Source organism: Schistocerca serialis, chromosome 3, assembly GCF_023864345.2.
Source record: "Schistocerca serialis cubense isolate TAMUIC-IGC-003099 chromosome 3, iqSchSeri2.2, whole genome shotgun sequence".
NCBI classification, from domain to species: Eukaryota; Metazoa; Arthropoda; class Insecta; order Orthoptera; family Acrididae; genus Schistocerca; species Schistocerca serialis.
The window spans coordinates 661,614,918-661,889,998 of record NC_064640.1 but is presented as its reverse complement, the minus strand read 5'-3'; the positions used below and the strand labels follow the sequence as shown (position 1 = coordinate 661,889,998).

General features: G+C 41.3%; 1 protein-coding gene across 1 annotated transcript; it reads left to right on the top strand.

The window, feature by feature from the left end:
• Positions 1–67,261: 67,261 nt before the first annotated feature.
• LOC126470542 (8-oxo-dGDP phosphatase NUDT18) lies at positions 67,262–240,498 on the top strand. Its single transcript, XM_050098473.1, has 6 exons — positions 67,262–67,716; positions 90,393–90,583; positions 161,183–161,303; positions 167,272–167,503; positions 224,913–225,018; positions 238,551–240,498. Exons 1-6 carry the CDS (start codon positions 67,611–67,613, stop codon positions 238,794–238,796), a joined length of 1,002 nt encoding a protein of 333 aa, XP_049954430.1. The 5' UTR covers positions 67,262–67,610; the 3' UTR covers positions 238,797–240,498.
• The last annotated feature ends 34,583 nt before the right edge of the window (positions 240,499–275,081 follow it).

Below are 275,081 nucleotides of genomic sequence, written 5' to 3'. Positions count from 1 at the left end.
ACTCAGGTCTTTCAGTGCTCTGTCAAACTCTTCACGCAGTATCACATCTCCCATTTCATCTTCATCTACATCCTCTTCCATTTCCATAATATTGTCCTCAAGTACATCGCCCTTGTATAGACCCTCTATATACTCCTTCCACCTTTCTGCTTTCCCTTCTTTGCTTAGAAATGGGTTTCCATCTGAGCTCTTGATATTCATACAAGTCGTTCTCTTATCTCCAAAGGTCTCTTTAATTTACCTGTAGGCAGTATCTATCTTACCCCTAGTGAGATAGGCCTCTACATCCTTACATTTGTCCTCTAGCCATCCCTGCTTAGCCATTTTGCACTTCCTGTCGATCTCATTTTTGAGACGTTTGTATTCCTTTTTGCCTGCTTCATTTACTGCATTTTTATATTTTCTCCTTTCATCAATTAAATTCAATATTTCTTCTGTTACCCAAGGATTTCTACCCGCCCTCGTCTTTTTACCTACTTGATTGTCTGCTGCCTTCACTACTTCATCCCTCAGAGCTACCCATTCTTCTTCTACAGTATTTATTTCCCCCATTCTTGTCAATTGTTTCCTTATGCTCTCCCTGAAACCCTCTACAACCTCTGGTTTAGTCATTTTATCCAGGTCCCATCTCCTTAAATTCCCACCTTTTTGCAGTTTCTTCAGTTTTAATCTACAGGTCATAACCAATAGATTGTGGTCAGAGTCCACATCTGCCCCTGGAAATGTCTTACAATTTAAAACCTGGTTCCTAAATCTCTGTCTTACCATTATATAATCTATCTGATACCTTTTAGTATCTCCAGGGTTCTTCCATGTATACAACCTTCTTTCATGATTCTTAAACCAAGTGTTAGCTATGATTATGTTGTGCTCTGTGCAAAATTCTACCAGGCGGCTTCCTCTTTCATTTCTTACCCCCAATCCTTATTCACCTACTATGTTTCCTTCTCTCCCTTTTCCTACACTCGAATTCCAGTCACCCATGACTATTAAATTTTCGTCTCCCTTCACAATCTGAAAATTTCTTTTATTTCATCATACATTTCTTCAATTTCTTCGTCATCTGCAGAGCCAGTTGGCATATAAACTTGTACTAATGTAGTAGGTGTGGGCTTCGTATCTATCTTGGCCACAATAATGCGTTCACTATGCTGTTTGTAGTAGCTTACCCGCATTCCTATTTTCCTATTCATTATTAAACCTACTCCTGCATTACCCCTATTTGATTTTGTGTTTATAACCCTGTATTCACCTGACCAGAAGTCTTGTTCCTCCTGCCACCGAACTTCACTAATTCCCACTATATCTAACTTCAACCTATCCATTTCCCTTTTTAAATTTTCTAACCTACCTGCCCGATTAAGGGATCTGACATTCCACGCTCCGATCCGTAGAACGCCAGTTTTCTTTCTCCTGATAACGACATCCTCTTGAGTAGTCCCCGCCCGGAGATCCGAATGGGGGACTATTTTACCTCCAGAATATTTTACCCAAGAGGACGCCATCATCATTTAATCATACAGTAAAGCTGCATGCCCTCAGGAAAAATTACGACTTTAGTTTCCCCTTGCTTTCAGCCGTTCGCAGTACCAGCACAGCAAGGCCGTTTTGGTTATTGTTACAAGGTCAGATTAGTCAATCATCCAGACTGTTGCCCTTGCAACTACTGAAAAGGCTGCTGCGCCTCTTCAGGAACCACACGTTTGTCTGGCCTCTCAACAGATACCCCTCCATTGTGGTTGCACCTACGGTACGGCTATCTGTATCGCTGAGGCACGCAAGCCTCCCCACCAACGGCAAGGTCCGTGGTTCATGGGGGGGGGGGGGGGGGGGGGGGGGGACGGTGAAGTAGCAAAACCCTATTATGGTCCTAGACTATAACGCAACTAAGTCAGGTGTAGACACAATGGACAAGTTAGTCAGGACCTACACCTTAAAACATATGACAAGAAGATGGCCCATGGTTATTTTTTATAATATTTTGTATATGCTTTGTATTTGCTTTCATAGTTTGGATGGATTTAAATCCTGACTGGAATAAGAAAAAACAACTACAAAAGAAGATAATTTCTTCTGGAACTGGGAACAAGTCTAGCACAGAAAAACATAAGTCGGCGCAGCAAAGCTTCTCGTCCTCGTCCTCCCCCTTCAGCAGAAGTGCATACGGAGACAAATTGTGGACGGTGCTCCCTACACGAACGTTCAGCGGATAGAAAACATTCAGAACCGTGCAGAAGATGCTTTTCTTTTGTATGTAAACAACTTTCAGAGATTCTTTGTTTTAAATATAAAGAGTTGCTTTATTTTAGATATAAGGATCTATAAGATTAAGGATTAAGACAAGATTTATAAGTGCTTATAGTTTACCTTGTTTCAATCAGTAATGTATGCTTTTATGTCAGTTCATTAAAATAAATAAAATATCGCCAGTATATCCTGTGTTAATTACTTGTGGTCATATTGACCCCAGTGGTACTCAGTATAAAAAAGGAATTCTGGTAGTGGGAGGGTTAAAGAAAGAGTGATTTTGGACATTTTGAGGTTGAAAAATATCATAATCGGGATTTAGTTTCGAAACTTTGGACTGAAAGTGCAGGTTTATGGGAAACCATAAATAGGAACAAATCTTCATCAAAAATTGTAGGAGTAAATTATAAACTCTAAAATAATGAGTTTAATGAGAAGGGCGGCGTACTTATGGTTATTGTTACTGTAGTGGATCTTTTTTTGGTTGTGACAGCTTGGTATCAAATGTCTAAAAATTATTATTACTACTTGCTGTCATTTTTATGGCAGTAGGGTGGTGATTCTACTAGAACTTAGAACTACTTAAACCTAACTAACCTAAGGACATCACACATATCCATGGCCGAGGCAGAATTAGAACCTGCGCCGTAGCAGTCGCGCAGCTCCGGACTGAAGCTCCTAGAACCGCTCGGCCACAGCGGCCGGCTGTCCTTAGGTTAGTTAGGCTTAAGTAGTTCTAAGTCTAGGGGACTGATGACCTCAGGTGGTAAGTCCCATAGTGCTCAGAGCCATTTGAACCCGTCACAACTCCACAAGGAGGAAAATCGCACTAGGAACACACACCCCACCAGCTATCAACATTCCAACGACTAAAGACGACTATGAACAGCGAATAACAAACGACGATCGAAGAAAACGAGACCAACTGGCGCGTGATATAGCCGCCAGATGCGGCGAAATCAAGCCAAGACACCACAACAATGACTCTCCAGATTCTGACCATGCACCAATTCCAGCGACCGAATTTGATTTGGAGCATCTCATCCATTGGGAAAAGATGAGGTATTTCAACTTGTCTGAAACAAACGAACCAGACGAAAGAGGAAAAACTCACAATACATCACTAAAGCTACCAAGTGGCAAGCACAATTGCCAGCCTCTAACCTGGTTGCTCCATTGTAAGTGGGAGGCGAACTGATGGAAGATGTACACCAAGCTTCCACCTGTGACGCAAGACAGCCACCTAAACTTTCACTGACAAAAATTCCTCTAATAACCATACAGTACAAGTGGCAAATATCTTTCACCGAACTCTGTACTGAAGAGACATGTGGCTGGACCAATCAAGACTATCTATAAAGGGGAATCGATCAAGTAGTACTTCGAAACGATGGTGGATCAACGGACAGCACTGCAGTTCTTCCAGAACGCAAAAATTCCGTTGTATACACACCAACCTCGAAGTGAGAAAATGCTCAAGGTCGAAATTATGACGGACAAAGCTGAGACTGATTTCAATGTTATTAGGCCTACGCAAGCTGTGATGCGCCAATGCAAAGCGAGAGATGCCACGATGAATGGTTTAATGCCTCAATCAGGCTACTGTGTGTCACTCTCTGCCCCCCTGATGAGTGACTCGATTTATGACATCCATCATATCATATTCACAAAAGTGAAGGCTGAGACTTACTGTCGGCACATGGGACCAGGCATATTGATTGTCATGAGACACAGTGCCAACAGCATATCGCAAAAGCTGGTTATCGTGATTTTGAGCTCTCCAGTAGCAGTTGTCGGTTTTATTTGGCTCGCAAACCATACGGTTTGTTCACGAAAATGGATATACATATAATTCGTATGTCAGTTCTATTAAAACGTACATTTCCTTTCTTGACCATATAGGGAAAGACGAGTAATATACTCGTACAGTATATACAAGAGCCAAGCGGGAATAATAAGAGTAAATGACCAAGAATGATGTGCTCAGATTAAAAAGGGTGTAAGACAGGGATGTAGTCTTTGGCCTCTGCTGTTCAATTTATAGTCGAAGAAGCAATGATTGAAATAAAAGGAAGGTTTAGGAGTGGAATTAAAATTAAAGGTGAAGGGATATCAATGATACAATTCGCTGATGACATTGCTATCATGAGTGAAAGAAGAATCACATGATCTGCTGAATGGAATAAACAATCTAATGAGTACAGAGTATGGATTGAGAGTAAATTGTAGAAAGTCGAAAGTAATGAGAAGTATCAGAAATGAGAACAGTAAGAAACTTAACATCAGGATTGATGGTCACGAAGTAGATGAAGTTAAGGAATTCTGCTACCTAGGCAGTAAAATAACCAATGACGGATGGAGTAACGAGAACATCAAAGGCAGACTAGCAATGGAAAAAAGGGCATTCCAAGCCCAGAGAAGCTTACTAGTATCAAACATAGGACGTAATTTGGAGAAGAAATTTCAGAGAATGTACGTCTGGAGTACAGCAGTGTATGGTAGTGAAACATGAACTGTGGGAAAATCGGAACTGAAGATAATCGAAGCATTTGAGATATGGTGCTATAGACGAATGTTGAAAATTAGGTGGACTTATATGGTAAGGAATGAGGAGGTTCTGCACAGAATTGGAGAAGTAAGGAATATGTGGAAAGCATTGATAATGAAAAGGTACAAGATGATAGGACATCTGTTTAGACATAAGGGAATGACATCCATGGTACTAGAGGGAGCTGTAGAGGGCAAAAACTGTGGAGGAAGATATAGTTTGGAATACACCCAGCAAATAATTGAGCACATAGGTCGCAAGTGCTACACTGAGATGAAGAAGTTGGTACAGGAGAGGAATTAATGGCAGGCCACATCAAAGCAGTCAGACGACTCATGACCCAAAGAAAAAGAAAAAAAATAGTAGTCATGTTGTTCTGGTGTGGTATACATTACTAAAACACATCAGTATCTGTGAATGTATAATAAGACAAAGATTGAATGTGTACTGTATATGTCCACTCAGTAAGGACATCAGCTTATAAAAGTTCACCAAATCTAACAAATTCACTCCTGACAGAGGGTGCACTTATATTTACATAACATACATTACAGGAATCATTTCTATTAATTACATAGGAAACTCCCACAACCTTTTAGAAAACGCAGAGGTGAAACCAAAATCATACACAACATGACATGAAGACTCTACTGATCCACCCTCAATTCCATAACATGAGGCGTTAACCAACTACACAATGCCGAAACACTGCATCGGCGACCTCGAATTTTATGTTACCGTCTTTTAAAGGCTTTAATAGCTGAAATGTTGCTGATACTTAATTGTAACAAATTCTGACAACAACGACAGTTTTCATGAATTTTCAATGGGTTGCTACCTTAAAGCAGCTTACTCTCATAACACACGAGTTATAATGTTAAAAAAAAAAACAACTAAATACAATAATACTTTAACCATCAATATGACGTTTCCCGCCATTTTACAACAACAAATCGTAGCAATAACAATTCGTTCTCGAGACATACAATGTATTGGCATTTAGAAACAGCATATATTCATAGAGTGTAACATATAACATAAAACCTACTGAATATGGGCTTCTACTAGTACTAAACATGACAAATGTGATGCAGCATCTGACGTAGGGAGAGTTCTTGCTTCCTATTGGTTTTATTTAAGGTGACTGAGCTGCACAGGTACAAGAACAGCAAGCGGCGAAAACATCACCACCAGCTCCAAACAGAACGAAGCACTTCCCATGACTTCCAGTCTGACAGGCTCCATCAGGCTCCTCAACGAGACAATCGCATGGCTACAAGGATGACGACCACGAATGGCAACTCCACAAGAACTGTCCTCGTTTGACTACACAGAACTCTGTAGAGTTTGTCAATCATTTCTGACTTCCTCTCTAAGTTACAACAGAACATCTTTGCCATAATTACGACTACACTGAAGAAATTTATCAAAGCACCAACCATTATCTCCAAACGGATGGCCATCTTCGAAGCTACCATGAGACTGTTTGAACCTAGCTAGGGCCCGTAGGCCAGCTATGCTAAGGAATCTTCCGCTTCGTATATTTAATGCCACTGGAGTTTTAAATGACAAGACGGTTGGAAGAATCAATCTTTCGTCATCGCGTGGACTTCCTATTTGTTACTGAAACGCACCTTCATCCTTCACAAACTTTTAAGTTTCGCAACATGTCTGCTATAGGACAGACTGTTAGTGGCTGCAGGTGAGCTACGGTCATTTTTATCAAGAATTCCATCACACGTGTACTGACGATTCTCCCACAACTGGAAAACCTCGAAGCCACGACCAACATCATTTCTACTTTCTATGGTCTCTTCACGTTCATCTCTTCATACTTCAGCTCTAACAGGCAAGTCATTACAGAGGATCTGCTTGCGATATTTGACCGATTTGAGAAAATCTTGATGTATGGTGACCTCAACCCAAAGCACTTTGCATGGCACTGTCAGAGCAGTAACCTACGGGGTGAGAGACTCTGTGTTTTGTAAGAAAGACTTGATGCTATAACGTCTGCGCCTGATAGTACAGCGAACATTCTGTCGAATCCACACCATAGACCAGTTGTTCTGGACATCGCGATGCTTAAGAATCAGGGACTGGATTTGCAATTGCAGACGATCAACGACTTGATCTCGAACCACCAACCACTCTTGGGCGTAATCTCAGAGGCTTTGCACACAGCGGCGCGGAGTGGCTAGGCGTTTTGAGGCGCCATGTCACGGATTGCGCGGCGCCTCCAACCGGAGGTGCGAATCCTCCCTCGGGCATTAGTGTGTGTGTGTTGCTCTTAGCATAAGTTAGTTTAAGTCAGTTTAAGTAGTGTGTAAGTATAGGGACCTATGACCTCAGCAGTTTGGTCCCTTAGGAATTTACACACATTTGCTTTGCACACAATGCGGCATAAATGAAAACATCGACATATTGGGACCAGTTTTAGTGGTAGCTGCAAAACATTGCCTGATCTACTGCAGACATTTCGTCTGTACCTCAAATTGATGAAACCATTGACAAACTAACTCGGCTAATTCAACGAGTTTACAAACAGGCATCACTCACCACCTCCTACCTTATGGCTTATCATGAAGATCTCTTTCAACTCATCCAAGATTTGAAAACTTTCAAGAATAGCGTCAGGTGTTGCTGGCAGTAGTATCACAGCCCAGGAGATCAGAGAGAGATGAAGTGCCTCTCACGTGAACTTCACTGCTGAGCCTTAGCACACCTTACTGAGGTGTAGAAAGATAAAATGTCCACCTTCTTGCTCAAATTTGAGTCTTCTGCACACCATACAGTATCCATAAACACTGAGCCAACGAAAGAGTTGGATGAGCAACGCCGAAACTACCAACTTGGTTCAAAAGATCAGTAAATTCACTAGACATTTTCATTATAATATTTATACCAAGTGCGACTGGTTATCCCGTAAAGGTGACTTAAATGCGGTGTTTTGCTGGCACTGTCTGTTGTTTCTAAAGGATAGAAATAATGGATGGACCAAAACTGGGTACACGAATTTGGGAAATTTAATGAAATCGATAACCGAGCACCTACTGCCTGTTAACTATCTCTGATCGCCTGTAGCTACAGCTGCTTTTGGGGAAAGCAGAACAGAAACTGCTTTTAACGACCAATTTAAAAATGAAATAACTCTACACAATAAAAAGGTAAGACTGAACAGGAACATCCTTAAGAGGCATATTAATGCATTGTGTTTTCTAGAACAATTCCATTAATCGGGGAAGTTATGTGGAATTGTTGAAGTACACTGCAGGGTATGATCCCCTTTTGACCAAAACACACAGAAACCTTTACTGTGTTTAAAGGAATTTCTAATCAAATCCAAAATGATCTAGTACAAGCCGCTGTTTCAACCGCTTTACGAGGTTTAAAACGGAAAATTGTGCATGCCCCTTTTGTAGCCGTCATGGTTGACGAAACTTCAGATGTGGCAAATAAAGCTCAGCTCTCTGTTGTCCTCAGTTACGTATACGAAGGAGTTCTGTGCCATTATAGAACTTATCTGTCGTGTCTTATCGAAATTCGAATAAAATGAAACATTGATTGCACAAACGTTTGATGGTGCGGTGACTACGGAGGGAAATATGAATGGGATTCAAAGCATTAATAAAAGTCACACATACTGAAGCCATATTTTTTAGGTGTTATGTGCATGTACCAAACTTCGCTTTGTCTCAAAGCCCCAGCCAAAAAACGAAGCGTAAAATATTTTTTAAATTTTTGGATACTTTTTGCAACGTCCTCTTCCGCACGTCTGTCCAACGCGATGGAATTAATCATCAAGATTGGTGAATACTGTGTCCATGGACAGAAATAAACTTTGTGATGTGTTTAGCGCCTTGCTAGAACATCCTCAATAAATTGATTCAGATATTTTAGGACCAATTAATGACTTTTTGGCAGTTTTAGAAGGTTCAAAATTTGTTTTTTTCTTGAGCATTTTTCGACAAAATGTTTACTTCAACGATGTGTTGTAAAACGTCCTGCAGAACCCAAATGTGATATTTTGTACTATGAACAGAAGACCCAAGAAACTCGCCGCTCCATAGTTATGCTACGTGACGACAGGGAACAAGTTTTTCAAGAATGGTGTCTCAAGTAGTAAGCGTTCGAAGAGGAAAAATATGAACTATAAACACATAAACGCATATATTGCTAAGTGTTCGATAACACTTATAGCCACTTGAATTTAAGATTTGAAAATTATTCTAAATTGAATTTTTTTTAAATTTGTCACATGAGATCTATGGACAAAACACTAACCAGGCCCCCGTAAGCAGCTTCCGAAGTCCCTTAGATGTGTATGGAAAGTTTTTTAGCTCCATTCGACTGAAAAATGAGCTGAGTGTAGTGTACAGTACTGAAAACGCTAAAAATAAAACCACGAATTAACCTGCAAAAGTACTGAGAACTAATCAATGCTAAACAGAAGTTTTCAGCAATTTAATATGTTAGTATCATTACTGTATACAATTCCTGTGAGTATGTCTTAAACAGAAAGGTCGTTTTCAGCGTTGGAGAGAATCAAAAGCTACTCTCGAAATTCTACTGGAGAAGAGCGTCTGTCTCATCTTGGAATTATTTCAATTAAAGTTCGCCTATTGGGAGAACTCAGAAATAAGGAACAAACCTTTGAGGAAGTTGTTATTAAATTTGCTTAAAAGGAGAGCAAAATGGGATTTCAATTCTGTTGATCTTGCAGAGGTGATCTACCGAAGTGTCAGCGGCGAGTTTAAAGCCAGAAACTACTGTAATTATTTCCTATAAAAGATGCTGACTCACTGAGTGCTGGGCAACTAAAGAAACATTGACTCTACACAACTTCGTCACAACGTTGCGACACTAATGGGAGTGGCAAGCGTTCGAATACATTTATAATTAGAATTTCCTTTTAGCTGTCGATTTTCCCCGTTTTCTATGAAGAAGTGTGCGCGGTTTACCTAAGAGTCATCAAGTGTCACCACAGTGGCTGAATGTGATCATGTATAACGAAAATTAAAGTGATAATCAAATACCGAATGTTATTGAAGGTCATTGTTTTAGCTATGGAACGGTAAATTTGCGTGAAAGAACAGCTGATGAAATAATGCTCGCATTCAATCTGCTGCTAAAACCGCACTGACGGTGAGACAGGATTATTTTAGACAGAACAGATTAAAAAGATTCATGTGGAGGAGCGTGATAGACTATAATTGTCAATTTTGTTTGTAATTAACAAAAAAACTTCAATACAGCTACACTATATGATTTCGTGAGTAAATCGAGCAAATGAACCAATAGCATTCATTACAGTTGATAATGTGAACTGCAATGAACGGAAAGTGAAAGGAAGCGTAAGTTGTAGAGGTGAGCAGTAGTGGGTTTATTCGAATAAATAAATAATTCAAACAAATTTATTCACGAATTAATTATTTGTAACTCAGTTGCTAACAACGTGGAATACCACTGCATTTTTTTACTTCTTGCACTGAGTTTTTTGTTCCCTTGTCTCGCAACAGTCAGATTTTTGCTTTTTTTCTTGTATTTATGATACGCGAAGCTCAGAACTCAAATGTACTTTTCCCAAAGCATTTTGATGCTACTCTAAAAAATTTTCGAGAAAACTGAATTTGGAGCTTTCCGACCATGTTTAATATGCTAAAATAAGGTAGATTTATTTCGACAAGTCTGACAAGCAGTGTGTCACTGTGATAGAGTGTGTGAGAGGAATGGGTTCAGTTTGAAATGGATTCAAGTGTTTAAACAAAGGTGCGTGTTCTAAAGAACATTTCCATGAAGAGTAGTATACATAAAGTTCACGAGACTAGTGATTGATAGATCAAGTCTCGTTTCTGTCATTATTTTTTTTTTCGTTTCTTTCGTTCAGTTCGAATACCTACATCATTAATTAATTATAAAATTCATGAAATATATGATAATTAACACACTGCAAACAAAAATTCTTACCGAGGTGGCGCAATGGTTAGCACACTGGACTCGCATTCGTGAGGACGACGGTTCAGTTCCGCGTTAGGCCATCCTGATTTGGGTTTTCCGTGATTTCCCTAAATCGCTCTAGGCAAATGCCGGAATGGTGGCTTTGAAAGGGCACGGCCGACTTCCTTCCCCGTCCTTCCCTAATCCGATTAGACCGGAAACCTAGCAGTTTGGTCTCTTCCCCTAAACAACCCAACACTGTATAATTTAAGAAAACTACAAATTATTTTTTTCTGTCCTTTTGTATTTTAAACTTCATGTAAATGTTAATAGACATCCACTTTTTTTTTTTTTAAACTGTGGATCCACATGGAATCGAACCTAGCGAATACACACCTACCAAGCACTCTACCACAGAATCACGTTGCTTGTATATACATAAAAAAAACCTCCCTTATTTTAGAATATATTGAAAACTTCGAAGAAGATTTTCTTGTGAACTTCTTAGAGTTGCATCGAACTGCTTTGGGAGAAGTATATTTAAGTTTTGAACTTCACATGCCATAAATACAAAAAATTACAAAAATTCGATAGCCGTCTGGTCCCCTTGTCAGTGCAGTTTTTATCTGATAAATAACTTATCAATGGATTATACGTAAATGTGCCTCAGTCGGTTAATCCGCACAGGAATTATGACGAAAAATGACGGAGAAACAGACAGACAAAATGACGAAAAGAAAGTGTGATAAGTTCCATTCTACAAAGCTAAAGATTTTGCGCTAGGCCACACATTGGTCCTACGATGTTTTCTGTTACTTATCACTGCTTTCATCTCTGACAATGAGAAAACCGTCAAATTAAGTTGCACCACATTTCGGAGTAAATGTTGAACTGTAGGCACCTTTCTAACTGGTTGTATAAGTCGGTTCAGAGGTGGGAGAAAGTCAAGGGCACATCACCTACGACTAATAAAGCACTGCAGAGTTCAAACCAACTTTCGGATTGAGCACAGCTTTATTTGCATTGCAGTGAAACAAATGTTACACAAAAATACTTCATCGGCGGACAGCCTTAGCAGTTACACTACCGACGGGGCTCAATTCAACTGACTGTACACTTGTCTGTACTTCTCCCCTCCCTCTGCTAACATGCGTAAGTACTCTACATAAGTAGCCAAAGTTTATAATGTAACCAACAGAAAGCCTGCAACACCATTCTTCATTGTACAACGATTGCTAACACTATCAGATGTCTTTAATGTTTGAAAAATGAATTGTTCTTAAAACTAATTTAAAAGAAACAAAAAGTACATTCATTTAATAAATGAAAAAAATGGCTCTGAGCACTATGGGACTTAACACATCTGTGGTCATCAGTCCCCTAGAACTTAGAACTACTTAAACCTAACTAACCTAAGGACAGCACACACATCCATGCCCGAGGCAGGATTCGAACCCGCGACCGTAGCAGTCGCGCGGTTCCGGACTGAGCGGCTAGAACCGCTAGACCACCGCGGCCGGCAAATGACAAAAAATTGGAACAATAAATAGTATTGGATTTCATATTTATCTATTATTCATAACACTTTTTATTCACAGGTGGCGAATAATTGTTTTTATTCAAGTATGTGAATAACGTTTCGAATAATATTTGTTGTTCTCGAATAATAATTTATATTTTTATTCTTAATCGTCATTCTCATAAATTTTGCAGAACTCTGGTGATTAGCGAAGCACATCGCACATGTGCACACTGTAAATTCGCAGCCTGTGTGCAAGTGAATCCAGGCACTTGAAATCCGCATGGCTCTGAACAAGCACTGATTTACCAGCGCTCACGCAGCTGTCATTAGCATCGGTAATCTTCGGTAACTTGGGCCAAAGTTTACGATTTGGATTCGTGCTCCCTCTCCCATGCAGCAGGCGCGTGCAGACAATGCGGGTAGGCCAACCGTTTGCAGGGCTCCAATGGTCATCATATGCCAATGCAGGATACAGCTTCTTTTCAAAACTTACTGCAAGAACTGAGTTGTGGTCAGGGACCAAATGATCCCAATCAAAGAAGGGAAGAAGTTGTGCGTTCTCGTAATGAAGAGCAAGATCAGAGAGATAGGAAGCCGAGCTTTGCACTGAATCAAAATTTTAATCATTGATGTAGGAGTAGAGATCACAGACCGTGGGGACACCATCCTCCTGACAATTATAGGTGAGGTTTTTATGGAAACAGACTATGGACGGACAATCGCTCTCTGCCGCACGTAGCTTTCTAAGGTCAGCTGACCCACACCACAATATTAGAAGTCGAGAGGAAATGGTGGGGAGGAGATGACTAAGTGAAGTGAACACTGAATCTAAGTTTAGTGGAGACAAAAGAAAGATGTGGTCCACGGGTTATGGAGCAATGAGAGAGATATTACTCGAAAAAACTGAAGAGGTGGAATCCCTAAGGTATCAATTAACAATGTAACTGTTCCTTATGTTTTGGGCTCTGGAGAGTCAGGCATCCGTGATAAGGGAAAATGTTTTTATTTGTTGCACTTCATTAAATAATTGGCCAATGTTGTCTTTACAGAATACAGAAGTCAGATGAGCTGTTCGGGGAAAGAGCATTGACGTTGTACAGCAAAGTCAGGTCAATTTCATGTGTCAATGACGTTATTCACTGTAGTTTTCTTGATTGTTTCCAAATTAACCACGGAGACTATCCTTAGGCTTGACTTTCTGCTTCAGTATCAGGCTAATTTCAATTTTCAGAATGGATTTGCGCCTTAATTATCAATGAAGGGGAGGTAACTTTAACTTTTGATGAGTCAGTGACTGGAGTAAGTCCAGTGATTGAATCACTTGCGTTGACAGTAGACTCAGGAGAGTGTTGTGATGAGGATTGCGAAGTAAACATCGAATCATAGAGGAAGATTAACGAGATGAGAGCGCATGCAAAGGAGTTCATCGATCAGAAGTTTGAGCATACAGGACAGATGAAGTATGCGAAGAGTTAAGGTGAAAATTGCAGAGGAGTAGGAGAGTATTTTCCAGTTGCATTGGAACCGTACGTAATTTTACTTATAAATTTCAGGTCAAACCACATAAACCCTTTTTGTGTGACCATTGGTAGTATCACTCGTTAACAGAGAGAAGGTGTTGAAGGAAATAGAGTTAATTTTAGAGCAAGTTGTTATCGAAGTAGGAGTAAGTTCTTATAACAGTCGAGTATTGTGTGTGCCGAAAAAAAATTGATCTGTGAGGCTTGACTAGATTCGAGGCAGATTAATACAATTATTGATATAGAGAGAGCCAGGAAGAAAATGTTAGGTGAATTAATACAGAAATTACATGGTATTAAAGTTATTAGATACGAGGATGAGCTACTGGCAGGTGGAGCTGGAGCCGTCTTGTAGCAACTGCATCGCTTTTCTGTGGAGTGGAAGCTGTTATGTATTTAAAAACTCAGTGTTTCGTATGCAGTATTCATTCAAACCATAATACCAGAACCCTTACGAAACAGTACCATTCTTTATGCCAATGACATTTTAATCGCCAAGAAATCTTGGGCAAACTTAATGACATATGAAATCGGGTATAGCAATCATTTGACAGCCATGATGCAACTATTAACCTTGGCAAATCCGAACTCGGGAGAAGTGCAATTTTAAGTCATACTGTGAGTCCAAGGGGAATTCGGCCTGATCCTGAAAAACTAGAGGCAGTCAGAGAGTATCCCGAACCAAAGACAAAAACACATTTACTTGCATATTTAGGATTAGTAAATTTCTAAGAAAGGTTCAGCAGGATGGAAGGCCTAACTACCCCCCAATTTTGAGTATGATAAAGTCCAGATTACAAAATGTGAAGGAAGTGCAATTAAAGAATTTCTATTCAGTAAGGGGTAGTATTCTGTTCTATAGGCAACACCTGGATAAGTCTAGCTGGGTAGTATGCATTCTGAAGAAAACAGTTAATGAATTTATTTGGTATTATTATCTTAGTAATGGAAATTTCTGAGATAGAAAGTGCTACCAGAAGTAACCCGATGTCTGTGTATTTCAACGGCGCGGAGAGGTGAGTGAAGCAAGTGCTTCATACTTGCGTAGTTTGTCAGATGGCTAAGTCCTCTTCCACCTCTCGTAAGGCCAATTTATACCCACTCGTTCCGGCTCGTTTGAAAGAATTCCCGGTAACTGACCTGCTTGGCCCCTGTGCAGTATGATGAGTGCTTATAAGTATGTGTTTATCGTTGTTGAATAGATGTCAAAGTAAGTGACTTTTGTACTCCTGCAGAAAGCAACCACGAGAAATGTGACCGCAGTTTTTGTGAAGCATTTCCTTAAAGAAGTAGGTCATGTTGAAAGAATTATTACTGATAATGGACCGCAATGCAAACCGAAGCTGTGGCAAGCCATTCGGGGTGAAATAGGTTTAAAACTGCACTCGAAATTTCACCTGGCCTCAAACCTGGGGCCAAACGAGTAATTAAAGAACTGGGTAGGTAAGCTATGTCTCATTTACTGTAGCTGCTATCATTGAAGTTGGAATTTGTTCAAGATTTTCAAGGTGAGATCAACGAAAAGCCACATGGAGCTACCGGTATATGTCTGATAGCAGTGTTTAACTACCAGGCACCTCCTTATAAAGTAAGGGAGTTAGTAGACTTTCTACTGAGTGAAAACAACGGCATTCAGAGAAAGTCAGCATGGCATTCAGTCAAATGAAGAAGGAATCATAAAGTACGCAACAGAGGCAGAGCGGTCGAGTATGTCAACTGGTCTTGAAGGAGAGTGACGAAATTCTTTTCAAGAGGCATTGGTTATCGAAGGAGTATTGATTTTTGACTAGAAAATTTTTCATTGTGTATGTAGAGAGATACACTCGAACACAGTAAAGTCGAAATGACTAGAGGAAAGATATTCAGAGAGTGAAGAACAACAGAACAAGGGAGAGTCTTTTTTTTAATGTTTTAGTAGGAATTATGTGCGCAGGTCCAGTAGAATTAGTTGGTGTTCGGTGGCAAGAGATAGAGAAGGATGCTTTGATTGATCTTTAGGAAATACCGACACTGAGAAGTTGTGCACTTGAGAATACTTGATGAGTAGTTTAAAGAGAAGTCTGTTGAACTGTTGAAGGAATTTATGATTTAACTGCGCCATTGGAGCACAGTGATGTTTTACATGGTTTTCTTCACTTATAGTTATACCCATGGAAGAATGATGCCCATAGAGATCGTTTTGTTGTGCAGTGGGAGCGCTGGATGGAGGATGAGTCGGTTCAAGAGAACCATGAGAGCAGAGGATGCTTTAGCGTGTTATGTTTCGGAAAAGGTAGTGTGTATCACAGCCATTGTAAAGAAAAGGAATGAATGATAACGAAATGAAGAAAAGATGACGATTAAACAGCGTTTTAGTGAAGCTAGAAAGTAGTGTGAAGACCAAGAAGTGAATGGAAGGAAACATAAATATGTGACGTCACCTGAAGTATGATAGTTACTAAGGACGTCCTAAGGTTGCATTTAATTTTAGATCTGGAGATAGTGATTATTTTATCTTGTTGTGGTGAAAGGACGTGTTGCAATTAATGATGCGTGTGTCTGTTCACAGTCGGCAGTCCAATTCAGGTGCTACGTATGAGATATTAAGTTGGAATAAATGTTACACAGCTGCACGTGCGAGGTGTGACCCACTAGTAAATTTTTAAAAAGGAGGATGTATGAATTGAGAGCTCCAATGCTCACCCTTGCCGGCCATGGTGGCCGAGCGGTTCTAGGCGCTTCAGTCCGGAACCGCGTGACTGCTACGGTCGCAGGTTCGAATCCTGCCTCGGGCATGGATGTGTGTGATATCCTTAGGTTAGTTAGGTTTAAGTAGTTCTAAGTGCTAGGGGACTGATGACCTCAGATGTTAAGTCCCATAGTGCTCAGAGCCATTTGAACCATTTTTTGCTCACCCTTAAGCACACAATAATAGAGGAGCAGTGTATCTTCTGGCCACAATCGCTGACAGCATCGGTACTCCTGGAAATGCTGTCGTCAGCTTCAGCTTTTCCCGGCATCACTGACACCAACATCCGGTTTTTGGGCAAAGAAATTATTCCTGGAAACGCCCCTCAACCTCTCCCCCTGTAGCCAACGGTGTTATGCGCTCTTGCAAAAACCTGGGGTGGCCAATGGCACACAAGCTCAGTCCTCCATCCTTTGAGCAAATTTAATTTTTATAGTTCAACTGCGTGAGCACTGTCATTTACCATCGGTATATTCACCCAGCATAAAGCACCGCCAGCAGCAGCAGCGGTAAGCTGGGGAGAAGAATACAATCAGTAAGTATATGTGAATTTTCTTTTTTGCTCTAATAATGTGGTTACTTTGTGTGCGCTCATGACAGCACTTCAACATTATACTGCTTCCATGCACAGACGTCTTGACCTATTGTAATAAATTAATAACTTTATGGTTTTTGTTGTTATTATTAGAAATGAGGACACACAGAAGATCCTGTCTAATCCAAAAGTATTTGAACTATCTGATCGAACCACGGTGACATCATGTTGACTTCACGATGGTGTCATACTGGCGTTGCATCGGCGTCTGGCGTCTCGTTGGCGTCGTGATGGCGTCGCATAGGATCACGCCAGTGTCACACTGATACTGCATCGGAGTCTGGTGTTATGTGGACGTTGCAGTCGCATCACCTTGGCGTTACACTGATGCAACATTGCATCAATGCCCATAATTAATTTAGTGCTCAGAAGGACATGGATTATTTATCGGTCACGCACTGTTGCTCGCCATTCGAGACCTGTGCTCTGTGTTGAGGGGATCGGGTGCTGAGAAATTTGCTTACAGCTTTCTGCATCAAGAATGGGAAAGGCATGATAATGGAGGAGTATATGGCTGTAGGCAAGGGGAATATTGTTCCCACAACCAGTCTTCTGTGGTGGTGGTAAGTGTCAACATGGATTCCTCCAAAGTGCTAAACATCCCTCAGCTATTAGAGAGGAAGATGAGGCCAACCAAAAGTTTTAGATAGGTATTTTTGCAAGCCCCCAGCTTGTCAGAATAAACATTCTGTCTGCTTGTCGAATTGGATGTTGTGTATGAAACATCTACGTATATGACGATGTTACGCCACTGTATACACCGCATTCACACTACACACAGCTATACCTCACGATGTCGGGTCATTGCTCCCTACTTTGTCTTTGAGACGTCCTGCTAAGCGGCGAACTTCTCCACTGCTGTGCTTCTTACAGATAAGGGCATGGATGCCTCTGTCTTGACCTGCTGTCGTTCGACTGTGTCATAGCACAGCCACAGCCGCAACCGCCTGCAACCTAAAGAGCCACTAATTTAGTGCTGGACTGGCACTTAGAGGTGTTCCACGTGCCACAGTAGCAGCCTCCTACATCAAAATGGTTCAAATGGCTCTGAGCACTATGGGACTCAACTGCTGAGGTCATTAGTCCCCTAGAACTTAGAACTAGTTAAACCTAACTAACCTAAGGACATCACACACATCCATGCCCGAGGCAGGATTCGAACCTGCGACCGTAGCGGTCTCGCGGTTCGAGACTGCAGCGCCAGAACCGCGCGGCCACTTCGGCCGGCTTCTCCTACATCGAGTTTGTTTGGACTGACAAGTAAACGGGAGGAATATATCATAACAATGAGTGACTGTGACTGTCAGTTGTAAATTGATAATGTATGAGAGGGAGCCAAATTAAATATTATTTAAACTTTTTTAAATTAAACAAAAGTGAAACACAAGTGTATCATTTTTTGACATAGTTCCCCTATAGATCGACGCACTACCTACAGCGCAAAGGAATGCACGCAGAAAAAAATGTTCTGGTCGTGTGCACAACCACTCGTGCACCCCCCTGCTTCACCTCTTCATTGGAACGAAATTTCTTTCCTCCCACTGCCTCTTTGAGTCATCCAAACATGTAGTAATCACTCGGTGCGACATCTGGTGAGTATGGCAGATGTGGCGCAGTATCAAAGTGCATGTCATCGATGGTTGCAAGTGTTGCACAGGCAATATGACATCGGGCAGTGTCATGTTGCAAAATGACACATGTAGTCACATGTGTCGCTTCGATCTTATTGCGGGTCGAAGCATACCTTTCCTGCAATCAGCTGTGCCCGGAACTTCTAGGGTTTTGGTGATGAGGAATGCTTTCTCTCTTCGTTTGCGGTTGGTGACCAGGTTTCGTCTGCTGCAACGATTCGCATGAAAAAGCCATCACCTTCTGCTTCAAAGAGCCGCAATAGTTCTTCACAAACGGCAATGCGTCGCTCTTTCAGTTCTGGAGTGAACTGCCGTGGGACCCACCTTGCAGACACTTTGCGAAACTTAGGCATTTCATAAACGATGTGAGGTGCTGGGTCATGATTAATGTTCATATTTACTGCTATTTAATACAGCATCACATGGCGGTTTTCCTTCAAAATGGGTTCAGCTGCGGCAGTAGACTCTGGTGTCACAATGCGGTGTGCCTGACCCGGATGCTTAGAGTCTGTCACAGAGGACACGCAATTTCCTTACTTTCTACGCAATTCGTACAGTTCCTGCAGTGATAGAGATGCATCATCATTCTGGAACTTCATTCGCCGATGGATTTCAGCAGGTTTCGAACCTTCAATGCTCAGAAAATGTACGAAAGAACGCTGTTCTTCATTAATGTGTGCCGCAAGTGGGGCAGCCATTTTGAGCTGATACTGTGGCCGCGTTTCCCTTGTGTGTAATATGCTGCTGCCTGTAGGATATTCACTAGTTCACTGGTAAAAGAATTGCCAACTTACAGAAGAATGGCGCGAAATATCGATTTTTAATTATACTTTAAGGTTTTTGTTTGACTCCTCCTAAATAAAAATTCCCTTGAATTTCTTTTTATTTTTTCAACCCTATCAACCATTAACAGTCCACATACAATGCTGGCACATACACCTCAATAAAGCGATACCTACTTTACAACATAAAATAATAATGACGTCCTAGCATAGTCTGCAAAATGATAGTCAAGTGGTGCAAATCCCGAAATTGGCGTGATTCGCCTAAATGCAGCTGTACCGATCTACCTACTGTGTAAATATAGAAAAAGAAGTGTACAATGTAAATAATTAGCTGCTTGACGTTAAGTGTTAGGTCTTCATCCAAAACAACACTCGATCAAGAGGTAATCACAGTGTCATAAAATAGCATGTACTCAAAAATATCTGAATATCAATCACGTGCTGTTGCTCCATAGCTCTATAGCAATTTGCGCTCCATTCTAGGTCTGTGTTCTGTGGTAAGAGGATTAGAGTGTAGGCATCGAGGGAACACGTCTTGCAGTGTCCTCTGTGCACATTAAATATTCGACTTAACTCGCGTTTCTACAGATCTCAGCCTGTACTTAAATACATAATTTTTTTTACTGAGTCAGTGATTGCTAAAAAGGTGTTGTGTCGAGATGACGAAATTACGTATGTAGGAAAGGCAGTACCGTCGGAATAACACTGCTTATAGATATTGTGGTAAAAAGAATATGTTACTCCTGCTTTAGCCCTTAACTCACGAGGTGACTTTTCTGTAACGTATATTAAGGGGTGTAGTCTCCGGGATCCCTAACTTTAAACCAAGATTTAAGCTGTAAATCATTTGAAAATTTAATCTATGTTATATAACATTTATGGTTACAACTATGTAAGTGTTGTTTAAATATTCTTTGTTGGTTTTATTGCACTAAATGAAACCAAGATCACATTCTTTGGTGAAGCTTTTTCAATACTACACAAAACGAACTGTTACACAACTGAATTTTACGTTCTGGAAAATTATGGTATCTCTGTAGAAAGCAAATTTTCTCATAAAACTAATTTCCAGGGTTTATACTTGCATATATGGATCAAATGGCTCTGAGCACTATGGGACTTAACTTCTGAGGTCATCAGTCCCCTAGAACTTAGAACTACTTAAACCTAACTAACCTAAGGACATCATCCACATCCATGCCCGAGGCAGGATTCGAACCTGCGACCGTAGCGGTCGCGCGGTTCCGGACTGTAGCGCCTAGAACCGCTCGGCCACTTCGGCCGGAGCTTGCATATAAAAACTGAACTCGATAGCCAGAAAAAGAAAGGCTGCAAAATTAATATTCCATACTGACATCTACATCTTTCTTTCCACCACTCAGAACACATTTAACTTTAACTAACACTAAGTATTTTGTTGGAGAAACAGAAAGCTTCGTATCACCATTGTCCTGAAGTTCCTCCTATGAATGGTCATGTTCGCTAGCAGAATTGTGACCACTGGCTATTGAAAAATCATTATCTACTTCGTCTACTTCTTGTTCTATATCATTGACATCATTCTCCATCCACTGACTAAATTTCATCGAACCTATAGTGTGTAAAATTGTTATATTCCTGCAAATACATTTTGTAATGAACTGACGAAGCAGGTGCGTAGTTCACGAGGTGCGGTCTAGGAGACCCCATCACACGTCAACAACGTATGACAACAAAAATCAGATAAGGCGATAACGCAACTGACAATAATAATTTGTAGGGTTGGTGATTAGAAGAGGATAGGTGGTGTATAAAAACGTGCCGCCATAATTGACCTACGCATGCGACTCGGAAAATTCTGGCGCGGTCTGAGAGACCACACATTGTGAGTTAAGGGTTAATATAGCGCTTCTGTGCCGTATTTGTTGGAGTCTGTGTAGTTTCTAAGGCTGTATGCAGAAAGAATATAGTTAATAATAAAATGACGTTAGCATGACCACAAGCCATTCTTGTTAAATGTAACCAGCAGTAAAAAAGGAACGGAGTACAAGTAAATTGTTAGAATTAGGTGCCTGATATAAAGGTAAAGCGATTAGGGGCACTGACTCCACTAGAAAGAAAGACGAATGTTTACAACCCACCAAAGAGTCGATGCTTAAAGAGTTTAAAAAAATTGTGTGGTGAGATGCTTTGACGCTGTTGTGTTTTTGACGTCATAGCATATTCCGCAAAATGATGGCAAATATTAACGTAAGATACATTGACATTATAGTGTGCGTTAATTCTACAAGACACGTCAATCCTCTAGGCGAATTGTGTGTGTGACTGAAACTAAAAATGTAACTAATATTAGCAGAAATAACGCCTCTTGTGTCAAGCAGCAAAGCACTGGAGATTTTCTGTAAGCACTTCACAAATATCGAGACCATGTAATGCACTTACATTAAGTATTCGGATGCTGTGAATATGGGTTAGCGATAGCGTATGTTAGAGTGTTTGTTCGAAACACATGTTGATTAGGCAGGCAGCTTGTATTTCAATTCAAGTCCCAGCTTGTCAGGTCGAGCATTCCGTCTACTACAGTGTGTATACCGGCGCCATTACGCTCCTAGCCTCACACCCCTGCAAGTATAATTTACCACAGCTAGTTCGCCCACTCCTCTCGGCGAATTGTGTGCGACTGCTTAAAAATAGTCGACGTTATTTATTTATTAACATTAAAGACTGATCCACGACCATGGTTACTATAGTGGGGCTTAGCTGCTACAGACTAGGCAATTTTCAGAATTACAGTACTTTTCCTGGTTTTTGTACAGTTAAATCGTTAATTAAAAAAGAAAAAGCAAAAAACAAAAGTTATAAAGTACAATTGCGAAAAAATATTACTGTATTCTTAAGAAGAAAATGGTAAACGAAATGAAAGATTTAGACAGGAAAATAGGTCCCTTTAAGTAGCTATTTCAAGTGGGAGGGATTTAGTAAACACTTCGATGCTATCTCACTTGAATTAGCATATTCTATTCTGCTATAGCTACTCCTATATGTGTGTATATTGTGATACTAACTCTACGTGATCGTGATTTGTTTGTAAGGTAGGAGAGAGAGGGGGGGGGGGGGGGGGGGAGGAAACTGTGTTGCCTAATACAAATTCAGCATGCAGCCAAGTTTCAGAATCGATTTGCAGTGATATTCCATACTACCCAGCATCTAGCACGGACATGTTCGTATCACTGAGTGCACAGACAGCTGTATTTTCCTCAGCTCCCTTTGCAAGTGGAATACGAAATTGAGTTACTATCAAATAAAGAACTCATTATTTCTGTAAGTGCACACACACATCACCCACTGCTTAGCACACAAAACAAGCAGTCTACACGCCAATGCATGTCCTCTATCATTATAGATTGGATCTAGCATGACGATTAATCATCGGTATTTTTTATGGAAATTCCACAAGAATTTGCAGCAGAAGGGCTGGCAGCATACTCCCAGACAGATGTGGAGTGTTACAACAAGTATTACGCTTGGAAATAAGAGGTAAAATTAAACTCTCCGAATGCTCTCGACCAGATTTACAAGAAGAAACTGAACTAATTATTAAAGCCATAAAAGAGGTAGTTTGCAAGGAAAAATGATATACTTTGTAATTTGAGCAAAGAAAACTACTGAATTGGTAGTACTTTTTGCCAGCCATAGTAACTGCAAAGAGCCATATGTCAGAGTAGATAGTCCCCTGATGTTAAGACAACGTTATTAGGGGCACAGATTCCACTATATCTTGAGCAGATGCATTGATTTTTATAACACGGGCAGGCTCACAGCGAACTTTGTACATGTGTCAAGAAGTTTTTATGTTATCAAGGTACGCACCTATGAGCAATATCACAATTTAATCTTAGTTTAATTCAACAATGATAAAATAAATTTATATGATACAAGTTACATCACTGTTTAACTGAACAATAACAAAATAAAGTTTCATTATATAATTCTGTCGCCACATACAGGTGTCACCCCACACTAATGAACCACTTGAACCATTAAATTGTGCAGTTGCATGCTGAAGTTCAGTATTCATGGTACAAGTGTAACTATATTTGTGGTACAATGGAATACACAGAGAGGAATATGGCGACAAGTACGATGCATCTCTTACTCTGACTGACATTCACATGCTTGATTGTAAGGTGTCTACAAAAGAAGTGTATGGTGAGGCAATGCTGGAATTAAATTCATTGGACATGACATAATACTAAAAAATTCAACTTTTGTCAGACTTAAAGACCTGTGTCGTTCATTGTCAACTGCAATGGTTAGATTGTGCCATTTGCAGTCATATGTGAGTTGGGAGCACTATGAATTTGTTGAGTATTTGCACAACAACAATGTAAATATGGACCAACTGGAGCAATGCATCAGTACCTGTATCCCCCTCCCCCCAGTACCAAAGTGTACACAAAGTGCGGAACCCATCAAGTCCATAGGGCTTAAGTTCACAAATGGTATTCCAATGTATGTAGCAAGGCACAAAGGAATCAGTGACTTTCGCTCAAAGGGTGATGGTCCGAACTTGCATGCCATTGGCCATCCTATGTTTTCACAAAAATGCATAGCATTATTGGCTGTAGGGCGGGAGGGGAAGAGGGAATTTTGGGAATAATGTCATTGGTCTGGATGCTGGAATCAGCAAGTCTAGGAAGAAGCTGATGCTGATTTCAGCAATTTAAGGAGGAGGATGATATTAGTGTTTAACGTCCCGTCGACAACGAGGTCATTAGAGACGGAGCGCAAGCTCGGTTGAGGGAAGGATGGAGAAGGAAATCGGCCGTGCCCTTTCAAAGGAACCATCCTGGCATTTGCCTGAAGCGATTTAGGGAAATCACGCAATTTAAGGAATGCTGATGCTAATGTCAGCGAAATTCGTGCCCCTATGCCCCCTGATCCTCTACTCACAATCACATGGAAAATAAGTGAAGAGTAGTAGTGAAGAAGCTAAATGATTTAAGTGGAGTATGGTGAGTGTTTCTATGGTAAACATTGGTTGGAATGTTTCCAATGAATCTTGTATAAGTGTACTGATGCAGCGTATTTTGTCTTGCTGATCTGTCAATGGCCGTCATGTGGAATCCAAAGTGGATATACCCACGTGGGTCAGTCGGCCTAGTTCATTCACACTTGTGGATTATTTTTTCATTTGTTTGATTCAAATGGCTCTGAGCACTATGCGACTTAACTTCTGAGGTCATCAGTCGCCTAGAACTTAGAACTCATTAAACATAACTAAACTAAGGACATTACACACATCCATGCCCGAGGCAGGATTCGAACCTGCGACCATAGCGGTCTCTCGGTTCCAGACCATAGCGCCTAGAACGGCACAGCCACTCCAGCCGGCCTTTCATTTGTTTATTAGGCTTCATGGCACTTGTGGGGATGATTTGGTAACTTGTCATTGTGAGAACTGTTTGCAAGTTGTCTGCCTGATTTTTGCATGCTATTCCGATGCAAAAGAAAAGTAAAAGATAATTGCTAATGTTTGAGCCATACTAACTAAGGGATAAGTAGGTTGATTGGAAGAGGAGGTTTGGTAGAAGGAAAACAGTAATTCCGACATAATCCATTACTAGCGAGTTGGTGTTGGGTAATCCCTTTGATAGTGACTGAGTATTCCCAGTTCTTATATCCAAAGAAAAAAGAAATGGTGACCTGTAGTGATTCACTCCTTTTTCTCTACTGCACATAATCATGCTGGAATATGTGTCATAATCATGATACGTTTGTAAATAAGTCTATTTCAAACAAGACAGGCAATGCATACTTGCTGCAGGTGTCACTCTCAGGCTTAAGCAGATTATGAGCGATTGAGCAATGGACCTCCTTTTGCAAATGTTTTGATTTTTGGATGATGTATATGGTTGTGCCAATATGGTGCTTTTAGGATACTTATTATGCTCACTGTATGTAATTAAAGGGACCCCCATTTATAAAGTTAACTATGAGGGAGACTTTATAGATATTTTGCACTTAGTTTAATGTCATTTTTTTATTGAAATGAGGAACACCAAGTGTAAATAAATATGGATAAGAGGTTGTTAGTTACTGCCGTTAAAGATTTTACTTTACATGTTGTTGAAGTCTTTTAACATATAGATAAACACTGATCCAACTTGTCTGAAATGAGGTATGATTAAATAACCATTTGTAAATCATTGTCAACAATGTAGGACGTATTAGAAGCATTAAAGACAGAGAGTGTAACATTAATTTCCCTGTATATGGATGCTGCAAGTATATTTGAAAAAGTAATGTATTCATGAGTAGCCTACACTTAAGTGAAAACAATTTACAATTTGGATTACAGAAAGGTTGCTCAACTGTGAAAGTTATTTATACATTCACTTCAAATAGTAAAAACCTTAAATAATAATATATCGCCAGTTGGTAAGTTTTGTGATCCCTTCAAGGCCTACTGTCTTAGAAAAACTCATGTTTTATGTAATTGATAGGTTTACATATAGCTGATTTGGATCATACTTGACAAACAGAATACAAAAGGTTGTGCTGAATAATTCAGACAATGGCGGAAAGGTAGAAAATTTTAGTGACCATGGTACAATCACCAAGCGAGTCCAACAGTGTTCAATTTTGGGTCCATTTCTATTCCTTACATGTGTGGATGTGTGGGGCAGCAGGAAACAATCAAATGGTTGTTACTTTGTTATGTAGTTACGAAAAAATTCTTAAATGGTCTATGTGTGCTTTTCACCTGCCTTCACCATCTACAAGAACGTGAAAACTATTTTTGTGGGTAGCCAGAAAGCGCTGGAGAACATACTGACCGCAATTTCCAGTTTGTAGCTCCATATTACTCTTTGTGCTCACTGACAGAAAATGTTCCTACTTGTTGTTTACTCAGTGGGATAGGAACTATGACTGTAAATAAAAGTTTTGAGTTTTAAGTAAGTGATATATTCTGTAAAAGTTCACACACACAACATATATGTCTTAGTATTATAACTAATATCCCTATCGGAAACAGCACTATTACCAGTTCAGAGGCGGCCTCTATGGTGAGTTACAAGTAAAATGGTCTATCGCCCTGACTTCTAATCACCAAAAGTTGATTACTCACCTTAAAAGCGGAAAATAATCCCGCCACTTGCCACGCGGCTTTGTCGACATTACAGGTAGCACATAAACTTCCATGAAATATAAGGAGCGTTCAAAAAGAAACTAGCTGGAGGCATAATTACAGAAACAAGTACCTGTATGTTAGAGACATTTGTCCCACTGTGACACAAGGCGGTGAATGGCTGTATCATAAAATTCCCAGGGCTGTGATGTTAACCAGCACCGCATGTACAGCTGGACGTCATCATCCGAGGTGAATCATTTGCCCCTCAGACCCTTTTTAAGGGGACTGAAAATGGAGTAATCACATGGAGAGAGGTCTTTACTGTATGGAGGGTGGCCGAGAACCTCCCATTTGAATTTCTGCAGGAGTGCCGCAACTGTGTTGGCTGTATGAGGCTTTGCTTGTCATGGAGCAGAATGACCCCACAGGTGAGATTGCCTGGTCGTTTTGATTTGATTGCTTAACGAAGGGTGGTCAAGGTTTGCGATTAATGCTGGGCATTCACTGTTGTCCCGTGCTGCGGGAAGTGAATCAGAAGGGGGCCATCTTGGCCAAAGAAGAACGTCAGTATAACCTTTCCTGCACTTGTGTGGATGATTAATGCATGCTGTGAACTTCCATGCTCTGGTCGGAGCCACACCTCGTTACACACACCACAATATTGCCCCCCCCCCCCCCTCCCCCCGTCACCGGTTTGTGCATTCCAGACTCTGGCTTGTTTCTTTTTGAACACCCCTTATATAAGCGATCCAGGATGGTGTACAGTCATCTTGAGTTTACTTCCTACCTTTACCGAAAACACATTCAAGTCTGCCCAGCTCTGGCGTGAATTGAGGCACAACACAGGGTGAGTTTTACTGATGTGGACCGTTTGATATTTCAGTGAGGAGTGTGTGCTCCCTGTTTTTTTTCTTTATTGTAATTTCAACAACTGCTGTAACTTCGTTTCTACACATGTATTTACATTTAGCTTTCATGTTACCGTGAAACCTCTGTGGTACAACTGCAAAGATCGATATACGTACTCATGAATTCGATTTAGGTTTATTTACATCACGATGACGTAGTGTTGCGTCACTATGACGTAGGGCTCTCCTCACCTAGCGTGAGATGAATGCTACCCTTTATATAGGGGCGCAACAGACCACCAAACAGAACGTCTGCTATCAGCCGCCCTAGGCACAAGTAGCAGTATCTAAATTGCCCCTTTCTCGCACACATATTAATTAATACCTTTGTCGTTTAACAGTTTACAATCTTCTTAATTTTTATTTAAATAGAGTTAAGTTTGCTTTAGTTACTGAAAAAGTTTTTGCTCGATTGCATTTACATTTTGTCAACTAGAATTTTTAGAACGGAACTGACAGAAGAACATGACCTCTGAACTGCCTCTTTAAGATTCCTTGTCACCGTTGTAATTTAAAACATAGTCTTGAAATTTGGTGTAGTCGTATTATTTTATGACCGTAATCGAGTACTGCAATTAAGACTTTTTATTACAAATACAAATACTACTTGATCTACCATGAAGAAGCACATTTTCATTCCAAATTTGGTTTTTAGTAAATAACATGAAAACTAATAGAGGTAGCATACCGGTGTCACATATTTAATGTTTTTACATGAAACAAGGCTACATATGAATTTTCAGCCTTCTTAGTCTGATATTTAGCGGCTTCAACTTTTCGTAAAAACGTTGATTTTAACCAGAATATTGCTCTTATGAAACTGACACTTGTAACTTCTAATTGTGACTCTTCTTTTCATATGCTGACCACTTTTCAGCTTTCTAGTTTTATTATTAAGCACCAGTTATTTTTCTCTTACGATCGTATATTTTGCCTAACATATTAATTTGATTATACTGAGATTTAACAGTGTTAACATTAATATACTTAAGCATACACTAATGAATCCAGAATGAGATTTTCACTCTGCAGCGGAGTGTGCGCTGATATGAAACTTCCTGGCAGATTAAAACTGTGTGCCCGACCGAGACTCGAACTCGGGACCTTAAGGTAGGAGACGAGGTACTGGCAGAAGTAAAGCTGTGAGTACCGGCCGTGTGTCGTGCTTCGGTAGCTCAGTTGGTAGAGCACTTGCCCGCGAAAGACAAAGGTCCCGAGTTCGAGTCTCGGTCAGGCACATAGTTTTAATCTGCCAGGAAGTTTCTTACACCAATGAAGTTTGGAAAAGTTATTTTAATTTCAGTCTTAAATTACGGTGCAATCCTTTGTATGTTACGCACAGGGGCGTTATGGTGATGTAGCGCGGTAAGCCCTGCCACACTCTATCGGCTCTGTACCTCGTACAGTGATACAGCATTTGTTTCGTCAGTGGTCTATGGTTTAGCATTTGTTTCGTCTCACAACCCCCTCTTTATTTTCTCGAAAAAATTTATTTTTGAACAAAATTAAATATTACAAACAAGTGATGTTACTATAACTGATCTCCTTTAAATTAATTGATTTTAGCTAAATTTTCCTTTTACTATACCTACAAAATTAACCATATGTAGCAAAACATTATAAAGGGCGTGTCACGTAAGACGTAACACCCCTTTTATTTCGTGAGCAGTTACACATATCGAAACGCGGTTTTCGGAAAATGTTAAAGCGTCGAGGGGCAGGTATTTTCTTGTTTGGTTAATGTTTTTAGCGCTGGTATCAACGGAGATACTGAAGCAAGTACACACTTTTCTTAACTGCATTCGACAGCTCTTGAAAAGACAATTACAGTTAAACAGCGTTTGTTAATGTTGACGTTGAGACCCTTAAATAGTAAAAAATTCGAGAAATGTCCTACAGTGTACAGTCCTCTCGAGTTCACTCCTACTTTTCTTTTACCGAAAACGAGAGCACGGTGGCCAGAATCGGCATTAGCGGTGCAAACACCGCCAAGCAAAACTCTCCTGTTATGCTGTACCAGAATGTCAACATATTTGCCTGTTTACTTGTCCGCAATGCAGGCCGCTCATTTTTACTTCAACACTCGTTGCTTGCACACATGTAAACCAATGAGGAGAAGTTGGATACACTACTTTTATATGATGAATATAAAAGAAACGCCGTTGAAACAGTGCATCGGATCGCCAGTGCCCGATGCGCTAGGCAATTGCACGAATTATTCAGACGCTAGTTCGGACAGGCAGCTTGAACGTCAAAAAGAGAACAAGAAACAAGACTACAACTAACACAGAACACGAGGAAGCTGTTCTGGTTACGACGCTAATGAATCCACACAGTAGAACGAGACACATTGTTAAGAATGTGGAATCAGCTAAACGAGTGTTATTCGCATTCTGCAGCGACAGAATTTCCATCCCTATCATCTGTTACTACTGCAGGCACTCGATGACCGTGATTTCTAACGTCGTACAGAATTTTGTAGGTTTGCCCTTCAGCAACTGAGATTTATAGTTTTTTAGTACTCACACATTTAATCACAACTGTAGGCACTGTGGTGTGTGTCCTTAAAACACTTTCACTAAAACATTTAGGTTAGGGGGTGGGAAGTCATTATGGTTGGTGTCCTTCTCAACACTCTAGTACAAAAAGGGAAAGGTGAGGTGGCCCTGTGGTTGCTGTCCTTCTCACTTCATTCTCTGTGCGGCTTGTAGGCTGACTTTCATAAAGCCTCCATATCCCCGAGGAACAGATAACGTAACCTAAGATTCTACTCTCAACTTATATCTAAGGGAGGACAAAACACATTCTTTAATTTTCCTTTATAATTTAAGTACTTAATTGAGAAATTATCAGAAAGAATTTTTCTTTTTAAAATGTACTATTTAGAAAACTGTTATTAACCTTCTCAAAGTGATTACTGGAAATACCCCACTTTATAAAATCGTGATGTTACTCTAGCTAACTTTTACCACTTACTTCGTTATTAAGCTTGAATCACTAATTTTGCAGTTTATTTTATAAACCATAGCTATTATATTCTGAGAGTTAACATAGGTTTTTAAAATAGCCACATTTTGGGCTAGTCTGCAATTTACTTCATTACCTTAGATGTTGCCTCACCTTTGTAAGTTGTATCTTCATATGGCTCAATTGTCATGTGGATTAGTATACTAAGGAAGTTATTTGTCTGACACCAGTTACTTTGCTTTGTTACACACATAATTGAAAAGCTGTTTTTATTATGACATATCAGTACTCTGCTATCTGCAGTTCTTGACATATTCGTTTATCTGTATTGTTGTCTGTATGTGTCAATATTTATCTGTTAACTGACCATCTGCCTTAAGCAAGATTACGCGTTTCTCAACCCTTTTTAAGAGACATGAGGGAATTACACACCAATTGTCCACCATTTTACCTTATATGTCAGTCTACTGACTTTATTACTCCAATTTCTCCTTATTTTCATTTAGCCACATATTTCAGTTTCCTACTTATTTCGATGCTTCTTTCTACGTTTATCTTCGTCAGGCTACTGACCTCATTATTTACACATATATTTGGTGTGATCCTCACACTAATTTCACACATCTCCCTTAATTAAAAGCAAACCGCTTTGGTTTTTCTCTATTAGCATCATATTATTACTCTCTCTTATCTACAGACAAACTTACTTCCAACAAGAAAATTATTAATCTATGCAGAGTTTATTTTTCAAGATTTCAGGAATTTTCAGCTTCAGTTACTTCTCCTAACGCAAAGTATCTGTATTTTGTTGTTACTAATCGTTTTTCTGGATGCTATTTATTATTTGTTTACTTTAGCCATTAATTTTTTTTAATCATTGGTGCTCCTAAGTCAGCCATTGTGATTTTAAATATTTGGAATTTACTATTGTAAACTACCTCTCATATTCTCTTGTAATTGACCATTTGGGTATAGTCATTTTCAGGAATCATTCTTACTTGCTAAGGAGATATTACAAACTAACAGCATATGTACAACATGAAGGCTCACTATAGAGAGAACAGAAGAAGAGAATGAAACCTGTAAAAAAAATGGAGATAAAGTTACATGTATCTGGAACTGCACAGTGCGTCAAACTGAGTAGGCACAAAATAGTGGCAGACTCCCTACATAATACACTAACTGTCAATTTTGAAAGGCTTCAGATCTACCATGTTTTGTAGACCTAGTTCTCTTTTACTTTTGGGGTATTCCAATAGGCACGCGTTTTCATAAGGCTTACTTATTATCCTGAATGGTAATTGACAAACATGCATAAACTTCTGCGTTTTCACTTAAGTTTTCTTGGATTTTTCTTTTAACTAACACTAGAACACCAATGTTAAAACTAGTGCAGACAGATTTTGCATCATGCATGACCAAAAGGCATTAAATGATGTTCAAGCACTTGTGTTACAGCAGCGGTATGAATAAAATGATAGTAATAATAACAGTAATAATCGAATTATCCGGCAACTTCACACTTCACAGTGGATTTTCTCGAACTAAGAAATTTGCTGAATTTGTGAAAAATCAAAATGGCTTCACATCCAGCCTATGATGCCTTGAAGAGTCTTTACATCCTGCTGACATGAGAATAGCATAATCTCTGCGTCAGAAGCTTGCTTCTACTTGACCATTTAATAGACTCGCATTTTTTCCACCGTGACTAATTTTGTAAGCTAAGCACATCATCCGTTACAGCACACTCTTGGGGCTGGGAAATGTGGCCACAATGGTATGGTGGAACGAGCTATCACAGGTGCAATGCGTGGGTTCAGGCATTTACTTTTAAGAGGCACAAACAGATTTATTTTACCTGTGGTAACCTCAAGAGAAAGACGTTATAATCCAGAATCCGCATTAAACATCATGTTCCTTCATTACCAACTGGGCAGAGCCGGTTTACGTTGGGAAATGACACAGCGGAAGTCATGGTAAACAGAAATACAGTCGCCAGTAAGCTTACTTACATTAGAAAATTTTATTTTATTTGATGAACCGATAGCCATTTAAAGGGACAGGGCTCTTATTTTACTTGTACTTGATTGAACTAGAGACGTTCAAAAATTTGGTGCTGGACTGTGATTCGAATTCGTATCTCCTCTTTCGAGGATCTGAATCTCTCGGAACAGTATAGTTCAGTCATTTCGTTCCTTTTCCCAAGACTGCAATCTTCTCTAGGTCTCCTCCAAAGGTAAGTATGTGGGTCTGAAACCTGATCCAGTACAAAAATATTCATAATTTCATTTCTAGCTTTATCAAGTGCACACCCACCTGCTAGTGAAAATTAACGCGCAATTTCAATGTCTGTTCATGTGTTTCCAACAATCGCAACAGGTGTCGTTATTTCTGGTCAAACACGCACACATCTTACTGTTCATGAGTAAGCAACTGATACTTAAGCTATATTCGTGGATGCACGGTAGGTGTGCAGTTCGAGTGTCGCTTAGGCACAAAAGTTTGTATCCTTATTTTAGATTCAGACACCTAGCGGCTCGTAAGAAAAACCGATACGTAACATTTGATTTTTCTTAGTTAACAATCGGATTACGTGTTGGGTTCGTATCTCCGTCACAGAACTTCACATCATGCACTTCATCTTTAAATGCATGCACACTTTGTTACTTCAGAATGGAGGTATATCAGACATCTTTCGTGGTTAGATAACAGGGACGAAAGGGTCTTGATAGGAGTCACGGTTTATTACAAAAATTGTCGTCTTTTATTTTCAAGTTTAGATTTGGTTACTGGTATGGGCCAAAATTTCGGTAATTCATGACTCTTCATGGCTAATCATCAATATGATGTGATTAGATTAGATTAGATTACATTAGATTAACTCTTGTTCCATAGATCATGAATACGACATTTCGTAATGATGTGGAACGTGTCATTTTAATGAAAGATTTCTGTAAATACCATGATTCAATTTCTTTACAACAATTTTTTACACTCTCTCTCATTGCTTTTTATTTATCTCTCTCTCTCTCTCTCTCTCTCTCTCTCTCTCTCACACACACACACACACACACACATTCTTTTTTATTTTTATTTGTATGTTGTGCTCGACTATCGGCGAGGCACGAAAACGCGTGTGAATGACTTTCTTAGTTTTGAGTACACTTACGAAAGAAATATAAAAACAACAATGAGAGTTACTGATTTATGATGCTCAGTTTGCAGTCAGTTCTGAGTATTATTAGTAACTACGCTCCAGTCCCTAAACCTTGTTACAGAAAGCGAATCAGACGCATTACGTATTCCAGGCCGTAGCAGCCGCGACTTGGAGACACCAGCTATGGTCACTTCCCAGACCGCTGTAGGATCACATCGGTTCGTCTTCTTCCTGCTGGTACTGTAACTGAGATTTGGCAACAAGGCAACGTATGTTTGGCAACTCTGTGATCGACGAGTTACTTCCTGGTGTGCACGGAATTAAGCCTCAAAGTTCACTTGATTTTACCTGTCATTTCCATTGAATAATCTGAGTTATTATCGCTTGAAGGGTAACAAAGGATTGAAAATTTACGGTTTTCAGCCCAGGAAAGTCGTTGCAGGTGGAAACCGCAACTAATCTCGACCTTCAAATAGCGGTTTACGAGTTCGAGTTCCTATTGCCCTCGTAATAGGAAGCTTAGACCCATACCTCCGCGCCAGCTCTGTGGTAACGTGCTGCCCTGTGAAAAAGCGTCTGTTACGGTTCGCAGTTCCAGTCTCACTGACTGTAACGTGTTTATCCCTTCTGTGAAAGAGCTACAAACAGTCAGATCAAACATCAATAAGGAAATCGCAAGAAAATGCTTTCAGCTCATAGTGCAATGTTGAAAAACTTACAATGTTGCACAACAGGTAAGGCCTCTTTCCGCTGCTGCCAAGCGAATTTTGGGTTTCTAGGAATACGTAACTATATTTATGAATTGCCACATTTGCATACCTCTTGAGTATGACACAGCATACCAATTAAACACAGACCCAATCAAAATCTAAGTGAGTAGTATTTGACTAATTCGTGTCGATAGAGGCATGCTTGTGTACAGATACTTTCGTCGTAAGGTTATCATGGTTAGTTTTATTTCATTTCTTATAATACAGTGGACAATTTTCGTAAGGTTTCCTTTAGTGTTGTTAAAACAATAGTAAACATGAGAGAGAAATTACTCATCAACGATATATGCGAATTCTCTGATGTTACCTACGACAGTCTGACAATGCACATGCAGTTTATTGATTACATGCATGTAGAAAACTTGTTCTGAGTTAAAGCTGTCAAACAAAGTTTGAAGAAGAATAAAATATCACTACCACACGACGGCTAATGTAGAAAATACTTTTCTGACATATTATGGCACGATGCGCTCTCCCTGCACATCTTCGAGATGCATCTGCTGCCTGCTGTCTGTTAAACCTGAATAGAACAAAATGTCACAGTAGTTAGCCCTTTTCCCACATGCGACTACTGTGGGTTGAGAAGTGAAGGGAATTATGTTCAAAGTTCCATTAGATTGATACCTTCAGCAGAGAGCAGAATTGCGTTTTAAAAAATGTAGCACTGAATGTATTCGAACTCGCGACATCTTATCTATGCTACCAGCTGACACGTAGCTACATAAGCTCCAGAGCTCGGCAACTATTCCTCCAGAACTTTTGGATTCCACAGCACTGTGAGATTATGCATATGGCCAGGTCTTGACTTCTGAGAGACAAACAGTTACAGCTTTTCTTTTGGACTGAACGACGTTTTCTAGTAACAGATAGCGCAATAGAATAGCTCAAGTGGAAAGGAACACTTCCTATTTAAACTTCTGCATCCTACACTGTTGGCAGTTGTGTGTAGGTGGCAGTTACGTGATTTTATTTCTGTGATTACAAAATAGTCGAATGTATGCACTGGGTAGCCGAGGCAGCTAGTTCATGGTGATTCGGTCAACCAAGTAAATGAATTTACTGAACATGCTGCAAATTACTACAGGGAGCCTGTGTGTCAGAATTCTCATCCAGTGTGGCGCAACTGCGTTACTATAGAAAAATGACTCGCAGAGAAGAGGATTTCGTGGTCTGTTGGACGGATGGTAGGTTGTTATACCTATGGTCTGGGTTCGATTCCCACTTCCGTCAATGATTTTAGATAGGGAGAGACAGATTCCATTCTCTCCTGGCTACACCAAGTGAAGGAGATATAATGGCTGCGTGGTCTGAAAATTCACATTAAAGATGATATTCCTTCTTTACCACGTAGACGGTAGGTTGAACCACAATAAAGTCTGGAGTGGTGACATGTAGAAACTCTATCACCAGTAACCTTTCTTATACTAGTTATTTATTTCAAGTGACGACACAAACGCTATGTATGGTCACAGGACACTTATTCCATCTTTTATTTGAGCTTCTGTATGTCGATAAAATTGGTTCTAAACTGGGAATGTAACTCAGACCGCCATTAACGCGGAATTTGATCCCTTCGTGGCAATACAGCTCGGCTACAATTTGTTGTTTGTTCAAAACTGCAGATTCCTCAACAACTTCACATATTACGCGTGAATGGGATCGAATCCTGGCCCGGCACTAAAGATTTAATTATGTATTATCAAGCTCTATCAGGAGAACACCTATCTGCTGGTGGATAATAATTTTGATTTTTAATGTATTTTCATTCGTTGTCAACACTAACAATATCTGACGTTTTTAACTCCCAGTGAGCCACAGAACTATTTGCGAGATGACTGGAAGTTCAAGATGCTATTCTGAGCAGCTGGTGAAGAAAAATTCGGTAGCTGACGTCTCTTTGTGTGTAGTCAACAACGATATGTGTGGGGCTCTATTCCCAGTGAGCGCTGAACTCTTCGTCATATTATTTCAGTTCGTCGTGTCATTTAATGTTCATACATATTCTCAACTAGCTGCTCGTGAATAACTTTAATTTTTAATGTCATTTTGTGTTAAATAGTTCAAATGGCTCTGAGCACTATGGGACTTAACTGCTAAGGTCATCAGTCCCCTAGAACTTAGAACTACTTAAACCTAACTAACCTAAGGACATCACTCACATCCATGCCCGAGGCAGGATTCAAATCTGCGACCGTAGCGGTCACGCGGTTCCAGACTGAAGCGCCTAGAACCGCACGGCCACACCGGCCGGCCCCCACCATCTGGTATCAATGCATTACCCTATCATCCATTATATATAATCATTTTCATAGTACACTTGATATTATAGATGAGTAGGACACAAGACAGGACATAGATAATGTCCGTTTGACGTCAACAGTGTGTAAAATTTTACTTTTTTTGAATAGGACAATGTTCCTCTCCAATAATTTTTAGATTAGTTACAATAAGCTTACGCTGCAAGAGAATTCGCTTGTATTTTTCAATATGTGGTCTGTTGTCGGTTTGAAGGTCTTCCATTACATCGGCAACTTAGTGCAACTCCACCGAGGGCTGTCTGGAGTAGGGTGGCGATAGCAATGTGAAAGTTGCGAGCTGTCGAAGACGATCTTCATATTCCTAATGCGATTAGGACATCGTATACTCTTGACGACGTTTAGCACCTGTGCAGTCAGTCACCCAATTTCAGAATTCATTTTGAGTAATCCTGCTAAATTCCCAAAATATTGTCTTTTTATATTGATGAGTAATATGGATAGTCGTCACGTTCATGTGCCGTCTACAACGCAAATTTAATGTTACTATCCTAGGAACTAACCTGCAATACGTTTTGTATTTCATAATCGGAACTATCTGCATTAACCGTCATCAGAGCAATGTCAGGGAACAGAATGCAGCAGTGCCTTGCTACCTACTTGAGGACCTGCTTGAGTCGTGTTCTAAGGAAAGGATAGTTACTGGTTCACATTATATTACACTAGCGAGAAGTACCGACTTTTCCTTTTCTCTGCAAACATCCAGAACTAAATTCAGTAACTAAATGCTAAGAATATATTTGCATTGTGCCAACTCAAAGATCAATAGATATGGATATAGATATAGATACAGATTTTTATATTTAAAGCCATTCTCGTTCTGCGTTGGAATAAACATCATTCATTATTTGCTTGTTCTTGTTACGATTGTTATTGTCATTCTCTCACTCGCAAGAGTTTTCGCATTCCTATTTGGTATCGATGCACATGAAGAGTGGCTATGAAAGAAGGGAATACTGAATGTTACGTCATGCAGAATACACTCATTTACTTCGGCTCCTCGTGATCTACGCTACAGGAGAAGTGAGATACATAAAGTTGACAGTGTGAGGACAGACCTGGTAGCACAACTGTGCAACTACACAGTGTTACCAGATAAAATGGTGCTGCGGAATCGAAAGTGTAGTACGGACTTTGCCACAGTAGCAGACAGCTGGTAATTTAGGACCATGACCGTGGATTACACTTTGGTCAGTGCTGGTTAGAGTGCTGCAACTGTAAATGGAAGGCTTTGTTTGATAGTCTTATGCTGATGCTGTCTGAATAAATTATGCCATTGGATACAAAGCGGTTTAGTTTTGAGACCTAACCCACGAGGGGGGAAGGCACAGTGGTCTGCTTCAGGAATTCCAAGCAATAAAACACAAAAAACAACCCAGGAAGGGAGACATGCATTTGGAATCTGTTCATCGTTACGGGGTGAAACAAGAGGGTAACATTACTGAAACAATGATCGGGCTACTTAGTATATAATAGAGCATACAGATTTCAAGGAGGAAACGTATGAAGACGCAGACTTCCTCGTTATCAATATGTGCGGCATATCTTTCGTGTTAACGAAAGTAAATTCCCGCTTTACCTCTTCTTACGTGTCAAATGAAATGAATGCCATGAGGAATAGAATATTTGTTGACTGCGTCTCTTCTTTCTTCCATCCTTACCAACATATTTCTTCATTCTCGTGGTAATCATGACATTCTATGTGTATGCTGCAAAAGATTGCAAGTGGACAAATTCGACATCGAGGTGCAAAGCGTTATATTCAATTCGAATAAGCTTCCGGTGTATTTTTACTTCGTTTGTAGTTTTAGATGATTATGAACGTTACGGAAAATTATCTCACATGCTTTATGTTGAATGAGAAACATTGAATGATCCGTTTTGCTTTCCCTACGTTGAAATGATATAATGTCGGCGTCAACAGCCTTCTTCCACGCCGGAAGCTGAAACTTGTATGATTCTGGATTAATGATAATTGAATGTCTCATATGTATACATAGCCCACAAGGCGACGTCAGAAACCATCAGGGGAGAACGCCGCATAAAAACCAAACGTGCGCGCGCGTCTCCACTCTCAAGAACCGTATCGGAGAATCACGGCAAGCATTTCGCTGAAGAGCTGCCTCGTCAGAGAGCCTAGAAATGGCAGCGTCGTAGCAAGTATTTGTCAACACTCCGATAGTGCATTTACTTCCGGGTGTAGGTCGGCGTTACCTCGCTAAATTCACTTGACATTCGTTTTCCACATCGAAGACTCGTACGATATAATCCACTGCAAGATGACACAATTAGAAAGTATATTTAATTTCTGGACTCCAAGAACGGCGTTCTTCACATAAGTAACACCTGTTTGTGTGTGCATTCGGGAGGAGGAGGGTGCAATCCCGCGCCCGGCCATCCTGATTTAGGTTTTCAATGACTTCCCTAAATCGCTTCAGGCAATGGTTCAAATGGCTCTGAGCACTATGGGACTCAACATCTTAGGTCATAAGTCCCCTAGAACTTAGAACTACGTAAACCTAACTAACCTAAGGACATCACACACACCCATGCCCGAGGCAGGATTCGAACCTGCGACCGTAGCAGTCCCGCGGTTCCGGACTGCAGCGCCAGAACCGCTAGACCACCGCGGCCGGCACTTCAGGCAAATGCCGGGATGGTTCCTTAGGAAGGGCACGGCCGATTTCCTTCCCCATCCTTCCCTAATCCGAGCTTGTGCTCCGTCTCTAATGACATCGTTGTCGACGGGACGTTAAAACAGTAATCTCCACCTCCTCTGTTCGTGTGTTTAAGGTTGCGTTTTGAGGCTCAGGCAACATCGCAGTGACTATATTCCGCCTCTGGCAGCCAGTGTGTCGTTAGCTCAGAGGTTCCCTTGTGCGTTGCAGTGCTTGTACTATAAAACATAGCAGTTCGAATTACGGTAGAAGCCGCTGACTACAACCTTTTATTTTCCATTTTAATTAATGGAGTTGCAAACTGCTAGTAAAAATTTCTTATGCGAAATCTGAAGAATGCCTTTAAACATCAATCTTCGTCCGATTTCGACTTAGTAAATTAAGTTAATATCATGGATTTCTGCTTTGCAAATTCCAAGGTGCTTCACTGTAAAATAGACCCTGAAAAGATTCAAACCGACTGTCAACGATATAAATTTGAGCTTTGTTCGTCATATAGGTCTAACATGTCAGAAGGTTGTTTATGAAGTGCACATTTTCATTAATATAGTTCCCTTCTCCTAAATTTTTGCAATAGCATTTAACTGTAGACGTTTTCTAACACCGGCGTTAGCAATTCCTTTCCGTTCTCTGAAACCTTCAAAACGACAAATTTTTCTGGTTTAAATCTGATGACCTTAACTATCACTTCCGATCAACAATAAATACTTCATGAACTCCAAATGTGCAGTGTTCCTGCACTGCTACAGAGCATGCATTGCAAGGTATTCACACAGTTTATCGCATAGACTTACCATAAGGAATGAAACAAGAACTGTAATACACTTTACACCACAGACGCTCACTCTGGCTTGACGAAAACATCCAAACATTGACCAAAAGTTGCACAAATAATTGAGTTTGAAAGGAAAAGAAACGAGGTATGAAGCATTTATAAATTCATCGAATGTAGTGAGGTGGTTTCATTTCGTCCCAGTCTATAAAATTAATTTCGGGCCATACTCAGCTCTTGCCGATTAATGTAATATAATACCCGCCTACTAATCAGGGCGTCTGTCTCCGTTGCTTTTGAGTGTGAATGGAAATTGTAGAAATTTTCTGTGGAGCAACATTTAATAATAAAGCGTTTTAAATCATCAAAAGCGATGAGCGGTAGCAGGCGCTTTCGATAAAGACGGGGGAGTGCAGCGCCGCTGCTGTCGCCACGGCCGCTGCCAGTAGCCAGCAAATGGATCCCGGAGCTTTGCCGCATACGGCGTCCAGAGGAGGACAGTCTGCAGGAAATCTGCCGCAAAATCGTTACTGGATAAAATTTTGATATCGGTGTGTCACAAAGCGAAATAGATTGAATCTGCGCTACCATTACATTCACGTCTTCAGCATTCAGACAGAAGAGGCTATAAAAATATTTCATGCCAGCTGCTCTCGATCCACTGACATTATGAACAGAAACAACGCACACTACCGCTAGACCACAGGCGCAATCAGCCTGGAGTTTCTCTATCATGGGACAAGTTTTCCTCCAGGAAGTGCCGCAGTCTACAGTGGTGCCAGATTGTGCAGATAACCGGACTTAGAGAATTAGCGAGTTGGCCAGTTTTTTTGTCCCATGTCGCGATCGGCGCGGACTTAGCCTCTGAAGCGGCCGGCCGCCGGTCAAGTTTTATGTCAAAGAGTGTACCTTCTGACATACAGCAGAGGATGCTAGCCTGTAACTTCACCAGGCACATTTGAGAATACATTGTGATTGGTGCAAAGTTGTTTTAATCCCACTAAAATGTGATTACTATTTTTCACGTTATAGTCAAAGATTCCACATTTAGAAGGCAGAGTGCGGATTGCATGCAACTAAATAGGTGCAAATATGGATGAGATATCCAAAGAAGTACGCCACGAGGCGCATTTATTAAAATATTTTTGTACTTAAATTTACTTTGTAATTTTAAGAAACAAAGACCCAGATTCAAATCAAACATTTACTTGTTTTTGCATAGTCTTTCACATATGAAAGTTACAGGAGAAGAAGGTGCTCCTCACCTTTTTGTCGCTTCCACTTGTAACTGCTTGGGCCGTATTGCCTTGTGAACTAAGGGCGAGCACTATTTTCTGCTGAGCTCCATCCATTACTGACCGTTGCCGCACTGCCGGATTTAAATTCAGCCTTTCTCGTTGTTCATTTTTTCCTTCGTTTTTTTTCTGCTTTCATTTAAAATAAAATTCATTCATCCGTTATGAAACGTACTTCATAAATTTTTTAATGTATCTTATTCAATGTTAAAATATATGTGAATTGTTAAGTTCCTGTAGTTTTGCTGTTTTCGTTTCTTTCGTTAACTCTTTATCTGAAGTATCTACTTCGAATCTTCAAGTCCAAATGCTAGCTTTATCCATTGTATAATTGATACTCAGAACCTGTTAGGTACTATTTTTATTAACAATTAAATAGCTTTTAGGGTATCTTTTCCAATTTTTCGGACAACAGAAGAGCTCTTAACGTTACAAGAGTTATCTCACTGACACGACCTGAGTTCGAATCCCCACCACAAAAGTTCGTTAATGTTACAAGTACATCTAGGGAGAAGCGCTCAAGCGAAACGCCAAGCTCGGGGGCGCCCCTCCCAACGGACTGCTCTGCCGCCACCTGTGCTTTGTCATGTCAGTTGCGCACTGTGTTTTGGTGCGCCTTGGCGTTCTTCAGTTGCAAGTGTATTTTTACTCGAACGTGGTGTGATTATCTTTATTGGAATTAACAATGTCTGGTGTGCGATCAAAGATAATGACTAAGAGGTAGATAAGTGAAGAGAACAGAAATTACTGATAAATATGGGGAGGTGAATGTAAATGGACGAAAAGAAAGTGCTGCTATTCGCGTAATATGCAGGGAAATCGGTTGAGGAATGAAGAGATACATTTTATTTCACCTAGTCTAGGTGCTAAGTACAAACAGCAGCTATGAGGTCACTGTTAAAAACACAATAAATAAAAAAAATAAATATGTAAGTGGCACATTGGAACCATTAGATGTTAATTAAATCATAAACACCCTTTGACACAGGCGTTTCCCTTAATAGTACAGAGACCGCTTACACTACGCTTGTCCGCTCTCTTCTCAAGTATTACTATGCGAAATGGGATTCACATCAGATGGAACTGGTGGAGGATATCGAAAAAGTTCAAAGAAGGGCAGCTCGTTTTATGTTATCGCGAAATAGGGGAGAGAGTGCTACGTATATGATACGCGAATTGAGGTGGCAGTCATTAAAACGAAGGCGTTTTTCGTAGTGGCAGGATCCTCTCATGAAATTTCAGTCACCACCTTCCTCGTCATTGCGTGAAAATATCATATTGGTGCCTACCTACATACAATGGTTTCTAATTTGTGAAGAATGAAACCACTTTTAACAACTTCCTACATACCTAGTGTGTGCGTGTTTACCATGTCAAATTGAGATCTAGGTAATGACTAGCCATCTGACTGAGCATATTTACTAACCCCGTGACTGCGTTTTCAATGTAAAGCGTACATAGCATAAACTTCAATGTTATTTAAAATATGGATTTCACGTGAAAAAACAATTAAGAGTGCCTGTTATGGCTACGTTCTCACTCACCTTAAATATGGGGTCATATTCTGCGGTAATTTGGCAACAGCTAAGCGAGTCTTTAGATTACAAAAAAGGAAATTAGAATCATAAAATCATCATAAATTAGAATCATAAAACCTAGAAACTCCTGTAAGGCCCAGTTTAAGAGTTTAGGTATTCTACCTTCACCATATATTTCGTTACGGAGACTCTCATTTCTTAAAAGTAATGTAATGGACAATGAGTAGCAGACTATCATCACCATAACAACGTTGTTGTTGTGATCTTCAATCCAAAGACTGGTCTGATGCAGCTCTCCACGCTACTCTATCCTGTGAAAGCCTCATCACCTCCGAATAGTTACTGCAAGCTAAATCCTTTTGAATGTGGTTATTGTTTTCATCTTTTAACAGCATTAACTATATAAGAAATAAGAAAATTCCAGCAACAAATACGAAACAACAGGAACAAAAACAAAAATAACAAAGAAAGCAAGTGAAATGAAAATGAGCAACTGAAGCACACATCTTAACGGTTAGCCAGTCACCTTCAGAATGATAGAACATACAGAATCATGTATTCTGTGAAGCTAGATGTGTATGGTCACGTGATGTCAATTTCTGGTCCGAAATATCTGTGCAGCCGGGCATTAATGTATGTCTGTGTATCAGAAACATGGTTCAAAATGGCTCTGAGCACTATGGGACTTAACATCTGAGGTCATCAGTCCCCTAGAACTTAGAACTACTTAAACCTGACTAACCTAAGGACTCACAACATCTATGCCCGAGGCAGGATTCGAACCTGCGACCGTAGCATTCCCGCGGTTCCGGACTGAAGCGGCTAGAACCGCTCGGCCACCGCGGCCGGCACTCCATCAGACACATGACTGCAGCACTTTCGATGAGACAAGTGGAAACAAACGTGATTGCAAGAGAGAGGCATCTACAAACAAGGACAGATAGATATTGCCCTGCAGTACGAAATATTCTCCACCTTTCGTGAACAACACTGGCGACCCGTCTGCAGTACGTCGGCAACTACCTACATAACCTGCAACATCAGCAATACTGTCCATCCATACCGCAAAATTACCACCTATTGCAGTCACAGTGCAGCAATGTTGATGGAAATGCTATTGTGGTTAAATATCGGCATAAGATATGGCCCATCTAAACGCACCTTTATTGTTTACTCCGAGGTAGCAGATACTGAAATTCCGTTGAATTAAGCGATTGTGTGATAACATTACAGACGATTTTGTGCCTCGTACTTTTAAAGGCCGGTTCACAGTAGATGTCAATGGAACATCACGTCACGTGACCATCCCCTCAGCGGTGGGGCGTCATGTCACGTCACATCTATTTGCTTAAGCCCAGTACCAAACTGTGTATCTGCGATTAAAAAAGTCGGAGTGTGGTACCGGAATTAAGAAACTAACAGCGATAGACTTTATTAATGGTCAAATCAGACTTCATAGCGTATGTTCTCGGTCGGTTTGGTGTGGTAAAGTGCTGAAAAGGGAACCAACATTTCAAAACCCCATCATTTATTTGCTAGTCAAAATATATACACATCAAATAATATTTATAAGGGAATAAATAGAGCCTGTTTACCTTGTCCTTTACGTTTTTTTTTCCTTACGCAACTAATAACGTCATAAACACCTGTATTTTTCTCCTTCATTAGGGCTGACTTTTTCACTTAAAAAGCTATTTAATGTATTTAATGAACATTTATTCATCAGCTTATGTCCTTATTTATACACAGTATACATGGTGTTTCCGTAAGAGAGCGCAAAAGTTTAATAGGACATAGAGGATATCCCACTGAACAATTTCAGGTAGGGAACCTGGGGTCGGAGAAGCCAGCTTAAGGAGATAATAGGAATAAAATCACATTACTGTGTACTATTTGTTTACATTAGTTAATTGCAAATACCATCATTGACACAATACACGTACCATTTGTAGTGTATCTTACGAAATGCGCTGGAACTGACGGCCATCAACCTCAATGCAAGCATGACATTGGCGAACAAGATTCTGACGCACCCTGATATATATCCCTAGTGTACTTCGAATCACATCACAGGCAGGTACAGTTCTGGCAACTAATTCCATCTCCGTATCCAGTGGGATCACACAAACAAGTGACTTCAGATATCCCCATAGGAAATAACCAAGGGGATTCAGGTAAGGTCACCTTGCTGGCCCTGGAATAGGACCTCACCTTCCAGTCCAGCGACCAGGAAATACTGTACCAGTACAGTTCCATCGTACTGTGATGCACGTCTCTGAATAGTACTGAGTAATGAATGGTTCTGTCGTCGATTGGTTGGTTGGTTTTGGGGGAAGGAGACCAGACAGCGAGGTCATCGGTCTCATCGGATTAGGGAAGGACGGGGAAGGAAGTCGGCCGTGCCCTTTGAAAGGAATCATCCCGGCATTTGCCTAGAGCGATTGAGGGAAATCACGGAAAACCTAAATCAGGATGGCCGGACGTGGGATTGAACCGTCGTCCTCCCGAATGCGAGTCCAGTGTCTAACCACTGCGCCACCTCGCTCGGTGTCGTCGATTAATAGCACATTCTGTCATGGGACAATGTAAATGAATTGTACAATACAACAGAGCCACCTTGTGGACAAGTAAAGTAAACAAAAGCTGCATCGTGACTTCCTGGTAATCAGGCTCGTCCTCCTTGTTTCCCTGCAGGAAATAAAGAAAGTACATGTAAATTAACAGGGCAGTACGAGTAAACTTGTATGCATATTAGTTGTAAATAAGCTGGAAAACATTAACTCTAGACAAATCGATGAACAAGTTTACTTCCACATCTCCTTAACCTGGCTTCTCAGACCACAGGTTCCCTACCTTGAATTGTTCAGTGGAGCATTCTCCCTACCTCAAATTGTTCAGTGGAGCATTCTCTATGAGCTCTTACATTTTTGCACGCTCTTACAGAAACATGGCAACGGCCTTGCCGCAGTGGCCACATCGGTTCCCGTGAGATCACCGAAGTTAAGCGCTGTCGGGCGTGGTCGGCACTTGGATGGGTGACTATCCGGTCCGCCATGCACTGTTGCCATTTTTCGGGGTGCACTCAGCCTCGTGATGCCAACTGAGGAGCTACTCGACCGATTAGTAGCGGCTTCGGTCAAGAATACCACCATAACGACCGGGAGAGCGGTGTGCTGACCCCACGTCCCTCCTATCCGCATCCTCAATTGAGGGTGACACGGCGGTCGGATGGTCCCGGTAGGATACTCGTGGCCTGAAGACGGAATGCTTACAGAAACATCCTGTAGGTGGCAGCTCTGTTCTGTTTTTGTAACACCTAAACAATTTTTCGCTTTCAGATAGCTGACAACGCTTGTGGAAGAACACATAAAGAAAAAAATATTAACTTCCGATCTTAGCAGAGGACGACACCGTCAGAACTTCCTTCCCGAAAAATCTTGACTTGACGTGAAGTGACGTGACAGCCCGTTGACGGCCTGAATTAATGTCGTCAGTTAAAATGCTTTGTACAATGCTTTGATGTGATGTAACATGACGACCAGTGCGTATTGGCTTTAATACATGGTAGCAGTTTGTCATTGTCTTTTATGGAAAATTCACATTGGTCGTCATATCACGTCAAAACATTCCACAAAGCATTTCAAACGATGGCATCCACACAGGCCGTCAATGTCGCATCATTTCACGTCAGTTCAAGGTTTCTGGGGAAGAAAGATACTAAAATTAGTATCGCTTATCGAAGGTTATAATTCCCAGATAGTACTGCGAACAGGAAGTTGGTTGAAACCGGAAGTGAATAACAACGAAATCTTAGTTCAGATTGGAATATTCATCGTAAAGGTAGGTTAGCCCCGAATAGTGGTGACATATGGATTGCAGTAAGAAACTCGACAGTACCAAGCCAGGTTATCACTGATTAATCTGGGTAAAGTTAAGCACAAAAGCTCGGTGAAAAATGATAATCGGATGTTTTTATAGACCTCCAGGGTTAGAAGCCGTTTTGGCAGACCGCTTCAGAGATAACTCTCAGAATATCATTACTAATTTTCCTCACAACCATGTTGTTGTAATGGGGGATGACTTCAACTTATTAGCTATATATATTGGGAGAGTTATGCAATCAAAACTGGTTCCATAGACAGGAATTCGTGTGACCTTGTTCTGAATGTATTGTCTGAAAATTACTTCGAGCAGTGGCCCTTAATGGAACATAATCAACAGATGTAAAGGTCTTTCCGGAGTACCCCAAGGAAATTTGATGGGACCATTACTGTTTATGATGTATATAAATGATCTAGTAGAAAGCGTCAGAAGCCCTTTAAGACTGTTCACAGACGATGCGGTTTTCTATAGAAAAGTAGCAAAGCCAGAAGACAGTATCGATTTGCATAGTGACTTGCAAAAGATTGATGAGTGATGCAAGCCGCGCCAGTTGACGCTGAACGTGAATAAGTGTAACATATTGCGCGTACATAGGAAAAGAAATCCACCACTGTACAACTACGCTATTCATGAAAGACTACTGCAAACAGTATCTAACTTAAAAACATCTAGGAGTAACTATCCAGAGCGACCTTAAGCGGAATGACCACATAAACAATAGTATCAGAAGCAGATGCCAGACTGAGATTCATAGGATGAAGCTTAAGGAATGTAGCTCATTCACGAAGGAAGTGGCTTATATGACACTTATTCGACCATTCTTGGATACTGTTCATCAGTCCTGGATTCTTACCACTTAGGTCTGATAGAAGAGATAGAGAAAACACAATGAAGAGCGGCCCATTTTGTCACCGATTTGTTCAGTTGGCGCTAGAGATGCTCAACAAATTTTAATGGCAGACGTTACAAGAGCGGCAGTGTGTGTCACAAAGAGGTTTACTATTCAAAATTTCAAGAGAACACTTTCCGGTAAGAGTCGGAAAACATATTACTTCGCCCCACATACATTTCGCAAAATGATTACGAAGAGAATATTTTAGAAATTAGAGCTGATACAAGGGCTTGCTGGCAATCATTCTTCCGACACATTACTCGCGAGTGGAACAGGGAAGGGGGGATCAGTTAGTGGTACTGGAAGCACCCTCCACAACACATCATTATGTGGCTTGCGGAGTATGATGCAGATACAGATTAAATTTTGACACTATCGTCCTCTGCGAACACTGGAAGTTAACCTATTTTCGCCACATTCGATTAATTGTGGTGGATTTCTTTCTTTGGTGTTTCCTTAATCTTTATTTTATTAGTATACTTTGCTTTCGTGGAAAATTGCAAATGTTCCATGATGACTTGGATATTTTTCCCATTGAGTGTTCTTTCACAAGTGAGGTCAGGTATCTGAAAGGGAAAAATTATTTAGTTTTTGCACTAACACAACAGAACTAACATACTGTGTATAAATGAGAACATAAGTTAATGAAGAAATGTTCATTAAATAACATTTTGTCGTCGGCGTCTCACAGTTGGCAACAGCAACGCACCTTTCCGCGGCAGTCCCCAGATTTTTTTTTTTTTCCTTTGATGTATTTCAATGCCCAATATGGGGGGGGACTGGCAGCAGCATAGGCGCCGCTCTAAAGTTTTGTTGACTTCTCACTTTATTGTCTTCTTTTTGGTTGCTTTTATAGGTTGTGGGCACGTATTGTATGTACGATATGTTTGTTTTGCTTGTGCTGTTTATTTTCTTGGTTCTGAGGTCGCTACTTTCGCACCCCCTTCCTTTCTGTGCTGTTTTGTGTTGCTGTTGGTGTGTTTGTGCATTGCTTAGTTCAAACTGACTACCATGCTCCAATCGCCTGCTGCGCCACCTGTCGTTGATCTAACTCAGGATATTCAGTTTGAGAGTCAAAAAATGGCGCAACTGCTTGTAAGTGATGAATCGCTTCATGACGGCGCAGATGATTTCGAAAACGACGCCGGAACCATTGGCCGTGCCAACGTCCACACGCGAGTATGACGAGGCGAAGGAAGACTGGAATGAATACCTCGTATAGTTCAACGCGGACATCACAGCGAATCATATATGTGGTACTGTCAAACATTTTTGTCCCCCCCCCCCCTCCTGCCATAATGTTTTTTCTCCGCCTACCCATTCCTTGACTCCATTCTCTCCCCCCCCCCCCCCGAGTCCTTTTTTCTTTCGCCTCCACTGTCTTCCCCACTCCTTTCTCGCGTCCGCCCTGCTCCCCCCCCTCCCCCTTTTCTGTGCTCGCTCCATCCATCGGTTCCCACCCTTTTTCCCCCACCCTTATCTGTCCGGGTCCTCCTCCCCCCTCCGCCATACTCATATGCCTTCGTACTCTATAGTGCAGTGTTTTCCGTGTGTATTCAATGTTGTGCGTCCCCTTTTTAAAGTGCTGCGAACAGAAACCAGACTGTCGCTGTGTTTTTCTTAATTGTGCCTGTCTATTTTTTTTGTGTTTTCTTCACATCTTTTTTGCCATATCCCAGTTTTAAATAGTCACCGTTTTATCACTTATTTTTATTGTTATGACTCCTCATTATGTTTTTTTTTTTAACTTTATCTGTAGGCTGCAGAGCGACATATTACACTGCTGCCAGCCCGCCGCCCCCGAAATACAATAAAGAAAAAAAACTTATTTTTGTTTCTTGGCCAGGCAGGTATGACTGTTTATAGATTGTGCGCCAAACTTTTTCACTTTTCTCGCCCAGAACATTTGAAATATGAGGAACTGTTACAGGCGCTTACAAAGTATTATGATGATGGCTGCTGTTTACAAATCCTTAGGTATGCATAAGCAACAAAGCCAGACATACTGTCAGTACGTTACTGATTTGCAAGGCCTTACTAGACTGTAGATTCAAATGTGACTCTAAGAAATACTAGAATGATGTAATGATTCGTGATGCCATCATGCACAGTGTCGCTGATTCTCGAATTCGGAAACAGATTCTTAAATACCCAGGCCTTTACTTGCAACAGGTTCTGCATATTCTTAACTATTGAGATTTTCGTGAAAGTACAAAAGACAGTTTTTGGGTAATGCCTGCTTATGCTATAGATAGCCGTGACAAACAGGCCCCACAGCCGGCTCACAAACAGCGCGCCCGGCCGGCAACAGCCACAACGCTCCACAAACACGTGTCGCGTTCGGCACAAGGTGTGAGGTCATGCCCGAACTGTAATACGGCACATGCTAGCCGATCTTACTCCTCGAGTGAAGCGACTTGCTTTTTTGCGGCAAACGGGGACATGTACAATCTGCGGGCTCGCGGAAGACAGGACTACAAACTTTTTATGTATCTCACTATTGCTGGACGATCAGTCCACTTGCAACTTGACACTGCCCCTTCAATGACTGCTCAACCATAGCCCATACAAATCGGTTGGCAAACCCAAGTTGTGCACAGCGCGCCATATGCTGACGGTGTATAGCGGCCAAGACATTCCTGTCTTAGGCACTTGTAGCCTTCCTGCAACTTTCCACAATTTGACAAAGACAGTGATATTTACGGTGCCTACCTTCCGTGACAGTGATAACACTTTTGGTCTAGACTCTTTTGATTTGTTTGGGTGAAGCTTTCAGGAGAATGCACTTTCTGTTTCTTCCTTTGATTCTAGGGACAGTGTTACTATATTATGAGCAGAATTTCGGGATTTGTTTTCTGAGGGTTTAGGCAAAGCCAATAATTTTGTTGCCCGACTACCAAATCCACCGGTTAGTCCCTCAACCGTTAGGGGTAAAACTCAATGGGACCTGGGGCAAGTAAGGCTAGAAACCTGCTTCCCTGGTACTATAAATATGATGCTGGCAACAATCAGAGCAAAATGCCTCGGACCTTTGGAGGTGACGGAGTCCCACCTCTAATTGACAAACCAGGGACTCCTAAGATACGACTCGGCAAAAGAATGGTAACGAGATGGGGGGCTATTAATATCAATGGGGGCTACTCTGGGAAGAAGGTAGAGCTGGGAGAGGCTGCAAGTAAGATGGGGCTGGACGTTTTAGCTGTTAGTGACATTCGGGTAAGGGGTGAGAAAGAAGAGGAAGTGGGAGAATACAACGTCTACCTGTCAGGAGTCAAAGCAGGAATAGCACAATGGGGTGGAGGGCTTTTCATCAGGAAAGAAATGGAACCCAGCGTAGTTGCAATAAGGTATGTAAACGAACGACTGATGTGGATAGATTTGACAGTGTCTAGCAAGAAAATTAGGATTGTGTCAGTATATTCGCATTGTGAAGGGACAGATCAAGATAAGATGGATAGTTTTTATGATGCACTCAGTGATGTAGTTGTTAGAGTAAAGGACATGGACAGTGTTCTGCTCATGGGTGATTTTAATGCCAGGATTGGAAATCGAACAGAAGGGTGTGAAAAGGTTATGGGTAAATTTGGAGAGGATATGGAGGCCAACAGGAATGGGAAACAACTCTTGGATTTCTGTGCCAGTATGGGCTTAGTAATCACAAACTCCTTTTTTTAAACATAAGAACATTCACTTGGGAAGGCAGGGGAACCAGGTCTGTCATTGATTATATAATAACAGATCAGGAATTCAGGAAGGCTGCGAGGGACACACGGGTATTCAGGGGATTCTTTGATGACACTGATCACTATTTAATGTGCAGTGAAATTGGTATTGTGAGGCGGAAAGTGCAGGAGGTCAGGTCCATGTGTAGGAGGATAAGAGTGGAGAAACTTCAGGATAAGGAAATCAGACACAAGTACATAACAGTGATCACAGAAAGGTACCAGTTAGTTGAATGTAGTCAACTGCAGTCACTGGAAAAGGAATGGACAAGGTACAGGGACACAGTACTAGAAGTGGCCAAAGAATGTCTTGGAACAGTAGTGTGTAAAAGTAGGATGAAGCAAACAGCTTGGTGGAATGACACACTCAAGGCAGCCTGTAAAAGGAAAAAGAAGGCATACCAAAAATTGCTACATACTAGAACTCAGGCAGAAGAAAGAAACAAAGCCAAACAGATAGTTACAGCATCCAAGAAGAAATCTTGGGAAGTCTTTGGAAACAGGTTGGAGACCTTGGGTCAAACTGCTGGAAAACCATTCTGGAGTGTAATTAGCAGTCTTCGAAAGGGAGGTAAGAAGGAAATGACAAGTATTTTGGACAGGTCAGGAAAACTGCTGGTGAATCCTGTTGATGCCTTGGGCAGATGGAGGGAGTATTTTGAAGAGTTGCTCAATGTAGGTGAAAATACAATCAGTAATGGTTCAGATTTCGTTGTACAATGGGACAGGAATGATGATGGAAATAGGATCACATTTGAGGAAGTGGAGAAAATGGTCAATAGATTGCAGTGCAATAAAGCGGCTGGGGTGGATGAAATTAAGCCGGAACTCATCAAATACAGTGGAATGTCAGGTCTTAAATGGCTATATAGGATAATTGAAATGGCGTGGGAGTCGGGACAGGTTCCATCAGACTGGACGAAAGCAGTAATCACACCAATCTTTAAACATGGAAACAGAAAAGAGTGTAACAACTACAGAGGTATCTCTTTGATCAGCATTGTGGGTAAAATCTTTTCAGGTATTGTTGAAAGGAAAGTGCGAGTATTAGTTGAGGACAAATTAGATGAAAATCAGTGTGGGTTTAGGCCTCTTAGAGGTTATGGATCATATGTTGAAAACAATAGACTGGCTGGGGGAGATTAAGATAGGTGAACACAAAATAAGCAGTCTCGCATATGCGGATGACTTAGCTGTGATGGCAGATTCTATTGAAAGTTTGCAAAGTAATATTTCAGAGCTAGGTCATAAATGTAAGGACTATGGTATGAAGATTAGCATCTCCAAAACAAAAGTAATGTCAGTGGGAAAGAGATATAAACGGATTGAGTGCCAAATAGGAGGAACAAAGTTAGAACAGGTGGACGGTTTCAAGTTCTTAGGATACATATTCTCACAGGATGGCAACATAGTGAAAGAACTGGAAGCGAGGTGAAGCAAAGCTAATGCAGTGAGTGCTCAGCTACGATCTACTCTCTTCTGCAAGAAGGAAGTCAGTACCAAGACTAAGTTATCTGTGCACCGTTCAATCTTTCGACCAACTTTGTTGTATGGGAGCAAAAGCTGGGTGGATTCAGGTTACCTTATCGATAAGGTTGAGGTTACGGATATGAAAGTAACTAGGATGATTGCAGGTACTAGTAGATGGGAACAATGGCAGGAGGTTGTGCACAATGAGGAAATCAAAGAAAAACTGGGAATGAACTCTATAAATGTAGCAGTCAGGGCGAACAGGCTTAGATGGTGGGGTCATGTTACACGCATGGGAGAAGCAAGGTTACCCAAGAGACTCATGGGTTCAGCAGTAGAGGGTAGGAGGAGTCGGGGTAGACCAAGGAGAAGGTACCTGGATTCGGTTAAGAATGATTTTGAAGTAATAGGCTTAACATCAGAAGAGGCACCAATGTTAGCACTGAATAGGGGATCATGGAGGAATTTTATAAGGGGGACTATGCTCCAGACTGAACGCTGAAAGGCATAATCAGTCTTAAATGATGATGATGATGATGATGATGGTGTCACAATGAAGGACAATGCACAGCCACTTTTTGTTAGAACTCGTCCTGTTCCTTGCGCTCTTCGAGAACAAGTTGCTCAGGAAATTACTGCTATGTGGGACACTGCGCCATAGCACGCGATACAGCCAGTCATTTGGCGTCCCATCTTACTATTCTAAAAAACCATCTGGCACACTCTGGTTGTGCGCTGATTTTAAGAAAACTGTGAATCCTCAAATGGGCAAATGCCGCACCCGGAAGAATTGATGGACAAATCGGATGCCAGGCGTTAGTTTTCTGAAATTGACTTGAGCAGCGCTTACTAGATAATACCTCCGGATAAGCAGTCTCAATAGGTCTTTTCCATTAATGCTCATCTGGGACTCTTTAGATTTTTGAGATTGCCGTTTGGCAGTGCCCCTGCACCGGCCATATTGCGGCGCTTTCTGGAGCAGGTGACTGCAAAAGTTCCTTTTTGCTCGAATTATTTAGATGACATTGTCAAATGGCTCTGAGCACTATGGGACGCAACTGCTGAGGTCATTAGTCCCCTAGAACTTAGAACTAGTTAAACCTAACTAACCTAAGGACATCACAAACATCCATGCCCGAGGCAGGATTCGAACCTGCGACCGTAGCGGTCTTACGGTTCCAGACTGCAGTGCCTTTAACCGCACGGCCACTTCGGCCGGCAGATGACATTGTCGTCTCAGGTCATCTTCGCAAAATTTGACAAACATTTCCAAAATACACATATTTAAAAAGGCAGCTAAAAATTATCTGTTATGCAATACATTTTATACATTGAAGGATTTCTTAGCTAAAACAGGTTAAGGGGTTTAATAAAAAATGTTATACAAATAAATAATAATAATAATGATTATAAAATATCCAACATTCCACATAACACCTTCACTTTATGTTTTTTCTTTCTTTCTTTCCTTTCTAGAAATACTTACCCCCAAGCTATGCGTAGCACAATACTAACACCCTAACACCTCTTCCTCTTTCTGAGCTCAACATCTCACTCATTATGGAGGGATGCTGACTCAGTTTTTCAGGATAGCAAATGGGAAGTTGCGGTATAGAAAATGGCCCAGAGATCACCAGTGTGTGCGTGTGTGTGTGTGTGTGTGTGTGTGTGTGTGTAGTGAGTGGTTATGAAACAATGTGTGTATAGTGTGTGCAGTGACTGATAGTGAGATATGAGTGAACAATGTGGCATTATATTATTTAATAAGTTATTTGTAAAAAAAGTTTTGTATACCAGGAGTAAATCTAATGTTTGTCTCTTACTAGAAGTCTGTAAATATATGTGTATACGAATTAGCGTATTTTAATTTGATCTAAATTTGTAAATGCTTTGACATGTCCTGTATCCTTGTAAAAAGATATCTACAGATGAATAAACCTAGCTACTAATACTACCACTACTACTCTGTTCCAAGTGTTATTTGCATCTGTTCTCAACCGTAACGGACACAAATGTGTGTTTTTTCAAACCGAACTTGAGTACATAGAACATGTCATTTACAGCCAGGCTGTTCATACATTGCACTTTCATTTGCTCGCTATCTGTGATCTTCCACCCCCACGTAATGTGTGGGAATTGCATTCTGTGTTAGGGAAGCTCATGTACTACATCAGGATTTATTCCGAACACCACACAGATCGCGGGTCCCTTGCACAGCTTACACAAGAATAGTGTGCATTTTGTTTGGTTGCAAGAGTGTCAATTTTTTTGCAGAAGTTAAAAGATGTTTAGCTGAGTGGTCGGCGACTTGTTCATTTTGATCCACCCAAATCTGTGGTGTTGGCTGTGAATGTTTCCTCTAACAGCATTGGTGCAGTATTGTTACGTAAACTTGGTTTTGCTGACAGGTCGATTATCTTTGCTTCGAAGTTGTTGAACGAAGCTCAATGTAATTATTCGCAAATCGAAAAGGAAGCTCTCACCATTGTCTATAGAGTCACTAAATTTTCACCAGTACCTTTCCAGCAGAAAATTTTACTTGGTGACTGACCATAAACTTCTGCAATTTTTGTTTAGCCCTTCAGTCCCAACTCCTACAGCACAGAAGCTGCAACGGTGGTCCCTTCTTTTGTCAGCTTACCACTTTGAGATTCTGTATCGGCCCATTTCAAAGTGTGTGAAGGCAGATGCTCTTTTTCACCTCCCTGTTCGTCCAGGTCCTGCATTCGACGAGTCCTCTGCTTCTTGTACCTACAATGATGCACCAGAGATTATATGATTTGTGCAGCTTTCCCCTTAATCACCGGAAAGTTGCCAAGGCCACAGCAGTGGATCCTGATTTGCAGATTCTATTGCACTACATCCGCACCTGCTGGCTATGTTCAGCGAAACGGATTCATAGCTCTATGGTTCGCCGATATTTTGCCCATTGGTGCACCCTTGTAGTTCACTAAGGTGAAGGCACTGATAATGACTAGTCACATGTAGTGGTTACCCAGGCCCTCTAGCCTGGGGTGCTTTGTGCTCCACACAAAGGTCACTGGGACATCATTTGCACCAAGCAGTTGCCGTGAAGTCATTGCACTTGGCACGGTGTGGATGTGCAAATTGCACAGTTGACTTCTTAGTGCCCAGCCTCTTCTGAACATCAGTCAGCCAAACCTCAGCAGTTCTTTGAATGGCCCAAACCTCAAGCAACTTGGCTAAGTTTACACTTGGATTTTGCGATCCTTGCTGGAGTACATGTTGGCTCAACATCATTGACACTTTCAGCAAACTCCCCGTCATGGTTCCTGGGCACTCTACTACGGCCTGTTCCACAATCCATGTACTGTCGTAGATCTTTTTCCTCGAGTGTTTGCCTGAAGTGATTGTCACTGACAACAGATCTCAGTTTGTGACCGTCGAGTTTGAAGTTTTGCACTGTCTCCAGCATCAAGCACACCATGAGTGCACCATTTCACCTGCAAACCAATGGCGAAGCTGAACACTTCGTATGAACATTTTAGCAACAGATGGACAAAGTTCCTGCACATGGGATCGAGCTCTGTTGCTCTTCTTGTATTCCTACCACTCCTAGCAACACAACGGACCATCGCTGGAGGAGTTGTTACATGGATGGCACCATTGGACGTTGCTTCAGTTGCTGCACCTGCCACAGTGGGCAGCGCGCAGTCCAGCCACACAGGCAAAATGTCGCACTAACGTTTCTGTCTTTTACAGATTATTTGGCGGACAGGGGCACTGGGAGCAAGGCGCCATTGTACGATGTGTTGGATTTTCTACGTTTCTCCTACAGGGACCAAAAGGGTTGCTGAGACGCCACCAGTTTCAAATTTGTCCATACGAATTGCGTGATCCTACTACAGGCTCTGTGCTTTCAGATTCTATGCGTCTCTGACAGCAGGAGCCCTCACTGCATCTGGCTCTCACGGGCCCCGCGCCATCGCTTCTGGTCCCGGAGCCGATGGTACTTCATGCACTATCATGGTCGTCGCTGTCTCGACAGCCACTGTCATCTGGGGTTGGACCCCACCTCCTGGCAGCTGTCCCACATGCCGCCACAGATACATTGTCGTATGCTGCTCCATCTCTGTATGTGGGAGTGCGCTCACTGCCCCAATTTTTCGGCTAGTGGAGCCATGCGGCCTCACGGTGTATGCTGAGGCGTGGGAGGGAACTTGGCACTGATCTCAGTTCCAGCTTCTGTCTCCTCTTTGCCACCTGCATCTAGCCTTCCTCCCTTTCATCGTTTGCTCGTCTACACTCCATGAATCTGGTGAGAAGGTTTGAGGGGGAGGAATGTGGTATAACATACCGATACCACCCCACTGGCATGTCACATTTCGTAATAAAATGGCAAGTTCCCTTTTGACACCGATAGCAGTCGGGAATGATATGGCGTACCCAATGGTGCGTGCCTGTTGAGCTACGCCCCCCTGTGGCTCTTTGCTACGAGCGTCCTCTGCTGCTGCAATATAGGATGGCCAGTGGCAGCCTCTCAATCAACCCGTTCTCAGAGCCACTTCACCACATGACGCTACGTAGATGCCATCTAGCTGTGGCTACAACACCATAGTCCGTGCTTAGTACAACAAGACCCTTCCCTGTTGACTCTTTTGAGCTGCCCTGTAATTCTTGCTGCATTTTGTAATGTGTCTTCTTTTGCTTGGAGAAATACAACTTAAGTGAATCTTCTCTGTGTCAACCTATTCGCTGATCATTTCTGCCCCTGTCCAGTTTTACTACGACGACAGTTGCTGCACCACTTTGTAGCTAACGTGCCCTTTATCACTGTGTACGAAGCCTTACACAACAATTTCAGTTCGATACAGGTAAGAGACGACGATCTACCACGGATTGTACTGGTCTAGCGCGACGGTCATCTGGCCGTAGGGCAGGTGGCACTAGAGAATTAACGCATTATCCTCCTACATCTACATCTACATTTATACTCCGCAAGTCACCCAACGGTGTGTGGCGGAGGGCACTTTACGTGCCACTGGTCCGCAGCTCGTGGTCGTGCGGTAGCGTTCTTGCTTCCCGCGCCCGGGTTCCCGGGTTCGATTCCCGGCGGGGTCAGGGATTTTCTCTGCCTCGTGATGACTGAATGTTGTGTGCTGTCCTTAGGTTAGTTAGGTTTACGTAGTTCTAAGTTCTAGGGGACTGATGACCATAGATGTTAAGTCCCATAGTGCTCAGAGCTATTTGAACCATTTTTCGAACGTGCCACTGTCATTACCTCCCTTTCCTGTTCCAGTCGCGTCTGGTTCGCATTTCATTGCGCGGAAATACACCAATTCTAAACTCCTGTGCATCCATGCATGCGCACTAGATGTCAATAATGCACGCAGGTGCAGAAGGGATATTCTGCGTATGCTTTCTGTTTGTTATTGTTTATGGTGTTCTGTTAAGACTCCCATAAACGAGCAAACTTGTTTATCAAATGCACCCTTGTCTAGCAGCGGATTTGTCAGTCAAGACACTACACGTACAAAGTTTGTCTGTTTAACCTCACTTCTTCTAAGCAGACGCTGTTCGTGTTTGGTTTGGTTGTTTGGGGAAGGAGACCAGACAGCAAGGTCATCGGTCTCATAGGATTAGGGAAGGATGGGGAAGGAAGTCGGCCGTGCCCTTTGAAAGGAACCATCCCGGCATTTGCCTGGAGCGATTTAGGGAAATCACGGAAAACCTAAATCAGGATGGCCGCACGCGGGATTGAACCATCGTCCTCCCGAATGCGAGTCCAGTGTTTAACCACTGCGCCACCTCGCTCGGTTGTTCATGTTCGTGAGTGTTTTGACTGTAGTGGGAATGACCACAAATGCAGACAAAGCAGCCCTGGCATTGATTTTGGCGATGTGTTTAAAGAAGAAGGAGAAAACAAGACACTGGTGCAAGCAATGCTTAAAATGAGAGGTTTACCCATGGAAATCTTCTAAAGGAAATATTACTCTCAGAATCCGGTGATTAAATCAATTTTCTGCGGATGGACAGTGAAGTGTTTAATAAATTGTTTAGAGTTATTCCTCCTCACAATGAGAAAGAAGACAAGTATACGAAAATTTACTATCTTTTACTTGGCCATTTAACGACAGTTCATTAAAATATAGCGCACATCGTCCATGGAAGAACCGGGGAACTTCGATTTCTTTTATTTTATTGCACTCCCGCTTGAATGTTATGCGCAAAATGTTTATATTTCTTGACCTCTTCCTCCGTAATATAAGACTGAGAAATGTCATACCTCCACCATTTTGGTATTAATCAGTGCTGTTTTGTTTCTGTTTTTCTCCTTGATAGTAATTTCCATAGTTAAGGAAACTCACGATAAAGTGAGATAAATTGTGTAAAAATGATTTTCGCGAAACATTTGTGGCGAAACGTCGCAGAAACAAGGTCCGCCATCTTGTCAAATTTTCGGGGAATCAAAATTTTTCGCAAACATGATCTATGCTTGACAAACACGTCAAACAGCACCGTACACAGTCAAATGCTTGGTCAGCATAGTACACTTTGACAAATTGTTTGATCGTTTAGTGGTGCCTTTATAGCTGACATCTGTGACTAGCTGCGAACTTCAGATTTTTCAGTGAGTGAATTTTAATAAATACATTAATTAAACAAAACCAATATTTTTTGTCAGCAGACTTTCTTATTAATACAAGTTAATTGCGCAACGCGTTCATTGTCCTGACTGGAATGGACCAAGCAATCATTAAGAGTCCTAATGCAGGTGTGTAGTGAGTAAAGCTGTCCTGTATGATCCTCTCGAACCGCTGTATCATATTAAGGTACCTTAGCAATCTTTTATTTCTCACTAAATTGCATATAGTTTCGCGTGTGTGATTTTCGATTTGTATACGTAACGCGAAAGTTCCCATTTGATTTTATTGCATTCTTGGCTATATTTCAGCACGCTAGGAAGGAGAAACTGTTGATAGTCGGCGAAATTCCGCTTATGCAGGATGACAATTGTTGAACTATATGAAATAAAATCGTAATAACTTCTGAACGGTTTGCGTTAGGACGTTCAAAATGCACGGTTGACCGCGGAGCATGATAGGAATTAGTATGCGCATTATGGTTTGGTTTAGCAACGAAGCCCACTTTCATATGGATGGGTTCGTCAATAAGCAAAATTGGCGCATTTGGGGAGTGAGAATTCGCATTTCGCGATCGAGAAGTCTCTCCACCCTCGACAGATGACTGACTGTGTGGTGTGCAATGTCCAGTCACGAAATAATCGGTGCGATATTCCTTGATGGCACGTTGACTACCGAACGATCTTGAAGGTTTTGGAAGATGACCACATCCCCATTGTTCAAAGTGACACTGATTTCGACCAGATGTGGTTCATGCAAGACGAAGGTCGACCCTATCGAAGCAGAAGAGTGTCTGATGTCCTGGAGGAGCACTTGAGGATCGCATTTTGACTCTTGGGTACCCAGAGACCACTGGCATGGGCCTCGATTGGCCGCCATATTCTCCGGATCTGAACACATGCGACTCCTTTTTGTGGTGCAGTATTAAAGACAAGGCATACGGCAATAACCCCAAACCATTGCTTAGCTCAAAACAGCCATTCAGGAAGTCATCGACAGCGTCGATGTTCCGACACTTCAGCGTGTCAAGCAGAATTTCGCTATTCGTCTGCGCCACATCGTCCAAACAACGATGGGATATTTATGGATGACCCTGCGTCATGTCACTGGGCCACAGCTGGTTGCAATTGGTTTAAAGAACAATGCGGACAATTCGAGCGAATGGTTTGGCCACCCAGATCGCCCAGCATGAATCCCATTGAACATTTATAGGACATTATCCAGAGGTCAGTTCGTACACAAAATCCTGCACCAGCAACATTTTCGCAGTTGTGAACAGCTAGACATGCAGCATGGCTCAATATCTCTGTAGGGGACTTCCATCGACTTGATGAGTCCATGCCATGTCGAATTGCTGCACTACGCTGGGCAAAAGGAGGTCTGACACAATAGAGGTATCCGGTGACTTTTGTTCAAATGGTTCAAATGGCTCTAAGCACTATGAGACTTAACATCTGAGGTCATCAGTCCCCTAGAACTTAGAACTACTTAAACCTAACTAACCTAAGGACATCACACACATTCATGCCCGAGGCAGAATTCAAATCTGCGACTGTAGCAGCAGCGCAGTTCCGGACTGAAACGCTTAGAACCGCTAGACCACAGCGCCCGGCCGATGACTTTTGTCACCTCAGTGTACTTCTCCCTGCCACTGTCGCTTCCTCCTAGCCAGGATCCGAACCAACAATGTCTGGCTTTTCGTTGTCATCGGTCTGTCAAAATCTCAGGGATTACAGATACTGCCAGACCAATAGCTCCAAAGACAACTGCTTTCTCCATATGCAAAACGATGAACAAAACCTAAGTTTAGATAAAATTTCCATTCTGAAACAAATGTCATAATACAAAACGAACAGTTGAGCCTGTAATTCAAATCAGTAATAATATGATTCTATGATAACTACGTAAGACAATAATTACTTGACAAATAGGAACCTAGAGCTCTCAAAAGGTTTAATTCTAGTGAAGGAGTTTACAAGAAATCAAATTTTCTGCTTCCAGTTGCTCGCATTATTGCCGTCTTTTGCGCAAGCGCGGATCCAGGCCGTGAAACCAGTTTGAAAACGGTTCCATCGGTTGTGATACCTTTGTTCGAACGAACCTAATATCCCGTGTGTATCGCGGAATCGGTCGACGTGAACGTCGCAGTTCCAACGTGTACATTTGGGCACTGCTGCAGAGGTGTACAACTCAGGTGCATCGTGTATTTTTTTTATTGATAGAAACTTACTTATAGGGCAGGAAATTCTACTGTGGTCTGTGTTCGGAACTATATAGTGTTAAAAAATATTAACACAGCACTAATAAAATAAATGTCGTGTGACTAGGGCCCCACATCGGGTAGACCGTTCGCCGGGTGCAAGTCTTTCGATTTGACGCCACTTCGGCGACTTGCGCGTCGATGAGGATGAGATGATGATGATTAGGACAACACAACACGCAGTCCCTGAGCGGAGAAAAGCTCCGACCCTGGGCCCTTAGGAATGACATTCTGTCGCGCTGACCACTCAGCTACTGGGGGCGGACACAGAGCTAAAGATGGTAAGAACGCTCTAAATGGCTTAGACAGCAGCTCCTTAAGCGACGGCAGTTTCCTCATATTATTATTTAGCGTATGGCTAATACAGACATATCATGAAATTACATATACATATGTACATATTGACACACAAGAAACTTAAGTTGGTCTTTACAACTGAATATCCAGTCCTTCAATCCAGCGCACTGCATCTGGAGTTGCTAGCAGGAAGTCCTCTTTGGCGCCATGATAGGCTCTAATCTTACATTCACTGACAATGTGGTGAACAGTCTGGTATGGAGCCCCGCAGTCACAAGCTGGATCAGGCAGCTTCTTCTACTTAAAGAGAGCATCCCTGCATCGCCCATGGCTGGTACGGATTCTGTGAGAGTAGACCAGGTCTTGCGTGGTAAGTCGAATCCACTTGGAAGTTTAGCACCTGAGAAGATGTTATGCAGGTGCACATCTGTAACTGCTTCCCACCGACCTTCCCATTCTTCAAGAGGTTTGAAATTCTTAGCAACCATGTCAGCAGCATCTCACAGAGTTGGATGACGTGATTTCAGTCTCTTGCGATTTAAAAGTGGCAGGTCGCTATGCACGGGTAGGTTAGAATTCCTGGAGATCTTGTGGAATTCTCTCATAAGGGCAGTACATCTGCGTAGATCAGGAGGCATTATACCGGTTAACAGTGGAAGCCAATAAACTGGAGTAGATCTGATTGTGCCAGATATTATGCGCATTGTCGTATTCAGCTGGATATCAACAAGCCTTGTATGATGACTATTCATCCAAACAGGTGCACAATACTCAGCACTTGAGTATACCAAGCCCAGAGCTGAAGTTCGCAGTGTGGTTGCTGAAGATCCCCAGGTAGTTCCGCATAGCTTATGGAGGATGTTGTTTCGAGTCCTCAGATTTTGAGCTAAGTTAAGAAGGTGTTGTTTGAAGCATAGTGTATGATCCAGGATGACACCAAGATATTTTGGGTTACAATTGTGACGAAGAACTCTGCCTCTGAAACTTACTTCCAGTTTTACGTTCGCCAACTGTTTATTTAGATGGAAGCAACACACTTCTGTTTTACTCACACCGGGTTGGAGTCTCCAGATTTTGAAGTAATTGTCTAATGCAGACAGGTCATTGGCTAAAATCTCTTCTGTTGTCTTCATTTCCTGGTGTTTGACGCCTAGAGCCAGGTCATCGGCATAGCAGTATTTTCTGGACAAACTGTCAGGTAGATCAGATAGATATAGGTTGAACAGTAAGGGTGAGAGAACTGATCCTTGAGGCAATCCGTTGTTCAGCTTCTTCTCCCTACTTATTTTGCTTCCAGTGATTACCTGGAACTTCCGATCACTTAGCATGCTGTTAATCAGTCGAGCCATTGTTCTGCAAGGTATGGTGCGGAGAAATTTGTAGATAAGGCCTTCCCTCCACACAGTGTCGAAGGCGGCAGTTAGATCAACAAATGCCACAGATGTTTTCTGCTTCATTTGGTATCCTGACTCTATGAAGGATGTGAGAGACAATGCTTGGTCACAGCAGCTACGCCCTGGTCTGAAGCCTGCCTGGTCAACTGGAACATTCTCTAAGATAGCACTACTTATTCTGTTATATATTAGCCTTTCAAAAAGCTTGTAGCAGCAGCTGAGTAGGGAAATGGAGCGATAGTTTTCTGCCTTGTTGCTGGGTTTGCCAGGTTTCAGAACAGATATTATCTTCACCTTTTTAAACTCAGATGGAAGTTGACCAGTAAGCAGGATGCCAGCCATTTCTTAGCTTTTCCTCCCATATGGATCAGGAATTCTGGATGGATACCATCGAATCCAGGTGCCTTAAGAGGTTTGAGGTCTTTCAGTCCAGAGTCAATGTCTGAAACTGTGAAGGGATGGATATACTCAGATGAGGGAGATGCCTTCTTTTTCAGGTCACGAAGCTGTCGTCTGATATGTCTTGTAAGTTTCTTGTCAGGAGGTACTCTTGAGGTAGTAATGATGTGGGAAGCAATTTGGTCGGGTGTTACTTCGGAATTTTCTCTGCATGCTGGTGCACTTCCTCCCAGTTTTCTCAGAAGACTCCATGCTTTCCTGCTCGACTGGGTAAAGTCCATAGTTGTGACTGTTTCTGCCCATTTCTGCCTCCGAGACATGTCCAAGCAGGACAATAGTTCCATAGCTATCTCTGGGTCACCACTTTGTTGGAAGTATTGGTACAGTGTTTCACTTTCCTCATTCCATCCTGGAACATATTCTTTTCGGTATCCTCTTGGCATACACTTTTTAGCTCTTGCTGTTACTGCACCAATGAAGCGTTGATAGTTATTATGTGATGGAGGTATCCATCGAATGGTCTTATCCAGTTCCATTGAAAACTTCATCCAGTCGGCTTTCTGGAAATTCCATCGAGCATGTGGAGTTGATCGTATGACAGGAACAGTGCAGCCAATTTGTATTATTACACGTCTGTGTTGGCTGTGAGGAAAGGCATCTATCACTTTCCTTGTGTTGTTGATGGGAAAGCCAGTTTCGCTGCAGCTAACAAAGCATAAGTCAGGATTTGAATCCTTGTCCCAAGCAGCTGACCTGAAAGTGCCTTGATCTTTGGCATCAAACACTAGATGAAGATTATTCTCTTCGATCCATTCTGCAAGCATGTTCCCATTTTCATCATTTTGAGAGTACTTCCAAAGTTCATGGTGACTATTGAGGTCTCCTATGTAAATTGCAGGATGTTCTGCTGTGTGTAGGACAAAATTGGGCCATGTTGTTTTGGGTGGTTTGTAAACATTTGTAATAGTAATGCCGTGCAATTGTATGACAACTGTATGTATAAAAGCCTCCACACTTACAGAAATCAGTGAAGCTTCGTTTATGTTGTTACGGACATACGTAGCAATTCCATACACCTTTTGTTTTGGGTGGTTTGTAAACATTTGTAATAGTAATGCCGTGCACTTGTACGACAACTGTATGTATATATGCCTCCACACTTACAGAAATCAGTGAAGCTTCGTTTATGTTTTTACGGACATACGTAGCAATTCCATACACCTTGTGGTAAGTTACACCAAGTGCAGAATATCCAGGAATTCGACCTCGGCTTCGACATATTTCTTCGCTGGAAACACGAGTTTCTTGAATGGCGACGACATCGATATTGTTGTCCAGCAAAACTTTTGACAGGTAGTCACACTTTGCCCTGCTAATGCTTTCGATATTCAGTTGAAGGAGTCTGATAGTTGGTCCACTGTTTCTTGTTAATGAGCTCTGAAAAGAACTGTTTCTGCTATTTAGTTGATATGTCATTGCCAGGAGATCCTATAAATAGTCTGTCTGCCTGTAATCACTGTTGCTCAATTAGCACCACCCAGGAGGCACGTGTAGGGTATTTTAAGGTTAAACCTACAAATGTGAGCAACGCTACCTCCTCATATTAACTTCACACATTACACGGCAAACCTGACGACTGATGAAATTATTTCGGAATTCACATGGAGACGTAAAAATATCCATTTACGCTCGCAGCTCCTTATGTAACACTGCAAAATAATGGCACGAGGAGGGTAAGTTCACCACAAGAACGACTGACAGCGACATCCTGGTAACAGGCAGAAATTAAAAAGACATAGTTTTCTACAGGAATGTCCAAACAAGCATTGAGCGAAATAATACCTGACGCATGCGAAGTTATACATGCTGTTATGAAGAAGAATTTAATGACAATAAGTGAAGTATCTCAGTTATTTAAACTATCAATTGCGACAAGTTACAGCTATTTTCTAAATTTTTGTACGTCCATACAGGATGTTAGGAAATTCCCGTTAAAAACTTCTAGGCCTTGTAGACGGCAGAGAGTACATAATATTTTGAATTACAACCCATGTTCGGAAAGTACCATTTAGTTCTACGACGGTTTCAATTCAGATATTTAACTCATCCAATTCTGCTTGAAGAATTGAATTAGACGTGGTGCAGTACAATTATTAGGTAACAATTCGAAACCAAACAGAACGAAACATCCATTTATCACTTAAGCACACTTTGTTGTATTAACACTTAAACATTACGTGTTTACATTATTCCAAAACAAAAAAGAACCCATCATACAGTACGTACGTAACGTATAATGTTTAAGTGTTACTACAAACAAATATGCTTAAGTGATAAATGGATATCACGTTGTATTTCCTTTCGAATTGTTACCTAATAACTGCACGGCGTCGCGCCCAATTCACTTCCTCACGCAGAAGTGGATGAGTTAAACATCTGAATCGAAACCGTCGTAGAAAGGAAGCGGTACGTCTCCGGACATGTTATTCAAAAATATTGTGTCTGCGCTCCCCTCTACAAGTCCTAAAAGTTTGTAACGGGAATTTCCGAACACCCTGTATATTCGAATAAATCATAGGATTGACCAATGAAGTATCTTTACTTTGTTTTGGAGTAGATAGGATTTTCAGTTCCCTACAAGAAGTCTACAAGCAACCTGTTATGGGTTTTGCACCAAAATATAAAATTCCATTCAGAATTCGTAGTCTACCGTACTGAAATGTTTGACTTGCGATATTGTGGTAGTGAACTGTACAATATATCTTTAATTCATAGTTGTTATCAACCACATAGTCCATTAGGGACTAAATGTATGACACACAAGTGTAAGAACCCCGATGTCTCTGAAGAGACAGCTGCAAGATGTTCCTTTTTAAACTTAACACAATATTCTGATCTCATACCTCTGCAAATTTCTTTTTTTAAATTATGTTATCTACGCTGCACGATAGATTATGGACCAGGCAGTATTGAATGAATAATAATTTTAGTTGTTTTTCCAACGACTTATAAAAAATACCAATTTTCGATTTGCGAAAGGGTTAATTGCTCTTCTTTTCTCTGTTAAAGAACAATAAACAGCTGCTTTCTTGATCGATGTAATCCGTGATCTTACCTATCTACAGACTTGTGTGACTCTAATGTATTCCAATAAATGCACCAATGAACTCCCTAAAGGACTGATCCATAGCAACGAATTTAGCTTTTACTGTGTATGCAAAGAAGAGAAGCACTAGACTGAACAGACAGATGCCTGAAACATGTTTCGCACTCCTATACACACGCTACGATTTGTCTGGACTGATGTGATTTGGGCGCACAAATATGAGCAGTTCTGCTCAAACCTTCATCGTCCAGGCTTGCGCAAAAATCTCCTGTCGACCCCCTACGATCTGTCTGCGCAGATAGAGCGTTGTGTGTGGGTCCACCGTCTTGTAAGCCAGCAGGCCAGTTGACTGGCGGTGTGTTGGTTTGCGACTGCATGCGCAAGTTTTCGTTGCCTGTGAAAACACGGCGTTCCGAAGAAGCTTGATGCATGTTTCTTATGGTAATGGTTGGTGATGATGTAGGCAGCAGTAAAGGTTAAGTAACGGGTGCACAGTGTTTACTGTATTTGATGTGCCACGCCTGTCCTTTTTATAACAGTACTTCGTGTGAAATTCAGTATGGATCGAATAGAAGACACAATTTCGGCTATATTAAACGGCCTCGCGGCGGATGAAACGCAAGATTATTGCGATTTTACATTGGAGGAACAAAACGAAGCAAGTGGTAGGTGTGCCTGGTCATGTTTTGTGATTTTACAAATTTCATGAGTTAGCGTAATAAAATGCAGGAAATGTTAAGAATGGTAGAGAACCGAATAGCCATTACTTCCCTGATGTGAAACAGGTGTAGGATTATTATGTTTAGATGACTGTGTGTATTTACCGAATGTTTTTGTGGTTCGAGTGAGGTGAATGGTGACGATATTAACATTGTCTGGGAAAAAAGTCACATTCACTGTGCAGTTGTGGTCTGATTTTCGAGCAATAGTGTAATGCCTCTAAGCTTCGGAGAACTTAGTTCGTATGGCTTTGCAGTACGAAACATGTAGCATCACTCAGCCTGAACCAGGAAAGCCAATTCTAGACACCCCACCCCCCTCCACACTCTCTCTCTCTCTCTCTCTCTCTCTCTCTCTCTATGGATGGAGACCATGGTTTCCATTACATTGTTTCAAGCAACACCCTGTCAACCATTTTTAATGTTTTCATTGTTATCTGCCGTTTTTTTTAAGGCTAAGATTAAAGATCTTTTTAAGAATAAGAATCTTTATTAGCCGTTCAGTATTTTCTTATACAATGGGCTTCGTCAGTAAGTTCAATTACAGTATAAAGATGGTTATATTCTCATAACAATGCATATATAAATCATATGAAATATAGTGTAGTACAATAGCACACATTTGGAATATTATATATTATTAATTTTACAGTAAAAAGGAAAACATTATACAGATTTATATTAAGCAGGGAGTATTCATGTTGATGACACTATGTCATTATCATATACATGTTGATAACACTATGTCATTATCCTAAGCTATTGATACAAATTTAGGTCCTACTACAGGCAGAGGTACCTTTCTCTATATTAAAACAGCAAATCTGCCATATTACAATCTTTAAATTCATCAACTGAGTAAAATGCTTTACCTTTGAGCCATTGACCCAATGTTGTCTTAAATTTACTTTTAGATACTGTTTGTACAATTTTAGGGAGCATATTAAACAGTTCGAGGCCTACATATTTATAACTATTATGTATCGTAGACAGTCTAGAGTATGGCAGATCAATTGTGTGATTTCGTCTTGTTTTGTGGGTGTGGACAGATGACCTAAGGAGATATTGAGCTATGTTTTCTTTTACGTGTAGTAAGCAATAATAGATGTACAAACAAGGAACTGTCATCATGATAAGTTTTTTGAAATGTTCCCTGCATGTATCCCTAGGAGATAAACCCACTATACATCGAAGAGCTTTTTTTTTTTTGCCATCTGAAAATTGATATTGAATTGGGAGAATTTCCCCAAAGCAGAATACCATATGCAAGATGGGGGTGGATATAAGAAAAATATGAATGCAGCAGTAAGTTTTGGCTGACATTACTCCTAAGCTTATAAAGTAGGAACATAGCACGTGCAAGTTTAGAACAGACGTATGTGATATGTTTATCCCAGCTAAGTTTCTGGTCAATCGTCATTCCTAGCAGTTTAACGGACTTATTTTCTTTGTTTGATACCTTAAAATTAAAGAATATTTCCTCAGTTTTTGTTTCATTTATGAATACGGTGTTTGCACTAAATCAATGAACAGATTTTTCAAATATTATTTTTTTTTTTCTCGTATAGATTCAAGAGTCTGTCCTGAATTGATAAAAGTTGTATTGTCTGCGTAGAGGACTGTTTTACAGGGTAAATACTGTGGCATATCGTTAACATACACTACAAACAGGAAGGGCCCAAGTATGGAGCCCTGTGGCACACCTCTTTTTATTGTTTGTGGGTTTGACAGCTGCCCATTTACACTAACAAATTGTACACTGTTGCTTAAGTAGGATTCTAATAATTTCAGGGTGTCCTCTTCCATGCTGTAGTGTCTTAATTTCATGGTCAAAGTACTATGAGATACAGTGTCAAATGTTTTACTCAGGTCTAGGAGAGTAGCACAGTAGATTAATTGGAAATACGGAAGCGTCCGATCCCACCCGTCTGCTTTGACCCATGACGTCACAAATATGGCGGAAACAAAAACAAACACACACACTTTCCACAAGAAGCCTAATGACACTAACGTGACAAGCGCGGGAAATGGGGTGTTTTGGGTGGGGGGCAAACTAAATATAAACAAATTTAGACGCCTTGCGTAGCTACAACGTGTAAGTGAAGACAGCCATGCATGAATACCCACCCACCTCCCCAGGGGTCGTAACCCCTGCAACCCATAGAAGATAAAGATGCTTCAGTAGCTGATTAGTGTTTTTTGTCTTTTTTTAAAAAAAAAATCTCACGGGATAGAATGAACAGATCAGAAAGATAAATATAATAAACTAAAACAGAAATTCGAGGAAACATAATTAAAATAAGTAATAAGTGTTTTTAATTAAAAAAAAAAATCTCACGAGATAGAATGAACAGATCAGAAAAGTAAATAAAATAAGATAAAACAGAACTGGAGACAGCCACACTCAAACCAAACTCCGCGCCGTCATGACGTCACACACGACAACACCCTTACGTCACGGGTCAAAGCCGACGCGTGGGATCGGATGCTTCTGTCGACCCGATTAATTTATTTTCAAAGCCATCATATATATCACTAACAATATTTTCAACTGCTTTAACTGTGGATAGTTTATACCTGAATCCATACTGTGAGTTACTTAACAAATTATTCCTCTCAAAATAGTGATTAATTTGTTGGTGAACACAGTCTTCGATTATTTTAGATATTATTGGGATTAATGAGATAGGGCGATAGTTACTTGGATTTGATTTATCTCCTTTCTTAAATATGGGAATAGTTACTGCTATTTTCAAACAGTCGGGGAAAATCCCTTGCTGTAATATATGGTTAATGAGAGTGGTTAGAGGGGGCAGAATATCACTTGATATCTTCTTGATGACAAAGTTTGACAGACCATAGAAGTCCTTTGCTTTGGAACTACTTAGTTTGCCTACTGCTTTGCTAACATCATGTTTAGTTACTGTTGCCCAGCAGAATTTATGGACTACATACTTATTTGAACCTAAGAGTTTTAGCATCAAGCGTGGCATTGAGGGGAGACAAATCTTGTTGTAAACTGAAATTAACAAAGTGTGAGTTTAAGATATCTGGGGCTGTGGGTATAGCTAGTTGAGTTGTTGGTCCATTTATTTCACTTTTAATTACTTCCCAGGCAGCTTTACAGCTGTTTCTGGATTTAAGAATATAGTTATCATTCGCCCTACGTTTTGCCAAACTTATTTCAGATCTATAAATTTTTCTTATTCTAATGTACATCTCTTTGTACTCGTTGCTGTTATGAGATCTGTCCTTAAACATAAGAAGCATAATCCTGATGCTGTTGAGGTATGGTGTAAACCAATTATTTAGTCTCTGTGGTTTATGAGCTTGGTTATTATTCTGTCTTTTTACCAATCTGGGACAACACTCGTCAAATATTCTTACAATTTCCTCTAAAAATAATTTGCTTGTGTTATTCACACACATATCTTTGTATAAGATGTCATTCCAGTTAACTGACCTTAATCTAGTTCTAATCTCTCTTATGTTGCATTCATTCAAAGGTCTAACAGTTTTGTGTTGTTCATCTGGAATGCTGACTGGAACTGTAATCCATAGGCCATCATGGTCAGCTAGGCCTAACTTGACTACTCCAATTTCAACATTATTTTCATGGATATTACTTATTATATTGTCTAAGCATGCATTATATCTTGTAGGCTTATCATTTAAACAATAGCAATCAAAAGCTCTTAGGCTATCCAAGAATTCCAATATGACATGACTCTGTACCTTGATATCCATATTAATATCACCAAAAATTAAGACTCTGTGGTTTTTATATTTAGGCTTAGTTAGTAAGACTGACAGTTTTTTTTAAATTTACCATAAATTCATATTCACTAGAAGATGGTGTGCGATATACAGATGCAACAATAATATTATGTTTAGGTATATGTACAACTGCAGCCTCAAAGATGGTGTCTATACACAGGTCTGTGACATCAGTAATAAAGTATTGTAGATTTAGTCCATTCTTAATATATATTGCAACAGCCCCATTTCCAATTGTTGGTCTGCAGTAACTACTAGCTAAGGAGTAACCAAATGGAATATTGAGGTCAATTTCTGATGAATATAGCCAGTGCTCGTTTACACTAAGTATACCACAGTTGGAAGTTTCTAACCAGTACTGCAATTCTTCCAACTTCTTTCTTAAAGACTGTACATTGATATGTAAGAACAGAAGACTATTTTTGCTAACCCTGGGCAGTAAAGATGAGGGTTCAGATTGTCTTCTTAAGGGCACTTCTATACAGCTGATATCTCGTTTAGAACTTTTCTCCACAATACCGCAATGAATAGTGTAGGAGTCATATATATCACAAATTTTAAAATGCTCAGAACCATGTACGCTAAGTTCTTTTTATGTTCATCATTGTATCTGCCGCTGTTACAATATTATCTGGTCGTTAGAGGACAATATGAAAGTGAATCGGGTCGACAGAAGCGTCCGATCCAACGCGTCGGCTTTGACCCGTGACGTAAGGGTGTTGTGTGTGACGTCATGACGGCGCGGAGTTTGGTTTGAGTGTGGCTGTCTCCAGTTCTGTTTTATCTTATTTTATTTACTTTTCTGATCTGTTCGTTCTATCTCGTGAGATTTTTTTTTAAAATTTAAAAACACTTATTACTTATTTTAATTATCTGTTTCCTCGAATTTCTGTTTTAGTTTATTATATTTATCTTTCTGATCTGTTCGTTCTATCCCGTGAGATTTTTTTTTAAAAAAGACAAAAAACACTAATCAGCTACTGAAGCATCTTCATCTTCTATGGGTTGCAGGGGTTACGACCCCTGGGGAGGTGGGTGGGTATTCATGCATGGCTGTCTTCACTTACACGTTGTAGCTACGCAAGGCGTCTAAATTTGTTTATATTTAGTTTGCCCCCCACCCAAAACACCCCATTTCCCGCGCTTGTCCCGTTAGTGTCATTAGGCTTCTTGTGGAAAGTGTGTGTGTTTGTTTTTGTTTCCGCCATATTTGTGACGTCATGGGTCAAAGCAGACGGGTGGGATCGGATGCTTCCGTATTTCCAGTGAATCTGGTGTTAGAACTACATGCTAAAGCATTTAATACTATTTTTTTTATTTTATTTAAAACCTGGCCTCTTAGATGTTTAAGCTCTGTAGGTTAAGACTACTCTGAGAGGGAGGTGAAAATGTAGTGTGTTGTCTTACCTTTTTTTCCCCTCACATGTCTATATGGAGTCATATTCTGGGATAACCCATCAGTGAAGAAGACTGTTTGTTGTACAGAAGCGTGTAATAATGAGAATAAATGGTGTCACCTTTAGATTCACTGGGTAAATGACTCTGTAAATAATTGGAAACACTGAAAATAAGTCTTGCAGTGTATTTATGGTATTGCAAAGTTTATTGTCAATCAGTCACAGTTGCAAAATGACAGCAACATTCATAAACAAGAGAAATACCTTGCCCTTCACTCAGCATTAGTATGTGACACAAAGGAGTAAGGTGTTGAGCCATGAATATCTCCACCTAGTGATGATAAAAAAAATAATGGAAACACAAACTGAAATTGTCTGATTGACAGTTCCTAGCCCATAGAGGAATTGCTGAATGTATAATAATGGTGTGTGTGTGTGTGTGTGTGTGTGTGTGTGTGTGTGTGTGTGTGTGTGTGTGTGTGAGAGAGAGAGAGAGAGAGAGAGAGAGAGAGAGAGAGAGAGAGAGAGAGAGAGAGATTGGGGGGGGGGGGGGGCACATGTGTTTGTAGATGATCTGGACCTTTTAATGTTTTGTCTCAGATCAGTGCCTACTTTGTCATTCATAAAGTTAAGCAGTAGTACTTTAGTAGACTAGCTGTTGACCAATTCTGTTTTGTTATGCTATGCTGTATTTGGATACCTTCTGCTAAAGTATGCAAAATAGTTCCTGGTTCATTGTGGATTCTACCTACAACAATTAGAAAATAAAGCTCATTGCTCACATAGTTTCATTGCCCAATATGGAGCACAAAGCATAGGTATGATGACTGCATTGTTTCAGGAAGTTGCACAATATCCCCCTACAACAGTCTACACAGAGCAGGAATTGTTCCTCTGCTGCCCCCATGCATTGCAAAAATTTGAGAAAAAAAAAAGTTTATACATATTTTGCAACTCAGAAGTGTGTCACCCAATTGAAACAAAAGAGAAAATTTGCATTTTGAGTTAAGAATTGGAAAAAGAGATACAAGGTACAAAAAGGCAGATTTATCACATATTGTTGTTGCTGTTGTCATCATTGTTGGTTGTGGGAGGGGGAGGGATTTGACATTTAGTATCTCGATCAGAAGCTGGCAGTAACTTATGTTGTTTGTTGCTTATTGTAGCTCCATCAGTATTATGAATTTTTAGTCTTCCAGCTTTTTTTCCATTTCAGGGGTCAAACAGTTATTGGAATAATTATACAATTATCCTCTGTTTATAATTTTGCATGCACACTAAAAATTAAACACCACTTCCTATGAATATATTGTAAACTGATCTGTGTATTTAGTATAAAAATTTCATTTAATGTTACGGTACATGGAATTATATTTAGACAGTTACAATGTAAAAGTTGAGATTTTCATTGCAGTAAGTTCATTTACTTCTATAGTGTTCCAATTTCAACATCCAAAGTTCTCTTTAAACTTAAACATATTAGAGCGTTACCTGCACTACTACACTTTTCGTATTCAAATTAAGAGAAATGTGTATCAAACAAAAATATAAAACATTATAGCTTAGTAGCAACAAAAGAGAGGAGAAACGTAACATAGAGTGGCAAATGACAGTAACTGATGATGTGTAGGACACAATTGTGGGCGTTTCAATTCTCAGCCTTGAATTGTACCATTACTCTCCAGGCGGCAAATGATGTCTAACGCAGTGACAACAAAGTTTGCCTTATAAGTAATGTATAGTAGAAATGATTATGTTGGAGTTAAGTAACGATTGTCGTATGTTATACACCAGACCTTCCTCAGTGTAGAAAGCAGGGCAAAACCGAAGATTGCAGTACTACCTATTGGTTTTGACCTGCGACGCCATCAAGATGGTTGACACATGTGTTTAAAGTTCTTGATTTACTTGTTGTGGCAAATTCTGATAAAATACCAAGCTTCAATGGTTGCCTCCATTGTCAGCTGTGACTAAGTCTGACTATTGAGTAACTGGCGAGGCTCTCTCTGTTATACCCAGAGGATGGCATCTGATTTGCTGGGTTACATCATGATGACCTCATAAGTGGCATGTACTGAGGTGGCACCCTCTATGTCCATAATTTGTGTTGCACTCCTATCCAGCTGCTCTTGCTGCACCATCACTCGTATTGGGCAGTAAAGTGTGAGACGTCTTCTTTCGACTCTTTCTTTATCAAGTGCAAGCTTCCATACATTGCTAAGCAGATAGCTGGTGTGTCTATTAAAATTGTTTTCACATAGTCTAATTTCGACTGCTTCCCTGCTCACAGAATGCAAATAGTGTGATGGGTGAGCAAGTATCCTCATTTCACAGGCTGGGCTCAACCACTGCTGATTTTTTGAAGTTTATGTGTTTAAGATGATGCTGATTTTCAGCATAGTGATTTGCAATAGTCTGTATAGGCTGGTCTACACAACTTTTGCCACACTCACAAGGAATATTGTAAATTCTAGATACGCTCGGGCCAAGATCATCTGTAATGGGTCACAACATTTCTTTAATTTTTGTAAATGACCAGAAGACTGATGATTCCATGCTTGTTTAGGGCTCTTACCTTGTTAGTTGTTGCACCACAGAATGGAATCCCTGCTATGTGTTGGTCCTCCTCACTTCCTTGAAGTTAATATAAATTTGAGATAATCTTGGCCTGAGAGTACAAGGAATTTGTGATGTTTCTTTTGAATCTGGCAAAAGTTAAGTGGAGCAGTCTATACGGACTGTTGCTGGTCACTGTGCTGAGGATCAAAGTCACTTTAAATATAGGAATTAAAAGAATTAAAAAACAGCCATGGCTGAGCACAACCCATTAGAAAAGCACAAGATTTAGTTTGATCAAATGAGAATACTTACTCGTGCATCATACGATTTAGACTAGCAGTTGAAATTAGGCTATGTGAAAACAGCTTTAATGGAGACATCAGCTATGCACTTAGCAGTGCATGGAAGTGTGCACTTGATAAAGAAGGAGCACGGAGGAAGACTTCTTGCAATTTACCATCCGATGCGAGTAATAGCACTGCAAGTGAGCCTCGATTGGGAGCGCTGACATAATCTGTGGTCGTAGCGTGCTGTTTCCTTGGGGTCACCAGGGCATAGTCCGACCAAACAGATGCCACCCTCTAGGTATAAAAGTGAGAGCCTTGCCAGTTTCACGAGTCAGATGTAGCCTCCGAAAGTTTTGGAGGCAATCATTGAGAGCTTGAAATTTTATCTGACTTTGATGCTGCAAGTGAGCTGAGCTTTTTATGCAAGGACTCCATTGTGAAAGGTTTCGTAGCCATACCCCTATTGCAAGCTTATGCAGTAAAGCGACCATGACATCACTCATTAACTACATATGTGAACAGACACAAATAATGTGAAAAACATTTAATTGTAGAAATAATGTGATACTAATGGGGCAACATAGGAATTCGGGGCTTTAGGTGGGGATAAACTAAATGTACGGCAGTCTATAATGAAAACGTACCAAAACAAAGACAAATAGGTAAATCAAAGCAAAGCAAGTCCTCCGTAAGTAGCAAAATCACAATGAAAAAGCCCAAAAAAACTGATATCAGAAATTTCAGTCAACCTGAATAGCTCAAACGAAGTCCACGATGCCACAAAGACTCACACATAACTCCATAACCCGGTACTGGAAATTTCACTCATCTATATAGCTAAAATGAAATCTGCAGTACCATAAAACTGACCCGTATAACTAATATCAAAAACATAACCTCACTATTGTTGGTAAAACAACCTCCTTAATACGTATTGGTCACAATCCAGTATAACTGCCAACAGCTGTCAACACAACACAAAAAAGAAAAACAATCGTAAAAATTGCATTAACACCCACTTGTGCGCATAAACTCACTTGCCATACATACTGCAACAAAAAAGCATACTTACCAACAAAAGTCAGCTGACACACAAATCTGGCAATTGAGTGATAGCAAAATAATGTCATCAGCACCTTCTCTCGACTAGCCAAACCTAGATTTCTCAATCCAGGAACCCAACCAGATAGAAAGAGGTACATTCTCCCACTGACAGTGCCACATACTCTACATCTACATGCATACTTTACAAACCTCCACACGATGCATGGCACAGGGTACTTTGTATCACTACTAAACATCTTCTCTCCTGTTCCACATGCAAATAGAAAAAAAATGACTGTATGAGCCCTAATTTCTTGCATCTTATCTTCATGGTCCTTACATAAAATGAATGTTGGCAGCAATAGAAACATTCTGCAGTCGGCATCAAATGCTTGTTCTCAAAATTTGCATGGTAGTGTTTTGCAGAAAGAGCATAGTCTTCCCTCCAGTGATTCCTATATTCACAAAACATCTCCATAGTACTTGCGTGCTGAGTGAACCTACTTTCTTTAATCTGACCTGTTGGGGATCCCAAACACTTGAACAGTGCTCAAGATTGGGGTGCACTAACATTCTGTATGCTGTCTCCTTTCTAGATGAGCTACACTTTCCCAAAATTCTCCCAATAAACTGAAGTTAAACATTTGCATTCCCTACTACCAACCTGACATACTCATTCCATTTCATACTGCTTTGCAACGTTACACCTAGATATTTAATCAAAGTAACTGTGGCAAGCTGCACGCTACTAATGCTGTATTTGAGTGTTACAGGGCTCTTTCTCCTACTCGTCTGTATTAACTTACATTTTTCCACATTTATAGAAACCTCTCATTCATCAGACCAAGTAGAAATTTTCTTTAAGTCATCTTGTTTATTCCTGCAGTCACTCAATGACAACACCTTCATGTGTGTAGTCTGGATGTAGCAACTTTGTTCAGTCTCATACCTTTTCAACAAACATAACACTTCACACACTTGACAGTGAAACCAAACAACTGTCGAAATTTACTCGTGGACAACATGTTGTCCCCCATTGTGTTATGCGGAGACCTACTCGTGAACTACATTGTCACATATGTAACTAACAAAAAATGAAACCAAATTAAATCTTCAACCATAAACAACACATTGCACTAATAATTCCAAACCCTAAAATGAATCTATTGCCCATAACTGCCAACTTCACAATAACCCACTAATGAACCGCCACAAACTCTTGCAGTGTTGTTCTCACAAACAGAACCCAGGAAGTCCAGTGAATCACTAACAGCACTCACAAATAATTTAGAAACATAGACATCTCAAATTAGAGTGTGCCGTCTGCAAATGCAATCCATTTCAAATATGCTGTGCTACCATGAAATCATACACCACAATACAGTTGCATCATGGTTCAAAGCAGATGTCTAGTATCGTGACCTGCAAGCAGAACAGGCTTTTGTATATTTCAGTACAGAACGGACCCAAGTAGTTTCTAATATATTGTCGTATGCGAGCTGTAAATCATCGGAAGTTGTAGGAGGACCACTACTCCATTTGAAGTAGAATTTGATGTTCACCTAAGTTATGGGAGGGAATAATTACAATCCCTGTTGTTATACTTGTGAAGGATTTCATAAGCCTGTGGCTGTCTAAGTGTAATCCATATTAAAAGTGCAGGAAGAAAGGAAGACATTTATTCCCCCCAGGGGACTCGCATTTCTTTTGTGAGTACCCACTTGGCTACCACGAGGCCCCAGCCTATGCAGCATTACTTCCTTTCTGTGTTGCAACTATATACTTTCATTATCCCTTTCCCCTCTGAATCTCCATTAGATGGTTTTGTTGGTGCAGACCCTGCTTGATTTGGGAATTGAGTTTACGCTTCTGACATTGTCTACAACTTTTAATTAAATAAATACATGGTCCCCACTGTTGGGTTTGACCTGCCACCAATTTTCAGAACTCTCCACAAGTGTAGAGCGTGAAGGGAAGGTCGCACAGTGCAGTATATGCATTTCCATCTTTGCACACTTCCCTTTTATAAGGCAGTACACCCAAAACCTAGCGTGGTAGCCATCCCATGGGGGGGGAGGGGGTCAAGTTCCTGCATGGTGGTAGCCCCCTGACCATGCAGGGATTGCACTGTTGGTGCCTCAGGTGAAAACTCCCATGTCTTCCAAGCAGTGTTTGTCCATCGTGACTGGGGCACGGGGACTCCAAACAACAGATTACTGGCCAGGTAGCCGTTGTTGAAGCTGGGTGGCATCCATTAGGAGAGCCCCCATGGGTGACAACATGGCGGATGAGCTGCAAATGAAGCGGATGAAGTTACCTTGTGCTGATGGACATATGGTCCCAGAAGTATCTGTGGATGGAAAGTACTCATTTAGTGCAGAGAGAGATGATCCTAAATTGTTCCCTTCCCTGTGTATGCCGTGTGTGGAATATAGGGCTAAGCAGCAAGCAGAGAAATACTACCCCAATAAGCAGTTTGCACAAGGACTGACGGGAATCCCTTCTTGGCCAAAAAGCCCTTATTCTTTGTGGAGAACGTAGAAGACATGTGGTGACACACATCCTCACTACCTTACACAAGTGGGGTCTCAGAGGACCGCTCCCGATTTTTATCCAGAACTTCTTGTCTCATCATATTTTCTGAGTTCAGCTTGGTGGTATGTCCTGTCATTGCACTCTGCTTTCAGGGGGCTTTCGGTTGCTCCCCAAACGGGGCACCTTGCCTGCCTTTCTTCCTACGTCTCCTGTTTCCTTCTTTTTTTTTTTTTCTTTCTTATGTAGCCTGCATTGACCTTTTGATCGCAGGGTTTTCTTATCCTAGGTTTTGCATGGTAGGCCACCTCTGATGTACAGTAATGTAGACTACTGTTGGACGAAAGAGTGTCTGAGAAGGTAGTAGTTTGGTCCCTTTAAGCTTCCAACCAACCGAGACATTTATTTGTGATTGGCCGGAGAATGTTGATGTGCACAATAATGTAATACAGTGTTTTGTGATGATCATTAAAATAACTGTTTCTGCCTTTAAAATAATACCAAATTTGTGACATTCTCTTAAACAGTGAGGTCAGATATGTAAAAAATGTATAGTTCATTGGCTTAGTGGTCAGACTACAAATCTGAAGGCTAGGGTTTCAATGTCTAGTCAGTTCAGATACTCTTTCTGTCATTTAGAGCCTCTTTTACCTCTAGCAATGATTTGTAAATGCAAAAATTCCGTGTCACATTATGGTTTTTAGTTTACATTAAACTGTAGGTTCCTCTATAATTTGGGGTTTGTTAGCTCATTGGTCAGAGGATAATGTCTGGTGAAGCAGCACTGTTGTGGTAAAGCCAAGTTAGGCATTGAGGACAACTTTACATGCTTATCTTAACAACCAAACTAAATGTGTCCATGTAATGTAATTTGACCGTTTCTTTTCTAAAGCTTTGTAAGTAAAAGATACGAGCACACCATTTCCTGTAGCTATGGTATGACTGTTGCATTGTGAAACAGGAGCATTCACAGGAAGCAGAAGTAATGTGCAGTGAGCAAAAGTAGGAAAAATATGCAGGAGAATAGAACTATGTTTCTTGACCTAGCCAAACTTCCCATTTCTCCCTAAGTCTTCTGCGCCCAAAATGCTTTCAATGCTTTTACAAGAAACCTCCAAATTGTGAGTAGTAAGGCCTGGGCTGAAAGCTGTGAAGCCACAATAAGACTGATATTTAAATCTTGCTTGGGATGTTTGCTTACTGTATTTATGGGTCTTACTGTTAACAATCATCATCCTGCACAACATAATGTTTTCTTATGCCTGAATGGTAAGGGTATGTCACCCGACAGTGCCACCTGAAGGTTATTTTTTCTTTATAATGACAGAACACCAAATTATATTAAAATGATAAACAAATTTTCACTTCAGGACAGTTGTGACCACCTTCATTACAGTAAATAGCAGAATGTTACTATACTCTTGCAATTACGTCAGTGTTACCTGAGATCTTTTACAAAACTGCCTGTGTAATACTTGAAACAACATTAGGAGTCCAATATCCTTGTTTATAAAACTAAATTTTCTATCCTTGTTCGTAAAACTAAATTTTCTGTAATTTACTATTATTTGAATTCTTGGTTCTTCGGAAGTGTTAGTATCGCAGGTGTGTGGCCACTTAAACAGCCAGTACATCCATTCACAGTGAATGAATTTAATTTTTAAAGTGTTATTTCATCAACACTCAACTTACCTATATATGGGTATATTGTCTGTGACTGATAATGGTTATAAAACAGTTCCAGATTTGTTACAATTTTAGCCTGTTAAACTATTGCAAGCCTTTGGCACTGTGATTTTCTGCCATTGTAAAGTATACAGTTACATTGTAAAGTATACAGTTCCCTGCCATATGTAGCTATTGTGAACATGTCTCTAATCTATCTCTCACATTACATTTAACAACAATTATTTGTGTAAAGCCTTTGTAAAATATTGGGTGTTAGTACATTAGTCGAAACAGACAATTAGGAAATGGGATGTTGAAAAAATTAGCTCATGAATTCACTTTGATGCCATATATGGGAATGTGTTAAAAGTACACTGCATTCTTTGTGTAATAGCAACAAAATAGGAAAGGGCAATTTTTTTACCAATTCAAAAGCTCAGAAGTAGGCCAAACAACTATAATTACAAGCCATAAGTAGGTTAATACTGACTTTTGTGACTTAGCAAAAGCCTTATTAAGACTAAATGCATTTAGATTTGTTTTAAAGCATCTCCAGTGGTCAAATGTTTTTGTTACTTATATCATTCTTCATAGTCTTCTACATATATGTGGTAGATTTTAGGACACAGCACCATCAGTAATGCTAAACGTATTCGTGTTTTTTATGTTGTGAAGGTCCACTGCCATCTTGCCATTTCATGTACTTCAATAAGGCATTTAGCAGTCGTAGAAGATGATATTAAAGTATGTAACTCATACAACTACAGCTGGGGAAAAATGGGGCCATAAAACAAAGAAGACAACTTCTATAATTACTGTTTTCCCACTGTGTATGGCGTAGGCTTGATAAGGCTGATAATTAGTACCTGAGAGAATTTTTGGCACCCTACTTCCTTTCACTCGATGAGACACTGTGTGGATGTTCAGAATTTTCCTGTTGTTGTGGTCTTCAGTCCTGAGACTGGTTTGATGCAGATCGCCATGCTACTCTATCCTGTGCAAGCTTCTTCATCTCCCAGTACCTACTGCAACCTACATCCTTCTGTATCTGCTTAGTGTATTCATCTCTTGGTCTCCCTCTACTTTTTTACCCCCCACGCTACCCTCAAATGCTAAGTTTGTGAGCCCTTGATGCCTCAGAACATGTCCTACTAACTGGTCCCTTCTTCTTGTCAAGTTGTGCCACAAACTTCTCTTCTCCCCAATTCTATTCAATACCTCCTCATTAGTTATGTGATCTACCCATCTAATCTGCAGCGTTCTTCTGTAGCACATTTCAAAAGCTTCTATTCTCTTCTTGTCCAAACTATTTATTGTCCATGTTCCACTTCCATACATGGCTACACTCCATACAAATACTTTTAGAAATGACTTCCTGACACTTAAATCTAGACTCGATGTTAACAAATTTCGCTTCTTCAGAAACGCTTTCCTTGCCATTGTCAGTCTACATTTTATGTCCTCTCTACTTTGACCATCATCAGTTATTTTGCTCCCCAAATAGCAAAACTCCTTTACTACTTTAAGTGTCTCATTTCCTAATCTAATTCCCTTAGCATCACTTGATTTAATTCGACTACAAGCCATTATCCTCGTTTTGCATTTGTTGATATTCATCTTATATCCTCCTTTCAGGGCACTGTCCATTCCGTTCAACTGCTCTTCCAGGTCCGTTGCTGTCTCTGACAGAATTACAATGTCATCGGCGAACCTTAAAGTTTTTATTTCTTCTCGATGGATTTTAATACCTACTCCAAATTTTTCTTTTGTTTCCTTTACTGCATGCTCAATATACAGATTGAATAACATCGGGGAGAGGTTACAACCCTGTCTCACTCCCTTCCCAACAACTGCTTCCCTTTCATGTCCCTCGGCTCTTATAACTGCCATCTGGTTTCTTTACAAGTTGTAAATAGTCTTTCGCTCGCTGCATTTTACCCCTGCCACCTTCAGAATTCGAAAGAGAGTATTCCAGTCAACATTGTCAAAAGCTTTCTCTAAGTCTACAAATGCTAGAAATGTAAGTTTGCCTTTCCTTAATCTATTTTCTAAGATAAGTCGTATGGTAAGTATTGCCTCATGTGTTCCAACATTTCTACGGAATCCAAACTAATCTTCTCCGAGGTCGGCTTCTACCAGTTTTTCCATTTGTCTGTAAAGAATTCGTGTTAGTATTTTGCAGCTGTGACTTATTAAACTGATAGTTCGGTAATTTTCACATCTGTCAACACATGCTTTCTTTAGGATTGGAATTATTATATTCTTCTTGAAGTCAGAGGATATTTCCCCTATCTCGTACATCTTGCTCACCAGATGGTAGAGTTTTGTCAGGACTGGCTCTCCCAAGGCCATCAGTAGTTCTAATGGAATGTTGTCTACTCCCGAGGCCTTGTTTCGACTCAGGTCTTTCAGAGCTCTGTCAGACTCTTCGCGCAGTATCATATCTCCCATTTCATCTTCATCTACATCCTCTTCCATTTCCATAATATTGTCCTCAAGTACATCGCCCTTGTATAGATCCTCTATATACTCCTTTCACGTGTATGCTTTCCCTTCTTTGCTTAGAACTGGGTTTCCATCTGAGCTCTTGATATTCATACAAGTGGTTCTCTTTTCTTCAAAGGCCTCTTTAATTTTCCTGTAGGCAGTATCTATCTTACCCATAGTGAGATTAGTCTCTACATCCTTATATTTGTCCTCTAGCCATCCCTGCTCAGCCATTTTGCACTTCTTGTCGATCTCATTTTTGAGACGTTTGTATTCTGTTTTGCCTGCTTCATTTACGGCATATTGTGTCATAGTGTGCAGCCATCACCTCTTGACAGACCTGGTGTAGCAACTGGAAGGTGCTGGAATGTATGGCGTGGGGAATGACAACCTGGTGTCTGTCTCGTTCCGTACTCAGTGATATTATCCTTTTCCTAAGGGGGTTAATGAAGAGTTTTGTGATTTGGCACTTTTGCTGCCACTTCTCCCTTGTTGGCCAGATACTAGTAATGACAATTTCTTTCACAACCTGCTGTTTCAGAGTGGAAGCCACTACATAAATGTGCTAGAAACTTCAGCTACAAAAATGGGTATTCTGTGTATTCCATAGACAACTGGTACAAATACAACATGTGAAATAGTGTGAACACATGGCCTTAACAGAACAGTTATCTGCTAGTTTAACAGTGGTGCACTCAAGAATCTGTATAATGAAGCTTATCCAAATAGAGAATTGGGTGAACACTTACAACCAACAGTGTTTACTAATAGGGTCTTTTGAAGTCAATGTAGTTGGGGTCCCAAGGCTATGTTGTAATGGGCCTTGTTTCGACTCAGGTCTTTCAGAGCTCTGTCAGACTCTTCGCGCAGTATCATATCTCCCATTTCATCTTTGAGGTGTGCTCTGATGTACCTCATATGTTTGCATTCCTGTACTATCTACTCTGTGTCATAGTTAGTGTGCAGCAATCATCCCTTCACAGACTTGGTGTAGCAACTGGAAGGTGCTGGAATGTAGGACATGGGGAATGACAACCTGGTGTCTGTCTCTTTCTGTACTCAGTGATATTATGCCTTTATTTAAGAAGATGCAGTGACATAAAAAGCTCTGTTATTGACTGGCAGTTTAATGTTAGTAGGCCAACAATTTATTAGGTATAGTAGCATTGCCCATAGTGGAGCATCCTGCCTCATGTCTTATGCCTCTTTGGAATGCATTCATTGCAAAATTTTCCATCTAATTTAAGACTTCTGCATTGATTTGGAAGCAAAGCTCATTTGCTTGACCAAATTTTGTGCTTAAACTTAGTGGTATTAGAGACAGGGCATCTGAATTGGCATGCTATCTAGCAGTATGAAAATGAAGTATTGTAATTATGAGATCAAGAGCTGTCAATCGCTGAACTGGTATGCTATTTTGTGCAGCTTATTGAATATCAGTATCAGTTCTTAATATATCTCCATGCAGAATGACTTTCTTAGAAATAGGTGTAGAAATTTGAATAGGATATAAAATAGCCATGCCTGTTTTCCAATTTAGCATTAGTTTCTTTGACCTATGGAATGAATATTTTATGTGAAAGTTACAGAGTCTTCACTGTTATAGGAGTTTCAGTGTTCTAAAGTGCCAAAGATGTCATACTGTGAAGTGTTGGCTTCTAGGACCAATGGTTTCCCAGTCGGAGTTTAGCTCAGAAGTGGACCCAACATTGCTGTTCTTTAGTGCAGCATAATTTTGTTTGTAGGCAGGCAACTATTTAAAAGGAACTCCTTTTATGCTAAACTGCAAAAGTTGGTTGCACGATTGTGGCTGACCTTGGAATGAACTTTGCATAGTAGTTTAGCACTCACTGAAACTGTTAACTCTGTAAATGTTTGATAGAAAAGGAAAAAGGAAGGAACATTAGGATTTAGTGTTCCATTTACTTAGATGTGGAAAGTTGGATAAATATAGAAGATTGTACAATTACCGATTACTATGATGCTGTGTTTATATTGCTGCTGAGAATATAGCCCAAGTTTTTGATTCCTTCTCTGAATGATTTACATTTGTGCAAATTGGAGTGCAAGCCACAGTATTGTAAAATCTGGCAGAAGAGAGACATTATTTAAGTGGTGACATTTTGTATACGAGTTTATCTAAAAACTTGGCACATGCCAGAATACCTTTATAGTTGCTCAAGGTAGTGCTTAAACAGGCATGATTGTAACTTTGATAAAAATTTTCCTCCATAATGGCTGAATGGACTGAATTTGTTAGTCTGCTGGTTGAGTAGTTTCAAATTAGTGGACTGTAGCTAACCATTAAAGCCCCACCCCGAAGTTTTTAAGGAATCTAACTCACGTCTGTAAGATGCCGCATCATCTGAATTGTGTGTCATACAATGATATGCCTTTGTGGGTACATTCAATGGCATATGTGGATACTGTCTGAAAAATATTGTGAATAGGGTTAGCTGTAAAGAAGTAATAAATTAAAGTGTCTTGCATGGTACTGCAGTTGTATTGCATGAACAGTTAAAATATAATAATCATTTTGTGAAAGGTGCCAGTGATAAAAATTTTGCTAATTGTAATACTTTCAACTTATTGAGTTAACGGTCAATAACTATATAAAATATTGAAAATCAAACTGTTCTTGCCCCTGGAAGCCGTTAGATGGGCAACTTTTGGACTGTGCCCTTGATTAGCCATTTAGTAATACAGATAAGTCTTCCAAACTGGGTCTGCAAGATTTAAAGTTCCCATATAGACTTGATCATCTGTGGCAAATGTAACCACAAAGGCATGAATGAGAGAAATATTTACACATGAGACTTGGGAGAAGTCCCACTTGACACAAAGCCAAAGTATTGGTGTATCATAGAAAATATGATTGTCCTTGCTTTTTGCAGTGGTGACTTGTAGTGTTTTTCTCATAAGTGACCAAATTTACAGAGTTGATAAATGTTGGCAGCTTAAGTCTTGGAGTATTACAGGGCCCATCCAGGAAAAAAAATACCTAATGGAGTTAGGGGTCTGTTACTTTACTAGCCGTGCAGCAAATAAAAATCCAATGTCTTACCACTGTTCTACTTCACATGAGGAAGAATCAGAAGATTTGGAGGCACTGGCATGGAAAACTTTCTTCAAATTGTAATGGAAAGGGATAGATGGTGAATTAGTAAAAATGGCTTCATTTATTTTGACATTTAATGGAAAATGTATCCTAGGGAACACATGGCTTATGTTTTGACTGCACCACTTTGGCTTGTAAAGGAGAAGCAACATGGAGCATATGTGGTTAGGCTGCACAGTGTGGAATCATTTGTTCTCTTCTCTAGCATGTGATAATTGCTCTCACCTGATGTAGAGATTACACTGGGTACCCTGAAGAAAGAAAAATACAGGAGCTGAGATAGTGAAGCTGATTGCTACTATTTTTCTTTTGGTCATCAGTCTGCTGGCTGGTTTGATGAGGCCCACCAAAGCTTCCTCTCTTTGCCATCGTCTTCATCTCAGAGTAGAATTTGCATCCTATGTTGGGGATGTATTCCAGTCTGTCTTCCCCTGCAATTTTTACCTTCGACAGCTCCGTGTAGAACCATGGCAGTTATTACCCAATATCTGAAGATATGTGCTATTATCCTGTTCTGTTTTTTTGTCATTGTTTTCTATATGTTTCTTTGTTCGCCGATACTGCAGAGAACCTCCTCATTTCTTACCTTATCAGCCCATCTGATTTTCAACATCCTTCTGTAGCACCACATCACAAATGCTTTCTCTTCTTTTCCAGTGTTTCCACAGTATATGATTCTCTATCCTACAATGCTGTGCTCCAGTGCATGTCCTCAGAAATTTGTTCCTCAGATTACTTCCTAAAATTACTTTAGATGAAAAAAAGTCTGCAGAGCTATGTAAGCCTATATTCACTACCGCATTGACCTCAGCTCTTTAAATGCCAATCTGAAAGTCAACACTTCAACATAAGTGCCAGCTCAAACATCTGCCTTTGTAAATAGAAACACAAGATTGCATTAGCTCAAAACCTGCTGCTCCTTCCACACAGGAAGAAAAGTATGTATATACCAGCACAGTAAAGCTTCTAGTGCGCGACAGACAGACTCAAGAAAAAAGACAAGCAGTGCCACTTTCAGGAAAGTACCACAGTCTCCACTGAAAGAAAAAAAAAGCATGAAGGGGATATTCAGGTGCAGAGAAATACAGTTTGCAAACTGTTGGGCCATGCGAATCTCTTTGTGTCTGATGGATCTATTAATTTCAGTACAGAGACGTGATAAAGTGGCATCCATACACTAGCGGAACATTGGTGGGTACAGAATGCATGTGGAGGAACTTAAACTTGCAGCACAGCAAAGGCAATTGTGCTAATTTTTACAGCACAATTTTTATGGATTTTGACTTTTCTATGCAAAGTGGATATAGCATCCACAGTAAGGGTGACCTCAGTGTAGAGAGAACTAATAGTGAGTGACTATCATTGCAGCTGATGCATATCACATCTTGTCTTTCCACATACTTACAAACAAAAAACCAACTTAACAAATCATTTAAATGAACAGCATGTTGCCATATTTTCCACTGAGGTGATGTACCACAGTTTTAAATCTGAATCATTCTGTATAATAGCAAGATGTTGCAATTGTGATACAGAGCATGCAAATAACTAACTGTAAATGTGCATCATAAGGTCACTAGAATTTACTCTGTATCTACCCCCTCAGAAACCAGTATATCAGAAGATACTCCATAACCACATGACACAGTTACCTTCACCATTCCTCTTATCTGCAGATAATATGGGACATAGAGTGCGGGACATCACCACCATCTGGCCCTGTGGTAGAGCTGGTGAGACCCCTTTGTTGACAGGACATGAGGCAGAGACCCCATTTCAGTGCTCCTGTGGGATCGTTCCCCTCAGTCAATTTATTTTTCAATAAGATTTACTATCCTCTTACATGTTGCCCAGTGGGAGATTGCAGACAGTCTACGCTCCAGTGACCACGTGCTCATCTGGAAACTCCTGTCATGCAGAGCAGCAAATGGGCGCTAAACAGGGTAAAGTGGATACTTAACAGCCACTTTGTTGTGCTTGAATGTTGAGTGGGTCTAGAAACAGTGTCAGCTGCACCACTGAAGCATCCATTGTACATTCTTCTGGTTAATTGTGTGTGTTGGTACATATGATTGGCTACTGAGGATTTCTCAAAGTGGCTGTGGCTTCATTGCATGATGGGAAGTTCTTCCTATTTTACCTATGAAGAAGGCAGGACAACTGTTAAACTCTAATTTATATATTCTACTGTGAGGTTTTTATGTTTACTACATGAGGCAAGTGGTGTCGTAAGTTTGTTGTTTGTGAAAAAAGATATTTTATCTCAGTATTTTTAAATAAGTAGCAATTTTTTGTGATGTGCCTCAGTAGGAAATGCTTGTGTAGATTTGTTGTCAGTCTTTTTTTTTCCTGCAGTACTTCTGTTACTAACATTTGCCTTTATTTTATTGTATAGTTTGCCAACTGATTTTACTGAGTGCCAGTTATTCAGTGAAAGCCACCAATCTCTTGAAAACTGGACTCATTTCATATGATAACAGTGATAAGATGTCTTGTGACTTGCCTCATGACTGGTGCTGCATTCTGTTGTCAATTTCTAGAATTATTTTGAAAGAAACATTAGCAAACGTAACAGCTACTGTCATTAATGACTGTGCCTGTATGATCACATTGACGTCATTTCATGCATGTACTTGATGTGTTTCACAGTTTGCTGTAACTCTGCTACAAATATGTCACATTTGTTGAGTGAACAAGAAATTTTGGAAGCTTAGGAGGAAAAAATTGCTTAATAATTCACCTTACACTTTTTCCTTTGGCGAATGGTTACACTTTCTGTCACCATGATTTTAAAATTTGTAATTTGTCAAAGAACTAAAGTAAACATAAACATAAATATAAATATTGTGAAGCTTGGTCCTTTTTTGATATGTATTACTGTAGAAGGTTCATCAATTACTTATGTGCTAGTAACACTTTCAATAACAGCACATATGGCCTGTTTCAGAGGCCCAGTAGTCTCCTAAGTGTTCGATTTCCGTAGTGTCAACAGTTGTATGTGCACATTAGAATTTTTGCAGAAAGTATTTCATTTTTTGGAATAAGGTTTTTAAATTTTTGTGATACTTTTGTTTTACATGCTCATCATAATTTAGTAGTGGCTGTAAAGACCTCTGTGTCCTGTACCTCACAGTCCAATCACTGCTGAATTCAGATCAAGCCATCACAAACTGGGATCCCCAAGGCCTAAGCAGTGCTAGATGGCAGTCTTTCATATACAGTTGACTATATCATGATTGCATTAAGACGAGAGCGGTTTAATATTATCTCAAGATAATTGCAGGGACTTGAGCTGTAATCTTTGTTCATGAGTATTTCTGTGGGCCATGCCATGTCACTGAGTTATTTTGTTCATCTTTATGCAGTTGCTTATGTTAAATTGGAACAGTGTCTCTATGTACTCAAAGACAAGCAGGTATTTTTTGAAAATTTTGGCTTTACAGAAGCACAAAAAGTTTTTGTTTTGCTTAATTTATACCATGGCTGTGGCAAATGGTTGCATATTTTGTGCAAAATATTTTTGACATGAGACAAGCACCATATTTCCTGTCCTTTTGCTATATCACATTGTTCAGTGGTGCTTTCTACAAATTTGTTCATGTGACTAGAAGACCAATGCAAAAGCTGCCATTTTTTTTATTTGGGAGTATTGTATTATCTTTTTGTATTGTGATTATCTTCTAGTGTGTAATAATCATGAACTTTTTCTTCCTGCTCCTTTCCCTCCTGAAGGAATTTTGTTATTTCTTACAGCTGCCAAGGGAATAACACCATGTGTATCATCGGACTATGTACCTCTAGTGAAATCTACAGTAACGTACATTGTTATTGGAGTGCTCATGAATGAAGAGGGAGAGATCCTGATGATGCAGGAAGCCAAGAGTTCATGTTATGGCCAGTGGTACCTACCTGCAGGACGGGTTGAACCTGGGGAAGAAATAGAGGTATGTTAAGTGGAATTTGTATGTAATTTTGTGTGTTATTCGGAGTAGAATTTTCACTGGGGGGTGGGAGAGGGGGGGGGGAGAGAGAGAGAGAGAGAGAGAGAGAGAGAGAGAGAGAGAGAGAGAGAGAGAGAGGAAGAAGAAGAAGAAGAAATTACCAATTGCAGATGATCATCTATGACAGTAAATTTTACTACTGTTTTTGTAGTACACATTTAGAATTTTTGAAAGTTTTTTTATTACTACTTATTGAAATTACTCAAACATTTTTGGACAACACTCGTGTTTGTATACCACAGATATACCAGTAACAGGTTTATTACAAGAGTGGCTGCTTAGGACAATTTCATTGTGATCAGTCACAAGCCCAGTTCATGCAGTGTTCTCAAGGGTGATTAGGAGTACCATAACATATGAAATCCAACTCGGAGCCAATAACTGAAGCTAGAGCAGTCATAAACAAATGTAAACACTCGAGTCAGTAGGCAAGTGAAATTGGAAGTCTAGAACAAAATGGTTGTAGGCAAACTGCCTGTGGTGCTTAACAAATGGCTCCTTATAACAGAGCAGTGGCGTGCTCTGTATCCATTTAGCCCTTCAACACAGTTATAATTTCAATGTAGTGCTTTTTGAGGTATTGAGCCATTGAGGCAAAATGTCTGCATTTTCATTGCTGGTGGGCAGGGACTGACTTTACCTCCCCCTTTAACTAGCATGTAGGACCATAAATAGCCTGGGCAGTTGGAATACAGACATAGGAGTCTGTGTGATGGTGTGTTGAGGGCCATGGGCCCTGTGCTCACTTGACAGAGCCCAGTAGGTCCAAAAGCAAACAGTGCCTGTGCCTGTCCGACAGCTGTGCTTTACCAGGATCATTGATGGCGCAGATAGGTAACTTGCAGTGTGCTTGTTGTACAGGGCTATTACAAATGATTGAAGCGATTTCATAAATTCACTGTAGCTCCATTCATTGACATATGGTCACGACACACTACAGATACGTAGAAAAACTCATAAAGTTTTGTTCGGCTGAAGCCGCACTTCAGGTTTCTGCCGCCAGAGCGCTCGAGAGCGCAGTGAGACAAAATGGCGACAGGAGCCGAGAAAGCTTATGTCGTGCTTGAAATGCACTCACATCAGTCAGTCATAACAGTGCAACGTCACTTCAGGACGAAGTTCAACAAAGATCCACCAACTGCTAACTCCATTCGGCGATGGTATGCGCAGTTTAAAGCTTCTGGATGCCTCTGTAAGGGGAAATCAACGGGTCGGCCTGCAGTGAGCGAAGAAACGGTTGAACACGTGCGGGCAAGTTTCACGCGTAGCCCGCGGAAGTCGACGAATAAAGCAAGCAGGGAGCTAAACGTACCACAGCCGACAGTTTGGAAAATCTTACAGAAAAGGCTAAAGCAGAAGCCTTACTGTTTACAATTGCTACAAGCCCTGACACCCGATGACAAAGTCAAACGCTTTTAATTTTCAGCGCAGTTGCAACAGCTCATGGAAGAGGATGCGTTCAGTGCGAAACTTGTTTTCAGTGATGAAGCAACATTTTTTCTTAATGGTGAAGTGAACAGATACAATGTTCAAATCTGGGCAGTAGAGAATCCTCACGCATTCGTGCAGCAAATTCGCAATTCACCAAAAGTTAACGTGTTTTGTGCAATCTCACGGTTTAAAGTTTACGGCCCCTTTTTCTTCTGCGAAAAAAATGTTACAGGACACGTGTATCTGGACATGCTGGAAAATTGGCTCATGCCACAAATGGAGACCGACAGCGCCGACTTCATCTTTCAACAGGATGGTACTCCACCACACTTCCATCATGATGTTCGACATTTCTTAAACAGAAGATTGGAAAACCGATGGATTGGTCGTGGTGGAGATCATGATCAGCAATTCATGTCATGGCCTCCATGCTCTCCCGACTTAACCCCATGCGATTTCTTTCTGTGGGGTTATGTGAAAGATTCAGTATTTAAACCTCCTCTACCAAGAAACGTGCCAGAACTGCGAGCTCTCATCAACGATGCTTTCGAACTCATTGATGGGGACATGCTGCGCCGAGTGTGGGAGGAACTTGATTATCGGCTTGATGTCTGCCGAATCACTAAAGGGCACATATCGAACATTTGTGAATGCCTAAAAAAACTTTTTGAGTTTTTGTATGTGTGTGCAAAGCATTGTGAAAATATCTCAAATAATAAAGTTATTGTAGAGCTGTGAAATCACTTCAATCATTTGTAATAACCCTGTACTGTCATCTGATGACGTAGGGAGTGTTTCTGTCATATGAGTTTTGAATGTCCTAAATTGCTGCTCAGCATTTGCATTGGATGTAGGCTTAGGATGGAATGGAGGGGAGGTCAGGTGTTGCATGCTTACTGATAAAATATCATAAATGCTTTAATAAGAGAGTGGTTTAATGATCAGAAACTTGAGCTAAAATTTTCTAACTTAGGTGACACAAACTATGGGGCATTGTGTGCTACTATGGAGTAGTTTGCCCCCTCTATGGCAAATGTGTTTGCTAGGGTCTGGATTGTTGCCTGGGTATCTGTCCAAGTTAAGGCCATATAGGGAGAGCATCCACCACCAACAGCCACATTGTACCTCTGAATGGTCCAACATCATCTGTGAGAACCAGAGACCAGTAGTGCTCTGGTTTTGGCCACAATGAAAAACTTGTGGTGTGACGTGGGACTGCCTAATTTTGGGTGCGTGCAACAAAGGTGCAGACAGTTCTTTTGATCTCTCTCTCTCTCTCTCTCTCTCTCTCTCTCTCTCTCTCTAACCAGTATATGTAGTAAAACTCTTCCTTCATGCAGGCCATCCCCCACATCAGCTGGTGTAAAAACTGGAGAATTTATGTCCAGAGTGTGGGTGGTATTATGATCTGATAACCTACTTCCATTGCCAGCATGAAAACACCATTCCTTAAGATTGTGATGGAGATAGTAGTAGTTCTGGTTGGTCGCATCTGCCCCTTTCAGTAAATTCTCTAACCGTGCATGTTGAACTGAAACTACCACCCTGTGAAGCAACGTGTGGGTTCAAGCTACTTTGCATGATGAATTAGTCCAGCAGTAGTCACATGTTATCTTAGTGTTGAACTCACAGTGCCTTTTGGGTGTCGAATTCTTTGTCTGACCCTGTGGCTGTGGGTGACAGTCCGTACACGATAGCATGCAGGAAATTGTCCTAAATGGTTAATTATATCATTTTATACTCATGACATGCTTTCTTTTCTCATGGATTACAGTATTTTAAAAAAATGGAAATGAAATTCTAATAATTCGAACACCCATTAAAATGCTCCATTTGAATCATATGATGCCTGTGATGTCACTGGTTAGAATGCTGTTCTCGCTTTCATAAAGCTCATTCACAGTGATTTCTTGTTTTGGAATTTACATTTTGGAAAGTGAGTTACAAATGGTACTTAGTTCCACATTGTCCAAATATATCTATAAAAACCCCTGAAAATTGTTTTTTAGTGTTCCAAAGAATGGGAAGATGCATAAAATGTGGTAGCAACTCGCTCGTAGAGATCCAAATGACATAGTGGTCACTAAATGTGTGTGTGTGTGTGTGTGTGTGTGTGTGTGTGTGTGTGAGAGAGAGAGAGAGAGAGAGAGGATAGTTTTGATGTAAGTAAATACTCCATATGAACACTTTGTTGCTTGTAGCATAATCAGTGGCACACTGTACTTCTGTGCCAATGTTCTCAAGATCGGTCCTCATTCAGAGAGAGTTTCTTCCTTTTGTTTCTTTTTCCTTAATACTACTGTCTTCTTAAGCGCACTTTAAAGTTCTTGCAGAACTTTATTACAAATAAAGTATGAACCACAGCAATCAGCTGTCCTTTCATTTCAGGTTTTATTAATCAAATCTAGATTTTGCTTAGTGCATAGCCATTATTGATGCACGATTTCATAGTATCAATGCATGTCAGTCCCCTGTTGTTTATGACGAGGTATGTAGTTCCTCTTATTTACTGAATAGTTCATAGATGGTGCCAAATGTCAGCAAGATGGATAGTTGGTGTGGCTTGCCATTCCATTACAGATGTAGAGAGTACTAATCTCTGTGCCATTTCAAACAGACTTTAATTATAAGTAGAATAAAACCAATATACTGAATTGCTGTTATTAACACTGTACATGCATCTAAACAAATGTACCACAGAAAAAGTTATGTAGGTTCAGTGTTATAACCATTGTACTCATACAGTGTTAGGTTAATGGCTGCTCCTTATTGGCAAGACGGCAGGAGCTAGTTTGTACCTCCTGGGTCAAATCCCTCACTGCTTCCTAGCAAGCGATTCTCAAATAATTCCCAAAACTGCGCATTTTTCACAGTGCGTAGTTCATATAGAGGGTGCCATGCAGCCAGCTGATGTGTTCACTGCAAAGCCTACCTTCATTATACAGTAGTCTTCAACGAACTGTTGCAGAAGCCTGAACAATAGGGGGCCGACATACTAGGACATGCATTGATACTATCAAATAGTGTATTGGTAATGGCTATGCACTAACCGAAATCTAGATTTTATTAATAAAACCTGAAATGAAAGGATAACTGATTGCTGTGCTCTATCATTTTTAAAGTCATATCACAGTCGTTGAGTGCGTCCACATTCCTAATGGGAGGTAACTTGACTTTAAATTCTGTGTCACATTACATTTCAATATCTATTTTCCTTTGTTAGCTTCATTTTGCACCATATCAATTTTAGATGAATTTCAAGGATGATTTTTATAGCAAGAACAAACACGATTTATGGAACATAGTACTTACAGAGCAACATGTAAGATACAGGTTGTGCATAGCACTGAACGCATTGACTGGATGACAGTAATACAGGTAAAGAATAGGCTGAGAACTCGTTTGCGATTGCTTAAATAATACCGTTTCCTTGACGGTTTACTAGAATGCGCCACAGGGCCGATGAATTTGGCCCCCATAAGTGGACCTGTGAACTGCATGTATGCACGCCCTCTGAAATTGCGCATGTCACTAGTGAAGGTACATCACTCTTCCAGTCTAGAAGGTGGGAAAGCCACATACATATGACTAGGCTCATAAAAAATGCAGGGTACGTAAAAAAAAAAGCACTGGTACAGAAAAAAAGAACTGCTCTCAGAAGGCACTGAGATTACGAGTCACGAAAAACTCCAGTGACAATGCTGGCGTCCATTTCATCACCTTACGATGGTGGCTGCACAGCATGTGGCGTGTCGGCACTGGCGAGTAGGGGTGGAAGTGATGAGGGGCAGTTTGGCACACTATGACCACTCTCGTGGGAGGCTGCAGGGCAGGACCAAGGACATCATCTCCATGACACTCCTTATCGAGGCCAGTGGTCGGCGCCATGGTTATCGGTGGGAGCAGGAAGTGTCGGAGATGACGGCCACACGGAACCAGCCACGAAGCTCCGACGTGCACCCAGCTGGAACTAAAGCAGAGCTGGCGATATTAAATGTCTGAATCATGCGTTTGGCATCACCATTATATTGAGGATGAGATGGATCAACTGTGAGATGGCGAACACCACTAGCCTGAAAAAATGATGCAAATTCTCAAGAAAGATACTGGGGCTGTTATTGGAAACCACAGTATATGGAGCTACCTCAATTGCAAAAATCTTTGACACGGCCAAAATGGTGGTCGTTGCGGATGTGGACAGACAACGTGCCATGTAGAGAAACTTGGAATAGGCATCCAATGAGCCAATACTGATTTAGGAAGGGCCCAGCAAAATCAACATTTAGATGGTCCCATGAGTGCTGCGACATCAGCCAGGGGGAAAACAGTGCCCATGGGGCCACCTGTTGCTGAATGCAGTGAGTGGAAGTGGCAATAAGCCATGTAATGCCATCTATGTCTGGCCAATACACATGCTGGTGCGTCAAAGTTTTGGTGCGAGAGGGCCGCCAATGACAGACATGTAGAAGCCACAGTACGTTATTGTGTAAGGAAGTGATGTCAGTCTAATTCGGCCTTGACAGCATCGCGCAATGTGACAGGCACCTGCTGCGCCCAGAAAAAAACGAAGGGCGGTCGGACTCTTTCGTGGTGATGTGGGCCTGAAAACCGGTAGCACAACCAAGCCCAGGGAAAACAGAGATGAAAACTCAAAGCAGGGGGACTCTAGTTGCTGCTAAAGAACTTGATCAGACGCTAAATTTACCTCATACGTGATGTACCTAGCGACTGGAAGAAAGCGCAGGTCGTTCCCATTTTCAAGAAGGGTCGTAAATCAGATGCGAATAATTATAGGCCTATTTCGCTTACGTCAATCTGTTGTAGAATAATGGAACATGTTTTGTGTTCTCGTATTATGACGTTCTTAGATAATACAAATCTCCTTCATCATAACCAACATGGATTCCGCAAACAGAGATCATGTGAAACTCAGCTCGCCCTATTTGCCCAAGAAATTCACAGTGCCGTAGACACTGGCGAGCAGATTGATGCCGTATTCCTGGACTTCAGGAAGGCATTTGATACGGTTCCGCACTTACGTTTAGTGAAAAAAATACGAGCTTACGGAATATCGGACCAGGTTTGTGATTGGATTCAGGATTTCCTAGAAGAAAGAACACAACATGTCATTCTTAACGGTTCAAAATCTGCAGATGTAGAGGTAATTTCGGGAGTACCGCAGGGAAGCATGATAGGACCTTTATTGTTTACAATATACATAAATGACTTAGTTGACAACATCGGTAGCTCTGTGAGGCTATTTGCAGATGACACGGTTGTCTACAAGAAAGTAGCAACATCAGAAGACTCGTACGTACTCCAGGAGAACCTGCAGAGGATTAATGCATGGTGCGACAGCTGGCAGCTTTCCCTAAACGTAGATAAATGTAATATAATGCGCATACATAGGGGCAGAAATCCATTCCAGTACGATTATGCCATAGGTGGTAAATCATTGGAAGCGGTAACGACCGTAAAATACTTAGGAGTTACTATCCGGAGCGATCTGAAGTGGAATGATCACATAAAACAAATAGTGGGAAAAGCAGGCGCCAGGTTGAGATTCATAGGAAGAATTCTAACAAAATGTGACTCATCGACGAAATAAGTAGCTTACAAAACGCTTGTTCGTCCGATTCTTGAGTATTGCTCATCAGTATGGGACCCTTACCAGGTTGGATTAATAGAAGAGATAGACATGATCCAGCAAAAAGCAGCGCGATTCGTCATGGGGACATTTAGTCAGCGCGAGAGCGTTATGGAGATGCTGAACAAGCTCCAGTGGCGGACACTTCAAGAAAGGCATTACGCAATACGGAGAGGTTTATTATCGAAATTACGAGAGAGCACATTCCGGGAAGAGATGGGCAACATATTACTACCGCCCACATATATCTCGCGTAATGATCACAACGAAAAGATCCGAGAAATTAGAGCAAATACGGAGACTTACAAGCAGTCGTTCTTCCCACGCACAATTCGTGAATGGAACAGGGAAGGGGGGATCAGATAGTGGTACAATAAGTACCCTCCGCCACACACCGTAAGGTGGCTCGCGGAGTATAGATGTAGATGTAGATGTAGATGTAGATGTAGATGGAGAAACTGCAATAGTTACACACATCTAACCCGAACAGGTCTGCAATATGGGAATGATCCACAACAGGAAGGTGAAAGGGCGAACAACAGATTTGTAAGAGACAGGTGCAGAGAACTGATTTAGGATCAGAATCTGCTGTTTATTGTAGCTAACCAACTTCTGTGTGAGTAGGGGGGAGCTCAAGTCACTGCAGTTCCTGTGTCCACTTGTATTTTTAGCAATTCATTAGCCACACACAAGTGAATAAACGATTTCTTTGGAGAGACAGTCATTGTAGAGTCACAGTAGTCACTATAGAGTTACAATTTATGTCCATTGGTACTATTGTATGTGCCTCGCTTTCTTTCAACACTTATTGCAAACAGCCCAATGCTTAGGGCATGCAGCATGCTCGTGTAAAGGCGGAAGGGGGACATGCAGCTACTGTTGTGATGTGGCCTGTTACTGCTGTGGCTGTAACCAACGCTGCCACATGCAACACGGAGTCGAATGTTGTACTTATCAAATGGCTTGCCCGTTATTCTGAACACTTGCAGCGTGCCTAACAGGGGTTTGTTTAGGAACTTCTGATACCTCCCCCCACGCAGCAATCTGATTGCCTATGGCCTGTGACACTTCAAAGAACTGTGCTATATTGAGCACATCCATAAGCATTGGATTCTCACACTGAAGTGCTTTTTCATGGACTTCCCTATCCAGGGCCAGACGAATAATAATATCACACACCATGTGAGTGGCGTAGGATTCGTGATGGGTGCTAGTGACAAATTTAAAATGACATCTCAACCCGTGTAATTCGGCAACCCTGGCTTTGTAAAGTTGGTTTGGGCATTTCTGACAATGATAGAATTTGACATGCATTGCAGTGACGTGTTTTGTCACAATAACAGTCTGAGAGAAACTTGCACATTTCATCAGATGATAAGCTGACCAGTTCTTGCAAAGGTTCAAGTTGGTACAACAACTGATAAATGCATGACGAAAGCTAGGAAATAAAGAAAGCCCTACAAAGTTTTGCATCGCCCATGTGAAAAACCTGGAAATGTCAGCATAACGATGTCCTGTAAGTGTCTCAATCTTCAGCAGATTCATCATATGCCAGAAAGGGCGATGGTTGCACTGACGGGAGAGTAACCTGCCGCAATCACACAGAGGGCACCTGACTGAGAGTGGTGGCAAGAGTCAGGTGGTGTTCTGTGAAAGTTTGCTGCTGGACAGTGATACGTTGGAGTATTTCTTCCATTGGGAAGTTCGTCAGGTGACTTAGTATGGGCATTAACATGCAGAGAAAATGTAACTCTCACATCTCTAAGTTTGCTATAGCAAGAACAAACATGATTTATGGAACATAGTACTTTATAAAGCAACATGCAAGATACAGTTTGTGCATAGCACTGAATATATTGACTGGACAACAGATGTACAGGGTTAAAAATAGGCAGAGCACTTGTTTGAGATAGCTTAAATAATACTATTTCATTGGCAGCTCACCAGAGCGCACCACTGGCTTGACCCAGGTGGGCTCTATAGATGGGCCTGTGAATGGTCCCGGACGCTCAATCCCTGAAATCACGTGCTTCATGTGTGAAGGTACATGAATGATATCAAGGAAAGGTATTTTGTGCCTGATATACCTGTTATTCTGAAGAATCTTAGAAACCATTTAACAATTTTTGACCACATTATTCTTTCCAGACAAATTGTTGAAAGAAATAATTTGACAAAGAAAAAAATTATAGATTGCTATGAGGAAATGTAATAAGACCAGGGTGTTATGATATAATGAGAGCTGGTCCTGCTTTTAAATCATAGTATTTCAGCAGCAGTTAAGTATGCACTAAAACAACAGATATCTTAAGGTTCTGCTTCATCAACTGCATATTTTATAAACATAATTTTCCAGTCGCTGAAATTGACATGGAGGAACAGAAAAAATACACTTTGTAAAGCTGCTGAAGACACATGATGATGATGATCTACAGTTTCACACAAGTGTTGTTACACTGTCTGATAATTTGAAAATTGAGAAAAGAGGTTCCTGGAAAACATTAGTAATTCTGGCTACAACGACAGCAACAATCAGAATTATCTTCTGAATCAAAAAAGTTTCTGCTGTATTTTATTGTACAGGCTTTCGCTAGTAACCCTGGAAAACCGTTTCATCATGGTCCAAGCAAATAACCCAGTTCCAGATTCCCTTAGACAATTCTGCAACTTATTACTGTGTCACATTAATTCTGTCCCTGGCACTATGCAATTCATTTTTCTTATTTCCGCAACAAAAATCTTTTGAAGAACAGAGACCATAAAGGCATCAGTTTTTGCAAAGTTTCCACTATCAGCCTTCACCAAATTCGTTTCCATTGTTACTTAAAAGTTGTAAAGGTCTTTGCCATCTCTAAATAACTGTTTTTGAAAAAGCACAGGAAAACACTTGTAACTTTAACACTCCTATAACACACAGCTTCATCTTAATCCTAGCCTCTGATGTCACCAGAGCTTCAGACAGTAACAGAGTGTTTTCAGTCACTTGGCCAAATCTTGAAAATAATGACTTTTAAGCTTTAATTACATAAAAATAAGTTATTTCGTGAGAATATTGATTGAAAATACAATTTGAGTGTTACAATAATTCAGAATAACAACAATCTGTACCATATTTTAACATAGGAAAGTAGCCTATGGTAATTGCTAAAGAAAAGGGCCACTGTTGTAATCACGATACCATTTTCCCTGGGTGATTTGATCTAGGGCTGAACAGTGTAATGTAATTCTTGTGGTTGGTGATATGATGGAATTTGACACCATGTCAAATAGCCAGTTCCTCTATTTCCATTTGTGAGTAGTTTGACTGCCACTAATAATTTTTTGGAGACAGACACAAATGCTCCCTCAGTTTCATCTGCATTTTTGTGCGAGAATATTGCCCTATACCATATTGCAATGCATCAGTGGATAATGTACTGGGTTCAGTGGCTGTGTGGACCCTAAACATTTAACTACATGAAATCTTGACGTTAAACAGACCACTGTAACGCACCTTTTTGCAGAGCTGATTAAGTGGATAAGTGTTGAACCACGTTAAGTATGGATTTTCTAAAATATATTACTTTTTCCAGAAGTTATTACTATTCTTGAATGATTTTGGGGGATAGCAGCTTATCTACATTTCTTATGACACTGATTGAATTTAAGGTGAGCAGCCACTTCCTAAGTTTGGCACCATCATGTTCATAACAGCTAACTGCAAATATCAGAAAATGACAAGCTACTAGGGTCTACTAGGGGCTTTGGCTTTTGCACTGCTGCTGCTGCTGTTGCTGTTGTTGTACGTACATGATTTTGTCACAGCTTCAAGAATTCACCATCTGTGATGTCTTGGCTTACACACATGGCTTTGAGTCTTTGTCACCAATTTAAAATACTGCATGATTTACTACAAACAGGTTCGTTATGAGAGTGACTGGCGAGACTAGTTTCACTACTGTTAGTCACAAGTCCATTTCCAGTGCATTTGTCAAGGGTGAGGAAAAGTACTACACTACTTGCCATCACACTAACAGTCACTAATTTAAACCAAAGTTATCATAAACAAATTTAAAAAGCTCAGTCAGTAGCCAAGTAAAAGCTCCAGTGCATAGACTGCAGATTGGCAGAGGTACAGTGCCAAAGGAACTAACTCTGCCTTCCTCCTGCAGAGCAGTGACTATGCCTTAGCCTTATACCAAGCATTGGGTTTCCTGCATCATCAGAATTGAAAACTCATTAATGATATGTTTGTTCTTGATACTTGCTGCTACAAATTGTGTATAACTTTTCAAAAACAGTATGAAATTCCAAAGCTATAGGTGTACAATTTACGTAACAAGTAGAATATTAATGACTTGAGCATATACTGATGTTTTATTAACATATTTTTGCCCTATCATGTTAAATTACAACTAGTATTAAAAATTATCTTCTTTGTGTGGTGTTATAACCTTGTGCTCCATTCTACCCTGCCACTGACAATTATTCTCCACCCTCTGTCTTGATAAATTTTTGATATTCTCCTCCTCATCATCTGTTTATCCTGTTGGAGTTGTGCTTTATTCCAGGTCCTGCTTTCCTGCATTCTTTTTATTCTTCTGCCATCCATGCTTAGGCTATGTCCCGTCCTGCTTTTTTTATTAACTTCATAGTGTCAATTTCTTGTGTTAGATGGTTGAATTAAGATTTGTTCCAATTCTCCACATGGTGCCTTTCTGCGTGGTCCTGTAGATTTCTTGCGGGATTCAACTCTAATTTAGTCTAAGCTGTTGTTCATCAGCATTTCTTTGTGCCCATGCCTCACATCCATAAGTGACAGCAAGCCTAATCAAAACTAAAAATTGGTACATGGACTGTGTGCACTTCCCTGCAAACTGAAGGAATGTACAACATTGCTGAGGTGGTTTTGAAATGTGGAATGGGTGTTTTTGCTCATCTGAAGATTGGATGGAAGGTAAGGGGAGAAATTCAGTGATAAAAAATTTCACTACTCTACTCTGGGGAAGATGATGTTTACAGAGAAAAGACCTATGAAGTTGGATTTGTAGTGTTGCAAAGTATGTAAAAGTCTGTCCAGGAATATAAACCAGTTAGAGACTGTACACTTTGAGCCAAAGGAAAGTTTCATAATGTTGTGTATGTGCCTGTACTAAAGTATCAGATGATCAGTTGAAAACTGTGAATGAACACCCAGGTATGACTCCATGTTATTTCTGGCTGATTATAACCCAAAACTTGGAAAAGAAGATGCTTTATGTAGCATATTCGGTAAATGCACGTTGCATGAAGAGAGAAGCAATAATGGTGTGAATGTAGCATGGTTGGTAGCTGCAAGTAAATCAGACACTAAGCTGCTACATGACACAGTGAAAATACAGTTTGATAAATCTACACTTCATGAATCACAAAGAACCAGCAGATTTATGAAAAACTACAAAGTATATTGAAGTGATGGGATTACAGCTGAGCTCCTGAAGAAGGGAGGAATTACACTCTATGAAAGTGTACACTGCCTTATGGATTTAATTTGTAGTCAAGGGGATAAAATCACAAATACATGGACCTTGGAGTTATCCAGTCCATGCTCAAGAAGAGGTGGAAAACGTGCTGCTCTAATTACAGGAGGAGTACTCTGCTAAATGTTCTCAGAAGAGATGTAGGCACAGCACCACAATAGGAATGAGCATAGGCAGGTGTATGAAAAAGATATAAACATAATACTAGCACCCAGTGTCTCTAGGAAGACCAAGATACTCTTAATATGGAGAGAAAGTTAAATGACATACCGTTTACAGGGCATAGCAGCCCAATATGTTGGATTCCATAAAGGAAACTTGATATTTGGCTGGCTCCAAGGCAGTAATAATAAGCACAAGCACGGCCGCGGGAAGGCCAACGCCTGCTGCGACGCAGCCTAACCGCCGAAACCGTACAGGGTGCGCCCCTGCCTCTTCAGTGCGTACACCACGTCCATGGCCGTCACAGTCTTGCGCTTGGCGTGCTCAGTGTACGTCACCGCGTCGCGGATCACGTTCTGCAGGAACACCTTCAGCACCCCGCAGGTCTCCTCGTAGATCAGACCAGAGATGCGCTTCACGCCGCCCCTGCGAGCCAGGCGGCGGATGGCGGGCTTTGTGATGCCCTGGATGTTGTCGCGCAACACCTTGCGGTGCCGCTTGGCGCCACCCTTGCCGAGCCCCTTTCCTCCCTTGCCGCGGCCTGTCATCCTTCCTCGGGCAAAGCAAAACGTGCACAAACAGCACAGCAGTAATAATAATATAGAAGAAAAATTTCAGCTAACATATATAGAATACAAAGACACAAATACAGACATTAGACCATTCTTGCATAGACCACCAAATAACCCACAAGTCGAAACAACAATAAAAACTATCAACACAATCATACACAACAAAATAAATGAAAACACAACTATGGAAGAGTTACAACTACTGGTATATATAGGAGCACTCACTACACTAAATATACACACTAGGCAGAGATCAGAACCAACCAACACACAGAAAAAACCCACAAAACCAGCATGACAACACAGGCTACAGATCAAAATAGAAAAACTGAGAAAAGACATCGGACAGCTAACACAATTTATAAGAAATGAAATCTCGGAAAAAAAATGAAAAAGGTTAGGTAAAATCTCACAACAAGAAGCGACAGAGCAATTAGACGAAAAGAAGCAGAAATTACAAGCATTCGCCAAACGACTCAGAAGATACAAAACAAGTGAAAATAGAAGGAAACAAAACCAAACATTCAACACAAACCAAAAGAAATTTTACCAGACAATAGATAACACACACATTGAAATAAACAATCCACCAAACATAACAGACATGGAACACTTCTGGAGCAACATATGGTCAAACCCGGTACAACATAACAGGCATGCACGGTGGATACAAGCAGAAACAGACACATACAAGATGATACCACAAATGCCTGAAGTGACAATTTTGCAACATGAAGTCACCCAAGCAATTAATTCTACTCACAATTGAAAAGCCCCTGGAAATGACAAAATAGCAAATTTCTGGTTAAAGAAGTTCACCTCAACACATTCACATCTAACTAAATTATTTAACAGTTACATTGCAGACCCATACACATTCCCTGATACACTTACACATGGAATAACTTATCTGAAACCTAAAGATCAAGCAGACACAGCGAACCCAGCTAAATATCGCCCCATAACATGCCTACCAACAATATACAAAATATTAACTTCAGTCATTAAACAGAAACTAGTGACACATACAACACAGAACAAAATTATAAATGAAGAACAAAAAGGCTGTTCCAAGGGAGCACGAGGATGTAAAGAGCAACTGATAATAGATGCAGAGGTGACATATCAAGCTAAAACTAAACAAAGGTCGCTACACTACGCATACATCGATTACCAAAAAGCTTTTGATAGTGTACCCCACTCATGGTTACTACAAATATTGGAAATATATAAAGTAGATCCGAAATTGATACAGTTCCTAAACATAGTAATGAAAAACTGGAAAACCACACTTAATATCCAAACAAATTCAAATAATATCGCATCACAGCCAATACAGATTAAGCGTGGAATATACCAAGGAGACTCATTAAGTCCTTTCTGGTTCTGCCTTGCTCTGAACCCACTATCCAACATGCTCAATAATACAAATTATGGTTACAATATTACTGGAACATACCCACACAAGATCACACATTTGCTATACATGGATGATCTAAAACTACTGGCAGCAACAAATCAACAACTCAACCAATTACTAAAGATAACAGAAGTATTTAGCAATGATATAAATATGGCTTTTGGAACAGACAAATGTAAGAAAAGTAGCATAGTCAAGGGAAAACACACTAAACAAGAAGATTACATATTGGATAACCACAGCGACTGCATAGAAGCGATGGAAAAAACAGATACCTATAAATATCTAGGATACAGACAAAAATAGGAATAGATAATACAAATATTACAGAAGAACTAAAAGAAAAATATAGACAAAGACTAACAAATATACTGAAAACAGAATTGACAGCAAGAAACAAGACAAAAGCTATAAATACCTATGCTATACCAATATTGACCTACTCATTCGGAGTAGTGAAATGGAGTAACACAGACCTAGAAGCACTCAATACACTTACACGATCACAATGCCACAAATATAGAATACATCACATACATTCAGCAACAGAAAGATTCACATTAAGCAGAAAGGAAGGAGGAAGGGGATTTATAGACATAAAAAACCTACATTATGGACAGGTAGACAATTTAAGAAAATTCTTTCTAGAACGAGCAGAAACTAGCAAAATACACAAAGCAATCACCCACATAAATACATCGGCTACACCACTACAATTTCATAACCACCTCTACAACCCTTTAGATCACATAACATCAACAGATAAAAAGAAAGTAAATTGGAAAAAGAAAACACTACATGGCAAGCACCCGTATCATCTAACACAGCCACACATCGATCAAGACGCATCCAACACATGGCTAAGAAGAGGCAATATATACAGTGAGACAGAAGGATTCATGATTGCAATACAGGATCAAACAATAAACACCAGATATTACAGCAAGCATATTATTAAAGATCCCAATACCACAACAGATAAATGCAGACTTTGCAAACAACAAATAGAAACAGTAGATCACATCACAAGCGGATGTACAATACTAGCAAATACAGAATACCCCAGAAGACATGACAACGTCGCAAAAATAATACATCGACAGCTTGCCTTACAACATAAACTTTTAAAACAACACGTTCCTACATACAAGTATACACCACAAAATGTACTGGAGAATGATGAATACAAATTATACTGGAACAGAACCATTATAACAGATAAAACAACACCACATAACAAACCTGACATCATACTCTCCAATAAAAAGAAGAAATTAACACAACTAATTGAAATATCCATACCCAATACAGCAAATATACAGAAGAAAACAGGAGAAAAACTTGAAAAATACATCCAACTGGCTGAGGAAGTCAAGGACATGTGGCATCAGGATAAAGTTGACATTATACCAATTATACTATAAACTACAGGAGTCATACCACGCAATATCCACCAGTACATCAATGCAATACAGCTACATCCAAATTTTTATACAACTACAGAAATCTGTAATTATTGATACATGTTCAATTACCCGAAAGTTCCTAAATGCAATATAACATACACCGTACAGTTAAAAGGAAGTCATGCTTGATCAAGGTCCACGTCACTTTCCATTTTTGACCAGACATAACGTCCGAGAAAAGAAAGAAAAAATAAGAATAAAAATAAGAATAAGAATAATAATCATCCCAACTCGCTCATTGGTGAATTCCAAATTGACTATGTAGCAATTTCCTATCCAAACCACAGAGAAATCATGCGTATCCAAGTAAGAAAGGGTGCAAATGTAGACTCAGACCATTACCTAGTGAGAATCAAACTACAGTTAAAACTTCAGAGGTTCACAAAAAGGAAGCCACTAATCCCAAAATTTGACACTAGCCAGATCCAATCATCTTTCACAGAAGAATTAAAAAAAAAAACCTCCATCAATTGGAAGCAACTCAGAAGCAAACTAATCAAAACCACACATAAACTGATACCTCTGCAAAAAAGAAAAAGAAAAAGCACCCTTGGTGGAACGAAGAATGTGAACAAGCAATCCAATCTCGACAGAAAGCATACAGTAATTGGAACAGCAGAAATACTGAGAAGAATTACAAAACATTCTTGGCAATGAGGAAAGTGACAGCCCAATTAATCAGAAAGACCAAAAGGAAATTCGAAAAGGACCAGCTACGTGAAATCGAGAAAGACTTTGAAAGAAACAACCAGCGAAATTTCTACAAGAATTTCAAAACAAAACTCACAGGATATCAGCTGCAGAATCTTTGCTTCAAGAAAGGAAATAGGCAATTTGCACTGAACAATCAAGACAATTGTGAAGAACTTGCAAGATATTTTGAAAAACTGTTGAACTGCCCAGAACCAACACAAAGAATTCCACCTCAGGAACCTGAATCCACAACCCAAACTCATTATCACTGGATGTAGAGGAAATCACCAAACAGTTCAAACGTCTTAAAAACAATAAAGCTGCAGGTGAAGATGGAATCATAGTGGAAATCTTCAAATCAGCAGGCCCAAATACTATAAAAGAAATCACCGAAATAATAAGGCATTTGGGAAACAGTACGAATTCCAGACGACTGGAAAAATGCATTAATTCATCCTCTACACAAGAAAGGAGATAGATCATATGTAAACAATTATAGGGGAATCTCATTGATATCAGTAGCTTACAAAATTCTATCCCAGTGCCTTCTCGATAGAGCACGACAACAACTAGAACCAAAAATTGGAGAACATCAGGCAGGGTTGAGACCAGGCCGTTCATGTCCAGAGCAAATTCTGAACTTAAAACTAATCTTAAGACATCAGAGAATAAGATGTAGTTTGCACATTTGTTGACTTTAAAAAGGCCTATGATTCAGTTGATCATCAATCATTATTCCAAATATTAAAAGAACATGGTTTAGATCTGAAAACGCTTACAATCGTACAACAGACATTGATAGACACAAAAATCTAAAGTCAAAATTATGAGGGAAATCTCTGAACCTTCTCTGATCAAAACAGGAGTAAGACAAGGAGATGAACTCTCTCCACTACTGTTCAACCGCGTCCTTGAAAAGGTGATACAAGAATGGCGCAAACTGAAATCGGTCCTCAAAATTGACCAACCAATTACTCTCAGCAGAGGAAAATTAACAGTAGATAGCTTAGCATTTGCAGACGATCTAGCCATCTTAACTCGTGGTGTTTCGACAGCCAAAAAAAATATTGAACTCCTGAAAGAAACTGCAGAAAAAGTCGGCATGCAAGTATCTTTTGAAAAGATAGAATATATGACTTACAACAAACAAGCAACAAAATTTGTGGAGACAAAATATGGCAAAATTAAACAAGTACCACAATTTAATTATCTCAGTGAAACGATTCAGGAAAATGGAATAGAAGCGAAAGCCAACGAAGTCAGATGCCAAAAGATGGACACTGCTTATTAACTCACTCAAAATATTTACAGTAAAAAATGTGTCTCCAAGCACATAAAACCACGACATTACAATACCGTCATAAAACCAGAATGCCTATATGGATCAGAGACACTAAGTTTAAACAGGAAAACAGACATAGAAAACATTCAGAAAAAGGAACGGAAGATCATAAGAAAAATTTTAGGCTCAAAACTTGTAGATGAACAGTATCAGCTCAGAGGCAAACAGGAAATCAAACAACACTCTAATATTCAGTGATATTAGAAAATGCAGATTAAGATTCTATGGACACATCAAAAGGATGAGTCCGGACAGACTTGCAAACCAAATAGTTGAATTCTATGAAAACAGGAGTAAATCTAAAACAGACCCAATGAAATGAATTGGCGAAATCAAAACAGATCTGAAACTAGCAGGAATTACACCAGAGGATATCCAAAACAGGGAAATCTTCAGATCCAAAATTCACAAGTGGCAAGTTAACCAAGAGGAGAAACCAAAGAAGAAGACTGGAACAACATGGTCTCAAGAAAGAAAAGAAGCCCACAGCAAAAGAATGAAAGAAGTTTGGGCACAAAGAAAGGCAAATGCACACTACTAAGTACTTTGCGTAGTCCTAATGGGCTATGAACTATCCTCATATTTTAACACTAGACAACAAGAGGATACCTTCTCCACACTGCTTTCCACTCAAACTTCAGAACCAGCAATCTAAGCCTCAGGATATGTGGGTGTATAGATGTAAAGTCAACACATACCTCTGCATACTGATGTTACCATTTGTCATAAGAAGGAACTTGAAAGTTCGTGGCGCCCTCCATCGTTAATGGTGGAATTCAATATTGTGTTGGCCCACCGTTAGCCTTGATGACAGTTTCCAGTCTTGCAGGCATACATTCAGTCAGGTGCTGGAAGGTTTCTGGGGGAATGGCAGCCCATTCTTCATGGAGTGCTGCACTGAGGAGAGGTACCAATGTCAGTCGGTGAGGCCTGGCGTTTCAAAACATCCCAAAGGAGTTCTATAGGATTTAGGTCTGGACCTCGTGTAGACCAGTCCATTTCAGGGATGTTATTGTCATGTGACCACTCCGCCACAGGCCGTGCATTATGAGCAGAAGCTCAATCGTGTTAAAAATTGCAATCACCATCCCCAAATTGCTCTTCAACAGTGGGAAGCAAGAAGGTGCTTAAAACATCAGTGTAGGCCTGTGCTCTGATACTGCCACGCAAAACAACAAGGGGTGCAAGCCTCCTCCATGAAAAATGCAACCACACCATAACACCACCGCCTCTGAATTTTACTGTTGGCACTACACATGCTGGCAGATGACATTCACTGGGCATTCGCCATACCCACACCCTGCCATCGGATCGCCAAATTGTGTACCGTGAATAGTCACTCCACACAACATTTTTCCAGTGTTCAGTTGTCCAATGTTTACTCTCCTTACACCAAGCGAGGTGTTGTTTGGCATTTACCAGCATGATGTGTGGCTTATGAGCAGCCGCTCAACCATGAAATCCATGTTTTCTCACCTCCCGTCTAACTGTCATAGTACTTGCAGTGGATTCTGATGCAGTTTGAAATTCCTGTGTTATGGTCTGGATAGATGTCTGCCTATTACACACTACGATCCCTTCAACTGTCGGCGGTCTCTGTCAGTCAACAGACTAAGTCGTCCTGTACACTTTTGTGCTGTACGTGTCCCTTCACGTTTCCACTTCACTATCACATCAGAAACAGTGGACCTAGGGATGTTTAGGAGTGTGGAAATCTCGTGTACAGACATATGAAACAAGTGACACCCAATCACCTGATCATATTTGAAGTTCGTGAGTTCTGTGGAGCGCCCCATTCTGCTCTCTCACGATGTGTAATGACTACTGAGGTCGTTGATATGAAGTACCTGGCAGTGGGTGGCAGCACAATGCACTTAATATGAAGAACGTATGTTTTTGGGGGTGTCCGGATGCTTTTGGTCACACAGTGTACATTCAGCCTCACAGTGGCAGTTGAGGAGATAATTGACCAATTAGTAGTGGCACCAGGCCTGATAACCCATCAGTGGCTAGGAGTACAGCATGCTGTCCCCTGCCCTCTGTACTGCTTCTCAGCGACTCCATTGGCTGAGGACGAGAAGGCAGTTGGTCAGGCCTATTGGCCCATTTGCGGCCAGAATGGTGGTGCTTATCTTATTGTTTACATCACAAAATCTGACATACTGAGTATCACAGCCTTCCCCAAGCAATTAACATATCTGCAGCAGGAGCTAAAGAGCTCAGTGAAAATAAGCCAAGCCAAGCCAAGAAAGCAAGTATGAAAACAACAAGCTGGAGAATACCAGCATTACTAGAAAAGGACAATTTTTGTCACTGGACTTAATAACCATGTAGGTGAACTGGCAAGCACATGTATATCGACATACACTATCTAAAATACACCATTGAAGAAGGGGCCCTTCTGGTTAGTTTTCTATTTCATTGTAATATTTCCTGTCGGAGACATTTCTGAATTGAGATGGTAATGTATTTTTTTATCAGTACTCCAAAGCTATTGTCATCCCTCATAATATGTGAAGTGTTGCTATTGTTTGTCGTAGAAATTGCACCTAAATTCCATAGTGAGCACTCTTATCCAGTTTTGTTTATTGTTTATTCATGGATAACTTAAGTTTTCTGTTGTTGCTGCAGCTTCTTTGTGTTGCTCTTCAGCTGCAAATTGTATTGAAGGAGGTTGATTAGAAGACTGATTAGAAACAACTGGTTTCAAGTTTTCTCCAGAGAAATGTTTGTGTTTAGTTTCTGGCAGTGCATCTTCTTAAGCTTGTTGTTATTAGGTGGTAGTTAATTAGGAACCCCAATCATACTTGATTGTCTGATTTAATGAGAAACATACATGAATGACTCATCTCTCAAGGATCGAAACATTTTAAAGTACATAAATGAGATTGCTTGGAATACAAACAGGTCTTCCTTCATTCTGTTGTATGAAGTCCATGTTCAGTCCTAGTTGTGGTAAAGCTGTACAATATATGAATTAAAGTTATCACCATATTTAAGGATGTTAGTCAGTGATGATGATAATTGTGGTTATAATTGTTTGGCTGTATAGAGTTGTCTTCAGGAAAAGCTGCATACCTAATACATGCAACAAAGTTGGTAAGCCACCTCTCACAAAGTGGCAAAATTTCACATTGTGTGATAAGTTTTCACAGTCAAGTCAGTTCCCTAATTTTGATCTTTAACATTTTTGCACGACAGTCAAATTACTGTTCATTGTTAAATCAGAGAAGATCAGTTAAACAAAATGGGATTTGAGCAGTGGAGTCAGTAGATTTTAATATATGAAAATAGGGTTGGAATAAGTATTGGCCCTGGTCACTAATGACTCAGTTTGAATTTCAGTTGAGAACAAGAAATTCAGTAACCTGGATCATATTTTTGTAAATAATTTTATGCATTTTTTACTTGAAGACTTTATACTATTAAGGTCAACCAAGGAGACACTGTAAGCTGTTCTTGTGTTTCCTGTCACTGTTTCAGGAAATTTCTTAAAATTGACTCAAATCTCTATGAGTGTGAAATAGATTTATTAAGGAAGTGTCAATCAAACTATCCCCCAGTGAACAGAGCAATGAACATCTAAGATATGCTTTCCTTGTACAGAACAAAGGAAGAAAATGTTCAACAGGGAATTACCTCATAATGTTATATTTTCTGATCAAATTAGTGGGAATTGGAAATGTAATTGAATTTTCTCACTATATAATCAAGTGAAAATTTCTTGGGTAGCCAGCCATATACTTCACAATTGTGAATATATCAGAAATGTTCTATTATGACAAGTTTCGTTGCATCTGTAATGCTGCTGCCATTCCTGATTGACAGTTTAAACTCGTGCTCTTTTAAGCAGCAGCTATCAAAACATCAAACTAATCAACGCAACCACCACTCATGCCAAATGCTGCCATTGTCTGCTACCTTCATTGGGTATTGTATTCTGCTTCACTTTATCTGGCACCTAGTGAAAGCCACTTGGATTAAACCAGTTGCATGAGGTAATGCCACTTCTGATTGATCATTTAAATTGGTTATGGTAGTGGAAACAAACTGCAGTTGATACAAGTGGTGACATGGTTAGTCAGTTGGTTTTCATTGTTGCCACCAACTAGAAATTCCACTGCCTCTGATGAAATTTGTATATTATGAAGCAGAATTTCACTAGAAGATTGAAAATGAGTTACTTCACAAAATTTCATGTTACTAAATGTATATATGTAACTTCAAATCATAGACGGTATTTTTTAAAATGCTATGTTGTCTGAGTTATGAATAGTTCTGTTTTCAGTTTTCTGTTCACCTGTGAATATTGTTGAAGTAAAAAAAGTATGACCGTTTTGATTGTACAAGACACCTCACTCTTGAGTTAGTCATTCAGTTGAGTGCATATTGAAATGGTTGAAGGAGAGAACAACTATATCCCACAATAAACTTTTTGAGTGTGTGCGCTGTTTTGAAGAGTGACATGTATTGCAACAGTCTGGTTACTTAGTAAGGTGCTGTGCAAGTACTTAGACACTATGGAATTGTTGACAGTTGCATTAGTTATTCTTGATAAATATGAGGATGAGTAAATACCAGATTAATCAAAGATGAAATACAGGGCATGCAAAGAACAGATGCTTAATGTTTTGGAATTTGGGTTGCTTGCATTATTGGGAATAGTGTTATGCCAAACAATTAGAGATTTTAAATCACAGTGGAGACGCCCTGAACATTTTCATACAAGTGTTTAGCAGAGGCATATACACTGTCATAAATATTTTATACCATATTTTTTTCTAAAATTAATGTTTCAGAAATGTACGTGTTACATCTGTGTGATAATCTTGAGAATTGTGTGGTACTTTGCAAATCTAACAATTTAGACTAGTTTAAGGCATGTCTTAGTACACTGGGTATTCATTGAAGTATTTAAGACATTATTGCCATAGCTAGAAGACTAAACTGTGTACCGTGTGTAAATGACTTATAAGGCGTAATTGCTCAGTTATGTGTCATTGGGACAGATGCTGTTTGTAAGAAGTTAGAGCTTATCCTTTGCTTGCTGCTTTTGCTGTATTTTAGTGCATTTTAATGAGTAATTTTGAAACTATTTTCTGATATGCTTAACAAAGGTAAGTGCATAACCATTACTATACAAGGTCTGCCTAAAAAATAATTTTGCTGAATTTTGAGAGGATGAATGGGTGTGTACCGTTGATAATCACCTCACTTTATCCCGTATTAGTTGTAAACTTGGTATGATTCCTGGAGTGGGGTAAAAGGGGAGGATCTGTTCTGGAACAGTGTCCAGAACCCTTGTTTAAACATTCTTAATATTACTGTCAAGTTCCAAACTGATATCCTTTCAGTATTCATTGATTTATGGGAACAAAGAGAATCTGACAGAAGGCAGGTCAGCGGGTTACAGGGGTCGTGGCTTCATTGCAGTATTGTATTTGGTAAAATGCTCATGAAGTAGCAGGCGTGTGGCTGGATATGCTGTCATCTTTACTGATGAGTGACTAATTGCTTCAATTCTTTGAATATTTACACCTGGAAAGCACCATTAAGAGGCGCCCTCAAGTAAAAACTTCAGGTGGACCACTCTTTTGCTGACAAAGAACACATTGAGTATGACTTTTTTTTTTTTTCAACTTTCTCATGCACACCTTTTTGCTACATGGAGAAGCCAAAGTACACGAGCTTTAACTTGAATGATTTGTCTCTGGAACTTCTTGGAAAATTTGGGTCCCATTCCCCGAATCACACTGCCCAAAAAATCCGTGTAACTTTGCATGTACTTCAGAATTTCATGAGACAGAAACCCATGATTTTCCGTATACTGGCTTGGAACAAGCTTTCCTCATCTGCAGATCTCGGGTAACAATTTTATGCATAGAAGTTTTGTCCATCAGAACACTTAATGGATGATTGGTATTCAGAAGTTCACAATGTGAGTCATATTGACTTGGGGTTTTCTCATTGACAAGCATTCGAAATAACTTCAGTTCTCCACCTTCTTCTAAACCTCCTTTAATATTAATTTAATTTAGTATTTGAAAACTTGCATTTTCAAGGAGAATATTTCCCCAAAGTCTTGCTTCAACATTGGGAATGTGTCAGTGCCAGATAAGTTGAACCACACAGAAAATTAAGTGATGTATCATTGCTCAACAGAATGCTAAATCCTTTGCTTATGCAAACACCGTAAAAGGTTTCCAGTAAGTTCGCGATTTTTGACTGACTGACTGACTGACTGTGTGTGTGTGTGTGTGTGTGTGTGTGTGTGTGTGTAGGCAACTTACTGTGGACACATTTTGAAACTTACAACACTTAACCACTAACTCTAAGCGAACACACTGTGGGTAATAGGTGTGCAATTAAAAATTGTGGTATTATTTTTTTAACTGGTAAATGTTAAATTTACTGCCTGATTTGGGGAGTAAATTCCTTGTATGTTGTACAGTAATTTAAGAGATGGCGTCTTGCCTGATAAAGACAGTTTTGAGCAAAGTTGAAAGACTTATCAGCATTCTTGTAGACCTTTACAATTAACCCATCGACAGATTTAGCTTAAAATTTTGACACTACCTGATGATGTGAGCTTGGGAACAGCTGTTTTTCATAGCAGAAGTTGTGCCATGTTTGTTATCTATGAGGTGATGCGACTTGTCCTGGATGTATGGTAACGAGATGTACTTTCTTTACAATAAAAATAAATGTTGCTCATACATTTTTAAGGTTTCTGAGATGGCACACCTTAATTTTTGGCAGTTATAGCTTCTTTTAATGTTGTTATGTGTAAGCAATTGGAACCTATTTTTGTTATCTTCAGATTTTGTCTTTGATTTTCTGGTTATATTGTGGTTTAATTGACAAACACTTTTGTGTTGTTAAATGTATGTGTAAATATCTAATGTTAATACCAGTAAATTGAAAGCAGTACCTTGCTGATAATTAAATTGAATATTGGGATCATTTTTGAATCTATGGGGACTGTTGTTTGGCAGAGGAATTGTCATGTAACTTGAGCAGCAGAGCAGTTTCAGCTCATCAGATAAATAGACTACATTGTCACGAGTTACTGAAAGGCACAAATTATTGAAGTGTCATTTTGCAATAAGACATGATGTTTCGGCACATTGAGATGAAGGCAGTCATGGGTTGTGAAAAGAGTGCCTTCATAATAAGGGACAAGACATACTGCAGTGGCACCATCTTCCTTCAGGTAAGACAATTGAATTTTGCATGACAGCAATGTGAAGTTTGGTGCTGGCTGCATGAATAAACATAAACCTGGGTTCATGAAAAATAGTTTTTCAAATGTGTCAGTCATAGAGGGACTACTGTAATGATTGAAATCTCTGCTCATGTTCAGTTAATGAAAAAGAGCATGTGATCTTAACAACTTAAAACTGAAAGACCATACATTCAAATTTTCTTTCTTCCCTGCACCTTCCAACTAGAAAGACTAATAATGAGATCCTCAATGCCGGACTGATTGTGATTTCATACTCACAGATTGCATTTTAGTCACATTCAATATTTTGTTTGTTGTACTCTCTTAAAATGACTTTTACGCCTTCCTGAAATAGCTGTTATTTAGATACAGTGGTTGAAACAGTCAGAAAATCAGTTAAGATATAAAACATCATGGGAAGGGGATTTATCTGAGATAGCCCATAGTACAACTGCTTACTATTACTAGGGAAAAATAATAAATGCTATTTGCTCACCTAAACAAGTCAACTCGACATGATTTCATAAGTGAGATATTGCTCAGACAGTAGAATTCCAGAGGCAATTGTTCCTGGGTGTTTGTGGAGAACAAGACGAGGGCGCTTCTCAAGGACGCAGATTTACCGGAGGGTGACGCTAAGAAATTGTTACCCCAAGGTCCGGTACCGCCTAGACTATATGGACTCCCGAAGGTTCACAAAGAGGGGGTACCATTACGCCCCATTGTCAGCAACATCAGGGCACCTACATATTTGTTGGCCAAATACCTGACGGGAATATTAAGTCCTTATGTGGGTAAATGCCCTCATCACATCCGTAATTCCGTGGATTTTGTTAAACGCCTTGATAGCTTCAGGTTGGATGAGTCAGATATCATGGTGAGTTTTGACGTCGTTTCCTTGTTTACGAGGGTACCCCTGCGAGAGTCACTAGAATTGATTAGTCAGAAGTTTGACGAGAAGACCACTGAACTTTTTAGGCATGTCTTGACTTCCACGTATTTTCTTTTTAATGGAGAATACTACGAACAAATGGAGGGAGTCGCCATGGGTAGCCCACTCTCACCGGTGGTAGCGAATTTGTACATGGAGAACTTCGAGGAGGAAGCCCTGTCGTCATCCGTATGGAAACCTACTTGCTTTTTCCGTTACGTGGACGACACGTTCGTCATCTGGCCACATGGTATGGATAAACTCCTTGACTTCCTTACACATCTAAACTCCATACACCCCAACATCAAATTCACTATGGAGACTGAAACGGAGGGTAAATTACCTTTCCTTGACGTCTTGGTCAAGAGAAGGGCTGACGGCACCCTAGGTCATGGGGTGTATCGGAAGGCTACGCACACTGATCTGTATTTGCATGCAGACAGCTGCCACCACCCTTCACAGAGGAATGGGGTACTTAAAACTCTAGTACATAGGGCGCGCACTATCTCTGACGCAGAGAGTCTACCCCAGGAATTGGAACATCTGAGAACTGTATTTCGAAAAAATGGGTACTCAGAGTGGCAGATTCAACGTGCTCTACGCCCAACCACTGCAGCACAACCTGTTGAGATGGATGAAGTCACGAGGGAGGAGGTAGGCACTGCATTTATTCCATACACAGGCGCACTCTCGGGGAAAATCGCCCGCATTCTGAAGAAACACCGGGTCAGAACTGTGTTTTGTCCTCCAAATAAAACTCGTGCACTGGTGGGGAGCGCCAAAGATGACCTCGGTTTGAGGAAGGCCTGCGTGTACCAGATTCCGTGTCAATGTGGCAAGTCGTATATTGGTCAGACGATGCGTACCGTCGAGGATCGATGCCGTGAACACCAGAGGCACACTCGACTGATGTATCCGAGCAAGTCGGCGGTCGCTGAACATTGTTTGTCGGAAAATCACGCCATGGAGTATGACCGCACGAGGATTCTGGTACAGACGTCGAGATACTGGGACAGCGTTGTTAGAGAGGCCATCGAAATTCGCACCAATGACGACCTCATAAACCGTGACTGTGGCTATAATCTTAGCAAGGCTTGGGAACCAGCGATCGGGTTAATCAAGAGTAAATCGAGCAGACGTATAGTTGTGACGACCACGGCGGACAGAGCCATCACACCGACGTCATCTCGGACGCCGTCGCAATCTGTTCCACCGCGCGACCGTGGCGCTGGGCATGGACGGCGGAGGGAGCGCGCCGCGGGCAGAGGGTATTTAAATCGGCCGCCGCCGCGACCGAACCCAGTTCCCTCTGAGCAGCCATAGCGTACGGATCTCCGTGCCGGCACGTTCACAGGAGCTCAGTCCGTCAGTTCACCTGATGATGGCGACATGTTTGATCGCCGAAATATTGTGCCCGTTGGACACTACAGACCGGCAGCATACCCGTGGATATTTTGATTATCAAATACGCCGGGAGAAACTCAAGAATCACATTAACAAACTGTTTCATGAAGGTATCAACATCAGTGAACAATGAATTATTAAGTGAAAATTCAGTAACAGACCAATAAAGACAATAAAGAAGCATTTAAACGGAGTTTATGAGGGTGAGAGACAGTCATAACTGGTAACTAGATTTGGAGTGACACTTTTCTTATGATCTTATTGGCACCATTTATTTGGAACTAAATATGAGGTTTCAAAGAATGAAGAAAGTTACAGATGCAGACAAATCTCTGTGGTTAAATGGCAAACTAAACTTCCAAAGGTCGAGGGATAAATCCCCAGTTGGTCACATTTGTGTGTGCGAAAAACATTGATTAGCGCAATGGTTTGGAGCACACGTTAAATCGGTTAGGTAAGACGATTTGAGCATTAGAGGGAGGCAAGGGCATAGTATTTGCAGCAGGACTATACCAAGTAAAGCAGTGCAATGTTCAAACCAAATTCTGGATTGTAGATGGCTTAACCTTTTGTAAAGAGCAATACATCAACTGCATGTGATGAAGGTATCAAAAATCAAACATTTAATTTTACAATGAAGTATAGTCATTGGTACCAAGTCATCCTAACGTATGAACAATAGTTCTCATGTACATAACAGTACTTGTGTTTGTTGCAAAAGCTGAGTGTTCTTCTTCAAAGCTGAAAATGATAGCAAAAACCTTCTTACTTTCAACAATGCTTCATTAACAGTTAGTATAACATTTTTATTTTTCTAAACTAATATATTTTTTAATTTTCCTCATTTTATTTTGTGTATCTACAAAAATATGTTAGTTTAGAAAAATCAAAATTTTATGCTACCTGTTAATGAAGCAGTGTTTGAAAGTCCATTGTACTACTTACATGCTCAAATAGCCATGCACATTAAAGCACCACTTCTGGGATGGGAGGAGTTCCGGCTCCTGGTCGAATCTTCCCAGCAGATTAGCAATGAGGGTTGTTGTCAGTCATCTTGAATGTGTTTTGTAGGCAGATTCCGACACCGCACTGGATGAAAACAGGGCTGATATCCAATTCCCACCTTAGTTACATGATTTGCAAACATTAAGAAAACTTTTGCTCACACCCACACGAATAACACTATGTGCAGACAATTAGGGTATGCACATTCTGTAGTGGGGGGGTAAAGTGATTATGACAAGTAGGACAACCGGCCATACCTCACGCTAACAGTCCAGCTAACCAAATCTGTTGCTAACCATGCTGACCCTTTGCTGATGCAGGACAAAGACTCAAGAAACAGGAGAGGAAGACTCTCTTACTACTTGTATGCAGAGTTTCATTAAAAATTCAACTTGAATATTGTGCAGTACTCATTTTTTTTACAACAACTAGAATCACAAATATAGCATATCAGATATAGTGTATCAGAGCTAAAGGTGTCAAAGATTATACTTTCTTTTACATCAAACTATAAAAGATAAAATAAATATTATTTGAAAAAGTTTTACTTATTAGTTTTACTTTTTAATCTGTGTGGGAGGAGTGCAGCAAGGGTGACAGCAAAGACTGATATTTGCAATTTCTTCCATATGTATTTTACAGATGAGGTGGACTATAAGGCCCATTTTAATTTTTAAGCATTTTTTTTTAAAGCAACATTTTTATAATTTTTTTTTTATTATTAGATTGCAAAGCCAGACTAAATAAAAAGTTCTTAGTTTCTAAAACTGAACTGACCTGTAAAATCTCTGAAAATAATCATCTGAACGAAAATAATCATCTGAACTTTCATTGTCTTTTTCTTCTCCTCTCTCTCCTCCTCCTCCTCCTCTTCTTCTTCTTCTTCTTCTTCTTCTTCATCATCATCCTCTTCATGTATAAGATAGTCTTCACTACCATCAAGAGTGTTACTTATGCCACACATCTTGAAAGATTTAACAATAATGTCTTCTCTCACTCTAGACATCGTCTACTTACCCTCTGACACACTCACTTGATCTTAGGTCGGTTTAAAGCTCCCTTTGGTGTGAATTCATGTTGAGTTTCATCTATCATCCATGTGTTCCCTTCCTCTCTCGCATAAACTTTAAATGGTTTATTTATTGAGACATCAGGAGGTTGCGATTGTAAAGTAGGTCCTCCCTGAATAACAGCAAGCTGTGTATTTCCCTGTCTCAGTTCCTTTTTCACATAATTTTTCAAATGACTACTAAACCGATCCAGCACAAGAAGAGAACTCTGCAATTAAGCTCGTTTCCATCTCGTTAATCTATAATTTCATACCAGTCTCGTCCAGCCAACCCTTGTCATGTACATGAATGCCACCACCTGATGGTACTTCACAAGGTTTTGGCCTTGTTTTGCACTTGGAAATGATCATTGGATTAAGTTTAGCACCGAAAGCACAACATTAAAGGACAGCAGTGTAGTCCATTTTCTCATGTCCTCTTGTTTTTACAGTTACAGTTTTAGCACCTTTCATGGCAACAGTTCTGTTACTTAAAACATCAAATGTCAGATAAGTTTTGTCTGTATTTGCTATTTGGCTTAGTACCACATTGGTTTTCTTTCGATGTTGAATGATAATGTGATGGAAAGATAATATTTTCTCTTCATACTTTTGTGGCATTTTCTGAGATATTTCTGTTTTGGATCGAATGCTAAGTCCATGATGATTCATAAACCTGTAGCACCAACCAGCTCCACCCTTAAAGTCTGTTAAGTTCCACTATATCGTTATGTTACAAGTGTGTATTTCAGTAATTTTTATATTATTTCCATTGTCATTTTGACAGTGTTCTTTAATCCATTTCAATACATCATCTTGTAATTTTGGCCATTTTGCATTCAGTTCTCTATTTGCACATTTAGTTTCCCTCATTTTTCATTTCTTCTTTACTAGCCTGCCAATCACAAATGGTTTTTTCTGTTGGTGTAGAGCCAAAATGGTGCTCAGCTGCTCTGTTTCCATATTCTTCTGCAAATGCTACTACTTTCAATTTATAGCCCGCATTGTGTGAATACCTTTTTTTTTTTCTTTTTTTCCCCTCCATTACAAAACTAGCTACTTACAAAAATATTACACTTTTACCCCTAACGGAAATAATTTTCAATTTAAGTTCACTGGCACCATAGACTGCAATGACACATCATAGGCTAGACAGTGTTCTGGTTTCATGATGGCGGGATGACTGGAAGACATTGTTATCAAGCGTGTGGGTCCCTGCAACTCGTGTTTGTTGCATCACTGCATGGGTGCTGCCAGTTGAATCCAGTGTTGCCAGATATGACAGTTTCCCACTAGATTGAATATGTGGCCATTTTTATGACTGGTGAGAATTTTAGATCAAAACACTGGACTTTTTATGTTAGTTTTGAGTATAAGAAGCATCTGTATTTCGGAGCCAATTTTTTGAAGAAAAAAGTGCATGTTATAGTCCGTAAAATGTGATATATAATGTTATAAATTGAAGTCCCTCACCAAGTTTTTCTGTCTGTATGTGAAGTCTAATCTCTGGATCTACTGTAGGGATTTTGATATGACTTTCACTAATAAACTGATTCACAGGGAAAGCTTATGTATATCACTACATATTGCAAACAAGTCACCTGACAGTAGATACAGGGATGGACCAAAGTATGGGAAAACAACACATTACATGCCTAATACGATGTAGGAAAACTGTTGGAATTCAAAATAGCTTTCAGGTGTCTCAGAATGGTTAAATACAGGCCCTGTATGGTCCTCAAGGAATCTTGTACCATTCTGCCTGCAAAATGGTGGCAAGTTCAGGTAAGGATGATGGAAATGGATAGTAATCACACACCCTTTCCTCCAAAGAAGACCACAAAGGCTTAATAATGTTGAGATCTGATGACTGGTGGCCAGGGGAAATGTGACAACGCGTCTTGATGCTTACAGAAGCAGTACTGGACAATGAAAGCTGGATGACCAATGGTTCTGCTGTCATGGAACATAGCATCACCATTTGGCAACAAACTTTATGCCATGGGGTGGACTTCATCAGTCGAAATGGTCACACAGTACTTGGCAGTAATGCAACCCTGCAGAGCAACCGCAGGGCCAGTGGAATGCCTTGATATGGTCAGCTATATCACCACCAAATGCTCACCATGTTTCAGTCGTGGTATGTTCACTCAGCCAGAAGTTGGAAACAGTTTGAAACAAGAGTCATGTGACCAAATTACTTTCTTCCATTGCTCCATAGACCAGGTTTTATGGCTTCGGCACCATGTTTTCCTGTTATGGGCATTAGCATCACTGATGTGTGGTTTTGAAATTCCAGCTCACCATACACTTTCCTATTTACGGAGCTCCCTTAATGTTGTTTTGGTGCCAACATGGTTCACTAGTGTGATATTTAGTTCTGAGGTGACTTTTGTAGCTGTTGTCTTCCTTATTTTTCATCACAATCGTCTTCAATGACACTCCATCACGATCACTCAACACACGCTTTCGTCCGCGTTGTGACTTTGCGGTTAATGTTTTTCTACTTTCCCTTTGTATTTTCAGTATGGTGACTCCTGAAGCACCAAACACATGGGCTACCTTGGTTATGGAAGCACCAACGATTTACCCACATTCAAATTCACTTTGCTCTGGCATAATGCACTCACAACTAAATTAAAAACTTTTCTGACCCTGCCCGACACCTGCAATATATTGAGGATATTGCACAGGTGCTGTGTGAAATACAAAAGCACAACCTGCAGGCTTGGCTAGCATCTAAATGTATGTTAAAACATACATTTCTTGCTGTGTTTCCATATTTTTGTCCAATCCCTGTACTTAGTGCTACTTATGCAGAGCCAGTGCAGGTGAATAGTTATTTATGAAATGATGTGCAGTTTAAAGTTATGAGTTGAGATAAGCGTTTAGAAATCCTCCCTAACTGTTGTCATCATAGACTGTTTTATGGACATACTTTTCCATTATTTCCTCACCACTTACCTTTGTTTCTTGTGTGGGGCCGGATTGCAGCAAGTACACTGCAATTTCAGGATAGCTGTATTCTCCTACATGTACTGACCTTTGGGAGAAGATGTGTGGTACTTGTCTTGTGTCTGTCTTTTCATATAAAGCCTAGCATGGGCCTTCCACTGCTCACTGCCATTTTCTTTAGTGAATTCATTCTCTGCACTAATCTTACCTTCATTAAATGTGTTACATTTTGTTTGTTTTGTAATCATTTTATTTAATTTTCCTTCACAACAAACCATTAATATTATCTTGGGAATAACTAAGTGTTTATAAGAGAAAGTGAAGTCTAATTTCAGATAAATAGGTCTTAAGAGGAAAAGAAAGATCTTTTGTATGTTCACAACATTTTTTTAAACAGAAATATTACCTTTAATCTGGATTTTTTAATACATTTGTCAGTTTTCATTTCAGAAATAATATTTTGATGTTTATTATTAGATACTTTATATTAAGATTCTCCTTCCTTCATTTCTTTTAGTCAGCTTAAATGTTCTGAAACTAATGTAGGTTACGTTCTTAAGAAACACAAGTGCTTCCAAACATATCAGTATTTCTGTCTGTAATGAGTGCATTAGTATATTGAAACATTAGAATGGCCAAAATTAATGCTGCCAGCAGGAATGATAATTACCTGTGGAAGACAGATAAAAAGTAAATATTTTACAGGTAATTATGAACTGGAAATTTGTGAATTTGCACTCTTAATACTGAATGACAATCAGCATGTGGATGATGATACATAAGTAGCAAATTCTGTATCACTTCTGGGCTTAAAGAAAGAAAGGGTGTGACCATACTATTTGTTTTATTGAAAGATATAGTTAAGAAATGTGTAGAGGACTAGTATAGCACTCTCCTATTCGGGAAATGTTACAGTGCTGTTATGCTTTAGAGGCTGTGCAATTGATATGTATTTACTGTAGGTGATAGGTTTGTTTCCTGTGTGAAAGCAGTCAGAACATATTTTCTCAGGAGAAAACTTCCTTTCTTTGTGTTCGTTGCTTAAATTTTTTTTGTACACAATAACTGTTTGGTTTCAGTAGTAACTTTGTGTCGTGCTATGCCCATATTCAATTATGTATGAACAAGCTTTGCATTTAAATTGTTGCATAATCTGCTAATAATTGTAAATTAATGTCAGGAAGTATGACAGTTCTGTAATTACTAGTTTCTCCATGTTCAGAGACTGCTGTTTATTCAAATAATGAACAGCTGCTCCAGTTGCTGATGTAGAGTGTAAGTGCACAACTGTTTCAGCCTTCACATTCCGACCATTTTCTAGTGTATCTGAAAACTTTACTACTGTGAAGCAACATCAGATGGAAAAATTTTTCAATTGGCATTGCTTCCCAACACAGAATTTGCAGACCCTCTTTAAAATGGCCTTGATGTGAAGACCAAATTTGGTTGTGGACTTAAATAAAGTATATAACAGCAGCTGGAGTGGCCTTCCATTAATAATTGTGTAACTGTTTGGAATAAAACAAAGATCACATATGAAGTCACAGTAAGGATTGGCTTGTTGACAGTTACGTATGGTCAGTCTCGTGTTTCTTTTAAAATTGTGTCAGTGCTATTCTAGTGTTCAAAAGTTTAATTGAGATCACATTTCCTGAATTTGATGTCTGGTTGATGCAGAAGGGAAGGTTAAACACATGACATTGACATACAACAGCATTTAAAACATGTAAGTAGACAAGTTTTGGAACTTCAGAGAAAACTTGGGAAGTTTCTGCCATAAAAACAAAATAGTGATGAGGCAAAATGGTTACCCCTAGCTGCCAAAAATGATGGGTGACAATGTTTTAAAGCTCTCTCTTGGGAATCACTTCCATTACTGAAAAAGAATTGTGTGGGAAAGCCCTAAGTGCCACCTGATAATGATACATTGCAGTTCATCTCCCAGAGGGATCCCATGTTTGACCTGTAGGGTTCAGAGCTGGAGACTTCACTGAACACTCAGTGCAGGGGATATTTTTCACCTCGGAGAAGTTCATCCACCATAGCAGCTCAGTCCCACATGGTTTTCAGTATCTCATTTCTTTACATTGATTCAGTCTAAATGTTGCTACCTTCACAGTAAGTGGACCCATCTCTGCCCCTTTGTTTGTGGGACGCCCATTATCAGATGGCTGGATTACTTAGTAACTGCTCTGAGTCTCAAATTTGTGAGTCTGTTGGGAAACTGAAACACTTCAGGCAATTGTAATCTCAGCAAATGTCATTGCCAGGGCCAGGTCTTGTAGTGTGGTTATTCTCAGTTGATCATGTTACTGTTGTACCATGACCATCTGGCATCCGGTTCCTTGGAAGTTCAATGCCCAATGGAGGCACTTGACCTAGATGGACGTTAGAGGGCATATTGTCACTACAACACTGTGCTCATGTAGTGAGTGCACCACCCATCTTGCCATGTGAATATGCCGGCCAATAGTGTTCCTTGCAGCTGGTATAAATATGGCTGCCAAGCAGTCAGTCAGTTCTGTACTTGGCCTGATATTATTGGTTACCATCACTGTTGTACTGTGGACTATTCGAAAACAACATTGCGTCTCTCTCTCTCTCTCTCTCTCTCTCTCTCTCTCTCTCTCTCACCCCCCCTCACCCCCCCCCCCCTTGCCCCCCCCCCCCGCCCCCCTCTCCCCCTCTCTCTCTGCTTTTGGCCTGTTGACATCGCTGTGGTGAAGGTTTCCACTTTGCACCTCGTTATTGCATAGGTTGCTTTGGACTTGTCCTAGTTTGTGTCTTGTCCACCGTCTGTCAACTGTGTTTAGCTCAACTACCACTTGGGGTCGTGTTCTCTTTTGCAGGTGGACCATCCACCTTGTGGTTTAACTTTTCTTCTCTCCTGGGTTCTGACGTGTGCGCTGATATTGGGCTACCTGCAGACATAGCATTGGCAACAACGGACAAGGAAGTTGTTCAGTTGTATGGATGCAAAGTTGGTTTGTCTGCTGAAGCCACAGCAACATCTAATGCAACAGCAGCAGCTTTAGGTTGACTTGTTACAAAAGTCACCTCAGCTTCTGGCAGACAAACTCTGAGTGCACAAGGCCACTTTTCTCCAACCCTCAGCACCCCCCACAGTTGAGGGCTCCCATTTGTCTCCCATTGTTTCCACCTTTCTGTTATGTTACAATGGATTGGGACATACATTTGCATCAAGTGAAGCAACATTTCAATGTGTTTCATTGCAGCAATTATTATTTCTCTCTTGGGCATTGCCAGACACATTTTTTTATGCTTAGCAAATTAACACCTCTGTCTATTCAGGAAATACACACTCTTATTATTCCCAAAAATATGTGGTAGTGTCCAGACTCAAGTTTCACTAGTACTGTAAACAACCTGAACAATCGTAGTGCTCCTGGTTCACTGAGGTGCAAGATCTCAGCTGCAAATGTGGTACCACTTGTGCCAATCAAGGCTGTGAGGCTTTGTACATGGACTCCTGGATTGGTGATGTTGTGGTTCCACTGGCAGCTGATCCTAAGGTCCACACAGTGGCATTGAAACTAGATAACCCATCATTGGAGGACATCTTGTGCATCGCACACTCATTCAAAATTGTGCGGGCTGCTAACAAACAACTCGGGCAAGGCCACAAGTTGCAGCGGCTAATGTGCCACCATGTGTTTCATCCCTATGTCACAGGCGTAGAGTAATCCTCCAGGTTGGGTGTCATCGGCCGTCTCTATGGTGTCCATGCCTCCAGTTGCCCCTTGTCGATGGCTGTAGGGGCCACTCCCTTCATGCCTGCAGTGTTTATCTGCTCACTCCTAAGCACACCATCCAGGTCGCTGGGAGTTCTACACACACTGTAGCAAAGAGAGGCATCTCTGCTCAGCACTTCAAAGCCATGCAACCTGCTCCCATCCTGCCCCATGAGTGCATGGGACACTGTACATGTACTGCAATCAGTAGCCCCTCTGGGTGACCCCTTCATTCAGAAATTGTTTCTCATGCTCTGAATTCCTCACCAGGACATCTCTTTCTAGGTGGACTCAGTGGCCACCATTTCTTAAACAAGTCAGGTGATGTATGCACAACTGGGATCACCTGAGTTTTCCCTCCCTTTTGACATTTGGTGGCCTATAGATATGGTTCTTTTCCTCTTCGTGGACGGTTCTCGATCTATGCTGCCTACAAGAGTGTTACGTGACTCATTACATTATTTGTCATTGACCCCTCCCCCTCCCAGATGCTACCAACATTTTTTGCCTTGACGCCTTTATGTTGTTTGTTTTATCTGTTTCTGATGAAGTCGGTGTCATATCAACTGCAGTCCTTTTCCAGTCATTTGCAGCTATATTTCTATGGGTAACTCCCCTAGTCATCATCAGAAAGCCTAATCATTGTCCTGATTGTATGGAGATTTCAAGGCTACAATAAGTGCTCAATCGCAGGTGGAAATTTATCCCATCCCCTGGTCGGAAGAGGTCTTCATCAAACTTGCTGGAGGTGAATACTACTTCTAGATCAATCTCACTGATGACTACCTCCATTTAACCTTATATGAGGGATCACAAAATATAGTTTCATTAATACACCTTTTGGATTATATATGTACGAGCAGCTCCCATTTAGCATTGCCTCAGTCCCCACAGTTTCCAAATGTTTATGGAAAAGCTGATGCAGCATATTACGGTTTGTGAATTACTTGTGTGATGTCATTGTTATGGGACCCTCCCTCCTTTGCACTCTTCATACGACCCTGCATGGCATGGGCATGCATTGTCATTTGGAGGAGTGCAGTTTTGTTTTTTCAGCTGGCAAGTATTTGGGGGATTAGCTCACCAAAGAGGGAATGGGCCCACTGATTGAAATGTCACCGCAATAGACTCCTTACCCCACCCAGCAAACTTACCTGTATTGGAGATTCTTTTTGGGCTCAATCAAATATTATTGAAAATGTTTATCCCATGTGGCCCACATTGTGCAACTCCTCAATCAGTTGCATAAAAAGGATGTGCTTTACAACTGGACCCCTGCCTATGATCGGGCTTTTACCAAATTGAAAATCAAGCTGAAATCCACCACTTGCCCCATGATATTCTCTCCCAGTTACCCATTGGTTGTGGCAGCCGATGCTTCTGCTCATGGTATGAGGGCAATCTTCGTGCAGAGGAATGGAGATGACTCTGAACAGCCTGTATCATATGCATCCAGGACATTGATTCCTGCCCAGTGACACTATTCCCAGATGGAAAATGAGTCATGGGTGATTGTGTTTGCTGTTAAAAAAATTTCGTGGCTACCTTTTTGGAGTGTAATCCTTTCTAATTACAGAACACAAATTTTTGGTGGAATTATTTGGGCCGCACTGCACCATTCTGGAGTAGACAGGCCAATGCCTTCGGTGCTGGTTATTGTTCCCGAGTGCATACATTTATACCCTCTGCATAACTGCTGCCATATGCTGGGACCCCTTGTGGTGTGTCCTCCGATATGTGACCCATGGCTCGTCAACCTACCTCACCCAATAATTGGCAAATGCATTCAACTCCTGGAAACATATTTCTCACAGGCTCTCAGTTGTCTATGATGTCATTCTTTTGGGCACAGAGACGGATGGTCATTGGGTGGTCATCCCAGCAGAACTGCACCAATGGGTGTTGAAGATTGCTGCACTGTGGTCATGGCAGGATTTCCCCCACATGAAGGCTCGCCGACATGTGTACTGGCCGGGGATCATCAACATCAACACAGAAAGAGTGGTCTGTGGCTGCATGGCATGCACCCAACACCAGGCAACACCCCCACACCTGGCAACACCCCCAACACTCTTTCGTCCCCAGCCATACCCCATGCCTCTCCTGGGATTGCATCCCTTTTGATTTTGCAGGCCCGTTTTTGGGATCACTGTGGTTGCTTACTTGGAGTATTTATATGTTGTACACATGGCACCCACCACAGCTGATGACATCCTCACAGCCTTGGCACTGGTTTTGGCCATCGGAGGGACCTTCAGAGCCCCACTCCCAGCCCTCTCTGCTTTATGCTGCTGTGTCGGCCCACTCCTACAGGAGTATTGATGCTTGGACACTGGTGACGGTGGTGGAGATCCATGGGTGGTGGGCTACATAGGTCCAAATGCAAAAGGGGCTCTAGTGCTACCACCACAACTGGCTCTGGCCTCAAACACAGGTGTTGCATCCACTGCCACCTCCTCTACCACCTTCTGGGGACACCATGATGCCATGGCCAGTGCCCATGGTGGGTGCCTACAAACACCCCATTCTTGTATTGGCGATCCCCTCCACATCCATGTGAATCAGTGGAACCCTCTGGTGAGCCCATTGCCAGCTCTTTGAATGTAACATTGAAGGTGACCTGGAGGAAATAGGGGCAGCAAGAGCACGCACTAGTGTGGGGTTTGAGCTGAGTGAATTTACTTTGAAACAGTCTCATATCTGTGCCGTGTCTGTTGCTGCGATTGGGAGATGGGGATACACTGCTCATGGCCTGCACCTGCTATGAGGGGGAAGGAAAGATTAGCTGAGCACCTTGCAGAAAGTGTAAGGAGGGCCACTAGAACACAAGACAAAGTCTCTCTGATTAGTGGAATGATAGGGGCACATTTTTTAGGTTAGAGTTGCATTACAGTCAGAGTATTGGAAGAAGGTAGAGCAGTACAGGACCCCAATATCTGTAACAGTTCCCAGAAAAATAAAATTAATTTGTTTCGTCAGAACATTAGAGGGTTGAAAAACAAGATAGATTAGCTTATGGTGTGCCTAGATGCTGCTTAAAATTCTGAAGTGATAGATGTTTCTCTCTGAAAACTGTGTAACCACAGGGATGGAGAAGTTAAATATCAGGGATTGTGGACTTGGTCATTTTCATGTAGAGTTAACATGGGAAAAGGAGGAGCATCTGGTATTGGGCTCCACAAAAGTTAAATACCCTCTGGAGGAAATGGAGCTAGATGGCTGTTAGAGGTCATAATATTACGGCAGCATTGCACTTGCACAACGAGTGCACTACCCATCTCTCCACGTGAATTAACTGACCAGTAGTGTTCCTCGCGGCTGGTATAAATATGGCTGTCCAGCGAATGGTCAGTTAGTTTTGTACTCGCATCTGATATTGTCAGGTGCTATTGTCGTTGTACGTAGACTAGTTTATGATAACCTTCCTTGACACTTCCTCTCTGGTTGTGATTTGGATTCTCTCTCTCTCTCTTTGCTCTTGGCCTGCTGACATCGTTGTGGCGAAGTTTTCCGATATGCTCTTTATTGTTGCATAGGCTACTTTGGGTGTGCCCTAGTAAACATCTCATCAGCCATTAGTCATTAGTCATCAGTCTTTTGCTTGACAACTTGGTTTCATGTTCTCTTCCAGATGCAGCCCTTCCACCTTGCATCTTCACTCATTTCTCTCCCGGGTTCCAACGCGCGCGCTGATATCCAGCTACTTTTGGATATAGCTATTTCATATACATCACAAGTGTAACTAAATTTTGGCTGGGTGCTTTGCAGCACATTCAGCATTATTGAACTGGAGTTTGTTTGGTCTGCTTCATAGAATAAGAGAATTCTTTTCTGGAAATCAGTTCTCAAATAACTTTCAATGAATTTGGCTGTAAACTTCACTAACAATAAACACTCTCCTGGCAACAAAAGCACAAAGATGACTGAGATGTTATCTGTGTAATTGATTGTTTTTGTTACCTTCAAATCACATCTCTATCGAGAGCAAGGAGTAGACCTACAACTAATTTCAATTCATTGTGGAATCCTTTTCTATTTTGATTATGTGTAATTTATGGAAACTCGTGTTGCTTGAGATTTCCTGTTGCCATAATAAATACACTCCTGGAAATTGAAATAAGAACACCGTGAATTCATTGTCCCAGGAAGGGGAAACTTTATTGACACATTCCTGGGGTCAGATACATCACATGATCACACTGACAGAACCACAGGCACATAGACACAGGCAACAGAGCATGCACAATGTCGGCACTAGTACAGTGTATATCCACCTTTCGCAGCAATGCAGGCTGCTATTCTCCCGTGGAGACGATCGTAGAGATGCTGGATGTAGTCCTGTGGAACGGCTTGCCATGCCATTTCCACCTGGCGCCTCAGTTGGACCAGCGTTCGTGCTGGACGTGCAGACCGCGTGAGACGACGCTTCATCCAGTCCCAAACATGCTCAATGGGGGACAGATCCGGAGATCTTGCTGGCCAGGGTAGTTGACTTACACCTTCTAGAGCACGTTGGGTGGCACGGGATACATGCAGATGTGCATTGTCCTGTTGGAACAGCAAGTTCCCTTGCCGGTCTAGGAATGGTAGAACGATGGGTTCGATGACGGTTTGGATGTACCGTGCACTATTCAGTGTCCCCTCGACGATCACCAGTGGTGTACGGTCAGTGTAGGAGATCGCTCCCCACACCATGATGCCGGGTGTTGGCCCTGTGTGCCTCGGTCGTATGCAGTCCTGATTGTGGCGCTCACCTGCACGGCGCCAAACACGCATACGACCATCATTGGCACCAAGGCAGAAGCGACTCTCATCGCTGAAGACGACACGTCTCCATTCGTCCCTCCATTCACGCCTGTCGCGACACCACTGGAGGCGGGCTGCACGATGTTGGGGCGTGAGCGGAAGACGGCCTAACGGTGTGCTGGACCGTAGCCCAGCTTCATGGAGACGGTTGCGAATGGTCCTCGCCGATACCCCAGGAGCAACAGTGTCCATAATTTGCTGGGAAGCGGCAGTGCGGTCCCCTACGGCACTGCGTAGGATCCTACGGTCTTGGCGTGCATCCGTGCGTCGCTGCGGTCCGGTCCCAGGTCGACGGGCACGTGCACCTTCCGCCGACCACTGGCGACAACATCGATGTACTGTGGAGACCTCACGCCCCACGTGTTGAGCAATTCGGCGGTACGTCCACCCGGCCTCCCGCATGCCCACTATACGCCCTCGCTCAAAGTCCGTCAACTGCACATACGGTTCACGTCCACGCTGTCGCGGCATGCTACCAGTGTTAAAGACTGCAATGGAGCTCCGTATGCCACGGCAAACTGGCTGACACTGACGGCGGCGGTGCACAAATGCTGCGCAGCTAGCGCCATTCAACGGCCAACACCGCGGTTCTTGGTGTGTCCGCTGTGCCGTGCGTGTGATCATTGCTTGTACAGCCCTCTCGCAGTGTCCGGAGCAAGTATGGTGGGTCTGACACACCGGTGTCAATGTGTTCTTTTTTCCATTTCCAGGAGTGTAGTACATGTGTGTTTGCTAGATCCTTCCAGGCTTAGTGTAAGAGCAGAATAAGTTTCCCTTCTACCCCCTTAAAACACCTGGCCATATCGTTTCTTCCCCCATGTTTTCTAACGGAAATTTAGACCCCAAAGATTTATTCCCCCCAGGGGGTCCACAACTCTTTCGTGGATACGTGCATGGCGAGCACGGGGCCCCGAGCCATTGCAGCCTTCTTTCTCTCCCGGGCTGCATTTCCTTTCCCTTCCCCTCCTTTCCCCTCCATACCCCTTTCCCCTCGCCCTCTCCTCTCCCTCTATTGGTGTCCTTGCTTATGTTGGCCCCCGCTATCCTCCTGGTTCTGTTGGTTTTACACTCTGGCTTTGTTGCGTAATCATCTCCTCCTTTTGGCATTCCTTGGTCCCCCTCTGGGGTTTGACCTCCATTCCAAAATTTCTCTTCCGTAGTGTGAGCCATTTGGGGAAGAGCACCTTACCTAGTGTCTCCGACGTGTGCCCTCCTAGTATATTCCACCTTTTCTTCTACGTCGTTGTCTGATGCTAGGGTGCATAGCCAGCACGGTAGCCAGCCCGTGTGGTGGGGTCGCTATGTACCCTTTTGGTTGAGCCCCCTGAACACACAGGGATCACACTTCTGATACCTGAGCTGTGACCTCCTCATGCATGCCTTGGAGTGGTTGCTCGTCATCCTGGAGCATCGGAACTCCCGGCAATGGCCGCCGTGCCAGACGGCCCTTGCTGTGGCTGGGTGGCGCCCGTGAGGAGAGCCCCTGATCGGAGTGGGTGGTATCAGGGCGGACGCTATGCAGATGAAACGCATAAGGGTCCAAACCTCTGGCCGCTCTTCTGCGGCCGTCTCTCTGCGTGGTACTGATTCCTCAAGTGCTGCTTCTCTTGCCCCTTCGGCCTTCCCTTCCGTGGCTACCCCCTGGGAGGAGGGTCAGGCCCGTCGTCTAGGGGCAAAACCTTTCCCCCGTTATCTAGTTTGCACCAGGACTGATGGAGATACTTTCACCAGTGTCAAACCTTTATTCTTTGTGGAACACATTGAAGACAAGTTCGGCGAAGTGGACTCCCTGAGCAAGATGCGGTCGGGTTCATTACTGATAAAAACTGCTTCGGCTGCCCAATCTGCGGCCCTTCGTGCCTGTACCCATCTTGGCACAATTCCCGTGTCCATTACCCCTCACCAGTCTCTAAATATGGTACAAGGTGTGATTTTTCACAGAGACCTCATCCTTCAAACTGATGAGGAACTTCGGGACAATCTCGGACGGCGGGGTGTTCACTTTGTTCGGCGTGTTCAGAAGGGTCCTAAAGATAATCGTATTGATACTGGTGCCTTTATCCTGGCCTTTGAAGGGGATACCCTTCCTGAGAAAGTTAAGATTATGGTCTATCGCTGTGATGTGAAGCCGTACATCCCACCTCCTATGCGGTGTTTTAAGTGCTTGCGTTTTGGCCACATGTCTTCTCGCTGTACCCAGGATCCTCTCTGTGGTGACTGTGGACGTCCACTCCATGAGGGGAGTCCCTGTGTTCCCCCTCCTGTATGTGTAAATTGTCATGGTAGTCATTCTCCACGTTCAGCAGATTGCCCAGTTTATAAGAAAGAAAAAAAGATACAGGAGTATAAGTCTCTTGATCGTTTAAGCTACACAGAGGCCCGTAAGAAATATGCACGATTGCACCCTGTGTCCATGACATCTAGTTACGCCTTGGTTACATCTTCATCCCTTCCTCCCCCTTCCTTACCCCCGTCCCGGACCCCTCTCCTTCCCCCCTCCCCTGCGGCTCCCACACCTTCTCCTCTGGGCGCCGCTCCCCCTCCCCAGCCGGAGAAGTGTCCCACTCCTTCGGCGTCTGCCGGTCAAGGGCGCCTCTCCCGGGATGCCCCTTCCCGGCACCTTCCAGGTCAAAGGTCTGCTGCAGCGCGGCGACCGCGAGAGCCGCGGTCTATCGGCCCCCAGGTCGCCCGGTCTCTTTCTGTTCCTGATCTTGCTGCAGCTGGCTCCATTATGCCACACAGCCCTCCTCGATCTCAGCCTGAAAAGAAGAAGAAACATAAGTCCCGGGACAAAGAGCCTCTGGTGTCACCGGAGGTCCCTTCCCCGGCTTCACAACCGGATTCTGACCTGTCGTTTATGGATGTCGCCCCCTCCTTGTCGGTGACGGGTGGGGACCCGGCGGTATGACTGGATTTAGCGTGTTCAGCCCTCATTTAAACCATCGTTCTGTGGTTCTCCAATGGAATTGTAATGGCTACTATCGTCACCTTCCGGAATTGAAATCCCTTCTTTCGTCCTACTCAGCAGCTTGTGTGGTTCTCCAGGAATCTCATTTTACTGATGCTCACTCACCGACCCTCCGTGGGTTCCGTGTTTTCTGTCGAAATCGGGTCGGACCCTTGCGGGCTTCTGGTGGCGTTTGTACGTTGGTCCGTACAGACATTGCTAGCACGTGGATTCCTCTCCAAACTACATTGGAAGCAGTTGCTGTTAGGGTCCACTTAGACTCTGCAGTCACAGTATGCAATCTTTATCTCCCTCCTGACAGGACTCTTACACCTGCTGCCTTAACCACCCTTCTTCAGCAACTTCCTCCTCCCTTCCTCCTCCTTGGGGATTTTAATGCTCATCATCCTTTGTGGGGCAGTGCCTTTCCATCTAGACGAGGTCTTCTTATCGACCAATTTATTGCAGACCACGACCTGTGCCTTCTTAATGATGGCTCCCCTACTCATTTCAGTGCTGGTCATGGTACCTTTTCTGCCATTGATCTTTCTCTTTCTTCTCCCTCTCTCCTCCCTTCATTACACTGGTCGCCACACGACGACCTTTGTGATAGTGACCATTTCCCGTTGATTATCACGCTCCCTTCCCGCTCCCCGATGGAGAGGTTACCTCGTTGGTCTTTCCACCGCGCCGATTGGCCTCTATATACTGCACAGGTCGAGTTTTCTCCCTCTTTGTCGGGTTGTATTGATGACGTCCTACGTGACGTGTCTGACGCGATTGTTCGCGCTGCTAACCTTGCTGTCCCGCGCTCATCTGGACAATTTCGTCGTCGGCAAGTCCCGTGGTGGAGTACGGCCATTGCCATTGCCATCCGTGATCGCCGTCGCGCTTTGCAACACTTCAAGAGGCACCCATCTGTAGCCAGCCTTTCTACCTTTAAGCGCCTTCGCGCTAAAGCCCGTTATTTAATCAAACAGAGCAAGCGGACATGTTGGGAACGATTCGTTTCTTCCCTTGGTTCCACTGTCCCTCTGTCACGGGTATGGGCTACACTTCGCTCTCTCCAAGGTTGCCATCGGCAGTCCACCCTCCCAGGCCTTCACCTCCCAGATGGCATTTGTACGGACCCATTAGTTCTCGCAGAACATCTTGCGACCCATTTTGCAGTGGCATCAGCGTCGGCCTCCTATCCAGCTGCTTTCCTTCATCAAAAACAGCAGGCTGAAGCTGTCACCTTATGTTTCACCACTTGTGAGTTAGAATCTTACAACGAACCTTTCACTGAATGGGAATTTCTTTCTGCTCTATCTGCTTCTCATGATACGGCTCCTGGCCCAGATTCCATTCATAACCAGCTGCTTCAACATCTCAGTGCTCCACAACGGCACCATCTTCTTCGGGTGTTTAACCGTATCTGGCTCCAGGGTGACTTCCCTTCTCAGTGGAGGGATAGCATTGTGGTTCCTGTCCTTAAGCCTGGTCAGAACCCCCTATCTGTTGACAGCTATCGGCCAATTAGTTTGACCAATGTTGGTTGTAAGTTACTTGAACGGCTGGTCGCCCGTCGGCTCACTTGGGTCCTCGAATCTCGGGATCTATTGTCCCCTTACCAGTGTGGCTTTCGAGAGGGACGATCTCCAATCGATCATTTGTTTCGCTTGGAATCCGCAGTTCGGCAGGCTTTTTCCCAGCGCCGCCATTTGGTTGCAGTGTTTTTTGACCTTCGCAAGGCCTATGACACGGCCTGGCGCCATCACATCTTACTAACCCTTCATCAGTGGGGTCTTCGGGGCCCACTCCCGATTTTTATCCGCCAGTTCCTGATCCATCGGTCATTCAGAGTTCGAGTTGGTACTGCTTTCAGTTCTCCACGGACCCAGGAGACGGGCATCCCACAGGGTTCTGTCTTGAGTGTCCTTCTTTTCCTCATTGCTATCGATGGACTTGTGGCCTCTGTCGGTCCCTTGGTCGCCCCTGCCCTGTATGTGGATGATTTCTGCATTTGGGTTAGTTCCTCCTCGATGCCATCTGCAGAACGGCAGCTCCAGGTGGCTATACGGCGTGCCTCTGCATGGACCCTCTCCCACGGGTTTCAATTCTCTCCTTTAAAATCGCGGGTGGTCCACTTCTGTCGCCGTACTACGGTCCACCCTGATCCAGAGCTCTATCTCGCTGCACAAAGATTGCCTGTGGTTCCACAGTTTCGTTTCCTAGGTCTTCTTTTCGACAACAAGCTCACTTGGCTGCCCCATATCAGACTCCTGAAGGTAGGATGTTTCCGTAAACTCAATGTCCTTCGCTTCCTTGCCCACTCCTCCTGGGGTGTGGACCGTTCCCTCCTCCTCCGTCTTTATCGTGCTCTAGTTCTGTCACGTTTGGACTATGGTTGTCAAGTTTATGGTTCAGCTGCTCCTTCCACGCTGCACGTGCTGGATCCAGTCCACCATCGTGGTATCCGTTTGGCCACCGGTGCCTTCCCTACTAGCCCTGTTGATAGTCTCCTGGTTGAAGCTGGGATCCCCCCCCTTTCTGTTCGGCGGTCCCAGCTTCTGGTGTCTTATGCCCTTACTATCCGTTCTTCTCCCGCTCATCCTTCCTATTCTATCCTATTCCCAGACCATGGACGTCGCCCGCCTGACTCCCGCCCTCGGGCGGGTTTACCGGTTGGGCTGCGCCTTGCGTCTCTTACCCGTGATTTTCGGCTTCCTTCTTTGTCCTGTCTTCCTCGCTCCCTCCCCTCCACCCCTCCTTGGTTAGTTCCTCGGCCTCGAATTCGGATGGATCTCCGCCGCGGTCCGAAAGATTCCATCCCCCCGGTGGTATTCCGTTCCTTTTTCCGCCAAATTTTATGGGAGTTTCGGGATGCTGTTGTTTTTTACACTGATGGCTCTAAATCTGCTGATCATGTTGGGTATGCCTTCACGTCCTTTGTTGGAACGGAAAATCATCTACTGCCACCCTCATGTGGGGTGTTTACTGCGGAATTGATGGCAATTTCCCGGGCCCTTACCTTTATTAAACAATCCCAACACAACCGCGTTTTGTTATGTACGGACTCAATGAGTGGCCTTCTTGCTATTGACCGGTGTTTTTCGCGCCATCCCTTGGTCTCTGCCATCCATGACCATCTCGCTGATCTTCACCGTGCTGCTTGTTCCATTGACTTCCTATGGGTCCCGGGCCATGTGGGTATCCCGGGTAATGAGCTCGCTGATCGTTTGGCTGGGGGAGCAGTTACTTACCCCCCGTTTTCTGTAACCCCTCCTGCAGCGGATTTACGGCTTCACATCAAATCCCACTTTGCACAGTCATGGGCCAATTCTTGGGAGGCTACTCCACTGTCTAATAAACTTCGTGCCATTAAGGTGAATACAGGCCCATGGCGTTCTTCCTTTAGCCTCTCCCGCAAGGACTCGACCACACTGTGTCGTATCCGCATTGGCCATACCAGGCTGACCCATGGTTTCCTTTTGCGTGATGAGCCACCCCCGCTATGTGGTTGTGGAGCCTTCCAGTCAGTGGCCCACATTTTGGTTGAATGCCCCCTTCTTTTGGCTCTGCGTGCTAAGTACAGACTCCCCCACACTTTACCTTTGATGTTGGCTGACGATTCCCGGATGGTCTCTCTGGTTCTAGGTTTCCTCCGGGAGAGTGGTTTTTATTCTCAGTTTTAAAGTTTTTAATCTCCCTCTGGTGTTGGGGCAGGGCGGTGAGTGTTTGGGTGTCTCCCACTGTAGGCAGTGTTCAGAGATTCCCGATTCACCTCCCTGACCGGAATCCTCTTTTCTTTCCCTTTTACTCTGTTTTTACCCCTTCTTTTTAAGGCTTGGTTAGTTTTTCTATTCCCATACGTACTTTCTGCATTATAGCAGTTGTACCTTTTAAGTCACAGGTGGTCTTGCCTATGCTGTTTCAGCATAGTGTTGGGTTCGTTCTCTTGCCAACTTCCCTCATTTGTTTTTACTAATGACAACGTGATTGCCCTTTTACGTTTCCTCTTTATCCGTTTTATTTTTCTGACTATACTGAGATGTCCCGTTAGTGGAATGGAGTCTATTTGAAACAAGGGACTGATGACCTTGCTGTTTGGTCCCTTTAACCTCAACCAACCAACCAACCAAAGATTTATTGTATATGAACACTTTGTCTGCTTTATTATTGATTTTTTAGATGAGACACTTCTTAATTCACTGTAATAATGCATAAAGCACTGTACTTTTTATCAGGTCTTGTTCACCCTAAATACTGTTCAGCTTTAGCTTGTAAATATTGTGAGACAATGACGGTTAGTGTTCCGTTGTTCCAGTAGTCTCAACTTGGATCAGTTTTATAATTTTTATATAGATGCAGAAGTGAAGAAATTTGTCAATTAATTTATCAGTATCTACAGGTGTTGTTCCTCGTTCCCTAGAAAATGTAAACTGGTATTGGAAAAACCTAGATAAATTGAAGGTTGCAATTAAAAACATTGACTGCAATGCATTTTCAGTGTGAAGTCAGAGATAATTAACAAATGTAAGAGATAATGGAGAGTCACTTCAGCATTTTCACTAATTCATTATAAAAAGCTGAGATAGTGACTTCACTATTGTACTTTTGTGGTGTTATTGCAGAGCAGTTTGTAGGAACATGTGTGTGAATGTGTGGTGTACATTTATCTCTGTTTCTAAAAGCAAATTGTTTGTCAAAAGATTCAATAACTGCTCAAATCATTCTGTATTCTGCATACCACTACAGCAACTCATAATAATATACTTTGTGACTAAACATCATCCAAAAAAGTTACATTTAATACTATGCTAGTGGGTTGAGCTGCAGTACTTTGAATCTTCATTTAAAAATCCAAAGTATCTACGTCAATACTCCGAAATCTGTTTTATGGCACGTGGTGGAGGGTACCCCATACCACTACTAGTCATTTCCTTTCCTGTTCCACTCACAAATAGAACAAGGGAAAAACAACTGTCTATATGCCTCTGTATGAGCCCTAATTTCTCATATCTTATCTTTGTGATATGCACATTGTATGTTCAAGGTACCAGAACAGTTCTGCAGTTAGTTTCAAATGCCAGTTCTCTAAATTTTCTCAATAACGTTCCTCAGATAAAATGTTACCTTCCCTCCAGGGATTCCCATTTGAGTGCCTAAAGCATCTCCATAACACTTGCGTGTCATTTGAACAACTCGGTAATCACAAATGTGTTTAAAAAAAGTTGTTTCCTGGTGAATCTATCCAGACTCACATAAGAATTTAGAGAAACAACTAACAATAACGGAAATTCAGAATTTTTATTTGTGTGTATTTGTGTGATTTGAGTGTTACAGCCATTGCCAATTAACTCTTTTTACAAAGGAAGTGTAAAATATTGTAATAATAATAATAATAATAATAATAATAATACAGTCACTTGCTACTTTGTTAATTTATGGTGTGGCTTCTTACTTAACATAACTAATGAAGAATTTATTTCTGTTAATGTGTATAAAGCTTGCCTAAATGAAACTAAGGAAAAAGAAAATCTGCATGCAGTCTTTGTCAATTAGTTGTTTATTCCTTCTTTGAACTAAACATTTTGTTGTGACTCACTAGTTGCTGTTTACATTAAGTTCAAATTTTGAGATCATACCAAAGATTAATTCTAACTGGAAAAATACTTAAAATTTCTCTCTTTTGTATAGGATGGCTGATGTATACCTATTGGAGACCTTTTCCTGTTAAATTCTGGCCAAGTTAGTGAATGGAATTTTACCAACACAACACCAAGCAGTTTATGAAGAAAAGAAGGCTGAATGAAATCTCTGCTCAGAATATTGCACTCATCTTATTAGTAGATCTCCTGATATTACAACATCTGTCCAGGATTTGTGTATCATTAAGATATATCGGAGATCAGGAATGTGAAGTACCTGAAAATGTTTGAAAAGCATGTTGGAACTTCCCTCCTCCTCCTCCTCCTCCTCCTCCTCCTCCTCCTCCTCCTCTGCATCATGAGACTGCTTGTTAGAAAAACTGTTTTGGCAGTAATGATACTGTTGTATGTGACTGTACCTCCTTGTGAATAAAATAGCCTGTATCATTATTTACACCTTTTGGAATGTTACTTGTTTGTTTATAATGAAAAATTTTCATAGGTAAAAATCTTACAAAACACAAATATTTCCAGAATAACACTTCAGTAGATGTGTTTGTTGTAAAAACAGCTATTGTAGTTTTTATTGATACTGTTATTCCCAATACAGTCATTGCCACTTGTTACCATTATATATTTCTACATCTAATTTGATAAAAAGTCACTGGCTGACAGAGATAAAGCTTCACTTCTATTATATATTTAAAGAAAGAGTAGTTAAATAGCGTGACTTGGCGTTGAGCACTTGAAATGCCAGATACATCTCAAGCTTGTCCTCCTGATTCTCCTCCTCCACCTCTGCTCCCATCTCCCCGTCCCTATTTTGTTTTAATAACTGTACTTCCGGTGATTGTCAGCACACATCCTTCAACTTAGGCTTGATGAATTTTCCCAGTCGTTACACATGTATAGTAATATTAATCAATAACATGACCTAAAGTGCAGAAATACTTTAGAGAAGTCAACTATGCTAAAGAGATAGAAAAGAATGGAAAAATAAATTGCTTTACTTAAATGCTGAATGTGAAGGACATCTGCATCAGACTGGAATTTCTTTGGTGAAATTCAAAAATTGCAGATAAACCCTGATGTTGGTTTACTTGTGCACTGGAGGAGTCCTAAAAGTGTTAAAGATGCTATTGGTAGCCTAAGAAAAAAAAGCCTGAATAAATTTGGGAGTTAAGTTTTATAAGATAAGAAAAAATTTAGATTTGTGTATGAGAAAAAAACTCATAATAACCTTTCTGATGCATGATGAGCCAGTCGTGAAACTTAAATGTAGCTTTGTCACTTTCATGAACTAAAAAGTTTTGGAAAACTGAACAACATATTGTAATATGCTAATTGTTTTGCTTGATTGCAGTTTTATTACCTAATAGTCTAACAAGTATTAATTGGTTGTAAAATACAAATGTTGATGTTAGAACTGGAATAAAAATAAATGACTTTCAGTACTGAAAATTTGTAACTTTCTTGACAGTGCTCCACTTGTTGTATTATTTAAATGAACCTTCATGAAAAATAATGACTACCAGTCTGGGACTTGGGAATGCAAATATTTGGCTTGCACATTGTTGGCGGGATATTGCCTTTGGCAGAAAAAAATGCCAACTCAAATTATGGACCAGCACACAGTGTTATTCTGTCATGGAGGTTCTTGTAAGTGCTATTGAAAGTAAGCTCTGTTCTGGTTCATCTGTGAATTATGGTGGTTGCTTCATGGGCTCGACGTGAGAATATGGTTATCATTGAGTACCCATTCTGTTTCATTGTACATAATGGTGAATGTTTAACATTCCCAGCATTTTTCCTTTCCAAATCTTTCCTTTCCTGTCATATCATTGCAGTTATAGTTATTTTTTGCTGAACTTTATAGGTGTGTGTGTGTGTGTGTGTGTGTGTGTGTGTGTGTGTGTGTGTGTGTGTGTGTGGGGGGGGGGGGGGGGGGGGGGGGTTATTTGGCACCTTAATGACAACATATTATTATTGTTGTTGTTGTAGTCTTCAGTCCAAAGACTGGTTTGATGCACCTCTCCATGCTTCTGTATCCAGTGCAAGCATCTTCATCTCTGAATAGCTACTGCAGCTTATATCCTCCAGAATCTGCTTACTGTATTCATCTCTTGGTGTCGCTCTACAATTTTTATTCTGCACACCTCCATCCAGTACAAAGTTGATGGTCCCTTGATGTCTCAGAATGTTTCCTATCAACCGATCCCTTCTTCTAGTGGGGTTGTGCCACAAATTTATTTTCTCTCTAATTCTATTCAGTACCTCCTCATTAGTCATGTGATCTACCCACGTAATCATCAGCATTCTTCTGTAACACCACATTTCAGAAGCTTCTATTCTCTTTGTGTGTAAACTGTTTATCATCCAATGTTTCACTTCCATTTTTGGCTACACTTCATACAAATACTTTCAGAAAAGACTTCCTAATGCTTAAATCTAAGTCTGATGTTAACAAATTTCTCTTCTCCAGAAACACTTTCCTTGCCATTGCCAGTCTACATTTTATATCCTATCTGCTTCAGCCATCATAAGTTATTTTACTGCCCAAGTAACGAAACTTGTCTACTGGTTTAAGTGTGTCATTTCCTAATCTAATTACCTCAGCATCACCTGATTTAATTTAACAACATTCCATTAGCCTTGTTTTGTATTTGTTGATGTTCATCTTATATCTGTTACTGTTGTTATTATTATTGTTATTATTCTTTCATTACAGGCCACTAAGGACCATGTAGAGATAACTATTTATTTCTCTTTTCCTGCATCCTCCTCCAAAATGTTTTCATTTTGTTGGAATGAGCTCTTTTCCTCTTGTCTGACCATTTGACACCCTGCATTTATCTGATTGTTTTATCTTCATGAAAACCCTGAATTTCATGAGTTCTAAACTGAATGTGTCTGTGTTGAGTAGGGTCTCCCATTCAATCCCTGTATCTTGTAAGTCCTTTCTTTGTTCCCAACCCATTTTCTTTGTCTTTTTTCCAAAATTAATCTGTCTTCATTCCCTCCAGATGTCCATAGAGTGTAACACGTGTTTCCCTGAGCAGGTATGTTATTTTAAGGCAGAATGATTAGATTTCATTATTTGGTCCTAAAATGCAATTGCCATATTTTTTCTTGATTGGACCTAATATTTCTTTTGAAACAATATTTGTAGACCCATCTTCTCAGCCATTGTTTTGAGTAGTTCTAGTCTTTTCTTTGCATTGCCTGAGGTTCAGTCTATTATTTCAAGATGATCTGCAAAGGCCAGACAGTTTTATTGCCTCTTTTGATTTACCCAACTTCATGTGGTTATTAACTTCTTTTTTCTTCCTCTGTTTTTCATTCTCTTATAACTTTTGCCATCACACAGTTGATAAAAATGGTGACAAGCTGTATCCTTGTCAGTCTCCTGATAAGATTTGGAAGGGTCTGGAAGTTGTTCAAAGAAATTTAACTTTAGATACTATATTTGTAAGAACTTTTTAGTTATTTCTGGAGTTTTCATATCTATAGAAAATTCAGGGTTTTGAGGAGGGAATCTGTACATTGAATCATATGCTCTTTTAAAATCAACAGATATTAGCACTATTTGTTTAAGATTTAGAATTTATTGTGATTTTTATTGTTTTTAGTGGACACACAATACCATTCAACACAGAGATAATGAAAGTGAATGATAAGCTTTCTGTAAATAATAAATGCAAATGCTCTGAAAGCATGTTTATAAGCATTAACTACAAACTTACTTGACATACAGATATGCCATTACAGAAGTTTAAAACTATAATTTAAATTATGTGATTTGTTGAGAGTAATTTTCCATACTGATCCATGCTTAAGTTTTTGTTGTAGTTGTTTGGCTTATCTTACAGTATAGAATTTGAAACATACGAGTTAGTGGCTAGTTCTATATAAAGATTGTTAAAATGCATGTTAATGTCTTTTGCAGCACATGTAGTGTGACATTTGCTTCACGAGCTTTAGTACGCCTATATGAGCACTTGTAGTACTGTTTAATGTAGAGCTTGTTCTAATTATAGAGTACTTACATAATCAGTGTCTAAGTTAATAAAGTGTAATAAATATGTTTCTGAGATAGCAAGTATTAGGAACTGTACTTTCATTTCCATGTGAGTCGAAAGAGTAAAAAGGAAAGGTTCATACATGCTTTCAAGGAAATTTGTCTTTTGGTGATAAAGAGGAAAATCAATACAGCATTTAAATATTTATAGGAAAGATAAGCAAGTTCTGGCTCCAGTGGTACGAACTCTGTTAAAAGTACTGGAGCTTCCCCTTGTTTGAATGAATAGGTGATACATGGAGCTCTCCAGTATGGCAAATGATAGAGAAAATACAGTTCACAATTATGATCTAAGTGTGTTATGTGGCTGATAGACTCAAGATTGAAGCATTGAATTTTAGCTTTTTGAACCAGACTTTTTTATTGTCTTGAAGCTAAAAACACATCAAAATTGTGGACAAGGTGAGGAGGAGAGGAATTAGTCAGCCAATACTCCAGCTCAAATGACTTAATGAATGCAAGTGCAAACATATAAAATGGTACAGGATATGAGTCAAATAGTGGGTAAATTACCTAATGAGAGAACAGTGAAGTCTAGCAAAGGTGTAGGAGATGGAATGGTTTTCAGGAAACTTGATGTCACTACATCAGAGAATGAAAACATGATTTTGAAATTTAAATTTATAACTTATAACAATAAAACTTATGATGAAAATAATTTGTCAAGCACAATTACACTGATTTCAAATGAAATTTTATGGTTTGAGGATGGCCAATGCCAACCAGAATGGTTATTTCATTTTAAATTAGTGTGGTTGTTTTGAAAATAATTTATTATCCGGCACAATCATGACTGTGGTCTCCACAGAAACATTGTCCTTTCCAAAACTTATCATGTTAGACGTGTGGGTGGAGTAAGGAATGAACAAGACCAACACAGACTAGACATACTGCGTAATGGAAACACAGTAATTATCTTGCAAACAAGTTGTTTTATTGTACTTTTCAAGCTTGGATTACATCAATAGTTCCATTATCGGTTTCAGCTAATTATGAAGTCGTCATTTGGTGATTTTAATACATTATATAGTAACTTGTCAATTGACGTGAGCTTATCACCTAGCCTCTTACGTTGGCAAGGAATGTTTTAAATTCATTTAATAATGACTTCAAAAGAACTTTAAACTGGTAATGAAACTATTCCTGTGATCCAAGAATGAAAAATGCTCTTTGGACCATTAAAATCGGAACACCAGAAATGATAGGCAATAATGAAATTTTACTTATTACACATTTAAAGAATAGTAGGAAAGATGATTAAATTTATAGGTGATATGCGGTATACAAGCAGCAAGATTTAATTAACAGAACTGTCACCTCTGGCAGCAACAGTTGCCCTAACTCAGCTGGCCATGGAATCAAACCGAGCTTTAATGACAGCTATGGTAATATGATTTATGCTGCTTCAGCTATGTCAGAGGTTGTCAGTTATGTTGGCTACCGTGTGCTGGTCTCTCGGATGTGTGTCCAGATGTTTTCAGTGGGTGAAGTTTGAAGACAGATGAGACTGGAGAGTTGTTTACTTAATGAAAATGCAGGTCAAGGATGTTAGATTGCTGCAGAAGCAAGTTCAGAACAGGTAGCAAAGATATGAGAGCAGTAGCAATTGTGATGGGCCCTTGGAGTGAAAAAGATAAGGTCTGTAACATGAATAAGTCATGGAGATGTAGGTGGGAGAGAAGTGTGAAACAACCAAAATTTCCATCAGTTATGTAAAGTAATGCTATGTATTGTCGGTGTTCTGTGACATATTACTAGAAACTGCCATTATAAAACAGTGATTTAAGTATTTTCAGGAAACTGTGCCCCCTTTTAATTTTAAGGGACAGATTTAGATATATACGTAGATGAGACTTTTAACTGGAAGACGACAATGTAGAGCTTTTAAAAACATCAAAGTCTGGTACTTTTTAAAATTTTATCTCATTGACAGTCAATGAGGGAAACAATACGTAAATGCATTTTGCTTACTTTTATCCACTGAAGTTTTGGTTGTTGTTGTTGTTGTTTACAATCCAGAGGCTGGTTTGCAGCAGCTCTACCTGTTAGTTTATTCTGTGAAAGCCTCTGGATTGATCCCTTATTTTAATCAAGTTGTGCTATAAATTTCTTTTTTTCCACAATTCAATTCAGTATGTCTTCATTAGTTATTTGACCTGCCCATCAGATTTACAGCATGCATCTGTAGCTCAACATTTCAAAGACTTCTATTCTCCTCTTGTCTGAAGTGTTTATCATCCTCATTTCACTTCTGTATAAGACTAAAATACAAACAAATACCTTCAGAAAACACTTCTCCATATTTAAATTTATATTTGATGCTCAAAACTTTCTCTTTTTCCAGAAACGCTTTTCCTGCTGTTGCCAGTCTGCATTTTATATTGTCTCAGTTCAACCATCATCAGATATTTTGCTGCTCAAATAGCTAACTCATCTACTGCTTTTAGTGTCTCATTTCTAATCCAATTCTTGGTATCACCTGATTTAATTTGACTACATTCCATGACCTTAGTGTTGCTTTTGTTGTTCATTTTGTAACTTCTATTCTAGACACTACCCATTCCATTCAACTGCTTTTCATTTTTCCTCTAGCCATTCTTTCTTAATGGTTTTGCACTTTCTGTCATTCCCATTTTTTGTATGTGTGTATATCTTTTTGCCTGCGTAATTTATTTACTGCATTTTTATATGGTCTTCTTTTGTCAGTTAAATTAAGTATCTCCTGTGTTATCCAAGGGTTCCTTTTGGGACTTGTATTCACCTGTTTGATACTGTGCTGTGTTTAGTATTTCATCTCATGATTCTTAAACCAAATGTTTGCAATGATTAAATTATGGTCTGTGCAGAATTCCATGAGGTGCGTTCCTCATTCATTTTTTTCCCCATAGTCCACATTATCATACTATTTTTCATTCTCTTCCTTTTTGTGCTATTGAATTGCAGTCTCCCATGACAATTCGACAGTTTGCCTCACTTAACTATAATATTTACTTCCATCTCATTGTACATCAATTAAATGTGTTCACTTTGCCGTTCCTAGGAGCTTACCTCCATTCCTATTTTCTTATTCATTATTAGACCTACTACTGCATTGGCTGTATTTGATTTTGTATTTATAATTTGGTAATCACCTGACCAAGGGTCCTTTTCTCCCTGTTACCACTCTCGACTAATTTCCACTATATTTAACTACAACTTATCCATCTCCCTTTTCCAGTTCTCTTACATACATACCTGGTTTAGGGGTCTAACTTCCCATACACTGACCCATAGAATGAAAGTTTTGTTTATTGTGATGATGAGGATATCCTACTGAGTAGTCACTGATTGGAGATCTGAATGGGGGATTATTTTACCTTCAAAATATTTTACCCAACAGGATGTCATCACTAAACCATATGGTAGAGCTGGATTTCCTCAGGGAAATATAGTAGATATAATTTCCCTTTGCTTTCAGCCATTTGCAGTACCAACAAAATGTGTCACTGTTGGCTAATGTTAAAAGGACAGTTCTGTCAATCATCCAGAATTTTGCTTCTGCAACTGCTGAAAAGGTGCTGTTTCTCTTCAGGAACGATATGTTAGCCTTGCATCCCCACAGAAACCCCCAAATGTGGTTTGTTCCTACAGTATGGACATTCGTATTATTGAGACTTGCAAGCCACACCTCAGCAAGATCCATGTTTCATAGAGGTTCACTAAAGTATTATGGTATAATGACACAGGGCATTTACATTTTCAGAAAGCAACTGTTAAGTGGTCAAAATCTTGCTTTGAGAATAATATGTGATGCTCATCTGCAGTCATCTTTTGTTCACTGCTTAAAAGTAATAGGCATTCTAATTAAAGCTCCATGGCACACACATTGTTTGATGACTGTTGTGAAACATCTGTTTTGGTTTACAAAAAATAATTACCTCCATTGAAGTTCAAAAAGGAAGAAATTTAACTGTTTTGCTTTGTGTGCCCAGTGATGTAAAATGACTGACAGAAACCAAAGTTACTTTTAAAAGCAAACTGGAATTGTGTAATCTAGACAGCTTCTTTTGTTCAATAAATAAATTTTAATTAAGAAACTTGTAGAATATATAGAGGGGCTTATTTGCCTATTTCATCCTAGTTTTATGCAATCTGCTGTTCATGTACATAACACAAACATCATCACCTCTTCACGCAGCAAGGTATAAAGCAGGATGAGTGAGTTTGTGTGCTGCAAGACAGCAGCTGTTAGTCATTCTTAATTCAAAATGGAATAGAGAATGAACTCGCGAAATGACAATGATGACAAAGATTCAGTACAACAGATATTGTATGCACAGAATTAACTAGGAAAAAATTGCATTATTGGGATCTGTCCACTGGAAGCCAGTATCTGTAGTAAGTCCTGTGGCAGGGACTCAGTTAAAGATAGTATAGCGAATAGGACTTGAGCATAAGGAAGTTAGTCCCATGTTGGAGCCTTATTATTATTATTATTATTATTATTATTATATTGTCTCGATCATCCCCACCTACTATCTTGAATGCAACAAATTACCTACTCATTTCCAAAGGCTATTTTTATTTGATGCAGAAAATGACCAATCATGTTGTGTAATAGGCTGGACTAATATGAGACTAAGAAACAGTAAATAGCGTTGCATTTGATCCATTGGTTCAAGTGGAACACCAGCTCAAAATCATACCTTCCATGGTTCATACAGACTGCATATGGCACTGGGAGGACAACCCGCCACATACACTGATTTTCATAGAAAGAGCTGCACCCAGAATGACAAGGCATATTGTGACCATTGTTGGCAGGCAGGTAGATGGTACCACACATACAAAATGATTACACTTTCAGCTTCAAAGGACTGACATTTATTACACTACACAGCCCTGAAATGGACATACTAGCATGGCATCAGGCCCCTATGGTTGTGAATTCAAGCATTAGAGACATCACGGCATGGACCTGTATGGCTCTTGGATGTAGTTCTGTGATACTCTATCCCATGCCACTTGCACCTGAGTGTGCAGTTACCACCGACCGGTGGGCAGAGGTGGAGTCCTGATGACATGCTCCATGGCACCACACACACTCTCGATCAAGGATAGATTGGGTGATGTGGCTGGCCATGTCAGAGTATGCACAGCTCCAAGGCACACTCGTGATGTGGCACTTTATGAGCACAGCGATTGTCCTGTTGAAATAAAGTATGAACGTAGGCATTCACTAAAGGCAGAGTGACTGGTTGCAAGACCATCCCCCCATACTGTACAGCTGGTTTGGAGCCCATTAGGAATTCCAATGGTGACAGCCACCATAGGATCTCTCTCCCTACACCACTGTGCCCAGCTGGTGAGACATCTGATGGGAGATAACAAACTGCTCTTCATGATTCTCTCTCTCTCTCTCTCTCTCTCTCTCTCTCTCTCTCTCTCTCTCTCTCTCTCTCTCTCCCCCCCCCTCTCCCTCTCCCTCTCCCCGCCCTCCTCCTCTCCCCCCTCTCCCTACAGGTGCTAAAGACCTTGGTGTTGTGTGCCCTCCAAACTTAATCATCATCATCATCATCATGATTCATCATCATCATGGCACTCTTCTCTGTGCATCCAGACATTGACTGATAATATATGTTGTGCATGTGAGCCTTCCTGCACACATCGTTGTTGACAATGGGCAATGGTGGTGTCCATGCGACTGGTGTGGCATGGAATACAATAGGACCACCAGCCTTTTGCAATCCCATGATGCGGCCCCACTTGAACTCGTCTATCTGGGTGATGGTGATGGTGATGAGGTTGGATTGGTGGGGCGCTAAACTGCTTGGTCATCGGTGCCCGTACAAAGTCCCAATTTTTACACAGTCCAATCTAGCCATTGCCACAGATGACGACGACGACGACGACACAAAAATCCAGTCCCCGGACAGAGAAACTCCCCAACCCGGCAAGGAATCAAACCCGGGCCCCCATAATCCAGAGGCAGCAACACTAGCCACTAGACCATGAGCTGCGGACTCGTGTATCTGGGCAGCCACTATCTAATGTGTAGTCTGGGCAAAATACACGTTCAGGTGACTCTCTCGTGACACTACTCGCTGTCATAGTGCCAGTGCGACCATTTGGGACCATCTTATATCAACTAATGTGTGTGATGCCACAACCCCATCCCCACTGCTACAGTGCACAGCCAATGGTGCAAAAAATCATTGGCAAAGCTGATGGTACTCAAAATATCCATCACATTTGCAGTAGATTGGTTGGGTACTTCTGGGTGCAACTCTTCATATGATGATGATGATGATGATGATGATGATGAGTGAATATTTCCTATTAATATACTGACAGACCTCAGTGATCAACTGTCAAAAGTGGTTGAGATTTGCTGGTTCCTCTACACACCCAGTTTGTTATAGAAAACAAATAAGTAAGTCTGCTGGATGAGGGGACCTTTTTATCCTTCCTTTTTATTTATCAGCATAAATAACAGAAGTGATGCTGTGAACAGTCGTTGATGAGTGTGGTGGAGACCCTTTGTATTGAAACCATGTTCTGCAGTGGTCCAGCAGTGGCACATGTTCCAGCAACAGTAGAGTTCATCGTGGAGAAACTGCTAGTAGTATGTCGCAGTTACATGGCTGTGAAAGAAATGTGGGACCAGTGAGATGTCCACAAGTGATTCCACACCATATGCTTACACCCCACTATCTCTGAAAAGCCATCTTGACTTAACAAATTAGGATTGTTCCCACTCCAGTAGTCCACATTGTAGCTGTAAGTTTCTCCATTGTTGGGGAAGGGTGGTAAGAGTGAAACTGTTGGGGTGTGTAAAATGTGCATAACAAATGCTATGTGATCTACATCTACATCAATACTCCGCAAGCCACCTGAAGGTATGTTGGGATCTTGTGGAAGTGTAGGGCCAACAAAACCTGTTGATCATGATCAAACTTCACTGAATGATCTCTAGCGATCCATGTTCTTTCCAGTGACCCACTTTCTTTTATCACTATTCAATATTACTAAACATAATAGCTGTTAGTTGTCATCTATCTGGATAACATATGCAGTGCGAACGTGCCTCTGCCGGCCGCGGTGGTCTCGCGGTTCTAGGCGCTCAGTCCGGAACCGCGCGACTGCTACGGTCGCAGGTTCGAATCCTGCCTCGGGCATGGATGTGTGTGATGTCCTTAGGTTAGTTAGGTTTAAGTAGTTCTAAGTTCTAGGGGACTGATGACCACAGATGTTAAGTCCCATAGTGCTCAGAGCCATTTTTTTGAACGTGCCTCTGAGGTGTTGTGTGTAGCCTTGCAGATCCTTTTGCTTGTTGCTGGAATGCATCAAAAGGGGATGAATAAGCACGAGTTTTGTGACTTAACACTTTCGCTGCGGCATCGGTATAGGCGCGCAACTCTCAAGTGCGACCCGGTAACGTGCGAGTGCGGGCCGGTAACACTCTGAAACGGCAGGTACCGCTCGGAGCCGACGCTCCTAAGCACACCTGAGCTACAGGCCGACGTCAAGACCTCGTGACATCTGTAGGATCATGTTCGATACTGACTTAATGATGACGCCTTAGATGCATTACTTTTTCGCCGTCGATTTCCACACAATCGTCGTGATCCGTATCGTCAGATTCGGAACTGTCACGAAACAGATTCGAAAGCTGTGCGTCTGCGCTATCATCACACTGCAATTCTTCTGCAGCCACTAAATGACAATCTCTGTGGTATGCCTCGTCCTCACTAGACAGAAAATCACTGACGTCTAGTACACTAAGTGTTTCACTGTCAATTTAACTCTTTTCCTGCTCCTTTTCACGTAGGAAGGTCCTGGTGTCTGTTCATTAGCCGCCATTACGAACAATATACGTTCGATAACTGACCACACAAAACAAAATTTTACACGCTTTGATGCTGCAACTAGACAGTAATCCGACAGTGAGCGCGGACGCTTATCGGCGTCAGCCGCACTGGCTCGTGGCTTCTTGTGACGCTTATAAGCGTCAGCCGCAGCGAAAGTGTTAATGAAGGGAAGAAACTCACACATTGATCTATGTGCATACAGTCGTAATACAGGGTGCAGCAGCGTTCATAGTGGGATATTAAAAACACACAGTCAGGCAGTAACTGTAATTTATTTATTACCTCTTATGTCAATTATTAGTTAAAGGTATGCCATTTACTAATGTGTAAATCATTGACCATTGCGAGGATTACTCCTGTCCTCTGCACAACACATTCATCTGGGCAGCATTGGAAGCTTTCCATAACTCGGCATAACATATTCGTTGGGACATTGCCGACGACAGTTCTGATGCAATCCTTCAACTCAGGAATGGTGGCACAACGTTTTTGGAACACTTCTTGCTTCAGGTAGCCCCAAAGGGAAAATTCAGCACATGAAAGATCAGGTGATCAAGGCAGCCAGGAAATGTCACCAAAATGGGAAATTATTCTGCCGGGAAATGTCTATTGGAAGAAATCCATGCAAATTCTGGCCGCCATTCCTGAGCTGAAGAATCACATCAGAACTGCCATCAGTAATGTCCCAGGGAATACGTTACGCCGAGTTATGGAAAGTTTCCAACGCTGCCTAGATGAATGTGTTGTGCAGAGGGGGCATCATTTGACAGGAGTCATATTCGGAAAGTAATCCACACAATGGACAATGACTTACACATTAGTAAATGGCATACCTTTAACTATTAATTGACATAAGAAGTAATAAATAAATTACAGTTACTGCCTGATGGTGTGTTTTTAATATCCTACTGTGAACTCTGCCACACCCTGTAGTTGACATTCCAATGAAGTCTATTTTACCTCTCTCTCGTGATGATATAAAAACGAAATGGTATGAACACATGATAACCTTGCTTACAAATATCTTTCCCAGTCTCTTCACACCGCATACCCTCAATCCAACAGAGGAACTGAGCTAAAAGAGGCTTTACACACGACTGAATGCTTGTAGCATATGCTCATTGGGACTCATCTTTGTATTCACCATCTACTGTAATGTTTGATATCTGTGATTGTGTTATGGGGTCAAATAAGTTTCATTATATATGTTTTACACAGGTCACATTTTCAGTGTTCTACAGAAGTTAAAACTGACTGGAACTAAAAAAATTGCGTCTGTTGTACTTGACTGGTTGAATGAGTGGAATTTTTCTATCTACCTCGGTGATGTTTCAATCAACACCACCTGTCATTTCTCTTGGTAAAATGCTAGAACTAACAAATAAGTATACGTAGCTTACTTTGTATAAAACTGTGATGGAAACTAGGTCAAGAAAATAGATAAATGTACTATTCAAGTGAAAATACAGTGTCAGCAAAAGATAATGGACGTTTCTAATTTGTCTCTGAAAAAATCTTTAGAGCATTTGTGTGTGTTCAAGGGTTGACAAAAGAATGAAACATGTTGAACTATGTTTGAATAATTGGAAAATCTTTACTTTAATTACAAAGTGATACATTTGTAAAACATTAGGAAATATTACCTCTGACAATATTGTCTGACTGACAAAGGCACCAGAGCAGGAAACTGGCAGGTTTGTGATTGTGATATTAGCTTGAATCCAGCTCTGATGGTGATGTCTGTGTCTCTTAAGAGAAAGGAAAGCAAGCTTGCTTCAACAAGGTCTCCCTTTCCAATTGACTTGTTTAGAACTTTATATGAGGATATCTTTCATTGTTTTCTGACAATGTAGTTTAATTTTTTTTTTTTTTTCTATCAGACATTGGAAACTCCAGGTTGGAATATTAACGATATAAGGAAAAAAAGTAGATTGCTACTCATTGTAAAGAAGACACCAGTTACAGACAGGCACAATGAAAAGACCTTATCATTGTGTCTGCAACTCAACATGTCTTCTGTACAGTGAGTAGCAATCTGTCTTTTTCCATGTATTGTTGTTTTTCTCTCTATGCATTTCCTGTGTGAATAATATGAAATACATATTGTGCTCTCCACACAAAGTTAAAGTTGTTATGTGGCTTATATTTTGGTTCAGGAATGAATAGTATGTAAACCTTGACCTTTCAGGAGCCATACAATTTTTTAATGTCTAAAGGAAGTGTTCACACAATTCAGTTTTATTGTCAGATTTATACACCTATTTACTTTCAATTTTCTCTCTAAGGGCATTGCAGTTTTTAAGGTAGAATTATTTTTCATAGCATTTTTGAAAATATTTTTTGTTTTTCTGGCAATGACCTGCACTGGAATTGCAATTGACAAATGGCTTAATTTTGTCCATAGCTAGATGGACATAAGGTCACAATTGTAACTTAACAGTCCAAGAGAACATCTCAGTTAAACCACAAGTACAACGGTAATCGCTTAAAACTTATACAGTTTGGAAGAGTGTATTGGATAAGGAATGAATAAATGTGTTGTTAAAGTAACAGAATCCCACCGTTCACCTGTGGATGTATTTAGAAATCTATAGAAATCCTAAGAGGAATTGACATTACCAGGACTTGAAACTTAATTTCCCTGTGGATTACAGACTTCTCTTCAGTATGTTTAGTGTGCTTAATTGAAGCTGAGATTGTGTCCAACCTGTGGAACATTGTTCAGAGAAACTTACGTTGCTGTTATTGTAGTATTTTTTGGTATAAAAGTAAAAGTTTTCCAGTGTTTCATTAAGGGTGTCAAAATGACTCAAAATGTGGACTTCACTCCCAAATGCAATTACTTGTCAAACTTGTGGACTAAGGTGCTGGCATTCTCTCTCTCTCTCTCTCTCTCTCTCTCTCTCTCTCTCTCTCACACACACACACACACACACACACACACACACACACACACACACACACTCTCTTCCCCTCCCTTCTCCCTCCCCCTCCCTCTCCCTCTCTCTCTCCCCTCAGCTGTTGTAGCTGCCATGCCGTGTTGAGAAATTTGACACAGTCTTAGTGGTGGATCCTATACTACACTGATGTTGTTTCTGTTATCCCAAGTCCCGAGAGTGTGGGAAAGAGACATTTCTACTGCTTCATGAACTATACTGCCACATGGGTTATTTGACAGCGTATTTATTCACGAGTGTCACAGAGTTACACAACAGCTGATTCCTTGGTTTACCATACAAAATAATCTTCCATTCCCTCCAGCATCATTTGTATCATTTGTCTGTTGTACTGCTCATTTCTGAATTCATGTAGAAAGCTATTTATCCTGGCTTTCAGAGCTTTGATTAATCTTCAACAATAACAATAAAATATTTTTGTATATATTCAGAATACAACTTTGATGCTATGTTTATGTAAAATATAACAATTTTCAGACAGTAGTAATGACACGGAAGAGGGCGGAACAACATGTGCCATTCTAAAATTCTTCTACACAACAAATTAGCTGCTGTGGAACACTATCCACGTTTTGGGACAGCATAATTGTGTAGGCAGCAGTAGCAGTGTAGCTGTCCACAATCTTACCAACGAAAAAAAATGTCGTGTGACTAGGGCCTCCTGTCAGGTAGACTGTTCGCTGGGTGCAAGTCTTTCGATTTGGTGCCACTTTGGCGACTTGCGCATTGATGGGGACGAAATGATGATGATTAGGACAACACAACACCCAGTCCCTGAGCGGAGAAAATCTCCGACCCAGCCGGGAATCGAACCCGGGCCCTTAGGACTGACATTCTGTCGCGCTGATCACTCAGCTACCAGGGGCCGGACATCTTACCAACTGTGACAAATGATGTATCATCAGCTATGTGAAGAACCCAGCATAAACATTTCTAAAAATTTCTTTTAGCACCATCAATAGAAAGAACTTACATTCTCCATGGTAAGTATAGTCTATAAATGCTACCCCAAAAATATAACCCTAGAAGCTGACCCAGTCTTCTGTAGACATGACTGTGGTCAGAACACTTACAAAAAAGAGAGAAAAAAGTACAATTGTAGCACACAAAATGACAACAGTTACCTGCTATGTTGTTTCTGTATTTCAAGTTTTCTCTTTCCAGTATATTGGAATAAAGGAGACCACTTGTCAAAAAGCAGAAACATTGAATCGTTAACAGCCACAAACAAAAAGAAAGAAAAGTTGCTAACTTTTGGAGTAATACTTTTTTGAGCTAGAGCGCAAGGTCACACCCCACTCCCTCCCCCTTCCAAAACACACACACACACACACACACACACACACACACACACACACACACCTACGCTCCTACATGGCATGACTGGATGCGCAATGCTGCATTCTGGCACGTGGACTAGATTGTAGTGGAGGTTGTGTCAGGTAGAGTGGGTAGAGGGACAGAGAGGTGGAGAGCAGGGAGAGTGGTTGGGGTAGGTGGCTAGCAACTTGGAGAGAGGAAGCCGGTTTGCCAGCTACAATTGTGGGGGGGAGAGGCGGCAGCTGCATGGGCTAGGCATGTGATGAAGGGTGGTTGGAGCTGGTGCAGAGTGGGGAATACTGAGGTTGAGATGTCGGGGTGGTGAATTTGGAAGGGTGTGACAGGACAGAGGAAGGGGAAACTGTTGGGTGGAGGGTGTGGAGACAGTGGGTTATCAGAGACTGAGGCCAAGATGATCACAGGAGCAAAGGCTGTGTTGCAAGGATAATTGTCATCTGCATAGTTCAGAGAAGCTGGTGGTAGAGGGAAGGATCACGATGATTCAGGCTGTGAAGCACCCACTGAACTTGTGCATGTTATACTCAACTGCATATCATGCCATCCAGTTGTGAACTTTGTTTTAGGCAACAGTTTGGCCATGGCCATTCTTTCGTTGGACAGCTGGTTGGTAATCATACCGACATAAAAAGCTGTGCAGTGTTTGCAGAGTTGAACTGGTATACAACATGGCTGATTTCAAAGGTGGCCTTGATTCTGATCTGGTAGGAGAAGCCTGTAAAAAGACTTGTGTAGGAAATGCAGGGTGGGTGGGGTTGTTTGGGTAGGTGTTGTATCTTGGTCTACTACAGTGATATGGTTGTTGTAGCAAGGGGTTGGGAGTGAGAGTGGCATAGAGATGGACTTGTAGGATGTTGTGTAGACTGGGTGAGCAACAAAACTATATTTTTGAGGTGGTGGGAAGGATATTGGGTACCATGTCCCTCATTTCGGGGTATGATGAGAGATAATTAAAGCAGTGATAAAGGGTATGGCTCAGTTGGTCTAGTCCAGGCTGATATTGGGTGGTGACGGTTGCTCCTTTGTGGTGATTCTTGGGGGCGGTGGAAGAATGGGGAATGTGAGGATATGGCACAGGAAATCTGTTTGCAGACTAGGTTTGAGGGCTAGTGCCTGTCTGTGATGGCCTTCATGAGACCCTTACCATACTGGGCATGGGAGTTCTTGCCACTGCAGCTATGTCATCCATGGGTGGCTAGGTTGTTTGGAAGGGATAGCAGCTGTTGAAATGCTGCCAGTTTTAGGGGTTGTTGGCTGTAAAGTGGGCGGAGGTGTGGATGGAGCCATCAGAGAGGTAGAGATAAATGACCGTGGAGGTGGCACATTGGTTTGAAGAGGACTGGCCGAAGTGGGTGGCAGAGAAGGTGTTGAGCTTGTGAAGGAATGAGGATAGGGTGTCTTGCTCCAAGTCCAGATCATGAAGGAAAAGTACTTGAGAGTCAGGATAGAGATGGTGAGTTTGAAGTCTGAAGCACGTTGGGAGAGGTAGTGTTAGATAGTGGCAAGGGCAATGGACATGAGGGATGTTAGTGTTTAGTCAGGTGACATCGACAGTGACAAGTAAAGGACCCAGGAGGTAAAGGGATGGGGATGGTGGAGAGTAGGTGATGTGGGAGGCTAGGTTTCTGGCAATTGGTTGGAGGTGTTGTTAACACGAGTGGAAATCCTTTCAGTGGGAGCACAGTAGCCAGCTAGAATGGAACATCCATCGTTGTTGAGTTTGTGGATTTTGGGAGCATGTATAAGGTGCTGTATGGGGTGTTGTCGGGGTGAAAAAAGAGATGGACTTGGGGGAGATGCTCTGGGAAGGGCCTATGGATTTCGGTAGGGATTGGAGGTTATGTTGGACTTCTAGGATGGGATCTCTGTGGAAGAGCTTGTAGGTGGAGGAGTTGGACAGTTGGCGGAGGTCTCTGTCAGGTAGTCATTGCTACTCATCAGAACAATGGCAGAGCCTTTGTTGCAGGATGGATGATAAGTTCTGGATTTGTTTTCAGGTTGTCTATGGCTGTCCTTTCTTATGCTGAATGGTTGGTGTTCATAGGAAGTGACCTGGAGAAGGATGGTGAGGCCAAGCTGGGGCTAAGGAATTCCTGGAAGGTGACCAGGGGGTGGTTAGGTAGGATGGGGGATGGCCAGATCATGTTGGACTGGTGGTATGAACTGGGTGAGGCAAGATTCACTGTTGGGATTAGGTTGGCTTTTGTTGGAGGGATTGGTGGCAAAGAAGTGTTTCCAACGTAGGGATCGGGAAAAGGAGAGTAGAACTTTGACAAGTCCAACCTCATTAAATATCAAACCCACCAACTCATTCCGTATTCACCTTACCAACTATATTCTGACTTGGAACTACTTTTCCTCTGAAGAGAAAGTATACAAACAAGTCTGTGGCACAGTTACGGGCACCCATATAGCACCTTCCTATTCCAACCTGTTTATGGGCCTTCCTAGCCTCCCAAAACCTCCGACACCTAGTCTGGTTCACGTTCATTGATGATATCTTCTTGATCTGGACACTGGTCAAAACACTTTATCCTCATTCCTTCACATCCTCAATATGTTCTCTCCCATCCACTTTACCTGTCCTCCTCAACCCAACGTGCCTCTGTCCTGGGCATTGACTTCCACCTCTCTTATGGTTCCATTCACTCATCTGTCCATATTAAGCCCAATAATCACCACCCTGCCTGCATTTTGACAGCTGATATCCCTTCTACACCAAAAAATTCCCCCCATACAACCTAGCCACCCATGCGCGACATATCTGTGACAAGAACTCCCTTGCTTGGTATGTTGGAGTCTCACAAGGCCTTCACAGACAAGCACTAGCCCCAAAACCTAGTCCGCAAACAGATTTCCTGTGCCATATCCTAACATACCCTCTGTCCTCCCACCATACCCAAGAATCAGCTACAGAGGAGCACCCCTTCATCACCCAGTGTCACCTTCGACTAGAACAATAGAACCATACCCTTCACCATTGCTTTGATTATTTCTCACCATAGCCCGAAATGAGGGACATCCTACCCAATATCTTTCCCACCACTACAAAAATATAGTTTTGTTGCCCATCCAATCTATGCAATATGCTGCTAGTCCATCTCTATGCCTCTCCCACTCTCAGCCCCTTGCTACTACAATTCTATCCTTGTGGTAGACCAAGGTGTAGCACATACCCAGTCCACCCACCCATCCACCCACCCACCCAGCACTTCCTACCCGAGTCTTTATACAGACTTATCCTACGCCATCAGAGTCCAGACCACCTTTGAAATCAGCCGTGTTGTATACCAATTCAGCTGCAAACACTGCACAGCTGTTTATGTAAGTATGACTATCAACCGGCTGCTGTCCACCAGTGTGAATGGCCATTGCCAAAATTTTGCCAACAACAAAGTTGACCACTGGATGGTACAATATGCCAGTTAAGTATAACATGATGGAGTTCAATGGCTGCCTCACAAACGGAATCATGTGGCCCCTTCCATCCACCACCAGCTTCTGTGATCTATACAGATGGGAGTAATCGTTGCAACACATCCTTTGCTCATGTAATCATCCTGGTCTCAATCTCTGATAATCCATTGCTTCCCCAGTTTCCCCTTCCTGTGTCCTGTCACACTCTCCCAAATTCAACGTCCTGACATGTTGACTTCAGTTTGCCCTGCTCTGCACCAACTCCACGGTCCGTGCACCACATGCCTAGCCCATACAGCTGCCTGCCCTCCCTATCACCAGCAAACCGGCTGCCTCCCTCTGAGCCACTAGACACCCACTGTCAAACCCTCTTCCTGCCTCCCACCTCTCTGTTCCTCTACCCAAGCCACCCAATACAACCTGCATCACAACCTAGTTCATCTGCCAAAATGCAGCACTGTGCATCCAGCCAGCACCATGTGAGACCATAGGTGTATGTGTGATTTGCAGGGGAGGGGGGGGGGGGGGGGGGGGGGGGTGCGTGTGTCTAGCTCAAAAAAGGATTACTCCATAAGCTATCAAATTTTCTTTACTTTTGTGTGTGACTTTCGATGATTCAGCAGTTTTACTTTTCGGTGAGTGGTCTTCTTTTAATTGAAAATTATTTATTGTATATTGGACTCTCTCAGAATGAGAGCAGAAGCGTTCTGAAATTTTAAACAAACTTTCACATAGACATATATACTTTAAAGTGTTGTTTCTCTTTATATTTGGATGATGATTTTGTTTCAGTAGAAAACGGAATATCATTAAACGATTTTTTGAACTCATTATAGCCATGCTACTTCTGACTTTCATTGCTTTGTAGTAAGGTGTCGTCAGTGAAGATTTTTATTACCACAATTGCTTATGTTTTAAATGTCAGTGCATGTGCTCTCATTATTTACAATGTGTGTTTATTTCAGGAAGCAGTGAAACGTGAAGTTTTAGAGGAAACTGGAATTATAATGGAGCCTAAATCATTGCTGCTTGTTGAAACTGCAAGTGGATCGTGGTTTCGATTTGTTATTGTGGGTGACAGCATTGGTAAGTACTGTTCAGTTTCATTATATAATTTCCTAATTAACTGAATCTTCCCCCCATGAACCATAGGCCTTGCCGTTGGTGGGGAGCCTTGCGTGCCTCAGCGATACAGATAGCCGTACCGTAGGTGCAACCAAAACGGAGGGGTATCTGTTTAGAGGCCAGACAAACACTTATGGTTCCTGAAGAAGGACAGCAGCCTTTTCAGTAGTTGCAGGGACAACAGTTGGGATGATTGACTGAACTGGCCTCGTAACACTAACCAAAACAGCCTTACTGTGCTGGTACTGCGAACGGCTGAAAGCAAGGGGAAACTACGGCCGTAATTTTTCCTGAGGGCATGCAGCTTTACTGTATGGATAAATGATGATGGCGTCCTCTTGGGTAAAATATTCCGGAGGTAAAATAGTCCCCCATTCGGATCTCTGGTCAGGGACTACTCAAGAGGACGTCGTTATCAGGAGAAAGAAAACTGGCGTTCTACGGATCGGAGCATGGAATGCCTGATCCCTTAATCGGGCAGGTAGGTCAGAAAATTTAAAAAGGGAAATGGATAGGTTAAAGTTAGATATAGTGGGAATTAGTGAAGTTCGGTGGCAGGAGGAACAAGACTTTTGGTCAGGTGAATACAGGGTTATGAATACAAAATCAAATAGGGGTAATGCAGGAGTAGGTTTAATAATGAATAAAAAAAATAGGAGTTCAGGTAAGCTACTACAAACAACATAGTGAACGCATTATTGTGGCCAAGATAGACACGAAGCCCACGCCTACGACAGTAGTACAAGTCTATATGCCAACTAGCTCTGCAGATGACAAAGAAATTGAAGAAATATGTGATGAGATAAAAGAAATTATTCAGGTAGTGAAGGGAGATGAAAATTTAATAGTCATGGGTGACTGGAATTCGACTGTAGGAAAAGGAAGAGAATGAAACATAGTAGGTGAATATGGATTGGGGGTAAGAAATGAAAGAGGAAGCCGTCTGGTAGAATTTTGCACAGAGAACAACTTAATCATAGCTAACAGCTGGTTCAAGAATCACAAAAGAAGGTTGTATACATGGAAGAAGCCTGGAGATACTGACAGGTTTCAGCTAGATTACATAATGGTAAGACAGAGATTTAGGAACCAGGTTTTAAATTGTAAGACATTTCCAGGGGCAGATGTGGGCTCTGACCACAATCTATTGGTTATGAACTGTAGCTTAAAACTGAAGAAACTGCAGAAAGGTGGGAATTTAAGGAGATGGAGCCTGGATAAACTGAAATAACCAGATGTTGTATAGAGTTTCAGAGAGAGCACAAGGGAACAATTGACAAGAATGGGGGAAGTAAATACAGTAGAAGAAGAATGGGTAGCTTTGAGGGAAGAAGTAGTGAAGGCAACAGAGGATCAAGTAGGTAAAAATACAAGGGCTAGTAGAAATCCTTGGGTGACAGAAGAAATATTGAATTTAATTGATGAAAGGAGAAAATATAGAAATGCAGTTAATGAAGCAGGCAAAAAGGAATACAAACATCTCAAAAATGAGATCGACAGGAAGTGCAAAATAGCTAAGAAGGCATGGTTAGAGGACAAATATAAGGATGTAGAGCCTTATCTCACTAGGGGTAAGATAGATACTGTGTACGGGAAAATTAAAGAGACCTTTGGAGAAAAGAGAACCACTTGTATGAATATCAAGAGCTCAGATGGAAACCCAGTTCTAAGCAATGAAGGGAAAGCAGAAACGTGGAAGGAGTATATAGAGGGTCTATACAAGGGCAATGTACTTGAGGGCAATGTTATAGAAAGGGAAGAGGATGTAGATGAAGATGAAATGGGTGAGATGATACTGCGTGAAGAGTTTGACAGAGCACTGAAAGACCTGAGTCGAAACAAGGCCCCGGGAGTAGACAGCATTCCACTAGAACTACTGACAGCCTTGGGAAAGCCAGTCCTGACAAAACTCTACCATCTGGTGAGAAAGATGTATGAGACAGGCGAAATACCCTCAGACTTCAAGAAGAATATAATAATTCCAATCCCAAAGAAAGCAGGCATTGACAGATGTGAAAATTACCGAACTATCAGTTTAATAAGTCACGGCTGCAAAATACTAACGCAAATTCTTTACAGACGAATGGAAAAACTGGTAGAAGTCAACCTCGGGGAAGATCAGTTTGGATTCCATAGAAATGTTGGAACACGTGAGGCAATACTGACCCTACGACTTCTCTTAGAAGCTAGATTAAGAAAAGGCAAACCTACATTTCTAGCATTTGTAGACTTAGAGAAAGCTTTTGATAATGTTGACTGGAATACTCTCTTTCGAATTCTGAAGGTGGCAGGGGTAAAATACAGGGAGCGAAAGGCTATTTACAATTTGTACAGAAACCAGATGGCAGTTATAAGAGTCAAGGGACATGAAAGGAAAGCAGTGGGTGGGAAGGGAGTGAGACAGGGTTGTAGCCTCTCCCCGATGTTATTCAATCTGTATATTGAGCATGCAGTAAAGGAAACAAAAGAAAAATTCGGAGTAGGTATTAAAATCCATGGAGAAGAAATAAAAACTTTAAGGTTCGCCGATGACATTGTAATTCTGTCAGAGACAGCAAAGGACTTGGATGAGCAGTTGAACGGAATGGACAGTGTCTTGAAAGGAGGATATAAGATGAACATCAACAGAAAGAAAACGAGGATAATGGAATGTAGTCGAATTAAGTTGGGTGATGCTGAGGGTATTAGATTAGGAAATGAGACACTTAAAGTAGTAAAGGAGTTTTACTATTTGGGGAGCAAAATAACTGATGATGGTCGAAGTAGAGAGGACATAAAATGTAGACTGGCAATGGCAAGGAAAGTGCTTCTGAAGAAGCGAAATTTGTTAACATAGAGTATAGTTTTAAGTGTCAGGAAGTCGTTTCTGGAAGTATTTGTATGGAGTGTAGCCATGTATGGAAGTGAAACGTGGACGATAAATAGTTTGGACAAGAAGAGAATAGAAGCTTTCGAAATGTGGTGCTACAGAAGAATGCTGAAGATTAGATGGGTAGATCACATAACTAATGAGGAGGTATTGAATAGGATTGGGGAGAAGAGGAGTTTGTGGTACAACTTGACTAGAAAATGGGATCGGGTGGTAGGACATGTTCTGAGGCATCAAGGGATCACCAATGTAGTATTGGAGGGCAGCGTGGAGGGTAAAAATCGTAGAGGGAGATCAAGAGATGAATACACGAAGCAGATTCAGAAAGATGTAGGTTGCGGTAGGTACTGGGCGATGAAGAAGCTTGCACAGGATAGAGTAGCATGGAGAGCTGCATCAAACCAGTCTCAGGACTGAAGACCACAACAACAACAACAACAATTAACTAAATATTAACTGTATGGATTTTCTGTGACTGGTTTGTATGATTTGTGACTCTTTCAGCATAGGTTCTTTCAGGGGGCGGCGGGGGGGGGGGGGGCAGGGGGGGGGGGGCGAGAGAGAGAGAGAGAGAGAGAGAGAGAGAGAGAGAGAGAGAGAGAGAGAGAGAGAGAAAAGAAAACATCTCCTTCTGTACATGAAAGTGAGGTAGCTCTGATGCCAAGTTGCTTACTGTAAAAGCTTCGTAGTCATATCACACTTTTCAGATAAAACTTTTTCATGATGTAATCTAACTTGGAAATGGGTAACTTTTTTTTTAACATTCATTAGAAAATGTGTACATAATTTTTCCCTTGAGAAAGTTGAAAGGTTAGCATAAATTCTGATGTACTTGGACCTAAATCTCATATTTTAAGTATTTGGAAGTACATTATATACACTCCTAATCATATTAAAACACCATAAGATATCACTATTTATGCAAAGTGTTTTAAGATGGTAAGATGTATTGTTTTGTTGATTGTGCTTCTCTGATGATAAATCAAAGTGAGAGAGAAATTGAAGGTTTCAATATTTCATTTGATGATAGTGGATAGTACTGTAATGTACCTCTTCATGGGAAGATTTGACATCGAGAACTTTTCAGAATAATCATTTTGGAACACTTGCTGTTTACAGTTTGGATTGCCAGCCATATGTGCAGGAGATGAAATTCAAGGAACTTTCGATAGAAACATTTAAGAGTAGAAGAAACTATTTAAAGCTTATGGAACTTGTATATTCCTTTTATGGATTTCCATCATGCTGGATTAATTACAGGACAGGAACTAGTGTTAATTAGTTCAGTACAGAAACAGTCAAAGTTGCATGATTAACTTTTTATGTAACTGATGACTAGTTTTGGGTTGCCAGATCCCACTTTCAAATCATCCAGGCAGACAAAACAGTATTTTCTCAAATAGCATATAAACCATGTCAATATTATACGTATTCATGTCACAAAGTCAATTTTAAACAAGAACAGTGACAGAACAGATGCATAACTCATATATGTTTGTTTTGTCACCCTTCATGGTTGCACTTGACTTTGTGGTATGCATATGTATAATCTTGACTTGGTTTATATGCTGTTTTGGAAAATACTGTTTAGTCGGTCTGGTTAATTTGAAAGTGGGTTCTGGTAACACAAAACTAGTCAGTAACAAAATAAAAAGTGACTCTTGCAACTTTGGCTGATTCTATATCAAATTGTACATTCCTTACTCAAGGAGGAAAGGTGGATTTGTTGGAGAAGGCCACTAAGCACCCAGGTTGACAATTCTGAAAGCTAGAAATCGTCCTTCTCATTCATTTACTCTTTACAAGGGAGTAAATAACAAAATTTGTTTTCAGGGTGCAGGTACTATTTAAAAATAATTTATTCAACTGTGGACTCTTGTAATGAAAGGCTTAGAAATGTTACTTCTGTATAGTTTTGTGTGATTATTTTGATTCATATTTTTTTCTTTGTGTATCATTGTAAAATAAACAAATCAAAAGTTCTCAAAAAATCAGTATTATTATTAAACATTTGTGAATTTTTTGGTGCTACCCTGAAACATGTTGTTACCTATCTTACATGTTTTATTACAGAAATCTAGGTTATTTACTTTTCCTCAAGTGACTATGCTGTTGACCCAGAATTATGAGAAAAACATTTGATTCTTGTCACTTAGCATCCAGTATACTCAAGTGTTTTCTGCTCCTATCAAATATGTATCTGTCAGTAGCTGTGATAACTGATATGTTTGACTCATATTGATAATATAGTGCTTGTAAATATAACATCTTAAATTATGGAAATGAGAAAAGAAAATATGAAGAAAACCAGATAATTTCAGCAGTAAGCTTCATTGTTGGAGTAAAGCTACTTACTTTAGATATTGGAAAACAAATTAACTGCTGACTTAATGCTGATACCATAAATGTGTTTGCTCATCTCATCTCTTTTCATAAACGAATTACAGATTCAAAGCAAGATAAATTTCCCATATCTTTAGAGATGCAAATAGATAGAAGATCTGTTGAGGCTAATGTGAAAACCTGTGTTTGTGTGCCAAAATATTATGTCAATTTGATTTTGGGATGTGGCTGCAAACCAACAAACATACCACAAATTATGAGAAATCTTGCCAAATCAGCTGATTCTACTGTTTGAATATCAAAAAGTTACTGATATTAGTAGTTACAGTTCAATTGTTGAAGATAATGCCTACCCCTTGACAAATAGTTTTTAATACACTAACTTCCTTAGTTGTACTCGTGTAAGAAATTAGAAAAATATGAAATGTTCTCTACATTTCTAAATTTAAATAATTAGAATGTGATTGAAGAATACCCATAAAACCTGGTAGAGTTTTTTATGTTGACCAGTAATGCTTTCACTTGTAAGCGAATGTCTGAATGGAGTACATCTTAGCCATTCTCTTCAGTCCACTACCATACACAACTAACTCCGCCGCCCCCCCCCCCCCCCTCCCCCCTCAGTTTCTACAGTAACCTGGGTAGTAACTTTGCCCAGGCATGTCATTATGATGTAACATTTTTTCTTCTGTAAAATATAATTTGCTGTATTTTCAGGTGGTGAACTGAAGACACCAGATAAGTCTGATGATGAATCATTACAGGCCCAGTGGGTGAAAGATGTAGAGAAGCTCTGTCTTCGATCTAGTGACATTGTGCCTATAATTGAGCGAGCAAGAGCATACAACAAAAGTCCACCTGAGCCATGGCATGGTAAAATATTACCAGTCATAAAAGGTCATCAGAAATTGTTATTACGTCTCCTGGTCTGCATTAAAAAAAGGAGCAAGTATGCAGGATTTAAGAATTTTTCTTATGAATTTAACTTATAAAACCTGAATGGAAATGAGTAACTTATTCAACCAGTAGTGTCATTGTTACTTATTATTCTTTAATTAAATGATTTCTTTATCTGGTATTTGACTGTCTAATATCTTTTTGATATCACAGTCCTTTGTGTGTGCCTTCTGATAACTTATTCTCAACTATGGAAACTATATCACCACTTGACAGTAGACTGTGTGAAGATATCATGATTATCATGTTTTGAAAGGCATCTATTTTTGCATGAAATTAAAACAGTGCACCCAAAATCTGTATTGTCATTAACTTTGCTCATGTGCCACCCCAGACTTATGGAGACACACACAGAGCAGCAGCAAAATTTTCTTTGTGGCAAATACTTTCGCTTTCATTGGCTTTAACTGTAGGTGTCACAATAAACATGTCATATGGGGATCTCCATTGACCCATTACTGGAAATAAATATTTGGCCTAATGGCTGAATTGGCAGTTGATATCTTGTTGGAGCCTCTGTACACTGATCCTCAAACAGGGCCACCCGTAGATTTCGTGGGCCCCTAGACAAACTTTTGTGAGTATCCCCAAGCCATCTCAGCCCATGAGAATTCATTATCACAAATACTGATTCTTCTGTACTATGTGAGCAGTAAATAATTACTACCTGCACAGTGCACTGTCAACAGTTCATTTAATAATTGAATCTATACAAACATTAGTACACACATTAATAATGTGCAGTGTACTTTGTTAGCTTGATTTAAAATGTCTGGTTGATACTATCAGGGTCAGCTAAACAGTTTCGGGCAAGTGTAGATGGAACATTGAATCTTCTATTCTTGCAGCTGATAAAGTTATCCACTACATCACTGAAGCTCATGTTAGAATGAAGTTCGTGCCTTATTGATATCACAGCCAGATGATTAAATTTCTCTTGGTCTAAAGTGGATCTCAAATGACTTTTTATTAATTCTAATGTACTAAATCATCTATCACCTGAAGCAACAGTCACTTTTGGCATAATGAAAATTCTGAGTGCAGTCCTCAACTTACAGATTACATCTAGCAAAGGAAATAAAAAATGTTTGTGTTCTGTTGTTTTTGCCAAATCTGGAGAAGCAGCTGCACTCACTTACTGGAACATTTGTATTTCTTTAATAAGATTATCACTCATATCATCAGGAGAAGTTCTAATTAATTTTTTAAGTGTGTTTATCCTGAGAATGGCTTCAAAAGTTGCACAAATATTTCTCATTTCTTCATACTGAGAATCAATCTGAGAAACAATCTTGTATGTGATTACGTCAGAATCCCCTTTTTGAAATTGTTCTTCAGTTTCATCTTGGAGTGTGTCAGGCACTCCATTACTACCCAAGCAGATTCATAAAAGAAAACCTTCCTTCTCCTGTCTCTCATTTTTGAAAAAAACTGCCTTGGTCCCAGTTTTAGTAGCCATTTGTTTTAGTTCTGCTTAAGAATTAAGGCCAGAGAGCTCTTACATCCATATCTGTGGAAACCATAAGACATTTAAGATTTTTCATTTCAGTATCAAGGAATATATCTTTTAACTGTGGAATCAAACTTCTTACATTCAATGGTCTAAAGTCTCCCCCCAAACATTCAAGAGAATCAGTGTTCCTGATAAATAATTGATCAGTCTGTATGCTTCTGCTGTCCCATCATGAGACAAACTGCACTGTCTCTTTGTGTATTTAAAGCTTCCATTAATTTTGGTAATTTTTCTGCTGTAGGTTTCACTGTCTTAATTCTTGAGCTCCATCTTGTTTCAGAGAGCTGATGAAGAGATTGACAGCCAGTGTATTTTAATTGCCTGAAGAAATTATGCAACTGGTTGAGACACATGAAGAATGTGCCTACTATTAAATTACTTCTCCTTGCATGTAATCCTACCAAGTTCAGATTATGAGTCACACAAGGAGAAAAGGTTGCCAGTGGATAAATGTCTTCAATCTTCGCTTGCACATCTTTTATTTGCCCAGCCATACATGATCCATAATCAAAGCACTGACCATGACTGCATGAATGTCACCAACTCTAAATTATTGGGGAGGGCAAATCAGTAGATAGGGTTTTGATCACAAGGAGTCTAAACAGGAGATCCCTTGAAAAGAGTTGCAAAAAATAAAGACTGAAAACCACCTTCTGGAGCATTCTGAATGCCTCGTGTGATATATTTCGGTGGCACTTAAAATGCCTAAAGCATGCAAATTTCAGCCTGGATTTAAATGTATTTTACCAAGTATAAAAAAAGTTGTATAATATGGTGTTAGGAACATAAGGCGAAATAATCTTGCAAAGTTCACCTTATTGTAATCCACTACATTTCTCCTGTAGCCAAAATTGGATATGAATATTTTAGCAACATTCTTAAGTCTATTTGATCCAACAGCAGCTTGTGCACACTGCAAACTGCTACATGGTTGAGCCTCTGCTGCATCATTATTGAAGACAGATGTTGTAGAGCAGTAAAACTGCAAGTGGTTGTCATGTGGGGTTCGATTGTAAGCCATCTGCCTCTGGCCACTCCTCCTACATACCTACAGCAAAACCAAGCATATTCATGCTTATCTACCCCATTCCTTCATCACTTGTAGTCGCATGAATACAACTCACTAGACTTGGAATACAGTCTTTTTAGTGAATAATATAAGGAGATTTGGTTTACTGGCACATTAGCAAATCCTACAAACCATTAATTCCTTCTACAGAAGAGCTTTTAATATGTGTAATTGTTTAGCTTGGATATGTTCATTCAATTGTATCGTTTTTTGCTAACTAAGACGCAAAAAATTGAAATTACTTTTCAAACAATAGTGGGCACATGGGGGGGGGGGGAGGGGAAGGGAGGGGAGGGGAGGGGAGGGGAGGGGTGGATACCTTCCCCATCCCTCCCTGGCGATGATGGTCATGGATGACAGTGCTGTAAATCAACTCAATGCTTGTGAAATACATCTATGATAGCGTTACTATCTGCATCACCTGGCTTTTTCTGCAAATCAGAATATTCCAGAAACCTCTCATGAATTTCCCATTTATTTTCCTCTTTGTTAAAAAGGTGTCTTAAAATCAGAATATTCTGTTTGGTCTGAGACACATCTGGAAGAACAACACAAATTAATGAAAAATACATAGCTTCCTGCCTTAAAGATTTTCTTTAATATATTATACCTTTACAATGATAAAAGTGCATTCTGTGCTCTCTGAGATAAATAGTGTTTCTTTGTACAACTTTTAACATAAATGGTATATTCTCTTAAAAAGTGGGTCAAATTTAGCCAATAACTCAATTAACCCAAGAAGTTACCATTATCTGGCTCGGAATTTGTGGCAACTTCCCCTAAAAGGCAAATTTTGAGAGGCCAAAAATATAGTAACGTGTAAAATTCTTTCAGCAATAGTTTCTGGAAAATGCAATGCACACTGCTATGTACTGCACTTTGTTCATAACATCTCTATGCTAAATAATTATTTTTATGCATCAAACTATTCTCATGGTCAGGAATAATAGTGTATAGCTTTTTCCAAGTTATTTTTGTGTAGTCAAATCCTTCATGTAGGTCAGCTAACCTAGATGTAACAGGCTTTTTGGGATCATTCTGAAATAATGAGTATGGTCAACATAAGAGTTTTTTATGGTGGTGACTCCTCACAAGCCAATCTTTGTTTTACTTCAAATTCATTGATAGAGCATTGAGAATACAAGTGATGTTTGGTAAGTTTTGTACTCTGTATGACAAAAAACCATTGAACTGTTCAAAGGTGAGTGCTTGAAATGCCCTTTCTAACAATTCTATATTCATCCCGGTTATTAAATGGGTATGACCATTGCCAAGGATCACTTGGATTCCAGTCACAGTCACTACATCCATCAGACTCTGACTTCTGTTTGCTTACATCTCCTGCATCAGGGGGCAAAATGCCTACACCAGATGCAGTTAACTTAGGTTTTTACTTTCAACATGTTTCTGCTTCTGCCCCCAGGGGCTCAGCATTCATTTGCTGTGTACGGGCTTGGCGACTCCGGGGTTCATGAGCTGGGGACTGGTAAGCGCCGCCAGTCCCCTGTCACCGTAACCTCTGAGCATACTTCAGCGACCACTGTGCGGCGCGGCGGTGGAACGTTGTGTGTCTCAGGGAATGGGGATCTTGGCTTGACCGCCCGGATCGCGAGGATGGAATAAACCTCTATAAAAAAACCCTCAATCTCAATGTGTGCTGCGCGCTGATGAGATGCATGGCTGTTGAGGTGGAACAGTCGATAGTGGGCAACCTCTGGGGAACCTGCCGCACCTCAGTTGTATAAGGCTTACCTAGGCATGCGGGGCTCTGTCTAGGTGGACTTCTAGTTCCCTAGCTGCTCGTGGGACCGCGATGGATCCTTCGAAATCCTCTTTTCTTCCTCCCAGCGGAAAGGGTGGGCCGCTGGAAGGTTCTAACACTCAGTCTCTTAAGAGGGCCCGTGCAGTCAGTCCCCCTGACTCCGGCGCTTCTTTAAAAAGTCCAGTCTTAGGTAACAGAATGCATTCTGGTAATCCGAATGTATTTCTCATTGTGAAACGGAAGGAGGGTAGTTTTGAGAAGGTTTCGCCCTTCTATATACAAAAGGGATTGGAGGGCATCTGTGGCTCCTTAAAATTGGTGAAGCGCTTACGTAATGGGACCTTGCTAGTGGAAACTTCCACTTCCCAGCAAGCAACTAACCTCCAATCTGCTAAATGCCTTGGAGAGTACGCCATAGACACTGAACTGCACAGCACCTTGAACTACAGCAAAGGTGTTGTGACATGCCGGGATCTAGTTGATATTCCCAAGGAAGAACTGCAACGTGAGTGGGCTCCAGAAGGTATCGTTGATGTCCAACACATCATGAAGAGGGTTGATGGCACTCTTGTCAAATCCGACTCCTTTATTCTGACCTTCAGTAGCACAAAACTTCCTGAACATGTAAATGCTGGCTTCCTTCGCCTTAGTGTGAGGCCTTATTTCCCGACCCCAATGCGCTGTTTTAAATGCCAGCGTTTTGGGCATACCACCTTAGGCTGTAAAGGCGATGCGACTTGTGGAAACTGTGGTCAGGCTGCTCATGAAGGAGTTGGTTGCTCATCTCCGGCTAAATGTATTAATTGCTCTGGGAAGCACCCTGTTTGGAGTAGGGACTGCCGCATATTTTTAGAGGAACGCAAGGTCCAGGAAATAAAAACAACCAAGCGTATCCCCTATGGTGAGGCCAAGAAGATTTATAAGTCGATGCAACCTCACACATTTGCTACATCTTTTGCATCCCTGGTACAGAAGCCTACTCCAAAAGTCGATGCCTCAACGCAGACTGAGGTGGTGAGTGTTGGCACTAACACTTGCAGCTGTCAGTGCTCTTGCAACGCAGCCAGTGTTTCAGAGCCAGTAGCCCCTACTCAAACGGCAGACAAAGGTACAGTGGCGAACTTGGTCCAGCCCCTCGCGCCTCCAACAGCTGAGGTTGTTCCCAAGCCCAGTGCGCCAATTACCACTCCTACATCAGTTCCCCCAAAGTCCACCAAACCACAGAAAGCTACTGTACAGCAGCAACAGCGGGTCAAATCCCGTGGTAAACCATCTGACCATGCAGATGTTGTTTTACGTGAAGCTTCATCTGACTTCCTCAGAGTTGATGGAGTACGATGTATGTGTGGGGCAATCATCTCATCCCACGCCTGCCCCTCCACCTGCTGCGGTCTCCCCGTCCCATCGGAGAGACAGGATGAAAGTGCTACCCCCAACATAGATGGCTCCCATACTCCAGTGGAACTTGCAAGGGTTCAGGACGCATGTGGAGGAACTTCGTCTACTCTCTCAGGGTAGACCACTGTGTCTCTGTCTCCAGGAGACGTATTTCCATCCATCATACTCCCCTGAGATATGAGGCTATACACTCCACATAAAGGACGACCTGCGTGGAGAGAGAGCTAGAGGAGGCGTAGGTATTTTCGTCAGGACGGACTACCACTCCTCGCCTCTCTCACTTACGACGACTTTACAGGCCGTCGCTGTGTCCGTGCACGTGCGTCATCCATTGACTGTATGTTCACTTTACTTGCCCCCACATGATGCTCTTGATGAAGCGGCCCTCACCGACCTTCTTACACAGCTCCCCCAGCCATTCATTATTTGTGGTGATTTTAATGCCCACAATGTGCTTTGGGGCTCTACAATTACCTGCCCCAGGGGTAGAGCGATTGAGAGGCTTCTCCTGTCATCCTGTGCCTACTTGCTCAATGGAGGACAGAGTACTCATTTCTGCACGGTGACTGGGTCGTTCCCTGCGATTGATCTCTCGCTTTGCTCTCCAGCTCTTGCCGCCAGTGCTCACTGGGAAGTGGTTGCTGACTTGCACGGCAGTGATCATTTCCCAATCTGAATTCACCTGCCAGATGGCGTGGGGCCCGAAAGGAGACCTCCACGATGGGTGCTCAGCGGAACTGACTGGACACTTTATAGCCAGTTGGCCCAATTCGAACACTGTGCGAATGTTGAGGTGTGGGTGGATCATATTACCAAAACGGTCCGCCATGCCGCTGCAGCATCTATTCCACAGTCCACAGGCCACCGGAAGAGGCCACCTGTGCCTTGGTGGAGTGCCGAATGCCGCTCTGCAATCGGGACCAGGCGTGCGGCTCTGCGTCGGTTCAAGTGTCGGCCGACTGCTGAGAATCTTGCAGCCTTTCGGGTGGCGAGGGCAAGATGTCGCCACATTATTCGTGAGAGCAAGAAGAGGTCGTGGCAAACGTTCCTGAACACCATTAATTGTTCCACCAAAAGTTCCATTGTGTGGGAGACCATCAGGAGAATTTCTGGCAGAGGAGGGAGGTGCCCCATAGCTGCTGTAATGACTAACGCCACTCTCCACACAGATCCGCGAGACATTGCCCAGACTATGGCAGCGTATTTTGCCACAGTTACTGCAACAACCAGTCAGGATCCAGGTTTCCAGCGCCATAGAGCGGTTGCTGAGAAATGTAGTCTGAACTTCCAGTCCACCTCTCATGAAGTTTACAACTGCCCATTTTCTATGTGGGAGCTGGATTATGCATTGTCTGGAGCTCATGACACATACCCTGGTCACGACATGATCCATTACAGTATGCTATGGAACCCACAATGCGCAACAGAGAACTCCTCCTCGCACTTTTTAATGACATTTGGGCGTCGGGTCACTTTCCTGACGCGTGGCGTGAGGCAGTTTTAATCCCTTTTTTAAAACCTGGGAAAGACCGCACGAGCCCAAGTAGTTACCATAGTATTGCCCTCACTAGTTGCATAGGGAAGACCTTGGAGTGGATGGTCAACCGCCGCCTTGTCTGGATGTTAGAATCCCGGCAACTCCTTAGTCGCTTTCAGTGTGGGTTCAGGAGGTTTCGTTCCACCTTCAATAACCTTGAGATACCGAATTGGTGACGTCCTGTGTGATCGCTTTGAGCAGGAGAATGGTGTCCCTCAGGGTAGCGTTTTAAGTGTGACTCTCTTTGCCATCGCTATTAATAGCATTACGTCCATAGTGAAAAGTCTACATCTACATCTACATCTATACTCCGCGAGCCACCTTACGGTGTGTGGCGGAGGGTACTTATTGTACCACTATCTGATCCCCCCTTCCCTGTTCCATTCACGAATTGTGCGTGGGAAGAACGACTGCTTGTAAGTCTCCGTATTTGCTCTAATTTCTCGGATCTTTTCGTTGTGATCATTACACGAGATATATGTGGGCGGTAGTAATATGTTGCCCATCTCTTCCCGGAATGTGCTCTCTCGTAATTTCGATAATAAACCTCTCCGTATTGCGTAATGCCTTTCTTGAAGTGTCCGCCACTGGAGCTTGTTCAGCATCTCCATAACACTCTCGCGCTGACTAAATGTCCCCATGACGAATCGCGCTGCTTTTCGCTGGATCATGTCTATCTCTTCTATTAATCCAACCTGGTAAGGGTCCCATACTGATGAGCAATACTCAAGAATCGGACGAACAAGCGTTTTGTAAGCTACTTCTTTCGTCGATGAGTCACATTTTCTTAGAATTCTTCCTATGAATCTCAACCTGGCGCCTGCTTTTCCCACTATTTGTTTTATGTGATCATTCCACTTCAGATCGCTCCGGATAGTAACTCCTAAGTATTTTACGGTCGTTACCGCTTCCAATGATTTACCACCTATGGCATAATCGTACTGGAATGGATTTCTGCCCCTATGTATGCGCATTATATTACATTTATCTACGTTTAGGGAAAGCTGCCAGCTGTCACACCATGCATTAATCCTCTGCAGGTCCTCCTGGAGTACGTACGAGTCTTCTGATGTTGCTACTTTCTTGTAGACAACCGTGTCATCTGCAAATAGCCTCACGGAGCTACCGATGTTGTCAACTAAGTCATTTATGCATATTGTAAACAATAAAGGTCCTGTCACGCTTCCCTGCGGTACTCCCGAAATTACCTCTACATCTGCAGATTTTGAACCGTTAAGAATGACATGTTGTGTTCTTTCTTCTAGGAAATCCTGAATCCAATCACAAACCTGGTCCGATATTCCGTAAGCTCGTATTTTTTTCACTAAACGTAAGTGCGGAACCGTATCAAATGCCTTCCTGAAGTCCAGGAATACGGCATCAATCTGCTCGCCAGTGTCTACGGCACTGTGAATTTCTTGGGCAAATAGGGCGAGCTGAGTTTCACATGATCTCTGTTTGCGGAATCCATGTTGGTTATGATGAAGGAGATTTGTATTATCTAAGAACGTCATAATACGAGAACACAAAACATGTTCCATTATTCTACAACAGATTGACGTAAGCGAAATAGGCCTATAATTATTCGCATCTGATTTATGACCCTTCTTGAGAATGGGAACGACCTGCGCTTTCTTCCAGTCGCTAGGTACTTTACGTTCTTCCAGCGATCTACGATAAATTGCTGATAGAAAGGGGGCAAGTTCTTTAGCATAATCACTGTAGAATCTTAAGGGTATCTCGTCTGGTCTGGATGCTTTTCCGCTACTAAGTGATAGCAGTTGTTTTTCAATTCCGATATCGTTTATTTCAATATTTTCCATTTTGGCGTCCGTGCGACGGCTGAAGTCAGGGACCGTGTTACGATTTTCCGCAGTGAAACAGTTTCGGAACACTGAATTCAGTATTTCTGCCTTTCTTCGGTCGTCCTCTGTTTCGGTGCCATCGTGGTCAACGAGTGACTGAATAGGGGATTTAGATCCGCTTACCGATTTTACATATGACCAAAACTTTTTAGGGTTCTTGTTTAGATTGTTTGCCAATGTTTTATGTTCGAATTCGTTGAATGCTTCTCTCATTGCTCTCTTTACGCTCTTTTTCGCTTCGTTCAGCTTTTCCTTATCAGCTATGATTCGACTACTCTTAAACCTATGATGAAGCTTTCTTTGTTTCTGTAGTACCTTTCGTACATGATTGTTATACCACGGTGGATCTTTCCCCTCGCTTTGGACCTTAGTCGGTACGAACTTATCTAAGGCGTACTGGACGATGTTTCTGAATTTTTTCCATTTTTGTTCCACATCCTCTTCCTCAGAAATGAACGTTTGATGGTGGTCACTCAGATATTCTGCGATTTGTGCCCTATCACTCTTGTTAAGCAAATATATTTTCCTTCCTTTCTTGGCATTTCTTATTACACTTGTAGTCATTGATGCAACCACTGACTTATGATCACTGATACCCTCTTCTACATTCACGGAGTCGAAAAGATCCGGTCTATTTGTTGCTATGAGGTCTAAAACGTTAGCTTCACGAGTTGGTTCTCTAACTATCTGCTCGAAGTAATTCTCGGACAAGGCAGTCAGGATAATGTCACAAGAGTCTCTGTCCCTGGCTCCAGTTCTGATTGTGTGACTATCCCATTCTATACCTGGTAGATTGAAGTCTCCCCCTATTACAATAGTATGATCACGAAACTTCTTCACGACGTTCTGCAGGTTCTCTCTGAGGCGCTCAACTACTACGGTTGCTGATGCAGGTGGTCTATAGAAGCATCCGACTATCATATCTGACCCACCTTTGATACTTAACTTAACCCAGATTATTTCACATTCGCATTCGCTAATAACTTCACTGGATATTATTGAATTCTTTACTGCTATAAATACTCCTCCACCATTGGCGTTTATCCTATCCTTGCGGTATATATTCCATTCTGTGTCTAGGATTTCGTTACTGTTCACTTCCGGTTTTAACCAACTTTCCGTTCCTAATACTATATGCGCACTATTTCCTTCAATAAGAGATACTAATTCAGGAACCTTGCCCTGGATACTCCTGCAGTTTACCAATATTACGTTAACTTTTCCTGTTTTTGGTCTCTGAGGACGGACGTTCTTTATCAATGATGATAATGTCCTCTCTGGTAAGCCGTCAGGTATTTTATCGTTTCGCCTAAGGGGGGTCCCTCTAACCTAAAAAACCCCCGTGTGCACGCCACACGTACTCTGCTACCCTAGTAGCTGCTTCCGGTGTGTAGTGCACGCCTGACCTGTCTAGGGGGGCCCTACAGTTCTCCACCCAATAACGGAGGTCGATGAATTTGCAACCATTATAGTTGCAGAGTCGTCTGAGCCTCTGGTTTAGACCCTCCACACGGCTCCAAACCAGAAGACCGCGATCGACTCTGGGCACTATGCTGCAGATATTAAGCTCAGCTTGCACTCCGCGTGCGATGCTGGTTGTCTTCACCAAATCAGCCAGCCGCCGGAAGGAACCAAGGATGGCCTCAGAACCCAAGTGGCAGGCGTCATTCGTTCCGACATGTGCTACTATCTGCAGCCGGTCACACCCAGTGCGTTCAATAGCTGCCGGAAGGGCCTCCTTCACATTACGGACGAGACCCCCCCGGCAAGCACACCGAGTGCACACTGGCATTCTTCCCCGACCTACCCGCTATTTTCCTGAGGGGCTCCATAACCCGCCTAACGTTGGAGCTCCCTATAACTAATAGGCCCGCCCTCTGTGACTGTCGGGACCTTGCCGGAGAATCGGCCACTGGCCCAACAGGCGAGGCATCCTGTGGTGGCTCGGAAACGATGTCATCACCACTAGGAAGCACCCCGTACCTGTTGGAAAGGGGTAAGGCAGCTGCCACGCGGCCAGATCCCACCTTCGCCTTTCGGCCAGGCACGCGCGAGCCCACCACTGTCCGCCATTCACCCTGGAGTGATGGCTGACCGGTAAGATGCTCACTGCCGGAAGACGCAGCGACATCAGGGGTTCCATGTGATTCCAAGGCCACCAAAGTAGGCATAGGTCTCACCACAGTTGCCCCAACGCCACTACGAGCCGACGCCTGCGCCTCGAGCTCGATGAGCCTAACAGACAAAGCCTCCACCTGCCCCCGAAGAGTGGCCAATTCTCCTTGCGTCCGCTCACAACAACCACAGTCCCTACACATGACTATGTTTACCCTACTCTATACGGTGACAAATTCCCAAGATAATCTTCTGATGAGCTACTCTGATAATCAAGAAACACTCACTGAAATACGAGACGCGAAAACTACGCTAGGTTTTCCCAGAAAAACTATTTAAAAGCTAAGCGCAGCAAATAAGTACAAAAACGCTTTATACAAACAGTACTCGCTGCTGCTGGTGCTCTCGCTCTGGCTGTCACAAGACAACTGCTGATTCAAGTGACTAGTGGCTAACGGCCGCGAAACAAACAAAAGACGGTTTTAGGGCGCTTTCTGTTCTAAACGATCAAGAAAACACTAAGAAATCTAACACGAAAACTACGTAAAGTTTTATCAAGAACTGTTAGTTACTATGCAGAGCAGATAAACACAAATAGAATCCCTTCCTTAGTGGAAGGTCGTAAACAAAATGCAAAATAAACGCTTTATACAAACAGTACTTGCTGCTGCTGGTGCTCTCGCTCTGGCTGTCACAAGACAACTGCTGATTCAAGTGACTAGTGGCTAACGGCCGCGAAACAAACAAAAGACAGTTTTAGGGCGCTTTCTGTTCTAAACGATCAAGAAAACACTAAGAAATCTAACACGAAAACTACGTAAAGTTTTATCAAGAACTGTTAGTTACTATGCAGAGCAGATAAACACAAATAGAATCCCTTCCTTAGTGGAAGGTCGTAAACAAAATGCAAAATAAACGCTTTATACAAACAGTACTCGCTGCTGCTGGTGCTCTCGCTCTGGCTGTCACAAGACAACTGTCCAGTGTTCTTTGTTTGTGGATGATTTCTCTTTGTTCTGCTCTTCTTCAAGCCTTGCAATGACAACTCGTCAGTTGCAACTTACGATTAGGCATTTGGATGACTGGGCACAGACGAGTGGCTTTAAGTTTTCCACCGAGAAGTCTGTATGTGTTCTTTTTAACTGTTCTCGTTCGATTTTAACCTTTCCTGAGTTGTGGTTGAGGGACACTATTCTTACTTTTAAAGACACGGTGAGATTTCTGGGGCTCATTTTTGACTCGAGGCTCACGTGGTTACCTCATCTTAAAGACCTGAAATGGCGGTCGCTTCAGGCTTTAAGTATTTTAAAATGTCTTAGCCACAGAACATGGGGAGCTGACAGGACTTGTCTGCTCCAGTTTTACAGGGCGTTTGTGCGATCTCGGCTCGATTATGGGTGCACGGTGTATGGGTCTGCGAGGCCTTCTTACTTAAAGATTTTGGACGTTGTCCACCATGAAGGGCTTCGGTTGGCCACTGGGGCATTCCGAACTAGCCCCATACCAAGCCTCTGTGCAGAGGCAGGTGAACCGCCACTTCATATCCGGCGACAGCTACTTACGGTACGCCAGGCGTATAAAACTTTGTCCGCACCATACACACCTGCATACCATACCGTTGCTCAGCCTCCTCCGGCACGGTTATTTCATAACCAGCAACGTGCGACACAGCCCTATGGGATTCGCGCACAGGATTGCCTCGCTGCGATGTCTATGGCTGGTCTTCGTGTTTTACGTCACGGTTGGAGCAGATCTCCACCTTGGCTCCTCCAGAGACCCAAACTTATTTTAGATTTGACTTGTTTTAAGAAGGATGGCATGCCAGATTTTACATTCCAGTCACTGTTTTTTAACATTTTAGATGTGTATCACGGTTTCACTGTCGTTTACACTGATGGCTCCAAACAGGAGAATTTCCTTGGCTGTTCTGTGGTGTTCCCTGATTATGTTACCCGGATTCACCTCCCTGCTGAACATACTGTTTTCGCAGCGGAGCTCCACGCGATCCTGAAGGCACTGGAGCTGATGCATCGTGTTCGGGGCGATCGATTTCTTCTCTGCTCCGATTCTCTTAGTGCCTTACAATCACTACAGAACCTATACCCGATCGAGGAGATGGTCCAGCTGATACATGACCAACTGTACTTGCTCCAACGGCGGGGTAAAGAGGTATCCTTCTGCTGGGTGCCTGGTCATGTCGGCATATGGGGCAATGAACAGGCCGATCGGGCTGCCAAGGAGGCCTGCAGAGAGCAGGATGTGGTCCAGTGTCCTATCCCCTTGTAGTCGGTCATTGCTGCACTCCCCAGGAAGTGCATGGAGTTGTGGGAGGACGAATGGCTGGCGGTGACGGCCAATAAACTGCGGTTGGTAAAGTCAACCACTCGGCCGTGGCGTTCCTCCTGCCGGTTGCTCAGGCGGGAAGAGGTGGCCCTCACACGTCTTCGGATCGGGCACTGTCCTCTCACACATAGCTTTATATTACGGCGGGAGGATCCTCTGTTTTGTGATGCTTGTGGTGTGCACATCTCTGTCCGGCATATTTTAAAAGACTGCATTTTGTACCGTGATGCACGGGCAGAAGCACAAGTTGATGGGGATCTGCCTTCTGTTTTAGCTAATGATGAGACGTGTGTGTCTAGGGTTTTTAAGTTCTGTGACGTGTCTGGACTCTGGCCTAAACTTTTAGGCTGGAGGTTTTAGTGTATTGCAGAGTGGCTGACTCCTCCCCTTTCTTCCTTGTGGTCAGCCAGCCACTTCCATCTGCTACATTGTTTTAGCTCCCTCTATCATTTTCTTCCTGTGTTGTCCATGTTTTACTGTTGACACCCTGCTTCATCCCACACTTCGGTGTGGATGAGCACATATTTTTCAACAATTGTTACCCGTGTTTTATGCTCCGTATTATATTCCTGTTCTGGGATTTTTCTTGACACCCGTCTCCCTATGTTACTGAACGGGCGCTGAAGACCTTGCTGTCGTGCGCCCAAGAACCCCTCTACTACTACTACTACTACTACTACTGCTACTACTGTTTCTGCTTCTGCTGATGTTTAAGGGTTACTTATATTCAACACTGGATATCTTCTGGCAAAAAGTAGCCACTGATTTATTTTTTTTCTGTAGCCTTTTCACAAATTTTTCATTGAGTTCACATTTTTCTGACCACTTGTGCGCACCAGATTTGTGTGCATAACATAACATAATGTGACATTATCTTGGAAAGAAATACCTACTAAAATATGTTTACATGGACAAGGAAAGCTATAAATAACAGTGAAAACAGTAGTACTAAATGATTTTTAAAGTGTTGTAACTTGCCATGGCTTTAAAATAATTTTGTAAGAATTGCCTGATAGATTCACGGATACCTGTAGTACCTACACAAGCAAAGAAGTACACAGGGGCCAAGCAGACACACCTCTACATGAAGTTATGATAGCTGTTGGGAACCTGGGAAGCATATTTGACACTAGTAAAACATTATTAGAGTTCAATCATTTATTCACAATGTTTACAAGTCATCATTCTTCTGCACCAGCCTCAGCTGATGCTTCATTCAGCTGTGTGTAGGATTCTAGCTGATGTCTGTTGTTATAACCTTTAATCACTAATAAATTGCGTGGATATACAAACATAACAACAATAGCTGGTTACATGCTACCAATTCCGTATCGGTCATTCGACTGCCATGCCGTGACATGCGGTCGGCGACGTTCGTAGCTAGGTGGCGCTCCCGCGCTCAGCCGAGTTGCAGAGCGCCTCTATCGCCGTTTGCGCGTACTGACGTGGCGGCACTCTTAAATGTCGTGGCACTGTCACAACACTTTTCCCCCTTGAAAAAGACACTCACTTCCTGGGAGACACGGACAGCGCGGAGACATCCATGGCCTCTTGGGAGGCCCCGAGAAGATCCCACGGAGAAACACGAGAGTACGGTCGAAAATGTCCAGGACGGAAGCCCGTGCGTGGAACGTGCCTCCTGGACGAGATGATGGGTGAAAACTCCGGAGCAACATCCATAGGTGTCGTGGACCTGAGGGTGTGCTCCAGCGAGACGGGTCTCGGAGAAGGTGGCGTCGTGACTGGGGCCGGTTCCGGTGCACTCGGAAGCGGTAGCGACGTCGGCTGCAGCAACATGCACGGGAGATCGGCAGCAGCGACAGGACTGGCTTCTCAGGCTGGTGGAGGCAAAGGAAGGGGCGGTGGCACCGGCGTGGCCACCACTCGTGGGCGCATCTGGTTGTAATGGCGAACAACCATGCCGTCGTCCGTACGTATTTCTCAAAGCCGGCGGCCGTGAAGAGCCTTGACCACCCCCGGAATCCGTTTAGGGCGAGATCCATACCCTCGTGCCCACACGTCAGCGCCCACCGAGTATTTTCCCGCACGAGGGGACACAGTACAAGGCCTGACAGGGTGAAGCAGGTGCAGTAGAGTGCACGGTTGGCGGCCATGCAAGAGTGCAGCAGGGCTGCGATCACCCAGAGGCGTGAAGCGATAAGAACTCAGAAAATGCAACAGAGCGTCATCTGTGGAAAAATCACTAAGGAATTTTTTCATCTGGCTTTTGAAAGTGTGGACAAGGTGCTCGACCTCCCGATTCGATTGCGGATGGAAGGGCGGTGCTGTAACATGATGAATCCTGTGTCCAGTCCAAAAATCACGGAAGGCCTGCCAAAAGAACTGAGGGCCATTGTCCGTGACGATCGTGGATGGAAGACCTTCTAGCGCAAAGAATTTGGACAAAGCCAGCATCGTTGCCGCAGTGGTGGGTGACGGACATCGAACAACAAACGGAAACTTCGAGAAGGCGTCAATCAACAGCAGCCAATAAGTGCCAAGGAAGGGGCTGGCAAAGTCAGTGTGCACCCGTTCCCATGGCTGCGCCGGGTCAGGCCACGGAGAGGGCATTGTACGGGGTGCAGCCAGTTGTTGAGCACACTGACCACACGCAGCGACCATGTGGGCGATGTCCGAATCAATACCGGGCCAATAAACGTGCCTGCGGGCCAGGGACTTAGTCCGAGAAATCCCCCCATGGCCCTCATGCAACAGTTTGAGAACATTTTTGCGAAGAGAGGCTGGCACCACGACCCGTGGAGATGCGCCATCCGTGGCCAGAAGAACAACACCATCATGAACATACAGACGAAGGCGCAAGGCATGGTAGTTGCGAAGGGGATCCGATGCCCGGCCCTTGGTCCTGTCCGGCCAACCCCGTTGAATAAAACCGATCACCTGACGCAGGACCGGGTCCCGTGCAGTAGCCGAAGCGGCCTGCGAACCTGTAAGCGGAAAACCCTCGACCGCACGACGTTCTGCCTCATCAATGTGGAAACAGAGTAGTTGATCTCGATCGAAAACCGTGTCGGGGCCCATCAGCAAACGCGACAACGCGTCAGTGTTGGCGTGCTGGGCCATGGGGCGATAGTGAATCTCATTGTGAAAACGAGACAAGTATAAGGCCCAACGTTGCAGGCGGTGAGCTGCCTTATCCGGAAGTGACGCCGATGGGCTGAGCAGAGAGACCAGCGGCTTGTGGTTGGTGATGAGGTGAAACTTAGAACCATACAAAAAAACGCTGAACTTTTTTAGAGCATAAATGATAGCGAGCGCCTTCTTTTCGATTTGAGAATAATGCCGTTGCGCATCGTTGAGGGTCTTGGAAGCATAGGCGATGGGTTGTTCCAACCCATCCTCATACCGATGGGCGAGAACAGCCCCTAGGCCATACTGGGACGCGTCAGTCGCCAGAACCAAGTGCTGACCCAGACGGAATGTGGCGAGACAAGGCGCCGACTGCAAATGAGCCTTCAGGCGGACAAAAGCCTGCTCACACTCGTTGGACCAACAGAAAGGAACGTTTTTGCGTAACAGCTGATGTAGAGGATGAGCTACCGCCACCGCGGATGGAATGAATTTGTGATAATAAGCAATCTTGCCTAGAAATGCCTGAAGTTCTTTTACTGTAGACGGCCGGGGTAGAGCGGTAATGGCCACAACATGCTGACGTAGAGGACGTATACCCTCACGGGACAAGTGGAAACCAAGATACACGATGGAGGGCTGGAAGAACTGTGACTTGTCCAGATTGCACTTCAACCCAGCCAAATGCAGAACCCGAAACAGTGAAAGCAAATTGCAAAGGTGCTCCTCAGTGGAGGCCCCCATGACAACAATGTCATCCAGATAGTTTATACAGATGGGAATGGAAGCCGTGAGCTGTTCCAAGAGCCACTGAAAAATGGCCGGCGCGCTAGCGACGCCAAACGGTAACCGTTGGTACTGATACAACCCACAAGGAGTGTTGATGACGAGAAATTCCTTGGAAGACGCATCCAACGGCAACTGATGGTACGCCTCCGATAAGTCAAGTTTGGGAAAGAGCTGGTCCCCAGCGAGCTTGGTAAATAACTCCTCAGGACGGGGAAGAGGATAAGTGTCAATGAGGCTCTGAGCGTTGACAGTGGCTTTAAAATCACCACACAATCGCAGACTCCCGTTTGGTTTAGAAACCACCACGATTGGCGATGCCTATTCACTGGAGGTAACAGGAAGGAGAATCCCTGAAGCTGTTAACCTGTCTATCTCAGCCTTGACAGGTGCATGCAACGCCACCGGAATAGGGCGTGCCCGGAAAAACTTAGGGCGAGCTGTAGGTTTAAGAGTAATGTGGGCTTCAAAATCCTTGGCACGACCCAGACCAGCAGAGAACACGGACAAGAATTCAGAACACAATCCATCCAGCTGTTGATACGGAATATCCTCAGATATGAGGTGCACATCATCATCAATGGAGAACCCGAACAACTGGAAAGCATCATAACCGAACAGGTTTTCAGTGCTCGCATGATCCACCACATAAAACATGAGGGGCCGAACAACAGACTTGTAGGCAGTGGAAGCATCAAACTGGCCAACGATAGGAATTTTCTGTTTATTGTAAGTTCTCAGATTTCGCGTAACTGGAGACAAGGGAGGGGAGCCCAACTCCAAATACGTGTGAGAATTAATGAGAGGTACTGCAGAGCCAGTGTCCACTTGCATGCGAATGTCTTTATCCAGAACACGAACAGTAACAAACAACTTATTTGTTTGAGAAAGCACACAGTTAACATCCATGTCCGATGCCTCATCCTCGTCGACAGGAACTTTAGGCGACTGACACACAGAAGCAATGTGGCCTTTTTTCCTACATGAATTACACGTGGCCCAACGTTTTGGACACGCGGCCCTGTCCTGCCATACGAAACAACGTGGACAAGAAGGAAGTGCGGAACGAACCTGCTTTTGTGGTTGCTGTTTTCGCTGCAAGTGTGGCGGCACAACGCGACATTGTTGACGCGAGTGAACCGCCGCCACATCGTCGGTCCCCTGGGAAACAGGCAAATTGTCAGTGTCGAAAGTGGTCTGTATAGCACCTACATCACACCACGCGTCTATTTGCGCACCAGCAGCATGGACACTTCAAAAGATTGAGGGATTCTTAGAACTTCTGACAACAACGGGTTTGGCAGTTGTAAGGCATGTTGCCGAACTTCTTTATCAGGAGCAAGCCGTAGAATAGCATCCCTAACCATTGAATCAGCATAAGACTCATGATGAGTGTCCGTGACAAACTGACATTTCCTACTCAGACCGTGTAGTTCCGCCGCCCAAGCCCGGTAAGATTGATGGGGCTGTTTACGACACCGGTAGAACGCCACGCGGGCGGCAACGACGTGGGTGTTTTTTCGGTAATAGTTAGACAATAAGTCACACATTTCTTGGAAGGACAGAGAGGCAGGTTCCCGCAGCGGAGCTAACTGAGATAGCAGCTGATAGATCCGTGGGGAAATCCAAGATAGAAATAACGACTTACACATAGGCCGCAAACGCTTCTCATAATCTTCCCAGTCTTCAGCGGCCTCGTCGTAAGGAAGGAACGGAGGCGGAGAAGAGGAAGACAGACGATGAGTAAGCGATGTCGACAGTGCCTGAATAGCAGCTGTCAGCTGTGTTTGTTGTTCAATGAGCGCTAGCATAAGCTGTTCCGTGTCTGCCCCGACACGAACGCACAAATCCACAACGCAGGAACAAAAATATCCCATCCTCATTGCCAAAAAGTGTTATAACCTTTAATCACTAATAAATTGCGTGGTTATACAAACGTAGCAACAATAGCTGGTTACATGCTACCAATTATGTATCGGTCATTCGACTGCTGTGCTGTGACATGCAGTCGGCGTTGTTCGTAGCTAGGTGGTGCTCCCGCGCTCAGCCGAGTTGTGGAGCGCCTCTATCGCTGTTTGCGCGTACTGACGTGGCAGCACTCTTAAATGTCGTGGCACTGTCACAACATCTGTCGAGTCAGATGAGCATGTGCATGCACAGGTGAGGTGTTACCAACCTTAGCGCCACGTTGAGTTGCTGGCGAGCAGGCATGGCCGTTGCCCAGGACAAAGTGGTCTCGTGCTGGCTGCTGAAGTGTTCTCAGTCCCACTCACAGTGCTGTGATGACCCTTGACTCATCAGCAGTGTACCTGTTGTCGGTAGTTGTGTGGTTGGTTGACCTCCTCCCTACTGATCTGATAGTTTTCAGCACCCAGAGGTGCCTGGATGTAGAACAGGAATATGGGCCCCAAGATGTCCTGTTGGTGGCCTCCACGTTGAAGTTCAGTTCTGGCAGCACTCTCTGATGTGGTGTTGACAGTAGACAGCTAGTTTCTCTGTCAGTAGATGGTAGGTGGCGAGCAGCAGGAAGTTCATCAGGTGAAGTCCATCATCTTGAGTTCATCTGTGGCTATTTAATAGACTGTGCTGGAGCTAATGAATGTGCATGTCTCACTTCCTTTGGTTTTCTGTCACAGTCTTCTTTGTGTTGAGTGCGTATAATCACTAGGCACATGGTGTTGTAACGTGTCAAGGGCTTCACCCACTTGTGACATACTGGCTCACCTCCTGCTTCCACCTCGGTCTCTGGGATAATTTGATTTTGCCTGTGGCAGTGTTAAAGTTTGAATAAAAATTTCTAATTCCATAACCTTTACTATTCTGTGCCATAACAGAAGCATAATTTTCATGAAAACAACAACTTGCACGCTGCTGTCACTTCTAACATTTAATGAATAAATGAAAGTAAACACAACACTTAAATTTGAAACACACCATATGTAAAACATTAGGATACTGAAAATAGAGTCATATGTGAAAATTATGGTCTTCAGTATTGCCGCCAACACCATTGTTATGAAAATGGGAAATTAGCAATGCTAGAGTCCCCAAATTCCTATATAAATGCTACTCTTCTCACAAAAGGGATTTTAGAAATTTGCTCAATCTGTATTTAAACATATTTAATCTCTAGGAAAGTTATGATTTTGTCACTAACAAATGTGCCAAACACTGGATGTTGGGATTTATCATGTGATTTGGCGATAGTGGTGTTCCGTCATTGCTGCAGTCGATTATCAATGTGTGTTGTAAAATTGATTTTGATAGTTACAAGGTTATATAGCTTGTCCAACTTTTCTTGATTCATGTTGGAAGCTAGTTCAGGGAATAAAAGGATATGCACTACGGTGGCTGAAGCATGAGGAATGTTGTGGTGAGAATGTCTCTGGCAGTGCTGACAATATTTGCAGCTTGCACTACATTCTGAACACTCGCTGTAAAGGAAATGACTTGTGGAAGTAACAAGCTTTTATGAAAGCACATTTCATGTTCACATGTGGTGCCTATTTGTAGCAATGAAAGTGATTTGAAATTAAATTAAGGTCATAGCTGAAGGCCAAACAATAAGCAGAGTATTCCATAATAGCTACTGCAGTGGTACTCAGTGTCAGTTTGCATAGAGTGGCAGCACTGAAAAGCACAGTGGGAAGTGTTACAAAAACTTGCGGATTTTGTTGATGAGTGCCAAGCAGTACCAGGTGGCATTGCCTAAAGAAAAGTTTGACAAACTAGAAAATCTTCTTGTGGCATAAATTTACTTTGTAATTTGTTAACTAACAAAAGCATCACTAGCAACATTGACCAAATGTGCTTGTACAATCACCTAGCCCAGACAGTTCAGCAAAAATTTCCATCCTGAAAAAATTCACAATTAAATAAAGAACAGAAATATGCATAGAGACATGATTTCTTGCCATGGGCCCTTGAAAAGCCCAGGCCCCCAACATTTTTCAGGGTTGCCCCCTCATGGGCTGCCCTGCTTCAAATGCGATAATTACCTCACGTTCTGCATCTGGACTTCGAATTGGAACTCTGATTGTGTGTCTTGTGTTAATATAATTTTGGCTTTGTTTGTGATGCTGATTTGTGCTTGCATCTGTAACCCTTCAACATTTTTGGCCAATGACTTTGCACACATCTTGGTTTCCACATCCTACGTGGTTCATGGCTGTGGTGTGCCTAGTTTGTGTCAAGCTGTGAAACTGTATTATCTGTGTCAACTCTATTCTGTGTGTTTAATGCATTGTCCATTGTTAGAGAAAGTGAAGTAATTGCTTCTGAGAGGAAAAAAGGAGTTACCATTTTTCACCCTAATGCAGTAAAAATGAAATAAACGTACAGTCTTTGTGAATTACCATGAAGGTGTAGTCTATACCTATGTAGTATCTTGCAGTGAGCAGTAAGCAAGTAATAAATGAGTGACATCTTACAACAGAAAACATAGGGAAAGAGGAGGTATTCATGTCTTCGTTTCAAACTATGTCACATGCAATGCAGTTGATGTACAGAATTTTGTTCAATGCAGTTGATGTACAGAATTTTGTTTGGAGCAGCATTCTGAAACATGTCATTGAATTGTCCATAATTAATATCTACATGGGAGGCACCTTCAGGGAATCTACGTCTCTTGTAAAGCAGTTTGACCTTCTTTAACTGCACCTGTTTAAATATAAGTAAGATGTCATAGCGTTTGGGAATCCAGTGCAAATCCAAACCCCATCCCCCTTCCAACCCTCCCTCTCTCTCTCTCTCTCTCTCTCTCTCTCTCTCTCTCTCTCCGTCTCTCCGCCCCTCCCCCCCCCCTCTCTCTCTCCCCCCCTTCTCTCCCTCTTCTCTCTTTCTGCTTCCAACACATTTCCAATGTGTTAGCAGATGCTTACTGCTGAAAGTCAGAATTATTAAATTTCTTTTAAAATCTGCATATTATCTTCTTACTGTAGTCAATTTTGTCAAAATCTGCATATTATCTTCTTACTGTAGTCAGTTTTGTCACTATGTTGAGTTCACTGTCAAGCTCACTAATTGGTGAAACTTTTGTAAGCCAAGTGGAAGTAAAATATATCCCTATTAGTAAAGTTCTGAACGATCCCTCTGGTTGTGATTGGCAGAGCCCTACTGCTTCATAGAAGTCCCTCAAAACTCTGTCTTTCATCAGCTCCCAGTCCTCATATATGGGACATTAATTACGTTTGTCCTGCAAAATTCAAGTTCATTGTTTTTTTATGATACTAGTATTCTGATAATAGCAGCTGCTCTACTGGCACACATTGAAGGAATAGGGAGCAACAAGTTGCAGATTGTGGCCCGAGCTGAGCTAGTTTTCTCAATTGAGGATTCATGGGGCGAACTGCCTGATTGAAGTGGTCCCAGAAATTCTCAATTGGTTTTAAATCCAGGGGGTTTGGTGGTCAGGGGAGTATGGCAAACTCATCCTGGTGCTTTTTACGCCATACATGTATCCTGCAGGCTGTGTTGGTATGTTGAATTCTGCTTCTCGTAGATGCCATCATGCGAGAAAAAACAAACTGGATGTAGGGGCGGACATGGTCCCCAAGGATAGATGCATACTTATTGTGCCAATGTGCCTTCCAGAATGATGAGATCACCCAGGGAATGCCACAAAAATATTCACCAGACCATACTGTTTACTCCTTGTCTGCTTTCAGACATTTCATGCCAATGACCATGGAGCATAAAATGTGATTCATCTGTAAGGTCACCTGTTGCCACTCAGAGGATGTCCAATTGCGGTATTGTTATGGAAATTCCAGCCTTCATCACCGATGAACAGCAGTCAGCTTAGGTGCATGAACCAGGCGCCTGCTGCTTAGGCACATACACAGCAACATTCACTGAACTATCATTGAGGAGACACTGTTGGTAGCCCCTTGGTTCATCTGGGTGATCAGTTGCACAGCAGTTGCATGTCTATTGCCCGTACAAGCCTACATAGCTGTCATTCATCCCAGTCATCTATGGCCCATGGTGTACCACAGTTCCCTCAGCACCAGTTTTGGATTGTGCCTTTTGCCATGCGTGGTACACTTTAACCATAGCGGCATGCAAACAGTGTTTACAAACTTAGCTGTTTCGAAAATGTTTTGACCCTTGGCCCAAAAGCCAATTACCATGCCCTTTTGGACATAAGATAAATCACTCAGTTTCCACATTATGATGATGATTGCACTGGTTTGTGCATCACCCCAACATGCTTTATAAACCCTCCACTGCTAGTGCAGACACCTACAGTCTATGGATGGTTATTGCACACTGATTTCAAACATAAGTGTTGGTCACATTAATGTGACTGGACCATGTATGCGCATAATGCTGGTTCAAATCCGAAAATATTAGTAATGAAATTTTTAGGGAAAATTTAAGTGTCTGTTGAAATGATCTTCTAATGGAAAATGGAGGTAGTTTATTTGTCACAATAGACAAGAAATTTGAATCCAATGAGATGGAAATTGAAATAGTATTTGGATTGTTTGGGCAGGACTTAGTATCAAAGGTGGGCATGAACTTATAATTGGGTCCTTCTTTCGACCAAAGAATTCATCTCCAGATGTAACCAAGAATTTTAGAGAAAAACCTCGGTCAACTAGTATGTGAATTCCTCAATCCTACTGTAATCATCAGAGGAGACTTCAGTCATCCAACAATCAGTTGGGAAAATTACACTTTTGTAAGTGTTGGGGATGACAGGACATCCTGTGAAACATTACTAAATGCATTTTCAGAAAACTCCCTAGAACAGATAGTTCAGAAATGCACTCATGATGGAAATGTGTTAGATGTAAGGGCAACAAAGAGACCTGACCCTCTGTGAGGATGTCCACATTGAAACTGATGTCAGTGATCATGAGGCAGTTGTAGCTACAAAGACTGTAAAAGTATAAAAGGCAACTAAAACAAACAGAAGGAATTAGACTTTCAGCAAACTAGATATGTAGGCATAATCTTGTATCTTAATAAGGAACTTGAAACATTTAGCTACGGTGAGGAGTGGACAGAAGAACTGTGACTCAAGTTCAAAAGATTAGTTGACTGTGCACTTGACTGATACATACCTAGTAGAACAGGTCATGATGGGAGGGACAGCTACTCCATAAGAGGTGTGAAACAAAAGAAACAGTATTTAAGGTTATAGGTAGAAAGATGCTGAATGGCACATATTTGGCTGTCAAGAGGGCAGTGCATGAAGCCCTCAATCACTACTGCAGTAGAAGATTATTGAAAGATCTGTCACGAAACCCAAAAGAATTCTGGTCATGTATGAAGGCTGCCAATGTTAGTGTTCATATACTCGTAGATGACACAGGTACAGAAATCAAGGGTAGCAAAGAAGAAGTGCTTAACTCCATTTTAAAATGTTCTCTTATAAAATAACATCCATACATATTGCCCCTATTCAATTCATGCACCATTGGAAAGATGAGTGATCTTGATATTAGTGTCAGTGTTGTTGAAAAACAGTTGAAATTGCTAAAATTGAATGAAGCTTTAGGGCCCAGTGGGATCACTATTAGATTTCACGCAGAATTAGCAGCTGAGTTAGCCCCTCTATTAACCATAATATACCATGGATTGCTCAAATAAGAAATTGTGCCCACTAGTTGGAAGAAAGCACAGATCACACCAGTCTACAAGAAAGATATAGAGGTGATCCTTGAACTACTGTCCAATATCCTTAACATCCATCTGTCCTAGACATTTTGGAAGTATTCTAAGCTCAAGTGTAATGAGATATCTTGAACAGAATGACACCCTACATGCTAATCACCATGGGTTCTGAAAATATCAATAATGCAAAACCCAGCTTGCACTTTCCTCATGTAACATCCTGAAAGTCATGGATCAAGACATTCAGGAATTCTCTGATTTCTGAAAAATATTTCACTCAATACCACGCCTACACTTACTGTCGAAAGTATAACTGTATGGGGATATCAAGCAAAATTCGTGACTGTATTAAGGATTTCTCACTATGGAGGGCATGGATCAAGACATTCAGGAATTCTCTGATTTCTGAAAAATATTTCACTCAATACCACGCCTACACTTACTGTCGAAAGTATAACTGTATGGGGATATCAAGCGAAATTCGTGACTGAATTAAGGATTTCTCACTATGGAGGGCACAATATGTTACCTTACATAGCAAGTCATCAGCAGACGCACAGGAGTAACTTCAGAAGTACTCCAGGGAAGTTTGTTTGGTCCCTTGCTGTTCATTTTGTATATTAATAACCTTGCAGACATTATTAATTGTAACTTCACACTTTTTGCAGATGACACAGTTCTCTGTAATGAGGTACTATCTAAAGAAGGCTGCACAAATATTCGTTAGGACCTGGATGAGATTTCAAAAGTGTGCACACATCAGCATCTTGCTTTAAATGTTCAGGAATGTAAAACTGTGCACTTCAGAAAATTAAAAGAATGTATTATCCCTGACTAAAATATCAGAGAGTCACAGTTGGAATTGTTCAACTCGTACAAATACCTGGGTGTAAGAATTTGTAGGGATATGAAATGAATTGATCACATTGGCTCAATCATAGATAAAGCAATGGGCAAACTTCAGTTCAATGGCAGAGTACTTGGAAATGCAATCAGTCCACAGAAGAGATTACTTAGAAAACACTCGTGTGACCAATCCTAGAATATTGCGTAAGAGCGTGGGACCCATACCGTATACGACTAACGGGGGATATTAAACATATACATGGAAGGACAGCACAAATGGTCACAGATGTGTTCAACTCATGGCAGTGTGTCAGGGAAATGCTGAAGAACCTGAACTGGCACACACTTGAAGATAGCTGCAAACTATCATGAGAAAGCCTACTTACCAAGTTTCAGGAACCAACTTTAAATGACTAATAAAGAAATATACTACAACCCTATATGTATGGCTCCAATAGGGAACATGAGGATGGAATTAGTCTAATTGCTGTGTATACAGAGGTGTTTAAACGATCATTCTTCCCACACTCCATATGTAAATGTGACGGGAAGAAGCTCTAATAACTGATACAATGGAAAGTACCCTCTGCCAGGCACTTCATAGTGTATGTGGATGTAGAGGCTGATGCCAGAAGATTCCTGGCAGATCTCTTGACCTTAAAAATAAATCCACTGTCAATAAATCTAAAAATAACTAACTAACTCTAGTTCCACTCTGATCACTGAATGCAGATACTTACTGTACAAGAAATTCAGCAGATACAAATGGCATACTGTTTTAGTCTCATATATCAATATATATTGCAGGCTTATCTTTGAACACTGTGCCCTCTTGAGCCTTGCTACATTTACCTTTGGGAATGTTTCAAATGTTGGGGACATTTCTGCCACACTTTTGCAGGGAATTCAGAAAGTAAGTTACACATGTCATTTCATTCTGAGACTATTGCTCAACAAGAGTGGCACATTGTCGGAAGAGAATACATTTTCAGGTTTCCCGGAGAGACAGTTCTACTGTGGTACAGATAACAGATGCATCATAGTGTGCAAGTGGAATAGTGCAACAGCTGGAAATGTGCTCTAAAGTTTAAGTATGCGGTGGGAGAGTATGATTCCTGTGGGCGAAATATCTAAATTGGATACAGATTCACTGTGGAAGTCTGGTGGTACATGGACTAAATGCAGTAACAAATCTGACTGTTGTGAAATGGTGCCAACAAGCTGACCAAGGCCGCACAGATGTGAGTGATGCTGATTGGCAAGAAAGACTGTTGATCTGGACCACAGATGACAATGTCCAGGCAACCGAGGAACTGATTCACAGCAATCGCAGAGTGACTATTGCAGATGTTGCTCAGCAGATGTTCATTTCTATAGGTAATACTCATTCATCATCTGAGATCCCTGGCAGTGTCATAAATTGTGCTCGTGCTGGATTCTGTGATCACTGCTCCTCCCACAAAGGTGCAAGGTTTAGGGCATCTCTGGACTTCCTTGAGCATTACCCCATGACTTCCTGAGGTGTGTCATTACGGGGGATGAGACATGGGTCCATCGTTTCACACCTGCAACAGAGAGAGTGACTGTGGAATGGAATCGCACTCCCTTGCCTCCATGTCATGAACAGGGAAGGTCGTGGCCACCATTTTCTGTAACTATGGAGGGGCTCTGTACACAAGAGTTTATGGCAAAAGGCAGAAGCATTAATCCTGATTCATACTGTGAAGCACTGACATTACTGTACAAGGTCATAAAAAACATGAGGTGTGGAAAATTTAGTAAATGTGTTATTCTCCAGCATGACAATGCATAATCCTACAAGAACTGCACACAACATTTTTGGGAGTTTGGATCCAAGATGACCTAAGATGGCAGAAACACACACAACACCTATGTAGTAAATTAAATACCATCTGTGATAGTATAAAAATTATTGCTGGATGCACATCAATGCAAGCCATAAAAAATGTGTACTTTGCCCAAGCAGAATCACTACTAAGATATGGTTTAATTTGCTGGGGAAATTCACCACCCAGCAAAAGCTGTTTTATTGCACAAAAAAGAATTATAAGAGCAATGGAAGGCTCAGCACCTCGATCTTCATGCAAACCCTTATTTAAAAAGCTTCATATTCTTCCATTATCATGCCTATATATCCTAGAAACAATAATATTTATAAGGAAAATCGTAGATGAAAATAGCAAGATTGCTCCAAAAAACCAAAATATCCATTCATACAACACAAGGAATAATAAAGATTTACATATGCAGTTTTCACATACAACACTAAAACAAAAAGGACCATTGCAAGCAGGAAAAAACTGTATAACAAACTACCTAAAAAAATTAAGGCAATAACTGCCACATAAATTCAAAACTGCAGTGAGTGACTACTTGCTACAGAATTGCTACTATACTGTTGATGAATTTTTATCTACAATGTAAATATGTGAAAAATTTAAATAGTTTATACAATTAAGGCCAAAATAAGAAATGTGTACATGTAGATTTATCTGTGTATTATATGTGGTCTATTACATACATGTGTGTGTCTGTATAATCAAGGCCGAGAGTATGAAATGTGTGCATGTAAAATTTATTTATACAATACAATTTACTTCATTGTTTTTGATGGGAGGTTTTGAAGCATCCACCATACTGCTGAGTTCTTGCACCATGCAATTTTCATTTTTCTGCAAGTCAAAAGAATGTCTGAGGGCTTTCCCAATGATGAGAACATTAACACAGTGGGTTTTGAATGGCTCTGTGATCAAGAAGTCGGTTTCTATTGTTAAGGAATTGAATGATTGGTAGAACTTTCCAACGTTGTTTACAGAGTCTTGGTGGCTAAGTTGGAAAATGGTTTTATGTATTTATGTCACTTTTAAGTGTAGTGCAGTGTTCAGTAAAAGTTACTCAGTCTGTGATAATAGTGTGTAACTTACTTTTCGAAGTTCCTTCCTCTATCAGGTACTTCTACTATTTATGTGGTAAATTTTTGAATCCATTTGCCCATATCAAAGAAAATCCCCTTCGTGAAAAATATGATTTGAATTATGTGCATTGTATCTTCAACATCATATTTTTCTCTTTTTATGAAAGACAGTATACTTACCACCACTTCCCAATATATTTACTCCACTGTCAGATAATAGATTTTCAGTCTAGTGCACTGCAAAACTAACCCATTCCAGTTCACTGTGAAACTAATGAGACCTACCATGATTCCATCACAAAGAGGATGAATGACCTACATGAAGACCTGTAGAATTTAACCAATGTTCAGAAAGCTGTTCTACAGCCTCACTACTGACCAACATTAAACTCTTATTTTAAAGTAAAGATGAATTTTCTTAGTCCTTACATGTACACTGCTAACCTTGAAAACTGCAACATGAGGAAAGATAGCAAATAGCAAATGTTTACATTTTGTCCATGTACAGTAGAGTAGGAAGAATATATGGTTTAAATTTGTAAGTGACTTAGAGGTATACTTGGTCTAGAATTTAGTACACAGAGTTTCCACCTTTGGCAGCAGCAACAGCTCTGCCCTGTCTGGACACTGAGTTGAAATTAGCTTGGATGAGAGAGACGGGTATGTTGTTCCATGCTACTTCAACTCTGTGTCAGAGTGGTTGGCTAATAGTGGTGAGCCACACTTTAGGCCACCCATCACCAGATGTTACCAATGGATGAGGAATCTAGATTATGTGCTGGCCAGGACAACAACAGGAGCAACATGCATTTTTGCGTTAGCTTGTTGAAATATAATATCACAGCACCCACAAAGATAAGTCACAGCCACTGATGATAAACTGCAGTGTCAACAGACCACAACCCTACTGCTGTCAAATACTGACATGTCTTGATATTTCTCATTATGGACCACCTGAAGGTGGCAATGGGTCTCTTTATTGAAATTTCGTAGAGTAATTGCGACCTGAGTGGGATTAACACCCAAGAATTCTACATTTATTCTTCTTGCAGGAGGCATAAATAATCTTCTCACAACCAACCAACATTCTTCTTCTTCTGTTTTCTTTTTCTTGCACCTTTGTCCCACATCAGCACAAGATTGACATGTTTGTTTATGGATTTGGATGGTTAGTTTTAATGGGTGGCTAGACATTCTTCCTGTCACTACCCTGTTACCTCTTGGGATGGAATATGTATACCACAGGTGTCTGCATGTAGTGTTATTCATGGAAGAATGGGCACAAATTTTCAAAATATTTGTGAATTGTGTAACTGAGGTGGGACTTGGATGCCAGCCTGTAATGACTGAGCGGGATGTGGAAAACCATCTAAAAACATATCCTGTGTGTGTGTGTGTGTGTGTGTGTGTGTGTGTGTGTGTGTAAGTGCTCTTGCTTGAAAAAATATTCATCTGAAAACTAGCAGATTTTTAGGTATGTTTATGTGCCTTTCGATGACTCAGCACCTCAACATTTGAATATGATCTGTGAATGAGAAACCTATTGCATAATCTTGCCATACATGTAGACCATAAATGGTATTATTCCTATTTAATCTGTGCAGCTGTGTTGAAATGGTAATCACTTGCATAGTCAAGCTTGTAGTAATCTTCATGCCAGTTTGATGTTTGTTGCATGCCTGCTTTGTGGCACTGCAGTTTTAATGCCCAGCAGAGTATTTTAAGAGATTATTGTTATTCACTTTTATGGCTTCATTGGACCACTTCAGTCAATCATTGGCTGGTCATCTTCATTCCTAAGTGCATATTTTATTCCTTCCAAATTGCCCAATATCTCTTCATTCGCTGTGATCTATTCTATCTTTCCTCATCTGTAAATTTCCTTTTCACTGCGTGTTGTTTGTCTGTTTTTGGTTTAAATCTTATATTCTTGTTTTTCAGTTTCTTGAGATTTTTGTTTTGTTTTGCAGATCATCTGGACTTACTTCTAGTTGTTCCATACCTTCTCTGATTTTGTTAATACACCCTACTTGTTGTTTCAGATTCCAGAGTTTCTATATCATTCTTTTTGTGTTTATCTTGATTCTGGTGTCCTTGTGATGTGACCAAAGAAAGAAACCCTGTTCTTATGTGTAGCATCTGTAATAGGCCTCAGTTCCTTGTACACCAATTCATGTGGCACTACCCTCCATTGTCCTTCTTTCTGATATATATTTTATTTGTGCATGTTCTCCTCCCTACAGTTGGGATTTTTTTTGATTCTGTTTCTCTGAGTGACTTCAAAAAGAGTTTCACTTGCATATGTGATCCCTGCTGAACCACCGTCTTGTAGCGTTTTCATTTTGTTTTTATTGATAGATGTTTTTTATTGTATGTAGACCATGTTAGTTTTTGAACTTTTATGGTTTGATTAGTTCTTTGTTGTGCCGCATGTTTTCCATTCAAGTTGTATGTCATAATTTCTTCTAGGTATTTAAATTTTTTCAATATTTTTATTTTTCTGTCATTTACTGTTATGTGGTTTATTACCAATTAGTCTGTTACCTTCATATCAGTCTTTTTGAATGATACCTGATGTCCTATTTTTTATGCTATGTTTTGCAGGCTTATTAATTCATTTCTGGCTTCTTGTATTTTTATAGCTAGTAACACTAAGTTGTTTGTGGATTATAAGCAATTTAAATTTATTTGACCATTCTTGGGTCCAGTTTCGTATTTTCTTAGGATTTTCCTTGTACTATTTATTTGAAGGGTAGTGACGATACACCATCACCCTTTCTTAGCCCTGTTGTAATTATTACCAGCTTAGATAGTTATCCTCTGAATATTATCTTGAATTTGGTGCTCATTGAGAGTTAATTTCATCATTTTTATTAATTTGGGATGAAGTTCAGAGTACCTTAATATGTCCAACATTGAAGATCTGTGGATACAATCATAAGCTTTTTTGAAGTTTACAAATGTTATGATTTGCTATTTTTTTTTTGTTTGTATTTTTTAGACATCCATTACCAATTTTAAAGTGATTATCTGTTCCAAGCAGCTTCTCCAGGATCTAAATCTCCCTTGGTAATATCCTAGGTGCTGTCCATGTGGACACTTTGCAAAAATTGAAGTGTACCATCAAGTCTAAACGCCCAGGGATGTTGATGGTCAGCATCATTCTGTTGGAGGATAATGCCTCCCCACATATTGCCAAGGCTGTTTTTATTATGCTGGTGAAGTTTTGCTGGGAAGCTCTTACACATCCTCCATACAATCCTGATCTCTCCCCATGTGCTTTCCATATTTTTGGAGCCCTTAAGAAAGACATTTGTGGCCATCGATATGCTTTGGACAAAAAGGTACATGCCTGGGTACAGTCATGGTTCAGTAGTCAACTGCAAACATTTTTCAATGAAGGCACTGATCATCCTTTCACAGTTATTGTGATTCCTTTTGAAATAACAAAAGGTTTATGTACTTTTTTCTGTCTGTCTCATTTTCATTTGACTGCCCCTTATAAATTATTACATGACAGTCAAAGTCTCCCACATCATTTCAGTGATACTAACCTCCCAGACTCTTTTTTAAATTCTCCACTAACTGTAATGTTTATTTGCCTGTCAGGACTTTTTACTTCTGTGCTTTGAGACGGTACTCATCACAGCAAGCAACATGACATTTGATCATCGTAAATTCATTATCCCACGTGCTTGTAATAATTATTAAGTGGACAATTTAAACCAAGCATTGCTACTCATGAGCATCACCATAGCAACCAATGCACAGACATCATATTACATTTCATCTTGTCAATGACCAAACTTGTGATTATTCTCCTAAATTACTTCCACCTTTTGAAACCTTTCATGTGACTCAGTATTTTCATGATAAGTAATCTCTAATCATAATTTCATAATCATATTCCTTACAGTACTTTGGTAATACAGATAATACTTCATAATCTTCCATAATACAACATAATAATAATAATACCCTGTGGAGGCCCGGGAAAAGAATAGGCCTCTGGTATGTTCTGCCACTCGTAAAAGGCGACGAAAAGAACAAACCACTAATAGGGCTAACCCCCCTTTTAGTGTGATTACTTGGTTCAGGACACAACTAAAGAAGCCTCGGACAAGCGCCGTCATGGTCGGGGACGACGTTTGAACCCTATGCCCGCCCACAATGGTAATGACACTGCTAGCCAACTGGAAAATGATTTAAATCCAAATAGAGGTGTTTTGCAGGATATGCTTCCTGCAACCACCCTAGAAGGAAAACAAAGACAGAGGATGAGATGGTCAGATGAAGTTAATCAACACCTCATGTTCTGTTATTACCAAGCAACAAACCTAGGAACCAACACAACTGGATACAGATCACAAGTATACACAACATTTATTACCAGATACCCAGAATTAAAATTTTTAACAGAACAATGACTAGCTGATCAGATCTGTGTAATAATCAAAAATAACAGGATACCCCAGTCAGAATTAGAAAACATCAAACAACAAGTACAACAAATACTGGAACAAAATAATGTGCAATCAGAAGAAGAAGAAAATACAGTAATGGACTCAAACATCCCAGAGCAAACAAAAAAAGAACAACAAGCATCAATTAAACAGTCAGAGGAAAACGAAATCTTAAGACAGCCACCAGAACAAGCACAAATAGAACTCGAAGTAACACACATGTTAGATATAGAAGAAAAATTTCAGCTGACATATATAGAACACAAAGACACAAATACAGACATTAGACCATTCTTGCATAGACCGCCAAATAACCCACAAGTCGAAACAACAATAAAAACTATCAACACAATCATACACAACAAAATAAATGAAAACACAACTATGGAAGAGTTACAACTACTGGTTTATATAGGAGCACTCACTACACTAAATATACACATTAGGCAGAGATCAGAACCAACCAACACACAGAAGAAACCCACAAAACCAGCATGGCAACACAGGCTACAGATCAGAATAGAAAAACTGAGAAAAGACATCGGACACCTAACACAATTTATAAGAAATGAAATGTCAGAAAAAAAAACGAAAAAGGTTAGGTAAAATCTCACAACAAGAAGCGATAGAGCAATTAGATGAAAAGAAGCAGAAATTACAAGCATTGGCCAAATGCCTTAGAAGATACAAAAAAAAATGAAAATAGAAGGAAACAAAACCAAACATTCAACACAAACCAAAACAAATTTTACCAGACAATAGATAACACACACATTAAAATAGACAATCCACCAAACATAACAGACATGGATCACTTCTGGAGCAACGCATGGTCAAACCCGGTACAACATAACAGGCATGCACGGTGGATACAAGCAGAAACAGATACATACAAGATGATACCACAAATGCCTGAAGGGCTAATTTTGCAACATGAAGTCACCCAAGCAATTAATTCTACTCACAATTGGAAAGCCCCTGGAAAAGATAAAATAGCAAATTTCTGGCTAAAGAAATTCACCTCAACACATTCACATCTAACTAAACTATTTAACGCCAACCTATTCATGGGTCGCTTAGAGGAAGCCTTCTTGGTTACCCAGGCCTGCCAACCCAAAGTTTGGTACAGATTTATTGATGACATCTTCATGATCTGGACTCACAGTGAAGAAGAACTCCAGAATTTCCTCTCCAACCTCAACTCCTTTGGTTCCATCAGATTCACCTGGTCCTACTCCAGATCCCATGCCACTTTCCTTGACGTTGACCTCCACCTGTCCAATGGCCAGCTTCACACGTCCGTCCACATCAAACCCACCAACAAGCAACAGTACCTCCATTGACAGCTGCCACCCATTCCACATCAAACGGTCCCTTCCCTACAGCCTAGGTCTTCGTGGCAAACGAATCTGCTCCAGTCCGGAATCCCTGAACCATTACACCAACAACCTGAAAACAGCTTTCGCATCCCGCAACTACCCTCCCGACCTGGTACAGAAGCAAATAACCAGAGCCACTTCCTCATCTCCTCAAACCCAGAACCTTCCACAGAAGAACCCCAAAAGTGTCCCACTTGTGACAGGATACTTTCCGGGACTGGATCAAACTCTGAATGTGGCTCTCCAGCAGGGATACGACTTCCTCAAATCCTGCCCTGAAATGAGATCCATCCTTCATGAAATCCTCCCCACTCCACCAAGAGTGTCTTTCCGCCGTCCACCTAACCTTCGTAACCTCTTAGTTCATCCCTATGAAATCCCCAAACCACCTTCCCTACCCTCTGGCTCCTACCCTTGTAACTGCCCCCGGTGTAAAACATCTCCCATGCACCCTCCCACCACCACCTACTCCAGTCCTGTAACCCGGAAGGTGTACACGATCAAAGGCAGAGCCACGTGTGAAAGCACCCACGTGATTTACCAACTGACCTGCCTACACTGTGAAGCTTTCTATGTGGGAATGACCAGCAACAAACTGTCCATTCGCATGAATGGACACAGGCAGACAGTGTTTGTTGGTAATGAGGATCACCCTGTGGCTAAACATGCCTTGGTGCACGGCCAGCACATCTTGGCACAGTGTTACACCGTCCGGGTTATCTGGATACTTCCCACTAACACCAACCTGTCAGAACTCCAGAGATGGGAACTTGCCCTTCAGTATATCCTCTCTTCTCGTTATCCGCCAGGCCTCAATCTCCGCTAATTTCAATTTGCCGCCGCTCATACCTCACCTGTCTTTCAACAACATCTTTGCCTTTGTACTTCCACCTTGACTGACATTTCTGCCCAAACTCTTTGCCTTTACAAATGTCTGCTTGTGTCTGTGTATGTGCGGATGGATATGTGTGTGTGTGCGAGTGTATACCTGTCCTTTTTTCCCCCTAAGGTAAGTCGGGATTGGAATGACTCCTTACCCTCTCCCTTAAAACCCACATCCTTTCGTCTTTCCCTCTCCTCCCCTCTTTCCTGATGAGGCAACAGTTTGTTCCAAAAGCTTGAATTTCATGTGTATGTTTGTGTTTGTTTGTGTGTCTATCGACCTGCCAGCACTTTCATTCGGTAAGTCACGTCATCTGTGTTTTTAGATAAATTATTTAACAGTTACATTGCAGACCCATACACATTCCCTTATACACTTACACATGGAATAACTTATCTGAAACCTAAAGATCAAGCAGACACAGCAAACCCAGCTAAATATCGCCCCATAACATGCCTACCAACAATATACAAAATATTAACTCCAGTCATTACACAGAAATTAATGACACATACAACACAGAACAAAATTATAAATGAAGAACAAAAAGGCTGTTGCAAAGGAGCATGAGGATGTAAAGAGCAACTGATAATAGATGCAGAGGTGACATATCAAGCTAAAACTAAACAAAGGTCGCTACACTATGCATACATTGATTACCAAAAAGCTTTTGATAGTGTACCCCACTCATGGTTACTACAAATATTGGAAATATACAAAGTAGATCCTAAATTGATACAGTTCCTAAACATAGTAATGAAAAATTGGAAAACCACACTTAGTATCCAAAAAAATTCAAATAATATCACATCACAGCCAATACAGATTAAGCGTGGAATATACCAAGGAGACTCATTAAGTCCTTTCTGGTTCTGCCTTGCTCTGAACCCACTATCCAACATGCTAAATAATACAAGTTATGGATACAATATTACTGGAACATACCCACACAAAATCACACATCTGCTATACATGGATGATCCAAAACTACTAGCAGCAACAAATCAACAACTCAACCAATTACTAAAGATGTCAGAAGTATTCAGCAATGATATAAATATGGCTTTTGGAACAGACAAATGTAAGAAAAATAGCATAGTCAAGGGAAAACACACTAAACAAGAAGATTACATATTGGATAACCACAGTGACTGCATAGAAGCGATGGAAAAAACAGATGCCTATAAATATCTAGGATACAGACAAAAAATAGGAATAGATAATACAAATATTAAAGAAGAACTAAAAGAAAAATATAGACAAAGACTAACAAAAATACTGAAAACAGATTTGACAGCAAGAAACAAGACAAAAGTTATAAATACAAAAGAAAACAGGAGAAAAAGTTGAAAAATACATCCAACTGGCTGAAGAAGTCAAGGGCATGTGGCATCAGGATCAAGTTGACATTATACCAATTATACTGTCAACTACAGGAGTCATACCACACAATATCCACCAGTACATCAATGCAATACAGCTACATCCAAACTTATACATACAACTACAGAAATCCGTAATTATTGATACATGTTCAATTACCCGAAAGTTCCTAAATGCAATATAACATATACTGTACAGTTAAAAGGGAGTCACAATTGATCAAGGTCCGCGTTACTTTCCATTTTTGACCAGACATAACGTCTGAGAAAAGAAAGAAAGAATAATAATAATAATAATAATAATAATAATAATAATAATAATTAATTATTCAGGAAGAACTGTAACACATCATCACAATCATATCCCATAATAAATCCTCAATACTTCGTAATAGTCTTAAACACATCAGCTCAAAGGTATCTCTCACTGATTGCCACATCATGAAAATAGTACACTACAATACAGACAAAACATTCTCAGTGTCATCAACAGTGCTTATTCAACATTACTTTATCCTAATCATAACAAGATTCTTCATTACTTTACACAGTCTCACTTTGCCCAAAACTTTTGTTCTTTTCCAATACATCATAAACACATCAGTGTATGTGTGCAGTAGTTAGTGGAAGCTGTACACCATAATAAATACTCCCATTGAGACTGACATCAAATCTGCTCTACCATAGGAGTGACTTCATAACTGTATCATTACTGTAGAAAAAAAAAGACAGACTGACAGGTCTTCCCATTAAGTGGCTTTATCATAACTATAATTTTATAAGATGTAGCATAATAATTATTTAAATGAAAATCAAATAAGTAGCAAATTATGCTGACAGACCACACAAAACATGATCACAGTGAAAAAGTATTTATCGCCTCAATTGGTACCTTTTCCATCGTGATCTCGTAACTATACACAATCCCACTTTTACATATTACAGCTTCTCTCCATTAAATCAGCCATCAAACCACAACTGTGTGCCTTTTGAACAGAAACAAAAATAACTCTACTTCCACATACTCAGTTACTCAATTACTTATTACCTTAAAGTAATTGACAAGTCAAAATTATGAATTTTCCCACCAGAAAATTTTGTAGAAATTTACATCAGGTACTAAATTGCACAAAGTACTTTCAGATTACTTTTAAACTGTTTACAAAGTCTGTTCTGATACTTCTCCCACAAGTCAAGTTGCAATTTTCTACATGCAATAGATTTTGAGTATTTTTCTGCAGTTAATGCTGAAAATTCATGTGCTTTTAATAACTCGAACAGAACACTTTCACTTTCCTTTGACAAAAACTCATCTTTTAAAATGAGAAAACATTTTATTTCTTCATCTGCTTCACTCAAATCATTATGTGAATTCACACCATCAATCCTAACTACATCAAGTACATCAGTGTTTTCAGCAATACTGCCACCCGGAGTGGCCGAGCGCTTCTAGGCGCTACAGTCTGAAACCGCGCGACCGCTACAGTCGCAGGTTCGAATCCTCCCTCGGGCATGGATGTGTGTGATGTCCTTAGGTTAGTTAGGTTTAAGTAGTTCTAAGTTCTAGGGGACTGATGACCTCAGAAATTAAATCCCATAGTGCTCAGAGCCATTTGAACCATTTTTTCAGCATTACCTACAGTAATTTTCTCAAGTTCCAAACCAAATACCACATGAGCATTTGACTGTTTCTGCCCTGATTCAATAGTAAGTTTTAATTCTAGTATTTCTGGTTTCATTTTTGCAAGCTGAATGTTACTGTTCTGAAATCAAATTTTAGTTTGTTTCTTGGTTCTACAATATTGACACACATTTCATATTTTAATTCATAATTTAATGGTAAAATTTTGTCATTTGTTTCCATTGATTGACAACCAAGTTCACATTCATTTCTTTTGTGTTGTTATACCTTTCTTTAATTTGACTATCCAGTCCATTACACATTTCTTCTAAGTTATTATCCAAATTTTTAACTATCTGAATGATTATAATATTTGTCTACAAAAATCATCTTTTAATTTCTTCAGTTCTCAAATCATCTTTTAATTTTCTCAGTTCTCTCTCAAGTATTTCCACTTCTTACTGAAATGATCCCTCACCACTGCTTTTAGTACAAGTTCAGTACTTGTTTTCATCACATCTGAGTGCATTAACAGGTCAAAATTAAGAAAGAAAAAATACATCACATGCAGTGTTTCCCCAAAAGTCCCTGCTTCACTGAAGACAAAATGATGATAAAAATTAAGTTTGAATGCTTATCTTTTTAATTTTTCCATAAGACAGAAAACAGTGCAGTCTACAACACTAAGTCCAATTTTCACATCATCGATATTTTTTGGCTTTATTTCCAATATGTAATTGAGCATACTGTATTTACTCAAATCTAAGCCGCACTCGAATCTAAGCCACACCTGAAAAATGAGACTCGAAATCAAGGAAAAAAAATTTTCCCTAATCTAAGCCGCACCTGAAATTTGAGACTCGAAATTCAAGGGGAGAGAAAAGTTTTAGGCCGCACCTCCAGATCGAAACAAAGTTGGTCCATTGTAATATGAGACACAATTTAGGTCGAATGAATGACGACACAGCTGCAGTAGTTTGGTTCGAGTCGTAAGCTTAGCAGTTAAGCTTTACCAGGTAGTCATTGCTATGCGTCAGGCACCCCGTCTGTATTTATACAGGTGCCCTTCCTTTTTCACGTGCTTCGTCTGGTTTGATTTGATTGCTTATTTTTCTTTGATCTGATAAGTGCCGTTCTCTGTGTTATAGGTGTTTACGTCACTGTAGGCTGAAAATGCATTACTGTACTGTGTCATGCATTGTTTGTCGCATTCTGATAATGAGTGTTTACGGCCTGTCACCGCTCGTGGTATGGCTTGCTTTTGTGCGTGCTACCGCCACTTACAATTAAAGAGAGAGAGAGAGAGAGAGAGAGAGAGAGAGAGAGAGTAGTTGTAGTAGTAGTAGTAGTAGTAGTAGTAGTCTTATTAGCGAAACAATGGCAAGAGACTGCTATTTGTTGTTACACTGCTGCTTTCTTTGATAATGATCAACAAGAACCCAGTAATAGACTGTGTATGATAGCAGATGGTCTGAACGAGAGTTTAGGGAAAATATTTCTCCGTTTGAAAATCTTTGCAGATGCCTCTTCAGTACATTACATTCTGCACAGAAATTAGAGTCATCTTACATTTAAAAATCTAGTCAATTGCCGTGCTTCATTTCTGACTGTATCACTATTAGGCATAAGAATAATACGAATATAAACATGACATTATATGCATATTCTTCCGCATTTGCTGTTGTCTCACTCTAGTTTCGTAGTTTATTAGGCAGATGGGACTTAAATGAGATAGCAGCAAACATTAAACAATACATGGCAAAATGTTTATATTCATATTATTCTTATGGTGAAGAGAATACTGCATGTGATTGACAATTCATAAAAGTTCCTATTAGCAACCATCTCTTCTCATAGGTAGGAAAAAATTCAGAACGTAGAGTTGGCCATATTGACAAACATCCCGAATAGTCTTGCCAGTCGGATTTTTGTAGTAAATTGAAATCTGCTACATTCGAAGATGAACAATACGGAATTTGTATTTACTTCGTAGGATAATGTATGAAAATGCAGTGGTCGAAACTTGAGGCGCAGAAAAATGCTCGTCTTCCACCTTTTTTTTTTAAATTTATTTACTGACACAGAGGTTTTGACACCAGTATTTATCTTTGTGCCTGCAAAGCATGCCTATGTAGCGCTACATATATTCGACAGCAGAAGTTAGTTGTGGCAGCACCTACCAACATTTTTCAGAACTTCTGCTTACTTTGCACTCGATTCTAAGCCGCAGGCGGTTTTTTGGATTACAAAAACCGGAAAAAGTGCAGCTTAGATTCGAGTAAATACGGTATTTCTACAGTTAATTCATTTAAGTATTTTGCATTACTTGAAAAACTCAAAAATCCCATATAAGAATATGAGATCTGAGAGGTAATTTCAGCTTAACTGTACCACTTATGACACACTTGCTCACATTATAGGTGAAAAATCTAGTCAAAATTTTAGTTAAAAAATATTTATCATTTGTAGTATTCACATTATGATATCATGGTTCTTGCAAAATAGTAAATAATAGTTTTGGAGAAGGAAAACATTACATAAAAAATTAGTTATTTACAATACTGACTTGGAAGTGAGTACAGTTGTTGGTCATATATCAATATTATTCATTTTTGCTGCAGAAGTCCCAAGGAGTTTTTTTTGGATAATTTCATATCCTTATGTGATTGCAAGGATTTTGCTAAATAAAAGTCTGGTGAAAACTCAGTTACTTTAAAAAAAAAATTGTTTATTCATAACAACTCTTTGTAACAAACAAACCAAACTTACACCCCCTGACTCTCACTGAAAGACAAACTGAATTGAACTCAACTCCTTGACAGAAAGTCCCACATCTATGGCTGCAGCTGCGATCCCCTGTATAATATCTTACCAATCCAGAAAGTTTACTTCTTTGTTATGACTTGCCAGCGGTGGTGGCCGTGCGGTTCTAGGCGCTACAGTCTGGAGCTGCGCTGCTGCTACGGTCGCAGGTTCGAATCCTGCCTCGGGCATGGATGTGTCTGATGTCCTTAGGTTAGTTAGGTTTAAGTAGTTCTAAGTTGTAGGGGACTGATGACCACAGCAGTTGGGTCCCATAGTGCTCAGAGCCATTTGAACCATTTTATTATGACTTACAATACAGAGTGTTTGGAAATTTCCATTACAAACTTCTAGGAGTTGTTGAGGGGAGTGAGTACATAATATTTTGAATAGGAACCCATGTCCAGAAATGCACCATTTCCATTCTACGATGGTTTCAATTCAGGTGTGTAATGCATCCGCATCTGCTGAGGGAAAGAGAAAAGTCTCAGAGTTGCTTCTCCTGATATGCAATAGGGTAGACAGGACGACGTGTACTATGTCAGACGGTCATCTGATGGCACTTAACATCTGACTTGCTGCGGGACCTATTTAATGCCTGTAGAGACAGAGGAAGATCTGCTGGCATGAGTTCTAGCCACTGCATTAGAAATTGAAGAGACACCAGTTGGGATGGAGAGTGCGTACCAGCACGTGCCTTGTAGGTACAATGTCTGTAACGACATTGGTGGTCGCCACATCGAGCCGCTGTTGTAATGCATCACTACAATTCTGTACTGGCGGTATACTGGGTTCTTTTTTGTTTTGGAATAATTTAAACATGTAATGCTTAAGTGTTAATACAAACAAATGTACTTAAATGGAAGTGGATGAGTTCAACATTTGAGCTGAAACTGTCATAGAATGGAACAGTACGTTTCTGAACATGGGTTCCTATTCAAAATGTTATGTAATCACTCTCCCCTACAAGTCCTAGAAGTTTCTAATGGGAATTTCTGAACACACTGTGTAATTACAATTTCATAAGCCAAAAGATTTTCCTACACAGTTAATGTTAAATTTACTTGACATTTAAGAAATATGATTACAAGGGAGATTTCTATCAACACTTTCTCTTTTTTATGGAATTACCAGGCTTTTCGCCTATAAGGTATTTTAATATTTTTTTTCTTTATTTACTTTGGGTTTTGACATTTGCCCACAAGAATTAGAATAATAATTAGTGTTAGCATTCTCCAATAATTGTAAGTTTTTCAAAATGATTGTATTTTAAAGAAAATTTCATGTATTATGAAACATTAAAAATTCTATAACACTCCCTGGTGCAGGGTGTGGTGGCTGTGAGCCAGGATGGTGCGAACGGATAGTTGAGGTGAGGTGGGAGCTCAGGCAGCTGCAGATGTAACAAGTTCTGTTATTCATGCACCTGTGCTGCTTGATACACCCAGTCAGTGGCTGGCTGGTAGCTGAATTCTGTCAGGCTGGTTGCCTACACACCCCATGATGCCGATGTGGCTACATCACTGTGCCAGCAGCCTCATTATGTAAGCCAGTCGCATGACTTTTACGATGATGTATTTGCTATGGCTCCTATGACATCCAGCTGTGTAACAGCAAGGGATGTCCACTGCATTGAGATGCGCATCCCATAATGGCAGTAGATAGCTTGTGTGCACAGGGAGCAGCCCACTTCCCCCTAGGCAGGAGTCAGCAATGCTGCTGGAGGCGACTAGATGTGGCCCACTGCACCATGGCACTAAATCCAGGGAGGGACTTAGTGTGTAAAGCTGTTGCCCTGCTGTGGTTTTGAACCAGTGTCTTCTGCTGGCAGGTTCATGTGGTTTCTTCATCTAGTGCAGCCTCGCCGTCCTTGTAGGGCTGCAAGAATGATCCTATTACAAAAGTGATCAGTACTTATAGTTGGCAGTGCTGCACTTGTTGTGCTCATGTGCCATTACCAGTCTTGTAAAGGCTGCTTCCACTGTCATTGTGGAAATTTGCCTTGCCCCTTGCTGCTTTAGTTGGTGGAGTACTGCTGAGTTTGCTGTTTCGGCAAGCTAATCTGCCTTGCAACACTGTGTTGGCCTTGTTAAATTACTACAGTGACTACATCTTGCATTTGCCTGCATTCAGCACTGCAATACACCACTGAGGATCACACTATTATGCCCATATATGGTCATTACGCTGCATTACCCCCTCTGTGAACAAGACCCAGTTCTTAAAGTTGACCTTAAAAACAAGTTTCACCTCATGCTGTATGTTTGCACAAAATATGGAGAAATTTTATAACTAACACAATTGATGACTTGTTCACATGTCTTAGGTATTGCATCCAATCTTTCTTATTATGCTGTTTTCTTATGAGTGTAGAAATCACACTTGTTTTCACTTCTGGCAGTTGAAACCTTCACTGCCTGCCCCATTGCTTCTTTTCTCTTAAACATAAATTTACATCTATCCTGCATTCACACTACAAGGTTATACTCTCAGTCTCTCTTATTCTCTAGGTATCTACTGGAATCTGTTCTGTTAGTGGTTTATGCTGACAATTGGCTCTCCACCTCAAATAATAAAAGTTATTCAGAGAAGAGCTAGAGCCACTGTGGTGCTTAGTATTGCAGCATTCAAAATCACCATCACAAGTTATTGTCGTTCTCAGAACTACTTTATGTATTGCATTAACTGCTCAGTTGAAATGCATCCATTGGCCCAGCAACGAATTGATCCACAGAATGAATTAGGTCAGGTTCTAAAATTTGATTCAAAAATGTTATCGTCAGTGCTAGTAACAACTCCTTTGGTACAACTGGCCAATACAACTGTGGTTGTGAGATGCTTAACTCAGGCAGTAGCTTGCTCCTTGCTTTCTGTAACCTGGACAAGTACTGTTCAGGCGGCAAAAGATTAGCACTCGGTTGTCCATGCAAGTTTGTCACTACCCCTTGTGTGTCTCGCTAATGCTTGTAACAACCTTGCCACTGCAGTTCATGATAACATTTAAAATACGTGACACCATCAATGAGGCTCAATATCTCCTCCTCTGTTGTTCTTCTCTGGTGCATTTTGCTCTCTTGACTTGCAGACTACAAGATGCTCTTCACCGCTAAAATCTCCTGGCTCAAAACGCATCCTAAAGCATGATTAGATGTGTCACGTGAAAGGATAAACTCCATCTGAAAATCTGGAAATATTAGAACTGAGTAGTACGTCAAAACACTCTTGATTTCTTCAAACATGTCCTGACATGCTTCTGTCCATATGAATCACACACCTCTTCTTAACAACTGGATGTGTGATAATGCCATTTCACGAATTTGCTGTAGTAGTTTGAGATCCGCAAAGAAGATTGCTGTTCCTTAATTGCCTTAGACACTGAGATCTCTTGTTACTGCTTGCACTTGCCTTGGATATATCCTTACACCATCTTTACTTATCACATGCGCAAAACCTCTTCTAATGCAGAATGGCACCTCTCTGCTCAATGTCAGACATGCAACCCTCAATCTCTTAAACACTTCCTTCAGAAGCTGTCTATGCTGAGCCATTTCTTTTGAGACTACGGCGATAATATTGTCTATGTAAGCAATAAACTGATGCCATTTCAAATGACATAACATGTTGTCCAATAATCTCTGAAATATTTCAGGCACATTTTTCAATCCAAACTGCATTTTCTTCAACTGATAGTGCACCCATAGTACCAAAAATGCTATCTGTGGTCAGTCTTCATGAAAAACCTCCAGTTGATGGTAACCACTCCTCAAACCCATGGTCAAAAAGTACTGACATAGTCTCAAGTTATCGACAGTCTTAGTAATGTTGGGGATGGGATATGCATCTGTTACAGTCTTGCTCTTCACGTGACGGTAATCACAGCAGAACCTGTGTTGTCTAGAACCACCCATTGACTTTTTTTGCATGACCATTTCACTAACTGCTGGTTAATAAAATCATCCACAATTGGGTGTAAATACCTAGGAATGAGATCTGGTTTCTGGTGTACCGGTGCTTTGTTGCCTATTGGTATTTGGTGCTGAGACACTGGTGTTGCTGGCAACAGACCCCGTCAAAAATTAAATCTTCAAACTCAAACAGCAGTTCTTCTATCCACTCTTTCTTTGTTCCCTTTAGATGCTCCACTTTTGTATATAACACTGTCTTAACAGCAGCTCATGGCTGCTTTAGGTTCACACCCCTTGTGCACCACTCCTCCTACGGAATGTCTAAACTCACTATTAACACCCCCTCCATAATTTCACTTCCTTGGTGCCAAAATTATCTATATTTATGAATACCACTCTCCCACCATACTGCTCATGTACATGGGCAACACTCCTCTTGATAAAACAATAAACTGGATCCAGTATATCATTCTCCTCCAGAGGCTCTACAATACATTACAAACTCAAAGGTAGATCTGGCTCGACCTTCACCCAAAGCGACTTTCCCATACCACTTGGCACACAGTCATGTGAATCAAGCCTTAGTGCAGTTTTACGCATTTCAACTGGTTTGTCCAATATGTTAGATGTCCCTTGCGACAGTTCTACGCTGGTAACAGATTCCCTAACTAGAATTTCATCGCACTAAGAACGAAATGGTCCAGTCCAACATGTTGAAACCTACTGTGAAATTTTTCACACAGGAAGAATACATCAAAATAAATGCACTGTCAGATTTGTAGCTGCTAAGTTGTATTATAAGTATTTTTCTTTTTAATGTTAAAATTACTTATTTTTGTCGCACAAAGAGTCACTTATAACAGTTGTTTGTACTTCCCATGTAGCACGTGCATTGGCGAATAAGCAGTTGCAGTTAGGATGAGAGAAGGTAGTGCTGCACAGCATGAAGTCCAGAATGCACACATGCAAATTTTAAGCACTTAAACAATACCAAAAATCCCCCAAATAATTGACTTTTTGAGTAACTTAAAGTTCATATTGGCAGCTAAACTTTTGCAGATGTAATTGTTACACAAGTGAGTAATAGAGGAAAGAAAATCAAGGCAGTGTATGATGTTACATTACAGACAACTTCCTCCTAATCAGCACATTAATTTGTTGACATGAATATAACGATTCCTCATAGAACAATTATTATGATATTTTTCAGTTATGTGTATTTCAGTAACAACGAAACAGTCCCTTGTTTATTCCCTGTCATCACAAAAGTGAAACATGTCTATTGAATGACAAAAACAAACATTATCCTTACATCAGGCACGCCTGAGTAAAGAAAAGTTAATGCATTCTGGCACTTCTCAGTAACTAGTAGTTTTATTTAGACAGAATAGGGATGGAGGAAGATTCATAAAACATGGTGATGCAAACTGACACTGCTCAGTTGTCTGAAGTTTAACAGTACCGTTGCACTGATAAACCTAAAATGACATAGAGTGCAGTTGTACTGATTGACAATTTTCTGAAAAATGCTTCACACTGTTGAAAAATTTCTTTATCGGGAGACTAAATCATGGTATTAGTTCCAGGTGGAATATGAATTATATTAAGTGTGGTGTCACCGCCAGACACCACACTTGCTAGGTGGTAGCCTTTAAATCGGCCGCGGTCTGTTAGTATATGTCGGACCCGCGTGTCGCCGCTATCTGTGATTGCAGATCGAGCGCCGCCATACGGCAGGTCTAGAGAGACTTCCTAGCACTCGCCCCAGTTGTACAACCGACTTTGCTAGCGATGGTTCACTGACAAAATACGCTCTCATTTGCCGAGATGATAGTTAGCATAGCCTTCAGCTACGTCATTTGCTACGACCTAGCAAGGTGCCATTACCAGTTACTATTGATACTGAGTCATGTACACTCAAGAGCGACGCTCATCATTAATGGATTAAAGTTAAGTATTCCACCAGCTACGTCCGTTTTTCTAAAGTCTAAATTCCTTGTCCTGTTCCAGACCTCACGCCAGCCTGCGTGAGCTAAAACGCGTGCCTTTCGGCTTCCTCTAGTACCCGGTGTTGGCTCTCCTGCCAACCCACAACATTAAGTCTTTTCATTGCCCTCCTAAAGACAAAGGTGTTGTTATGTCTAGGTGAAGAGTCCAATAAGAACAATGAATTATTTTCTGTGACTAGTATGAAGATGTTTTGGATGTAATATTGAAACTGTCTCTCACCCATTCTTCCAGTTTTTGCCATGTTGATTACAAGATTTTTTGCAACTAAATGGTTATTTTTTTTAAATTTTTGTTCCTAATTTGCCTCAAGGTCCCTAAAGAAAGATATAAAGTTGTGGAAACAGTAGTCCACTGATACTTATCAGTGGATTACTGATTCTTGTATACAAATGTGTCACAGCATTCACTGAGTGCAAAGCGACTCATTTTTTTTGCTCAGATTATATATTGTGATTTGCACCCTGATCTTGCACAAAACCTGACTGACTGGCTGGCTTTATACACAGCATTTTAGGGGATAACAAAAAGCTTCAGTTTACATCAGCTATGAATTTCCCTGTAGTAGGACTTATTAATGACATCTCCTGTACATGTTTACTTGAAGTAAAAGTCAAAATTTTGTGACTCCCTTATCCATATAATTTCCCGAATCTGTGTAACTAGGTCAAAGAAGCCAGGAAATCATAATGTTCATCCCATGTGCAATTCAGTATTGTATTGTTGCAGTATTGTAGATCTCCCTCACTAACATTCCACTATCACAAGCAGTTCTATATCTTTGGAATAGTTTTTCTTTGAAACTTTTGTGATTTTAATTTGGGCACATACATAATAGTTTCTATAAATCTTTCTTCCTTTTATGCAGTTCATGTTCAGCTTTTACAAAATGAGACCGGTTTTGTACACTGCTTAACTATAAGATTTTCTCCCTCCTTCATTTAACCAAAAAATTTGCAGACTTTTTCTTTTATCACTGAAAGCTATGCATATGTTTTATTTGGGCTTGGAAGGTAGTTTGTTTTTGTTCTGGACTTAACTATCATTCAAACTATGTTTCACAGAATTGTCCAAGTTATTTCCTGTTTCTTCTAAAACTCGCATTTCTACAATTTCTAATGGATGTCCCAGAAATGAACTAATAAATAATACATATGTAGGTCTTCAGGAAAAGTAGGTGATTGTGACTGTAAACCATGTCCTTCAATTTTCATGTTTGCAAGATTGAAAACATTAATTTGATTTCACATTATGACAGATGCTATTAGCAAGCAAAGAATATTAATTCAGTTTTATTTCCATTGTTAACACTTAAGTGATATTGAAAAGGCAACTGCTAATTACACTACTGGCCATTAAAATTGCTGCACCACGAAGATGACGTGCTACAGATGCAAAATTTAACCGACAGGAAGAAGATGCTGTGATATGCAAATGATTAGCTTTTCAGAGCATTCACACAAGGTTGGCGCCAGTGGCGACACCCACAGCGTACTGACAGGAGGAAAGTTTCCAACCGATTTTTCATACACAAACAGCAGTTGACCAGCGTAACGTTGTTGTGATGTCTCGTGTAAGGGGGAGAAATGCGTACGTTTCTGACTTTGATAAAGATCGGATTGTAGCCTATCGCGATTGCAGTTTATCGTATCACGACATTGCTGCTCGCATTGGTCGAGATCCAATGACTGTTAGCAGAATATGGAATTGGTGGGTTCAGGAGGGTAATACGGAACGCTGTGCTGGATCCCAGCGGCCTCGTATCACTAGCAGTCGAGATGACAGGCATCTTATCCGCATGGCTGTAATGGATTGTGCAGCCACGTCTCGATCCCTGAGTCAACAGATGGGGACATTTGCAAGACAACAACCATCTGCACGAAAAGTTCGACGACGTTTGCGCAGCGTGGACTATCAGCTCGGAGACCATGGCTGCGGTTACCCTTAACGCTGCATCACAGACAGGGGCACCTGCGATGATGTACTCAATGACGAACCTGGGTGCACGAATGGCAAAACATCATTTTTTCGGATGAATCCAGGTTCTGTTTACAGCATCATGATAGTCGCATCCATGTTTGGCGACATCGCGGTGTACGCATATTGGAAGTGTGTATTCGTCATCGCCATACTGGCATATCACCCAGCGTTATGGTATGGGGTGCCATTGGTTACATGCCTCGGTCACCTCTTGTTCGCATTGACGGCACTTTGAACAGTGGTCGTTACATTTCAGATGTGTTATGACCTGTGGCTCTACCCTTCATTCGATCCCTGCGAAACCCTACATTTCAGCAGGATAATGCACGACCGCATGTTGCAGGACCTGTACGGGCCTTTCTGGATACAGAAAATGTTTGACTGCTGCCCTGGCCAGCACATTCTCCGGATCTCTCACCAATTGGAAATGTCTGGTCAATGGTGGCCGAGCAACTGGCTCGTCACAATACGCCAGTCACTACTCTTGATGAACTGTGGTATCGTGTTGAAGCTGCATGGACAGCTGTACCTGTACACACCATCCAAGCTCTGTTTGAGTCAATGCCCAGGCGTATCAAGGCCGTTACTACGGCCAGAGGTGGTTGTTCTGGATACTGATTTCTCAGGATCTAAGCACCCAAATTGCGTGAAAACGTAATCACATGTCAGTTCTAGTATAATATATTTGTCTAATGAATACCCATTTATCATCTGCATTTCTTCTTGGTGTAGCAGTTTTAATGGCCAGTAGTGTATTATGGATATTAACTGAGTTGCAAATTTGAGTGAATAGTAACTGTGAACAATTGTGTGAGAGAAATTATCAATGGAAACTCAAATTTGCCTTACAAATAATGATTGCATTGTGCTATGTTATCTGTTTACCATTGAGCCATCAACCAAGGCCGTGCACCTGCTGTGCTGCACACACTCACTGTATACTACAGCTGTGGTAGGGGTGTGCATTTTTCCAGCCACGTGGCGAGCTTCGAATTTGGCAGTTTTTGACATTTTTTTAAAGAACACTTGCTAGTGTTTTAACAGCTAAAATTTTGACATTGTGATGTTGCTTTTTTATGCATATTCTTCATGTATAAAAAATTTCAGGGCATGTTTCGAGAAGTCATATTGGACTATTCCCTTGTAAGTTCTACTGTACATTTCTGAAGATAGTTTTAGCACAATGTTGATGCAAAAATTCTAACCCCAGGATTATGCTGTAGGTCTCACTTAGATGCTGTACTACCTATATCCTCTGTTCAAATCAAACAGCCCCTATGTATAAATCTATGTCCGCCAACCTCAACAGTCTCACATAATTATCACTGACCCTACATAACCTATAACATGGCAGGTTCCACTGTCTTTGACCCACTAAGTCTCTACTGGCAACTGATACTTGCACTGCTGTGTCATCCTTAAATCCATTACCAAAATTCTGTTGATGACACGTTCAATTTCCTCTGTTTCCCTTAGGCTGTTGACACTGCCTATGTGAATGTCCATTCTGTCCAAACCTATAGCACTTATTGTTCACAGAAAATACCCCACATCTATCTCATACCCCTCATGATATGTCAGTTTCTTCACATTCCATCGCTAACCTAATAACAGACTGCAGATGCACTGCTGCACCTGTCTGCACCTTTATTGATATGTATCACAGCAATTCCCTCAGAAAAGCATTGATTGTCCTGTGATCAGCTTCTTGCAACAAAACTGTGTTTACTGCATCACTCTGCCATGACTCATACCCATGTTCATTACATTTCCTTATCCTGTTCATGGAATCTGCCACTGTTTCTCCTCGACTTGCGCCATAGGGTGGTGGGGTTTTGGGTTCCGCTGGATAGGTCAGGAGTCCACTACACGCAACAAGCGGCTACACGGGTAGCAGGGGTTGTGTGGCGTGGGCTGGGCGGTTTTTTAGGTTAGATGGCCTTGGGCAAGTACAGAAAGGGCAACAGCCTCAACGGGTGCGGGGCAAAGTCAGGACATGCGGGGACCAAGCAGCAATCGGTATTCTAATTGTCAACTGTCGAAGCTGCGTTGGTAAAGTACCGGAACTTCAAGCGCTGATAGAAAGCACCGAAGCTGAAATCGTTATAGGTACAGAAAGCTGGCTTAAGCCAGAGATAAATTCTGCCAAAATTTTTACAAAGGTACAGACGGTGTTTAGAAAGGATAGATTGCATGCAACCGGTGGTGGAGTGTTCATCGCTGTTAGTAGTAGTTTATCCTGTAGTGAAGTAGAAGTGGATAGTTCCTGTGAATTATTATGGGTGGAGGTTACACTAAACAACCAAACTAGGTTAATAATTGGCTCCTTTTACCGACCTCCCGACTCAGCAGCATTAGTGGCAGAACAACTGAGAGAAAATTTGGAATACATTTCACATACATTTTCTCAGCATGTTATAGTCTTAGGTGGAGATTTCAATTTACCAGATATAGACTGGGACACTCAGATGTTTAGGACGGGTGGTAGGGACAGAGCATCGAGTGACATTATACTGAGTGCACTATCCGAAAATTACCTCGAGCAATTAAACAGAGAACCGACTCGTGGAGATAACATATTGGACCTACTGATAACAAACAGACCCGAACTTTTCGACTCTGTATGTACAGAACAGGGAATCAGTGATCATAAGGCCGTTGCAGCATCCCTGAATATGGAAGTTAATAGGAATATAAAAAAAGGGAGGAAGGTTTATCTGTTTAGCAAGAGTAATAGAAGGCAGATTTCAGACTACCTAACAGATCAAAACGAAAATTTCTGTTCCGACACTGACAATGTTGAGTGTTTATGGAAAAAGTTCAAGGCAATCGTAAAATGCGTTTTAGACAGGTACGTGCCGAGTAAAACTGTGAGGGATGGGAAAAACCCACCGTGGTACAACAACAAAGTTAGGAAACTACTGCGAAAGCAAAGAGAGCTCCACTCCAAGTTTAAACGCAGCCAAAACCTCTCAGACAAACAGAAGCTAAACGATGTCAAAGTTAGCGTAAGGAGGGCTATGCGTGAAGCGTTCATTGAATTAGAAAGTAAAATTCTATGTACCGACTTGACAGAAAATCCTAGGAAGTTCTGGTCTTACGTTAAATCAGTAAGTGGCTCGAAACAGCATATCCAGACACTCCGGGATGATGATGGCATTGAAACAGAGGATGACACGCGTAAAGCTGAAATACTAAACACCTTTTTCCAAAGCTGTTTCACAGAGGAAGACCGCACTGCAGTTCCTTCTCTAAATCCTCGCACAAACGAAAAAATGGCTGACATCGAAATAAGTGTCCAAGGAATAGAAAAGCAACTGGAATCACTCAATAGAGGAAAGTCCACTGGACCTGACGGGATACCAATTCGATTCTACACAGAGTACGCGAAAGAACTTGCCCCCCTTCTAACAGCCGTGTACCGCAAGTCTCTAGAGGAACGGAGGGTTCCAAATGATTGGAAAAGAGCACTGATAGTCCCAGTCTTCAAGAAGGGTCGTCGAGCAGATGCGCAAAACTATAGACCTATATCTCTTACGTCGATCTCTTGTAGAATTTTAGAACATGTTTTTTGCTCGCGTATCATGTCATTTCTGGAAACCCAGAATCTACTATGTAGGAATCAACATGGATTCCGGAAACAGCGATCGTGTGAGACCCAACTCGCCTTATTTGTTCATGAGACCCAGAAAATATTAGATACAGGCTCCCAGGTAGATGCTATTTTTCTTGACTTCCGGAAGGCGTTCGATACAGTTCCGCACTGTCACCTGATAAACAAAGTAAGAGCCTACGGAATATCAGACCAGCTGTGTGGCTGGATTGAAGAGTTTTTAGCAAACAGAACACAGCATGTTGTTATCAATGGAGAGACGTCTACAGACGTTAAAGTAACCTCTGGCGTGCCACAGGGGAGTGTTATGGGACCATTGCTTTTCACAATATATATAAATGACTTAGTAGATAGTGTCGGAAGTTCCATGCGGCTTTTCGCGGATGATGCTGTAGTATACAGAGAAGTTGCTGCATTAGAAAATTGTAGCGAAATACAGGAAGATCTGCAGCGGATAGGCACTTGGTGCAGGGAGTGGCAACTGACCCTTAACATAGACAAATGTAATGTATTGCGAATACATAGAAAGAAGGATCCTTTATTGTATGATTATATGATAGCGGAACAAACACTGGTAGCAGTTACATCTGTAAAATATCTGGGAGTATGCGTACGGAACGATTTGAAGTGGAATGATCATATAAAATTAATTGTTGGTAAGGCGGGTACCAGGTTGAGATTCATCGGGAGAGTGCTTAGAAAATGTAGTCCATCAACAAAGGAGGTGGCTTACAAAACACTCGTTCGACCTATACTTGAGTATTGCTCATCAGTGTGGGATCCGTACCAGGTCGGGTTGACGGAGGAGATAGAGAAGATCCAAAGAAGAGCGGCGCGTTTCGTCACTGGGTTATTTGGTAACCGTGATAGCGTTACGGAGATGTTTAACAAACTCAAGTGGCAGACTCTGCAAGAGAGGCGCTCTGCATCGCGGTGTAGCTTGCTCGCCAGGTTTCGAGAGGGTGCGTTTCTGGATGAGGTATCGAATATATTGCTTCCCCCTACTTATACTTCCCGAGGAGATCACGAATGTAAAATTAGAGAGATTAGAGCGCGCACGGAGGCTTTCAGACAGTCGTTCTTCCCGCGAACCATACGCGACTGGAACAGGAAAGGGAGGTAATGACAGTGGCACGTAAAGTGCCCTCCGCCACACACCGTTGGGTGGCTTGCGGAGTATCGATGTAGATGTAGATGCCTCTTCACAGTAGTGCTCAACCGCTCCCGAAAATACCTCCATGGTAATGTTTCTTGATACCTTTTCAAAGGCCCCTTCTCCAACTGTTCAAAGGTTGCTGTGTTCTTGCTGCATTCTATAGCAATTCTATACACCTCATGTATGTTATTGCTTCTCCAATTGGTCACAATTTTGCTACCAACAGTAACTGTCTGCCGGCCAGGGTGGCCGAGTGGTTCTAGGCGCTACAATCTGGAACCGCGTGACCGGCATGGATGTGTGTGATGTCCTTATGTTAGTAAGGTTTAAGTAGTTCTAAGTTCTAGAGGACTGATGACCTCAGAAGTTAAGTCCCATAGTGCTCAGAGACATTTGAACCATTTTTTTGAGTAATTGACTATCATTCTAGCCACCCATCTCCGCTGACATATTAAGGTCCTCTAAGAATGACTGTACATCCTGAGATGATTTTTCACAAAGGGAAAACAGTTAATCCTGAAGTAGCTGGATCCCTCTCATACTGAGGTACCTGAAGCACTGCTAACTATTCATCCTTAACTGTCAACTGCCCATGTAACTGCATATTATCTGCTGTTAGCTGTGCTGTCTTTTCTAACAATATCCATACTGCTTCCGGCTTCAGCAAACTTTTCATCTATGACTCTGCCATTAGAACACTTACTCTCCATTACATACAGTAATACAAAAATTAATTACAATGCCAAAAGATCACTAGAAGTTAGTCTTTACATTTTGTCGTCAGTCACCTAGACACTCTACACTGCCTAGCATTATGACCATACTGATGACATGTATAAAAGGTTAAAGGCACTGCCTCCATGCATGGCACAGTACGCCCAGCTAAGTTACATTGCATACACCCTACAGACACCAAATACTGCTCTCTACCATTACCCTTAAACTCAGATAAATCAGTCTGCTCTGCCGGCCTAAAGAAGGTAACCTTTCAGTTATGATCACAGTCATGCCTTCCTTCCGTGTCTGTACACCCTCCGTAACATAACCAAATGATTCATCACTCACTGCACGATATTGACACCAGCCATGGTCCAGACACTGTCCTGATTGAAGACGATGCTGCAAATTCTGACACCAAACTATAGTGCCCCTGATGCAATGTGGAGCAGCTATGAGCCAGGATGGTGGAGTGAGGTGGGGATGCAGGAGGCTCCAGAGAAAGGCAGCTACAAATGTAACAAGTGCTTTTATTTATGCATCTGTGCTGCTCGATATACTGGGTCAGTTGCTGGCAAGCTGCTGAATTCTGCTGGACTGGCTGCCTGCACACCCTGCGATGCTGACTTGGCTACTTCACCGCACCAGCAGCCACATTACATAAGCCAGCCTTGTGGTTTACATACCACGTGGTGTGTTCTCGATGATGGCGTATCTGCTGCGGGCCCTGGCAACACCTGGCCACATCGTGGTAGAGGATGCCCCATGCTGAGACGCCCATCCTCTTATGGCAGTAGATGGCTCGTGTGCACGGGGAGCAACCTGCTGCTCCCCCCCCCCCCCCCCCCCCAAAGCAAGAGTCAGCTGTACCCCTGAATATGACCTTGTGTGGCCTGCTGTACCATGGCACTAAGTCTGGGGTGGGCTTAGCGCATAGAATGATCGCCCTGCTGTGGTCTCGAACTGCCGACTCCTAGTGGCAGACCCATGCCAACTCCTCGTCTGGCAGAGTCCTATCATCCTGGCAGGGCTGTGAGCCTTGGAAAAATTCTGTTACAAAAATGACCAGTGCTTATAATTAGCAGCAGTGTGCTTGCTGTGCATGTTTGCTACAACCAGTCACGTATATTAAAATAGTACTGCTACTGTCAGTGTGGAAATCTGCTTTGCCCCTTGCTGCATTAGACTATGCAATACCATTGAGTTGACTGTTTCAGCAAGGTGGCCTGGCTCAGAACATTACTTTGGCCTTATTGAGTTATTACAGTGACAACATCCTGAACTCACCAGCCATCAGTGTTTCTGCAATACACTGCTCATGCTCTCAGTAATATGCCCATATATGGTCATTAAGGTACAATTCAGTGTCTTGCATATCCCTGTTTTTGATTCATTTGGTCAATTATTTCATTTATAGAATAAGAACTGTAAATAAAAGAAAAAATATGGAGAAGTGAACACAATTCAATAACACTAATGTAGTACTTTGAAGAAATAGAATAATTAAAAGATCAGCAATGAAAAATGAAATTTAGAATTGTATTGTGTATTGAACATGTGTATTGTACTGCTCATTAGGCAAATCTTGATGTGTTACATTAACCACACACTCTCCATATCACATTACAACTGTCTCAGACTGGCTCTGGGCCAGCTTATATGCCAGATTCTGGTGTGGTCTTGTCAGAGGGTGCTCCTGACGACAGCTGCCCTGTGGATATTTGCACCACAGTGGCCAACAGCTGTTTGGTTTCCATAGTAACATAGGGTGACTTCACTATATATCCCTCCCTCCCCCCAAATCCCTCCTGGATGATGCCACTACAACCTGTCCGCCTAAGCAGTGATTGCCAAGGGAAAAGACATAGGGGGTGTGGTTCAAAGCAGGTGGGTGTTTGGCATAGCTGTGTCTAAACACATTTTCTAGACTACGTCTAACCAGTTTGCATTTCCATAGATCAGTCAGTCACTCGGTTCACTTCCACAGCCTGGGGTGTATTTGCAAGAGAATAACTAAAACATACATCTTGTAAGTGTTTTTTGCCCACTGCTGCAGAAACATCTTGGTGACGGTGTTGCTGCTGACGTGACATGTCCTTGCTAGTATAGTTGTTTATGGAGGTATTCAAATCGTGAAGCAGGTGTGAGTCCTGCTGGAGATAATGTCCTGATCTTCAGCCCTCCAGCTGAAACACGTGCACTGCTTGGTAGTGTCAAAGACGATCTCAGACTGAGAAAATTTAGGCTGTGACTACCTTTTTTGCATCAGATGTTTACTGTGTTAAAATTACTATTAATGCTCTTGCATGTGACAAACTTAAGCTCAGTTATCAATGAATTTGACAAAACATTAGCAAATTTCTATCAAGGAGCTTGCAAAATTTGCAACGTCTATTGTACTGAAAAGGCAGTTAGGAAGTTATATTTAATGGATTGCGTATGTACATATGTTTCATAAAACTAACTTTTCAAATTTAAACAGATGAAAAATCATGATAAGCATGTTCTTGCAAGCTGATTGACCAGAAATTAATAAGTATATGTTAAATAGCGTTTTAGAAATGTAAAGTAATATAAAAAATATGGACTTTCATAATTATTTTATAATTTCCAGTAATCGTCTTCACATATTGCTGTCAGAGAAAAATGATATACATTTACCACTCTGTGAAATAAATCCAAGGAAGAGCTTACACTCAATACTGAAGACATTTATGACAGTAAGTATAAGGTTTTACCTTGTATAGAAATAACAGCTGAAAGTTACAAATACAGGTACAGTTAAAGCTATATAAAGCCTTTAATCAGTAGTGGTGAAAATAACTACGCAAAGAACATCTATATGCATAAAAAAATTCAGGTCATTGTACTTTCTGGAGCAAAGGCCATTTTTGAGATGATGCTGATAAAAATTAGGTTCTGAGACAGTGATGAAGAAGGGAAAAAACCACACACTCAGTAACTAAACAGAAGGCAGATGAGGAAGTGAGAACAATTCCCAAAAGGTTTTAAGTAGGCACCCTTGCAGAGTGCTTCAAGAATTTGCAGACACATATATAGAAATGCAGGAATGCAGGGAAAGAGTAAATAAAAATGTTCAGATATGACAAATACATGATGTTAAAGAAAAGAGTAAAAAATTGCAAAAGACATGGGTAGGGAAAAAAGAAAGGAATAATGGACACATGAAGAACAAAAACATTTGCACACATACCAAATAAAACAGAAAGTGAACTGGATCAAGCCAGTGACAGGCCTACAGGAGAGAGAGTGCAAGTTGGTTGAAGAAGTATAGTCACATCTCATTGTTAGAAGTTCATGTGAACTGTGTGCAGAAATCAAATGTGATCAAGTAAGAGTTCATGCAAGTAAATGAGACTGCAAGTAAATTAGACTTCAAGGTATTTGTAGAGCATTTCTTGTAATTGAGTTACTTCGAATTGCTAGTGTAGGTTAATTATGTCATTTAATTGTGGTGCTAGGTTTAAGTGGACTGAATTATGCAAGATTCATATAATACTAATGATAATAAGTATAGCAAGTACTATTTGCATATTGTTACATATAATCTTATTTCAATAACAGCTGCAGTTGAATGCCTAAATCATGTTTCATACCACAATCAGTTGCCTATTTCTGGTAAGATGTTTAAGGATATTAAATAAGTAAAATGGGAAATGTGTGAATTTTCTGGCTAGCATATGTGTAGATTTGGCTCAACATAATAATTTCCCCCTATTTAAATGTATTAAATTCGGTAACGGAAGTAAATATTTCAGGCTTTCATGACACAACCAAACTTTGATAAATTCTGATTTGACAGCCCTTCTGTGTCTTGTAACGAGATTCTGTGCCAAAACTATGTTGGCTTTATCTTCTGCGGAAATATTTTATGTATAATGATAACAAATAGACATGACCTGTTTAAGGATGTCCATGTGTTTAAGGATGTCCACATTGAAACTGATATTAGTGACAATCAGTCAGCTTTAGCAACAATGGTTACAAAAGTACAAAGAACAACCAAAAGAAGTACAAAGATTTATGCGCTTAATAAAATAGATAAACAAGACAGTTCATGGTGGGAGGGACCTCAATAGTGTTGGTATCAGTAGTTAAACTTCTAAAGAAACAGTGACTACTGCACAATAAAAGTAAAACAAAGCACAGGGCTTTAGATATAGAAATGCTAAATCAAACATGTTTGGCTGTCAGAAGAACAATGACTGAAAGCTTCAGCAATCTACCTTAACAGAAAGAGTTTTTGCAAAACTCAGATAAATTGTCATATTTGAAGGCTGTCAGTGGCACCATAGTTAATGTAAAGACACTCATTGATGGCAGCAAAAGGAAAGTAGAAATGCTGAACTTAATTTTGAAATGTTCCTTAGTGGGGAAAGATGTGGGAGTACTGCCCCTGTTTAATTCTTGCACCATTCCATAAACTAGTGATAAAGATGTTAATGTCAGCCGTATTGAGAAACTTAAGATATACCAGGGAAATGTGTTGAGAGCTTTGCTGTGCATGTTGTACATTAATGACCTGGCAAACAGTATTAATGGTAATCTCAGACATTTTGCAAATGCTGCACTATCTGAAAAAATCTGGCAGATATTCAGTTGGATCTTGATAAGAGTTCAAGATGGTGCAAGTATTGACAACTTGTTCTTAATTTTAAAAAATCTAAAATTGTGCCCTTGACAGAATGCAAATGATTAGTTTTCTCAGGGCAGCTGTTGTGAGGCACAAATTGAATCAGTCAACTCATACAAATACCTGGATGTAATAATTTGTGGGGATAAGAAATGGAATGATCACACAGGTTGAGTTGTAGGTAAAGCAAATGACAGACTTGAATTTTATAAGAACCATGTCTGCTACATGTCTCAGAATACTGTCAGTATTGAATGTATATGCCAAAGGGTGGGCAGTAAAAATGGTCACAGGTTTGTTTGACTTCATATCTTTTTCAATATATTTCTTTATTAACTGTCTGAGGGTTCTCTTACTACTGGAAATAATAATCTTATTTAATATAACAATAGAAGAATCCGAAGCCCGTGGAAAACATATGAATAAAATGCATTGGAATATTATGTTCACCGTTGAACACCAGACAGTCAAACATTTAAATTTCCTGGATATCATTTTAAACAGATATTAACTGCAAACATAAATTTCAAGTATACATGAGACCAACACAACCAGATGTCGCAATGAAATAAACCTCGTGCCACCTAGGTAAGTTCAAAATGGCATAACATAGAGCAATGCTCAACAGAATATACGAAATCGTCTTAAGAGTCCAAAATTAATACCTGAGTTAAACAGTAAAATATATTCCCACATACCCAATGACAAAGACAAGCCAACACCAAATAAGGCTACATCACAACTAACAGATAAGTCAGATAAGTATGTGAGCATGCCATAGGTAGGGAAAATTACATGTAAAGTAGCAAACCTTTTCTGAGGTGGTTCAAATAACAGAATTAGCTTCTGCACAAATAACAAAGTAAAGGGTAAAGTCACCCATAGTATTAAAAACAATGGCAAGCCATACAATTGGTTTTGGATTACAAGCTAAGCTGCATTTTATGCCCAAAGATGACATAGGCCAAACAGAAAGAAACTTCAATATATGATTCCACAAACATAAGGATGCTCTACATTTAAAAATAATCCAAGAAATCCATGCTACATTACATGTTGCTGGAGTTGGCTGTCAAGTGACAGACATAATACATAATCCACAAATACTGCACCTGGCCACCAAAGGCAAAAAAAAAAATGGACCTACTTGAAGAAACATAAATTTATTCATACAAGTACACATCCCCAAATGACATAAATGATCAAACAGTGTTACTAAACATTTTTTCTGAGAAATTTCCATAAACTGCGTGTACAGCTTAAACATAAAGTGCAGTTATGGCAGCAACATAATAAATAAATAAAGACTATAATTTTCTGTCCTCTGTCCCAAAGTGAAAGTTTAATAACAGTATATTATAGAAGTTATTTACTTATTGCTTTATTCATTGTAAAATATTAGTCCAGTGTGCAAAGCTATTAGCTATCCGTATAATATGTGATATCACTAGTTATGGGGATAAAATCATCCTATATCACTTTAATAATATTCAGTATAATTTAGCTATCATTCGGCAATACTAAGTTGATAGCCTTTCATGTTAATTGCTAAAAGTCATTTTACATCAGAAAAGAATGTGTGATTCTTTACAGTACATATATTGTATACTGAGCAGTTCTTTAATCATACTGAGGTGTTTATTTAGTTTTAGAGGCAGCAATATTAGGTCTATGAACATAGCTGACCACTCGCTCAAATTGCTCGGTGCATGTAGTTCCACGAAAGTTTGGCAGATGTCAGTGGAAGTATTTTGGATCTGTGGAGCAACTGCACTTGAATCCCTTCATGCTTGTTTGAACATGCTATGTTTAAATGACCTGATCAGTTTCCAGCTGCAAGAACATGGTGTGTGAATGTGAGGCATAGAAAACTGTGAAAATGCAACTAGATTAAAAAAAAAAGGTCCTGAGAGTAAAAGATGGTGGTCATAGTAGTGTTGGAAGTGATTTTTATTAGTGGCTGGTAAGGCTACATGTACTCATACTGTGGCAGGTGCTCTGCTTCTCTGCCTTACAGATCTACCACCACACATCTGAAGACACATGTTTGAAGAATGCAACAAAGTGTAAGTTCTGAATCATTACCACTTTAAGTCAAAGCTATGGCAACTAAAAAATGTCTGAAGAAATATGTGTCAGAGCTCTTCATCCATTTATATTAGAATCAGACGGAGGATTTCATGCCTTATGTCGGGAGGTTGTAAATGTTGATTCAGAATCAGGACATGTGGACTCTACAACATTTTATCTTATCCTAAGACAGAAGAAACTGATGAAAAACAATTGAGTATGATGTCCAGCATTGTCCAAGTTGTCCAGGATGTAGGTGTGCATGCGTGGGCATGTACAGCAAATATGTGGAAAGATACGTATTGGGAAAGGTGATACCTTTCTATATCAGTATTGGGTACTGCTCAGTATGTTATTGGTGAAAACTTACTTTTCTAAGGGAAAAAAAATCTGGTGAATTTATGGAAAACTACATTATGGAAACATCATTTAACTTAGGAGTAAATCCATGGCATGTTAATAAGATTTCCAGTGTCGTAGACTGAGGCACAAATAGATGCAAGATATTCCAATCCATTCAGCATTATACATGCATTATACGTGTTTTGAACACAGATCTGAAATACATTTTAATTCATGAGTATTTAAAAAATGAAGTTGCAGTAGTTTATTCCATGACATATGGTGCCAGATATGCTGTTTCATGAAGAAAACTGGTGACACATAAATTCAGTACAGACAAGTTAGAAACAAGAAATGGAGACTAGGTGGAACAGCTTGTTTAAAATGGTACTGTTTGCAAGTAGGCAGCACTATGAAATTGTGAATGTACTTGCCAAGGAGGGTGTCTTTGTAAAATGTACAAAATGTACTGGTTATTCAATGACATTGAAAAAGAGCTCATGACTTTTTGGAAATATTCTAAGATTCCCCAGAAGTGCTCAAAGGTGAGAAATATCCTACAATTCAGTTTGTTTTGGAGTGGATGTGTAAATTGAAAAGTCGTTGTAACACAGGGCTTGAAGATACAGAGATATATATTTACATTACTGTAGATCTAGTTTTCTTGTTTAGTATATGCTTTGTGTCTAGCAAATGAAAATTATACTTCTTAACTGCAAAACGCCAGTGTCAGTGTCACTAGTAGTTTGGTAGTATACTAGAACTGTAATATTATCATGTATTAACTGTAGATTCTAAGAGTGCTGAAAGTCCGCTGTCTCTGTCTCACAGAGAAGGAAGTTGAATTTCAGACAGTGTACACAATAGTAACATCTTTGTGGCTGATTGCCTAATTATTAAAAACTTACTCCGTTTTTGTGATATCTGTAACTGTTTATTTAGGGCCACTGAGAGAATGTCAGCCACACTCAACAGCAAAAAAATAAAGTCTATGTTTTTGCAGTGAGTAGACTGTGGGCCACATCATACTCAATCTTATGCAACAGTTATCCACTTGAAAGTTGGAAGCACAGCAGTTCTCAAGCTATCTAATTTAGCAAGAAGAATGTTTTGTGTTCCAACCTCAAATGTGACTAGCAAGAGAAATTTCTGTAAGCATGGAAGAATATCTTGGACTAACAAAGCAGACATGATCCAAAAGGGAAGATGAAATTCTGACAGTCCACTGTAATCACAACACTAGCAGATAATAATTTGGAGACAGTTTTATTCCTGTTACATTTCTAATTTGTTATGTGATAAAACTGATAAACATAAATTTGAATTGATAAAGCAGATATGGTTAGAAAAAACAGCAATGTAATTTTTCACTCAGATACCTACCATCATTACAAAATTTGGTAGTTACATAGTTTTCTTGTGAAACTCTACACTGTTTCCAAATTGTCATAATTGCCTAAAGCTAGCTGTTTTCTCTAATGGATCATACACTCCTGGAAATTGAAATAAGAACACCGTGAATTCATTGTCCCAGGAAGGGGAAACTTTATTGACACATTCCTGGGGTCAGATACATCACATGATCACACTGACAGAACCACAGGCACATAGACACAGGCAACAGAGCATGCACAATGTCGGCACTAGTACAGTGTATATCCACCTTTCGCAGCAATGCAGGCTGCTATTCTCCCATGGAGACGATCGTAGAGATGCTGGATGTAGTCCTGTGGAACGGCTTGCCATGCCATTTCCACCTGGTGCCTCAGTTGGACCAGCGTTCGTGCTGGACGTGCAGACCGCGTGAGACGACGCTTCATCCAGTCCCAAACATGCTCAATGGGGGACAGATCCGGAGATCTTGCTGGCCAGGGTAGTTGACTTACACCTTCTAGAGCACGTTGGGTGGCACAGGATACATGCGGACGTGCATAGTCCTGTTGGAACAGCAAGTTCCCTTGCCGGTCTAGGAATGGTAGAACGATGGGTTCGATGACGGTTTGGATGTACCGTGCACTATTCAGTGTCCCCTCGACGATCACCAGTGGTGTACGGCCAGTGTAGGAGATCGCTCCCCACACCATGATGCCGGGTGTTGGCCCTGTGTGCCTCGGTCGTATGCAGTCCTGATTGTGGCGCTCACCTGCACGGCGCCAAACACGCATACGACCATCATTGGCACCAAGGCAGAAGCGACTCTCATCGCTGAAGACGACACGTCTCCATTCGTCCCTCCATTCACACCTGTCGCGACACCACTGGAGGCGGGCTGCACGATGTTGGGGCGTGAGCGGAAGACGGCCTAACGGTGTGCGGGACCGTAGCCCAGCTTCATGGAGACGGTTGCGAATGGTCCTCGCCGATACCCCAGAAGCAACAGTGTCCCTAATTTGCTGGGAAGTGGCGGTGCGGTCCCCTACGGCACTGCGTAGGATCCTATGGTCTTGGCGTGCATCCGTGCGTCGCTGCGGTCCGGTCCCAGGTCGACCGGCACATGCACCTTCCGCCGACCACTGGCGACAACATCGATGTACTGTGGAGACCTCACGCCCCACGTGTTGAGCAATTCGGCGGTACGTCCACCTGGCCTCCCGCATGGCCACTATACGCCCTCGCTCAAAGTCCGTCAACTGCACATACGGTTCACGTCCACGCTGTCGTGGCATGCTACCAGTGTTAAAGACTGCGATGGAGCTCCGTATGCCACGGCAAACTGGCTGACACTGACGGCGGCGGTGCACAAATGCTGCGCAGCTAGCGCCATTCGATGGCCAACATCGCGGTTCCTGGTGTGTCCGCTGTGCCGTGCGTGTGATCATTGCTTGTACAGCCCTCTCGCAGTGTCCGGAGCAAGTATGGTGGGTCTGACACACCGGTGTCAATGTGTTCTTTTTTCCATTTCCAGGAGTGTATGAGTGTAGTTCCATCAGCTGTGGGAATATGACAGAAGCAACACCGGCCTGCACTCTCTCTCTCTCTCTCTCTCTCTCTCTCTCTCTCTCTCATGCACTCGAGTGAGTACGAATGAACAGAATGCCCAGCTCGCAGATCTCTGGCTGCGACATTCAAAATACAGTTGATAAAAAGCCTGTGCTGAAGAAAGTATACATAATGTAACGTAACAGTTGGAAATGGGTGAAAACTTGAAATCCATCCTGACATAAAGCTTTACAAAAGAGTGGCAGATCACTGTATTCCTTCAAGTAATGTTAGTATACATATGATGTAGCAGTTTCTGAGAAACCTTTTCATATTTACACATAGAAGTTAGCAGAAAATTAAATAAATTTTAGTCTGTGCAATTGATCCACAGTATTTTGCTGTAAAAAAAACTCAAAACCATTGAAGAATAGCAAGATAAAACTTTTGATATCACATCTAACAGAAGGAACACCTTGAAGTACATAAATTCATTTTTCATTGTTACTCTCTTGGCAACTGTAAGTATGATATTTAAGTAGATGGAACTCTGCTATAAAATAACGTTAATTATGGGGGCAATCCGAAAAGTAAGACTTCATGTTATTTTAGATATACAAACAACTGTTTATTTTCCATAATATTTACATCATTTTATAAGTTGAAGAATCTAAACTTGCCATTTTGGTCAATGAATTTTTGTAGATGCTGAGACATTTTTGCAATTTCCAGTTCATATCAGCTCACTGCCAAGACCTTCAGCAAGAGTTGAATCATCTTCCAAACGATCATCAGAGCAGAACCAGATTAGATTAGATTGGATTAGTACTTGTTCCATAGATCATAAATACGACACTTCGTAATGATGTGGAACTTGTCAGATTAATAAAAGGTGTCTATACAAGATATTACATTACACAAAATATTACATGACACTTAATATTTTTATTTTATTTTATTTTTTTGTGGGGGTTGGAGAAATTACCCTTTTACTATATCCAGAAAGAAAACTGGTGTTCTATGGATCGGAGCGTGGAATATCAGATCCCTTAATCAGGCAGGTAGGTTAGAAAATTTAAAAAGGGAAATGGATAGGTTAAAGTTAGATATAGTGGGAATTAGTGAAGTTTGGTGGCAGGAGGAACAAGACTTTTGGTCAGGTGAATACAGGGTTATGAATACAAAATCAAATAGGGGTAATGCAGGAGTAGGTTTAATAATGAATAAAAAAAATAGGAGTTCAGGTAAGCTACAGCAAACAACATAGTGAACACAGTATTGTGGCCAAGATAGACACGAAGCCCATGCCTACGACAGTAGTACAAGTCTATACGACGACAAGCTCTGCAGATGATGAAGAAATTGATGAAATGTATGACAAGATAAAAAAAATTATTCAGGTAGTGAAGGGAGACCAAAATTTAATAGTCATGGGTGACTGGAATTCAAGAGTAGGAAAAGGGAGAGAAGGAAACATAGTAGGTGAATATGGATTGGGGGTAAGAAATGAAAGAGGAAGCCGTCTGGTAAAATTTTGCACGGAGCATAACTTAATCATAGCTAACTCTTGGTTCAAGAATCATAAAAGAAGGTTGTATACATGGAAGAATCCTGGAGATACTAGAAGGTATCAGATAGATTATATAATGGTAAGACAGAGATTTAGGAACCAGGTTTTAAATTGTAAGACATTTCCAGGGGCAAATGTGGGCTCTGACCACAATCTATTGGTTATGAACTGCAGATTGAAACTGAATAAACTGCAAAAAGGTGGGCATTTAAGGAGATGCGACCTGGATAAACTGACTAAACCAGAGGTTGTACAGAGTTTCAGGGAGAGCATAAGGGAACAATTGACAGGAATGGGGGAAAGAAATACAGTAGAAGAAGAATGGGCAGCTCTGAGGGATGAAGTAGTGAAGGCAGCAGAGGATCAAGTAGGTAAAAAGACGAGGACTAGTAGAAATCCTTGGGTAACAGAAGAAATATTGAATTTAATTGATGAAAGGAGAAAATATAAAAATGCAGTAAATGAAGCAGGAAAACGGAATATAAACGTCTCAAAAATGAGACCGACAGGAAGTGCAAAATGGCTAAGCAGGGATGGCTAGAGGACAAATGTAAGGATGTAGAGGCTTATATCACTTCGTGTAAGATAGATACTGCCTACAGGGAAATTAAAGAGACCTTTGAAGAACCACTTGTATGAATATCAAGAGCTCAGATGGAAACCCAGTTCTAAGCAAAGAAGGGAAAACAGAAAGGTGGAAGGAGTATATAGGAGTATATATAGTATATATATACAAGGGCGATGTACTTGAGGAAAATATTATGGAAATAGAAGAGGAAGTAGATGAAGATGAAATGAGAGATACAATACTGCGTGAAGTGTTTGACAGAGCAGTGAAAGACCTGAGTCGAAACAAGGCCCCGGGAGTAGACAACATTCCACTAGAACTACTGACAGCCTTGGGAGAGCCACTCCTGACAAAACTCTACCATCTGGTGAGCAAGATGTATGAGACAGGCGAAATACCCTCAGACTTCAAGAAGAATATAATAATTCCAATCCCAAAGAAAGCAGGCGTTGACAGATGTGAAAATTACTGAACTATCAGTTTAATAAGTCACGGCTGCAATAAATTACCGTGAATTCTTTATAGACAAATAGAAAAACTGTTAGAAGCTGACCTCGGGGAAGATCAGTTTGGATTCCGTAGAAATGTTGGAACATGTGAGACAATACTGACCCTACGACTTATCTTAGAAGCTAGATTAAGAAAAGGCAAACCTACGTTTCTAGCATTTATAGACTTAGAGAAAGCTTTTGACAATGTTGACTGGAATACTCTCTTTCGAATGCTGAAGGTGGTAGGGGTAAAATACAGGGAGCGAAAGGCTATTTACAATTTGTACAGAAACCAGATGGCAGTTACAAGAGTCGAGGGGTATGAAAGGGAAGCAGTGGTTGGGAAGGGAGTGAGACAGGGTTGTAGCCTCTCCCCGATGTTATTCAATCTGTATATTGAGCATGCAGTAAAGGAAACTAAAGAAAAATTTGGAGTAGGTATTAAAATCCATGGAGAAGAAATAAAAACATTAAGGTTCACCGATGACATTGTAATTCTGTCAGAGACAGCAAAGGACTTGGAAGAGCAGTTGAACGGAATGGATAGTGTCTTGAAAGGAGGATATAAGATGAACATCAACAAAAGCAAAACGAAGATAATGGAATGTAGTCGAGTTAACTCGGGTGACGGTGAGGGAATTAGATTAGGAAATGAGACACTTAAAGCAGTAAAGGAGTTTTGCTATTTGGGGAGCAAAATAACTGATGATGGTCAAAGTAGAGAGGACATAAAATGTAGACTGACATGGCAAGGAAAGCGTTTCTGAAGAAGCGAAATTTGTTAACATCGAGTCTAGATTTAAGTGTCAGGAAGTCATTTCTAAAAGTATTTGTATGGGGTGTAGCCATGTATGGAAGTGGAACATGGACGATAAATAGTTTGACAAGAAGAGAATAGAAGCTTTTGAAATGTGCTACAGAAGAACGCTGCAGATTGGATGGGTAGATCACATAACTAATGAGGAGGTATTGAATAGAATTGGGGAGAAGAGAAGTTTGTGGCACAACTTGACAAGAAGAAGGGACCAGTTAGTAGGACATGTTCTGAGGCATCAAGGGCTCACAAACTTAGCATTTGAGGGTAGCGCGGGGGGTAAAAAAGTAGAGGGAGACCAAGAGATGAATACACTAAGCAGATACAGAAGGATGTAGGTTCCAGTAAGTATTTGGAGATGAAGAAGTTTGCACAGGATAGAGTAGCATGGAGAGCTGCATTAAACCAGTCGCAGGACTGAAGACCACAACAACAACAACAACAGTGCAGATCATCCTTCTCCTAGTATTGTACCCATATACATTGCTATTACTTTTGAATTAGTTCGGATTGTTAATAACAAATTTCATAAGTGAATGTATATAGTGTGATGCTACAGTGAAGATCTCTAGCTCTTTAAATAAGTGTCTGCAGGATGATCTTGGATGAGCTCCAGCAATTATTCTGATTACATGCTTTTGTGCAATGAACACTCATTTACTCAATGATGAGTTACCCCAGAAAATGATGCCATATGAAAGCAGAGAATGAAAATAGGCATGGTAAACTAATTTACTGAGATGTATATCGCTAAAATTTGCAATGACCCTAATAGCATAAGTAGCTGAACTCAAACGTTTCAGCAGATCTTCAGTGTCCTTTTTTTCCAGTTCAACCGCTCATCAATGCATACACATAGAAATTTTGAATATTCTACCTTAGCGACCGATTTCTGATTGAAGACTATATTTATTAATGGTGTCATTCCATTTACTGTGTGGAACTGTATGTACTGTGTTTTTTCAAAGTTTAATGAGAGCCCATTTGCAGAGAACCACTTAATGATTTTCTGAAAAACATCATTTACAATTTCACCAGTTCCCAGAATGAGATTTTCACTCTGCAGTGGAGTGTGTGCTGATATGAAACTTCCTGGCAGATTAAAACTGTGTGCCTGACCGAGACTCGAACTTGGGACCGAGTTCGAGTCTCGGTCGGGCACACAGTTTTAATCTGCCAGGAAGTTTCAATTTCACCAGTTAATTCTTGTCTGTTGAGTATGATAGCTGTACTTGTATCATCGGCAGAAAGTACCAGCTTTGCACTGTCCAGACAAACGTTCTTTCAACTAAGAGAATAGGTGGTGTCAAGTCTGGACTGTATGGTGTGTGGGTGATAACATTCAAACCAATTTTTTACAGGAGATTGACAGTTTGATGGGTGACATGTTTGCAGGTGTTGTCATGAGGAATGCTTTCATCTTTGCTCAACATTCATCTTCTCCAGTTCTGAATTGTTATTTTAAGTTTGTTCATTTTTTCACAATACCTGTCAGCATTTATCGTTGCCCCAGCAAGCAGAAAGTTGAACAACAGTGCATCCTCCTGTGGTCCCAAAACACAGTTGCTGTAACTTTACTGGCAGACTGTGTTTGCTTGAATTTCTACTGCTTTGGTGAGGAGGGATGCCGCCCCTGTTTTGACTTGTTTTGTCACAGGTGTAAAATTGATTGTCCTGGTTTTGTCACCTTTAACAATCGAGTCCACAAAGTTGTCCTTTTCATCTGCATAGTGGTGAAGAAATTCAAGAGAAGAATCATCTTGCACACGCCATCTGATGTCACAACTTTTCCATTAAAACCCTGTGGATGATGCTTCAGGAAACCTAAGGTACCAAAATACAGAGAGCATTCAGAGTGATCCTCCCATCTTTATGCATGATTTGCTCAATATTTTCAACTGTCACATTGGACATTGATGGCCTACTGTTCATTTGTTTGAATTTCAGTACAACAAGCTGTAAACTATCTACACCAATTGCAAACATTTTTGACATGCATTCACAACTATCCATACACTTCTGACAGTTGATGATGTATTTCAAGCAGTTTAAAACATTTTGCATTCATAAATCAAATAACTGCATGAACTATGCAGTTGTTGGTAGCATTCAACAAAAGCTCCAATCTGAATGACTGCTAAGCCAAGACAGTGCATCCAGCCAACATGCATGTGTGCATGCTAATTTGGGCGAGGGATAGCACCAATCACAACAGTGTAGTCAACAGCCACACACTTTCTGTGCATCCCCAATGTTTTGGAAACCTTTCTTTTGAGATTGCCCTCATAGTACAACCAGAAATTAATTGTCCTAGACAAGGATTTTAATTTCCTTGCAAGTCTCTTGCTGTTGATTTCAAGATGGAGGGAAACATAAGATGAAATTAATAGCCACCAAATGAGATAACAGGGAAGACTAGACTTACTACTTTTCAAGGAGCGTCAGTTTCATATCCAAATACAAGAACAACTATTTAGGTTTCCCATGGTGATGTTTCAGATGAGTGCTGAGAGAATGATGTTACAAGTGTAAAACAGCTTTGTGCTATCCATATTTTTCCCTACATTAATTTGTAATTAGCTGTTAGTAACATGGTAGAGGTGTCAATCCCCTCCCACCAGCCAACAAATTTCCCCTTTCCCAAACTAGCTAATAAGTAACGCCCATTGAATGTTTGTTATCTTCATCACACAGGAATATAACAAGATTATGTGGTCAGGTAATTTCAAAGTGAAAAGGTTGTTCAGTGTAAGTAGTTTAGTATATGTGATTATGGTGATATCAATAATAATAATGAGTTTAATAAAAATTATGTTGCTTTCAGGAAATATTTGGTGCAGATGTGGCACCACACAAGCCACATGGAGTGTTAAGTGTTGAATTTTCGGGCAGACCTGAAGGTATAAATGACGGAGTTTGCCTTACCATTCTTGTTTCATTTCGCAAACCTCTTGAAGAAGTTGGTATAATAGACAAATACACATGGCTTGAAGTTTCAGAAACATTGGGCAATGAAATCCTTAATAAGCTTCCTAAGAATATGGTTACTCCATTAAATGTAATTCGATGAACTTGTGTTAAAATAATTATACAAGACCTATTTATCATGTATGTGTGTCTTTTCATTAATAATCATTACTGTTTCATTAACAATTTTATCAGGTTACATTGGTAAAATATGATATGTATTGTTCAGTTTCTTTAAATTTTGAACATGCAGACACAATTTAACACGAATGTTAGTACCTGCATAAAATGAAAAAAAGCATCCAGAGGAGATTTTATGGGTGAAAAGAAAAGAAAGATAGAAGTTCCATTAAACGAAAGATGGAAATTAAAGTAATTGTATAAGTGCATTGAGGTTTATTGGACAAAAATGAAATGTGACAAATGGTGAGAGAAGAAGATAAGTCATGACAGGATTTGCTGTAGATTAAAATAATGTATGCAGCTATGATGATTCAAGTTCCTAGAATAGGTGCTGTAAGGCAGAGAATTATATGTAATGAAAATCAGCGTGGCCTGTGGAAAATAACCACATGAAATGTATTTAGTGTGTGTGTGTGTGTGTGTGTGTGTGTGTGTGTGTGTGTGTGTGTGTGTGTGTTTTCAGCATTTCACATAATGTGTAACTCATTCTATGACTCTAATCAATCCCACAGTGAAGTTTTCATTTTGGCATCAGGATCTCTGTTTTGGTGGATACCGTTGCTTCTATTTCATTGAAGCTTGCTAATATTGCAGACACTATGATTCCAAAAGCTGGTTAATTCCGTATGTGGTCTCTCACATTGATGTTCATAACTCACAAAACTGGGTAATATTTTACATGGTAGCCTTGTATTTCAATGTTTCACATAGTCTTATATATGCTACATTCTTTTATAGAAAACTTTCCCATAATGGACATACAGTATTCACATTGTAACTGAGCATTTGTAAGTCACCCCTCCCCCTTTTACTCATTCTTCCCTATCTCCAGCCATCTGCAGTTAGGTTTCATAAAAAGCAGTTAGTTATATTTGCAGTTCAAAGTTCCCCGTATACACAGCATTTTACTATAAGCGTCACTTTTTCACTAAATCAGTCACCGCTGTGCACACTTTCATGTAATGGAATTCTTATTAAGTTGATTTTGTATATTTTTATATTTATTGTGTAGTTTGTGAGGTGAGCATATTTCCTGCAAAACACAGTGCCACTGCACATTGTCTTTCACTTTGTGAAGTCCCTATGCAAGACAAACCCCATCATGACACATTCCAAGTATTAAGTTATATTTATTTGAAAGCATATTAACTATTTTATTAGTTTGTATTTTATGTAATGAGATTAATGCATTGTCTATTGAAAATTTGTATATTTGTTAAATTTTTTGAGAATAATGTTTGATTTTTTATTCATTGTTAATTGTTTGATTGTGATTGTGATTTTTATGTCATCACCATTTTGTAATTACAACATAACATGAAAAACTAAGCTGTTGCTGTACTCACTGTACATACTGTGTAAATCTTCTTTGGCTTATAACTTATTGGTAACATTGCAATTAATTGTGGTTGTCGGGACATTAATAAACATTATATGCTGTTCACAGAGTGTGACTACTGGGTTCTTAAATCAGTAAATGTGATTGTTTTGTAATCATTATAAAGTCTGATATTCAAATAATACTGTGAATCTCTATTAAATAAAATTGCATGTAGAACACAATGTTGTGAAGCATTGGTGTGAATATAGTGAATAAAGAAAACCATATGTTTAAGAAAGAACTGAACATTGTTGTTTTCTAGATACACGCTTCACATAAAACTGTAACAGTTGTGACTGTGGAATTTTCTGACTGAGCTAACGACAAAGGTTAAGAAGATGCATAGATATGCTGAAAAGTGATGGTGTTGGGGTGTGGCTAACAAAACAGATATTAACAAAAAAAAACACCAGATGTATAGGAGGGCTTGAGTTCTTTTACCATATACTTCTACTTTCCTTCTCATCACTAGTTCCAGAAGGAAAGATTTGCAGACCCTGTTTTCAGTTACTTGACACTCATCGTTTGAAATGTGGTAATCAATGTCCAATGTCTTGGTTGTTACTTGCAGATGTTGCCAGTTATGTGAATGGCAGTTTTATTGGTATAAGTGGTGAGAGATACTTATTTTTCTTCAGTAATGTCTTGCTTGTAGTGATGGACATTTATTTATTTTCTTCTTCATAGTGAGCAAAACATCCATAATTTGTTGATTGATGGCGACATTATTCCACTTAGCCTGAATATTTGTAAGGCCTCTTCATAGTTAGACACCTGAGCTAGTTTTGTAACTAAGAGGTGGTCTCAATAAATGTACAGCCTAAGTGGGAAACTCTCACATTCATCTGATGAATTAATTTATTTACTCTTAATGAAAAATGATTAACAGAATGTCTGATTATATGGCTTTCCCTAATTCATACTGGGTGACCCTCCTACGAGTTTCCAGGTGTATTTTCTCTAATGTTTCAGCAGATATTTGCAATTTCATTTTTGGAATATGTAGTGAGAATCAACCCAAACAAATACTGCTAATCACATCCTTCCTGCAATGGCCACTGTCGATGGAAAGCATTGGTTTGTTTTCCATTGGAAGCAAAATTATTTTTACAGTGGAATTTTACATGTCCATTTGATAGAGTGGTCCCAGATAAGTGCAATGCAATTTTTTTGTTATTGATATGTATTCAGAGAGACATTAAAACATGAAGAATATCCAGTACTCTGACAGCAACTGAGCAACTCGGCTACATGGCAGTAGCAGTCAGTCCAAGCCAAAGCATTCCTGTTGCTGCTGAGTGCTAGTTATTCTTCACAGATTGCTGTCACTGCTAATACGTGTTGATAAAATGAATATTGCACTAGACTAATTTGGAACCACTCTATTGAATGGCCATGTAAAATTCTGCTTTAAAAATCATTTCCTTCATAAAGGGAACAAACTGATGCATTCTCTCATCATTGTGCATCACATGAAAGGTGCGATGAGGAGTATTTGTTCGGGCAGACTCTAGCTACACATAGCAAAAAGAAAAATTACAGATATCTGCAGAAACACCAGAAAAAATGCACTGGTGATGCTCAGACACAAACAATAGAGTGTTTTTTTCCAAATGGTGACAAACTGCAGGAAAAGGAGAAAGGAGGTCTTTTGTATGTATGTTTAGAAATAAGTTCCATGGAAGGTACACCCACTTGAAGCTGGAGATAAAAGGTCTGCGACATTGTAGGTTTCAATGATTCAAATTCACATGAGAACACACCAGGCAAGTCTGAATGTTCTGTCTGTTCTTGTGTTTTTAGCTCCACATTCATGAAGACAACAGACTCGCACATCAGCTGTAGCGGACATCCACTTCACCACTGTTGCCAAATCACTTTGGTGTGGACGTGTGTTGTGCAGAGAAACAATGGCCTGGTATACAAATGAGGAACAGGATGACATGTCCTTTACACATGGACAGGCAAGTGGCAAAGTTTGGGTGAAAGCGTTACTATTGGAAAAAGTGTCGCTGCTTTACAGCATGTGCACCATAAACTGTTTGCAGCACTTTTTCATTACTTGTGTGAGACAGTCTCTTTTACCAGACTGGGTAATCCTGAAAGCAGGTGTATCTGGTATGTACACGGACCATAGAGGAAGAGATGTGGAACACTATGGAATATTATCCCAGTATCGGCACTAGGCATGTGGCCCACCAGCATGGGATAACCAGACGACAGTGTTGCCTCTGCAGTGTCTGTGTTGTCACCGTTTTGTTGTACAGGCCACTGTGGTGCTGAGTGTCTGTTATCTATCCTTTTCACAGATAAAGCTACCTTTATGAGGGATGGTATCGTCACCCTTCACAGCACCCATCTTTGGACTACGGAGAATTCCCGTTGTATGGTGGAAGTGAACTGTCAGCAATGGTTCACCCTCAATAGGTGGGCAGAAATGATTGGTGACCGCCTCATGGGACCAGTCATTCTTCCACAGTGCCTCACAGGTGACACAATATCTACACTTCCTGCAGGTGGCCCTGCCTCTTATGCAGGAAGACGTGTCTTTCATAGTGAAGGGTAATGTGGCTACTACATGATCGTGCTCCTGCTCACTTCCACATTTCTGTGCAGAGGCATTTCAACATAATCTACCCTACAAACAAATCAGACAAGTGGGTCCAATAGCATGGCCTGCGCAGTCCTCGTACCTCAACCCTTTAGATTTTTACCTGTTGGGGCACTTGAAAGAAGTCGTATATTTGGAGCCCATCCTGAACATGCAGACACTGAAACAACATGTTCATGCTGTGTGTGATGCCATTCAGTTGCAGGATGGCACATCTGAATGTGTATGTTGATCGCTGCAGCACAGTGTTCGCATATGCTTAGAGGCCCGAGTGGGCCACTTCGAACACCTTGTCTAACGGGGTCTCATCACAGATGTCATGAATACAATTGTACTGTACTGGCACAATGAATTAATAAATACTGTGTTGCATAGAACCCATGCATTTCTGACCATGTGACCTTTCTTGCTCCTTATCCTTATCAGAGATCATTTCCTGCAGTTCTCCTTTTAGCAAAAACTCACTCTCTCTCTGTCTCTGTCTTTCTAGGTGCCCATTAGATTCTAGGTGCCCATTAGATAGATAGAGCAATCCCACATTAGTCTAGTATGATACTCATTTCATCAATACATATTAACAGGGACATGAAAACCCAAAGAATAACCAGTACTTCAGCAATGACTGAGCAGCACCCTGCCCTGGGCTGACTGCTGCCAACATGCAACAGCACTGCTCAGTTGCTGCTAGAGTGCTACTTATTCTTCATGTTTTAATGTCTCTGTTAACACAGATGGATAAAAAGTATATTGCACTAGAGTGATTTGCGACCACACTATTAAATGAGCATATAAAATTTCCGTTTAAAAATAATTTTGTTTGCAATGGAAAACAAACCAATGCTTTCTGTTAACACTGGCCATTGCATGAAAGACTTGATGAGCAGTATTTGGTTGGGATGACAAACCTGGAAATTTCTACTCTGCTTACTGACTTCTACCTCTATCATTGATATGACTCTGTTTGTTGTGCTGACTGAATATAGTCTGTTTTCTCATAATTAATGGATATATGATTTACAGAGAACCATTTAATAATTATTTGGATATCATCATTAACAGTATCTTCTATTGTTTTTCTCTGTAATGGGATTTATTTTTACAACAGTGTAGTCTGTAAAAGTACCAATTCTGGTTGATAAGTGTTAAGTGGAAGGTGTTTTACATTTATACAGTGAGGTTACAAAAGTCATGGGATAACAATATGCAAATATACAGATGGCAGAGGTATTATGTACACAAGGTACTGGCAGAGCTGTCATTTGTATTCAGATGATTCATGTGAAAAGGTTTCAGACATGGTTATGGCCGCACATAACAGACTTTGAATGCAGAATGCTGGTTGAAGCTATATATGGAGGACATTCCATTTTGGAAATTGTTAGGGACATCAAAATTCTGAGATGCACAGTATCAAGAGTGTGATGAGAATACCCAGCTTCAGGTATTACCTCTCACCACAGACAATGCAGTGGTCGAAGGCCTTCACTTAACGACTGAGACCAGCAACGTTTGTGTAGCATTGTCGTTGCTAACAGGCAAGCCACACTGCATGAAATAACCACATAAATCAATGTCAGATGTACAACAAATGTATCCATTAGGACAATGCAGTGAAATTTGGCGTTAATGGGCTATGGCAGAAGACAACCGATGTGAGTGCCTTTACTAGCAGTACAATATTGTCTGCAGTGCCTCTCCTGGGTCCGTGACCACATTAGTTGGACCCTATGTGACTCGAAAACTGTGGCCTGGTCGGATGAGTCCCATTTTCAGTCAGTAAGAGCTGATAGGATTCAAATGTGACACAGCCCCTACAAAGCCATGGACACTGGTTGTCAAGAAGACACAGTGCAAGCTGGTGGTGGCTCCATAATGTTGTGGATTGTGTTTACATGAAATGGATTGGGTCCTCTGGTCCAACTGAACCGATCATTGACTGGAAACAGTTATGTTTACTTGGAGACCATTTGCAACCATTCAGGGATTTCATGTTCCCAAAAAATGATGGAATTGTCACAGGGCGACAGTTATTTGCAACTGGTGTTAAGAACATTCTGAGCAATTCAAGGGAATAACTTGGTCACCCAGATTGCCCAACATGAATCACACTGAACATTTGTGGGACATAACTGAGAGGTCAGTTTGTGCACAAAATCCTGCATCGGCAACACTCGTAATTATAATGGCTATGAAGGCAGCATGGCTCAATATTTCTGCAGGGGCCTTCCAACAACTTGTTGAGTCCATGTCAGATAAAGTTCCTGCACTACATTGGACAAAAGGTGGTCTGACATGATACTGGGACGTATCCCATGACTTTTACCACCCGAGTGTGTAACAGTTAGAGTGGACCCAAAAATGAACCTTCTAGCACTCCTTTTGTGTGATTTCTCCCCAATCACTACTATTTTCTCTGACTCTGATATAGTTTGAATTACTCAGCACAACTCTTTGCATTCTGTTTGAAAAGTATGTTTCAAATAATTGTTTTTAAAGTCATCAGTGCCATCAAAATTAATTTTTTTCTAAATGGCTAACAAGATCTACAGAGTGAAACATCTTGGACAGATCACAAAATATATAAAACTGACAATGTTTTACTGTGCTTCTGAAAACCATACTGCAAAGCACAAAACAAATTGTTTTTAGTAGACTGTGAGACTCTTCTCGTGTATATTAGTTTTTTGAATATTTTGGGAAAATATACCAGGAAAAACTGGATGATAATTTTTTTTACTTCTTTGCTGGGATCTTTCTTATGTTGAGGTTAACAATAGCATTTTTAATGCATCTGGAAAAATTCTTTACCAGTGAGGCATTACATATATCACTAAGGACAGTATTTATCAAGTTAGAACAACTCTTCAGATTTCTGTTTCAAATTATATCAACACTTTATGAGCTTTTGTTTCACACAGAAAAACACACGACAGCAATAAATAATTATATGTCTACCAATTAGAGTGCAGAAACGTGCAACAGAGATCACCCAAATGCAATGAGCGATGCATCACATTCACCTCAGTGGATGCTGACTAGCATCAAATGGTCAGCGGTTTGTCGTTGTTGCCCACTGCACCAAGAGACCCTTGAGCAGAAGTTGTTCTGATATTTACAAACAGCCAAAAGTTCTTCAGAATTTTTTTGTAAGGTTTTGCTATTACTGATTGGTTAGGAAGTGAAGTAAATTAACTCTAAGCTCCCATCATAGCTTTGGGCAGACAGATTAAATTTGGTTTAAAACATAAAGGAAGGAGTATACTCAAAACCTCAACTTTGCATTTACATAGTGCAACATGTACCACTGGATCCTGAGCAGATGCAGCAGAACAATCACTCAAGCAGAAGACATCTCTTCCAGGAACTTCAACAGACAGTGTTACCAGTAAATGCATTCTGAAGAGGAGCCAGTTTTTCAGGTGCCTGAAGTTAATGGCTCAGACTTTGTCCTGGCAGCCATCTGGCGGTGAAGTTTTATGTCAAACACTGTACATGCCACAAGGATAGAGGTCTCTGTGGATGCAGACATCCATGGATAGAGGTCCGCGCGGATGCGGATATCCGCGGTATTTGTTACTTGGCGGATAAAATCGCGACCGGCGCGGATATCTGCGGGTCATCTGCGGATAATGAGCAAGGCGTCTGCACAGTACGTATGTTGCAATGTTAGTTGAAAACTTCAAGTCTGTTGACATTCTTGGAATCTTGCAGGGCCCGGGTAGAGCGGATGTCTGTTGTCCTCAGCCCCTGACTACGCTTGAGGTAGCTGTACCCAAGAGACCTGCGCCTAATCCGTTTCCGTGACCGTGTCTTTTGTGTGGCCCGTGAAGTGCTCTCTGGGTGGCAAACCTGCCCACTGTCTACCAGACAGGTGCCCGTTGCAATTTTCCGCTGCCTTCAGTTAGCGCTTTGTAGTGACCCAGTGACAACGTGCATCGTAGCAAATATCAGTGAGAGTTCTTTCTTCAAATGAACACCATATCGATGGATACAATTTCGTGTAAGGTGAAAAAAGGTGATTTTACATTACTGAAGGAAAACAAATTGAAATCGCCAATTCGGAAAAAAATCGGATACGTATTTGATGGCAACGAAAAGATAAAAGATATAGTGGCTTGTTTTGCATGTAAAGAAGTATATTCCTACACTGGACACAAAAGTGGAACTTCAAATTTGCTGAAACATTCGTGTGAGGCTGGACAAAGTAGCATAATTACTTATTTAAATACCAAGAGAGGCGTGAAAGTTCCTGAAGTTCCGCCAAATTTGAAGACAGCCGCGACAGCAAAACTTATCAGTCTTGTCAGCAAAGACATTTTACCATTCGAAGTTGCGTGTGGATCTGGGTTTCTCGAGACGGCACAGTTTCTTATTGATGTGGGGGCCAAGTACGGTGCAGTGAGTGCTAAGGAACTGCTACCTCATCCAACCACCATATCCAGAAATTTGAAGGAAACGGCCGATCGTCTGCGTGAAACTGTCTCCGCAGAAGTGAAGAATATATTCAGAGATATAGGTGGAGCACTAACTGTCGATTTATGGACTGATTCGTACCGTAAAATAAACTATATGGGAGTGACTGCACATTATGTTAATTATGAAGAAGTGAAACTTGAGGATCGAATGTTGTGCACCAGAATTTTTGAGAGTGAGATTAAAAAAACAGGAGAAAACATTAAACTTGAATTAATTAATATACTACGGTCGTTCGATTTATTCAGTGCTGTGAATAACATCGTGTTCGTTACGGATAGAGGTTCAAATATTGTGGCAGCACTTCGCCAATACAAGAGGCTCTCATGCTCAGCACACATTCTTAATACTGTGCTGGAGCACACGACTCGAGGAGACGCGAATGATGAGAAGAGTGACGTGTAGCGACTAATAAATTCCTGTCGAGCTATCACAACTTTCTTTAAAAGATCTGGTCTTCAGAATCGCCTTCAGAAGGCATTGAAAGGAGATATAGACACACGATGGAACAGTAAATTGGATATGTTTGAGTCTATTAATTCACAATGGTTTGAAGTTCTGTCAATTTTGTCAGAGAAAAATCAAGATAATTTGATTGATTCTATAGACAAGATGATGTTGGAAGATATAATAACCTTTCTGACACCATTTAAAATAGCTTCTTGTGATCTCGAAGCCTCCAAAACCCCTACGCTTTATTTATGTGTGTTGTGGAAGTTAAAACTTCTCTCCTTCCTTGAAAAAAATGATGACGACAGGCCATTTCTGATATATTTAAAGAGTACAGCCAAATCTATTTTAATCAGCAAATGGGACATAACAGTAACCCATAAACATGTAACGTTTTTGAATCCAAAATATGAAAACCTAAAATTTCTTAGCAGTGCCGAAAAAGATGAAGTTGTAAAGGAAGCGAAAAATTATGTTGCGAGAAATTGTCCACAGTTAAAAGATAAGGAGGAAACAACATTTGGAATTCCTGCAAAAAAAACAGAAGTCTGACGTACTTTTTAATGAATTCGAAGATTCCTCAGAAGATGAATCGACGAGAGATCTTGACTTTGCGTCAGATGAAATTCTCAGATATACGAATGATAAAGTCCAATTTTCGGAAGGCATCGACCTGATAGCTTGGTGGCATGGACGTGAAAACGTCTATCCGCGTCTTTCCAAACTCGCATACTTCGTGCACTGCATTCCAGCGTCCAGCGCGCCATCTGAGAGAAGCTTCTCTACTGCGGGACAAATCATGCAGGACCAACGCACGTCTTTGAAGCCACAGACGATTGATGATCTCATGTTCCTGCATAGTAATCTTCCAGAGTAAAAAGGTAATTGTACAGCTTCTCTTACTTCACTGTATTTTTTGGGCTTATCTGAATTAGTTACAATTTTTTCATCTGTTTCTTTCTTTTACAGAATTTGAATCGGAAGCAAGCAGAAGATGAAAATATTTAATCTGAAGCCTGTGAGTTTTTATTGTAATATTTATAGTAAAGAATTTCCTCGACATATTGTTAGTATTTTTACTATTGCCAACAAGAATATTTAAGTAGTATTAGGTAAAAGAAGGAAATATTTAACAAGCAATTTGTTTTGTTGTATTTTTCATATTAAAGAGCTCAATTTTAAGTTTTTACTCTTCGCAACAAGAACATTCAACAGCTAACACGTCAACATTATTAAACTAGGTAATGATGATCTCATAAGTGCCTACCTAAATTTTAGCGTGCACTACAGTAACATTTGTAGCCGCCGAGCATTGTCCCTCTTTGTGAACAGTGAAACAGCCCGGCCGGAGCGGTGGCACGGCGGGCCTCGTAATTAATTACAAGTGGGACTTCAAACTACGGCTCACGACCACCAACAAACTGTGACTGCGATAGCCCGTGCAAAATTATTCTGATCATATTGAAAACTTAGAAAATATTCAAATCATCCAAAATAATAATGTGTCTTTTAATTTACCAGCCAATTAGTAAAGATAAGGGCTGAAATTCGTAACAAAATTAAACATTTTAACTGTAACTCGGTATTGCTTAACAAGGAACAGTGCCTAACATTTGAAGTTATAGGACAGTGGTTTTTATATAGACATCTTGAAATCGTTTGCAGTTCCATTAAACCCTGAAAAAAAATATTTTTTAACATTCAAAGTATTAACTGCGAAATCTACTGCACATTTTGTCTTAGTAATTTAGACCAATGTTGAGGATGTTTTAAAGTGTGAAAAACTTTGTTTAGTTGAGAATGAAACAGACATTTCATTTATCGCTAGGTCTTAATTCGATAAATCAGCCAAAAGGTGAAGTTCGAGATTTCAATCATATTTTTAGCTAAGGCTAAATGGACTCCTAATTTCTATAACCACTGATTTTGTTGTCACTCTTCGGAAGACAAGTTATTTCTTCCAGACAACGTCAATTATTGCTGGCAGTTTAACTTTTTCACAGGTGCGCCAGCGTTTTGTAGTGTAGGCCTAATACTGTAAATATTTTCACCTGGAAATGACGAGGACTGAACGCGTAAGCTATAATATAATCATCAGCTGACATGAATGGCTTCAAAATTTGACACATCCAAGCAGTGAGTACAAAAAAACTGTCGGTAAATGATGCAATATGCTAGTAACAGTTTAAAACCATCGTCATTTTCAGCTGCCTTGGCACAAGAGCAGCGAAATATAATTGTTTCTATACACGTATTTTCATCATTTAATGCTATTACAATGAATTTTATTTTTTTAAATAGCGTTTCCAATCTCACGAGATCCGAGCCGCTACTGTGTGTGCTCCGGAACGCCAATGCTTTCCTGTTTGGAATTGTCTGCTTTAGAGTAGGTATAGAGCATTTCCTGTGATTTCAGAAGTCAAAAGTAGTTAAGTCGTCGCAGAAATGGCACTCTAACAATAACTATGTCATTACATACCATAATTCTAAGTACTACTGTCTATTACTATTAATTACTCATCCAAAACTTAAATATATGCGGATAAGGAACTTGCGGATGCGGATTAATTACTGCGGATGCGATTGCGGGTTAGGACCTTGCGGATGCGGTGCGGATGCGGATTGCACTTTTCTTATCCGCGCAAACCTCTATCCATGGATATCTGCAGTAATTGTTACTTTGCCAGTAAAAATGTAAGCTGTTGAGGAGATCTGTAGGTTATCTGTGGATATCTGAAATAATGATTGCTTTGTAGTCAGAATTAAAGGACGATGAACCTCTTATTATATGCTTTTCATGAAATTGTGGTCAGTGAAGGAGATTGCATGAATCAGTACCGTACATCTGTTGTAATGTTAGCTGTATATTTGAAATCTCTGTAGCCATGTACAGTGGAAGTCTGTTTCCATGCTTACCTTTTGGCTATGACCACTTTAGCTGCTTCAAAGTGGCCTGCACCTAGTGACTATGTGGTGCTGCTACCTTATCTTTCGTGCAGTCTGTAAAGCACATTCTGGAAGATAAAAATGAGAAGTGCAAGTTGCCAACTTTCTGCTGCCTTCAATTAATGCTTTGTTGTGACTGAGCGACTGTGTAACAAATGCATGATAGTAAACATTATGGAGAGTGCTTTAATAAAATCCACACCACGGACATAATTTCATTTAAGGTGAAACAATGTGGTTTCACATCACTGCAAAAAGTCGTGTTGAAATCATCGATTTGGTAGAAATTTGATTTATGCATTTGATGGCAATGATAAAATCACAGGCTTTGTGGCTTGTTTTGTAGGTAAATATGTGTGGTCTTACACTGGACAGAAATCTGGGTCTTCAGATTTGTTAAAACATGGATGTGAGGCTGGACAAAATAGTACAATTCCTTTTTTAAATGCTATCGCAGACATAAAAGCTCCTCAAGTCCCACCAAATTTGAAGGTAGCTGCAACAAAAATTTAAAAAAAAATCAATCTTGTCAACAAAGACATGTTACGTTTTGAAGTTGCTTGTGGAAATGGATTTCTCAAGAGGCACATTTCGTTATTGATCTGGAGGCAAGCATGGTGCAGTGGGTGCCAAGGAATTGCTACTCAACCAATGACCTTTTCAAGAAATTTGAGGAAAAACACTGATTGTCTGTGGGAAGCTGTTTCTAGACCGGCGAGGAATGTTTTTAGGTTTATAGGAAGCTCAATAACAGTCGATTTGTAGTGTGATTCATTCTGTAAAATAAACTACCCGTGAATGACTGAACATTAAATTAAAAGTGAAGGCGGAAAACTTGAGAATTGAGTGTTGTGCACAAGTGATATCGAGAGTGAGATTAAGGACGTTAGAGACAATATTAAAGGTGAACTTATAAAGATATTATGGTCATCCAATTTATTTAGCACTGCGCATAATGTAGTGTTTGTTGCTGACAGAGATAGAAACACTCTAACAGCATTTCGTCAATATAAGGAATTCTCATGCTCAGCACACATCCTCAGTACCGTGGTGGAGCACACAACTCGAGAAGAAGTCAATAGTTATAATGAGAGTGACATGCAGCGATTAATACATGTCCAGTCACATTAATGTGACCACCTGTCAAAAGCCTGAATAACCACCTTATGCAGTGTGAACATGCAGTAAGAGAGTCAACAAGGTTCTGGAAGGTACGAACAGGGATGTGGAGACATGCTAACACCATTGCTCTCGCCAACTGTGCTAGGTTTCTTGGTTGAGGATCCATGATGCAAACATTGTGATCGAGGTAGTCCCACAGATTCTTGATTGGGTTTTAATCCAGGGGGTTTTGTGGACAGGGAGTATGGTAAACTCATCCTAAGGCTCTTTGAACCATGCATGTACACTGCGAGCTGTGTGACATGTTGCAAGTCCTACTGGTAGATGCTTTCATGCCAAGGAAAAACAAATTGCATGTAGGGGTGTGAGCTGTGCTGGGGCTTGCTTTGGTGCCCTTGGTAGGTTGGCATCATGTAATAGTGATAGTGGCACCTCATTTGCTTGTTGTTTTTACTGGCGCCACTAAGCTTGCTAGAGTTGTCTGTTTGTGAATGGCAGCAGCAGCGGTTATCGATACCTAGTACCGTGGTACTATCTTTGGAAGGACATAAAGTGTTTTCCGGGTGTAAGTATGTTGGGGAGTTCGGTTGGGACAGAGCAACAGTGAGGTCTGGTAGTGTGTCAACATGCCGGGACTGCTGGTGGCGCACAGGCACTGCTGGATTGAGGGGCTGTAGTTGCGAGGGCCACAACCTCGTTGTCCACCAGACCCAGGATGTTTGAGTTGAGTGAACATTAACCTAATAGTGAAACCTCCACCATCTTGAGATCACGCCGTTTCTTCGCATGTTGTTGCTCGCAGGGTCGCTGAGATGAAGAGCGAGAGTGGAGTGTTTGGAGTTGGTGAAATTAGTTAGCCATCCTCTGCTTCTTATTATTAATCATTGAATTCCTTGTGTTTGTTGGTGAAGTTCAATCAGCGGTATTTTTCTGCCTAGTGGCCGCTAAGGCCCCAGTTACCTGCCCTGGAGGTTAGCATATTTTCACGGCAGTGTACCTTTCCTCACCTTGCCGCTGCTGTCTGGTAAGGCATGTAGTTAGACAGCCTCCTTAATTGTGGTTCGGATATGTTTTTCTGTTGGAGTGCTTTGGTCGTAGTGGTTCCTTCTGCTTCTGGATGTTCTAAATGCTGGATTCTGAAGACGCAGTGCTGTCTGCCGGTTCCGCCTTGCCTGGGTTATTCCATCATTGTGTTGGTTATCAGACGTTATGTAGATTTTGCAAGAGTGTTGGTCTGCATTAAACTGTCACTAGTTTGAGTTGCCATCCGGTTAAGTGAATACAACTCTTGGCTGCCTGTCTCACCAGTTAAGAAGTTCAGCGACTTTCCCAGGCCAATCCTTGGAGCACTGTCTGAGGCCCATTTCTCTCTTGGTTGATTAGATTGTGATGATTGTTTAAAAAAAATATTTTAATTTTGAGTTATTACTATTGGGGCCTTCAGCCGACAAATAATTTGAATTTCTGGTCAATAAGGCCCGAAGCCGTGAGTTCAACTTGCTTAAGAATTTTTTTATTTAGACATTGTGTCATAACATCCAATTTCATAATTGTTCCTTACTGTCAACCTTATTTCAATTGGTTCCAAATAAAGTGTACGCGATTAAAAAAAAAAAAAACTGAGCCACCAATGGTAACTGGGTAAAGCCCCGGCCACACCAAATCCTCCGTTTCCCAAGTACCATGTTTCAGGGTGCACATGATCCCCAAGGACAGATGCATACTTCCACCTTCCAGAATGATGAGATCGCCTAGGAAATGTCACTAAAAGATTCCTCCAGCCCGGATCTTTCTGGTGATTGTTACGGGGTGTTTTCTTCAGACATTTCATGCTGTACATGCCAACGGCCATCTGTCCATTGGAGCACAAAAAGTAATTGATCTGAAAAGACCCTCTGTCGCCACCCAGTGAGTGTCTAGTTGTCGTACTGGCATGCAAATTCCAGCTTTTGTCACTGATGAGCAGCAGTCAGCATGGGTGCATGAACAAGGGACCTGCTGCAGAGGCCCATATGCAGCAACATTTGGGAACAGTCATTGAGAGGAGACTGCTGGTGGCCCCTTGGTTCATCTTGGTGGTCAGCTGCTCAGTAGTTCCAGTATATTCACCAGTACACATCTCTGCAGCCATTGTTCATCCCCTTCATCTGTGGCCCCTGATGCGCCACAGCTGCCTCGGTGTCAGTTTTGGATAGCACCATTTTGCCATGTACTTTAACTACAATGGCACACAAACAGCTTACAGACTTATCCATGCCAGATAAATCACTCTGTTTCTGCATTACAACAATGGCTGCCCGCACTGTTTTCTGCATATCTGTGACATGATATATACCTTCCATTGCTAACACTGCCACCTGGAAGAAAAGAGTTACTGAAAAAGAGGAATTTGCCAACATGTAACATCAATTTAAATGTTAGAAAATGTAGTCTGAAGATACTTGTCTTGAGTGTAGCCCTGCATGGGAGTGAATCATAGATGATGAATGGTTCAGACAAGAAGAAAACAGAAGCTTTTGGAATGTTATGCTATAGAAAATGCTGAATATTAGATAGGTAGATTGAATAACAAATAAGAAGGTACTGAATCACATTTGAGAAAAGAAAAATTTATGGCACAAATTGGCAAAAAGGAGAGATTGGTTGATAAGACACATCTGAAGGCATAGGAATTGTCCATTTGGTAATGGAAGGATGTGTGAAGTTTTAATACTGTAGAGGTATAACAATGCTTGAATATAGTAAGCAGGTTCAAATGGATGCAAATATGGTAGTTACACAGAGATGAAAAAGCTTACACAGTATAACCAATATTGAGAACTGCATCAGATCAGTCTGTGGACTGGACCACAACTACTGCATATCTATAAATGATTATATGAGGTGTGTCCAAGAAAGAGCTGGCATCTGGAGGAGTATCAGTTTGATTCTGTCCACTCCTTCTATCATTTAAATCTCTTTAATCCACGTCGTTTTTGGAAAGATGTTTCTTTAAAGATTTTTAATAATTAGTATAAAATTACTGTAATTATAATTTTGTTTTAAAGCCGTTAATGACGATTAGAGTAAATTAAATTGCTCACTATCCAAAGAATTTCCCGCGCTAAATTAGTACATGGTAGTTTGTAGTTGTATATGCTTATCTGTGTTTTTATAAGTTCGATTTCTTCCTGCTATGTGAGATTTTAGTGTTTTACAAAATACAAATAGCCTAATAATATTAATAAACTGTGAGTGAAATGAATGCTATAAATAGTCCAGTTCATAAGCATTATCTGTAGGTAGCTGGAAGTGAAAATCGAGATTGAAAGGCCTGTAAGACCAACACCTGGCTTCATGCTTATACAAACAATTTCACTGAAAGGTAGCATCTTCAATAGAATTGTCAAAACTAGTATGTTTGAGAAACATGACTGGTTGTGCAGTTTTGATATAAAAAATGCTCTGTTTTGTTTTCCGTGTGTCCTATTTTGAAGATTTATAGAGTTAGTTCAGTACCCACATAAGTAAAATCAATACAAATAATATTCATGACGTATGTCATCTTTGACAAGCGGAAAAAAGTCAGAAATTTGCTTGAGCCTTAAAAAAGTACGAAAAATGACAGACAGTTTTTCCCTGGGAACCTGCGTCAAAATATACAATGAATCCTTGCGATCCGAACCTGATAATGTCAACTATTATATGGTCGAGACCACATGCATTGTGCTTTTGGTAATAGCCCGTGCTCACGGGAAATATCTGTCTCGATAATGATGGTACTCCGGCTTTTATCAAACGAACAATATTAGAAGTGTTTCAGTAACGACATACAGATAAATGAAATAAAACGAAATAAGAATGTAATGTATATGAAATTCATAATTAACTATGAAAACTTTCATTGTTGTAAAAAGTATTTGCCACTCCGGGTTTCCACTAAACACTGTCGGTGAGGAAATATTTTTTGATATCAACATGAGGAATAAAATAGATAGTGTAATCACAAGAGCTAGAATTTTAGGTGCTATACCCTATTACTTTCTCTTCCTGGACGAATAAGTGCCGTAGGTGGACGCGTTGCATTCGATCAAAAATTCGATTTAGATATTTTAGTGGATATTAATATGTTGCTCTGGACCCATAAAACCATTTACAGAAAATTTCCGTGTAAATGAGTGTGTGAGTGAACACCTTAGTTCAAAGACGAGAAGTCACAGAAATCCGAAATCTCGTACTTAACAACATATTAAGAATGCAACATGAAGAGAGCCATAAAATTCTTTCCTCTCAAAACTAAGCATCAGAATGTTGTGTATGATCGATGGTAATCTTGAGACAATACTTGCTAAAAATGTTCATAAACTGAATGCAGACTTTAATGGTCAGGATTTGTGTTTTTGCTGATGTTTGTGTTATGAGCATAAGTCCTTGGTCCAAGTGCTGGAAATATCATCAGAGGCTTTAACAACTCAGAAAGCAGTTACAGTCTTAAACGAGCTCAGCAAGCTGAACTATTTATCCACTGATGAGCCGAAACATTATGACAACCTGCTTGATAGCTTGTTTGTCCGTCTCTGGAACGAAACAGATCACTGATTCTGCGTATCGAGGATCTCACAGTTTCTTGATAGGTTTGCGGAGGTATGTGGCATTAGATGTGTATGCACATGTCATGCAATTCGCGTAAATAACAGGCCACTGATTTGTGTATGTGATGATGGCGCCCGATAGCGCCCCAGAGGGGTTCTACGGGATTTACGTCAGGCGAATTTGGTCTCGAGACATCAATGTGAGTTCGCTATAATGCACCTCAAATTACCATAGCAAGGTTCTGTCACCGTGACACGGACAGTTATACTGCTGAAGGATGACATCGACTTCGGAGAAGACATCAAGTGTGAAGGGATGCAAGTGGTATGCAGCTGTCAGTGTGTCTTTGATTACTATCACAGGTCCTATGCAAGTGTAGGAGATTGTCTCCCATAGCATAATACTGTTCCCGCCAGTTTGCATCTGCAGCACACTACACATTTCTAGCCACGTTGATGATGGTGTGTGTCAAGACAACCATCGATCTAGTGTAACAAAAATGTGAATCATCCTAAGAGCCAACCCATTTCCATTGATCAACGTCGAATCCCAATGCTCCAGTGCCCACTGCAGTCGTAATTGAAGATGTTGTTGGGTCAACATATAAACATGTAGGGACGGTCTGCAGTGGAGTTCCATGTTTAACAGCGTATGATGAATGATGTGCTCTGAAAGACTTGTGCATGCACCAGCATTGTGCCCGTTCCATGGATAGTACCTCTTTCTGTAGATCCTCATGACAGTAGCATATGAACATTCGACCAGCTTCGCCGTTTCCGAGATACTCGTTGACAGGTTCTGCATAATAATAATCTTCCCTTTGTCAAAGTCGCTTATCTCAATGAATTTCCCCATTTGCAGCCCATATCTTCGCTAGACTGATCCCCCATCCATGTCTGCTCCACTTGTATACTTTTGTTACCACGACACATGCCCACAACCCCACCAGGCGGCATTCAAAGTCGCAGTGGACAGTGGCCAAAATGTTTTGGCTTATCAGTGTGTGTATCCATGCAATAGTTGGTTCATCATATTGTCAGAACACTGCCTAAGATCGCAGTCACACAGACGTATGTTATTGAGCTTGTAGTGGAGAAGAGTTGGCGCACTTTATTTTACGAGGGCGGTTCAGAAAGTAACCTCCGATTGGTCACAGTGCGGGTTGTGGGGGGAGTAGCGACGCTATCTGTGCGTTCACGCACTCAACAGGTCAGTCGGCATCAAGCCGTGGTCGAGTGAACGTCGTACCTGCGCTAGTTTAGTTTTTGTGGCACTTTGAAATGTGTGCTGCAATAGAAAACCCAGCCAAATGTGAAGTGCGTGCTGTCATAAGGTTTTTTACAGCCAAAGGATATTCTGCAGCAGCTATTCATCGTGAGCTTTGTGCCGTGTACGGACCAAGAGTTATGAGTGAAGGAGTTGTCCGTGAATGGGTACGTTTATTTAAAAGTGGACAAGGAGAAAACGTTCATGATGAAGAGAAGAGTGGTAGACCATCATTGGTGACTGACGAACTCGTTCAGACAGTTGATGCAAAAGTTCGTGAAAATCGACGTTTCTCAATGTCGGAGTTGTCTACTGGTTTTCCACAGATTTCTAAGACTCTCTTGTACGAGATAGTGACAGCAAGATTGGGTTACCATAAGTTCTGTGCACGATCGGTGCCCAAAATTCTTACCGACCACCACAAAACTCAAAGAATGGCCTCTGCATTAGACTTTCTGTCACGTTATGAGGACGAAGGAGAACCATTGTTAAACAGAATCGTGACCGGTGACGAAACCTGGATTAAGTACGTGAACCCTGAGACAAAAGAACAATCAAAGATGTGGGCACATTCAAATTCGCCTACTAAACCAAAAAAAGCCTCGCAAGATTTTTCTGCCAGAAAACTGATGGCAACGGTGTTTTGGGATGCCAAAGGGGTGTTGTTGGTTGAATTCATGGAACGTGGTACGACCATTAATCAAGACGTGTACTGTGAAACAATAAAAAAGTTACGACGGGCTATACAGAACAAACGCCGTGGTATGCTGACTTCCGGTATCGTTTTTTTGCACGATAACGCCCGTCCTCACTCTGCTCGCAGAACAACGGCCCTTCTTGAGTCCTTCAAGTGGGACGTTATCAATCATCCACCTTACAGCCCAGACCTGGCGCCAAGTGATTATCACCTCTTCATGCATTTGAAGAAATGGCTCGGGTCACAGCGGTTTGATGACGACAAAGAGCTCAAAGATGCGGTCACAGGCTGGCTCCAGGCACAAGCGGGTGATTTTTATGCAGAAGGAATTTCAAAGCTTGTGAAGAGATACGATAAGTGCCTCAATCGCTATGGAGACTATGTAGAAAAATAGTGCAAAGATGTAGTTGTAAGATGTATATATTAAAATATTTTTATTTAACTTGGTGTATTTTTTTAAATCAACCGGAGGTTACTTTCTGAACGGCCCTCGTATTTAGCACAGAGACCCACAACTTATCTACACTGACAGAAAAAAAGTCACAACACCAAAAAATAATTAAGGTAGGGGTAATGAAATTTCGGGGATGCATTTGTCTAGGTAACATATTTAAGTGATTAACATTGCGAGGTCACAGGTTAATGTAAGCACGAGATAAACAATTACAAACGTGAAATGCTGGAACATTAATAACCGGTGTACCTACCAGAATGCTGAATGCAAGCGTGCAAACGTTCATGCATAGTGTTTTATAGGTGCCAGATGTCAGTTTGTGTGATGGTTCAAATAGCTCTGAGCTCTATGGGACTTAGCATCTGAGGTCATCAGTCCCCTTGACTTAGAACTGCTTAAACCTAACTAACCTAAGGACATCACACACCTCCATGCCCGAGGCAGGATTCGAACCTACGACCGTAGCAGTCACGAGATTCCGGACATGAAGTGCCTAGAACCGCTCGGCCACCGCGGCCGGCGTTTGTGGGACGGCTTTCCATGCCTGTTGCACTTGGTCAGTCAGTACAGAGACGGTTAATGCTGTTTTTGGATGATGTTGGAGCTGTCATCTGATGATGTCCCATATGTGCTCGATTGAAGACAGATCTGGTGATTGAGCAGGCCAAAGTAACAAATGGCTCTGAGCACTATGGGACTTAACTTCTGAGGTCATCAGTCCCCTACAACTTAGAACTACTTAAACCTAACTAACCTAAGGACATCACACACATCCATGCCTGAAGCAGGATTCGAACCTGCGATCGTAGCGGTCGCACGGTTCCAGACTGTAGCGCCTAGAACCGCTCGGGCACCCCGGCCGGCTGCCAAGGTAACATGTTGACACACTGTACAGCATGTTGGGTTACAACAGCGGTGTGTCGACGAGCATTATCTGTTGGAAAACACCCCCTGGAATGTTGTTGAATGGCAGCACAACAGGTCGACTCAACAGATTGACGTGCAATTTTGCAATCAGGGTGTGTGTGATAACCACGAGAGTGCTCCTGCTGTCAATGGAATGCACGCTACAGGTCATCCAGCTCTGAGCTGTCCTTGAAGTAACCAATTTGTAACAGTTAGTTGTGTCACTGTGGTGCCAACTGCTGCTCAAACTGCTGCTGCAGATGCAGTATGGCGTGCCAGAGCCATACACCGAACATGATGGTCTTTCCTCTCTGTGTTGTCACTTGGCCGCCTGGAGCCCAGTCTTCTTGCTACATCTACATCTACATGGTTACTCTTCAATTCACACTTATGTGCCTGACAGAGGGTTCATCGAACCATTTTCATACTACTTCTCTACCATTCCACTCTCGAATGGCGCTTGGGAAAAAGGAACACCTAAATCTTTTCTTTCGAGCTGTGATTTTTCTTATTTTATTATTATGATCATTTCTCCCTACGTAGATGGGTGACAACAAAATATTTTCGCATTTGGAAGAGAAAGTTGGTGATTGAACTTTCGTAAATAGATCACGCAGCAATGAAAACCGTCTTTGTTTCTGTGACTGCCACCCCAACTCGCGTATCATGTCAGTGACACTCTCACCTCTACTACGCGATAACACGAAACGAGCTGCTCTTCTTTGCACTTTTTCGATGTGCTGTACATTCTCGTGACCACAACTGCCAGCAGTTGCGTACAATAGCTACATTCCTGCCAAGTTTTTCTGCAGTGTCGCAGAAGAAACATTCAGATTCTCGTAGCCCTATTATGTGACCTCGTTCAGACTCAGTGAGGTGTTGATAATGGCGTCTTTTTTGCCTTAAAGGCAGTCTTGACTGGAATCAGTTCACCACGTACGGTGTAACCGAACCTGATTTGTATCTTCATAGTGGCGCTACTAGCGCCACTCTTATGAGACTGCCGCCAAATTTGAACAGACACAATCTTTCAGAGGCGGAAAAACACCTACCAGATTTCGTTTACGTCGCACAACTTCTTCTTCGTTTTGTAATTTTTTTCCATCAGTGTAATTTCAGTCCTCCTCTATTCTGTTAAAGATATTTTAGTGCTTTTGAATTTCTGTAGTCCCCCTGTACATCCTAGCAAAGTAATGATTAGATCTTGCTAAATAAAACAAACAGCTCCAACTCTTCCCCCCTACAAGTTCTGCACTACTCTGCTGTCGTAGGTAGTGGTCTGATGATGCTACGAACTGACCATTGCATGGATACATATAAATACCTTGGTTTGCTGAGCTTGTTTGAAACTGTAACTGCCTTCTAAGTTATCACAGCCTCTGATGATGTCTCCAGCATTGGAAGATGCAATGTTAGGCAGAGAATTATGCCGTGGACAACAGTCTTATACTCATAAAACGAATATCACCAATAACCTTCGTCCACCCAGACATAGGGCTTTATGACATTTTGGTGTTCACTGATAGACTAAATCCTGTAAAAACAGTGTATATAGCAAACAAAATATAATTTATTAATTTATTTCAGGGAAAGGTTTACCTCTCTCAATTAAAACGGAATTTGTGTTTATGTTCATTGTTCCATGGTACGTGGTGAAAGGTTGAACCTCAGCCCCCTCCTCCCTCCCCTCACCTAATCACACAATGATCGGCTATATGCAGTGTAATTAATAGGTCTCTATGTACATATTCTTTTACAATTTTATTTTAATTTCAGACACTAAAAACTGCAGTGGATGATTCACAAATTTTTCGGCTGCCTTGGAAGCGCAGTTTCAATGACAACCAGCTACAACATAATGACTCAAAAAACTGGAAATTGTGGCTTTGACCAATAGAAAGCAATAAGTTTAAAGCAATGTGTATTTTCTGCAAATGTGACTTTGACATTCGTGCCAGTTAGTTGGTCCGTTAGTTAGTTTCTATAGATCATTTGTATGATAAATCTTAGTGATGAATTATGTGACTTGAGCCATTTTATATTCACATCACAAATCATTTTACAAATATGGCTGGATACATGTTGATCGTTTACAGTGGTGTTCTTTTTTTAAACATGTAGATGTGGTAGTAATTCCTGCACACTGCATCTTACACATGACAACAATAGTTCTCAGGTTATTTTCAAATTTTACTTGGCTGTCTGTCAGACATTTTATATCACTTGGAAAGTAATCAAAAATTTTGGTTGCAGCGCTGTGCATCCCTTTTGTGCGGAAGACAACCTTAATGTGGCACAAATTTCGCAAGAGAATAAAAATACTGTGAAGCAGTAGTCAAAATGCCTGACTCTGTAAATGAATGTCTACAAGATTCTTATGGGCGAGCACCATACATTATTCTTGGAGCACATTTTTGAGCAATAAACATTTTCTTTCTTATAGTTGATTTACCCATGAACATTATATCCTTATGATATTACAGAATGAAAATACGCAAAGCATGTCAACTGTATCGGTCACCCCTCGGGCCGGGAGTTCACTGGATGTCGAGGTTGAACAGGTGAGGTCGTGATAACACAAGTGTTGGAGGCTGAGCTCTGAGAACTGGTGTGTTTTGCGGTCTTACACCCAAAGGCATTAGTGAAACAATGGTATCTGTAATAACATTTTATCAACATGATTTCTATAATGAAATTGTCTTCCATGGCAAGCACGAAATGGTCCGGGCTGCTCGCTTAGGCATCGGCGATGAATGCTAGACACAGACTCCAGCAGCTCACATAGCGTGTCGCAAGTCAGGCGCACTGCCTGACAGTAAGGTGGCGTAGGGTGCGGTAGCAGGTGGTAGCAAGGTAGTCCACGGACGTGCCTCTGTGGAATAACGGGCCTCAGTATTCTCGAAGATGGACGTGCAGCTAGACCTGTTCCTACAACATCTTCTGGATGGCAATTGTCGTTAAGGTGGAAACCCACGGGGGCTCCTCAGCACATGCAGCATGCAACCAGGAAGTAAACGCACAGCCTGGGAGGCAGCACGCAGGTGCCCACCCAGCTAATGGAAGATGGCAGCGCCGAGTCAGTCAGTTCGGCCTTTCACAAGAGGCAGGCCTGTAGATCCGCATCTTCTATGTCACGGCTGGTAGCGACGAAGAGGAGTGGTGAAGTCTAATCACAGGCTGCAGTCTCGTAGTTAAAGTCTCCAATCAGGCAGCAAGCACTACATCATGTTTCGCCAGCATGGTTAACTTGTAACTAGTGATACTGTCATTTCGTCATGATCGGTGATGCAGAGACTGAGGATAAGATGTCTGAAACAGGAGTATTTAATGCCAGACATAGCGTCACTGGAGCAAGTTAGGCTGCCATTTGTCCTCGTTGAACCAGAGGTGTCAGCGGTACTGTCTCAATTCAGTGGTGTCTCAATTATGGGCGGTTTTCTCTGCCTCTGCGCCGGCCGGAGTGACCGTGCGTTTCTAGGCGCTACAGTCTGGAGCCGAGCGACCGCTCTGGTCGCAGGTTCGAATCCTGCCTCGGGCATAGATGTGTGCGATGTCCTTAGGTTAGTTAGGTTTAATTAGTTCTAAGTTCTAGGCGACTGATGACCTCAGAAGTTAAGTCGCATAGTGCTCAGAGCCATTTGAACCATTTTCTCTGCCTCTGCATTTGTCATTAGTACTAAAACATCTTGGATCGGTGGAGCTCGGATGTTCCATGTTGTTGTACAGTTCACTGAATGATGTTTTGAGAGCTGTCATACTGCACTGTTTGCCCTTCTTTCTATGTCTGTCCTCGCCGTGTGGCAATGAATTACGGGCGTTGCTCTGCTTTTACAATATTGGCATCCTCTGCGTGCTCTAGATTACGATTGTGACAAGTGGTCTGAGCCGGACGTAGTTCTTCTACTGTCTGTATCGAGAAACAGCTTCGAAAATCTATTAGTGCAACATGGAACAGGGTTGCTGTGCAACACTCCTCTCTTCTCAAAAACATTCACCCTGAATTTTAGGTTGGTGTTACCCTAGAACAACTCCATATACGTAGGTAATATTTACAAAGGTTTTAATTTAGCATTTATTGGCTGGCTCTGAGCACTATGGGACGCAACTGCTGAGGTCATTAGTCCCCTAGAACTTAGAACTAGTTAAACCTAACTAACCTAAGGACATCACAAACATCCATGCCCGAGGCAGGATTCGAACCTGCGACCGTAGCGGTCCTGCGGTTCCAGACTGCAGCGCCTTTAACCGCACGGCCACTTCGGCCGGCAGCATTTATTGTTTAACAACTCAAGAGAGTGGTTTTTACTGCTCATTACCATTCCATTCCTTAAAATCTAGTTTTAATCTTTAATTACTATAATCTGATATCAAGTATTACGACAAGTATAAATTTAGTTCTTGTTGTTTACACACAGCATCAACCCATTCTACAGGGGTCTGAGGCGATCATAGGTCTGAAGGACTGGTAACTTTCGCCTCAGGTGTAAGTAGTGCATACAAGTTTCTATAAGGAAAACGATTATGCTAGTAGTAGAAACACTTATAGTAATAACATTCTGATCCTGAACATGTGTTCTGTAACATTACGTCCCTATTCTTCTGTGATTAGCTTATCGATCGAGTATAGAAATTCTGGATACAAGGTGTCGTTAAGAGAGGTTAGATTCTGGGTAGGTATGATTCTCAAAGGTTTGTCTGGCCAGTACAGCATTGGTGTTGACAACTTAATTCTGCTGGTACCAGTAATGATTGCAGGTAAATTATAGTTACCTCCTCCTATACCACAAGTCTTGCTATTGATCAGGACTGTCTTGTAATTCCATCTAGCGGTCTGCATATGACGTTAATACTTGCTCGAATTGCTCCGCGAATGTAATTCCGCGTATCTCTGGCAGATGTCGATATTGTGGATTGGCAAGAGAGCCAACCCACTATGAGAGGAAGCCGAAAGGCACGCGTTTTAGCTCACGCAGGCTGTCGTGAGGTCTGGAACAGGACAAGGAAGTTAGACTTTAGCAAAAAGGACGTAGCTGTTGGAATACTTAACTTTAATCCGTAAATGGTGAACATCGCTCTTGACGGTACATGTTTTACAGCATCAATAGTAACTGGTAATGGCGCTTTGCTAGGTCGTAGCAAATGACGTAGCTGAAGGCCATGCTAACTATCGTCTCGGCAAATTTGTCAGTGAACCATAGCTAGCAAAGTCGGCTGTACAACTGGGGCGAGTGCTAGGAAGTCTCTCTAGACCTGCCGTGTGGCGGCGCTCGGTCTGCAATCACTGATAGTGGCGACACTCGGGTCCGACGTATACTAACGGACCGCGGCCGATTTAAAGGCTACCACCTAGCAAGTGTGGTGTCTGGCGGTGACACCACATTCCTCCCCCGCAAATCGGCGTACGGTTGTGGCATAAGGCTTCCGCCCGCCGTGGGGAGGACCCCATGTAGACGTATGCGACGAGGTGGGGAGCCTAACAACAGGCGAGGCTGTGCCACCCGCACCCTGCCATTCGGACCGAGGGGAGCTAGGAAACGCCTGAAAACCTGCTCCAGGGTGCACGCCAACATGCGGTGTATGCGCCCGTAGAGAGACAGGAGGGGTCGAAGGGTCGACCTCCATCGGGCCGGGGCACCCGACGGGCGAAGACGACATATGGTCCGGAGCGGGCAAGAGTTCCATGTCGGAGGACAACTGGTCACGAGAAGCGATCGACGGCGCATGACCCAGGGAGGCGCCCGGCGGTTGCAGCGACGCGTTCACTGCGGGCGTCGCCGGCGGGAGAACAGGCGGCGGCGGCGGCGGCGGCGCGTCGCCATGGGGCGAAATGGAAGGCAGCGTCGGTAACACCTGGGGCTGAGGCGAGCCAGTAGATGGGTCCCCAGGGCGCTGACCGGACGGCACCGTCGCTGAAAGCAGACGGGGAGCGGCAGATCCCGTGCGACGACAGAGGCGCAGCTGATTGACATGCCGACGCACCTCACCAGAGGCCCCCAAAACCAGATACATAGCGCGGCCGAGGCAGCGAAGAATGCGCCCTGCGAGCCAACGCCGTGAACCTCGGTAGTTGCGATAGTAGACAACGTCGCCTGGAGCAAAAGCAGGTGTCTGCCGCTGCACAGGAACCTGATGCGGCGGATGTAGCAAAGACATCAAGGTGCGATGAGGGCGACCATGCAGCAACTCAGCCGGCGAGCGACCATCTCGGGGCTGAGAGCGATACGAGGACAAAAAGAGCAATAACGCGTCCTCCCGAGAATGCGACGCTTTCAACTTCAACATCTGTGACTTGAAAGTCCTGACCAAACGTTCAGCGGCACCGTTTCACTGTGGCGAAAACGGCGCGGACGTCAGATGTTGAATACCATTGGCCTTGCAGAATGACTAAAATTCTGCGGACATGAATTGTGGGCCATTGTCGGAAACAATAGTCTGTGGAAGACCTTCAATGCAAAAGATAGCGGATAACGCTTGGATGGTGGCAGATGACGTCGTGGAAGACATCCGGACAACAAAAGGAAAATTACTGAATGAATCTACCACAACCAAGCATCGAGCATTCCAGAATGGACCAGCAAAATCCATGTGTAAGCGTTGCCAAGGGGAAGTGGCTTTTGGCCATGCAAAGAATTTCCACGGTGGTACTGATTGTTGTTCGGCACACGCCATGCAAGAAGAGCACATATGCGTAATCGCAGCATCGATTCCGAACCAAGTACAGTGCTGACGAGCAAGTTGTTTCGTTCTCACTATACCCCAATGTCCTTGGTGGAGAAGCCATAAGACAGAGGACTGTAACGAACGTGGGACCATGACCCTCGACTGATCATTATCAGAACGCAACAGCAAAACACCACATCGTACAAGAAGTCTCTCCTTGTGAGCAAAAATTCGGCGAACCAACGGATCCCCGATCCGTGACTTTGACAAGGGCCATTGAGTAGCAACGAAACGCAGAAAGGTAGCAAGGACAGGGTCGGCAGCGGTGGCTGTAGCTACACGACGAAAATCAATCGGAAACGATTCGACCACGTCATCGGTTTCCGAATCAATGAACATGCAAGCAAGTTCGGAGGAATCGAATGCTCTATCCTCAGCAACAGGCAAACGGGACAACGCATCGGCGTTTCCGTGCTTAGTAGCAGTGGACCGATACAAGATATCGAAACGGTACTGCGAGAGGAAAATAGACCAGCGAATGAATTTCTGCGCTGTATGTGGAGGTACAGGCTTGGTCGGATGAAAAAGCGATGTCAAAGGTTTGTGGTCTGTGATGATGGTAAAGTGACGACCATACAAGAAATCATGAAACTTTGTAACACCAAATACGAGAGCCAATGCTTCTTTCTCGATCTGTGAATAATTTCTTTGTGCAGACGAGAGCAATTTGGACGCAAAGGCAATAGGGCGATCGTGCGAACCATCTTTGTGCGCCAGCACAGCACCGATCCTGAAATCCGATGCATCCACCATCAACAAAAGAGGCTTCCGGGGATCGAATGGCGTAAGGCAAGTATTGGAAAGCAACGCCGATTTCATCTGGCGAAAGGCGCGTTCGCATTCTGTCGTCCAGACGAACGGAACACCCTTACGGCGTAAGCGATGAAGCGGAGCTGAAATGGAAGAGGCATGTGGCACATATCTGTTATAGTAATTTATTTTTCCCAGCACACTCTGTAGCTGCTTCAAATTCTGCGGCGAAGGCAAGTCTTGTATGGCACGGAGGTGCTCTGGCCGGGGATGTATGCCTTGGGCATTGAGTACATGTCCCAGATAGGGTAAGTCACGACCAAAAAACACACATTTGTCCTTCCGCAAGCGAAGACCATTGTGTCGCAAGACCTGAAATAATGTTCTGAGATTGGCTAAATGTTCTTCTTCCGTCTTTCCCGAGATCACAGTATCGTCCAGATAGTTTGCTGCAGTAGAGACCGACGCACAAACAGTTTGTAGATATTGCTGAAACAATGCAGGGGCGGATGCACACCCGAATGGCAGTCGTTTGAAGCGATACAAACCAAGATGAGTGTTAACCACCAAAACGCGCTGGGATTCTTCGTCCACCGGTATTTGCAAGTACGCATCTGCTAGGTCCAACTTCGAAAAATATTTACCCGGGCACAGTTTGTCAAAAAGATCTTCCGGGTGGGGTAAAGGAAAAGTTGCAATCACTAGTTGTGGATTCATTGTTGCCTTGAAGTCCACACAAAGTCTCAATTTTCTGGAAGGTTTTGCAAAATTACTAAGGGTGATGCCCAGAGAGAAGCCTGCACACGTTCAATTACACCTTGTGATTCCAAATCGTGTAATGTTTTGGCGACCTCATCACGCAATGCGTGGGGAACATTGCGCGATCTGAAAAATTTCGGTTGCGCATTTACTTTCAGTTCCAAATGTGCTTTATAGTTCTTAGCGCAACCGAGGCTCGGTGCAAAAATGTCTGCAAATTCTTCACATAGACGACAAACACTGTCTGAAGGCACAGTCTGGTTTAATGATAGGACCTGATTTACTATAGACAAGTTAAACAACTGAAATAAATCGAAACCAAACAAGTTCACTGCAGCAGAAGAACAAAGGACGTAAAATGACACAAGTTTTGTTTGTCCCTTGTATGTTGCAAGAAGGCTGCACTGTCCTAACACAGGGATATGCTGACCGGAATAGCTAGTAAGCTTAACATTTGCGGCACGCAACGGAGGTGTGCCCAGCAGTTTGTAAGTGCCTTGATTGATCAATGAAACTGCAGCTCCGGTATCGAGCGGGAACAGTATCACTTTGCCGTTAATGTCCAAGTCTATAAAAAGTTTATTGTCCTGCTGACGACAATAGCGACTGTCTCGTGCAGCGTGAACTGACACTGGTGCAAAATCACTTGCGACTTGACAGGAGTTCCTGCGATGTCGACGCACACTATTTGTGGGACGAACACAGTCACTGCTAGAGAGAGTGGGCATGAACGATATGAATTTCCATGGGCGAAGCGTCGCGAGCCTGAGTATCCATGGTTCCATTCCGATTCCGGCGCGAAGCAAAGGGCCTGGAATGGTTGTGAGTGTCCGATCTGAGCTTTTTCTGGAAAACACTCTGGACATGTCCTTTTTTATTACAGAAAAAGCAAATAGTCTGGCGTGACGGGCAATTCTCACGCGAATGTCTAGTAGCACACCGCGGGCATGATTTTAGCATTGCATTAGCTTGCCTGCGCAGCACACGTGGCTGAGAGCCTGGGGGCAGCTGCGCGGACGGGCGCGAGGGCTGTTGACTGCTCCGTGCAGCTCGCCCGGCGGGCCGGTTAATGTGACACATGGCTGGTGAAGTTTCAAATGATTCCTGAGCAAAGTCAAGTGTGTCCTGCCGATCCAATATGTCCATCACTTGTTGAATGGAGGGATTGACTAGTTCCAAAATCTGTTCCCTTATACGAACATCAGAAACGTTCTGTGCAATTGCATCACGTACCATAGTATCTGAATAAGGGAGTCCACATTGACACTCAAAAGCAAAATCCCCAGTAAGGCCTTGCAAGGTTGCAACCCACTCCCGATTAGTCTGACCTGCCGTACGTTTTGTACGAAAGAAGGTATACCTTTTCGCAACTACATTGACTGATTCTTTGAAATATGCATCTAATTCAGACAAAATTTCTTCGTAGGACAGAGTTGCTACGTCGCGTTGGGGAAATAATTTGACTATCACACGGTACGTGGTCACTCCGTCGGAAGATAATAAGAAAGGCTGCCACTCGTTACTTTGAATTCTGTAGGCGGCGAGATGGAATCCAAATTGGCGTCACCACTTCGTCCAGCTTTCCAGTGCAGCATCAAAAGGACGAAAAGTTGGTGGAACTGCGTGTGGTGGCTGCGTGAGCGGTGGAGCGGCGGCTGCCGCATCGTTTTGCATTGCATGTTGACCCTGGGCGAGCTGTCCAAGGGCATCCAGTAATGCCTGCGTCTGCTGATTCTGTAAGCGATAAAATTCGAACAGTACATCTGGAGATGGTGGCGAAGCCATGACACAAGTGAATCAGGGCAATATCGATAAGAACGCGGAAAACCTCGTCGCCAAAATGTTGTGGATTGGCAAGAGAGCCAACCCACTATGAGAGGAAGCCGAAAGGCATGCGTTTTAGCTCACGCAGGCTGGCGTGAGGTCTGGAACAGGACAAGGAAGTTAGGCTTTAGCAAAAAGGACGTAGCTGTTGGAATACTTAACTTTAATCCATACGGTACATATTTTACAGCATCAATAGTAACTGGTAAAGGCGCTTTGCTAGGTCGTAGCAAATGAGGTAGCTGAACGCTATGCTAACTATCGTCTCGGCAAATGAGAGCGTAATTTGTCAGTGAACCATCGCTAGCAAAGTCGGCTGTACAACTGGAGCGAGTGCTAGGAAGTCTCTCTAGACCTGCCGTGTGGCGGCGCTTGGTCTGCAATCACTGATAGTGGCGACACGCGGGTCCGACGTATACTAACGGACCGCGGCCGATTTAAAGGCTACCACCTAGCAAGTGTGGTGTCTGGCAGTGACACCGCAGTCGATACAGCCGCTTTGGATTCGGGGAAGCAACTGCGTATGACTTCATTGAAGCTCGTTCAAGTGTCCCACGCTCGAACTGCCCGGTTGTTAATGAGAAAGAATAAGTTACAAATACTGGAGAAATATCTAGTTGCAGCAGCGTGAGAGGGTTGCAAATAGCGGTTTCGTACCACGTTCCTTAGCTGAATCACTTTCAAAATTCAGCGATTTTATGACGAGGTTGTATCGTGGGCTATGTGTAACCAGACTGCTGGTGTTATAATATACACTCCTACGATCACATTCTCGGTATTTGCCTGGAAAAACCACGTGATTTGTAGGTGATGCCGTATGTGGATTTAAAAAGCCAGTATAGCTTTTAACATGGGTGCTTGTGTGCACATGTAGAATGAAGGCCGCTTGTGACTGTAACATACAATAGTTGTTGAGATCGGGTTTTTTAATATCTGGTGGTGTGTAAGACGATTAAACCTCTCTTTCTAAGACACGGAGGTAGTACTCGCAAGAAAAACTTACGTCCATCTTCCCATAGTCAATTTTCAGTTGGTATTATTTCGTATTGCCAGCGATCAGTTATTGATGAAGTATTATACTGAGTAGTAGGGGTTGTGTGATAGGTTCTCCATGAGCATCACGCTTATAAAGTAAGTGTTTGTGTTTCAACATATGCAAATAAATGAGTATGTCAAGTTGTAAGGAAGGAATGGATTTGATGTTGAGTACTGTGATAGCAAAGGGAAGAGTATGTCAGGTCATAAGAATGGTACTGATATTTCCAGAGCCACAGCCATCAACAGGGTGTATTTCCCAATGCGTTGCTCATTTTCGAATGTCGTTCAACTGGGACCTCGATCGTAACATTTAGTTGTAAGTACAGGGATAAAATATACACTCCTGGAAATGGAAAAAAGAACACATTGACACCGGTGTGTCAGACCCACCATACTTGCTCCGGACACTGCGAGAGGGCTGTACAAGCAATGATCACATGCACGGCACAGCGGACACACCAGGAACCGCGATGTTGGCCATCGAATGGCGCTAGCTGCGCAGCATTTGTGCACCGCCGCCGTCAGTGTCAGCCAGTTTGCCGTGGCATACGGAGCTCCATCGCAGTCTTTAACACTGGTAGCATGCCGCGACAGCGTGGACGTGAACTGTATGTGCAGTTGACGGACTTTGAGCGAGGGCATATACTGGCCATGCGGGAGGCCAGGTGGACGTACCGCCGAATTGCTCAACACGTGGGGCGTGAGGTCTCCACAGTACATCGATGTTGTCGCCAGTGGTCGGCGGAAGGTGCACGTGCCGGTCGACCTGGGACCGGACCGCAGCGACGCACGGATGCACGCCAAGACCGTAGGATCCTACGCAGTGCCGTAGGGGACCGCACCGCCACTTCCCAGCAAATTAGGGACACTGTTGCTCCTGGGGTATCGGCGAGGACCATTCGCAACCGTCTCCATGAAGCTGGACTACGGTCCCGCACACCGTTAGGCCGTCTTCCGCTCACGCCCCAACATCGTGCAGCCCGCCTCCAGTGGTGTCGCGACAGGTGTGAATGGAGGGACGAATGGAGACGTGTCGTCTTCAGCGATGAGAGTCGCTTCTGCCTTGGTGCCAATGATGGTCGTATGCGTGTTTGGCGCCGTGCAGGTGAGCGCCACAATCAGGACTGCATACGACCGAGGCACACAGGGCCAACACCCGGCATCATGGTGTGGGGAGCGATCTCCTACACTGGCCGTACACCACTGGTGATCGTCGAGGGGACACTGAATAGTGCACGGTACATCCAAACCGTCATCGAACCCATCGTTCTACCATTCCTAGACCGGCAAGGGAACTTGCTGTTCCAACAGGACAATGCACGTCCGCATGTATCCCGTGCCACCCAACGTGCTCTAGAAGGTGTAAGTCAACTACCCTGGCCAGCAAGATCTCCGGATCTGTCCCCCATTGAGCATGTTTGGGACTGGATGAAGCGTCGTCTCACGCGGTCTGCACGTCCAGCACGAACGCTGGTCCAACTGAGGCGCCAGGTGGAAATGGCATGGCAAGTCGTTCCACAGGACTACATCCAGCATCTCTACGATCGTCTCCATGGGAGAATAGCAGCCTGCATTGCTGCAAAAGGTGGATATACACTGTACTAGTGCCGACATTGTGCATGCTCTGTTGCCTGTGTCTATGTGCCTGTGGTTCTGTCAGTGTGATCATGTGATGTATCTGACCCCAGGAATGTGTCAATAAAGTTTCCCCTTCCTGGGACAATGAATTCACGGTGTTCTTATTTCAATTTCCAGGAGTGTATATGTGACCGATTTCTTAGGATGATGATTCTACCTGTGAGTGCTTGGCCTGCAGCACCGGTGACCTGTGTGGGGGTAATTCACGTTCCCATTAATGGTAGGAACTGTCAGAATGGAGAGGCAGGTTGGAGTGTAGGATGTAGATGAATTAACCGTGTTGTCCTCTAGACGACCGAATAGCGAACTAATACTTAGTATGTGTTGGCTAGCTTTCGTGATTGTGTGGAAATGTGAGAAGACTGAATATAGACATGTGTTTGCACTGGACCGTTATTTCCTCCCATGTGTATTGTTTGGTTGATTTCTTCTGCACATTTCGCGGCTTTATTTATTGAAAGAAGATCGATTGTGGTGTATGCATCTAGCAGGTGGAAGACACTTTTGCTGGTTCTCTAGACATGAGAAACACCTTAGTTGACCTTGTAAATTATAGGGATGATTGGAAATATGTTACATCACCATCACTAATTGCAAGTGGAAATATCAGTTTTCTCTAATTTTTTTTTTCAAGTTTCCGAGTGAATGTCTTCGCAGACGTGACGTTTGTAATCAGTCAGTGGTTTACAGCACGCCCCACCTAGCTGAAGTTTCGGGTTTCTATGGATAAATAATTTCCAGTCTATATCTTCGGAATTATATTGCGCGAGCAATCAGTAGGATACTACTGTGTGTTTGATATCGGAAAGTACCACGAAAATGGTATAATATTATGGCAAACCATGTGAAAATTCATGTGTTCTTGTAATCCCAGATTCTGGAGATGGGTGTAGAAAAGTAAGCAAGCACACAGGTCTGTACCAGAAACAGTAATATGTTTGTGCCAAGGGGGAACGAGCCTGAATTTTAGAACAGTTCTGAGAGTTACTTCGATCCACTGAGGGCGTTCTGGTAACACATTGGGTGTGGATGCCCGCCCGACCTCATAGTAAATATCTAGTGCCGCGAGTATACGTACTGTCCTGTCTGTCTTTGCTACATATCTACAAATGATGTAAAAGGGCTGACTTTGTTTGGCCCAGGATACAAATTGTATGTTTATTACATCGACACAGTATGTGGTGATATATTGCTGGGTTGGAGATCGGTTTCACGTTCTAATATTCAAGTTCCTGTCCTCGGTGGGAGAGCAGTGTAATTGAGTAGGATTCTTTCCGTATTTTACGATGTGTAGGGTATGCGGTTATATATTGATGGGTTGCAGGTTGGTTTCACATTCTAATATTCAAACTTCTGTCCTTGGTGGGACAGCAGTGTATTTGAGTAAGAGTCTTTCCGTATTTGACGATATGTAGGGTGGTTTGTAAGGTTTTTTTTTTCTTTTTTTTTTTGCCACTGAAAGTCTTGTCCGCAGAAAGACAGAAAAGGTGGATGGTGCTTCTACACGAGATCCTTTGTGCTGGGATATAGGAGTCTCTACATAGCGGTGAGAACGTTTTAGTATATTGAAAGCAGTAAGGATAAAACATGATGGACAGGGTGCCATGTTAGGACCATGAGGAAGCATGCATTCAGCGTTATTCCATGCTATTTTCGTAAACAGGTTCTGTTCGACAAGAATTTCCGTGCATACAAGCTGAGACATCAAGAAAGCGAGTGTTAACTGTTTCTGGGACACTATACAATTTCCGAGAGGTCGACATGGCTCTTATTTTACATAGCCATGTGACGTCAGAAAAACACTAAGAATCTTTTAAATGGTGAGTGTCCATGCAGACGTTTCATGGCAAGGTGTCAGTCATGCTGGGGCACATAAGCATGGCTGGACACAGCTCGTATGTTCCAGTAGGATCGCTAGGGAGAAAGCAGCCTGTGCTATTCTAGAACAGATTTCTATAGCGCGATCTGTGACATCGGTATCCATAGGTATAGTGTCAGCAACGGTAAACACACATGCTGCCTAGAGGCGTTTTGCGTATGGGATCGGTGTGAGTGCACCTTGGAGTTGTGTGGTGAGGTGGACAGGGCTTTGTGCTGTACCTCACATGATCAGTGAGGATGTGACCGTGGAGGACGAGACACTGCGGAATCAGGCCATTGCAACCAGCCTGGTTGCTGCAGCCCTAACCTATTAGGCTGAGGGAGGGCAGCCCATGGACACCAGAGCAATGCTGTGGAAGCTGCAGCCAGGGTGTGGTCGGGGCCAAGGGCAGTGGCGGCGTCGGCATCAGGCGTTAAGTGGCGGGATGTGTTTTTTTATTAGCTATCTTTTGTTCAAACTGTATACTATCGATTTCACTGACCAACAGGATGCTGTGAATTAAAAAAACTACCCATATATGTGAAAAATATCGATTTAATTAATTTGCATAAATTTTGTATATCAACATGGTGTTAGTGGTACAATAATTAAGGGGAGGGTGTGCATGAGCGGGTGACATGGAGCAGAACAGCAGGTTAAGTGCAGAACAGGTTAATTTGCATAATTTTCATGCAAAACGCAGTACAATAGTTTAAGGGGTGGGTGACAAAGAAGAA

Bases quoted from the DNA above. Each gene is read 5' to 3' on its own strand.
- LOC126470542 (XM_050098473.1), top strand. From the start codon at position 67,611: ATGGATCGAATAGAAGACACAATTTCGGCTATATTAAACGGCCTCGCG. The intron at 67,717-90,392 runs GTAGGTGTGCCT...TATTTCTTACAG, and splicing joins GGAACAAAACGAAGCAAGTG to CTGCCAAGGGAATAACACCA. The intron at 167,504-224,912 runs GTATGCAGGATT...TATAATTTCCAG, and splicing joins TGCATTAAAAAAAGGAGCAA to TAATCGTCTTCACATATTGC.